The 239,731-nt window shown below is 43.1% G+C and overlaps 2 protein-coding genes and 1 long non-coding RNA gene across 7 annotated transcripts; all 3 read left to right on the top strand.

Moving 5' to 3' along the window:
• Positions 1-1,942: 1,942 nt before the first annotated feature.
• Positions 1,943-27,916, top strand: LOC139536687 (uncharacterized). The gene is made up of 2 exons (XR_011667383.1): positions 1,943-2,328; positions 27,659-27,916. It is a non-coding gene; the product is annotated as an uncharacterized lncRNA (long non-coding RNA).
• Positions 27,917-41,950: 14,034 nt separating this feature from the next.
• LOC139537711 (protein Aster-B-like) lies at positions 41,951-165,291 on the top strand. 5 transcript variants are annotated; one of them, XM_071339331.1, is made up of 21 exons: positions 41,951-42,554; positions 79,263-80,351; positions 90,143-90,217; positions 119,685-119,925; positions 134,325-134,345; positions 143,168-143,252; positions 149,627-149,730; positions 150,234-150,329; positions 153,800-153,880; positions 154,116-154,231; positions 154,348-154,507; positions 155,348-155,537; positions 155,779-155,925; positions 156,234-156,358; positions 156,752-156,894; positions 157,243-157,346; positions 158,020-158,229; positions 158,591-158,699; positions 159,769-159,876; positions 160,075-160,195; positions 160,548-165,291. In XM_071339331.1, the coding sequence occupies exons 2-21, from the start codon at positions 79,846-79,848 to the stop codon at positions 160,635-160,637; spliced, it is 2,832 nt and encodes a 943-aa protein (XP_071195432.1). In that variant the 5' UTR covers positions 41,951-42,554; positions 79,263-79,845; the 3' UTR covers positions 160,638-165,291. The 5 variants fall into 5 exon arrangements, with proteins under 5 accessions (XP_071195432.1, XP_071195433.1, XP_071195436.1 ...); XM_071339332.1 differs by having other exon boundaries at positions 158,609-158,699; XM_071339335.1 differs by lacking the exon at positions 79,263-80,351.
• A 972-nt stretch (positions 165,292-166,263) lies between these two features.
• LOC139537712 (dapper homolog 3-like) lies at positions 166,264-208,907 on the top strand. The gene is made up of 4 exons (XM_071339336.1): positions 166,264-167,127; positions 199,589-199,718; positions 202,148-202,276; positions 206,400-208,907. Exons 1-4 carry the CDS (start codon positions 166,879-166,881, stop codon positions 208,031-208,033), a joined length of 2,142 nt encoding a protein of 713 aa, XP_071195437.1. The 5' UTR covers positions 166,264-166,878; the 3' UTR covers positions 208,034-208,907.
• Positions 208,908-239,731: the final 30,824 nt, after the last annotated feature.

A 239,731-nucleotide genomic window follows, 5' to 3' on the forward strand; every position in this document is an offset into this window, starting at 1 on the left:
GTTTAGCTGTTATTTAGCCCGAAAGGATTTGAGAAATGTGATTGGTTGATGATAAGTCTATGACATTTGCCTACGTCTCGTCTTGCGCTTTCGCAGAATATGGGTCGCGTTCCTCTGCTCAAACGTGGCATGCATCAACCAATGGTTGCATGCCACGTCATCAACTGTGTCATCAACTTTAACATTTACATTTTAGTCATTTAGCAGACGCTCTTATCCAGAGCGACTTACAGTAGAGTGCATACATTTTATTACATTTTTTTACATACTGAGACAAGGATATCCCTACCGGCCAAGAGCAGACACTCTTATCCAGAGCGACTTACAGTAGAGTGCATACATTTTTACATACTGAGACAAGGATATCCCTACCGGCCAAACCCTCCCTACCGGCCAAACCCTCCCTAACCCGGACGACGCTATGCCAATTGTGCGTCGCCCCACGGATCTCCCGGTTGCGGCCGGCTGCGACAGAGCCTGGGCGCGAACCCAGCCCAGCCTGGGCGCGAACCCAGAGACTCTGGTGGCGCAGCTAGCGCTGCGATGCAGTGCCCTAGACCACTGCGCCACCCGGGAGTCCATAGATTGCTATAACATGTGATGTGGTTAGCTGATACTTAAAATAATACCTATCCAGTTGTTATAAGATCAGGAATGTGTCAGCAACGCACCCCAGATTTCAACGATTGGAGAAAATAACATCCCAAGTGCCACATCCTTATGATATATATAATGTATATATATTTCTTGTTTTTCATAAGAGTAACTTAAGAGACAGATTGCAAATGACTGAAATACAGGACAAATCAACCTGTTTTTGTAAATTAGATTAGTGCTGTTTGAATTTGATGATACAATGTGGGACATAGGAAAGGGACGAAATGTGGGACTGCCCCGCACAATCCGGGACATGTGTTCACCCTAATGATAGCTGTACTTTTATTTTCTGGTTGATGCATCTGGTTGGCCATTAGCCAATCATCGTTTCTCAACGAGTTCATAGCACGTGTATGCATTCAAATGGTATTTACAACAGGTAATTACCACCTTCCCACTTGGTTATGAACTCAGCAGAATCACCTCAGTTTTCTTGTAATTACTGTACATTAAATTTAACCTTCCCACTCGGAACTTCCGATAACTCCGACAGCATGTGAACAACCCAATAATCTTGTATTGGTGCAAAATAATATATTTTATTCAATAATATCTAAAAAGTTGTCAACTGTAGCCACATATCCCTTCGGTTTGCTTGCCTAATGACCATCACGACATAACTTATACAAACCTAGCTTTTTTGTTTCAGAAATTACAAATTTTTATTAATGGGGCCGTTTTGCCCCATGTTACCCTCGAGAACCCACTGGCCAAACACTGGTTGAATCAACGTTGTTTCCACGTAATTTCAACGAAAGCTTAGAACCAACGTGGAAAGACGTTGAATTGATGCTGTGCCCAGTGGGAAGGCATTGGCAAAAAATAAAGACAAGTAATTTTGAACCTTTTGCGTGCAAATGTAAAATTAGTTATCAAAAAGAAAGGAGGACCAAGGCACTCTTCATATAATTAATAAAATGCCTTTATTAGTATGGCATGTTCAATAGAAACAAAGTTGTTTAAAAACCGACGCGTTTCGGCCGAAACAACTTTGTTTTAAACAACTTTGTTTCTATTGAACATGCCATACTAATAAAGGCATTTTATTAATTATATGAAGAGTGCCTTGGTCCTCCTTTCTTTTTGATGACCAATTTACACCTTTTACCAAAGAGCACCTTCTATCTACCAAAATATACTATAGTGTACCTTAGTAGCGCTTCCCTTCCTCCCCTTTCTAATAGTAAAATTAGTTATATTGAAGAACATAAGGGTATCGTTATGTTCTATAGGAATACTCATGGCTCAAACTTTCTTTCTTGAGGGCAACGGGGCAGGTGCCTGTGAAGTACTAATTTGCGTCGCTTACCCCACTCCACCCCCGCGAAGTGTGCTATTCTCCGTCACATCACTCTGTCGGAGAATCAGTCAACCTATCGATGCAGGGAGGACAGCAAAAACAGAATATTTCACACGGCTGCAACCTCTAACGGCGCTTGTAGCTGCCCCATTTTAACAACCTTACGAAGTGCAACATCGCATGTATTGTGTACATTAGCCCTTCGCATTAAACTTTCAAATGGCAAACCACGGACATTTGATCCCGGAACTGAAGCTCGAAGAGGCTGAGGACGAATGTTTGACGAGGAGCATCAGTCTGGGGTACTTGCAGCAGCTACAACAACGAAGCAAACCGCCGTCACCAATTCCGTCGAATTCGAGAGGACACAGGTAGGCAGTAGGCAGTAGACTCTCGTCCTTCACTATACTCATGCTCAAACGTTAACAATTGCCATAACAATTGCGTAAGGTTTGTTGGGTTGGAGTAATACGTAAGTTGCATATATTTAGATATGTATACTGTAAATAAAAACCAGTGGCATCAATGGATGAGATCTTTTGTAAAATAAATATTTTTATAAACAGAATAAACATGGATTCAGAAGACTGAATGCAGCCTGATCCTGTGAACATGACACTGTATTCAAACCGTTTTTACAACATTTTGTTGAAAGTTATTGTGCATTTCAAACTTAAATTCCAAGCACTTTAACACAACGTATTGTCTGGCCAACTCGGTGAAGTTGTCCTCTGTGCTTTGTAGTGTTGTTGCTTAAACTCTCATCAGCATCACATTTCTCAAATATCCAGGCTGGCAGCCCTACAATTTCATTACTAATTGGAAGTCTACGTAACTTGTATCTCAACACATTGCAATGAAATAGGCTAGAATAATACATACTATAATCAAACCCAAGCAGGTAATCACAAACAATGTAACCCAATCACATTTTAGACATCAGCACAACACACACACAGTATTGATTCTAATACCCCAGGGTAGACTTAATGAAACCCAATGACATGATCAGACACCAATGCTTCACAGTACTATGTTTGAAACAATTATAGAAAATTATGTATCGTAAAAGTTAGCCTGGATGATTTTGCTGGCAAAAGTCTCATGTAGGCAGAGACCAGGGAAGTAGCCTACCCTCATTAGGCTTGTGTATTGGGTGTTAGACAGAGTGTTCTTCCTTCACACCACACACAGGCAGCCTATGAGAGAGAAGCAGAGGCACCGCTGTTCTGGAGGCTGCAGCTCTTGAAGGGCACCTTTGAAGCGGCTTGGCCAGGAGAGAGGGAGTGGAGAGTGGGGGTTGTAGTTGCTGGATCCCTTTCCCCTGCTCTCAGTATTGACTCTGATTATGCCCTGCCTGTTCCTGGATAATTCGCTCTCCAACAGTGCAGATATATATGTCCCCCTCTCTACAACAGCTCTATTTCAGCGTTGGCCTGCAAATAAACTGGAAACGTAGGAAGGTATCCTGATAATGCAGTGTACAGTAATTACATGTAAACTTTACCTCTCCCCTATTTAAGATTTTTTTGTGTGTGTTGTCATTGCAGTCACATACAGTAAAAATAACCAAACCAATCAGAACAGAGAAGCACTTAATGTTTGTCAATCAACCATTCAAACCCAAATATGTCTTCATATTCAATGTAATGCAAACTATAAGACCAACATAGCAGGTGACTCAGTATTGGACACTTATTCAACACATTTTAGAGACCTGTAAACATTTGCTGAATGTACTCAGTGACCACCAGGTTTGTTTAGCTTATCACCCCCATTAGTTCCCCTGACCTTGGCTTCAAGATGGGGAGAGTTACGAGGGTGGCTGAGGTGAGGTGCTTGGTTCAGCCCAGCACTGATGATATGTCTTTATCCTTTGCTGTTTGTCCTTGGTCTGACAGCAGAGTAGGCCTAGTGCATGAATTCACCTCACGGTCAGGTAGTTTTCATTATCGTCTCCGTTGTTTAATGTTCTCCGGCTGATTACCCTGCACATTTTGCCTTTCTAAAGCACTGAGCTAAAATGCAGGTCATGTTTTGGTGATATTCATTGTGTACTCATCAAGGATAAGTGCTGAGAGGAAGCAGCACAGTGTTGTCTTTTTAGTAAGCCTTATGAACCCTGTTATTCCCTTAAACTAAAGGAATAGTTCAGCCGTTTTACATATTTACATATTTGTTTACTTACCTTGAAAGCAGTGGCTTGCTGTCTCTTCTCATCCAGACTGCCTTCAAGGTAAGTAAATCGGGTTGGGCGGTATCCAGGGCTGCAGTCCTCACGCTAGCCACTTTACCTCTGGGGAATCTGTCGAAATCGGATGCAGTTTGATTGGCATCTTAATTGGTGGTCCAATTCACAAATGTTGCCCCATCGGCCACTTTACCTCTGGGGAATCTGTCGAAATCGGATGCAGTTTGATTGGCATCTTAATTGGTGGTCCAATTCACAAATGTTGCCCCATCGGCCTGAAATTTTGGTTGAGGAAGGGAGTGAAGAACTTTGATCACTTGTGGGGTTGATATGACCCACATTGAATGTAAGCTGTAGTACCGTGTCTAACTCCGGTAGCCACGAAGTGTAAAATTTAATCAGCACGGCTGCGTTTTCGGCATGTGAGACAAGATTATGACGCAAGCTTGCTTAAAAAAATATATATAGATGACATTTATTTTAGTGTTGGCAAATGGGAGTGATGCTCAAATTGTCTTGGTCTCGTAGTGAGGAGCCTATAAAATGTAACTAGCTTCATAAATATGTTTTGGGGAATTCTACAATTTATTGGAATAAATGACCGAACTATAAACTAGCTAGCCAACTATGGGTAACTGTAGCTGGCTAAACATTCAAAGTATGATAGCCATGCATAATTTTTGCAAAGAAGATTGTGCTTTTTCATTGTAAGCTCATTTACTTGTTTGGCTGCCAGCCAAATAGTGTTGCACTTCTGTTGTCATCTGATGAAAATGAAGCTATTTTCAGCCGAATGTGTTGCACTAATGTATTTTCTGAGAAGGAAAACTATAGTGGTACGTCCCAGATCACTCTATTGAAGCAAAAAAACGCTTGACTTTCAATATATAACGCGACCCGTCAATACACAGCTGGACTCAACTGCTACCCTTTCTCCCGTTGTGCTATTTACAAACAAACACTTGACTGGCTCAACTGTTCTGGGGAACTACAGTAAGCTTCATAATATAAAATAATGTGACAGGTGAAATGAAGAACACGATCTGCTTCATCTCCTAACGTATTGCACAAGTTGACGGCAGGTATTAACTTAAGTAGCTACAACTATAAAAATGTATATAAAAACTTCAAAGAAATAGTTTTGACGGTATTGAAAAACCATCCTGTGGCTATTTCAAAATACCCTGATGTAAGATATATATATGGTTTACCGCCCAAGTCTATAAGGAAACATGTCTAATTATGTAAAATCTCTGAACTATCACTTTAAAGTATTTACCTTTTTTATTGAGCTGCGCAAGAGTGAGTTGATGCCTTTGATAAGAGGTAATCAGTCGCGATGGATGTTGGCTCAATCAGGCATTGATTTACCAAATATAGGATCAATCAAAGCTGATCAGTGTGCACTCTGTTTTTAACAGCTATCACTGTTAATCAAGTCATTAAAACACTGTAATACAGCTGCCACATCTGTATCAAAGTCAAATCACTGCCAATTTGTCCTCATGTCAATTCAAGGCCTCCTGCCGATCAAAAGCATCCTACACGTTTCAGATCCACCAACATGTCATGGGATGTCAATGGGGCCTGGGAAAGCAGGAAATTACTGATTGTAACTGTACCAAGTGGTACTGGGAGATGGTGGCATATTACCCCCCCCTTTGGTTGGACAGGGTTTAATTAAAGGAAAAGAAAAGAGGGATGATTATATGCTCTATCAAGGCTACAGAGGAGGACTCTGAAGCTTACGTACAGTCTGCTTTCATGTGGAATAAAGCTCACCGCCCCACCCTGACTAAAAATGCCTAAAGATGATGAGTTGAGACTATTTAATATTCTTCAGAATGCTGGCTGATATTGATGCATCGCGACATGCAACGTTTACAATATGCTGGTATGACGTCTGTATGAATTGGATATAAGAATCATATCACTTCTAAGCAAAGGCTTTATCAATGGGATTCTGATGCTTGTACTTCCACTGAGGGGGAAATAATGTTTTTTATATAATTTTTATACCAAAGCAGTGTCCAATTGAGGTATTGAATTGCATCTGTCAGATTGGAAAGAGGATAACTCTTTCACCATATGCTAATAATTCACAATAATTCGCATAAGCAATAGAGGGCACCTCCATAATCTCTACATCAACAATCAGATAGCATAACTTTCCTGCTCTACATTTGAATGGTTTAATTAAGCAATAAGGCCTAAGGGAGTGTGGTGTATGGCCAATATACCACGACTAAGGGCTGTTCTTACGCAAGACGCAACGCGTACTGCCTGGATACAGCCCTTAGCCGTGGTATGTTGGCCATAAACCAAATCAAATTTTATTTGGCACATGCACATGGTTAGCAGACGTTAATGCGAGTATAGCGAAATGCTTGTGCTTCTAGTTCCGACCATGCAGTAATATAACAATTTCACAACTACCTTATATACACACAAGTGTAAAGGAATGAATAAGAATATGTACATACAAATATATGGATGAGAGATGGCCGAACGGCATAGGCCAGATGCAGTAGATGGTATAGAGTACAGTATATATATATGAGATGAGTAATGTAGGGTATGTGAACATTATATAAATTGGCATTGTTTAAAGTGGCTAGTGATACATTTATTACATCCAATTTTTTATTATTAATGTGGCTAGAGATGAGTCAGTATGTTGGCAGCAGCCACTCAATGTTAGCGATGGCTGTTTAACAGTCTGATGGCCTTGAGATAGAAGCTGTTTTTCAGTCTCGGTCCCAGCTTTGTTGCACCTGTTCTGACCTCGCCTTCTGGATGATAGCGGGGTGAACAGGCAGTGGCTCGGGTGGTTGTTTTCCTTGATGATCTTTTTGGCCATCCTGTGACATCGGGTGGTGTAGGTGCCTGGAGGGCAGGTAGTTTGCCCCCGGTGATGCGTTGTGCAGACCTCATTACCCTCTGAAGAGCCGTACGGTTGTGGGCGGAGCAGTTGCCGTACCAGGCGGTGATACAGCCCGACAGGATGCATCTAAAAGTTTGAGAATTTTTGGTGACAAGCCGAATTTCTTCAGCCTCCTGAGGTTGAAGAGGCGCTACTGCGCCTTCTTCACCACTCTGTCTGTGTGGGGGGACCATTTCAGTTTGTCCGTGATGTGTATGCCGAGGAACATAACTTTCCACCTTCTCCACTACTGTCCCGTCGATGTGGATAGAGGGCTGCTCCCTCTGCTGTTTCCAGTCCACGATCATCTCCTTTGTTTTGTTGACATTGAGGTTATTTTCCTGTAGGCCGTCTCGTCGTTGTTGGTAATCAAGCCTACCACTGTAGTGTCGTCTGCGAACATGATGATTGAGTTGGAGGCGTGCATGGCCACGCAGTCATGGGTAAACAAGGAGTACAGGAGAGGGCTGAGAACGCACCCTTGTGGGGCCCCAGTGTTGAGGATCAGCGGGGTGGAGATGTTGTTTCCTACTCTCACCACCTGGGGGCGGCCCGTCAGGAAGTCCAGAACACAGTTGCACAGGGCGGGGTCGAGACGGTACCTCAATTACCTCAACTAACCTGTGTCCCAGCACATTGACTCTGTACCGGTAACCCCCTGTATATTGCTGTATATAGCCTCACTACTCTTATTTATTTTATTATTTTACACTTCAGTTTATTTTAGTAAGTATTTTAACACTTATTTTTCTTAACTTCATTGTTGGTTAAGGGCTTGTAAGTAAGCATTTCACTGTAAGGTTGTATTCGCTGTATTTCACTGTACACCTGTTGTATTCGGCGCATGTGACAAATACAATTTGATTTGATCCACTATGAGGCAAACAAACCTCGAGGCAGAATCACAGGTGGCTCGAGAAAGAGCCTTGTTGGCCTTGGATTTAGCCAGTCGGCGTGTCTGAGAGGATCAGTTGAAGCAAGGTGAGGTGCAGAATTGCTAATGAGTGATTCCTCACAAACTAGGACAAAAAAAAAGAAATTTTTTTTCACAAAATGTAATTCATAGAATGGTTATTTGGAGAAAAGATTGTTGACATATTTGTATCTAAAATCATAACTGAGAAATAATTAAAGTTGGCAAATTTATGTAATTTTGGCCTTATCCTTCTTTAAGAGTCCATCAGTAGGTGCTCCAAAGCAAAAATGTATGTGATATGAAGCTTTACTGCTTGTTCTGTAATACGAGTAATATTTTTATTTCAATTAAAAAAAATAATCGTACACTACTCATGTTACAGAACAAGCAGGAAAGCTTCATATGACATACATTTTTGCTTTGGAGCACCTACTGATGGAAGCCTGGATAAATAAGCCCAAAAATGTCAAATATGCCAACTTTGATTAGTTATTTCTCAATTATGCTTTTAGATTCAGATCTCAAATATATGTAATTAAAACTTCCTCCAAAGGACCATTCTATAGATTACATTTGGTGGAAATCCCAAAAAATCATGGTATTTTTTTGTTCTGGTTTCGTGAAGAATCACTCTAGGCTTGAACACATAATAATGCATTGTTATTTGGGAATGGGATGCAAGATGATTCGTAGATCAGTGATTCTGTGCAGTCTGACAGCAAAAAACACACACAATGCCTGAGCATGGCTGCCCATATACCCCTGGGTGAGGAAACCCCAGTAGTTTCAGAAGTGTGACCATGTGTCAGCAGCACACAAATTAGAGTGCAGCAGTGCTCTCTTAGTCTCATGCATGGTCTCACTCCAAGATTAACATGGCAGAGTGTCAAGAGACAGAGATACCTCACCACCACCAGCCACTAGGAGAAGTTTAAAGCATATAGACAATATTATAAACAGGGCGGTTCGAGCCCTGAATGCTGATTGGCTGACAGCCATGGTATATCAGACTGTATAGCACTGGTATGACAAAACATTTGTTTTTACTGCTCTAATTCCATTGGTAACCAGTTTTTTATTAGCAAACAGGCACCTTCGGAGGATCTATTGAATATAAGAGCAACGTCAACTCACCAACATTACGACTAGGAATACGACTTTCCCGAAGCAGATCATCTGTTTGGTCCACCACCCAGGACAATTGATCGGATCCCAGGCGGCTACCCAAAACAACAGACTGAGCGGTCTTCTGGTCAGGCGCCGTAGACGGGCACATCGCGCACCGCTCCCGAGTATACTACTCGCCAATGTCCAGTCTCTTGACAACAAGGTAGATGAAATCCGAGCAAGGGTTGCCTTCCAGAGAGACATCAGAGATTGTAACGTTCTTTGTTTCACAGAAACATGGCTCACTCAGGATACGTTATCAGAGCCGGTACAACCACCTGGTATCTTCACGCATCGCGCCGACAGAAACAAACAACTCTCTGGTAAGAAGAAGGGCGGGGGTGTATGCCTTATGATTAACGAGACGCGGTGTGATCATAACACCATACAGGAACTCAAGTCCTTTTGTTCACCTGACTTCAAATTCCTTACAATCAAATGCTGACCGCATTATCTACCAAGAGAATTCTCTTAGATTATAATAACAGACATGTATATCCCCCCCAAGCAGACACATCGACAGCCCTGAAAGAACTTCATTGGACTCTATGTAAACTAGAAACCACATATCCTGAGGCTGCATTTATTGTAGCTGGGGATATTAACAAGGCTAATCTGAAAACAAGGCTCCCTAAATTTTATCAGCATATCGAATGCGTGACCCGGGCTGGCAAAACCCTGAATCAATGTTATTCTAACTTCTGTAATGCATACAAAGCCCTCCCCCGCCCTCCTTTTGAAAAATCCTACCACGAGTCCATTTTGTTGCTCCCAGCCTATAGACAGAAACTAAGACATGAAACGCCCGTGCTCAGGTCTGTTCAATGCTGGTCCGACCTACCGGATTCCACGCTTCAAGATTGCTTCGATCACGTGGACTGGGATATGTTCCACATAGCGTCGGACAACAACATTGATGAGTACACTGATTCGGTGGGCGAGTTTATTAGCAAGTGCATTGGTTATGTTGTACCCACAGCAACTATTAAAACCTTCCCCAACCAGAAACCGTGGATTGATGGCAGCATTTGCGCAAAACTGAAAGCGCGATCCATGGCTTTTAATCAGGGCAAGGCGACCGGAAACATGACCAAATACAAACAGTGTAGCTATTCCCTCCGCAAGGCAATCAAACAAGCTAAGCGTCAGTATAGAGACAAAGTAGAGTCGCAATTCAACAGCTCAGACACGAGAGGTATGTGGCAGGGTCTACAGTCAATCACGGACTACATAAAGAAAACCAGCCCCGTCGCGGACCCCAATGTCTCTCTCCCAGACAAACTAAACAACAACCCTCGCAAGGATGCCGGCCGAGACGGCAACCCTAGCCCCGTCCTCAGAGCATGCGCAGACCAGCTGGCTGGTGTGTTTACGGACATATTTAATCAAGCATCCCAGTCTGCTGTTCCCACATGCTTCAAGAGGGCCACCATTGTTCCTGTTCCCAAGAAAGCTAAGGTAACTGAGCTAAATGACTATCGCCCCGTAGCACTCACTTCCGTCATCATGAAGTGCTTTGAGAGACTAGTCAAGGACCATATCACCCCCACCCTACCTGACACCTTAGACCCACTCCAATTTGCTTACCGCCCCAATAGGTCCACAGACAACACAATCACACTGTACACTGCCCTAACCCATCTGGGCAAGAGGAATACCTATGTAAGAATGCTGTTCATCGACTACAGCTCAGCATGTAACACCATAGTACCCTCCAAACCCTCCAGATGGTTAAGGTTGTGGTTTGAGGAGAGTAAGCTGATCCCAGTTTTGCATCCGAAAGACAGCCGGGGCTCTAATGCACCAGAGGAGTGACATCGCAATCTTTATTGGATCGTTTGCAGTAACTCATTTTTTTTTAAACCTTTTTATTTAACTAGGCAAGTCAGTTTTAAGAACAAATTCTTATTTACAATGACGGCCTACCAAAAGGCCTACTGCGGGGACGAGGGCTGGGGTTAAAAAAATATAAATATAGGACAAAACACGCATCACAACGAGAGAGACTACACAACACTACATAAAGAGAGACTTAAGACAACAATATAGCAAGGCAGCAACACATGACAACACAGCATAGTAACAACACAACATAACAACAATATGGTAGCAACACAACATGGTAGCAGCACAAAACATGGTACAAACATTATTGGGCACAGACAACAGCACAAAGGGCAAGAAGGTAGAGACAACAATACATCACACAAAGCAGCCACAACTGTCAGTAAGAGTGTCCATGATTGAGTCTTTGAATGAAGAGATTGAGATAAAACTGTCCAGTTTGAGTGTTTGTTGCAGCTCGTTCCAGTCGCAAGCTACAGCGAACTGACAAGAGAAGCGACCCAGGGATGTGTGTGTTTTGGGGCCCTTTTAACAGAATGTGACTGGCAGAATGGGTGTTGTATGTGGATGAGGGCTGCAGAAGATATCTCAGATCGGGGGGGGTGAGGCCTAAGAGGGTTTTATAAATAAGCATCAACCAGTGGGTCTTGCGGCGGGTATACATAGATGACCAGTTTAGAGGAGTATAGAGTGCAGTGATGTGTTCTATAAGGAGCATTGTTGGCAAATCTGATGGCCTGAATAGTAAAGGACATCTAGCCGCTCGAGAGCACCCTTACCTGCCGATCTATAAATTACGTCTCGGTAATCTAGCATGGGTAGGATGGTCATATGAATCAGGGTTAGTTAGGCAGTTGGGGTGAAAGAGGAGCGATTACGATAGAGGAAACCAAGTCTAGATTTAACTTTAGCCTGCAGCTTTGATATCTGCTGAGAGAAAGACAGTGTACCGTCTAGCCATACTCCCAAGTACTTGTATGAGGTGACTACCTCAAGCTCTAAACCCTCAGAGGTAGTAATCACACCTGTGGGGAGAGGGGCATTCTTCTTACCAAACCACATGACCTTTGTTTTGGTGGTGTTCAGAACAAGGTTAAGGGTAGAGAAATCTTGTTGGACACTAAGAAAGCTTTGTTGTAGAGCATTTAACACAACATCCGGGGAGGGGCCAGCTGTAAGACGGTATCATCTGCGTATAAATAGATGAGAGAGCTTCCTACTGCCTAAGCTATGTTGTTGATGTAAATTGAGAAGAGCGTGGGGCCTAGGATCGAGCCTTGGGGTGCTCCCTTGGTGACAGGCAGTGGCTGAGAAAGCAGATTTTCTGACATTATACATTGCACTCTTTGAGAGGTAGTTAGTAGTGATGCACCGATATGACAATTTTGTCCGATACCGATATCTGATATTTTCCTTGCAAAAAGAAACTGATGCCGATAACCGATATTTAAAAATATTGCGGCCTTGTAAGTGTTCTAGTACAGTTGAAGTCGGAAGTTTACATACACCTTAGCCAAATACATTTAAACTCAGTTTTTCACAATTCCTGACATTTAATCCTAGTAAAAAGTCCCTTTCAAAGTTCAATTTCAATTGACAAACAACAAGTGGCAACCTAGCTAATACTTACTCAAGGTTTCCTAAATCATTGCTAAGAATAATGAAAATGACTGCAGTTTCTACAGGTCATCGTTTTCAGGCTGGTTGTATTGGTGCTAGCCAGGTACCAAGCTAAAGCTAGCTACCCCAGAAGTTGCAGTCTAACAAATCAAAAACTTTATTACCACCCAGGTGGTAAGAGTAGGCAACATAACGTCTGCCACACTAATCCTTAACACTGGGGCCCCTCAGTGGTGTGTACTTAGTCCCCTTCTGTATTCCCTGTTCACCCACGCCTGCATGGCCAAACACAACTCCAACACCGTCATTAAGTTTGCTGACGACACAACAGTGGTAGGCCTGATCACCGACAACGATGAGACTGCATATATGGAGGAGGTCAGAGAACTGGCAGTGTGGTGCCAGGACAACAACCTCTCCCTCAATGTGAGCAAGACAAAGGAGCTGATCGTGGACTACAGGAAAAGGCGGGCCGAACAGGCCCCCGTTAAAATCAACAGGGCTGTAGTGGAGCGGGTCGAGAGTTTCAAGTTCCTGGGTGTCCACATCACCAATAAACTATCATGGTCCAAACATACCAAGACAGTCGTGAAGAGGGCACAACAAAACCTTTTCCCCCTCAGGAGAATGAAAAGATTTGGCATGGGCCCTCAGATCCTCAAAAGGTTCTACAGCTGCACCATCGAGAGCATTCTGATGGGTTGCATCACCACCTGGTATGGTAACTGCTCGGCAAACGGTACCGGAACGCCAGGTCTAGACCAAAAGTCTCGTCAAGTCTCAACCGGTTCACCCCTCCCCCCCAGAGAACGGTTGATTGTCACAGGCAATGAATTTTATTATCTTGGCTTTAATGGATTTCGCCTTTTCGTTGCTCGCTGAAATGTTCTTACTCTTTCAAATGACGGCTCGACTTGTTGACTGCTTGATCCACACAGCAGACATTGTGGGCTAGGTTAGGAAGGCTGTGTTGCACGTGTAGCACAATTTTACGTGGCGTCATTACGTCTTGTACCTACGATTATAGAGGTATGCACGATAGCTTTGACATCAGTTTTTAACATTGGTGTTAAACTAGACATCGGGCCGATACCGATGTTGGCATTTTTAGCTAATATTGGCCGATTCCGATATGTTCACTGATATATTGTGCAAACCAGGCCAAAGACCCCTCACAGACACCAATACTACATAGCCGGCCCACAAGAATGGAATGGTCTACCGTATCAAAAGCTTTGGCCAAGTCAATAAAAATAGCAGCACAATATTGCTTAGAATCAAGGGCAATGGTGACATCATTGAGGACCTTTTAAGGTTGCAGTGGCACATCCATAACCTGAGCGGAAACCAGATTGCACACCCGAGAGAATACTATAGACATCAAGAAAGCCAGTCAGTTGATTATTGACAAGTCTTTCTTATTGCAATTTTATTTTAAAGCTACCAATATGTTGGTTGTACAACAGAAGGACTGCAGGGTATTTTTCTAGCCAGGCTAGAATGAAACACTCCTACATTAGACTCTGATTTGTTTATGCTCAGCTTGAATGAATGCGTGCAGACAATCACTGTGACAAACCTCATATGAAAAAATCCCCCAAGCCTTACAGACATGCATAAATTGCATTTGTTGTGCTTATGAAATGCTTAAGCATAACAAATAGGTTACCTGATTGCCAATTGTTCTAGACGGACATTGTAAAGATTTGCTTGTGAAAGTGCTCCCCTCTTGTCAAAGTACTGGTTAAAAGCATCTGTGTAGTGTCCACTGGGATATGTGACCAGTGAATGTTCGACTCAACATAGAATACAGACGTACTGAGCTGAAATCAATCCCAGATCATTATTTCCATTCAGTAGATCCCATGCCTCGTGTCCCTAGCCTGCACGCTGGTTGTGTCCCAAATGGTAGCCTATTCCTTACATGTTTTATTTGGGATATAGACACTTGCAGGCTGCCTTATCGACTCCTTAGCCATTATCTGTGACCTCTAGCTGCTAAAAATAGATATAGATCTAGTATCCTTGGGAAAAGCAGCAGTGTAGGAACCACAGTTTGAATAAGGGATTAGGTTGTTGTAATGCATGTCCAGGCCTCTTATGGGAATGTAATGTCGATATTATATCAACATTAGGAAATTAAATCCCTAATGCAACACACTCTGTATCCTATTTCACCCCTTCTGCAAAAACAGGACATGCATTATTTAATATAGCTCTTTTCTTGTCAGTACTGTATCAGTAACCATGCTGACTTAGAAGAAGAATATGAATGATGAATGAATACGTCTGGAAAAAAAGTATTCTTCTAAGTCATATTGTAAGGCTAACATTTTACAAAGTAGCCTACACCTTTTCAGGTGCTTCTTTGTTCACCCCAAATAACTCAAATAATAAATTTTGTCTGATTGTTTTAAAGTTTTGTCAGTTGAATTGTTACATCCAGTCTCATCCACCTGCGATATACAGAAGAACATATTTGATATTAATATGGTAGAGTAAAAATTAGAACACCTCTAAAGTGCCTTCAATTTGAGTGGAAGCAGTTGAATTTCTACTGCTCTTCACAATCTGTTGTGGATAGCTTCTAATTCTGGAGAGCAAGGCCATGTTAAGTAGCCAGACAGTTACTGTTAGAATATATTTCTTAGGCATTTTTTCCTCCATTTTATTCAGCCGGGGATAGCATGACATGGATAGGGAAACAGAGGGAGATGTATAGTAGCTGGGGTGGTTTATATGTACTGCAGGCGGCAGCATTACCCGGTAGACCAGCCAGACAAGCCTCTTGCACACCAGCCTGTAACTTTGTTATTGATCAGTAACTGCCTACTGAAAATGAGGGCTGGCATGACAAATTGATGTGTATAGAACAGCCTAGAAGCCTGACAGAATATGTGTGGGACTGATCATAATTTAACCTCTTTGGTGTCTTTGAGTCTCACTCACGGCCACTAGATGGAAGACTTGGGTAATACATATACACTGACTATGCTATGCTATTTCCATGTGAAACACTGCCCTGAGGTGTGTTTATTAGTGCACAATGTAGTAAAACATGTTGCAAGTGTTTCTTATTGTTCAAATTCAGGTTAGTCTCTCCCTGTTTTGGCACGTTTGGTTCCTAGTGAATGCACTGCCCTATAGATACCCAGGCTGAACTATTCTGTTCACAGAGAACCCGGTACACATGTCTTCTGTCACTTGTTATATTAATGATGATAAGGAGATTAAGTCCCATCATGCACTGCTGATGTTTCCCCTGTGGCCAAAGCAGGAATGATTGACAGGTCGTTTTCTGCCACCTGTATGAGGCTAGAAGAATAGACCGTTTGTCATTCAGAGCAGAGGAGTGTAGATTGTGTTTGTGCATGCGCAAGATACGCGCAAGGACATATGAAGCTGGTTTTGTGAGCTCGAAGTGCACTGTGTCTGGACAGACAGTGTCTTTGCACAGTTATTTGGGTAAGTGGATTAATGAACAAAATACTAAAATATTGTTTTTGAATGAACAATCCCCCTAAGTGTCACAGGACCAGTGATGTAGTGGTAAAAACAATTGATGGGTAAACTGTGATCGCTTGCCGGGGTAAAAAAAGTAACGCTCCCTATACTTTAAATGCATTTTTCTGCAAAAGGTGGGTAAACTGTTGGGCAAACAAATTAGGGTGGGTGACCTGCGTTTGCTTGTGTTTACTCTCCACTACATCACTGCACATGATGTATTTCCCTACACACACACACACACACACACACAGTCTACTACACACTCCACCTTATGTTTCCCTTCAAAAACCCTGAGCCTGCTCCATCCAAGTTAAAATTTTAATTTGATATTTTAGTCATTGATGTTCTTATCTAGAGCAAAAATTGGTGCACTGGAGCTGTCACAATGTGTACACCCTTGTTTAGAAGTTTACTCATCCAGCGCGTTGCGTAACCTCAGTCTCTAGCATATATTCTGTAGCTATATCTGATTCCATAAGTTACTCGCCATCTCTTCCAGTGGTGCCAAATGTCTCACATCAACATGGGACGACACAGTAATGGCACAATCAGGGCACACAATGGCGCGTTGTCACACTACCGGCAGAGAATGAGTAAAATCCAAGATTTGGGGGGAGGGGCTTTGTGCTATTATGTAACGGATAAACACAGACCTTCTGCACATTACCTTGGAAATAATGGATGACTCAGCGGGACAAGAGGCGTTTATCCCACTTATACCACAGTTACCAAATAAAACAATACTAAATCACACATTTACCGGTAGGGGGAGAAAAAAAATAGTTGATATTTTTATAAGCAAAATCATACTTTCATCTTTTGGTTGCTAGAGACGCTATCCAATCATTCGTTCGTTCGATTAGTTCTATATTTAAGGACACGACCCAGTTGTTCATTCTATATGTTCGTTATCCCTTGCAGTCATGACCTCTGCAGCAACCAGAATAACAGAAAAGTAGCTGCATTTGTTTAAGCTGTTTTCTTTTGACATCAAATTTTATTGGTCAGATATGTGTTTAGCAGATGTTATTGCGGGTGAAGCGAAATGCTTGTGTTTCTATCTCTGACAGTGCAGTAATATATAACAAGTAATATCGAACAATTTCACAACATATACCCAATACACACAAATCTAAGTAAAGTAATGGAATTAAGGATATATAAATATATGGACGAGCAATGTCAGAGTGGCATAGACTAAGATACGGTAGAATAGTATAGAACACAGTATATGCATATGAGATGACTAATGCAAGATATGTAAACATTATTAAAGTGACTAGTGTTCCATTTATTATAGTGGCCAGTGATTTCAAGTCTATGTATATAGGCATCACTATGTGCTAGTGATGGCTATTTAACAGTCTGATGGCCTTGAGATAGAAGTTGTTTTTTAGTCTCTCGGTCCCAGCTTTGATGCGCCTGTACTGACTTTGCCTTCTGGATGATAGCGAGGTGAACAGGCAGTGGCTCTGGTGGTTGTTGTCCTTGATGACCTTCTTGGCCTTCCTGTGACACCGGGTGCTGTAGGACACCTACAATTTTTACCTTGCATAGTGCCTTCTTGTCACATTGCAAATCAAACACTAGGCTAGAAGCTTGCGAAATAGTTTGTTGCTAGCAAACCTGCCAATATGACAACCAAATTCAAAAATATCAGTTGCTGAAAACACCTGGTCAAACTAGAAATTGAATGTGGGAGGATTTGACAGCATAGCGCCACTTGCATCATGACTACAGTAGGGATCAGAGAAATTAATGTTCATCACTCACCACGTTAGGTCATCAGATGCTCCCCAAAAAAGTCTCAGCAAAAATAATCAATTGCTAACTAGCTAGCTAAGTTTTTCTTCGTTGGACCTAAGTTTACAATGTATCCAATTTTGGTTTGTGTGTTTGTTGGTTTAGCTTTCTGTAACTTTGTAGCAAGTACAGGCTACATGTGTAGGTGGATATTGCGTCATGATTGTCAGGTGTCCGGATATCTTTTCCAACTGTCTGGTTTTAATATCCATTCTAGAATTCCCTTCTAGCCAATCAGAAACGAGTATTCAACAATGCTGTGGTATAACCACTTATGATTTGCGTCTCATATGGCACCCTATTCCCTATATACAGTTGAAGTCGGAAGTTTACATACACTTAGGTTGGACTCATTAAAACTCGTTTTTCAACCACTCCACAAATTTCTTGTTAAACTATAGTTTTGGCAAGTCGGTTAGGACATCTACTTTGTGCATGACAGTAATTTTTCCAACAATTTTTATTTCACTTATAATTCAATGTATCACAATTCCAGTGGGTCAGAAGTTTACATACACTAAGTTGACTGTGCCTTTAAACAGCTTGGAAAATTCCAGAAAATGATGTCATGGCTTTAGAAGCTTCTGATTGGCTAATTGACATAATTTGAGTCAATTAGAGGTGTACCTGTGGGTGACTCCTCCAGTCTGAATAGTCTCTCCCACACAACCCCTCGAAGGCCGAATACACCCCCACGGCCAGCAAGTCACGAAGCAGATTGCGCTCATCTCTCTTCTCACCAGTTCTGGGGTTGGGAGAGGATGACTGAGTCAAAAAAACTCCAGAGCTAAAGCAATCTGTTCCTCTAGGAACTTCTGCAGTGTCATCTACAGTTTTAGTGTTGGTGTGAGACTTTTGACAAAGATAGATGTCCATATAGTTTGTCCGATTTTAACTTTTTAGGGTTATATTTTTTTCTGACAGTCAACAATTCTAGTTGTTTGTAGTTGACAGTCTAGTTGTAGTTTGTTTTTGAGTACACAGACAATCAGTCTTTCCAGTGTTTACTGTTTGTTTAAATAGCATTTACAGTCACCAACAGGAATGTTGTTTCGGTTAATGTGATGTGACTAATTGGCATTCTCCTCCTTAATGACTCACCTTCCACCCACTGCAAAACTGCTATTTTATTCAATCAGCACACTACATGTACTGTATAATGTGTATGACTGCAAACTTTAGAGTTGGATATTTCACTGCACTTCTAAGTGGAGGAGTGATTTGAGCAGCACAGGGAGGGAGGCCTTTGATGGTTACTGAATACGTTGCCACTGTGTCCACCAAGTCAATTAGAATGAGTCCAACCACTGAGCTCCGGAGGCCAACTTGCAGTAGGGCTGGGTGCGGTGTGTGCATGTATTCTAGTTAGAGAAGAGGAAAGAGTCTGATGTCTGGGGAGATATGGTACCGTTATGAATCAGAAGGACCAGCAGTTCAGTTCAGCTATCTAACAGAGGAGCTCCTACGGGCTGTTTCATTTTGGCACCATTACAGTGACAGATACAGTATGTACTGAGAAGACGAGAGTAGCAATTTTCCGATTAGATTAACTCTTCAGATTATTGCTATAATGTGGTGGAGGCACTCCGTGAAGGTAGAGGAAAGTTTGATCTTCAAGGTTGATTCACTTATTTTTATGTTGCCTTAATGACCATACATGTACAACTTCTGAATCGAGAGCTTGACCGACTGTTGGAAACAAACACAAAAGAGAAGATTGGGATCCACTTGATGTAAAACAGGTGATGTTTTGGTCAGCTGGTGTGCAGATAAACTGCTCTGATGATGGCAGAGGGAGAGATGGCGAACATGAACCTTTGCACGTTGATCCGCAACCGCGCTCCACTCAAACCTCCTGATGAACTCAACCTGTCAACTAGCATACAGTACACACAGTTTGAGGCCACAAATATTTAGCACTTCCATAAGTGGCTAGGTGTCCATCATTTTAAGTTTGTAGAGCAACATGACGGTAGTAGGCCTGATCACCGACAACGATGAGACAGCCTGTAGGGAGGAGGTCAGAGAGCTGGCAGTGTGGTGCCAGAACAACAACCTCTACCTCAACGTCAGCAAGACAAAGGAGCTGATCGTGGGCTACAGGAAACGGAAGGCAGAGCACACCCCCATTCGCATCGACAGGGCTGTAGTGGAGCGAGTCGAGAGCTTCAAGTTTCTCAGTGTGCACATCACTAAGGATCTATCATGGTCCACACTAGGGTTGCACATTTTGGGGAATATTCAGAGGTTGAAACTTTCCGTGGGAATTAACGGGAATATATGTGAATTAACGGAAATATATGCAAAATAATATTAGTACCATTTAAATGTAGATTATTTTTGCATTGGATATATTTATCATATTATATGGATACATAAACCTTTTACCTTATCATAAGGAGACATAATTGCAAATGTATTAAATCCTTCCAATAGAAATGTTAAAAAACTATTTAGTTACGAATTGAACTCTAACTGAGTTGACATGTTTTCAACATACATCTGTATAATGATAGTCTAGAAACTAAAGCTTTGGTTGGCTTCCTCTCAGGCTTCCATGTCTTCTCCCTGGACCTCCTCAATGTCCACCTCTTGAACATCAGAATCTGAGGCCTCATCTTCACTGTCACTTTCCAACCTTGTTGAGGATGGCTCGTTGCCAAGCTCAAAAAGCTTTCCCAGATGGTCACCAATTTTTCAACACTTGTATTGGTCAGCCTGTTGCGTGCTGTCGTGTGTGTGTTCCCAAACAAGGACAGCTTGCGCTCTGAGGAGGCTGATGTTGGTGGGATTTGGAGGATGATGGAGGCCACAGGTAAAAGAGCCTCAGATCCATAAAGTCCCTTCCTACAGGTGGCTGATGAGATATGTTGGCACGACTGCCATATTGCATCTCCATCCCAAAGCCCTTGCTTGTAAGTGTACTTCGCCAGACTGCCAAGAACCTTGCCCTCATCCAGGCCAAGGTGGCGAGACACGGTAGTGATGACACAATAGGCCTTGTTGATCTCTGCACCAGACAGGGTGCTCTTGCCAGAATACTTGGGGTCCAACATGTACGCTGCGGCGTGTATGGGCTTCAGGCAGAAGTCTTCACGCTTTTTGATGTATTTCAGAACTCCAGTTTCCCCCTGCTTGGAGCAACAGGGAAGTGGGCAGGGCAGTACGGATTTCTTCTTTTACTTCTGCAAGCAGAGTCTGAACATCAGACAGGATGGCATTGTTTCCTTCAATCCGTGTAATGGCTACTGCTATAGGTTTCAGGCTGCTTACCACTCTCTCCCAAAATACATCATCCAGGAGGATCCTCTTGATGGGGCTGTCCATATCGGCAGACTGTGATATGGCCATTTCTTGGAGAGACTCCTTCCCCTCCAGCAGACTGTCAAACACGATGACAACACCACCCCAACGGGTGTTGCTGGGCAGCTTCAATGTGGTGCTCTTATTCTTCTCACTTTGCTTGTTGAGGTAGATTGCTGCTATAACTTGATGACCCTTCACATACCCAACAATTTCCTTGGCTCTCTTGTAGAGTGTATCCATTGTTTTAAGTGCCATAATGTTCTTGAGGAGCAGCTTCAATGCATGAGCAGCACAGCCAATGGGTGTGATGTGAGGGTAGGACTCCTCCACTTTAGACCAAGCAGCCTTCATGTTCACAGCATTGTCTGTCACCAGTGCAAATACCTTCTGTGGTCCAACGTAATTGATGACTGCCTTCAGCTCATCTGCAATGTAGACCGGTGTGTCTGTTGTCCCTTGTGTCTGTGCTCTTGTAGAATACTGGTTGAGGGGTGGAGATGATGTAGTTAATTATTCCTTGCCCACGAACATTCGACCACCCATCAGAGATGATTGCAATGCAGTCTGCTTTCTCTATGATTTGCTTGACCATCACCAGTAAATGAGTAGATAAAGCATGTCTGGTTGGAGGGGTGTATGCTGGGCGAAGAACATTCAGAAATCTCTTCCAATACACATTGCCTGTGAGCATCAGTTGAACCAGTTGCATACACAGCTCGAGCAAGACATTCATCAGCATTTCTCTAACTTCGTTCCTCCATTGAGTCTTTTGCATTTATGTTAGCATAGCTGAAAACTGTTGTGCAGATTAAAGAAGTAATAAAACTGGCCTTCTTTAGACTAGTTGAGTGTCTGGAGCATCAGCATTTGTGGGTTAGATTAGAGGCTCAAAATAGCCAGAAACAAAGAACTTTCTTCTGAAACTCGTCAGTCTATTCTTGGTCTGAGAAATTAAGTCTCTTCCATGCGAGAAATTGCTAAGAAACTGAAGATCTCGTACAACGCTGTGTACTACTCCCTTCACAAAACAGCGCAAACTGGCTCTAACCAGAATAGAACGAGTGGGAGGCCACGGTGCACAACTGAGCAAGAGGACAAGTACATTAGAGTGTCTAGTTTGAGAAACAGACGCCTCAAGTCCTCAACTGGCAGCTTCATTAAACAGTACCCACAAAATCCCAGTCTCAACGTCAACAGTGAAGAGGTGACTCCGGGATGCTGGCCTTCTTTGACAGCTGGGCCTGCTATCCTTTCACCCTCCTCCAAAAAATTCAAATATTTGCCATTTTCAGGAGTGGCACTGGGGCTAAAACATTATCCTACATAGTGTGGGAGGACTGCACCTAAAAAGGCTGGAGACTCCTAACTAATCGAAGAGCGTGCATGTATATGTCCTGACCAAAAGATGAGGAGTCAGTGGTATGGTTCACTTGATGTTGCAGCACAGCAAGATTCTCAGTAGACAGGGGGCATGGGATGTCAGGAACAATGACCCCATTGTCAGTGTTTCCTGATTCCAGATTATCCTCCTGATAAAGCTGGTCCTCCAGATCTGTATTAGTGACGATAAATTTAAAGGAAGATCTGTCTAGCCATTCACATATCACAAAAAATCCAGAAAATCACATTGTAGGATTTTTAATGAATGTATTTGCAAATTATGGTGGAAAATAAGTATTACCTGCTGGAGGTCATTATGCAGGGCTCTGGCAGTGCTCCTCCTTGCACAAAGGCGGAGGTAGCGGTCCTGCTGCTGGGTTGTTGCCTTCCTACGGACTCCTCCACGTCTCCTGATGTACTGGCCTGTCTCCTGGTAGCGCCTCCATGCTCTGGACACTACGCTGACAGACACAGCAAACCTTCTTGACACAGCTCGCATTGATGTGCCATCCTGGATGAGCTGCACTACCTGAGCCACTTGTGTGAGTTGTAGACTCCGTCTCATGCTACCACCGCCAGCATTCAAAAGTGACCAAAACATCAGCCAGGAAGCATAGGAACTGAGAAGTGGTCTGTGGTCACCACCTGCAGAACCACTCCTTTATTGGGGGTGTCTTGCTAATTGCCTATGATTTCCACCTTTTGTCTATTCCATTTGCACAACAGCATGTGAAATTTATTGTCAATCAGTGTTGCTTCCTAAGTGGACAGTTTGATTTCACAGAAGTGTGATTGACTTGTAGTTACATTGTGTTGTTAATTAATTTTTTTAATTTAATTTTTTTGAGCAGTGTATATTAATAATAATTTAACACCTTTATTTAACTAGGCAAGTCAGTTAAGAACACATTCTTATTTTCAATGACGGCCTAGGAACGGTGAGTTAACTGCCTTGTTCAAGGGCAGAACGACAGATTTTTACCTTGTCAGCTCGGGGATTCGTTTTTGCAACCTTCCGGTTACTAGTACAACGCTCTAACCACCTGCCTTACATTGCACTCCACGAGGAGCCTGCGTGGCAGGCTGACTATCTGTTACGCGAGGGCAGCAAGGAGCCAAGGTAAGTTGCTAGCTAGCATTAAACTTATCTTATAAAAAACAATCAATCTTAACATAATCACTAGTTAACTACACATGGTTGATGATATTACTAGTTTATCTAGCGTGTCCTGCGTTGCATATAATCGATGCGGTGCCTGTTAATTTCTCATTGACTCGCAGCCTACTTCGACAAATGGGTTTGCGAAAAAAGCGCTGTCGTTGCACCAAGTACCTAACCATAAACATCAATGCTTTTCTTTAAAATCAATACACAATAATATATTTTTAAACCTGCATATTTAGTTAATATTGCCTGCTAACATGAATTTCTTATAACTAGGCAAATTGTCACTTCTCTTGCGTTCCGGGCAAGCAGTCAGGGTATATGCAGCAGTTTGGGCCGCCTGGCTCATTGCGAACTGTGTGAAGTCCATTTATTTCTAACAAAGGCCGTAATTAATTTGCCAGAATTGTACATAATTATGACATAACATTGAAGGTTGTACAATGTAACAGCAATATTTAGACTTAGGGATGCAATCCGTTAGATAAAATACGGAATGGTTCCGTATTTCACTGAAAGAATAAACGTTTTGTTTTCGAAATGATAGTTTCCGGATTCTACCATTTTAATGACCAAAGGCTCATATTTCTGTGTTTTATGTTATAATTAAGTCTATTATTTGATAGAGCAGTCTGATTGAGCGATGGTAGGCACCAGCAGGCTCGTAAGCATTCATTCAAACAGCACTTTCGTGCATTTGCCAGCAGCTCTTCGCAATGCTTCAAGCATTGAAGCCTATCAACTCCCGAGATTAGGCTGGTGTAACCGATGTGAAATGGCTAGCTAGTTAGCGGGGTGCGCGCTAATAGCGTTTCAAACGTCACTCGCTCTGAGAGTTGGAGTAGTTGTTCCCCTTGCTCTGCATGGGTAACGCTGCTTCGAGGGTGGCTGTTGTCGATGTGTTCCTGGTTCGAGCCCAGGTAGGAGCGAGGAGAGGGATGGAAACTATACTGTTACACTGGCAATACTAAAGTGCCTATAAGAACATCCAATAGTCAAATGTATATGAAATACAAATCGTATAGAGAGAAATAGTCCTATAATTCCTATAATAACTACAACCTAAAACTACTTACCTGGGAATATTGAAGACTCATGTTAATTAAAAGGAACCACCAGCTTTCATATGTTCTCATGTTCTGAGCAAGGAACTTAAACATTAGCTTTTTTACATGGCACATATTGCACTTTTACTTTCTTCTCCAACACTTTGTTTTTGCATTATTTAAACCAAATTGAACATGTTTCATTATTTATTTGAGGCTAAATACATAAATAAAATCTATTATATTCAGCTAAAATAAGTGTTAATTCAGTATTGTTGTAATTGTCATTATTACAAATAAATAAATAAATTGTCAGATTAATTGGTATCGGCTTTTTTTGGTCCTCCAATAATCGGTATCGGCGTTGAAAAATCATAATCAGTCGACCTCTGGTACTGACATGTCACAGCACTCCAAACATCTCTCCATAAGCGTTCCACTCTAACAGAGAGAAAGAAAAGGTTTTGTGGGGGGGGCCTAATCTCTGTGGTCCTGTGGTCTTCCGCCATGAATAGTGAACACTGAGGTGGGTCCGAGGTTATAGAAATGTAAGTTGTGTGTGTCTCTGTGAGTGGTTATTGACTGACTGTATGTGACGCGGACACCTATCTGAGTGTACCTGAAACATTTCAATATAGAGGGCTATGTTTCTCACCACTTGGTTAACTTCTTTGGGGTACCCCTCCCCTTCTCAATTTCCGCCTAAAGACATACCCTAATCTAACTGCCTGTAACTCAGGCCCAGAATCAAGTATATGCATATTCTTGGTATCATTTGAAAGGAAACACTCTGAATTTTGTGGAAATGTGAATTGAATGTAGGAGAATATAACACAATAGATCTGGTAGAAGAAAATACAAGGAAATAAACATACGTTTTCTGTTTTTTTATTGTTGCTGCATCATCTTTCAAATGGCCAAGAACAGCCAAACATACAGATAGGATGCTGTGGATGAATTGAATGAAGAACATAAGATGGCAACAATAGCTGAGCAAAGTTTTAGACAGAACTTCAAAAATGAGCGAGCTACATGATATTGAGCATGAAGTCACCCAGGTGTCCCACACAAATGTACCCAAGTGGCCAAATTGGTACAGTGATACATTTTGAAGGAAAGAACTATATACAAAATACATAAATGCTATTATAACACACCCCCCCCAAAAAAATATATATAAATGATTTTTTGTTGTTGAAATAAATAATAATAAACAAATAACAAGGGTAACTATTTACACATTTTCTATTTACAATATTGTGAAGACCCTCAGTCCTCTACACAATATTGTGCTGCTGGTGCCATGGCCCATAGCAGTCTCTTTCTGCTGTAAAGCAGAGGGTTACTGAACAAGTGGTGCAGGTGATGGGGCATTTCCTGTGAGAAAGCGCACAACGACGTCTCCCTACTGTGCCCTTTTTGCCCTGAGGCACATTCATACCTGCAGAGATGAATCTGGGCAGGTGAACAGCACTGGTTGGAGCAGAAGGTGCTGCAGTGGACTTGCTGTAGCTAGCAAGCTCCTGGATGAGCAGCTCCCTGAAGGCTAGCTGTGAGATGGGGGGCTGTCCACAGCTCTTGGCCATTTCCTTCTGGAGGATGAAGGAATTCACCACAGCAATGTCAATGAAATGATAGAAAAATGTTTTGTACCATTTCATGGTCTTGTGAAGAACATTGTAGTATCCTATCAGCGCATCTGACAGGTTCACACCTCCCATGCTCTTGTTGTAGTCCTTCACAGTAGCTGGAATGGGGACATTTTTTGTGGTCCATGCCCCGGCACCATCCTTCACACGTCTGATGACATGATCTCCACTGAAGGACTTGTGGATACTGGAGCACATGACCACCTCTCTGGTAATCATCCACTTCACAAACAGCAGGCCATCTTCACGGATCCATCGCATGGTACCCCGCTCAGCCCGCTTAGGCATGTCGTTCAGCTTGGTCTTTGGAAATCCCACCCTGTTGGTCCGAGTGGTGCCACAAGCCCACATATCCAGCTTCCTCAGGTTTGCAAACAGGGTAGGGCTTGTGTAGAAGTTGTCCACAAAAAGTTTGTAGCCCTTCCCCAGCAGTTGAAAATCCAATAACTCCATAACGGAATCATAACTCAGTCCATTACCGGTAGCAAAACTGTTTATTCCCTCATAAACTAAAAAATTGCAAGTGTAGGCACACACAGAATCAGCCAAAACAAACAGCTTGTAACCCCATTTGGTTGGTTTGTTACGCATGTATTGTTTGAGGCTGATTCTGGCCTTTGAGGCTACCATTCTCTCATCGATGGACAGGTTCTGGGCGGGCTGAAAATAAGTCTTGCAGGCATCAACGATGCTGGGGTAGAGAGGTTTTATTTTACAGAGCCTATCAAACCTTGGTGTGCCTCTCTTCTTGTCATTCTCCCCATCAACTTCTGGGTCACTGATGTGAAGCGCCCGTGAGATAGTCAGAAACCTTTTAGAAGACATGACAGTCATGGGGAAAGGCAGTTGATAGAGAGCTGATGTTTTCCAGTTGTCCCTTTAGAGTTTTCAACTTCACCAGCCCCATGTAAATGACCATTGAAAAGTAGCAGAAAAGGTCTGACATGGAAATGGTCTTCCATGCCTCTTTCTTTCCTGCCTGCTTCTTAGCCCCATACTTATTGGTGTTCGCCACCAGGGAATCAACAACTGATGAGGTGAAAAACAGTTGAAAAAGTTGAAGGGGGCTGTACTTTGCAGTCATGTCTAGTTGAGGTCCTGGCTGCCTTTTGGGTCTAAAAACTGGTGGATTTGGTTCCACATCATCTTCTAACACAGAGTGCCTCTGGCCCTCTGTCTGCAGGTTTCTCTCTTCCCCACCTCCTCTTCTTTGTCACTGACTTCACAACTCTAGATGGCCGGGTAGGTGTGGAGCCAGAGACAGCGGGGGACTGGCTGGAAGAACCAGCTTCAGAGGGAGATGGACACCTACACAATGGCGGCTCATAATCAGAATCACTGCCACTGTGAAAGATAAAAAAATCAGTAACAATACTTTCACGTATGAGCCCTGTATCAACACGTAAAATAAACAGATATATATAGAGTACAGTGAACATAATCACTATGGTGAAGTGCTGTTCCATTCCATGTTTATGTAAAATACATTTAAAAAATATATCACACACACACAGTATTGCCAATGTGTACTTTACACATTTCATTACAGATTATATTATTATACATTGCAAATAAAATAAGAATAAAATAAATCTCAAATGAATAATATTTCATATTAATTTCAAACAATGACATTAGCATTAGAATTTACCAATCCAGCATGGCATCCTTGCCATGCAGAAACATGTATTCCGCCTGGGAGTCAAAACTAGCTTCACTAAAAGATTCATCTTCCTGAAGAAACTCTGTCTCACTGTCTCTATCAATTTCCTCTATAATTTGGGTTAAATCTGTATACCTAGACTTTGTTTTAGCTTTTCCTGATTTATTCGCCATAATTTAAATATATAAACATGTTGAAAATGCTATTGAATATGTACTGCTATGCTTAACTTCTTATGGCTGAAGTCCTGGTAACGGGACCGATATGACAACAGCCAGTCGAAGTGCAGGGCGCCAAATTCAAAAAACAGAAATCTCATAATTAAAATTCCTCAGACATTCATGTGTCTTATATCATTTTAAAGGTAATCTTGTTGTTAATCCCACCAAAGTGTTTCAAATAGGCTTTTCAGCGAAAGCACTACAAACGATTATGTTAGGTCACCACAAAACCACAATAAGCATAGCCATTTTTTCCAGCTAAATATAGCTTCACAAAAACCAGAATAGAGATAAAATGAATCACTAACCTTAGATTATTTTTCATCAGATGACACTCATAGGACTTCATGTTACACAATACATGCATGTTTTGTTTGATTAAATTCATATTTATATCAAAAAATCTGAGTTTACATTGAGGCGACTAGATTCACTAAATGCAAAAACATCAAGTGACTTTGCATAGCCCATCGTTTCAACAGAAATACTCATCATAAATATAGATGATAATACAAGTTATACACATTGAATTATAGATATACCTCTCCTTAATGCAACCACTATGTCAGATTTACGGAAAAAGAAATGCACGCTATAATCTGAGACGGCGCTCAAAAGTAGCATACCACAGCTGCAAAGAGGGCGTCACCATAAACACAAAAATACATGATAAATATTCCATTACCTTTGATGATCTACATCAGAAAGCCCACCAGGAATCCCAGGTCCACAATAAATGTTTGTTTTGTTCGAAAAAATCCGTTATTTATGTCCAATTGTTAGCGCGTTTTGTAAACATGTCCAAACGCTAATTCTGGTCAGCTTTATATCGGACAAAAACTTCAAAATGTGATATTACCGGTCGAAGAAACATTTCAAACTAAGTACTGAATCAATCATTAGGATGTTTTTAACATATAGCTTCAATAAAGTTTCAACCGGAGTATTCGTTCTTGTCTGCGTGAGCAATGGAACGTAGGTGACTTCCATGAAAAAAAAGCATGATCAGAAAATGGCTGCTTGATGGACACTTGACTGATTCTGCTATCATTCTCTCCCACAACATCATAGGAGTCTCATTGGAATTTCTATTGATGGTTGACATCTAGTGGAACCCCTAGGCAGTGCAACATCATTCATAACTCAAGTGGATTTCTTAAGGGACTCTGGTGAATACATACAGGCTCAGATTTCTGACTTCCTGTTTTGATTTCAACTCAGGATTTTGCCTGCCAATATGAGTTCTGTTAATCTCACAGACATAATTCAAACAGTTTTAGAAACTTTAGAGTGTTTTCTATCAAATACTAATAATAATATGCAAATATTAGGAACTATGACTGAGGAGCAGGCCGTTTGATATGGGCACCTTTCATCCAAGCTACTCAATACTGCCCCTTCAGCCATAAGAAGTTAACACTCGTGGCTCCGTCAAGTAGGATTTGCAATGGCGAATGAACCTCTTTTACGCCAGAGTGTACGACAAAGGCTGGTCTTCGAAAGTATAAACATTACATATTGCAGTTTACCTCAGCTCATTGGCTATCTTCCAAGCTAGATTTCAAGATGATCAGTGGTCATTGGGACAAAATACAGTCAATCAACGATAGACCGGTCCTACCATTGGTGCGTGATGAGGTAATTGATTGGTGTCTTCAAATCGGTTTGCTTCGGTCAATACGTCCCGGGAAAAGAACCATCATGTATGGTTGTGTTAGTAACAACCAGAGGATTGCAATAAAACCAACCATGACTGGATAAACGTTTGTTTAGTGCGTGTAATTACCACGAACGCTTCGTCCAAAGTTGAATGAGACAGAAATCACGACGCAACCGGTTTACAAATGTTTCGTGTTAGGCTATAAAAATGGATTTTATCAAACAAAACGAACATTCACTGTGTAGTTAGGACACTTGGCATTGCCACCAGAGGAAGATCTTCAATGGTAAGCAATTTATTTTATTGTTATTTCTGACTTTTGTGACGCTAATGCTTGGTTGGAAAATGCTAGTAATACTTGTATGTGTGGGGCGCCGTCCTCAGAAAATCGCATGTTTGCTTTTGCAGTAAACCTTTTTGAAATCTGACACAGCGGCTGGATTAACAAGACGTTCATCTTTTAAATGATGTAAGATACATGTATTTACAAGAATGTTTAATACAACGAATGGTGTATTTAAAATGTTAGCTCTCTGCAGTTTCACCGGATGTTGGCCTGGTGGGACGTTAGCGTCTCACCTACCCTAGAGAAGTTAACCTATTAACCTGCTTCATTATTTATGTATTACCAGTTGATGAAGAACAACTCCAATTTCATACATCATTGAACTTTTGTCTAAGAATAAATAAGAATAAAAAGTTAAAACAACTTTTTAGATTTGATGGAGACATTACAAATCTTAGTACCTTATTAATTTGTGATTTGTATCAATGTGGATGAGAGACAGGGGAGCAGGAACAGAGTATTTTTGCCGAGCAATGCAACGAAGCTGGATGATTCTGGCAATGATACCTGCACTATCTACATGCTACAAAGTCTCCCTAACTCTTCACCATTGTACACGATGGCCCATTGCTCTGAGACTTCCTTTGACCATTCTAAAGCCCGCATGGGGCATCCTTACCTTAATGGCCCTGACTTTCTGGTCTAACTCTTCATCTGACATCAGAATAGCATTCCCTGACAGACATATTGTGTTCTTTCATCCTTCTGTAAACAAAGTTAACCTTTCTAGGACACACGTTCCGCTAGCAGAACCCCCCACAACATTCCGTGGGAAATTCAAAGATATTTTAGAAATATGTAGCTTTCACACATTAACAAGTCCAATACAGCAAATGAAAGATAAACATCTTGTTAATCTACCCATCGTGTCCGATTTAAAAAATGCTTTACAGCGAAAAAACAACATATGATTATGTTAGATCACCACCAAGTTCAAAAAACACACAGCCATTTTCCCAGCCAAAGATGGGAGTCACAAAAACAAAAATAGAGATAACATTAATCACTAACCTTTGATGATCTTCACCAGATGACACTCATAGGACATCATGTTACACAATACATGTATTTATTGTTTGATAATGTGCATATTTATATCCAAAAATCTTAGTTTACATTGGCGCCATGTTCAGAAATGCCTCCAAAATATCGGTAGAAATTGCAGAGAGCAACATCTAATAACAGAAATACTCATCATACACTTTGATGAAAGATACATGTTTTACATATAATTAAAGATACACTTGTTCTTAATGCAACCACTGTGTCAGATTTCAAAACAACTTTACGGAAAAAGCACACCATGCAATAATCTGAGACGGCGCTCAGATATAAACAACACATATTTCTCCGCCATGTTGGATTCAACAGAAATACGAAATGACATCATAAATATTCCCTTACCTTTGATAATCTTCATCAGAATGCACTCCCAGGAATCCTAGTTCGACAATAAATTGTTGTTTTGTTCGATAATGTAAATTATTTATGTCCAAGTAGCTACTTTTGCTAGCGCGTTTTGCACACATATCCAAACGCTCGTGCAAGTCACGCATAACGTCGGACGAAAACTTCAAAAAGTTTTATCACAGGTCGAATAAACTTGTCAAACTAAGTAGAGAATCAATCTTCAGGATGTTGTTATCATATATATCCAATAACGTTCCAACCGGAGCATTCCTTCGTGTCTGTATAAGTTATGGAACGCAAGGCGATATCATGAGGAATGCGCATGACCAGGAACTGGCAATCTGCCAGACCACTGACTCATTCCCCTCTCATCCGGCCCCACAACACAGTATAAACTTCATTCAACGTTCTACCGACTGTTGACATCTAGTGGAAGGCGTAGGAAGTGCAAACAAATCCATATCTTCCTGGGATTTGAATAGGCGATGAGTTGAAAAACAACCAGCCTCAGAATTTCCACTTCCTGTTTGGAAGTTTGGCTGCCATATGAGTTCTGTTATACTCACAGACATTCAAACAGTTTTAGAAACTTCAGAGTGTTTTCTATCCAATAGTAATAATACTATGCATATATTAGCATCTGGGACAGAGTAGGAGGCAGTTCAATTTTGGCACGCTATTCATCCAAAGTGAAAATGCTGCCCCCTATCCCTAAAGTTAACCGTTACACTGTCATGAAATATGATTTATATATTGACTATGAAACAAATAGGACATGGCCTGCTTATCAGTTGCCATGTAAGAAAGTTAGATGAATTCAACTGAAAATGGTGAACAGGTGTTCGTAGCTAAATGTTTTTGGTTAGCTTGAGAATAATAATTGCATGATATATCATTCTACTGTGTGTGTGTGTAGAATATTATGAACCGACACTGAATCGTAGGAGCTAACTACTAGCTATGTAGAAGTTGGATGGAAGAACGCCCAGTGCTGCTTAGCTGAGATGCCATCATCACACAGTCCTTTGTAGGTGTCTGCTATGACTTCCTTTGTGTCGGAAAGAAAGGCTACAACCAACAGTATTGGTTTTTCTTTTACTTTGAAGCCTCATTTTTGCTTTCAGAACAATTATTTTTGCTTGAAAAGATTTTTTTTGCTCTGGACAAAAAGACACAAATGTACCTCCATAGCATATAACAATTTGCCTGTGAATAACCAGACCTTCATACAAACTTGCTATGCAGAATTCTTGACGCAAAACCGAAGGTGCTGCCATATCCTGCCAGCACTCCCACAAGCGAGCCACTCAGGCGGAGAATGACGCGTGGAAGAGAGCGAGGAACTAGATGGGAGTAACAACAATTTGTTGCAAGTTGGATAGCTGAACCAATAGACTATTCAAACTTTACTAAAGAATTGTCTAATAGCCGAGCTAGGTGTGAAAAAAAACACTCCTATCACAGACCAGATTTGCCCTAACGACCAAGGGGGAGTTAGAGCACTGATTCTGCTTTTGGGTCCCAATGCACTACTGTGTCTCTGACAATGACTGGCTAATATAAACGGATAATTGTGCACGACTTCAAATTAAACAAGCAGGGAGCAGGTTTCGAACCCTCAATCTTCTTGCCCGAAGACCAGCGCGCTATCGACTGTACACCAAAAGCATGCTCAAGACGCATAGTTGATAGAGCGCGTCCTCTTGGTAGCGTGCTACTCAATGTAGTAAAGTAATGACTTTTCAAATAAGTTACCTTACACATTATGTTTGCTGACAATTTGTTAGCTATGCTGTCCTTACGAACCACATTACATTTACATTTACATTTAAGTCATTTAGCAGACGCTCTTATCCAGAGCGACTTACAAATTGGTGCATTCACCTTATGATATCCAGTGGAACAACCACTTTACAATAGTGCATCTAACTCTTTTAAGGGGGGGGGGGGGGGGGGTTAGAAGGATTACTTTCTCCTCTCCTAGGTCTTCCTTAAAAAGGTGGGGTTTCAGGTGTCTCCGGAAGGTGGTGATTGACTCCGCTGACCTGGCGTCGTGAGGGAGTTTGTTCCACCATTGGGGTGCCAGAGCAGCGAACAGTTTTGACTGGGCTGAGCGGGAACTGTACTTCCTCAGAGGTAGGGAGGCAAGCAGGCCAGAGGTGGATGAACGCAGTGCCCTTGTTTGGGTGTAGGGCCTGATCAGAGCCTGAAGGTACGGAGGTGCCGTTCCCCTCACAGCTCCGTAGGCAAGCACCATGGTCTTGTAGCGGATGCGAGCTTCAACTGGAAGCCAGTGGAGAGAGCGGAGGAGCGGGGTGACGTGAGAGAACTTGGGAAAGTTGAACACCAGACGGGCTGCGGCGTTCTGGATGAGTTGTAGGGGTTTAATGGCACAGGCAGGGAGCCCAGCCAACAGCGAGTTGCAGTAATCCAGACGGGAGATGACAAGTGCCTGGATTAGGACCTGCGCCGCTTCCTGCGTGAGGCAGGGTCGTACTCTGTGAATGTTGTAGAGCATGAACCTACAGGAACGGGTCACCGCCTTGATGTTAGTTGAGAACGACAGGGTGTTGTCCAGGATCACGCCAAGGTTCTTAGCACTCTGGGAGGAGGACACAATGGAGTTGTCAACCGTGATGGCGAGATCATGGAACGGGCAGTCCTTCCCCGGGAGGAAGAGCAGCTCCGTCTTGCCGAGGTTCAGCTTGAGGTGGTGATCCGTCATCCACACTGATATGTCTGCCAGACATGCAGAGATGCGATTCACCACCTGGTTATCAGAGGGGGGAAAGGAGAAGATTAATTGTGTGTCGTCTGCATAGCAATGATAGGAGAGACCATGTGAGGATATGACAGAGCCAAGTGACTTGGTGTATAGCGAGAATAGGAGAGGGCCTAGAACAGAGCCCTGGGGGACACCAGTGGTGAGAGCACGTGGTGCGGAGACAGATTCTCGCCACGCCACCTGGTAGGAGCGACCTGTCAGGTAGGACGCAATCCAAGCGTGGACCTTGCCGGAGATGCCCAGCTCGGAGAGGGTGGAGAGGAGGATCTGATGGTTCACAGTATCAAAGGCAGCCGATAGGTCTAGAAGGATGAGAGCAGAGGAGAGAGAGTTAGCTTTAGCAGTGCGGAGCGCCTCCGTGACACAGAGAAGAGCAGTCTCAGTTGAATGACTAGTCTTGAAACCTGACTGATTTGGATCAAGAAGGAGTAGAAAGAGTAGATAGCTATCTACCTAAAGTTAGTAGTTATGCATCAAACTTGCCAGTAAATTAACTATAAGCTATCTAACTACCCAATGTTTATTGACTGGATTATTCTTAGCTTAGCTAAATGGTATAGTCAAATGGTATAGTCGTTGTGCATTCTCAATGGACATTCTGGTGCTTTCGTAAATTCGCTCTGGCTATCTACTCTTTCAGAGCACTCTCGTCTGAGTGTACCAGAGTGCAGAATAATGAATTTATGAGCTCTCAACACCCTTTGAATATGGCCAGTGTCAGTAAACATCGTCAAAAAAAGCGTAATTTAAATTGTTTCCAGCAGCACAGTTACAGTCACCAACACTCTGGTTAACACGAAAACTGCCTAACCAGCTCTGCTAGGGTGAGTAAAATGGTCAGAGTGGTCTCATTTGTGTCTGGAAGTAGCTAGCAAGCTACGTTAGCTTGGGTGCTTGACTGCCGTTGTAAGGCCAAAACGCTCAAATCAACCCTTCTCCTCAGCCCGAACATCAAGTGTGCGCTCCGAGAGTGAAGTGGTCTGAATTTACAAATTGACAATCTGACAACGCTCTGAATTTATGAGCGCAGGCAGTCCAGAATGAATTTAAGAACACACCCAAACTTGAAAAATGTCTAACTAGTCATTTGTTATGCTAACTAGCTAGCAAGAGGTTGCATAGCAACAGCGTCAACTGTGGAAATGTTATGCCCCTTAGATATTAATTTAGAATCCTCCAATCCTCTTATGCTGTAGCCTACTGCCAACCATCACGTTGTACAGCGCAATATTTTACATTCCATCCTAACAGAAACCCCGAGGGTTTCATTTTTCTCGGAATAGAAACACCATAATATTAATCAAATTAATTCAGCCAAATTTCTTAATCAATCCCATATACTATGTTATTACAAAAAAGGTTTTAAATTCTCTGGTAATGCCAATATGGAAGACTATCAAATGCTTCTCAAAGATGCCCTCTGGTGGTCAAACTAGAACTAACTCGCATTAACAAAAAAAATGGCTGACAAATAAATAACGTGCCACAGAATGCTGCAGCAGCCCGCAAGGTGTGATGCAGATGGCGCAACTTTTAAAGGAGGAACCACTGTATATAAATGTTTGGGAAGCAAATCCACCAATTCTGAAATGTCTGTAGTACATTGTGAATAGCATGATATTTTCTTGTTCATCATATGTAAGTAATATCGGTGGTTTAATCAAATATTGGGAAAATATTACATATTGGTCTGGCTCAGGTATACAGTGCCTTCGGAAAGTATTCAGACCCATTGACTTTTTCCACATTTTGTTAGGTTACAGCCTTATTCTAAAATTAATTCAATTGATTTTTTCTTCATCAATCTACACACAATACCCCATATTGACAAAGCAAAAAGGTTTTAGACATTTTTGCTAATTTCAACAAAAAAATTATGAAATGTCACATTTACATAAGTATTCAGACTGTTTACTCAGTACTTTGTTGAAGCACCTTTGTCAGCGATTACAGCCTCGAGTCATCGTGGGTAAGACGCTACAAGCTTGGCACACCTGTATTTGGGGAGTTTCTCCCATTCCTCTCTGCAGATCATCTCAAACTCTGTCTGGTTGGATGGGCAGCGTTGCTGAATTGCAATTTTTAAGGTCTCTCCAGAGATGTTGATCAGGTTCGAGTCCGGACTCTGGCTGGACCACTCAAGGATATTCAGAGGCTTGTCCCGAAGCCACTACTATGTTGTCTTGGCTGTGTGCTTAGGGTTGTTGTCCTGTTGGAAGGGGAACCTTCGCCCCAGTCTGAGGTCCTGAGCGCTCCGGAGCAGGTTTTCATAAAGGATCTCTCTGTACTTTACTCTGTTCATCTTTCCCTTAATCCTGACTAGTCTCCCAGTCCCTGCTGCTGAAAAACATAGAATCTTATTTCTTGGGGTCTGAGAGTCTTTAGATGCCTTTTGGGAAACTGTAAGCGGGCTGTCATGTCCCTTTTACTGAGGAGTGGCTTCCATCTGGCCACTTTACCATAAAGGCCTAATTGGTGGAGTGCTGCAGAGATGGTTGTCCTCCTGGAAGGTTCTCCCTTCTCCACAGAGGAGCTCTGTCAGAGTGACCATCGGGTTTTTGGTCACCTCCCTGACCAATGCCCTTCTCCCCCGATTGCTCAGTTTGGCCGGGCAGCCTGCTCTAGGAAGAGTCCTGGTGGTTCCAAACTTCTTCCAATTAAGAATGGAAGCCACTGTGTTCTTGGGGACCTGAAAATGCTGCAGAAATGTTTTGGTACCCTTGCCTAGACATGATCCTGTCTCGGGGCTCTATGGACAATTCCTTTGGCTTGGTTTTTCCTCTGACATGCACTGTCAACTGTGGGACCTTATATAGACAGGTGTGTTCCCTTCCAAATCATGTCCAATCAATTGAATTTACCACAGGTGGACTCCAATCAATTTGTAGAAACAGCTCAAGGATGATCAATGGAAACAGGATGCACTTGGGCTCAATTTCGAGTCTCATAACAAAGGGTCTGAATACTTACGTAAAATAAGGTATTTATTTACGTAAGGTATTTCATTTGCAAATCATGTCTGAACCTGTTTTCGCTTTGTCGTAATGGGGTATTGTGTGTAGATTGCTGAGGAAATTATTTCAATACATTTTAGAATAAAACTTCCATAACAAAGTGTGGAAAATGTCAAATGGTATGAATACTTTCAAAAGGCACTGTAAATTCTCCTATAGGCACAGATCCACGTACAGCTTATTTTCCCCTAACCTTGACTAAGACAAATGGCAAAATAAATGCTTCACAGATCTCAAGTAACAGACACATCTCAGCATCAACTGTTCAGAGGAGACTGTGTGAATCAGGCCTTCATGGTCGAATTGCTGCAAAGAAACCACCACTAAAAGACACCAATAATAAGACTGGTGGAAATCTGTCCGTTGGTCTGATGAGTCCACATTTTGGGATTTTTGGTTCCAACCGCCGTGTCTTTGTGAGACGCAGAGTAGGTGAATGAATGGTTGATCTCCGCATGTGTAGTTCCCACCGTGAAGCATGGAGGAAGAGGTGTGATGGTGCTTTTCTGGTCACACTGTCCTGTGATTTATTTAGAATTCAAGGCACACTTAACCAGCATGGCTACCATAGCATTCTGCAGCAATACGCCATCCCATCTGGTTTGCGCTTAGTGGGACTATCATTTGTTTTTCAACTGGACAATGACCCAACACACCTCCAGGCTGTGTAAGGGATATTTGACCAAGAAGGAGAGTGATGATCATCATCAGATGACCTGGCCTCCACAATCACCCGACCTCAACCCAAATGAGATGGTTTGGGATGAGTTGGACTGCAACGTGAAGGAATAGCAGCCAACATGTGCTCAGCATATGTGGGAACTCGTCCAAGACCGTTCAAAGTGAAGCTGGTTGAGAGAATGCCAAATGCCAAGTGTGCGCAAGCTTTTATCTTTCCATATGCGTTATTTCATAGTTTTGATGTCTTCACTATTATTCAACAATGTAGAAGATAGTAAAAATAAAGAAAAACCCTTGAATGATTAGGTTTGTCCAAACTTTTGACTGCTACTGTATTTGATGTCATTACATTCGCGCCGTTCCATTATTATGAGCCGTCCTCCGCTTAGCAGCCTCATGTGGTGTGTAAATAGCTCTATCTGTTTTCATGTGGTAGTTGTCTTCTGTCATGTTGTCTCAAAATGCTGATGTTATTCTTTTTTCATTTTTGTCCTTTACCCTCTTTTCTCCCCAATTTCGTTATATCCAACTGGTAGTTAGTCTTGTCCCATCGCTGCAACTCCCATACGGACTCGGGAGAGGCGAAGGTCGAGAGCAGTGCGTCCTCCGAAACACAACCCCTTCAAGCCGCACTGCTTCTTGACACAATTCACTCTTAACCCGGAAGCCAGCCGCACCAATGTGTCGGAGGAAGCACTTGTACACCCGGCGACCATGTCAGGAGTCTCTAGAGCGCGATGGGACAAGGACATCCCGCCCAGCCGCATCCTCCCCTAACCCGGACGACGCTGGGCCAATTGTGCGTCGCCTCATGGGTCTCCCGGTCGCGGCCGGCTGCGACACAGCCTGGTATCAAACCGGGAGGCCCCTACATTTTGATTGTTTAATGTTATCTTTAACTCAAATCCCTGTAAAAGGCCAACTGAATGAACAGATCTTAACTGAATTGCATTCTATCCTACTCTGTCGTTGAGTATTCATGGCATGTACCAGGCTGGTTATGGGAGCGTGACTGGGATGGCTACTCGGTCATAGACTGGGGGTGGTGAGCGGGGTGAGTGTACATGGTCTCCTGCTCTGTGGGAAGATGGTAATGTGATTTGAGTCAGACAGCACTGCTGGAGATTTGTTTAGCTAAAGGTTGTGAGTGAAAGTGCTGCGAAAAAATAGGCAAAACGGTTGAACAGAAATGTACTGTCATTTTGAGGTGTATGGCTTCTCGTGACTGGTGGTAAAGAAAATAGGTGTGTGGTCTCCTGTTTCTGGGAAGATGTTTTTATATGATTCAAGTCAGGAAACACTGTCTGAATTTGTATGTGTTCAAGGTTTTCCACAAGGTGTTTAAAAATAGCTTAATTGTCTTTTAGCTTTGCCTTTTTTGAGTACAGTACTGTAAAACTCTACATACATGAAATGTATCAATTTAATGTGGCCACCTTGTTAAGAAGCAGACAGGGTGGTCTCTGGTCTCCCTATTCACCATTCTGTGGTTGTCCCAAATGGCACCTTATTCCCTATATAGTTGAACCCTATGCTGTTTGGGACACATCTTCGGGTCTAGTTAACCACAAACAAGATGCTAATCATCAAGGATAACAATCCTGACTGAATCATTAATTCTGGAATTAAATTGTACATCCCAAATGGCATCCTATTCCCTTTATAGTGCACTACTTTTGACCAGGGCCCATAGTGCTCTAGTCAAAGGTAGTGCACTATATAGGGAATAGGATGCCTTTTGGGATGCAAAGTCAACCAACTCTCTTCTGGGGACTTCCTCCCTTCCATATGTAGTTTTTCCAGAGAGCGTTTCATGCCATATGACAAGTGGGATCTGTGTACACATAGATTAGACTGCTACAGCACCTTCATTCCTGGCTTGAGAGCCAGCTACCAGATTGGACCTAAGGCCTTGCTCTAAGTTAACTGCAACAGTTCAGTTAATCTTTCTAACCGCAGCATCAGAGTAGCATACTGTACACACTATCTGCAGAACAACAGCACACACACTGCATCTGGTGAGGGGAAAATGCTATTTATAGCACACTCAATAATTTTGGTCTCGATGGCCCTAACAATGCTAGACTCCCAGTCCTTACAAGAGGAAATATGGGTTCCTGTTTATCCAACTTACTGTGTTTTGATATCAAATAATTGTGAATGTATACAAATAGCGTATGAATACCATTAGCATTTGTGTATGCAGTTTTTGTTCAAGTCTTCTGTTTTCATTATATTTAGGCTATATGTCACTGTAAACAGGTTTGCATTGAGAATATTGTGATGAAAAACCTGTAACTTTTTTGTCTCATCACATACGCTGCTGCTACTGTTTATTATTTGTCACTTTATTCCTAGTTATATGTACATACTGTATCTACCTTAATTACCTCATACACTGAGAAGGGTGCAACTGCAGCCTGCAATACCTGTAAATAGCGAAGTGTCAAATTAGGCTAATATTTAGGGCTGCAAAAATATTTTTGCACTGTTCTAGATGAGATTCAGAGGCACTTCCATTGAAAGTAGGTCAGAAGAAGCTACTGACTTGATGTAAAAAAAGAAAAAAAAGAAAATGGTGTATGAGATATTTTAGACATTTGTTGTCATGAGCTGTATGAATATATTAGCATAAAGAATGTTCTCATGAGTGTTGTCAATTCGAAAATATTGTAAAGGATTGGATGCACTTAACCTTTTTTATTATTGTGTTTCATAAATAATATTGGTAAACATTTTGTAATGGTAAAGAGAAACAAACACTTGTGCTTAACGTTTCGGTTAGTTGCTTTTATTAAGAGCACGGCTAAACTAATGTTGCAATATATGGTGGATAAAGGATTGTTTTCTGTTTCACTGTCACCCGATTTGTCCTTCCCTCTTGTGGAGGATTGTTCTTCCCTCTTGTGGAGGATTTGTCCTTCCCTCTTGTGGAGGATTTGTCCTTCCCTCTTGTGGAGGATTTGTCCTTCCCTCTTGTGGAGGATTTGTCCTTCCCTCTTGTGGAGGATTTGTCCTTCCCTCTTGTGGAGGATTTGTCCTTCCCTCTTGTGGAGGATTTGTTCTTCCCTCTTGTGGAGGATTTGTCCTTCCCTCTTGTGGGGGATTTGTCCTTCCCTCTTGTGGAGGATTTGTCCTTCCCTCTTGTGGAGGATTTGTCCTTCCCTCTTGTGGAAGATTTGTCCTTCCCTCTTGTGGAAGATTTGTCCTTGTGTTTGAATGTTTTATGATGCCACAATGCTTTACAAAGACTGATAGCTCTCTTTTTTAATGCATGCACAAAACCAGACTGTCGAGACGCCAAATAATAAGGATTTGCAGAAGAGGAAGTGCTTATGCTTTATGTTGGCATAGCACTGTAAAACACCTTGATTGTTGTTGCTGTGAATGCTCCGAGGCTGAATTTCTACAAAGCTGCACACGCTGCATGTGTGTTTTTGGAGGATATGGAGTGGTGAATTATCAGGATTGAGACAGCATGGTTATGTACCAAATGGCACACTGTTCCCTATATAGTGCACTACTTTTGACCAGATCACAAAGTAGTGCACTATATAGGGATTAGGGTGCCATTTGAGATGCACACCATGCTACGCCGGGATATATTTACCCCCTAGAACACCATGTCACCCTGTCCACCCGACCAAAAACAATTGTAAAAGGGTCTGGTCTAAGTGGTGCGTGTGTTATTTTGGTGGTGGTGCTCTCTGGCTTGGGAATCAAGGCACACCGGAAAACAGGATAACAGCAAGATTCACTGGTTAGAGCAAGCGAGAGAGAGAGAAAAAAAAAAAATATATATATATGAGTGCAAGAGCATGCAAGGAGTGAGTGAAGAGAGAGGCAAATAGAGAAGAGAGAGCGCAAGAAAGGAGTAAGTGAAGAGGCAAACGGAGAAGAGGGAGATGGACAAGAGCAAGTGGAGTGAGCTGCAAGAGACCTGGAGAGAGAACGCCAAATAATAGGGATGAAACTGAGTCGGTGAAGAGACGAAAGAGAAAGAGAGGCCGATAGAGAGCGAGACGGCATGCAAAAGAAGAAAAATAAATGGAAATGTGAGTGAATGAGACCTGGGGAGGATGCATCTTAAGAATGAGAGTACTCCCCTGCCTTTTTTTCAGTGCTTCTCTGAGCTGCATTCAGAGAGTCTGGACGGTAGAGGGAATACAGGAGAGGATACACATGATACTCCTTTTCTAGTTTTACTCCAAGGAAATTGATTATTAGGCTGTTCATTTAAACAGTGTTTTACAACAAGCCAAGGAATTTGGAGAAAGCGGTATGGTGCGCAAGAAAGAGGTAAATCCAACAATTTTTTTGCTTCAAAGTTGTACGTTGAAGGTTAGATTTGATAGTAACTAATTGTAAAGTCTTGCATTTTTTAAAATTGTATATGATGTATGTATGTATGTATGTATGTATGTATGTATGTATGTATGTATGTATGTATGTATGTATGTATGTGAGGGGACAAAGCACAATGTAGACTTTTAATATTGCCAATCAACTTCTAACATTGAAATACTCCATAAGTTATGAAGAGTAACAGAGTCCAACCAGTGCTTTAGTCACTTGTCTTGAGTCAATGGAGATAGCCAGTGATGAATAGCTTGTGAAGTCACAAGTGTGATGAGTGGAACAGGGAGTGATCAGTTTGTGCAACAATCTGGACTAGATTGATATTAGTCATTCCAGGGCATAGTGTCCTTTTTCAAGAGAACCAGCTTTCAGAATTTCACCAAAAAGTATTATTGCAATGACTTGCGTCATGTCCTTTAGTCTGATCGTGTTTCAGTATTTTCCAATGAGGCACACCTTGTTATACAGAGGCAATGGGGGAGGTGGTGTAATGTGAATGCCATCACATCATTAGATCGCTACTGGTTCTGTCTCCTACTGTCTCTGATTTAAAAATGCAGCTCATAACCTGTATTAAGGTCTGCCTCCTCCAAAGATGTTGCCATCATCACCCATATCATGTCTCCTACTCATGAAGCCATGAGCCATGACATTGACCTGAAGCAGCCAAATGCAAGGGACCCAGCTTGATATCTAATTAAAGTAACTATCCAGTGAAAATCTCACTTATAAAAGTTAATATTATGTTATTAACTCAAATAATGTTGTTGAATCCAATACTCATATTTGTGGCCAAAGCTTAAATTGGAGAAAAACTTCCATAAACTCTACCACAAACTTGTATCTCAAACAGAACGTTTAAAAAATGCTTGCTATTTCTTCAGAGGAAGATGTCATCCTCCTAGAGGATGAGCTGGCCAATCAGCGGTCTACTCACATGAATATTTTCAATGACCGATATATGCCCACACCATTCTGTTGAGGTACGCCCACACCATTCCAAGAAAAACAATTTCACTCATATTGTAGTTAATTATAGGTAATATTTCATAGAAATCTGGAAACACTGGACAGTTACTTTAAAGTATCACATTGATGCAGTGCATTAAATTGTTTAGCCTCACAACCTGTGACTCTCTGAAAGGTGAGTATGGTTAATGCTCATTTAGGTAATCACTGTTGTAGTTCATAAATGCCACTCACTCAATGATACGTTATAGTTTATTCAACTGTTGGAGTAGAATGTACTGTGCCCCACTTTTCTTCCCTCCAGCTCTGTTTTATTTCCCTGCTTCTCAGTGGATGTCTGTGATCACCATACAGTACGGGCTCCCCTCTGCAGAGAGCTAAGATAGATAGGGGGATTTCTCTAAGCCCTCTTCAAATTACCCATGGGGGTAAAGAGAGTGGATTGTCTGAGAGGATATATTTGGGGACCTACCATGCAGACTGTATAGTGATTGAGAGAGTAGAGATGTCTCCTCCCCTCCATCATTTTCCATTTCCCTTCACTCACCGGATGAATGTTGGTGTTTCCTTGATTCATCATGTGTTCTCTTTTCGCCTCCTTCTCAAAATGCATTGGAGGAGAAGATTTAAGTTCCTCCCCTCAGACCTTCACCTTCAATGTATGGAGAGAGGACGTATGGAGAGAGGACGTATGGAGAGAGGACGTAAGGAATCAAGGAAATATATGATCAGCATTAGCACTAGCCATGCTGGGAAGGATGAAAGTACTGGAACGACACTTTTTAACCATATATATGGTTATAACCATAAGCCTCTAACCCTAAGTTATATGCTTAAAATAGCTTAACTATTTACTCAGCATTCAGTTGTCCATTTTGGAATGGCCACCTTGTGACTATCCCACTACCAACATCTGACGGTGCGCTTTCTTATCTTTCTAACATTCGCTCCATGGGGACCCTGAACAATTCTATGGCCTTGCTCTGAAGAATTATCTGCCATTAAAACAAGTAGGCCCTCATTTTCATATTGGACATAGGGCTTTTGTCAACACTTGACAAAATAATTACCTCATTTTGTGAGGATTAATAAGGAAATTGTTCTATTGCTGATAGGTAATGTGTGTTCAGAATGCTTCAGGTCTCCAAACTGCCAGCAATGACAAGTGAACCCAATTGTTCCTTGAAATATGTTTTTCTCATAATTTAATCTCAACACTTAGACAATGTTTTTGTTTAGTAATTATGAAAATCTGGCTCCAGCTTGAACGATCGTTTATCACGTAAGGCACAACTAATTTGCATTAGCCATGCATTCATAACTTATGGTCCTGGTCAGTTCCTAGATGGGAGACCAGATGCTGCCGGAAGTGATGTTGGAGGGCCAGTAGGAGGCACCCTTTCCTCTGGTCTAAAAAAATATCCCAATGCCCCAGGGCAGTGATTGGGGACATTGCCCTGTGTAGGGTTCCGTCTTTCGGATGGGACGTTAAACGGGTGTCCTAACGCTCTGTGGTCACTAAAGATCCCATGGCACTTATCGTAAGAGTAGGGGTGTTAACCCCTGGTGTTCTGGCTAAATTCCCAATCTGGTCTTCATACTGTACCATCATGGCCACCTAATCATCCCCAGCTTACAATTGGCTCCCCTGTAACTATTCCCCAGGTTGTTGCTGTAAATCAGAATGTGTTCTCAGTCAACTTACCTGATAAAATAAGGGTTAAATAAAAAAATGAATCAAAAAATGATTAGCATCGTCAGCCTTCATCCTTTTGCTAAACACAATTAATCACAGACTATTCTTTCTCCCAAAATAGTTTGAGTAGCATCAGTGGGGTCTGTGGGCTTGAACCTCATTTTGAAAACACCATTCTTCAGCTTGTACAGTAAGATGCAGAGTTGCATATTATATCCAACCCTCGAAAGACAGTTACCGCTTTCCCTTCCTAGATAACGCCACACGGCTTTAAAAAAATGAAAATAACAGAATAAATACCAGCTATAAAAAAAAATGGTGACATATGTGAGAGAATTATAGCTGAAATCCTCCTTGTTAAGAGTGGATGCTGAGCCAATGAATAATAATAAGTAACAATATAATTTCACTCCCACATCCCACTGCTCTCATTGGGACACTTAGGCTCTTATCATTGGCTTGTGTGGAACACAACAACATACTCCTAGTGTAAACCCACAATAGTAGCTAGAAACTTACCCATTATGTTAATTAATCGTATTATTTAAAAAAGCACCAAGCTAATCCTCCTGATTTAGAGATCTTAATATGTTATTTTGAGCTGAAGGATATTGATATGTTTCTTTAGTGAAGTGCCAGGGGGTACATAGGCTACATATGCGCTGTACATTTAAAAACATGGGCCTCAGATTGCTTAAAATATTCCCCAGATACAAACCTTGTCTGAACAGATTAAATCACCCTTATACTAGCATGCGTTTTGTGCTCTGGAGGCATTGTAGCAAATCATGCATACAGTACTCTAGCTAGCTAGTATACGCTACGTGCCCTGAGAGCATTGCTTTTGCAATGCAACTTAGGTTGTTTGGGGGAGTGTTCTGCTCTTTCCACCCAAGGAAGGTTGTCTTAACAGCAGGTCCGCAACGGTGCAGCTGAGCGTGCAGTCTGGAGAAAGTAGGTGAGCATCTACGGAATACATAATAATAAGAATAAGAATAGATTTATTAAGCTTTTATAGCGCTTTTCATTACACTCTCAAAGCACTTTAAGAGAAAACAAATTCATGCAATTTTGAAAAACAAAACAAATAGTTCAATAGATTATGGCAGGCAGGGTAGTTCCTTCATGGCTTGAGCAGTCAGCCCCAATGGGAAGGCTAGAGAGGAGGCATTCAGAGATGAAATTGAGGGGGGTCACATCCTGGGTGTTTCAGACTGGTCCGTAGTCATTCATCAGGGCTCCCTGGTCCCTGGTTTCTGAAGCAGCGCTTCTCAGTATTAGTATCTGAAGTCAGATGCCATGGCTAGAACTCTCTCACTACTGATGTGCAGCATCCACCTGGGTGAATGCCACGACAGCTGCGAAGGAGACAGAAAAGCACACTGCACATCAGTCCAAAATAGTCTGCCTTGAAGCTAACCACTGGAGAAAACTGCTCAAAACTTCAACTTCAGAAACTTTTTTAAATTACATTTTATTGAACCTTTATTTAACTAGGCAAGTCAATTAAGAACAAATTCTTAATTTTTTTTTACAATGGCCAAACCCTCCCCTAAACCCGGACGACGCTGGGCCAATTGTGTGTCGCTCTATGGGACTCATGATCACGGCCGGTTGTGATACAGCCCGGGATCGAACCAGGGTCTGTAGTGACGCCTCTAGCACTGAGATGCAGTACCTTAGACCGCTGTGCCACTCAGGAGCCAACTTCACCAAAACATATTAGGAATTTCCACATTCCTCTTCTTCAGACCTCACCCCTCCCCTAGTGTCATGTCTCAACCCTGCACTAGTCACCCAGACTTGACTAATGCTGGGTTGAAACATTGACTTGAGGAGGGGTGAGGTTTCAGGAGGAGGAATGATGAAGTTGCTAATATGTGTTCTGTAAATATGGGGTAGGTCCAGACTAGACTGGTCGGACATACGCTGTATCTACTGCAGGCTGGCTGGACTGAAACACACAGCCATGCTCAACCATTCACCTTGGGCATATTTGTGGCCTAGCTTTGGGACACAACATCGGGAGTCTGTGTATTGGTTGGACTCCCTGAGCTGTGCATTGTTCTGGTGGTTGGCGATGGAAAATATAGCCGGCTTCACAATTTTTTCTTCTTCTTCCTGTCAATAAAAGCATATGTAGAATCTCTAGGAACTCTACTTACCAGACATAGTGAAATGTGTCCCTTGCTATCAAATAAACGTTAGAATCCAGCTTTTTTCAAAACCGCATCATATTCCTGCTGTGTAAACGGTGGTAGGTTTCGTGGTAGGAAGTCTCGCGTGAAGTGTGTGTGGTCTAATATGCAGCTATGATGAGTATGGCATTTTGCATGTTCAGAACAAATTCATTTATCTTTGTCATTCATCATTAAATTATAAAAAATCTAATATTTAAGTGATATTCTATATTTCAGGAACGTGAAATAAAGTAATGCAACAGTTAACCCCTTCAACATGTGTTGCTAACAGATGTAATTGTAGTGTGCTGTAATGTCATGTTACATTATATCAGGCGAAGGTACAGCTGGGCATGAGCCTATTTCTGTACCCATTTGCTGCAGGCACAACTCTTACAAGCTCATCCATCCTCCACAATATTGTTTACTTACACTCACTGTTAAAAGGGAGTACACACACACATTTTTTGGGGGGGTGGGGAATATAGTGTTATATATAACCTTTTTTGGAAGGTTCTATAAAGACCCATGCTCCTAACATTTCCAAATGGAACCTGTATGGTGCTATAAATAACCCTTTCCTGAAGGTTCTATAAAAAAAACATTAATAAAAGGTTCTATATCTCACCAAAAAAGGGTTCTGCTCTGGTTACAACCCTTTTTGGGGCTATATAGAACACATTTTTATGTTTCTTTATAGAACTTTTATGGATAATGGTTCTATAAAATCCTTCCTCAATCTCCAATCCAAGGTTCTTTTGTAGATCCTTTTGAATAACCATACAGGGTTTTTTAATCTGGTTAGCCATACTATATTGTTAAAATTCCTTATGTGTTTTTGTGTTATGTTGAATCAGGTTTGCTAGCCCTGCAATGGCTGTGGGTCCCTGAGGAGAGAATTGAGAACCACTGATTTAGTCAACTGTTCTCAACTGACACAAGGTCATACATGAGTATTTCACAAGACACCATAACTGGCCATAGTCATATTTAACATGTAATGGCATTACACAACAGTTAAATAGGAATGTCACTCAGTTTCACAAAAAGAACTGTGAGGAAACCACGCCCCAAAATATTCTGAGATGCCGCACCTACATTTTAATTCTCCTTCAAAAATGAAAGAACCCTTTTCTGAGTGGCAAAGAACCATTGAAAGGCTCACCCTTCCCAAAGAACCCTTGAGAAACCCTCTGATCTTGTGTCAGTTTAACATTTTCCCCCACTAATGGTTAAGGTTAGGATTGGGGAAGGGGAAGCTGATCCTAGATCTGTACCTAGGGGAAATTTCACCTCGGAGCTATGTAGTTGGGGTGGCTTTGTACATACTTCCTGACAGCCTAATAGCCTGTAGTTCAAGTTGTGCCTAAATATTTTATCCTATCACACTTGGTAGGGAGAAGATGCCTCTATGCACCATTCAACACTATCCTAGATTAAATATCTTACCTAGATGGCTGATGTGCAACTCGAAGTAAGATGCTACATGATTGTAATGTTGTGTCAAGTTGTTTTGACGTTCTATGTCAGCTGAGAAGAGGTAGTAATATTGGTTGGAAATGGTGAGGGTTGTTTCATGTCCTGAGGCTGGACATTCTGTATGACAGTTCTGTTCCATATGCACACCGTCAGCCTAATCCTAAATGACGTTGTCGCAATACGCCTAATGGTTTGCTAGTTTGTGGGATTGTGATTCTTTGTATCTCGATGAAAATTAAATCAAATCCCATTGCTCTTACAGTGGACGTCGTCTGACTCCTCAGCCCGCCCTCTCTCACTGGCCTGGTGAAATGAGAAGTGACAGCCCTGGTTACGTAATGTCCAATCAGACGCTTCTATTTCAGCTAGCTAGTGTTCTATTAGCATGCCTGATCTCAGAGGTTCCATAGTGTAGGGTAAAGTTGCCACTAGACCTGCCATTGGGTATGTGTATTTCCCCACTAATGGTTAAGATTGGGGGAAGGAAATCTAGATCTGTACATGTAGGAGAAAATTCACCCAGGAGCAGGTTCCATACCAAGACTATGGGGATCATCTTTAGTCTAGAGCACTGCTCCTCAATCCTGGTCCTGGGGACCCACAGGGTGTGTGCAGGCTTTTGTTCTAGGCCAGCATTAACATACTGCACCTGATATACCTATTTAACTAATCACTGAGCCCTTGATTAGTGGAATTCGTTTTGTGAGAATAGTACTGGGCTGAAAAATACTGCTCTAGAGAAGTGAAAGGGCATCGTTTTGGTATGTGCCACCACACAAAATAAAGCATTCCACACAAATTGTCAATGTATTACCACATGGTTCTGAGTTGGTGTCACACACAGAGTGGGTTTCCCAGTGGGAGGTTCAGTGTATGTGTTTGTGTGTGTAGGGGCGTCTCAGCACCCCTAAGGGTACCGTATAGCACAGACAGGCTTATCACCATCAAGGGGAATTTATCATGGCAGCCTAGAGAGAGGGCTCATCCCCCACACACATGACATGGGTCTGACCGAGGTCAAGTCCCCAGGGATTGGTCAGGAGCAGATCGTTATGAATATGTAACAGGAGTGGAGCTAATCTCAATAAATTATAAAAAATTGAGGACATATGCAAATATAAATGTCACGAGCTGGGGGGAAAAGTATAGCCATATCAAGAAAGTGAATGTCCACTCACTGTTTGTTGTTCTCAAGTGTGATCTTTATTTGAGGAATTGAGACAGACGCTTTTGGAAAGTAACGATGTTGTCGGGTAGTTGACCGTTCCTCCTAGTTCATATAGCCAAACACCTCTTTATTCATTTTGTAACAGGGAAGATTACGATCAGCTATGCACTAAATGGTAAGGAGTTGATGAATTCGTTTGTTGTTGGATAAAATCACTTTGAATCACTTCACTATTCATTCATTTCCGTGTTGAGTACAGTACTTGATTATCAAAAAAACTAAATAAGGATTACTTTCTGACTGATTACTGCACAGAAAGCACCTATTAAAGTGCACTGTGCAGCACATTTTTTAAATTAAGTGTAATAATTTATTCATAGCGGCTGACGTCAGTAGACCGGCCTAGTAGTACGAATCGTTTGGGGATGCATTATATCATTTGGGAATACAAGACCTACTTTTCATATGTCTTTTGAATTAAGAACAGCAGCTTTGGTCTACAATTATTCATTAGATATTCATCCTACGTTTTCTCTACACACTGGTAGAAGTAGTTTTGGTAACACTTGAACCCTTTTTCATAACGGCTACATAACACTGATATAGTCATGACATAACAAACAGTAATGACAACGGACTTTGCACTCTTATGATGATTCAGTGTTTAGGTCAGATATTGGTTCAGTGTAAAGCGAACAAACTAATGGATTGTGTCATGACTGTAGATAGACTGTTGATTGTCAACGACATCCATCTTGTCGTGATTATTACAGTGTAACCGACAGGTTGTTCTTGAAATCACCACCACTTATCATCCTCTTTTGACTCTCTTTCCGTTCCAGTCAGACTCATTGTGGGTTTAATATATTACTGAAGAGTACATGTGGCTTTGAATGCGAAACTCCTATAGGCGTATTCTGAGAGGGAGAGCGATTTGACAGCCCCAAAGGGGGGGCTTAAACATGAACCGAATACATAACTATTGACACCCTATTCCCGTTAGTGGACTATGTAGGGAATAGGGTGAATGTTTGAGAAGCACTTTTGTGTCCCCAGTGGATTTCTATAGCCTGAAGTCAAGTGAGTCTTTGGTGGTACTGATGGAAATTAGAGGAGTGACGTTAAAGTGTGCTTTGTGCCGTTATGTGTCATACTGACGCTCTCGTGGGGGGTTTGAGGCTTTTAACTAGGGCACAAAACACACTTGTTTGAAAGAGGCAGTTGACATTTGGGTAAATTATGTTGAGCATTAGTCATTATGAACAAAATAATGAAATGGCTCTGAACTCAGCGGCAAAGGGAGATACAGTAGAAAGGGTCCGTCTGTAGCCAAGCTAAGATCCAAATTGAATAATGTACAGACCTAGTATTCAAATGATTTCAGTTACAGTATTTCAGGGTTGGGGTCAATTCCAGTTCAATTCAGGAAGTAAACAAATTCCAATATTTTTTTTCCTCATAGAGAAGCATTGAAGAAAATATTGTAATGTCAATTTACTTGCTGAATTGAAAAGGACCCCGATTACAGATGATCTTATCTGTCCTTAGAATAGCAATTATTAAAACATTGTTCAGAGACTACTGTACCTTTTTTTTAAAGGGACTTTGGTCCTGTATAGTCAGTGGGCACTGGGCTGGTTGTACTGCAGTGCATTGTGAGCTGTGTAGGCAAAATGCTAATTTAAGGCAAATATTACACACCATTTATCCATTTATTTAAGAGTAACACATCAGCCAAGGGCTGGAGGACTGCGGGAGGTATTTGAAGTGAAGCATTGAATGCATCCACACTGTTGAGGAAATGTGGTTGGTTACTCATCTTGACATGAGGAACAGGGTCTGACTGCGGAGGAAGGATGTTGTGGGGGCATTGTTGATATTTTAGGGCAGGGGGGTCAAACAAATTTTTCCCCGGGGGTTGCATTCGATCTTAAACGAGGTCCTGAGGGCCGCAGTGATTTAAAAAAATATTTCTTTGACATTCAAATTTGAACAAAATAGTCCTATCCATGTTTTAAAATTTTCGATGCTCCCTGACTGTCTAGCTTTCATTTTGGTGATTAGTAGTGAGCTGGACACAGTCAAGAAACTGTATGAATGTAGGTCCATTATCATTTCTACACAGTTTCCATTTGGTTTTAGTCATTTTAAAGTAAAGTACTCTAACCGTTTTGGACCCCCTCGTGGGCCAGATTCGGCCTGCAGGCCATATGTTTGACAACCCTGTTTTTGGGCAGCATGATTCTTTGATATAGGAATTTAAGCACCCACACCAGTAGAAATCCACTTTTTTGAGCTGTAAGACGATAGCCAGAGCTTACCCATGATGTTGCACAACGATTTAAGTTGATAAGTCATCGTTTTAGTCAAAGAATTATATATTTGGGCTTGAAGTGACAAATCTGAAGTGCCCATTTCGTGCAGATCTGTGTGAATGCGGTGTCTTTTCCTATGATATATACAACTTATTTTCAGCCTACGTTTCGTGTCAGGGCTGGGTTTTATTTGAATGTTACCACCCATCAGCATGGGATTGTTTATTAATCAGAAACAGATGCAAAGTTATTCCTCTTCAAGACTGAGATGATCCAAACAGATTTGTACACTTGCTCGCCTCAGCCATGGAGCAAATTAAAATAGGGGATGCAAACTTGTGTTTTTGCACATCCATTTTTATTTAGTTTTTCCCCCGAGAATAATCATAATCCATTGGATATTTTGTCAATTTTCACTTATTTTTGAACTAGTCTGTAATCTAAAAAATATATATTTAAATTTGAGTCATTTAGCTGATGCTCTTATCCAGAGCAATTAGGGTTAAGTTCCTTGTCAAGAGTACATTGATAGATTTTTCACCTAGTCAGCTCGGGGGTTCGAACCAGCAACCTTTGAGTTACTAGCCCAACGCTCTTAACCGCCAGGCTACCTTCCGCCCCCATATATCTGACCATTTATTAAATAGTATAATTCCGTGATATGATAGCATTTTGCAAACCTGCTCCCCCTGTTGCCCCAAGATTAATAGTTTTGCTTCACTACACGGTCCACTGCTTTGATTGGTGTAACATTAGCTAGAAATGTCTATCCAGATAATGAAAAGCCCCCTCAAAATAAATTCTGGGAAATTATAGCTACATGTTATTTGTGGCATGCAGGATCATGAGCAAATCCATTGTAGCCTTTCATTTGACTTCCCCTGTAAGAACCATGAGCACGGTCTGACTTGGCTTTGCTGTGCCGAAGCCTGCCAGCAGCCAAAAGTTCTCTGTGTCCATTACAATGTAGAAAAACGCATATCAGCTATATTTTAATAGTTATCCATCTTTACCGGAGCTTCATCTTATTCTTTTTAACTATTTATATGGCAGATTTGCAGACGCAATTTATGGAAGATGCCAAAACCTTGGAGATGACAATAATTGGCGAAGTCAAAGATGTGGCCAGTGGTTTCCATGTGTGGCAAAGTTTTCCCTAAATCATTTAAGGACAACCGATGACAAATATGTTTGGAGATTTGGGTGATAGAACACTTTTTTTTATCCCTTGCAGGATATTGTGGCATCAATGTACCTCAATCTGTATCTATATCAGCACACAAATTATCTGAGTGTGGTACAGTTTCCTCAATTACACAGACCATTCACATTTTGTTTTGTTTTTTGGGTCAAACTTTGAAAAGATAAAACTTGTCACTTGTCACTAGGGTCACCACATTTAAATTACCCATATGCGGGACAACAGGATGGTTTTGCCAGACAGTGTGACCCTACATGAATAAAAACATTTAGTAGCATAATTTCTCAAAGTTTGTACCGATAGATATCGAATATCATTATAGAATATGCATAAAATACGTCCACCAATTGCAACGTCTGCCTATTATCTCAATACAATTTTAATACCTTCAAACCAAGTTAATCATACCCATCTTTAAAATAGGCCATCGTCACTATCAATTGTGAATGATAATTCTTCACATTTTACCAGGGAAATGTCCAAACTGCGTCTGCATCCCAATCATTTGATCTCAAGTCAGTTTCATGGGAATATGCATTTAAAGCTTCTTAAATTACTGTTTAGTGAGCAAATTAGAGCAGATCGTGTTAAACTATATAGCCTTCCTATATTTTGTTTCAACCAAAGAACATTCTGCCTAGTGGCGCACGCTGTTGAGTTTTGGCCGCATTACATTTTTGGCGGACTATTCAGCTAACCGACCTACAATCTGATAGGAAATGTAGTGTTTTTGGTGTAACAGTAACGTTATACTATCGTTGTCATCTTCCAAGACATTGATTCAGCTTTGCTATAACTTTACTAAACTACCACCATTGTGACTACCACCATCCGGTGTGCTCTGGCAGCAATACACCCCTGCAGTCCACTACACCGACCAAGCAATTGAAGCGTAGCCTACTCTTGATGCAGAAACAAGAGACCATGTGTGGCTATTTTTATGAAATTCTCTCTGAATATTTGTCAAAGGAAAAAATTCTGGTTGATCTCAGGGAATGTAAAACAGTTAGGATATGGGAGTCTTTTAAAACAGGAATGAGTGAAGAAGCAGAACATATGTTGAATGAGCAGGAGAGCCTCACAAGTTTGAGTCTAATACAGCTATTTACTTACTTTTGTAGGTCTTCATCAGAAGCACGCTTTCTGTAAGTAGTTAGGAGGCCTAACCATCCTCTCGAAGTTTAGTTGAAATTTAGCCCGAAAGGGTTTGAGAAATATGATTGGTTGATGATAGGCCTATGACATTGGCCTACATCTTGTCTTGCGCTGTGTAGGGTATCAGATCTCAACTATGATTGGAGTGTTTAACATCACCAGTAGGCTTACGATTCGTGTACACTAGCACGCTGTATATTGCAGCGTTTCGCTTAGGCCGCCCAGAGTGGCTCGCTTGTGGGCGTCCTTGCAGCATATAGCAGCACATTTGATTGTGGGTCAAGAATTCAGCATAGCAAGTTTGTATTAAGGTCTGGTTATTAAATGGGTAAATAGTTTAATCCATTTTTCATGAATTTATTCACAAGTACATAGTAATATGCTCTAAAACGCTCGGATGACAAACAAACTTTGCTGACCTGTTTCCAATCGTCCACATGGCTGGGAGAACCTATTCAAGTAAGTAAATACATTTAAAAAATGTAAAACATTTTTGTATTACTAGTTAACTAGCAACAGTGCGGGCTAACTCAAATGAGCTGCTAATGTAGCTAACTTGCTATCTGGCCAACTTTACATACTGTATAGATAGCTAGCTAAGTGAATTAAATATCACCAGCTACCTAACTTCCTATTAGCTAGCTATCTTGATGTATTTATCACTGTAAAAAAATAAAAAATAAACTCCAAATGCATTTGTAGGTAGCTAGCTAACAGCCATGGAGGAGGGTGAAAGGATAGCAGCCCCAACTGTCAAAAGTGAGAGAGTAGGCTATTCTGGATAGGGCAGGTACTTTGTGTAGTTCCAGTCCCTAGAAGTGAGGCCGGAGATAATAGTGACATAATATTCAGTGTGGTCTTATTTTGAGTATAATGAAGTCTGTTTCTTGTGAGGTTTTCTGTCCTCAGAAACAGAGAGCTGTGAAAGCCTGTCTGCAGATGAAGAGGTCCCAATGAAGAGCAGTGGTTTTCAGTCCTGGTCCTGGGAACTCAATGGGGAGCACATTTTTTGTTTTTTCCTTAGCACTGCACAGCTGACTCAAATGTTTTATTTGACCTTTATTTAACTAGGCAAGTCAGTTAAGAACACATTCATATTTACAATGATGGCCTAGGAACAGTGGGTTAAATGATCAACTCATCAAGCTTCAAGTGATATGTATTTATTCATTTGTGACGCTATCCTTGATATGATCCTGCTATTGTCACATGCACATGTGTATGCACATGCATCTATCTATCCAATGTTATCATGATGTGTTGTAAGGGATATTATACTTTAGTAATCCACAATGACCTGGTGATGTAAAAGTCTAATAATGATATTATCTTCCATATTCCTACAGATACCTTGTAACTGGATATTCCTTCAAAACGATTCCCTACAGTTACCGTGTAGGGCACTGCAAGGTTGGGTGACCAGGGCCATCTGGGACTGCCTCCTGGGGGAATTTAGGCTTGTGAAGGCTACCTGTGTCCTGCATATCTTCATGAGGATGGAGACGAGGACCAAGTCTGCTGATCTGTAGGATGTTTCAAGGATGGGGTCCAACAACGCAGCAAGAGAGGCAATCTGTGTGTGTGAGAACTTCACCTCCTACTTCTTCGAAGAGGGTGCTGTTCCCTGGCAACACCATAGATTACACTATGCACAACCAACGGCTCTTTTAAGAGCCATCCACATTGCAATAAGAGTATTCTTTTATTTACTTAGCTATGTCAACTGCAGTTCCCAGTTTATATCCCTTTGATTTCTACTTCTCTGCTGAGGGTGCTGTTTAGGTAAGGGTGTGATGTCTGTACAGGCTATTTTAATTCACCCATATTGAAATAATGTAGAACAATTAGACACCCTACAACCCACACCTACACACTCATGTATCAATCTGATTGCTGGATTGTGTTGTGCGGTAAGCATGCTCAGGTGTATAACTGTGGCTCCTTACACTTTCAAAGAATAGGGAAGAGGGCCAACCGTGGAAAATAGTAAGACACTTAATTATTTCTATAACTACGCTATATTGTTTATCCTTGTGTGTCTGTGCATGTTTTACAGCATAAAGTACTCTGCAGCCACTTAGTGTGGACACCAGGTGAGTCCACACACACAGATTCCCATTAAACACTCTTTAACTACCTTATTTTCTCAATAACAGTCGCTCTCCTTCATCCCTCTCCCCTTCTCCCTAAATCCTTTAGGTTATATCAGCTGTGTTGGTGAATCCCTCCCGCATCTGAACTGGCTACATAGAGGGCACAGCATGATGACAGGTCACTTGGTCGGGTCAACAGGAAGTATTATTAAAGAGATGCTTTACATTGAAATACAGATAGAGATGTAGTAGTCCCAGAGTTAATGATCCAAGGTCAGTTTTGCATTTCACCTTCTGATGATTATCATGACTGACAATGTTAGCATGTTTAAGCCTTGTGTTTTTTAAATTCTATCTCTCTCTCGTCTGCAGGTATGTTTTGATGTGAGAGAGGATGCCAACCCCCAGTCCCATCATCGCTACCTCACTCGCTCTTAAAATAACCTTCGGACCGACTGGGAGCCCAAGGCTGGTTAGGACACCACTAGAAACACAATTGCTGTCTTCCCTGTTCCTCTGTTCTTACCTCTTTCCCTTTTACACCTCTCTCATCACCTCCTTTCTTCCTCTGTTTTTATCATGCACACCATATGTGCATTGAAGTAAAGATTGAACCTCTATATATAATATTACAATTATATTTATAATGCATGTATTATGTATTTATAACACTTGGATAATGAACTTCTTTCAATAAAGCATTTCACATTCTCTACTGGTTGAAATTAAGTCTCTCATTTGATGAAATACTACACCTATCCTGTGTTTATCAGATCAATGCAGGTGGGGAAAAAATGATATTGAGAAACTGGTTTTAGAGTATTTACATGATGCATAGGAGGTGTAGTGTACTGTTTAAGTTCTATTTATGTACAGTATCAGTCAATTGGACACACCTACTCATTCAAGGGTTTTTCTTTATTTTTACAATTTTCTACATTGTAGAATAACTGAAGACAACAAAACTATGAAATAACACATATATGGAATCATGTAGTAACCAAAAAAGTGTTAAACAAATCAAAACATATTTTGTATTTTAGATTGTTCAAAGTAGCCACCTGTTGCCTTGATGACAGCTTTGCACACTCTTGGCATTCTCTCAACCAGATTCATGAGGTAGTCACCTGTAATGCATTTCAATTAACAGGTGTGCCTTGTTAAAAGTTCATTTGTGGAATTTCTTTCCTACTTAATGCGTTTGAGCCAATCAGTTGTGTTGTGACAAGGTAGAGGTGGTATACAGAAGATAACCCTTTTTGGTAAAAAAAAACAAGTCCATATTATGGGAAAACAGCTCAAATAAGCAAAGAGAAATGACAATCCATTATTACTTTAAAATATGAAGGTCAGTCAATATGGAACATTTCATGCACTTTGAAAGTTTCGTCAAGTGCAGTCATAAAAATCATTAAGCGCTATGATGAAACTGGCTCTCATGAGGACCCCCACAGCAAAGCAAGACCCAGAGTTACCTCTGCTGCAGAGGATAAGTTCATTAGAGTTACTAGCCTCAGAAATTGCAGCCCATATAAATCCTTCAGAGTTCAAGTAACAGACACATCTCAACATCAACTGTTCAGAGGAGACTGTGTAAATCAGGCCTTCATGGTCGAATTGCTGCAAAGAAACCACTACTAAAGGACACCAATAAGCAGAAGCTTGGGCCAAGAAACACGAGCAATGGACATAAGACCGGTGGAAATTTGTCCTTTTGGTCTGAGTCCAAATTTGAGAGTTTTGGTTCCAACCACCATGTCTTTGTGAGACGTAGAGTAGGTGAATGGATGAACTCCGGTGTGTGGTTCCCACCGTGAAGCATGGAGGAGGTGGTGTGGGGGTGCTTTGCTGGTGACACTCTCAGTGATTTATTTAGAATTCCAGGCACACTTAAGCAGCATTGGCTACCATAGCATTCTGCAGCGATACACCATCCCATTAGTTTTTCAACAGGACAATGACCCAACACACCTCCAGGCTGTGTAAGGGCTATTTGACCAAAGAGAAGAGTGATGGATCAGATGACCTGGCCTCCACAATCACCCAACCTCAACCCAATTGAAATGGTTTGGGATGAGTTGTACCGCAGAGTGAAAGAAAAGCATCCAACAAGTGGTCAGCATATGTGGGAACTCCTTCAAGACTGTTGGAAAAGCATTACAGGTGAAGCTGGTTGAGAGAATGCCAAGCGTGTGCAAAGCGTGGCTACTTTGAAGAATGTCAAATATAAAATATATTTTTATTTGTTTAACACATGATTCCATATGTGTTATTTCATAGTTTTGATGTCTTCACTATTATTCTACAATGTAGAAAAACCATTGAATGAGTAGGTGTGCCCAAACCTTTGACTGGTACTGTATATATGTATTACAAATCAGCCTAACTAGTTAAATCATGTTTCTAGTCAATTCTAGGATTGGTTTACCAGGATTGGTAAACACTGTTGAAGTGTATAATTTTTATATATACATGCAGAAGATGAAGGAAAAAGGAAACCGCACACTGCTCCTGATAGTATCACCGATATTTAATAAGCTTACGTATCGGCCACACGGCCTTCGTCAGAGCTTTTGTGATTTTTTAAAATGTGCACCCTTATGTAGACCTGGCCCCACCCACATCCGTTCTACACATCGAAGGGGGTTGGAGGCAAAGAAAAAACATAAGTGCTACCAAATATAACAATATGCATTTCAGAAATATTACAAAAGTGTATAAATAAGGCGTATTGAACACGTCTGTAAAATCTCAATGAGGACATAGCAAGTTTTCATTAGTCATTGGGTACATCGTACGAAAAACGTCAGAATAATCTACAATAGACACATATTTCATGTTCAAATTCACAACATAACATACATAGGCATTTCATCATTAAGTCCGTTAGGAAATAATGTCTGGAGGGTGAAAATCCAAAACCATTCTCTTTTACTCAGAGTATTATTAATATCTCCTCCTCTGTCTGATATTTTAACTTTCTCTATGCCACAAAATCTAAAGGTGGAAATGTCATGCTTCAGGTCATTGAAATGTACAGCGACTGGATAATCCCTGTCATTTCTCCTGATTGAACTTTTATGTTCACTAATTCTCTGTTTGAGAGAGCGGGTGGTTTTACCGACATAAGAGCCCACATGGACATTTAATAATGTAAATAACATGGGTGGTGGAACACGTAATAATGTCATTTATTTGGAACCGTTTTCCTGTGTGTGGGTGGCAGAAATATTCCCACTTCATCATATTGTTGCACTGTGCGCATCCTCTGCATTTATAGCTACCATTTGGTAGAGGGCGTAAAAGAGCTTGGCTAATTTTCTTTTGTGGCTGGCAGTTGGCATGAAACAATTTATCGCGTAAATTGCGACCTCTCCTATACACAATAGGTGGTGGATATTTAAATTCAGCCGGCAAAGCTGGGTCCGATGATAAAATATGCCAGTGTTTCTTGACCACACCTCCCACTTTTCGCGAATTCAAAGTATATGTAGTTGTGAACATTACGGAGTGTTCTTTAGCTTTAGCGGGTCTTTTTTGTAGCAGTTCATCTCGTGTCTTTTCCAATGCCAAATTATGAGCTTCATCCACACATTGTGACGAATAGCCTCTTCTTAGAAACCTCATGCGCATCTCCGCTGCTTTTTCTAGATAATCCTCTGTGGAGTGGCATATACGGCGCAGTCTAAAAAATTGGCTTCTTGGAAGTCCTCTTTTTAACCTTTCTAGGACACACGTTCCACTAGCGGAACCCCTCGACAACATTCCGCTGAAAAGGCAGCGCGGGAAATTCCAAAATATTTTAGGGAAATATGTAACTTTAACACATTAACAAGTCCAATACAGCAAATGAAAGATAAGCATCTTGTTAATCTACCCATCGTGTCCGATTTAAAAAATGCTTTACAGCGAAAACACAACATATGATTATGTTAGATCACTGCCAAGTCCAAAAAACACACAGCCATTTTCCCAGCCAAAGATAGGAGTCACAAAAAGCAGAAATAGAGATAAAATGAATCACTAACCTTTGATGATCTTCATCAGATGATGTATGTTTTGTTCGATAATGTGCATATTTATATCCAAAAATCTCAGTTTATATTGGCGCCATGTTCAGAAATGCCTCCAAAATATCCAGAGAAATTGCAGAGAGCCACGTCAAATAACAGATATACTCATAAACTTTGATGAAAGATACATGTTTTACATATAATTAAAGATACACTTGTTCTTAATGCAACCACTGTGTCAGATTTTAAAAAAACTTTACGGAAAAAGCACACCATGCAATAATCTGAGACGGCGCTCAGATATAAACAACACATATTTCTCCGCCATGTTGGATTCAACAGAAATACAAAATTACATGATAAATATTCCCTTACCTTTGATGATCTTCATCAGAATGCACTCCCAGGAATCCTAGTTCCACAATAAATTGTTGTTTTGTTCGATAATGTCCATTATTTATGTCCAAGTAGCTACTTTTGTTAGCGCGTTTAGTATACACATCCAAACGCTCGTGCAGGTCCAGGCGAACGTCGGACGAAAACTTCAAAAAGTTATATTACAGGTCGAATAAACTTGTCAAACTAACTATAGAATCAATCTTCAGGATGTTGTTATCCTAGATATTCAATAACGTTCCAACCGGAGAATTCCTTTCTGTCTGTAGAAATAATGGAAAGCAAGTCGATATCATGTGGAATGCGCATGACCAGGACCTGGCACTCTGCCAGACCACTGACTCAAACAGCCCCCATCCGGCCTAACATCACAGTAGAAGCTTCATTCAACGTTCTACAGACTGTTGACATCTAGTGGAAGGCGTAGGAAGTGCAAACAGATCCATATCCCACGGGGATTTCAATAGGCGATGAGTTGAAAATCGACCAGCCTCAGAATTCCCACTTCCTGTTTGGGTTTTTGCCTGCCGTATGAGTTCTGTTATACTCACAGACATGATTCAAACAGTTTTAGAAACTTCAGAGTGTGTTCTATCCGATAGTAATAATAATATGCATATATTAGCATCTGGGACAGAGTAGGAGGCAGTTCACTTTGGGCACGCTATTCATCCAAAGTGAAAATGCTGACCCCTATCCCTAAAAAGTTTTAATGGCTCAGGGTGGAAGCTGTCACCCTGTAATAGAGTATATCTGTCCGTTTCTTTTCTATACAGAGTTGTAACCAGGGTTCCATTTGATTTCTCAATCCACATATCGAGATAATGAACACGTTGAGTGTCACGTTCAATAGTGAATTTGAGATTAGGGTCAATGTCATTGAGTGGTGCCATAAAATCTGACAGTTCTTCTTCAGTTCCTTCCCATATACAATTTTTTTTGTCAATATATCGATATCACTTCAGGACTTTATTCAAAAATGGATTCTCGTTTTCATTATTAACAAAACGTTCTTCAAAAAGACCCATATAGAGGTTAACATAGCTCGGAGCAAATGTAGAGCCCATCGATGTTCCATTCGTTTGAAGGTAGTATTCATCATCAAACCTGAAATAGTTATATGTCAAAACATATTCAGCCAACTCTAGAATGAAGTTTGTTGGTGGATATTCATTAGTATCTCTGCCTCCCAAATAGTGTGCTAGTGCTGCCAGCCACCCCACATGGGGAATGCTGGTATATAGACTCTCGACATCTAATGTGACCAAAATACAGTCTTCTTTTAAACCCATTATTGGTGAGATCTTGTTTATGAAGTCTATAGAGTCTTATACATATGATGGCAATGATTGCACATGAGATTTAATAAAAGAGTCTACAAAGTTCGACAATGGCTCTAGCATTGAGCCTATTCCTGCAACCACTGGTCTGCCTGGATAGTTGCCTTGTTGTGTTTTAGGTTTGTGTAATTTCGGTAAAATGTATAAGCATGGACGTATGGCACATTTGCAGCAAAGATATTCATATTCAGGTTTTGAGATAAGGTTGTTTAATAGGGCTTGCTCCAGATTCGAGCATATATCCCTTTGGAACACCTGTGTGGGATCAACACTCAGTTTTCTATAGAAACGTTCATTGCTGAGTTGTCTCTGAATTTCTTCTTTATATTTTTCATAGTCTAAAACAACCACAGCACCCCCCTTGTCTGCAGGTTTTATAACCAAAGATGAATCTTTCATTAATTCATTGAGTGCCAGTTCTTCTGTTCTAGTGAGATTCTTCTGAATATGGTTTGTTTGTCTCGTATATACTGACATGGCTTCTTGTTCGACTAACCTACAATAGGTATTAATCGAGGAGTTGTTAACCATGGGACAGAATTTGCTTTTGGGCTTAAAATGGGTACCAGTTCTTTGATGTGTTACTAGGCCCGAATCAGTGTTTTGTGAAAACACATGCTTAAGTTTAATCTTGCGAAAGAATTTAAACAGATCTACTTTCGTATCGAATGGTTTATCTGTACATGTAGGTACAAAAGAGAGGCCCTTAGATAAGACTGAGACTTTGAGCGTCAGTAAGGTCTTTTTTGGAGAGGTTAATTACCGCGTCATGCTGTAGCTCCGTGTCCACGGCCTGTGTTCCTGGTCTTCTCTTCGACCGCTTGCCTCTCCTGCATCGTTTCTTTTCTTTCGTGGAGCCCTCTGTTGCTTTCGGGCAAAAAAAACGGACTGTGTGCCATGGTAGCTGGAGTCACTGTCTGTAGGGAATTCGCTCCCGGTGGATGCCTCTGTGTCCAAGTTTCCATGTCCTCCCGCTGCTGTGTATCTGCGTCCCCCGATCAGTGGTGCGTCCCTCCGTCGGCCTCTCCGTGCTCCTGTTCTTGGGCCTTCCCATGCGTACACCTGGTTGAGCTGGTAGTCCTCTGTGTCTCGCTGGTATTTCTTGATCTTTGTTGCTTGTAGAGAGTCCAGGATTGGTAAACACTGTTGAAGTGTATAATTTTATACATGCAGACAGAGCATCATTCAAAGACTGGAATTTTATACTCCTGGTATTGGATATGACTGAAAAAGAATATCACAGACATTCATACCTGAACTGCACATTTATTTGCCAAGGTAGAGTGCATGATCAGTGAATATATTAAATGTACAGGCTACAATGTTGGGATCTCATACATGATATTATTATTATTTGACCCTGCTGGTCATTTATGAACATTTGAACATCTTGGCCATGTTCTGTTATAATCTCCACCCAGCACAGCCAGAAGAGGACTGGCCACCCCTCATAGCCTGGTTCCTCTCTAGGTTTCTTCCTAGGTTTTGGCATTTCTAGGGAGTTTTTCCTAACCACCGTGCTTCTACACCTGCATTGCTTGCTGTTTGGGGTTTTAGGCTGGGTTTCTGTACAGCACTTTGAGATATCAGCTGATGTAAGAAGGGCTATATAAATACATTTGATTGATTGATTGGTAACTACATGTATATATGACTTGCATCCTTGGTACAAAGTTATATTATATTCTACTCATTCCATAGGCTTCGTTGAAGTTGATACAACTGGCTATGATAGCTGAGGTTCATAGCTAGGTTCTGAACTAATATGTTTACCAAACGTTTTAGGGTCCATACACAGATTGGCTACATGGCTTGCTACACATCCATAGGCATACAGGTATTTTTATCCTCCACTGTGCAATAAGCAAGAAAATAGTTGGCTAGCTACATTACTTCAGCTGCATTGCATGGCAAATATCAGCAAGGCACGCTTACAAAATTGTACATTCAATTTGCAGTAAAAGCTTCAGCTAGCTAGATTCTTTACATCCACTGTTTCACAAGACGACAGCCTGGTTTGCTGGTTGTTTAAGGAGTCCCTAAAACATTAAACAACCAGAATTACAATTCCTAACTCATGTCACAACACACATAAAGCTAGACAGCTAGCTGGCTAATTTTAGCTAGTCAGCTAGCTTGCTAAATAGGGATTTTCGTAATGAACTTTATGACAAAAAATATGCATAATTGTTTGTCTTTACATGAACTAACATTCCTCTCAACTGTACTTTTTTTTGCCTGATTCGTTATGATTCGTCTCCCGCCTTGGATCGCATAGCATCAAATTCGTCATGGGAACCACTCGATATGATTGGTCGCCTCGGGTGATTTGCATAAAGTAGGGAAATTTAGAAAATTTTCGGCACGTTCGCGCTGCCCAACGGTCCCCCCTCCGCTTCTCACCGCTTTCCTTCCATTGAAAATGATTGGGAAGTGGTGTTTAAGCTACCATTAGGCTACCACATCCTTATGATATATTTTCATAAGCGCAACGTGACTGCAAGAGACAGGTTGGAATGTCTGACTGAAATACGGGACAAATTGCATTTTTTTCCTAAATTGGTGGTGTTTGAATTTGTTGGTAAAATGCGGGATTGATTGTTTGGTTGCGGGACAAAGGGCCAAAATTCCCGACTGACCGCACAATTCGGGACATGTGGTCACCCTACATGCCAGTAAAGATGCCTTCGGGATGACATCACAACTCATTGTGTCATTGCCAGGCTGACGTGTGGTGAGGTTGGAATCTGAAAATAAATTGTACATGTGTCCAAAATGGCACCCTTATTTTCTTTATAGTGCACTACTTTTAACCAGGGCCCATAGCGTGCCATTTAGGATGTAATTGTGTTTCACCCCCCAAGTCATGTAACTAACCAACCCGCTCTGTCAATCACAATAACCTCAATATGGCCATTGATGGTCTGGCTCTAGGCTATTTTATAATGGGCTTTTTTTTTATTCAAGCCTGAATGCAAATGCAAAAAAATATAGATGAAAGGGGATAGGAGGACAATAGTTAAAGAGAGCAACTAACACAGCTGTTATGATACTGTAGGCTATCTACAAAATTAGAAACATCTTTCTCCATGAGAAACTGATGATTAGATCTCATTATAGGCCTACACCGTGAAGCATAATAGGCTATGATGAACAACATCTGACCATTTAGCTTCGATGCGACAATGAGACTTTTGACATTGTGCTGGACTCTCAATGTCAAAGTATCGCGTTTGCATCGAAGCTACTGACAATTATGACATTTTAGGCTGTAGCCTTTGTTGCAAAATGTGTTTAATAATTTCTAGTGTTAGGCTGTAGCCTTTGTTGCAAAATGTGTTTTATAATTTCTAGTGTTCAGTCTATTTAGGGCTGGATTGTGTGCTTTGAGAAATAGGCATAGATAAATGATTGGAGAGGGATTATGATATGAAAAGGGAGAATTTTGATGGGGTGTATCGCAAAGATCTCTGAGATCATGATGTGAATAAGTACGAGGCCATATGAAATTGATAAGTGTTTGCGGAATTGTCACATGCGTCATTTGTTGTCACATTCTCACTTAGCGTTAACAGTTCAGGCACGAAATGCAACCGGACACAAATAAGACCTTCTTCCGAAAAGCGTAGCCTTCTCGGAACTTTGAAACTGAAAGGCCATTCTGATTGAATGAAGGACGTGTCAATCGAATACTGCCTGGTAGCCTATGTGCAGGAAATAAAGTTGACAAAAGGATAAATTACAAATTATTTCTGAGATACGTTTGATAAATAGTGATTGATAGAACAAGCAAAGTTATTTTCTTTTGTTGTCAAAACTTCCCCTCAAGGCTGTGCGTGGACACATCTTAACGAAAGGAAATACATTGTGAAAGTCCGCGGTCTATTGCTGTGACAAAGTTTACAAGGTGCAGTTTGACATCTGGCTACTTTTTCAACAATTCATGCCTGGGTCTGAAAAGGTAGGAATACGGATAGCAGGCTAATTGTTTGCTGAAACATTACATTTTGGTGTTTTGAAAAACGTTGCAATATTTACATTGTCATATCGTGGGGACTAGTGCAGCTTTTCGCTGGTTTTGTATGAAATAATTGCCACGTAGTGTCTCATTTATTTGACGTTCTTTGTCCTATTTTACTTTTAATGCATTGCTGTGATATAGCCTACAGCGATACTGAGTGGTCGTATTGTACGTTTTGATATTGTAATGACCCGGCTGGGTCATAAAGGGAAAAGAGACGGACTCTAGGTGTGCAGGTCAGAACACAGGTTTATTCATAAACTGGGCTATTGTTCCGGCCACAACCCACGCCGCTAAATGCCGAACGTACACAATGTTACCCTGTCGGGTCAAGAGTCACTCTCATAGGAACAGATCAAGGCACGAACAGAAGAGAGAGAACAATGAGACAGTAATCCCATTTATGCATTTCCAAATCCCGCGGTATTACCCATCATACCCCCCCAACCTTTCCATCTGTCCTGACATATTTAACCCCTGCTAGTAGCCATGAGAACCATAACACACCCACAAACACAGAACACAATACCGGGTCGTTACATAGCCCCCCCCTTTCTAAACCCTAGCCCCTAGGGTTACACAACAAAATCCTTAAAACGACCCGGAGGTCGCATCAGTCTCTTGGGCCTCCCCGTGACTCTCAGCGGTGGCCCCCCAGAACGCTCCTCTGCCCCAATGTCATTTCCAGCGCCCTCCGAAGAAGCAGCCCCCTCCCCAGGCTCAGGTTGTGCTAGAGTCTCCTCGTTAGACTGTTCCCGTGGGCTCACATCAGAGCCCTCACTCCCATTCCCTACCGTTTTCCTCCCTCTGTAGGGTGCCAATCGATCCCGGTGGACCACCACCTTCCTGCTCCGTGGGGGAACCTCCACCCGGTACGTCACCTCCCCCACTCTCTCTATCACCAGACACGGCCCCACCCATGCACTGTCCAGCTTTGGGCACCGCCCCTTCTTGCGCGTGGGGTTGTGAAGCCACACACATTCTCCCGCTCCAAAGTGCCTCCCCCTAGCGCGCGAGTCGTAGTGGCGCTTTTGGCGCACCCCTGCGTTTTCGAGTTGCTCTCTTGCGAAGGTGTGAGCCGCTTCTAACCGGTTCTGCAGACGACACACATAGTTCGGGCCAGGCAAAACCCCGTCGTCATTATCAGGAGGGTGGCCAAACGTCAGTTCGGCTGGGGTGCGCAACTCACGACCTAACATTAGTAGTGCTGGGGAGCACGCAGTCGATTCTTGAACAGCCGACCTACACGCCATAAGAATAAACGGTAAGTGGGTGTCCCAATCTCTCTGGTGTTTTGAGGTAACGATGGCCAGCTGCTGTGCTAATGTTCTGTTAAATCTTTCCACCAGCCCATCACTCTGCGGGTGAAGCGGAGTAGTGCGCGTCTTCTCCGCGCCTAACCGTCTACACAACTCTGAGAACACCCGTGACTCAAAGTTTCTTCCCTGGTCGCTGTGAATAGACTGTGGCACCCCAAACCGACTGATTATTCCCCCCACCAACGCATCAGCTATTGTCCCCGCCTCCTGGTCTGGGAGAGCGTAAGCCTCCGGCCACTTGGTGAAGTAGTCCATGGCGGTTAGAATCCACCTGTTACCGCTGTCTGTGGTTGGAAACGGCCCTACTATGTCTACCCCCAGTCTCTCCATGGGCTCCCCTACTGGGAATTGTTGTAGGAGGGCGTGTGACTGACCTGGAGGTCCTTTTTTAGCAGCACACTCGTCGCACTGCCTACAAAAGTCCTCAACATCCCTCCTGTGCCTTGCCCAATAGAAGCCTTTACGCATGCGCTTTAACGTTTTGGAGACCCCAAAATGCCCTGCGCCTACTCCCCCATGAAGCTGCTGTAACACGCTCCCCTGCAGCCTTTTGGGCACCACTACCTGCCACGTAATTTCTCCAGTCGCTGGCTTTTTCCACCCCCTCTGGAGCACTCCCTCAGCCACTCTAAGGACTGTGAATTTAGCCCACAGTCCTTTGGTGACTGGTGATAGAGGGGCTACTTCCCCCCACGGCGGTCGTCTTCTCTCTTCCACCCACCGCAGCACAGGACGCAGCTCTGCGTCCTCCTCCTGGCGACGCCTCCACTCCCCAACGTCCACAGCCTCAAGCTCCCGGCACTCTGTCACACTCAGCTGACTCACCGTGGCGGTGACTCCCTCCTCCCTGCACAGTTCTCTCTCTCGCTCCACCCGTTTGGCGCAGTACCCACAGCCATCCTCAGCACACGGGCGGCGGGACAAGGCGTCTGCATTGCTGTGGCGAAGGCCGGCTCTGTGCTCCACCTGGAAGTCGTAGGGTTGCAGCTCCTCCAGCCAGCGGGCAATCTGACCCTCTGGCTCCTTGAAGGAGAGAAGCCACTGCAGGGCGGAGTGATCCGTCCGGACCACAAACGGCAGGCCCCCCAGGTAGTACTTGAAATGGCGTACTGCTGCCACGACAGCCAAAAGCTCTCTCCTTGTCACGCAGTAGCGTTTTTCAGCCTTATCAAAAGTTCTGCTGTAATAAGCTACTACGTGTTCCCCATCAGGGCCACGCTGAGCCAGCACAGCCCCCAAGCCCTCATTGCTTGCGTCGGTGTCCAGGATGAACGGACGGTTCGGGTCTGGTGAGGCCAGGACAGGGGCCTCCATCAGGGCACGTTTGAGGGCCTCAAACGCCCGCTGGTGCTCTTCGGTCCACTGAAAAACAGTGTCCTCCTTGAGAAGGTGGTTCAAAGGAGCCGCTACCCCCGCAAACCCCTTCACAAACCTACGATAGTAGGATGCCAGCCCCAGGAAGCTCTTAACCTCTTTTTTCCCCCCTGGAACTGGCCACCCCCTCACAGCCTCTACTTTGTCTGGCATCGTGCTGATGCCCTCACCACCCAGCTGATGCCCCAGGAACGCCACCTCCCTTTGCATGAAATGGCACTTTCCCGGGTGTAATTTTAGCCCCGCCCCCGAGATCCTCTCCAACACTCGCCTAATTTCCCCCAGTGCCCCCTCAAACGATGTGCCGTGCACCAATATGTCGTCTAGGTACACAACACACTCGTCTCTCGGAACCCCCGCCAGCACTCTGTCCATGAGCCTCTCAAAGGTGGCAGGAGCATTACAGAGCCCGAAGCACAGCACCTTGAACTGCCAATGGCCCCTATCTGTGGAGAAGGCCGTTTTTTCACGTGCCCCTGGCGAGAGGGGCACCTGCCAGTAGCCACTGCGCAGATCAAGGGAGGAGAACCACGAGGACCCTCTCACGTGGTCTAGCGACTCATCAATCCTCGGTAGGGGATAAGAGTCTTTGGTGGTGACAGAATTTAGGCCCCTGTAGTCAACACAAAACCTAAGTTTACCCCCTTTCTTAGGCACCATGACGACCGGCGCGGACCATGGGCTATCTGATGGCTCAATGAAATCAGCCCGCAACATGTCTACAATAGCTGTGTCTGCTGCTTCCCTCCTGGCAAGGGGAATACGACGGGGCCGAATTTTAATGGGTCGGGCGTCCCCAGTGTCTATTTCGTGCTGGACTAGGTGCGTTTGTCCTACCTCATCTTCCCACCAAGCGAAGCTATCTTTAAAGTCCAACAGCAGCTGCTTTAACTGTCTCTGTTGTCCCTCATCCAGACCCTGACAGTTCTTCAGCCACACAGCCTCGACGGCGTCGATAGCTTCCTCCTTCCCCCCGTCGGGCTGATGGGGTGAAGGAGCCAGTGTATTTTGGGCTACTGGGCTGCCTGTGCTTGCACCATGATGGGGAGTGAAGGCCGTCGCCGCCGGAGACAGCTGCTGGGATGGCACAACGACCAAGGGAGCAGCCGGGATGACCGGTGGAGTCTCTGCAAGCTTGGAGGAAGACGGAGGGACAGCCCTGCCCCCTGCTGGCCCTCCCGAAGGCGACATTCCCACTGTGGGCCCCCCCGACAGCCTCAAAGTGCCCGACGCTAAGTCCAACTGAGCCCCACAGTTTTTCAAAAAGTCCATTCCCAGTATACAGGGGTCCTGCACCGCTGCTACCCACACCGGACACCCCACAGTTCTCCCCCCCACGGTCACAGATAGCTGACACTTCCCTAACATGGGGGCTAGCTCCCCCGTGACAGTCCGTAGCTGGACAAGGGTCGGCTCCACCCGCACCCCAACAGGTAGTATGTCTGGTCTCACCAGGGTTACTGTAGAGCCCGTGTCGACCAGGGCCAAACATTCCACCCCCTCTACCTTGACGATGACATTGCAGAAGTCCCCAACGGTGGTACGTCCCACCACAACTACAGGACTAGGAAACCCGGCGGCAGCTACACCCTGGGGGAGCAGGTCCCCACCCTCTTGTCTGCGCTGCTGGGTACCTTCTTTGCTTACAGTGGGTTCGGGGGCGGGGGGGTGGGCCCACGCAGCCCCCTGCGCGCGAACCCGCTGTCGTTTCCCTGGTGACGGGGGAATCTGTCACACTCTCGCTGAATGTGGCCAGGCTGGCCACAACCCCAGCAGACAATAGGAGCTGAGCTGACACTGCGACGTTGCCTGGAGCCCCTCTCCATGACAAGCGAAGCAGTCTTGACTAGCCCGCCCAACTCGTCAACCCACTCCGGTTTTGTGACCCCTGGCACCCCAGCCACCGCTGCTCTCACCTCTGGTTGACTGGCGACTTCCACTCTCACTCCCTCACCCCAGATCAGCTCCCTCTTCCTGGCTATCTCCACTGCAGCCCGCAGAGATGGTGGGTCCGCCATCTGAACATGCTTACCCAGTTCGGTGGAAGAGAGCGCTCTAATAAAACTGTCCCGTGCCAGCTCGTCTTGCACCCCAATCGGCATAGTTGCATAAGCCCGCCTGGTCAGGCTCAGAATACCACTTGCCAACGCCTTTAATGATTCCCCCTGAAGTCTCATTTTGTTACACAGTTCAATCCGCAGCATGTTGGGCTGCGCGTCGCTGCCGAAACGGCCCCCCAATGCCTCCACTAGCGCACCATAGTCGTCCCTTTCGTCCGGGGCTAGCGTTAGCAGGCATTCCGACGCCTCCTCTGCCAGGCTCAGGGCAAGCTGTAACGCTTTCGTCTCGTCAGACCACCTCCCGGCTCTAGCCAACAACTCGAATTGAGTGAAAAAAACTTCCCATTTACCTTGTCCATTGAACTTTGGTAGTTTAGCCGCTACCGTGGCTAATGGCAATAGGTCGCCGCCATCTCTGTTTACCTTAGCAGGCCCAGCCATTTCCGCACCCGGTGACGTCGATATCCCCGTCGCCGTGACGTCAGCTCTCGAGCGGTGTGAAGGAAAACCCGCCAGTTCTGCCATCTTGCTGACTGACAATTTAACTCCCGCCATGTGGCTCTCCAGCTTCCCTACGGCAGTCGCCGCCTGACCCTCCCGACCGGGTACCCCCGAGCCCACAACGGACACTTTGTCCGACTCTTCCTTAATTTTCCGCCTCGCCCCAAGCGACATGACCGTAGATGCGAGTCACGCTAAAGCCAACCCGGCCTATACTGAACAGCTAACTCGCCTAGTCACGATCCCGTAGTTCGAAAGCACTTCTGACACCAATGTAATGACCCGGCTGGGTCATAAAGGGAAAAGAGACGGACTCTAGGTGTGCAGGTCAGAACACAGGTTTATTCATAAACTGGGCTATTGTTCCGGCCACAACCCAGACCCCTACATGCCGAACGTACAGAATGTTACCATGTCGGGTCAAGAGTCACTCTCATAGGAACAGATCAAGGCACGAACAGAAGAGAGAGAACAATGAGACAGTAATCCCTATTTATGCATTTCCAAATCCCGCGGTATTACCCATCATACCCCCCCAACCTTTCCATCTGTCCTGACATATTTAACCCCTGCTAGTAGCCATGAGAACCATAACACACCCACAAACACAGAACACAATACCGGGTCGTTACAATATTAATTCATAAGGACATTGGCGTGTAGTTACGGTATGACAATGCGTGACATGGGGCACTACACAACTTTGTCAGAGCATTGACACATTCTTGTGGAATTGTCAAATTAGAAAATGTCACCTATTAACATTTTGATTGGGTCCTGCAGTTTCCTATTAGGATGTTAGGCTATGTAACTTCTTCAGAGAGTACAATTCCTGAAATAAGACCAACACTCATTTGCCAAACGAAGTTGGCCTTGGACATTTATTTGGACATTTATAACAGTTTGATTTCCACACAATACATAGGCAACCCGATTATCATACTTTTCCACTAAATTGTTCTTTTGACCAATCACATCAAAATATTTTTCAGAGCTGATCTGATTGGTCAAAAGACCAATTAGTGAAAAAAATATCAGAATTGGGCTGCCTGTGTAAACGCAGCTGTATACATGTCTGATGGTAGAATGGCAGGCTTTTGTCTGCTGACTTTGCTGATTTTGGTGCTTTGCGGTAGGTAGCCTGGAGGTTAAGAGCATTGGGCCAGTAACCGAAAGGTCGCTGGTTCGAATCCCAGAGGCAGTTCTGCCCTTGAGCAAGTCAGTTCACCCCAACAACAACTGCTCCCCGGGCACCGATGACGTTGATGTCGTTTCAGAGGAGTTGGGATAAATGCGGAAGACACATTTCGGTTGAATGCATTCAGTTGGTCAACTGACTGTCTTCCTTAGAGGGGAAACACATTGAAAAGAAGTAACTGGTCACCTACCACACTTCCCTCTGCTTTCTTTGTCCATTGAGACAGTGAAAGAGAGACAGACCTACCTGTCAGTGTATTTCTGAGAGGGATAGACCAGTCAGTGTATTTCTGAGAGGGATAGACCAGTCAGTGTATTTCTGAGAGGGATAGACCAGTCAGTGTATTTCTGAGAGGGATAGACCAGTCAGTGTATTTCTGAGAGGAACAGACCAGTCAGTGTATTTCTGAGAGGGACAGACCAGTCAGTGTATTTCTGAGAGGAACAGACCAGTCAGTGTATTTCTGAGAGGGACAGACCAGGAGAGGGATAGACCAGTCAGTGTATTTCTGAGAGGGATAGACCAGTCAGTGTATTTCTGAGAGGGATAGACCAGTCAGTGTATTTCTGAGAGGAACAGACCAGTCAGTGTATTTCTGAGAGGGACAGACCAGTCAGTGTATTTCTGAGAGGAACAGACCAGTCAGTGTATTTCTGAGAGGGACAGACCAGTCAGTGTATTTCTGAGAGGGACAGACCAGTCAGTGTATTTCTGAGAGGGACAGACCAGTCAGTGTATTTCTGAGAGGGACAGACCAGTCAGTGTATTTCTGAGAGGGACAGACCAGCTAGTGTATTTCTGAGAGGGACAGACCAGTCAGTGTATTTCTGAGAGGGACAGACCAGTCAGTGTATTTCTGAGAGGGACAGACCAGTCAGTGTATTTCTGAGAGGGACAGACCAGTCAGTGTATTTCTGAGAGGGACAGACCAGTCAGTGTATTTCTGAGAGGGACAGACCAGTCAGTGTATTTCTGAGAGGGACAGACCAGTCAGTGTATTTCTGAGAGAGTCAATTTGGTGTCTGCTCTACAGTGATGCGGCAGTGAGATGTATGGGGGTAGGCTATCTAACTGGGCCACAGATTTCATGTCACCTGTAGTCGTTGACTGTGATTGAAGCAAACGGTTTGATTTGACTGCTCCAAGGTTCCAAGGCAAATATTTGACCTTGACTTGCAGTTCCACTGTTCTTATTGCGGATGAGGGCAAAGAGGTTCCTCATTTAGCGTGCAAGACTTGAATAACTTCAGCAGGACTGTATAAACACAGCCAGGTGGTTGTTTGTTTAGCCTCTTTAGATGGTCATTGTGGGGCCCCAGTCAGTCCCAGGATGCATCCCAAATGGCACCCTATTCCCTCTATTGTGCACTACTTTTTACCAGAGCCCTATAGTGCACTGTAAAGGTATTAGGGTGCCATTTTGTATGCACACAATTTATCTGTTGTGATGGTAGTTCTCACACATAGGCCTATTTCTCTTTGTGCACTGAGCTTTATTTTAAATGTATTTTTCAGTTACTCTTTTATAGATTAAAGCATTAAAGAAGGCCATATTGCTGTTGGAGCAGAACCATTCAATGTTATTGACAAAGTAAAGATGTCTTATGCTGTAAACAAGTTTTGTGCATTTGTTTATTTTTTTTAAGCTACTGTCTTGGATTAGTTATTCAGCAAAATGGAAGCCCCTCCCCACCACTTGTTTTTGGATAGAGCAGAGGGGTAGGTAGAGCTGGGTATATATATATTTTTTGTATTTTATTTAACCTTTATTTAACTAGGCAAGTCAGTTAAGAACAAATTCTTATTTACAATGACTGCCTACTCCGGCAAAACCCGGACGACGCTGGGCCAATTGTGCGCCGCCCTATGGGACTCCCAATCGCGGCCGGATGTGATACAGCCTGAATTTGAACCAGGTACTATACTATAGTGACGCCTCTTGCACTGAGATGCAATGCCTTAGACTGCTGCGCCACTAGGGAACCCCTCTCAAATTCATAGACAGTGATAAGCTCATGAGGCATTTACAGTTATATTCTTTGAATATCAATGTGCATATAATAAGAATTTAAATGACTATTGATCAAATCCCAGACTGCACCTTTAAAAATACATCTTAAAAGAAAGTTGTGGAGGTCTAAGGTGAAGAAAGTATTAATGTACAGTAATGCAATATCTTTGCTGAGCTTGGTTGGGAGTCTTTAAAAACAAATCTCTGTTCTATCAACCTGGTTGTTGACTGACTGAAAGCTGCCACCAACGATGTGGGCAGTGGAAGGGTTTCTCACGCTGTAGGTCTGTTCATTTGTTAAATCCCTGAACAAGATCTTTTAGAAAATGTGATCCTGCAAAATCACACAATTTTAAAATCTGCGTGCGTGCGTGCGTGCGTGCGTGCGTGAAGGAGATTGTGTGAAAGGGCATACGAGGTACGTTCATTTTATAGTAATCAGATTGCAGCCAAATGTTACATTACTCAGTTTTAACCACATCCTGTGATCACAGGACTGGATGTTGTTGCACCACAGATTAATGAACTCGAAGCATTATATTCAAGCTCTTTTCAACATCATATATTACATTAGATGCAGTTAGCTATTTTATCTAATGCTGAATCTGTAAGTAGCCTGGAATCTGTATTGAACACGATTCAAACAACGTCCTCAATAAGTAGGTCTCCATTCAGTTGTGAAGAGAAGTTCTTTGACATTTACAGTACCAGTCAAAAGTTTGGACAAACCTACTCATTCCAGGGTTTTTCTTTATTTGTACTGTTTTCTACATTGTAGAATAATAGTGAAGACATCAAAACCATGGAATGTAGTATCCAAAAAAGTGTTAAACAAATCAAAATATATTTTATATTTGACATTCTTCAAAGTAGCCACCCTTTGCCTTGACAGCTTTGCACACGCTTGGCATTCTCTCAACCAGCTTCACTTGGAAAGATTTTCCAACAGTCTTGAAGGAGTTCCCACATATGCTGAGCACTTGTTGGATGCTTTTCCTTCACTCTGCGGTCCAACTCATCCCAAACCATCTCAATTGGGTTGAGGTTGGGTGATTGTGGAGGCCAGGTCATCTGATGCAGAACTACATCACTCTCCTTATTGGTAAGATAGCCCTTACACAACCTGGAGGTGTGTTGGGTCATTGTCCTGTTGAAAAGCAAATTATAGTCCCACTAAGTGCAAACCCGATGGGATGGCGTATCGCTGCAGAATGATGTGGTAACCATGCTGGTTAAGGGTGCCTTGAATTCTAAATGAATCACAGACAGTGTCACCAGCAAAGCACCATCACACCACCTTCTCCATGCTTCATGGTGGGCACCACACATGGGGAGATCATCCGTTCACCTACTCTGCATCTCACAAAGACATGGCGGTTGGAACCAAAAATCTCAAATTTGGACTCAGACCAAAGGACAGATTTCCACCGGTCTAATGTCCATTGCTCGTGTTTCTTGGCCCAAGCAAGTCTCTTCCTCTTTTTGGTGTCCTTTAGTAGTGGTTTCTTTGCAGCAATTCGACCATGAAGGCCTGATTCACGCAGTCTCCTCGGAACAGTTGATGTTGAGATGTCTGTTACTTCAATTTTGTGAAGCATTTATTTGGGCTGTAATTTCTGAGACTTATCCTCTGCAGCAGAGGTAACTCTGGGTCTTCCTTTCCTGTGGGGGTCCTGTGGGGGTTTCATCGTAGTGCTTGATGGTTTTTACGACTGCACTTGAAGAAACTTTCAAAGTGCATGAAGTGTTTTTGAAATGTTCCGGATTGACTGACCTTCATGTCTTAAAGTAATGATGGACTGTCGTTTCTCTTTGCTATTTGAGCTGTTCTTGACCATAATATGCACTTGGTTTTTTACCAAAAAGGGCTATCTTCTGTATAGCACCCCTACCTTGTCACAACACAACTGATTGGCTCAAACGCATTAAGAAGGAAAGAAATTTCACAAATTAACTTTTAACAAGGCACACCTGTTACTTGAAATGCATTCAAGGTGACTACCTCATGAATCTGGTTGAGAGAATGCCAAGAGTGTGCAAAGCTATCATCATGGCATAGGGTGGCTACTTTGAAGAATTTCAAATATAAAATATATTTTGATTTGTTTAACACTTTTTTTGGGTTACTAAACTCAGCAAAAAAAGAAACGTCCTCTCACTGTCAACTGCGTTTATTTTCAGCAAACTTAACGTGTAAATATTGCCTACCGTTTGTAAGCTGTTAGGGTCTTAACAACCGTTCCACAGGTGCATGTTCATTAATTGTTTATGGTTCATTGAACAAGCATGGGAAACAAGTTGTAAAAATCTAATTACATTTACAGATCTTAATTGTAAAGGGTTTAAACACTATCTTTGAAAGACAGGGTCATGAAAAAGGGCTGTTTCTTTTTTTTGCTGAGTTTACATGATTCCATATGTGTTATTTCAAACTTTTGACTGGTACAGTATCTAATCTGCCATGTACCAAAGGCTTTATACAGAGTGAGTTTTTAACAGTGCTTTGCGAGTTAAACAACTGGCATGATCAGAATGAAAAGTGAATACAGAAAATATGGGAAAGAAAATAATCTCTGTATTATCTGACTTCTATGAAAATCTGAAAACTGGGAATTTTGGAGCTGGAGTTTATCATCCACATATAGAATTGTCTGTTTGTCTGTCATTATCTGATGTGAATGGCATCCCCAATCTGTTTTGGCCTTAATCTGCAGAGAAATAGTAGGATGATGGATGGTGGCTCACTCAACTCAGAACTGCGTTCCAAATGGCACCCTATTCCCAACATAGTTCGCTACTTTTGACCAGGACCCATAGGGAATAGCGATGCCATTTGGGTTGCATGCAGAAATTAGCTTCCCATGAGGGCAATCAACAGTTATTTTCTCTGAATCAGCTCCCTGCTGGGAAGGAGATGAAACCAATCAGAATATCAGTCCCCTGCTCCCTCTGTGTGTGTGTGTGTGTGTGTGTGTGTGTGTGTGTGTGTGTGTGTGTGTGTGTGTGTGTGTGTGTGTGTCTCTGTTTCTCGCTCTCGCTCTCGCGCTCGCTCTCGCTGTGTGTGTCTCTCTCTCTTTCTCTCGCTGTGTGTGTCTCTCTCTCTCTCTTTCTCTCGCTGTGTGTGTCTCTCTCTCTCTCTTTCTCTCGCTGTGTGTGTCTTTCGCTGTGTGTGTCTCGCTCTCGCTGTGTGTGTGTCTCGCTCGCTCTCGCTGCGTCTCTCTCTCTCGCTGTGTGTGTGTCTCTCTCTCTCTCTCTCTCTCTCTCTCTCGCTGTGTGTGTGTCTCGCTCTCTCTCTCTCTCTCTCTCTCGCTGTGTGTGTGTCTCGCTCTCGCTGTGTGTGTGTCTCGCTCTCGCTGTGTGTGTCTCTCGCTCTCGCTGTGTGTGTCTCTCGCTCTCGCTGTGTGTGTGTCTCGCTCTCGCTGTGTGTGTGTCTCGCTCTCGCTGTGTGTTTGTCTCGCTGTGTGTGTGTCTCGCTCTCGCTGTGTGTGTCTCTCGCTCTCGCTGTGTGTGTGTCTCGCTCGGTTTCGCTGTGTGTGTGTGTCTCGCTCTCGCTGTGTGTGTGTCTCGCTCGCTATGTGTCTCTCTCTCTCTCTCTCGCTGTGTGTCTCTCTCTCTCTCGCTGTGTGTGTGTCTCTCTCTTTCTCTCGCTGTATGTGTCTCTCTCTCGCTCGCTGTGTGTGTGTCTCGCTCTCGCTGTGTGTGTGTCTCTCTCGCTCTCGCTGTGTGTGTGTCTCTCTCGCTCTCGCTGTGTGTGTCTCTCTCTCTCGCTGTGTGTGTGTCTCGCTCTCGCTGTGTGTGTCTCTCTCGCTGTGTGTGTCTCTCTCTCTCGCTCTCGCTGTGTGTGTCTCTCTCTCTCGCTCTCGCTGTGTGTGTCTCTCTCTCTCTCTCGCTGTGTGTGTGTCTCGCTCTCGCTGTGTGTGTCTCTCTCGCTGTGTGTGTGTCTCTCTCTCTCTCGCTGTGTGTCTCTCTCGCTCTCGCTGTGTGTGTCACTCTCTCGCTGTGTGTGTGTCTCGCTCGCTCTCGTTGTGTGTCTCTCTCTCTCGCTGTGTGTGTGTCTCTGTATCATTGTGTAATTGTGACTGGTGCTGTGAATATCTACATGCATGTGGCTACACCGTACTTAGCATACGGTATCCTTTCATTTTCCTCTGACTTTTAGGCCATGGCTGTGATACCAGGGACTAGAGCAAGGGGGCGCTGAATAGCACTCATCTTAATGGACTACTGACAGCGGCTGGATCAGAAATTCTCGAGACCTCGGCCCATAGAGCAAGTCATCAGGACGAGTAATGACACAAGAAGATGCCATAGTGCTTTTGCATCCAAACCGTCTACTTGGAAGAACTGGTGTAACATTATACCTCCACTTGTCAGCTCAAACTGACATACCTCATGGAACACAGTACTTAGATGGAGCCACATGCCAGATGTCTCTGATCACGAGTGCAGGCAGAGATTCTGCTCTTTCTAGTCTCATTGGAGAGGACAGACAGCAGGACTGGATAGGTGATGCCATTGCTCATGAGGACCACTGAGGAACTGCCCTGATCTGTCACACAATAACAAGGTAGAGTTACAACCTCGACCAAGTCCTGATTCTGTATACTCCCTATCACTCTGGACAAAACAGTTCAAAGGTCTCTCCACCTACACTGCTGCACTCCACGCAGCATCCTGCAAGACATCCGTTCCCTCTCCCTCTATCAGCCTCCCTGGATAGAGGGTGCCCCTCGGCTGCTTTTATGAGCCAGTTGTTGGTGGGACAGAAGATCATGTCTGAGAACCTTCGGCTCCCCTCCTTCCAGGTGCAAGCCCCCGGCGACTGGGAGACCCAGGATGGCGACCCAGGATTGGGAGCCTCCGCATCGGGAGACGAAGTTGAGGTACCCGCCGGGGATGGTGACCCTTCCGCCCTCTCCAGTTCCGCCACTCCGTCCCTCCGCCGCAAGCGCTTCAAGATGCGCCGCATGAAGAACGTGCAGAGTGAGAGCAGCGTGACCCCGGCTGTGTCTGTGGCGGCTGCCACGAGGTCAGAGGTCATGAGTAAGGGCCATGGGTCACGCTCCTTCTCAGGGGCCATGGAGTACCTTCAGCTGCCGTCCATCGAGATAACGCCAATCAGCGACGAGGACGCGGCAGCCACCTGGTCCAACTGCTCCACACCCAGCGCTTCGCCGCGACGCAAACGCTTCCTGCTACGGCGTTGGCTGAACGTGCGAGAGAGGAAGGAGCACAGCAGTGAGAGCAGGTCTGTATAGAAGCTCCATCTGAAGTTACCTCTAGAATTTAGCTTCCCCTCCCCAATCCTAACCATTAGTGGGAAAAATGCTAAATTGACCTAAGATCAGGAACTAGGGGAAACTTCAACCTACTGCCAGGCAGTCACATAACAAATGAGGGTAGTCCCCAAGTGTTATTAATGTATACAACAAGAGTGGGTTACCCATTGAGTGTTGTATATAAAGTCGGGCAAGCTTACTATTTTTAAGGCATCCTCAAGCATCAAAGTTTAGTCGGAAGTTGGAACCATGTAGAAGTGGAACCATAGAACAAAACAGTTTCTGTATGACCAGAAAAGGTATAATTACACACTAAGTGAAAGGTATGATTTAGAGTTGGAGTTGCCATTGTCCGTATCATTTTCTTAGTTTTTTGTTGTTGAGGTTTAGACACTTTATGAATACACACCCTGGTCTGTAGAGTTGCTGGGATGTATTTTGTTTTTGTCTTTGTGTATGAGATTGGTCCTGAAAAAAATCTGTTCTGTAAAAAATGTCACACCTACCTACTTTTATCAAAGGGAAATATGGTTTGTTGATTTCAACGACCTTTATCACTTTTCACTCGAACAAGCTTCTAATAGGGATTAGTGACAGGAAAAGTCAGAGTGCACCTAGTGTTTCAAGTCCTCAGTGGGCCCCTATTTGTTCATTGAAACTTCATCCCAGGTTTCTGTGATCTAGTAGACTTTGTTTGCACATGCAGCCTAATTCTCATATTTTTTGCCACTAATTGGTCTTTTGACCAATCGCATTAGATCTTTTCACATCAGCTCTTTTTCAGAGCAGATCTGATTGGTCAAAAGACCAATTCGTGAAAGAAATATCAGAATTGGCGTGCCTGTCTAAACGCAGCCATAGACACCTGCTGGTGACGTCCCAGTCTGTTCTATAAAAAGGTTATTTTTACCCCCAAGCTTACCTCGACTGAATAGGCTCCTTGGAATGTTACATAAGCCACAGTGCTGAGTATGAATTGTCCTATACATTATAAATAAAACCAGCCCCATGCTATTTATCATCAAACAACAGGAAATGCAGGAGTGTACTTAAGAATATAGATACAAATGTTTAATACATACAAATGCCCTTACTAACAGAGTTTGGTCTTCAGTGAATGTAGATGTTATGCACTGCACTGCCATAATACATAGTTTAAGCAATAAATAATTTGAATATGACTATTAATAATTAATAAATACATTTTATATTTATAAAAATGTGGGTGTATGTTCACTATTGGAAGTTGATGTTTTGGCCTCGTACATATTTTATGAGCATAATGTTTATTTCTAGAAGTTGCCTGGTGTTTGTTACTAGCTTCGTCTAGGTTGGAAGAAGTGAGAGAATGCATATTTGAGTCTTATGAGGAGTATTGACTACTACAGTATTGTCCCTGGCTGTTCAGTACTTTCAAATATGTACGATTTGTACAACTTGTAACATTGGTACTACTGTGATGATAGTTGTAAAACTGGTGAACACTAATCTCGGCACAGGTTGGAATTTTTTGGAATGACTCATGTAGTGGAGGCAGCTCTACAGGGTAGTCACTCAGATAATCAAATATAATCAAATCAGATTTTAAACCTAACCACACTGCTAGCCTTATTATGCCTAACCATGACCTTAATTTAAGACCAAAGTGATAATTTTACAATACATGTAGCTAATTTTGACTTTGCCGCTGGCCCATCTAGTGGAAATCGCTCAGCTCTGCTGTCACTCTCCGGCCTCTAGGTCATCAGGCTGCTGATTATCCCGCACACCTGTCACCATCGTCTCGTGCATCTGCGCCTCATGACACTCACCTGGACTCCATCACCTCCTTGATTATCTTCCCTATATCTGTCCCTCCCCTTGGTTCTTTCCGCAGGTGTTATTGACTCTGTTTTCACGTCGGTGTGTTGTATGTTGTACGTGTTTATTGTTTCATTTATTTATTAAAACACTCACTCCCAGAACTTGCTTCCCGACTCTCAGCGCACTTGTTACATCTACCTCCAGGACAAGATTAATCCCAATAAATGTCAACCTGCAATCTCGACAAATTTTGGGGTGTTCACAAGAGATGAGGTGAAGCCCATCTCTGACTTTATACTACAGCCATCCCAGGAGACAAAGTGAGAAGCTACAATCCAAGCTCATTACTGTAAAATAGATAGTTCTGGAGCTGACAAGCGTGCTAATCCCCTGACATGTACAGCCTTACAGATGAGAGCTAAAGGTACTGTCTGGGTCCCAAATGACACCTTATTACCTATGTTGTGCTCTACTTTTGGGGCCCATAGAGCTCTGGTCAAAAGTAGTGCACTATATCGGGAATAGGGTGCCATTTGAGACATAACCCATGTAAAAGTGCCAGGGTACAGTACTGGAAGGAGTTACGTGGCTATATTATATATTCTCAACCAACACTGCTTTGTGAAGACCTGGGCTATGGGCTGTGGTCAAAAGTAGTGCATTATATAGGGAATAGGGTGCCATTTGAAACGCAGCTCTCATTTGCTAAATATAAAACAGAACTGCTGCTTACGTAGCCCACCAGCCTTTAGTTTCCTGTGCTCTGACACACAGCCTGGATGGCAGACTGTTTCTGCACCCACGCCTCGTTGTTGTCATGGCAAATCTTGCCAAGTTGGCTATTGCAGAAACAGACTGGCTCCCAGGCTGCTCTGACGGTATATTAGTTGCTGCGGGAGGTGGCACTTTTTCTTTGTCTCACTCTTTCCTGTGGTACATGTAAGGCAGATTGTAGTCGTGCCACTGTTGGTTATGTGAAGAGGCCTATTCAACAAATGGAGACTTGTCTTTTGTCTTTGGATGCCCCTTCACGGAAAACATCTCACTGTATTTGCATAAATGTTGCTGCCTTTTCCTTGCATTGTTGCCAGTTATGACTTTCAATAGGACAAATTATAGCTTACGACCAGAGACACGACCAGAGACACAGTATATGTCTCTACAGGCCAGTTTCCCGGACACAGATTAATCCTAATTCTAGACTAGAAATAAGACATAACTATTTACGACAATGATTAGTCAAATCACATTAAGGAACGACTCCTGGCCTTACCATAACATATTTACCCTCATTGTTGACATAGTCAAATCAAATGTTATTTGTGACATTGCTTTGCAATGCAGTTTTAAGAAAATAGAGTTAAGAAAATATTTACTAATAAACTAAAGTTAAAAAATAAAATAAAATAAATAAAATAAAAAAGTTACAATTAAATAACAAAGTCTTTGCTGCTCTCTAGTGGGGGCTTCTATCATTTTTTCTGTCTGTTTCCTGTCTGGTTTACTGTCAGTTTTTTTTACTTTGGTTTTCTGAGTTTGACATTTGACATTGTGTGTTGTCTAAGTAATCAGATTGTCCTATTTGCTTTGGGAATTTGGTTAAATACCTTTGTGGGACTTTTAAATAAATAATATACACTACCGTTAAGTTTGGGGTCACTTAGAAATGTCCTTGTTTTTTAATGAAAAGCACATTTTGTTGCCCGTTAAAATAACATCAAATTGATCATAAATACAGTGTAGACATTGTTAATGTTAAACTGTTGTTCTGATTATAGAAGCAATAAAACTGGCCTTCTTTAGACTGGTTGAGTATCTGGAGAATCAGCATTTGTGGGTTCGATTACAGGCTCAAAATGAACAGAAACAAAGAACTTTCTTCTGAAAATCGTCAGTCTATTCTTGTTCTGAGAAATGAAGGCTATTCCATGCGAGAAATTACCAAGCAACTGAAGATCTCGTACAAAGCTGTGTACTACTCCCTTCACAGAGCCTGGCTCTGCCCAAATGTCAATATTGCTGCATATCTACACAATGACTTAGGTAGTATGGGCAACTTATCCTTGTACCAAATCTCTTCTGAATCCCCCTATTCCTGTCTTAGGATGTGCGACTCCTTCTAATGCCCTTGCTACATCCCTCTGTGTCCATGCCCTATAGACTTCTATCGTGTCTGGTTATGCTCCGTCCCCAGCTCTGGGATTGGGTAAGGTTATGAGTGGGAATTGGGGTATCTTCTCATTGTCATCTAACTATTCTGTGTCACTTCTATCTTCTCTCAATCCTGGCTTATAATGAGATTCTAACCTTTGTAACGCTCCCGGTCTCCTGCTCCTCATTCCCAGTCTCTCCCTCTCATTCTCCTCAAATTCCTTCTGCTCTCTCTCTATCTTGCTCACTTCCTTCCTGCCCCCCCCCCCCCTCCCCCTCCTCCTCCTCCTAATACTCTGAAACCATCAAGGTCAACTTAGGGCTCAGCATACGGCGGGGGCCCCTTCTCCGTCTGCCTTTTCTACTATCTGTCTGTCGCTCTTTCTTATAACAGATATGGGTTGTTTCCAAATATTGACTACATGTCTCACTGTCTCACTGTCTGCACTCATGGATCTTTTGAAAAATTAACATGTCTATGGTAGTAATCTCTAAGATTATTACCTAGTTGATAAAGTTTATCTCGATTACTCTCAATGATCCTGAATCACCACAGATGTCATATATCCCTGTCCTGTTTGCTTAGATATGTTCTAAATCCTTACATAAGTCTACCATTATTAAACTTATTCTTGCTAACATTATAACCTTGTTCAACAACAAAATATAATAATACTATTATATCAATTTCACAGCCTTGTTGTGTTACATTTCTTACACTGCATACAACAACAGCTGTATGGGAAAATAAAACTTTGCTAGATTACTAACCATTACTTAAGCCAAAATAGTGGGAGTTTCAAAATAACCTTGACAGTTTTTTATAAACCCACCTTTGCCCCATTTTTAACCCATAATTCTCCATGAGAGTATTGTATGAAAAATACTACTACTGGTCAAAAGCTAAAACAAAGTTTCAAATAAAATAATCAGATCAAAATCACTACTCTGAAACCCTCCACAAAGAAAAATTATTGTACCCTTGTGGCCATAGGAAGAGAGACTTAAGGAAGTCTACCCTTAGTCAAAGGTTATGCCCTCTTCTTTCTTCTCATTGGTTCAAATTTCAAATATGTCAAAGAACTATAAACTCCATCATAATTATCACTTACACAAATTACCTTAAATCAGTATTACAAATGACCTCAAATTCATTATCCAAATGGCCCTCCCATGAGGCTGATCAGACCACACAGGAGAGCCATGATAGAGGTCAAAAGTCATACCACCCTTTCAAATAAGTATTTCTTACTATATTAGACAAATTAAAGAAAAACCATCAAACATTTTCTACATGTTGTATCCCAGGTACCCAGAACAACCCCTTATCTAAATAATTTATGTGTTTAATTAAAACTCAGAAAATAAAACTTCTAAAATGCCATATGTGTGTGTACCCCTTTAAGATATTGTGGCTCTAGGAAACATTCCAAAGAGAGACAATGAAACACTCCTTTTCCCAGAAAAAAACACTTGGTCAGCATTCATTATACTACACCGATTCAGAAACCCAAACGTTGACTACAAACAAAACCTAATAATAATGATAATTCCATTGTACTCCCTCCAATCATTAGTTTTAAACTTCCTCAATGTTTATATGTACTTAATTGAACATGTGCTACCCTTGGATACAATACTGTACTTAAAATCTATGAAATTCCCCTACTTAACATACTACTTGACTAGTTTGGCCCAAGCTTGCTTTGCAACATTAAAACCCATTCAGTCTGTCTGCAAACAGTCTCTCAAAGTCCTGATAGGAATACCCTGCCATTAGACACACACAACTGTGATTAATGTGCACTGTCCCTGTAAAATAAAATGAACTCAACCTGCAATCCACTTTACTGACCTGACATTGTTCCACGTAATGGAAACAGATTATAAAGTTAGAATACATTAACTTCCTGTTCAAATTCACTGGTGTTACCTAAACAATCAAACCAAGACTCAATAACCAGAAACTATCACAAAACTGTTACAATTCAACTATTCAGACCTGAATCCCTTACAGCCAAATATAGCCCAGCGCCCACAACCAACTCTCCTCTTCTTACCAGTGGGCAAAAATATAACCTCTACTCAAACAACGTTCTGCCTTACCTCTATTGTAAGATTAAAACCAAACTTTACAACTGTCCCTTCTCTTTCGGCTTCACCCTTATGAAATGTCCAAGACTTAAAAGTAACATGTAAGTCGCCAAACTTATAACATGCATCAGTCAATCCATAAGAATATAAAACATTTCGGTGGGCACAACTCTATCGCCATTATCTGTGATTCAGTTATTTAAATACGACTCCATATTACATCGAAATCGCCTCGCTATTATTTTGAATGAATTAGTCTTTCAATTTAACCTAAACAAGCTATTAAAACGTTCAGTTTATATCTTAAACAAACACTAACAACAGTATCTTTCCAGGCAAAACATATCAATAGTTGAATTACAATCAGAAACCAAAAATGTTTGTCTATTGGTGATACGAACCTGGGTCTCCTGCGTAGTAGGTGAGAATTATACCCCTGGACCACCAAAGCTTTTGAAATGATGAAGACTCCTCGCAAATAACCCTATTTATAATTGTCTGTAGTCGTAAAATCAGGCACGTCCTACCGAGACAATTCCCAGAAAATAACCCTAATTTAAAGGTCCAGGCATTTCTCCGGCGATGATTCTTCTTACTATCTCCCTCTTCCTTTCCTCTCTTGACTTTTTTCACTACTCAGAATTTAGGAATAATTACTATTGTGACTTTTGATAAGTTATTAGGTCTCACACGCACATCATTTCCCCCTGCTGATATCCTTCTTGTAACTTTCTCTCACGCTTTCTCTACGCTTGCCTTAACTTCTTTCCCGGGCTTCAGACAGCCAGGTATCTAACCCTCGACCTGCTGTTTCCCTTGACTATCTACACATGTCTTATGTATCTACTTTATCATTCATTCAAATTTTTCTACATCTAGACGTCTCTCAAATTCGTACTACTTTCTCCATTTTGGGCATTAGATTTACCTCTCATCCCCGGTTAATTCCGGGACCTCCTTTGAGGATTTATCTCCCATTATTAGTTAAAACCTTGTTCTCTCTGCTTATTCTCATCCTTTCCACATTTATGCATTAGTGTAATCATAGACTCCAATTTCCCCACATCCAGGCAACCTTCAAAACCCATATTTCTTTCTCCATTTTAGGCCATAATCGATATTTCGTTTATCTTTTAACCCCATACATCGTTCATCGCCCGTAAGTTTTCCACATCCCTTAGAACCTTTACTTCCCATTTTAACCTGGTTTTGTTGTGTTATGACTATTAATTTGGATCTATGACTAGTTTATCTTCGTTTAATTCCAATCTATTAATTTTGGATCTTTGATTAGGTTACCTCGTTTCATTTCATTCAAATCTCTCGCCTCTCCTCCTTTTTGACTTTATTTCAGTATTGTCTTTTGAATCAGATCTATGGTCAATTCACTCTTGTTAATTGACCATTTGAGTTATTTTGTTCGCATAGGACGGTAATTCTATCTCACAAAACCTATTTTAGGTTTCGGCGTGTTACCTTCGGACGACAGGAACAGGTATTGGAATCCGGCTCGAAAGACCACATTTTTATGAGAATTTTGTTATCAATGTTCATTAACTTCAATTAATCTACTCAGTCTGCAACCCAGAGTTTGTAAGATTCTGGTTGAATGATACAAACAAGAGTCCCAGCTTACAATAGTCAAAACGTTTATTCACGAGAACGTTCTAGTTCATTGTACAAAAACATCAATTTTATACTGGCTCCTTACACGCATACCTTCACACAAACAGTAGATATCCTACACACATACATACAAGTTCAAATCTTAAGCTACGCCTTGCTCAGACAGTCTGTGTTTTTCCACTATATAGATACATTGTTTAATCTGCAACATGTTTGATAATTTTCTGCAAGCCTAACAGTTTCTCCCCTCCACGGGTGGAGACAGTATGGAGTGTCTCTCTTCAGAGTGGAATTATTTAATCATTTTCTTTAAACGTATAAATTATTTTATCAGCGGGAGCACTGGTTGGTCGGCCCAATTGAGGTAGTATGTACATGAATGTATAGTTAACCTCTCTAGGGTACGTGAGACGGTAGTGTCCCACCTCTTCAACAGCCAGTGAAACTGCATGGCGCCAAATTCAAAACAACAGAAATCCCAGAATTAAAATTCTTCAAACATACATGTATTTTACACCATTTTAAAGATACACTTGTTGTAAATCCAACCACAGTGTCCGATTTAAAAAAGGCTTTACGACGAAAGCAAACCAAACGATTATGTTAGGTGAGTGCCTATTCACAGAATAACACAGCCATTTTTCCAGCCAAAGAGAGATTCACAAAAAGCAGAAATATAGATAAAATTATTCACTAACCTTTGATGATCTTCATCAGATGACACTCATAGGACTTAATGTTACACAATACATGTATGTTTTGTTCGGTAAAGTTCATATTTATATCCAAAAATCTGAGTTTACATTGGCGCCTTACATTCAGAAGTCACAAAACATCCTTTGATTTTGCAGAGAGCCACATCAATTTACAGGAATACTCATAATAAACATTGCTAAAAGATACAACTGTTATGCATGGAATTTTAGATGCACTTCTCCTTAATGCAACTGCTGTGTCAGATTTCAAAAAAGCTTTACGAAAAAAGCAAACCATGCAATAATCTGAGTCGGCGCTCAGAGCTCAATCAAGTCACAAATATAGCCGCCATATTATGCAGTCAACAGAAGTCAGAAGTAACATTATAAACATTCACTTACCTTTGATGATCTTTATCAGAATGCACTCCCAGGAATCCCAGTTCCACAATAAATGTTTGTTTTGTTCGATAATGTCCATTTATGTCCAAATTCCTTCTTGTTGTTCTAGCGTTCAGTACACTTTCCAAACTCACGACGCGCGGGCAGGTCCAGCGGAAAGTACGGACGAAAAGTTTAAAATGTTATATTACAGTCCGTAAAAACATGACAAACGAAGTATTGAATCAATCTTTAGGATGTTTTTAACATAATTCTTCAATAATGTTCCAACCGGCGTATTCTTGTGTCTTCAGAAGTGCGATGGAACAGAGCTCGCTCTCACGTGAACGCGCATGGTTAGAGCATGGTCACCTCATGGCAGACCTGACTCATTCCTCTCTCCTTCGGCCCCACTAAACAGTAGAGGCATCTAACAAGGTTCTAACGACTGTTGACATCTAGTGGAAGCCTTGGGAAGTACAACATTACCAATATCCCACTGTATCTTCAATAGGAGCTGAGTTGAAAATCGACCAACCTCAGATTTCCCACTTCCTGGTTGGATTTTTTCTCAGGTTTTTGCTTGCCATATGAGTTCTGTTATACTCACCGACATCATTCAAACAGTTTTAGAATCTTCAGAGTGTTTTCTATCCGAATCTACTAATAATATGCATATTCTAGATTTTATGGCTTTTTAGCAGGCCGTTTACTCTGGGCATGCTTTTCATCCGAACGTGAAAATACTGCCCCCTACCCCAAAGAAGTTAAAGTGACTTTGCATATATGACAAACAGAGAGTAGCAGCAGCGTAAAAGCAGGGAGAGCAGCCTACAACACACATTACACCTAACACTGTCTCTCTGTGGTGTGTTTCCCCAGCAGGGAGAGCAGCCTACAACACACATTACACCTAACACTGTCTCTCTGTGGTGTGTTTCCCCAGCAGGGAGAGCAGCCTACAACACACATTACACCTAACACTGTCTCTTTGTGGTGTGTTTCCCCAGCAGGGAGAGCAGCCTACAAAGCAGCCATGAGGAGGACTCTGCTCACTTCTTGACCCCTCATCGCCGGGAGGAGAGGTGTGTAGCATGTTCGTATTTGTGGGGTTGTGTGTGTGACTGCACGCTTGCGTGCATATGCATGTTCAAACATGCATGCTTGTGAGCAGCTGGGTGAATGCTTAAAAGACAATGAGAGAGCAAATAAAAATGGTATCTATTGCTCATAAAGACTTTTGGAAGACGTTATGTTTTTAATTGGCCTATCAGCCAACTTAACCCAACTTGCTAGCGTGCAAAGAGATGTTGATGATGATGTGTGGTCTGAGGTCTGTGAAGTACCTGCATTGTTCTGATAATTCCACTAGAGAGCAGTGCTGCTACACAGGAGGACTGCTACACAGTAGTGCAGGTTTAGAGTCATTTAGAGAGAGGGGAGAATGTGCATGACCGAGTGTGAGAGAAAGGGAGAAGGAAAGATAAAGAGAGAGAGTGAAGGGAGAGGGGGACTGTTTTAAAGAAGGGTGTTCAATTCCCAAGTGTTAAATTGGAGGTGTTAAGTTGCTTTGAAGCAACTGTTCCTTTTTTTCTCATCAAATGTCTTCTGGGCTTGATCACAAGGAGGCTGTACACATTACAACACAGTCTCAGAGAATTTCCCCTAGTCTCTCTCTCTCTCTCTCGCTCTCGCTCTCTTTCTTTTTCTCTCTCTCTTTTTCTTTCTTTCTTTCTTTCTTTCTTCTTTCTTTCTTTTAGTTTCATTTCCTCACACTGAGCACTGGTGAGGTTGAATACACTTGACTAAAGGGCTCTACACAGTCTACACCAGGGGTGTTTGTCCAGTGACACAAATGTCTTAGGTGGCAAAGATCAGGATGGATATCGTCCTTTATCGGCTCTGTGGTACAGCGCAGTAACAAACATAGTCGTCTATGACTTAGGAAACATGTTATATGAAATATACATTAAATGAGACTAAGAATTTGAATTAATTACAACTTATTTATTTTTAATGTAAACATGTGCAACATGCATCAACATTGCCGAAGAACAAAAGTGGTTGCATAATTGTCTATGCAAAAAGTGCGCTGTGAACCAATGTATATGTGCCTTGACACAAATGGTGTGAGAGCAACTCTGAGACACTGGTGCAGGGGTTCATTGCTGAGCCTGGTGCGGTATTTGTTTTTAATAAAGTTAATTGTGGAGAGGCCTGATTCACAGCTGTATGTGGAGCCAAACATTGTCAGGATGTATAGTACCAGTCAAAAGTTTGGACACCTACTCATTCAAGGGTTTTTCTTTATTTTGTACTATTTTCTACATTGTAGAATAATAGAGAAGACATCAAAACTATGAAATAACAAATCAAAATATATTTTATATTTGAGATTCTTCAAAGTAGCCACCCTTTGCCATGATGACAGCTTTGCACACTCTTGGCATTCTCTTAACCAGCTTCATGAGTTAGTAACCTTGAATGCATTTCAATTAACAGGTGTACCTTGTTAAAAGTTCATTTGTGGAATTTCTTTCCTTCTTAATGCGTTTGAGCCAATCAGTTGTGTTGTGACAAGGGTAGGGTACACAGAAGATAGCCCTATTTGGTAAAAGACCAAGTCCATATTATGGCAAGAACAGCTCAAATAAACAAAGAGAAATGACAGTCCATCATTACTTTAAGACATGAAGGTTAGTCAATGCGGAAAATGTCAAGAACTTTGAAAGTTTCTTCAAGTTCAGTCGCAAAAACCAGCAAGGGCTATGATGAAACTGGCTCTCATGAGGACCGTCACAGGAACGGGAGACCCAGAGTTACCTCTGCTGCAGAGGATAAGTTCATTAGAGTTATCAACCTCAGAAATTGCAGCCCAAATAAATTCTTCACAGAGTTCAAGTAACAGACACATTTACATTTACATTTACATTTAAGTCATTTAGCAGACGCTCTTATCCAGAGCGACTTACAAATTGGTGCATTCACCTTATGATATCCAGTGGAACAACCACTTTACAATAGTGCATCTAACTCTTTAAGGGGGGGGGGGGGGGGGGTTAGAAGGATTACTTTATCCTATCCTAGGTATTCCTTGAAGAGGTGGGGTTTCAGGTGTCTCCGGAAGGTGGTGATTGACTCCGCTGACCTGGTGTTGCAAGCTTGCCTTGAACTGGTATACCCTCTCCCATGAAGGCGTAGCACACGCCCCCTCAGTCCCCTGATTCGGGGTGCCTCCGAGCTCGAAGGGCCTTTGCTCACCTCACACATTTTTTTTACAACCTGTACAAATGTACATCACAATAAATTAAGCTATTTAGAATTAGAAATAGATGTAGCACTTTTGGGACTATTCCATTGAACTCGGCTCTAAAAAAAACTTCAAAGGTTCCAACCCACCCACTTCAAATACACATCCACTCCTCAGGTCATTTTGGCCATTGCCAACATCACAGTGTGCCAGAGTACAGTAACAGAGCCCCCCCCAAAAAATCAACACCAAAACAGATTCATTTTCAATGAAACTTCTTGAATTATTTCTCCTGGGGATCGACGCTGGAGGCTCCGGACTGGGGTTCGACGCTGGAGGCTCCGGACTGAAGGGCGTCACTGGAGTGGAGAGACACAGGAGGCTTCGTGCCATGGATCATCACTGGAGGCTTCGTGCCATGGATCATCACTGGAGGCTTTGTGCCATGGATCATCACTGGAGGCTTCTTGCCATGGATCATCACTGGAGGCTTCTTGCCATGGATCATCACTGGAGGCTTCGTGCCATGGATCATCACTGGAGGCTTCGTGCCATGGATCATCACTGGAGGCTTCGTGCCATGGATCATCACTGGAGGCTTCGTGCCATGGATCATCACTGGAGGCTTCGTGCCATGGATCATCACTGGAGGCTTCTTGCCATGGATCATCACTGGAGGCTTCTTGCCATGGATCATCACTTGAGTGGAGAGACACACAGGAGGCCTGACTCTGGGAGCAGGCACAGGACTCACCAGGCTGAGGAGACATGCAGGAGGGTTAGGGCTTAGTACAGGCACAGGACTCACCAGGCTGGGGAGACATGCAGGAGGCCTCTTCCTTGGCCGAGGCACCGGATACACTGGGTCGTGGAGGCGCACTGGCGGTCTCGAGCGCAGAGCTAGCACAACTCGTCCTGGCTGGATACCCCCTGTAGCCCGGCAAGTGCGGGGAGCTGGAACAGGCCGCACTGGGCTGTGCTGGCGAACCGGGGACACCGTGCGTAGGGCTGGCGCAGGATAACCCGGGCCGAGGAGACACACTGGAGGCCAGATGCGCTGAGCCGGCACCATCCCTCCTGGCTCGATGCCCACTCTAGCCCGGCCGATGCGAGGAGCTGCGATGTAGAGCACCGGGCTATGAGTGCGCACTGGGGACACTGTGCACTTCACCGCATAACACAGTGCTTGCCTGGTCACACTCTCCCCACGGCAAACACGAGGAGTTGGCTCAGGTCTATGACCTGACTCCGCCAATCTCCCAGTGTGCCCCAACCCCCACCCCCCCCAAAAAAAAATTCTGGGGTTGCCTCTCGTGCACGGCTCCGAGCCAACTCCTCGTAGCGCCACCGCTCTGCCTTAGCTGCCTCCAGCTCCTCTTTAGGACGGCGATACTCTCCCGTCTGTGCCCAGGGTCCCTTGCCGTCCAGGATTTCCTCCCATGTCCAACTCTCCAACAAATGCTGCTCCTTCCTACCACGCTTTTTGGTCCGTTGGTGGTGGTGTAGTTCTGTAACGATTCTCGTGGGCTGAAGGAAGAGTGGACCAAGGTGCAGCGTTTAAAGTGTTCATAATTTAATCCAATAACCAAATTGAACAAAAACAACAAACAGGAGAATGAAAGCGAAACAGTTCTGTCTGGTGCAGACACAAAAACAGAAAACAACTACCCACAAAACACAGGTGGGAAAAGGCTACCTAAGTATGGTTCTCAATCAGAGACAACGATAGACAGCTGCCTCTGATTGACAACCACACCCGGCCAAACACATAGAAATAGACAACATAGAACAAAAACATAGAATGCCCACCCCAACTCACGCCCTGACCAACCAAAATAGAGACATACAAAGGATCTCTAAGGTCAGGGCGTGACACTCACTCATAAATAGAGAGGCATATCTGATCATATCCCAATGTAAATCAAGGTTAGAAAATACTCAATGTTTTTGTCAAATACTACATCTGTATTTGCCAGCAGCATACCACCCTGCATCCCACAGCTGGCTTTCTTCTGAAGCTAAGCAGGGTTGGTCCTGGTTGGTAGACCAGATGCTGCTGGAAGTGGTGTTGGAGGGCCAGTAGGAGATACCCTTTCCTCTGGTCCAATATATACTTTTTAAGTGATTGGGGACATTGTCCTGTGTAGGGTGCTGTCTTTCGGATGGGACGTTAAATGGGTGTCCTGACTCTCTGCCGTCACTAAAGATCCCATGGCACTTATCGTAAGAGTAGGAGTGTTAACCCCGGTGTCCGAGCTAAATTCCCCATCTGGCCCTCATATCATCATGGTCACCTAATCATCCCCAGCTTACAATTGGTTCATTCATCCCCCCTCCTCTCCCCTGTAACTATTCCCCAGGTTGTTGCTGTGAATGTGTTCTCAGTCAACTTACCTGATAAAATAAGGGTTAAATACAAATTAAATAAAAAATCTGTTTGGGATTCTTGCGGTCAATTTGCAGTGTACCAATTATTTATAACTACGTTCGGGCCCCCTCACCATCCGCTAAAGGAGAAATCGACCCACGGCTTAATGTAATTGGGGCTACTGTAGGCTATATGTACAAATGAAAAACCATCACAAAGATAAACATTATCATTTTGGGGGGCAGGTCTAAAGAAACGTTATGGAAATAAGAAAATGTTTTTCAAAACACAAATTTTAAGTTTTATTATGCTACTACTCTTTGCTTAGTAGCCTGAGCTACACTTTATGACCAAAAGTATGTGTACAGCTACGCTCCCCATACAACCTGACAGAGCTTGAGAGGATCTGCAGAGAAGAATGGGAGAAACTTCCCAAATACAAGTGTGCCAAGCTTGTAGCTTCATACCCAAGAAGACTCAAGGCTGTATTCGCTGCCAAAGCTGCTTTAAAAAAGTACTGAGTAAAGGGTCTGAATACTTATGTTTTGCTTTATCATTATGGGATATTGTGTGTAGATTGAGGGGAAAAAACGATTTAATCACTTTTAGAATAAGGCTATATGGTTACAAAGTGGGAAAAGTCAAGGGTTCTGAATACTTGTTTGGTTGTAGTGCGTAATAGTATCCGGTTTTCTCGTCATGTCCTGTCAATGGCAGCTGTCGGAAAAATGGTGCTAACGACAGAAATGTTATTTCTTGCCTTGCACTGGTATAGTGTGAGTGTTGTCTTGTCATTCTTCAGTACCGTTGTGGAGTACAACAGCTGTGCAAGTGCATATTTTACGCAGAGAGGGTGAGCTCCCATCTCGCTTTGTTCATGGTGCCGACTAGGATTGTTTTATTTGCAAGCAACTTGTTCGGCAATGACAGTGAAGTGAAGAAATTGTCCATGGTGACATTTCTCCCCTTGCCAGCATAAGGTTCCACAAGCCTCATCACCACATTCTCTGAAACTTGCTCACCTGCTGCCCAATGTGGATCTTTTCTGAAACGGTGCAGTTCCTTCCTTTCCCCTGTCTCACCATCTCCTTTGTTGGTGGCCCGGGCATACCGTTCTGGCTTTTTTATGACTTGGCCTCGGAAGTGTAGATTCAGGCTGAGGCTCAGAATCAGAAGAATAATCATCAGAGATGTCATGATTGAATTCCTCCCCGCCATCTGTGTCACATGTGCATCCATCCATTCGTCTTTGTCTTCTTGCCCTTCTAAATCACGCACGCTCTCACTGTGTACTCCAAGTAGGCCAGAGTAGACTGATGAAACTGCTTTGATTGGGTGGACTGATATAGGGTACATACCATTTTGAGATTATTAGTAGAATATACCAATACAAAGAATGGCCCACCCTGTTCTTCATTCTGGTTACTACGTAGTTATGCATTGTCCGTTTCCCCTTGCTCATCAACTCACCCATTCGTCCCCATCATACTTTACTTAATTTGTTATATGTGTGAAATTAGTTTAGGTTCAGTATCAGGGTGATTATCAACTGACCACTGCACCTTCCAATGTCGGGAGAATGAGCAGAGCAGGCCCAACCGTCGGGAGAAGGAGGGGCAACGGGGTTAAACCTTTCAAATAATGACAAAGACGGCGGGGAGCATGACTTTAAAAATGGCAGAGTAATAAAATAAATACATGAATGAGCAGTCAGAATGCCTGCTTTAACGGTTCTAGTGTTAAAGGGGTAAAGTAGAATGCGGCTTTAGCGGTTCTAGTGTTAAAGGGGTAAAGTAGCTTTCCTTGACTCCTTTCCTTCATGTGCCCTGATCTGGAGGCAGGTCACTGGATCAAATCACAGTGAAAACAATCTGTCTCTGTGCCCTTGAACAAGGCACTTAACCCAAATTGCTCCAAGGGCGCTGGAGAATGGTGACCCTGGCCATGAGCCCACTCCCTGCAGGCATCTTAGGAGGAGTTGGGATATGCAAGAAAGACATTTTCATGACACGCTAGTACAATTCTGTAACAGGATAAATATAAGACCCCCCCAAATTATTTGTTATTAATTATCTTAAGAAATGGAACAGGTGAGAGCAGATTTCCAGTAGTCGTTCCCGATTGCTTTCACCTCTTTTCAGATCAGTGCAGAATATAATTCAATAAAATAGAACTGTATTGTCCATTTGTAAGGAAGAGCAGTGTGGCCTGAGAGTCAAACCACATGGGACAAACGAATAAAAGGAATTGTCATATGAAGATAGCAAAGAGAGGGGTTTTTGTGTGCATGCATCTTTGTGTGTGTGTGCGCTTGTCTGAGCGTGCGTATCTGTTCAGGGATCTCGGTTCAGAGGTCAGAGTGGTGTTTGCGGCTCTGATCTGAGGAGATAGAGGGTGCTTCAGTGATGCAGCAGTAACAGCATCAGCGGGGATTCATATTACCACATCTGATGATTCATCACCACCATACTGCAGCATGCAGCAGACCAGGGTTATCTGAACCCCTACACACACACACACACACATACACACGCTCCACTACAGACAGACAAGAGCTAAAAGGTTTAAGGTGTAACAGTTAAAACTCCCAACTGTTAACGTTTCTCTCGCCCTCATTCCAGCCCATCACTTTGTCTTTCACTAAACTCCTCTTTCCATCTCAGACTAATTCCCTCAGCCTCTCCTCCCCTGACTTTGATGTGCTCATTTAGATTAAGGTGCTAGATAGCATATAATTATGTTGCTAATTATAGTCTTGCGGAGTTACTAATGTCTCGGTAGCCTCACTATATTGTGTTGGTGGCGTCGTGAGAGAAACTGTGTGCCGTGCTGAGTAGGGGGAAGTTTCCCCTAGACGCTGATTTTGTGTCAGTTTAGTGTTTCCCCTCACGAATGGTTTAGGTTAAGAAAGGCTGATCCTAGTTCTGTACCTAAGGGACACTTCACCCCGGAGCAGTGTCAATCTTTCTATGGGAGGCTCGCCCGGTGCAGATTGTAGAAGAGCAGATGCTAGGCTAAGGGATTAGCACCACAGCCTAGAGGCTCTGTTTCTGATGCTAACCGAGCTCGACAGGCACCCGTCTGTCACCTGACTTCCCGCGCCGCCCTCTCATTGGTTGGCCGGTATAAAGCAGCGTGGCTAAAAATACCAAATAAGGTTATAGAGGGGACTGAGAGCCAGTGTGTGGGCGCTCTGGGGCCTGGCCCTTTGAACTCTGGCTTGGTGTGTGTCCCTGCTGCGCCGCTCAAAGCATAGGAAGCTGTGTGTGCTGAAATAGCTGTGTGTGTGTTCGTATGCGTGCGTACATGCGTGTGTAAGGAGAGCCTTGGGTCCACAGTGATCTCAGCCACGTCTCCAGAGACCAAGCACAGGAAATCAGCAGGCCCGTATCCAGAGCTACAATTACAGTGAATATAGAGCAGCAATGTAGGCCGGCTAGAACACCCTGCATGGCATACCGCAGTTCTGTCAGACAGGTTCGATTCACAGGTCCGCCCTTAGGTCTCTCTCTTTCAACCCTATATGTTGTTTTGTAATAATAATACATGGGACTTACATTGAGTATACAAAACAGGAACACTTGCTCTTTACATGACATAAACTGGCCAGGTGAATCCAGGTTAAAGCTATGATCCCTTATTGAAGTCACTTGTTAAATCCACTTCAAATTTTATTAGTCACATACACATGGTTAGCAGATGTTAATGCAAGTGTAGCTAAATGCTTGTTTTTTGTTCAGTGTAGATGAAGGGGAGGAAACAGGTTAAAGAAATATTTTTAAGCTTTGAGACAATTAAGACATTCAGAGGGATATTGAAGTGCCTCTGAACAGGGTATGGTATTAGGTGCCAGGTGCATTGGTGTGAGGGTGTCAAGAACTGCAACGCTGCTGGGTTATTCACTCTCAACAGTTTCCTGTGTGTACAGTATCAAGAATGGTCCACCACGCAAAGGACATCCAGCCAACTTGACACAACTGTGGGAAGCATTGGATTCAACATGGTCCAGCATCCCTGTGGAGTCCATGCCTTGTCAAATATTAGGTCTTCCTAATGTTTGGTGTACTCAGTGTATATTGCACATTTCAATGACCCTAAGTCTCCCCCTCTCTTCACTGCTGTCTAAAAATATTAAGAATAATACTTTAGTGTTACCAGGGCTAAATGCAACACTGGTCAGTTGTAGCAGGTACATTATATTGTAGTGATACATCCTTGTCTGAGTACCAGTGTAATGTTTTTTTGGGACATTCAAGTCATCAATATGTTGCTACTGGATGTGTTGAGAAGCTATTCAAATGCAGTCAAAAGGCATTTTTCAATGTTAAATTAATCCAAATCAATTATGAATGTGTAAAAAATACAATCATTTTCAAACCCACCTCCTGTTGATTAAAGCGCAGTCAAACGTGTGGTGTGTGTTAGTAAGGGGGTACTCGGGGAAGGTTGAAGTTCAAAAAGGATACTTTTTTTAGGTAACCACTGTGATTACATGGTAGGCTATAGGTACATCACTGTTGCAGTCCTCTCTGTTACTATACTGTGGAATCGACCAGACTAGAAACACTCATACTGATATTTTATGTGTCTTACCAGATTAGGATGGATTGGTTTACATTCATGAAACCTGAATGTACGTGACACAAGTCATTGGTTTTGAGTGGTTTGAATTCCTGTGTCATCGTGGCACTACCCATGCATCTAAGGGGAGGTTTCCATGACAACAGTCCTTGGCCATGTGACACCCAGCCTTGGCCCAAATGCATTTTGGGTAAGGTGACTCTGCAAAACTTGACTGTAGCAGGAAAGAGAGGGAGAAGGAAAGAGAGAGGGAGGGAGAAAGGGAGGCAGCCCCGGTGCCCACTCCCTCCCTCCGTCTCTCTCTCTCCAACTCCCTCTTCAGTCCTTCCCCTTTTCCCTGTCGGCGTGCTGCCAAATGTGCTGGAGCAGGACGTATAGTGCAGGGAGCAAAGCAAGGCTAATTTCTGACCCAGAGCTCAACCCAAATGAGGAAGGAGTCTGACAATTAAATGGGCACTTAAGGCTCCTGTTGATTTAAACAAAAACAGCATATAAATAGTTTCTTTAACTTAGACACACATGCTGTAAGAAAATGGCCTGTAGTATTATTATAGACGATACGGGGATTGCATTGTGTGCACCATGTACAAAATACAGCGTGTTTACTTGAACAGGGTAATCATCTCCTTCTTACAGACATTGATTAAGAAAAGTTACAACATAAATTGTGTCACAGATGATAATTTTACTCCCCCTGTCTATATAATATGTTAGTTAGTTTGCGTGTGTCATTACGTTAGGAAAATGTTACCCAAGATGTCCATAAATTACAATATAGAATACTGACTTACAATATCAGTGGCTTAGCAGTGTGGTTAGGGCTAGCAGGGTGGTTAGGGTTAGCAGGGTGGTTAGGGTTAGCAGGGTGGTTAGGGCTAGCAGGGTGGTTAGGGTTAGCAGGGTGGTTAGGGTTAGCAGGGTGGTTAGGGCTAGCAGGGTGGTTAGGGTTAGCAGGGTGGTTAGGGTTAGCAGGGTGGTTAGGGCTAGCAGGGTGGTTAGGGTTAGCAGGGTGGTTAGGGTTAGCAGGGTGGTTAGGGTTAGCAGGGTGGTTAGGGTTAGCAGGGTGGTTAGGGTTAGCAGGGTGGTTATGGTTAAGCATTAGGATTAGCATTGTGGTTAAGGTTAGGCTTATGATCACATTTTATGAGTTTGTGGCTTTGCCAGCTAGTGACCACTCTGCCGTTTTCCCTCCTCGGCAAGAATCATGACAAAATATGCCAACCTGTGACAATGAATGTGACTTGACCAAAGAGAAATTTTGAAATTGGAAATACGGAAATTGACTCAGCCACAGGCACATGTGGTTCTGCTCTTTTGCACACCAGTACCAGTATCTCTTCTTGCACATGATCATCTGATGATTTATCACTCCAGTGTTAATCTGCTAAATTGTAATTATTCGATTTATTGCCTACCTCATGCCTTTTGCACACATTGTATATAGATTCTCTTTTTTCTACCATGTTATTGACTTGTTTATTGTTTACTCCATGTGTAACTCTGTGTTGTCTGTTCACACTGCTATGCTTTATCTTGGCCAGGTCGCAGTTGCAAATGAGAACTTGTTCTCAACTAGCCTACCTGGTTAAATAAAGGTGAAATAAAAAAATAAAAAAATAAAATAAAAAACATACAAGCACACACATATACAAAACAGTACAATTAGGTTTCCCTAATTTTCATTTACACACACACATTATCTTTCTCTCTCACATCCAGACCGACACACACACACACACACACGCAGTGTGCTCCATCTATCCCGCATTAAGAGATTAGAGAGCCAGCTGCTAGGACTGATGGATCCTGGAGTTTGAAGCCACACACACACACACTGTAATCCCCTCCGAGGGTCTGACTCTAACAGACATAAGAGAGTGTGTGTGTGAAATAGAGAGGGAAACGGTACTGTTTGGTTGGCGCCACAGTACTGTTCTGTTGGGGGGAGGAGCTAAGCTCATAGAGAGAAAGAGGGGGCTCGCTGGATTGGATGTGAGAGGAACGGAGCATGCCCAATAGGTCCCTCAGCCCTGCAAGCGGCTCAGCTCTTGCTTTCATCTGCAGAGCGAGAGAGAGAGTAAGTGAGTCTACTGCATATGGGAGAGTTTGCATGTGAGCAGCTGCCACCACCGTACTCACTCTGACACACACACACACACACACACATACACATCCACACTCTCATCCACAAACACACACAGATGAGGCTGAAAGTGTTTGGGACAAGCAGCAGGAAAGGACAGCTTTATCAGCACTAGTGTTAGCATTGTAGCATTTTGAGCTAGCTGGCTCCTCTTCTCCTTCCTCCGTTTCTCTGTGAGCCAGGGCAAGCTCCCCTCTTTCTCCCCCTCACATGGGCCCTGCGGACAGACCTAGGGCCCCGGGACTACCCCTCCTGTTGCCACTCAACATGGCAAGGAATGACTGGCCGTCCGAGTGGGGAGACCTCGCTATGGGCATTGGACAGCAACACTTCTGCTCACCGCTGCACTAATGAAGGGCTTCAAGCTCGCCTGGTAAGACTAATATCTGTCTTTATTGGGAGACACTGATGATAGGGGTAGGAGGAAGATGATGAGGGTTAGGAGGAGGAGTAGCCGAGTGCTTCCCTGCCCTGACCTGCTATTTCCTCAATCCTTCCCTTCCTTCGTCTTCTCTCTCTCTTTCTTTCACGCCATCTGTCCATTCCTGGCATCAAGGATGGGAGATTTTTACTGAGCCCTTTATAATATGGCAGCCTTGAAGAGAGCATCATATTCCTCTCCTCTCTCGTTGGTTTGTGTCTCCTCTCATCAGCCTCTTCTAGTTTCTTTTCCCTGCATTTTTTCTCAGTTATCCTCATCTCTTGTCCTTGTTTCTTATTTCCTCTCCCCGGTTCTCCTTGGTTTCCATTGGTTCTGCTCAGTTCTCCTCTCCTCTATTCTCCTCAATTAACCTCTATCTGTTTCCAGTGTTTGTGAATGCGTCTCCCTCCTGCCTCTGTCATATATTGTTATTGCTGGCCTCCACTGATTGTTACACTAGGGAGTGAGGGAGAGAGAGAACGCTAACCTGATGCCATCATTGAAGTCATTTGTGGTGAGGGGCATTGTATAAACCAAAGTCATCAGCGATTGGATTGTCTCTAACCAATCAGAGTATCAAAGCCAATTATGAATTTTGAAACCGCTGATTTACCCACGTGTGTTCTGGCTCTGGCCCAACCCATCGGTTTCTGTACCAATTAGACGGCCCTGAATGTGTTGGGGAGGTTCTCTGATCCAGACTCATTGCGGAGATGAACTAACGTCCGTGGGCGTGGTATAGCATTTGGCCAGAGCAGGGAGTCTGGTTAGCCAGGCAAAGAGAACACAACAGTAACACCACTGTCAGAGTGGCATTCTGAGCAATCTTTCCTCCCACAGTGTCCCTCCACAGTGTCCCTCCACAGTGTCCCGAAGCTTCTCCACTTAATTTTAGATCTCCGTGCCTCAATCCTCCTCTCCCCTTGTTGCTTCCTCAGAATCGGAGAATGTGTGTTTGTTTTGAAAACCCCAAAATCAAATAAAATTGTATTTGTCACATGCTTCGTAAACAACAGGTGTAGATTAACAGTTAAATGCTTATTTACGGAACTTCCCAACAATGCAGAGACAAATTTAATAAAAATGATAACACAAGGAATAAATACACAATGAATAACGGTACCGTGGCTATATACACAGGGTACAAGTACCGAGTCGATGTGCAGGGGTACGAGGTAATTGAGGTAGATATGTACGTAGAGGTAGGGATAAAGTGACTTGGCTACAGGATAGATGATGAGCAGTAGCAGCAGCGTATGTGATGAGTCAAAATAGTTAGTGCAAAGGGGGGTCAATACAGATAGTAAACCAAATATCTACCAGGACTATTTAGTAGTCTTATGACTTATGGTAGAAGCTGTTCAGTGTCCTGTTGGTTCCAGACTTGATGCATCAGGATCGCTTGCTGTGCGGCAACAGAGAGAACAGTTGACGTGTGGGTGTACATGTATTTGTGAATTTCCTTGCACTAGTGTGTACACTGTATGATGTGCATGTGTGCACATGGTCACATCTGAAATTATTGTCAGCATTGATAAAGATGAGCAAAAATGACTGTATAAAATAAATTATACAAATACTGAACTATATTGTATGCTCCAAACATTTTGACAATGATCTTATTTTATACTAATACAATTGCTCAGAGAAAGATTTTGTTTAACCAGTAATACTTTGATATCCTTTGTCTGTGCTTATAGACTGCCCTCTTCAATTCAAACCACAGGTTTTCAATGGGGTTCAAGTCCGGAAATGGAGATGGCCATTGCAAAAGGTTGAGTTTGTGGTCAATTAACCATTTCTTTGTGCTTGGGGTTATTGTCTTGCTGCCAGATATACTTGCAGCCAAGTTAAAGATGCACAAATATCATACCTCCCAAAAAACCTAACCCCCCCCCCCCCCATTATTGTAATGTTTAGAGGTCAGCATGTCTTGGGGGTATGATGTTTGTGTCTGAAACTCTCACTCATCATTATTCACAAATCATTCAAGATTTTCCGTAATCATTGTAGCATCCACATTCATGCAGAAGTGTTTAGAAACATATTCCATTCTTATTTTCAGTAAAAGTGACTCCAAAATTACATGTTATTTACCATTTAATTTCTATTGTGCGCAAAATAATCTGAAACAAAACCAAAAAGAGCAGCAAATGGAACCAACACATTTTTAGAGTCACAAACTTGATATAGTCATTGCATGCTATGAATATGGGACCAAATACTTTTCTAATAGTTTAGTACACATAAGTGAATTTATCCCAATACTTTTGGTCCCCTAAAATGGTGAGTACTACAAAAAGTGCAGTAATTTCTAAACGGCTCACCCGATATGGATGGAAATACCCTAAAATGAAAGCTGACAGTCTGCACTTTAACCTCAGTCATTGTATCATTTCAAATCCAAAGTGATGAAGTACAGAGCCAAAACCCCAAAACAATTTCACTGTCCCAATACTTTTGGACCTCACTGTACAGTGGATGTTGTATATTAATGGGTCTGCATAGAGCCATACCGTACATTTTGACAATGCGCACGCATGCACACACACTCCACATTCCCTAAAACGGGAAGACAAGGGAAGTTCCATGGCAGAAATCAGCTAAAGTGGGGTCAGAACCCGGTTTAAATCAGTGACGCCTCACAAAAATTCAAACCAACCAAATGCCTTGCTTGGACGGAGTTACAAAGGTGGTCACCAGATTAGTGCTGTGGGAGCAACAGTGCGTGAGGATAAAAAATGCCAACAGGCACTGGTGACAAAACATTTTAGAATTTTTCACAGCATTTCTGTTATTTCGAAATGAGCTAAAGCTGCAGCAAGAGGGCACAAACGGTCTACAATGCTGGCCATATCAATATTTTTTTATTTTGACATTTCTGAAGTGATATTTGGTTGTGATGGCTAGCATGAGGGACAAAAAGTAGCTAGCCACAATGAGGTTCGTTTTGAGAAGTCGGCTAACCTTGTAAGCTACTAGCTGTCTCGAGGTATTGTTCGCATGAGGTAGAGTACCTCATGATAAGCTGTAGACCATACTACCTACCAAGAGAGTTTTCAGCCATATTTTTTGTAGCCGTCTATTTACCATCACAAACCAATGATGGCACTAAGACCGCACTCAACGAGCTGTATAAGGATATAAGCAAGAAAATGCTCATCCAGAAGTGGCGCTCCTAGTGGCCGGGGACTTTAATGCAGGCAAACTTAAATCCGTTTTACCTCATTTCTACCAGCATGTCACATGCGCAACCAGAGGGGAAAAAAACTCTAGACCACCTTTACTCCACACACAGAGACTCATACAAAGCTCTCCCTCGCACTCCATTTCGCAAATCTGACCCTTCTATCCTTTTGATTCCTGCTTACAAGCAAAAACTAAAGCAGGAAGTACCAGTGACTCGCTCGATATGGAAGTGGTCAGATGATGTGGATGCTACGCTACAGGATTGTTTTTCTAGCACAGACTGGAATATGTTCCAGGATTCATCCAATGACTTTGAGGAGTATACCACCTCAGTCACCGGCTTCAGCATTAAGTGCATCGATGACGTCGTCCCCACAGTGACCGTACGTACATATCCCAACCAGAAGCCATGGATTACAGACAACATACACACCGAGCTAACGGCTACAGCTACCGCTTTCAAGGAGCGGGACAATAATCCAGACGCTTATAAGAAATCCTGCTATACCCTCAGACGAAGCATCAAACAGGCAAAGCGTCAATACAGGACTAAGATTGAATCCTACTACACCAGGGCTTGCAAACTATTATGGACTACAAAGGGAAACCCAGCGGTGAGCTGCCCAGTGACGCGAGCCTACTAAATGCCTTTTATGCTCGCTTCGAGGTAAGCAACACTGAAGCATGCATGAGAGCACCAGCTGTTCTTCACTAATATTTTTAACCTCTCCCTGACTGAGTCTGTAAAACCTACATGTTTCAAGCAGACCACCATAGTCCCTGTGCCCAAGAAAGCAAAGGTAACCTGCCTAAATGACTACCGCCCCATACGAGTCACGTCGGTAGCCATGAAGTGCTTTGAACGGCTGGTCATGGCTCATATCAACACCATCATCCCGGAAACCCTAGACCCATCGTAAATCTCCTCTGTCAGTGTTATCTCAGAGGCCCATCCTCAGTAGAACACACAATAGTTAACAAAATACTCTATTCTGTCGAATAAAACAACCATTACAATGCAATACAAGCATTATAACATAATCTTGCAATTTTCCACGACAGGCGCTACAGAGGGTAGTGCGTACAGCCCAGTACATCACCGGGGCCAAGCTTCCTGCCATCCAGGACCTATATGCTAGGCGATGTCAGAAGAAGGCCCAAAAAATTGTCAAAGTTTCCAGTCACCCAAGTCATAGACTGTTCTCTCTGCTAACGCAAGTCTAGGTCCAAAAGTCTCCTTGACAGCTTCTACCCCCAATCCATCAGACTGCTGAACAATTAATCAAATGGCCACCCGGACTATTTATATTGACACCCCACCACCCCCCTTTGTTTTTACATTGCTGCTACTTGCTATTTATTATCTATGCATAGTCACTTTACCCCTATCTACATGTACAATTTACCTCAACTAACCTGTAACCTGAACATTGACTCGGTACTGGTACCCCCTGTATATAGCCTCGTTATTGTTATTCTGTGTTACTTTTTATTTTATACATTACTTTATTTAGTAAATCTTTTCTTAACTGTATTTCTTGAACTACGTTGTTGGTTAAGGGCTTGTAAGTAAGCATTTCATGGTAAGGTCTACACCTGTTGTTTTCGGCGCATGTGACATACAACTCCCTCACGACGCCAGGTCAGCGGAGTCAATCACCACCTTCCGGAGACACCTGAAACCCCACCTCTTTAAGGAATACCTAGGATAGGATAAAGTAATCCTTCTAACCCCCCCCCCCCCCTTAAAAGAGTTAGATGCACTATTGTAAAGTGGTTGTTCCACTGGATATCATAAGGTGAATGCACCAATTTGTAAGTCGCTCTGGATAAGAGCGTCTGCTAAATGACTTAAATGTAAATGTAATTTGATTTGATTTTTTAAATTTAACTAGCTAGCTACTAGCTAGTTCAATTTCCCTCATGATTAAAAACCCAACGTTTTGTTCATAAAAACAGCATATTATTGACCTGAAAGGTTAGCTGTGTTAGCCCAGTCACTAGCTTATCCAGGGTCAGTGATACATAGACAGTAAATGGTTGCTCTATCTATGGAAACAACTGAAATCATTTTGCAAGGAACATTGCTCAAATTAATGAAATAAAATGATCCTCAAAATGTTACCTGTGATGCTCCTGTAGCCTAATTGTCTCCTTATTTTCATACTGTACCTAAATTACAAGGGTTGGATTTGCACTAAAACAAACAAAGTCTGCCTCATATACACTGAACAAAAATATAAATGCAACATGCAACAATTTCAAAGATTTTACTGAGTCACAGTTCATTTAAGGAAATCAGTCAATTGAAATAAATTCATTAGGCCCTAATCTATGGATTTCACATGACTGGGAATACAGATATGCATATGTTGGTCACAGATACCTTTTTTTTAAAGTAGGAGTGTGGATCAGAAAATCAGTCCCTATCTGGTGTGACAACCATTTGACACATCTTCGCGTAGAGTTGATCAGGCTGTTGATTGTGGCCTGTGGAATGTTGTCCTACACCTCTTCAATGGCTTTGCGAAGTTACTGGATATTGGTCAGAACTGGAACATGCTGTTGTACACGTCGATCCAGAGCATCCCAAACATGCTCAATGGATGACATGTCTGGTGGGAATGCAGGCCATGGAGAACTGGGTTAAGTGTGCAATTGGCATGCTGACTGCAGGAATAGCCACCAGATAATGTAATGTTAATTTCTCTACCATAAGCCGCCTCCAACGTCATTTTTGAGAATTTGGCAGTACAGATCCTTGCAACATGGGGCCGTGCATTATCATGTGGAAACATGAGATGATGGTGGCGGATGAATGGCACGACAATGGGCCTCAGGATCTCGTCACGGTATCTCTGTGCATTCAAATTGCCAACGATAAAATGCAATTGTGTTCATTGTCCATAGCTTCTTCCTGCCCATACCATAACCCCACCGCCTCCATGGGGCACTTTGTTCACAACGCTGACATCTGCCCACACAATGACATGCACGCTGTCTGCCATCTGCCCGGTACAGTTGAAACAGAGATTCATCCGTGAAGAGCACACTTCTCCAGCATGCCAGTGACCATCTAAGGTGAGCATTAGCCCACTGAAGTCGATTATGAAACCGAACTGCAGTCAGGTCAAGACCCTGGTGAGGACGACGAGCATGCATATGAGCTTCCCTTAGACGGTTTCTGACAGTTTGTGCAAACCCAGAGATTCCTCAGTTGTCCAGGTGGCTGGTCTCAGATGATCCTGCAGGTGAAGAAGCTGGATGTGGAGATCCTGGGCTGGCGTGGTTACACGTGGTCTGCGGTTTTCAGGCCGGTTGGACGTACTACCAAATTCTCTAAATGACGTAAGAGAAATTAACATTCAGTTACCTGGCAAAACCTCTGGTGGCTATTCCTGCAGTCTGCATGCCAATTGCACACTCCCTCAACTTGAGACAGCTTTGGCATTGTGTCGTGACACAACTGCACATTTTAGAGTGGCCTTTTATAGAACGCCACAGTGGGGGTGTCATTGTATCACAATTCCAGTACGTCAGAAGTTTGCATACACTAAGTTGACTGTGCCTTTAAACAGCTTAGAAAATTCCAGAAAATGATGTCATGGCTTTAGAAGCTTCTGATAGGGTAATTGACATCATTTTAGTCAATTGGAGGTGTACCTGTGGATGTATTTCAAGGCCTACCTTCGAACTCAGTGGGAAAATGGGAAAATCAAAAGAAATAAGCCAAGACCTCCGGAAAAAATGTGTAGACTTCCACAAGTCTGGTTCATCCTTGGGAGCAATTTCCAAACGCCTGAAGGTACCATGTTCATCTGTACAAACAATAGTATGCAAGTATAAACACCATGGTACCATGCAGCCGTCATACCGCTCAGGAAGGAGACGTGTTCTGTATCCTAGAGATGAACGTACTTTGGTGCGAAAAGTGCAAATCAATCTCAGAACAACAGCAAAGGACCATGTGAAGATGCTGGAGGACATTGACATAACCTGAAAGGCCGCTCAGCAAGGAAGAAGCCACTGCTCCAAAACTACCATTAAAAAAAGCCAGACTACGATTTGCAACTGCACATGGGGACAAAGATCGTACTTTTTGGAGAAATGTCCTCTGGTCTGATGAAACAATAATAGACCTGTTTGGCCATGATGACCATTGTTATGTTTGGAGAAAAAAAGGGTAGGCTTGCAAACCGAAGAACACCATCCCAACCATAAAGCATGGGGGTGGCAGCATCATGTTGTGGGGGTGTTTTGCTGCAGGAGGAACTGGTACACTTCACAAAATAGATGGCATCATGTGGAAAATTATGTGTATGTATTGAAGCAACGTCTCAAGACATTAGTCAGGAAGTTAAAGCTTGGTCGCAAATGGGTCTTCCAAATGGACAATGACCACAAGCATACTTCCAAAGTTGTGGCAAAATGGCTTAAGACAAAAAAGTCAAGGTATTGGAGTGGCCATCACAAAGCCCTGACCTCAATCCCATAGAAAATTTGTGGGCAGAACTGAAAAAGCGTGTGCGAGCAAGGATGCCTACAAACCTGACTAAGTTACACCAGCTCTGTCAGGAGGAATGGGCCAAAATTCACCCAACTTATTGTGGGAAGCTTGTGGAAGGCTACTCAAAACGTTTGACCCAAGTTCAACAATTTGAAGGCAATGCTACCAAATACTAATTGCGTGTATGTTTACTTCTGACCCAGTGGGAATGTGATGAAAGACATAAAAGCTGAAATAAATCATTCTCTCTACTATTATTCTGACATTTCACATTCTTAAAATAAAGTGGTGATCCTAACTGACCTAAGACAGGGAATTTTTACTAGGATTAAATGTCAGGAATTGTGAAAAACTGAGGTTAAATGCATTTGGCTAAGGTGTATGTAGACTTCCGACTTCAACTGTATATTCTCCTCTATTTACTCTCAAATTCGAAAATCATTCAAGACTACAAATCCCTGCAAGCTCCTGCATGTCATCTCTAGCTGACACCTTTGCTAACAGGTATTGTCAATTTAAAACTTGCACAAGACCGTTCACAGAATTGTCAATTTTAAAGAAATGTATTCATTACTAAATTTAGCTAACATTAGATAGTTAATCCAGAGATTCTTACCTTTGCCTCGATTCTGCAGTCTCGTCCAGATCATTATGGCATTTGTAGTTCTTTATCATTAGCTGCTAATTACCATTTCATTTTTGGGGTAAATAGAAACGAATATATTGTTAAGTCACTTTGTACTAGAGAGATATACACATGCACACCAGGATAAGCCTACACAAAACACAGACGTTTTTTAAGTGTAACTAAAATTCCCTATGGGAGAAATGAATAGTGGGAAAACGATTGGAACATTTCCTTGTTTGACCGCTAGGTGTTATGGGCATTATGAATCCTACTGTGGTACTCTATTGTCGCCGGCACAAGGTGCACCTGTGTTATGATCATGCTGTTTAATCAGCTTCTTGATATGCCGCACCTGTCAGGTGGATGGATTATCTTGGCAAAGGAGAAATGCTCACTAAAAGGGATGTAAACAAATTTGTGCACAACATTTTTGAGAAATACGTTTTTTGTGCGTATGGAAAATGTCTGGGATCTTTTATTTCAGCTCCTGAAACATGACCAACACTACATTTTTTTATTTATATTTTTGTTCAGTGTACATTGTCTACTGGTATAATTTTAGATTGAGAACAAATAGCTCAACATGTAAACAATGTGTGAAAATAAGCTATTCTCTGCTTCAGATACCCTTAAGGCCAGTAATGCCCTCATACTGTATGTCTATGGCTGCATTGGCAATGCATGCCATATGATAAGCTGCTAAATGGATTCACATACTGTAGCTGATATACTGAGAGAGAGTGACAATCAAATAAAACAGATTTGAGATCTTACAAAAAGGAAATGTTTGAGAATACAATCTGGAGGCGAAAGAAACGCACACCTGTTTAGGCGAGGTGCTGGATGGCGAAGTAGAACACTTGAAAAATAAAAGGAGAGCCGCACACTCTAGGAGCTCAGATGCAATAATTGAATAACCTAATATCCAACGTTTCGACAGACTTCATCAGTGTATAATGACAAACACTGCGGGTCACTAGTTTATATAGTGTCAAAGGACACACACAGGTGTCTGTAATCATGGCCGGGTGTGGTCTGATATCATTGGTTAATTCTCAGATATAAAAATAACATTCAAAAAGAATACGATCATAGATACAATTTGGCTACATAGGCCTACAAACATTTACAATGAATAGCAAAATCACAATAATCACAAGAATGGCTTCAGATCAAAGTCCACGTTGAGACCAAAGGGAGCAAGGGTCTTTAAAGATCCAGGCAGCCTCTCGTTTTAACAATAAATTGTCGAGGTCACCCCCTCTCCTAGGGAGAGTGACATGTGTGATGCCGATATAACATAGGGACGAAATCGAGTGGTTCTCTTCCAAAAAGTGGGCCCCAACTGGGTATGTCAAGTTTTTGCACCTAATGGTGCTCCAAGATTTGTACTTTTAATCCGCGCTTTGTTTTACCCACACTATTTTTACCACAAGGACAAGTTATAAGATAAATAACTGCCTTAGTGGAGCACGTGATAACACCTTTGGGGAAACAGATCCCAATCAAAGGTGTTATCACTTCTTGAAATGTAACATCCAATCAAAATCTTGCTGGTCCGCTGGCTCCCAGCATTCAAACTGTTTTTGCAATACAACATTCTCCAGACCTCCCAAGGGAGGCGTGACACGATGTGATTTTGGAGGTTTGGCAACTTGAGACTATTTGTCTACCAATCAGTTCAGAGCCGTTTGACCTTGTTGTGTTGGCTCTGCTGTGTGGTCATTGAATAGAATTGATTGGACAAGAGACCGCTGGGTCATTGAACAGATGTCAGCTGTTTGCTGTCTAAAAATGGCACTGCATGGATTTTTCTCTGTGTGTGCATGTTGTTGTCAACTGACAAGGCATGTAGGCCAACATTCCACCATATTGTTAGTCCTGTTTTTTTGTCTACAATGTAGCAACTTGATTCTTCTATTGGTCTTAAAGCCGATGTTAAGCCGAATCCTGGACTATAAAATGATTCTTCAAGGAGCTTGCTTTTAAGTCCAGGAGTAAGCTTAATCCGGCTCTGGGAAACTGTCCCTTGATGTCTATATTAAATTACTGAGGATATTGCCATCAATATTACCTATTCCATATCTAGATTGCTTTTCTATCTAGGAATGGAATAATACCTTTTCTGTCAGATCTTTTTTTTCACTGCCATAACAATCCTTGATTGAAACGTTACAATACTTCACTCTTAGCCATGTTGTCCTCTTTGTGTGTCTCTGATTTAATCAACCTCCTGCAGAGAAGCAGAGAAGACACAGATATGGTTATCTATTTGGGAAGTGCATCTTTCCATTTTAAGACGATTCGATACGCATCTAGGTACATGGGCCCTGATATGATACAGGAACGATGTGTTTTGTTTGAAACGATTCTGTGCTATTCGGTTTGATTAGAGAACGAATCGATGCGTTTCGGTTCGATGCGATTCAATGCACTAGCATTGTTGCATAAACACATTAACTTTCTATTCCAAATTACAATTGGCTGCTGATGGAGCTCATGAGCTAGGGTTCTGAGCTGGATCTACTGCGCTGACTTCTATGTGTGTGTTAACATTATCTGATGTGTGGACCTCCAACCATCTTTGTGGTACCATTTGAAAGTTTACATTTGAATTGTGCTCCCATTTTAGTTCAGTTATCAGCAAAAAACAAATAAAATAGCGTCTAAGCTACAAAATATGCACATATTTAGATAATTTACTATTTAAAAAAAAATATATATATATATAAAATAAACGGTTGAGTTTGATATAATTTAAAAGCTTACAAACAGGGTTTTTTAAATTGTTGTGTATCTAACACAACAATAAAATAAAATAAACTGTTTGTAAGCTTTTAAATTATATCAAACTCAACCGTTTATTTTTTCAAATGATGAAGACATGGATTTCTCATGGAGTGGTGGGGTATGCAAAATGGGTCAACTTTGAGCACCTCTATCTCCTTTGACATTCGGGTCCAAAAAGTCATTTTCAGCCATTTCTTCCATGGGAAAACGTATGGAAAGTTTTGTTTAAATCCTACAGGATGCTGTCAAAAAAGGGATTGAATTCATATGAATTTACCCTGTAAAATAAGAATGGAGAACCTCTGTCTATGAACTTGCTTTATTACAGTGATTCTCCCAGGGTAACGTCAAAGAAATGATGGCTTGGTGTTTTCTAAAATGGCAGATGAGCCCAACTCCCACAGAGAGAAGAATCTGTGTGTACCCCGACACTTTATCTTCTACATGTAAAGTCATCATACAGTTCACTATATCGCAGCTAAAGTAGAGAGCGTATGTCTGCCTTGAAAACCTCCCCATCTACATTATATAGGCTACACCTTCACGGCTCACGATTGGCTGCATTTTGGATCACTCAGCAGTTAGGTGCTCTCGGATATGACGATTTGGTTCTGTGCGCTGAGGTCTGATTGGCTGCTTTTGGCTCAGGCCACATAGTGCTATGTGCAATAAGCAGAATAGTCCCGTGGGGATTCATATTCAGCGTTACTCAACAGAAAACAGTCTCTACAAGGCACAGTGAATGGTTGGTAATGTGGAAGCTGAAGCTATGCACTCTGAATGAAGCATAACATAGTGTGCCATATTTTTGTTTTTAAGCTACAGTACAGAATATCTCTTTGTGCTTCTGTAGGCTTTCATAATGTTTTTCCTTGTCTTTTTTATTTTCAAATAAGTCAAAAGAACTTGCATTGTGAATGTGATGAAAAGAAAACAGAATTACCTGGAGATCTATTCCTCATTTAATGCTGAGGCCCTTTGAAATGATACTTGATCACGCATGTAATTAAATTAACTTGTTTAGAGTTGATTTAATGAGCTGACATAAGCATGCGAAGAAATGTATTTTCACCGATGACAGTGCAAATTGGAGAATATCGATTGGGAATGTGTTGGGAACTTGTTTTTCCCCATGGAACACAGGCTTAGAATCGAGCTGCTTGCTTCCTCTCTGCAGGTAGCAACATCAGCCAAAGCAGGGTCATTATCATTAGGCACCAGTCGGAAGAAAGTGGACTGAACGGGGAGGGACTACCTGGACTTGTCCAATAAGAAATGCTTGATTTCGTTTTCTGTTACAAAACATTATTACATTGTTTCTATTGCGGGCCCTAATGAACATGAGTACTATGCCCTGTCCCGAAACTTGTAAACTGCAGCCCTCCTTCCTTCCTGCAATTTTTAAGACTTGAACAGGGCATTAGAGTGGTAGGTGTAGTATGGCACTTGTCAGACGGCACCTATGGTCATAGATTAACTAAAGGTCACGGCGCCATCTTTCTGAAAACCCTGTCAGTCTCATTTCAGAGTAAAATTATCTGGCTTGTTTGTTTATCTTACTTTGCACCCCCCCCCCCCCCCCCCCCTCCTCCTCCTCTCTCCTTTCATGGCTTCTGGGCCGGGGAGGATGAGGGGATAGCGGGATGAAGGGAAGGGAAAGCTTGCGGTGTGTTCTGATGCCAGGTGCTCTTTAGAGCCAGCTGTGTGCTTGTTGGGAGTCATGTCAAAATGCCCTCCCCCCCTCTCTTTGCCTCTACTGCTATGCATCCCTCTCTCTTCTCCCTCCCTCTTGTCCCCCCTGACTCTTTCTGCTTCCCAACCTATTTTTTTCTATCCCGCTGTTTCATGGAATATTAGTCTGAACATTCAAGCATATCTGAGCATGTAGTGAAAGGAATGTTGTTGTTTTTTCAACTATCCCTGTGCAAACCAAAGCCTGGAGGCCTGATTTGATATTTTCCACAAATAAAAGTTTCTGTATCGGAACAAAATAACATGTCATAGCTGGAGTATATCGCCCTCCACACAAAACATTGTTTCCTAACAACAGAGGAATAAACTTCACTGGCAAACCGGGGTGTTAATGGTGCAAAAGTGTGAGTGAGAGACGTGAGGGTTTGATGTGTGCGCGTGAATTCTTGCAGGTGTATGCGTGCGATCTTGCATGCGTGTGAGAGACAGACTACGGGAGAGGTTGTTGTGTGTGTGTGTGTTTGTTTGGGGGGAGGGGCGGATGGGCTGACAGCGAGGGTTAGGTGACGTCAGCCAGTGCGGCTCCATTCATGAACAGCATGAAAAATTGACGAGCCGGCCTCGGGAGCGGTGCTGCACCATGCAGAAGCCATTATGCAAAGCAGCTAGCATCGGCAGCCATCTCTCCCCAGCTTCAGCATCACCCACACCATAGAGAGGGAAGGGAAAGGCATGTAACGGAAGCAGGGAGAACGGGAAGAGAGAACAAGAAGCCAGGGAAGAATAGAGAGAAAGGAAGAAGGAAAAGAAGAGGCTTTGCAGTAGCCGAATAACGTGCCTGTGAATCACTGCAGAGGGAAAGACAGCGAGAAGGAAAGAGGGAGCAAGAGAGGGAGGCCATCACGGTGTCTGTTTGAGAGAGGGCGTGCTCCGAAAGCCTGTATGCGAGTGATATCGGAGGGCTAGACGGTCGTGTCTAACCCAGACCCCACACACGAACCCCTGTCTGGGATGCAACGGGAGGCATCCCCCCCGCCCGCATCTCCTCTGCCTCTCCTGTGCTGGTCACTGAGTGCTGGTCACTGAGTAAATGGATGAATGAAGCAGGTGGAAGCCAACAGGCGGGTTGAGTCCTTCATGGCTACCAGGTTAGTTCTTATCACTGCTTCGGGGGTAATTCACATTAGCATCCTCACCTTGCACTGTCTAGTATAAATTAATAGGATGGCTAATTAGCTTAGGCTAATGCTTATCAGAGCATCCGATGATGGAGGAGACCGGTTATCTCGTCTGTAGACGTGCTGGCAATGTTGTTGTTTTTTCCCCATTCCCAGCACTTCAACTAACAAGGTAACCTGTCTCCTCCGTTATCGGACGCTCTGATTAGCATTAGCCTAGCGTGAGCTAATTAGCCACGTTAGCCCCGCTCCTGTTCATTTATACTGTACAGGGCAAGGTGAAGATGCTAATGTACATTAGCATTGTAGCATCCGTGGCTATACGGAAACATCAGGGATGTCTTGCATGAATGCCCAAACTGTTTAAGCTTAACTGTCTAGCTTTAGGGCCGATGCATGTTAAGCAGAGTACAATCAAAGTGAGTGACTCGGAGCCTTAGCATTCTGTAGCACGCTAATGCTAACAACCAATAATTTGAATAGCCAACTGATAACTATGATCGCTACAGAAAGAAAATGAGAGGAGAGAGATATTAATATTCAGGAATGCTGGCTGCAAGATGCATCCATCATTCCGTATTCATATCACCTTCATTTATGAGCATATCTAAGCGGTCGGTATTGTAGCAATTCTTTGATGCATATTGGGAAAGCACCATGATTATCTTTACACATATCCTTTCCTTTAGTTGTCATGTTTTAAGCATGACAACTCACTGTCTTTGCATGCCTCAATTGATCCATCCCACTTAGCTATACAATGACTCTGTTTTGTCACAGAATAACCTGAAACATAATCCATCGTTTCACCCTTTTCAGTGTTATTAGAAGTGTAACCTGTGCTGCTGGGCTCTTGTTTTCACGAACAGGAGGAGTATGACCTTATGAAGAGTAGCTTGACCTGTGTGAACATAGTGTCGTTTGACATCAGCAAACATAGCAACAGTTGGCCTCCACTTCTCCCTCTCCAGTGGAAGTTGGGTTCAGTGTCAAAAAAAAATCTGTGTCTTTATACAAGTCTACTAGGCTCAACCTGAGATTTAGGAAATGGGCTTCACCTGTAAGTGTCCTCATCTGAATGCTGTAAAGCCACAAAGCGGATGTGTAATGACTGCTAATGGATGCCAGGACATTGTTGTTTCTAGGCACTGATCTAAGATAGTTTTTTACTGATGATAACACCCTTGAAAAGATGCAAAGGTACACACACACACACACCCTCGTCCTCCTACCCAGCTATAATAAGCATCCCAGTATGGTGTATCAATCGGTCTTCCTGTGTGTAGTCTGAAATAGACCAGATAAGGATGGATAGAGTAATGAAATGATAGATGAGAGGGTGAGGCACTGTACACTCATCCTCCCACCATCCCTTATGTAAGGCAACAGCACACACAGAATGTATTATACAATCACTTCCAACCAGGTGTGTACTGTTTCAATAATATCACTCTCACCTGCTGGAGCTAGGTGAGACACACCTGTGTGTAATTGTCTAAGCCTGTAATGTTGCCCATAGCAGACCAAAGTTCCACCAATAAGCTGTAATCTAATGAATGCAAATTAGATGTCTCAAGTGAATTAGGGAGTATTACTGAAGCGTTGTGTGTGCAATGACTCAGCAATTTAACAAGCATAGTAAAATGGCACTAGTAAATAGTAAAATGGCACTATAATTTCTCATATTGTAGCTGTCTAGGATGTATCCTATGACCTCCCTCTCTCTTTGTTGGAATCTGTTTGCTTTTCCAGCCTGAAACACAAACTCTGCTTAAATAATAGTCTTCACCCAATTCCCTTGGGTGATATAGAAAGTGAGCTGTGGAGAAATAGATGGGAGGAGTGAGAGAGAGATGTGAGAGATGAAAAGAGTGTGTGAAAGCTGATGGCAGGACACTCCACAGGGTACACTGCGTGGGAGCTTACTGTTGGGATAGAGAGAGAGAGGGGGAGGGTGAGAGGGGCAGAGCTGCTGTTCTCTCACCAACCATGAAGAGGGTTTAGTGAAGTTAGTGTTCTCTCCACTGAGCTACACCAACATGGCCAAAAGAGCCTCAGTTAACTGATATCAAATGAAGTACATCTGTTGAATCTGCCAGCACTTAGACCTGAAGATCTGGGTCTTTGTTCACAAAATATCTTAGAGTGCTGATCTAGAATCAGATTTCTTCTCTTATTCATTGATTTTAAAAAGGCAAACTGATCCTCAATTAGCAGTCCTACTCTGAGACGCTTTATGAATACGTGCCCTGCAGAGTAGACTCTAGTCTGGATAGGAAATCAGTTAGTCAATAAATTGTCCTCTCTCGCCAAGGGCAGAGACAGTGCCTCATTGATGTGCTCTGTATCAAAGACTAATCTGGCCCTCTGGAGGAAGTGAACACATTATTGTCATAGGGGAGGTTGCTGCTATCTTAAATTGTCTGATGGTCAAACAATGTAACTTGCAATGGAGTGGATGTTTTTATAGGGTCTTTGTAAGTCATGCATCATGTCAAGATTTATATTTGTCAATTGAGTACACCAGACATACTGTACTCAACAGGAGGAACACGGTCTGGATCCAGAAACATTTTTTTTTCTGCTGTTGAGAGTTGTAATAGTAGAATGCACAAGGTGCAATTTTGAAATGTTGTTTGTGCATGGGCAGTTTGCCTCTTATGTCATTCACTGGCAGACCTTAGAGATATTTATAACCTGTCAGAAATGTCCAGTTGATCAACTACTAGCCCACATTGATTTTCAGGGCATAAAATTTACTTTTTGGTCTACCAGCCAAATATTTTTTGCTGCTTAAATTACACCAACAAACCACAAATTAACAGATAAGCATGCTTTGTAATGTTTCTGAAACAATACATTAATTACTAGTAAGAAGTAACTAATGTTTGTGACCTGTCTTTTATCCAAAATATCACGACTCCAGTCATGTTTGTGCCTGTGAGATTGACTAGTAGCAGCGTTGTCTTCTCTTCTCTAGCAGTTGAAACTCAAACATAGAGAAACAACCTAGCTTCTGAACAAAACAATGTAAATAGCCAAGAAACACAAGGACAAATTCTCACTTCAGTAGATTTTTGTTTCAAGTAAATTAGACAAACTTTTATTCCTGTGCGTAGTGCATCTAAAAATTAATATTTCACTCAGCTCTTCACATGCGCACAGCCCCCAGCCAGGCTGTGTTGCAGCGCAAGGTGGAATAGGTTATATACGAAACTTAGAAAATTGCTACCGCAGCATTTATTTGACTATACATGTGATCATACTTGACTTTTTCTTCGCAAATGCGAGTGAAATGCTCAAACTGTGGAGCCCTGACCACCTGCCAACGTTGCTGGTGAAATAGACATCTTACCCGCCAATGTCAAAATCCACCTGAGGATGGCGGGTGTTCATTTTAGGCCCTGTTGATTTTGTTGAGTCACTCAGGTATCATATGAACACACATAAGACATGGGAAAATGTGTAGAATTTCTGGAAATTAGCTTTAAAACTGCAACATTTTCTTCTTAACCCCATGGCAAAAGGTGTAGAATTGCAGGAAATTACCTTTTTAAAAGGCTAAAATCTCTGACATCAACAGGGGTGTGGGGTTGCAAGGTCGGGATTTGTTACTATGCTGATAAATGATCATATCCATCCCAACCTTTTACACCCCTGTGTGACTGAACCGTCTCAAATAGTAGTTGAGTACCCCTGGAGTACACATTTGGATCTCAAGGATTCAGCCCATAAGTGCTCTGAGTATCGCAGAGTTTAAACAATTATTTTAATCATTCCCTCTCTCTCCATCTCTCACTGACAGCACTGCCAGCAATTCGAACCGGAGCACGCCTGCTTGCTCGCCCATCCTGCGCCATCGCTCTCGCTCGCCCACACCCCAGCAGAGCTTGGAGCACAGTGGTGAGAACATGGTGGAGAAGGGCCACTTGGACCCCGCCTCTGACAAGGACAAGTCCCCCTCCACCCCAGAGCAGGTGGTGCAGCGCACCTACAGCCAGTCGGTACACTCCGCCACACGCAGCAGTGGAGGCAAGAACTCCAAGGTGAGCCCATGCACCTGGACCAGACATACATTGGATATAACACACACATGGGACAAAACACAATTGTGTATAGGTGGTGAACATTTATGCAGTAACGCACATACACACACGCATGCATATCGTACACAGTACAGACACACACAAAAAATACTCCACATTACATACCTATCATGCTCTTAAATCTCCATTGCAGGAGGGTTTCCCCCATCAGTCCTGTAATCTTTGAGAAATAACCATGCTCCTACCAATAGGCAGGTGTGGACACGCCCCAAATACATAGCCTCTCTTGCCCGCCCACTGCATATCCTCTATCTTTTAATCACATCTTCACAGGACAATAAAGTTGTTTGCCTTTTGGGCCTTCTGGTCCACTGGGGCTAAAAAGTAATCCATGCTCTCACAACAGAAGAAACAGCAGAGATCTCGGTACAAATGGTTAACTCGATTACTTCATCCCAGTTGAAATGAATATACTGTAGAATGAACTTCAGTGTGGGCTGTCTGAATGAAATCGACAAGGTTCTTGTGCGAAGAATGTTTGTCTGCCACTCGGTAGTGGATTTTGAAAACCTGCTTCTAAGCGGCTAAGTATCATCGTAAGGTTCTTCTCAACCTTTTTCATATCCCATTCCATGGTGATGTTTGCCTCATTTCCACTCTCAGGGATTGACTTGTCCGTCGGTTGTCATGCCATGTTACTCTTCTGTTTTACTTTCGAGACATTGTTACGTTTCTGCACCAGCTGCACCATGTTAAAACCACTCACAATCCAAGTCTTTAACTTGAAATTCTTATGGATTTCTTTTTTCTGCCTTAGGTGTTTGCTGTTTATTTGTTTTTGTTTTGTGATTTTCTTTGTTCTTCTTCTCATGCATGCTAGTCTCACAAGCGACTTTCCAAAGTAAGCATCAATCTTTTTCTGGTCTTTCTCCTCTCTCCTTCCCGCTAGCTTGTGCTCATGCCTGGTGATCTTCCCACTATCCCTGCAATACGCTACTTGTTTCTCCTCTATGCCTCCCTACATTATGCTAAGTTAACGTGTGCCTCTATCCTGTTTTTACCTATGCTACTTTACTCTAGCTGATGAGACTGCCCAAACCACCTCTACGCTAAACTATGTTAGCCTAACCTAGCTTACCCCTTGCTAACCAACTGTATTAGCCTACCCCTTGCACTGACCTGATCTTGTTTCCCTCATGCCATGATAGCTAGAAGCGCTAACTCACTTCTTTGCCCTGTGTTTACCTATCCCACCCTGTAACACCTCTACTATTTTCTAACCAACCTTTTTATTTATTAGACTTGGTGATCCTAAACTCCATTTCTCCTTACTCTATGCTGCTCTATATCAATACCGGTTAACAGCTTTTTTCTGGAGAATCTCATTTCTATACTGCTTGAGCACATGTTAAAATGGTTAACCATCATAACCGGAAACCCTCAGTCTATTCAACATTACCCTAAATTACCATTACTTAACTTTCCATCTCTCTATCACACCACATTATCCAATCCTATCTTAAAGGTACGCTCATCAATATGTCATCATACAGCGCTGGGGACAACTTCCTGTTTACAGACAGCTGAATTAAAATCTGCCAAGACTGACACTATTAGTTTTTTACAATTTATGCACTCCTTTGAGGCATGCCCACTTTGTGAAGAGTTTAGTTGTTGTTGACGTCTGTAAGCGGGAAGTGGCCCCGCTTCGTATGATATTATATTGCAGAGTGTACCTTTTACCCACCCATCCCACATTTACCTTTCATCTGCATACACAAGGCTAACTTATTACTGACTAAAACCTAATGAGTTTACTAAGAGTAGGCTATACTAAGAGTAGGCTATACTAAGATTTTATACTAAGAGTACGTCTATACTACGAGTACGGCTATACTAAGATTCTATACTAATAGTATGTATATACTAAAGAGTAGGCTATACTAAGATTCTATACCAAGAGTACGGCTATACTAAGATTCTATACCAAGAGTACGGCTATACCAAGAGTACGGCTATACTAAGATTCTATACCAAGAGTACGGCTATACTAAGATTCTATACCAAGAGTACGGCTATACCATGGGTACGGTTATACCAAGTGTACGGCTATACCAAGAGTACGGCTATACCAAGTGTACGGCTATACCAAGAGTACGGCTATACCAAGAGTACGGCTATACCAAGAGTACGGTTATACTAAGATTCTATACCAAGAGTACGGCTATACCATGGGTACGGCTATACCAAGTGTACGGCTATACCAAGAGTACGGCTATACCAAGAGTACGGCTATACCAAGAGTACGGCTATACCAAGAGTACGGCTATACCAAGAGTACGGCTATACCAAGAGTACGGCTATACCATGGGTACGGTTATACCAAGTGTACGGCTATACCAAGAGTACGGCTATACCAAGAGTACGGCTATACCAAGAGTACGGTTATACCAAGAGTACGGCTATACCAAGAGTACGGCTATACCAAGAGTACGGCTATACCAAGTGTACGGCTATACCAAGAGTACGGCTATACCAAGAGTACGGTTATACTAAGATTCTATACCAAGAGTACGGCTATACCAAGAGTACGGCTATACCAAGAGTACGGCTATACCAAGAGTACGGCTATACCAAGAGTACGGCTATACCAAGAGTACGGCTATACCAAGAGTACGGTTATACTAAGATTCTATACCAAGAGTACGGCTATACCAAGAGTACGGCTATACCAAGAGTACGGCTATACCAAGAGTACGGTTATACCAAGAGTACGGCTATACCAAGAGTACGGTTATACCAAGAGTACGGTTATACCAAGAGTACGGCTATACCAAGAGTACGGCTATACCAAGAGTACGGCTATACCAAGAGTACGGCTATACCAAGAGTACGGCTATACCAAGAGTACGGCTATACCAAGAGTACGGCTATACCAAGAGTACGGCTATACCAAGTGTACGGCTATACCAAGAGTACGGCTATACCAAGAGTACGGCTATACCAAGAGTACGGCTATACCAAGAGTACGGCTATACCAAGAGTACGGCTATACCAAGAGTACGGCTATACCAAGAGTACGGCTATACCAAGAGTACGGCTATACCAAGAGTACGGCTATACCAAGAGTACGGCTATACCAAGAGTACGGTTATACCAAGAGTACGGCTATACCAAGAGTACGGCTATACCAAGTGTACGGCTATACCAAGTGTACGGCTATACCAAGAGTACGGCTATACCAAGAGTACGGTTATACTAAGATTCTATACCAAGTGTACGGCTATACCAAGAGTACGGCTATACCAAGTGTACGGCTATACCAAGTGTACGGCTATACCAAGAGTACGGCTATACCAAGAGTACGGCTATACCAAGAGTACGGCTATACCAAGAGTACGGCTATACCATGGGTACGGTTATACCAAGTGTACGGCTATACCAAGTGTACGGCTATACCAAGAGTACGGCTATACCAAGTGTACGGCTATACCAAGAGTACGGCTATACCAAGAGTACGGCTATACCAAGAGTACGGTTATACTAAGATTCTATACCAAGAGTACGGCTATACCATGGGTACGGCTATACCAAGTGTACGGCTATACCAAGAGTACGGTTATACCAAGAGTACGGTTATACCAAGTGTACGGCTATACCAAGAGTACGGCTATACCAAGAGTACGGCTATACCAAGAGTACGGCTATACCAAGAGTACGGTTATACCAAGTGTACGGCTATACCAAGAGTACGGCTATACCAAGTGTACGGCTATACCAAGTGTACGGCTATACCAAGAGTACGGCTATACCAAGTGTACGGTTATACCAAGTGTACGGCTATACCAAGTGTACGGCTATACCAAGTGTACGGCTATACCAAGAGTACGGCTATACCAAGTGTACGGTTATACCAAGAGTACGGCTATACCAAGTGTACGGCTATACCAAGTGTACGGCTATACCAAGAGTACGGCTATACCAAGTGTACGGTTATACCAAGAGTACGGCTATACCAAGAGTACGGCTATACCAAGTGTACGGCTATACCAAGAGTACGGCTATACCAAGTGTACGGTTATACCAAGTGTACGGCTATACCAAGTGTACGGCTATACCAAGAGTACGGCTATACCAAGTGTACGGTTATACCAAGTGTACGGCTATACCAAGAGTACGGCTATACCAAGAGTACGGCTATACCAAGAGTACGGCTATACCAAGTGTACGGCTATACCAAGAGTACGGCTATACCAAGTGTACGGCTATACCAAGAGTACGGCTATACCAAGAGTACGGCTATACCATGGGTACGGTTATACCAAGTGTACGGCTATACCATGGGTACGGTTATACCAAGTGTACGGCTATACCAAGAGTACGGCTATACCAAGAGTACGGCTATACCAAGAGTACGGCTATACCAAGAGTACGGCTATACCAAGAGTACGGCTATACCAAGAGTACGGCTATACCAAGAGTACGGTTATACCAAGAGTACGGCTATACCAAGAGTACGGCTATACCAAGAGTACGGCTATACCAAGTGTACGGTTATACCAAGTGTACGGCTATACCAAGAGTACGGCTATACCAAGTGTACGGCTATACCAAGTGTACGGCTATACCAAGTGTACGGCTATACCAAGAGTACGGCTATACCAAGAGTACGGCTATACCAAGAGTACGGCTATACCAAGAGTACGGCTATACCATGGGTACGGTTATACCAAGTGTACGGCTATACCAAGAGTACGGCTATACCAAGAGTACGGCTATACCAAGAGTACGGCTATACCAAGAGTACGGCTATACCAAGAGTACGGCTATACTAAGATTCTATACCAAGAGTACGGCTATACCAAGAGTACGGCTATACTAAGATTTTATACCAAGAGTACGGCTATACTAAGATTTTATACCAAGAGTACGGCTATACCAAGAGTACGGCTATACTAAGATTCTATACTAATAGTATGTGGTTGCAAAAGGCATCAGTGTCTTAACAGCGTCATTTGCCAAGGCAGGAAACTCTGAGTGCAGCCCAATCCAGAAACCTGGCAGTGGCTTCAGATTTAAATTATATTTTCACAAAACCGCTTGTTGCAATTTCGATGAGGCTCTCTTGTTCAGTTATCGGTAAGTGGACTGGAGGCAAGGCATGAAAGTGATAACAAATCCAGTTGTTTGTGTCATCCGTTTCGGAAAGTACCTGCGTAATTGCGCACCCAACTCACTCAGGTGCTTCGCTATATCACATTTGACATTGTCCGTAAGCTTGAGTTCATTTGCACACAAAAAAAACATACAATGATGGAAAGACCTGTGTGTTGTCGTTAATGCAGACAGAGAAGAGCTCCAACTTCTTAATCATAGCCTCAATTATTTTGTCCCGCACATTTAATATAGTTGCGGCGAGTCCCTGTAATCCTAGATTCAGATCATTCAGGCGAGAAAAAACATCACCCAGATAGGCCAGTCGTGTGAGAAACTCATCATCATGTAAGCGGTCAGACTAGTGGAAATTATGGTCAGTAAAGAAAACTTTAAGCTCGTCTCTCAATTCAATTAATGTTAATTATTTGTCTAGGCTACCTGTATTTGACATTGTGTTATTTCGCTGAACACTAGATTGTTTAATCAGAGCCGGTCCTGACCTCCCTAAGCAAAATTCTGCTAAGGGGCCCTCCTACCTGACCCGTGAGAACATGTAAACCATTTACTATTGCCACACAGTCACACCTGACACCCCAGTGCTCCCACTACAATCCTCCCTCCTTTAAAACAGTTTGCTCCATCTGTCAGTCTAAGAATAAGTAGACCTATACAGAACAGAATGAGGTATAAACAAACAATGTTTATTGAATAGAATATTTTCTATAGAATCTTAAGATAAGTGAATATTAACAAGAAATTGTAGAAAATAATAAAATATAACACTGAGCTTTGGCTCTGCTGCCTGGTAATTAGTCCAGTCCTCAAAATATTATACAATTAACTTTGTCAATACAATGTAAACAAAAGCCTATAGGCTATGGCTGCAGCTATATGTCTTAAAATAGTAAAATAAAACCTATACGTCTGTGTGATTAACTTTGGTTCCCTCTACAGCCTTGGCATTTTCAGCATGGGCACCAGTCTATCTGGACTGTCTGGAAGAAATTGAGAAAGTATGTCATATAGTTAGTTAAGCAGTCATTTACACAAATGCACTTCTGCAATACAATCTTAAATGTTAGTAAGTGTATAAACATTTGTATGTTTGAATTAAAATCTTACCATCAAAATATTACTCTTCTGCACTTTGAGGCAAAATCATCATCAATGATGTCATCATAGGACATGTGTTTCTCCACGTCATGATTTATGCTCATGATGGCCAGACCACTCAAACGTTCCTGTGACATGGAAGACCTCAGGTAGCTTTTGATGAGCTTTCATTTTGAAAAGCTATTTTCTGCCAATGCTACTGTTACTGGTAGGGTGACTGCATTTCTTAGGGCTATCCAAAGGTTAGGATAGATTTCCTCTAGGTTTTTCTCACAAAGAAAGAAAAGCAGCTCAAAGGCGGTCATCTTATCTGAAGGCAGATCAGGTACATTCTGAATGTCGTGTGCCAGATCCATTCCACTGACGTCACAGTCATCTCTGAAGGTTAAGAGTGTTTTCAATTTCCATGCAGTGAGCTTTTAAAGAGTCACTGGACATCTGAGAGGCAGTGCTGAAGTTCAGCAGCACTCCATATTTGGTTTTCACCTGGTTGAGTGTTTCAAATCTCTCATCCATGGATGTCACAGCAGAGTCGACCACAACGTTGAAGTAGTTGACTTCAAGGTTTTTCAGTGCATCTGTCCCTGGTTCATCAGGAGCCTCATAGCTGAAATGCCTCTTGCTGTTTCTCAGTCTCTTTTCTTTCAGAAAAGCCTCCACATTAATTTCTTCACAAATGCTTTTGGCTTTTATCTGGGCCTCAGAGAATCCATTTTCCTGGTATGTAGTGAGGGAGGCCTTTGCATTTGAGTTTAAATTCACTGCGATATCCAACTGCATTGAGGGGGATTGGAGGAGCTTGTTCACCTTGTTTGTCATTGTCAGTATCTCACACCATACGACACAGCAATCAAGAAGCGGTAGGACCAAACTTCCTCTGCAAGTGCTTGTGCCTCCACTTTGGCCACAGGATCGTTGATCGTCTGTCTGGCTTCCAGTAATGTCTCCTGAACCTCAGAAGCCTGATACCTGATTGCATGAACACTTTGGAGCCTACTCTCCCATCTTGTGTCACTCCATGACTTCACGGTTATGTTCACGTGTTTCTTCAAAACACTCCATCTTTGTGTGCCAGCTGAAAAGGTGAAGAGCTTTTGCACATGCCCAAAAACCCAACTGCATCTTTTGAAGATTTGGCATCATCTGCAATGACAAGGTTTAGAGTATGTGCTCCACATGGGACGAACACGGCAGTCTGACTTGTACTCCTTGGTGCTTGCCTTTCATGTTGGCCCCATTGTCATAAGCTTGCCCTCTGCAATCTTCAAATGGAATCTTCAGCTCGTTCAGCTTATCTAAGATGGCGATGGACAGATTCAAGCCTGTTGTAACCTCAACATTCACAAGCCAAGGAAGTGCTCCTTGATCTCTGGCTTTCCCTTTAAAGCAACGCTTCTCAGAATAATGGACATTTGCTCCTGGTGACTAATGTCAGGTGTACAGTCCAAGATAATGGAGAAGTACTTTGAGTCTCTTACTTGAGTCACTATTGCTTCCAGAATCTTGTCTCTCACAATCTGTATGAGCTCATTCTGTGTGCGCTTCCCAAGGTAATGAGCATGTGTCTCCATCTTTCATTTTGCTGAGATGATTTTCCATAACGTGGTCAAATGTTGCCAGTAATTCAACCTCGTTTAGGAAGTTTACATTATCTGGTTGGAACAGTTAGTTTGAACCCCTGATTGCTATGTTTCTTTCAGCCAGAGACTGGGTGATACTTATTAAACGTGTAAGGACATCCCGCCATCTCTTTCTTTCAGACTCCAAAATGGTCATTTGTATCTGGTCAAGAGTCTGTCCCCGACTTAGGCGCAGATCAAGTTCTCTCCACTTAATCATATTGTTTGTGTGTTCAGGACTACCCTCATGGTGTTTCAGAATGGCGTTGATATTTGACCAGTCATTCACGCCTTCCTTTATTATTTTGTAGTCTTTTGTAGAAAAGAGCTAACAGCAAAAACAATTCAGTGTTGTTTTTGATTGAGTTTGAATGCCAGCTCCTGGTAATCTTCTGTAATAAGCCTGAATGGAAACCTCTTCTAGACTTGTCTTTAGGGTAAGAAAAATCCAGTCCTGGTTAGAACGGACCTCTGCGCACTAACTCAGTCCTCATATAGTCTGTTAAAACTGGGGGCAATCTGGGTCATTTGGTGGAGCAGCAACTGTTCTATTAGGGTCTGAACTGCTTGTATCTGATGCTGGCTGTACACCTCTGGTTGTGCTAGTACTGGCTGAGGCTGCCTGTACTATACCTGGGTCTGTGTTAGTACTGGCTGAGGCTGCCTGTACTTTACATGGGTCTGTGTTAGTACTTGCTGAAGATGGCTGTATTGTATCTGTGTTAGTATTTTGCTGAAGCCAGCTGTACTGGGTCTGTGTTAGTACTTGCTGAAGCTGCCAGTACTGGGTCTGTGAAAATATTTGCTGAAGCTGGCTGTACTGGGTCTGTGTTAGTACTTGCTGAAGCTGCCAGTACTAGGTCTGTGTTAGTATTTGCTGAAGCCGGCTCTACTGGGTCTGTGTTAGTATTTGCTGAAGCCGGCTCTACTGGGTCTGTGTTAGTACTTGCTGAAGCCGGCTCTACTGGGTCTGTGTTAGTATTTGCTGAAGCCGGCTGTACTGGGTCTGTGTTAGTACTTGCTGAAGCCGGCTCTACTGGGTCTGTGTTAGTATTTGCTGAAGCCGGCTCTACTGGGTCTGTGTTAGTACTTGCTGAAGCCGGCTGTACTGGGTCTGTGTTAGTACTTGCTGAAGCCGGCTGTACTGGGTCTGTGTTAGTACTTGCTCAAGCCGGCTTTACTGGGTCTGTGTTGGTACTGGCTGAGGCTGGATGTGCTGGGTCTGTGTTAGTACTGTCTGAGGCTGGATGTGGATCAACTGAGTCTGTGCTTGTACTGGCCGATGATCCAGCATCTCCTCTACTGAGAAACTTAAGCAGAGCACCTGTAAATTATAGATAACAATACTATTATTAATTTTATCAGCTGCATCAAGCCCATTCAAACTGTCTCACCCAGATTTCCTTTTATACATTTTCAAATATAAAATATTATTTATACTATGGCTTGGCTGAATAATTGATGGTTATTATTTACTGAGAGATGTGCATCCATATTTCCCAGTATGCACAGCTAATCAACTTTTTAAATTCAATATATAAATCAATAGTCAATGTCAATCCATTGCTTTCCATCTTGCATAAGTCCAGAGTTGTAACTAAACCTTGACTGAGAGACTAGATAATCATTGTCTTGTTTTAAAACCCTATGAGGGGTGCCATCACACCCATATATTTTCTGGACTGGTCCCCACAGAGGTTGCTACTGGAAAGTGAGAGGTTCATTTCGTGCACGCGCATATGAACAAATGTTCACGTGCAACGCGTTTATCTTTTCCGAGCTGCAGTTTGTAAACATCGTTGCCCGTTTGCGTTTATCCAACGTAATAAATAGTTGTATTTCACTCTCACTTTTGTCAGGCACAAAGTCACATAACACAACCCTGGAAGTGGCTGGCAAGCAAGCAAGACACAGACAGACCAAGAGATGCACTGCCCAGCTAGGTTTGCTAGACAGACAGACTAGAGAGAGATGCACTGCAAGCTTGCACATCAACTTAATGTTAGTTATTTGCTGACATCAAACTTGGAGAGGAGAGAACACAAGTTTACCTGATTTCTGTTCCCGCAATTCACTCTCATGGTGGTTTTTTTCCCTCTCATTTCGTGACCAGAAGGATAGTTCAGCTTCATCCTCTTATTCAAGTTGTAAACATTGACACCCGCTTTGACACGAGGGGGAGGCCGGGCCCATGCGTAATTTGCGGGGCCATACGCAAGTTGCCTAGTGAGCGTATAGGGCCGCCAGGCTCTGGGTTTAATTAGATTTTTGGCAGTGAAATGAGGCTACTCAGGCGAGGGGGGGAAAAAACTAGCCCAGTTGGAAAATAGAAATGGACTGTTTGAAAATTTGAAGATAAAAAAAAATATAAACATTATTTGGCGTACCTCCGACGGCATTGCGTACCCCAGTTTGGGAATACCTGCCTTACACTATTCTATGGACTTTGTTATCCTAACCTTCTTTAACTTCTTGACTTTGCCTAACCCCTTCTAAGGGTTGTGTTCATGTTTTTTTACAACGGAAATTTGTGTTTCTTATTGAACAAGGCCAGGTAGTCCCTGCCGGTTTCGGTGTGTTTTCTTCTGTTTGATGCCTAACCAACATGACCCAGCCATCCTACCCTACTCTAACACTTTCCTGACAGCATCATCCATTCAAACATGATCCTCTATGTGCTTCTCTGTCTGAAATGTTCTGTGTTACTGGAGAAGTTAACACTAGATGCTGATCTTGGGTCAGTTTAGCATTTTCCCCACTAATGGTTCAGGTTAGGATTGGGGGAGGGGAAGCAGATCCTAGATCTGTACCTAGAGAGAAATTCACTTTAGCGCTACTGTTCATGCTGTTCTTTAACTTTGATGGAGTACCAAACTGTACAAGTCTCTTCTGTGGTGTTTTGTAGCATTGCTGTGGTACCAGGACAAATCCCGAACATTAATATTTGAAGGCATGTAGGCACACACACACACACATGTAGATATTGTACACACGGATGCCCACGCACACAGCTTCCCCTCCCACCGACCACCACTAGTTACTATTACTTCCTGAACAAGCTAACTATGGAAGAGGAAAAGCTTGACACTTTATTCAGACAGTGAGGAAATTAGGTGGAGAGACAGTCAAGTGGGAGAAACAGTGGGAAGGGTGGATGCAGGGATTGAACCCTGATCTCTGGTGGGGAATTGTATATGTGACATGTACTGGGGAGTGTTACCACTACATGTCTCTGCACGTGGAAGGGGAAAAGTAATAGTCTCAGTCACCATTGGTCAATATCCTCTTAGTTGGAGCTAGAGGCCTTCACGAGTCCAAAAAGTTGTACCCATTCTGAAATGGACCTGGGGCTTTTCCAATAAATCTTAACATAATCACTAGTTAACTACACATGTTTAATGATATTACTAGTTTAACTAGCTTGTCCTGCATTGCAAATAATCAATGCGGTGCCTGTTAATTTATCATCGAATCACAGCCTACTTCGCCAAACGAGTGATGATTTAACTAGCGCGTTCGTGAAAAAAGCACTGTCGTTGCACCAATGTACCTAACCATAAACATCAATGCCTTTCTTAAAATCAATACACATGTATATTTTTTTAAACCTGCATATTTAGTTAAAAGAAATTCATCTTAGCAGGCAATATTAACTAGGGAAATTGTGTCACTTCTCTTGCGTTCTGTGCAAGCAGAGTCGGTATATGCAGCAGTTTGGGCCGCCTGGCTCGTTGCAAACGGTGTGAAGACCATTTCTTCATAACAAAAACCAGAATTTGCCAGAATTTTACTTAATTATGGCATAACATTGAAGGTTGTGCAATGTAACAGCAATATTTAGACTTATGGATGCCACCTGTTCGATAAAATACGTAACGGTTCCGTATTTCACTGACAGAATAAGAGTTTTGTTTTCGAAATGATAGTTTCCGGATTTGACCATATTAATGACCTACGGCTCGTATTTCTGTGTGTTAATTATAATATAATTAAGTCTATTATTTGATCGAGCAGTCTGACTGAGTGGTGGTAGGCAGCAGCAGGCTTTAAGCATTAATTCATACAGCACTTCCCTGCGTTTGCCAGCAGCTCTTCGCAACGCTTGAAGCACAGCGCTGTTTATGACTTCAAGCCTATCAACTCCCGAGATTAGGCTGGCAATACTATAGTGCCTATAAGAACATCCAATAGTCAAAGGTATATGAAATACAAATGGTATAGAGAGAAATATTCCTAATAATTCCTATAATAACTACAATCTAAAACTTCTTAACTGGGAATATTGAAGACTCATGTTAAAAAGAACCACCAGCTTTCATATGTTCTCATGTTCTGAGTAAGGAACTTAAACGTTAGCTTTTTTACATGGCACATATTGTACTTTTACTTTCTTCTCCAATGCTCCAAATTGACATGTTTCATTATTTATTTGAGACTAAATAGATTTTTATTTATCCATTATATTAAGTTAAAATAAGTGTTCATTCAGTATTGTTGTAATTGTCATTATTACAAATATATATAACGGCCAATTAATCGGTATCGGCTTTTTGTGGTTCTCCAATAATCGGTATCAGCGTTGAAAAATCATATTCGGGCGACCTCTAGAACAGACCCGAGGACAACGAGACCCATTTCCATATAGACAAGTCCATTTTTAAGCTACTTTATTAACCGGAGCCGATAAAGCGTGAGGGAGAGGAGGTATAGGGAGTTGATGCTCTAACAGGGGCTGTGCTGTGTGTGTAGGCTACTGTAAGTGTGAGTGACACGGTGCAGGGCGGAAGGAGGGAGGGAGGGAGAGACGGCCACCAACCATGCCAACTCTTGCTATAGTTAACTAATAGCCGCCATATATGGGTTGTTTATCATCCAATATGATTACGTAGTACCAGTCTTGACTGCATCAAACTGGGAGAAGCTAGTTATGCTAGCTAGTTAGGCTAATTGAAGTTGCTCATCCTACAATTACAAACAACTCCATTCAGAATAGAAAGTAGCAGCCTACCTGTTGGCTCTTGGTCGTTGTAGCCTATCCTTCTACTTTAACTTTTTTAATTCCATCTTCCATTGATTTAGATATCTCCCAACTTTTGCCACACAATGCCTGTAGCCTATTGCTGCTTTGATGACTTGATTGGCCAACAACAAGCTACATGCACCACTCTCGTGAAAAGCAAGAGCAGCAGCATAAATCATAATGTCTCTCTCTCTCTCTACTGCAGCAGTCGCATTCAGATCTGTACGGGTCCTTCCGGACAAGTCAGTTTAAATGACCAACCCCAAGACCCGTGAAAATCATATGAGATTCGACGTAGACCCGTGACATTATTTACAATTCTGGATCTATATGGATCTATATGAGTGTTTTTAGAACTGTGGAATGTAAAGAACACCTCCTACAGTCCATGCCAATGGCCTCCCATCAAGAAACCACACCTCACAGTTCTACTCAGGCCCTTGATTAATGTTGATTTCATCCCGATGAGCAAAGATAAGCCCGAAATGCAATGATACATAATCCAAAGGATGTTGATGGTCGGTTGTTTCATGTGTAATATGGATGGTTAATTTGTAATGTCATTATTATTGCACAATTGAAGGCAGCTAGTTGTAAACTGCTGTTATGAGAGGCCTTCATACAGATGTAGGATGCACTATATTCCCTATATAGTGCAATACTTTTGAGCAGCCCTAATGGGTCCTGGCCAAAAGTAGTACACTATAGGGAATAGTGTTCCATTTGGGATGCAGATTTAGTCTTCAAGTCTACTATAATATAATATATGGACAAGATACCTTCCTGTCAATAACTTAACTTTTGAGGGTAATCTTTTTTCCCCCAGTTATATGTAGCCCATTGTTGCCCTCTTCTGGCGTATATATGTATTGACTTTTATATCAACTTACTTACTTTTCTAATGTTTTTGTAAGCAGTAAGACTGACAGTGAGTGGGATACTTCTGTACAGGGTTGGAGTAACTGATTACATGTAATCTGATTTACAAAAAACCCACCTGTTACCAGCTAACATATTGTAATCAGATTACAGATACTTTTGAAAAACTAGATTACTTTTTGGATTAATCAAACATTCAGAAAGGATGTTTATGAGAAAAAAAATACATTTATATGACACCTTTCTGTTTTCTCAGTGACATTCAACTCAGCATGGAAAAAGGCGCAAGTTTGAGTTTGTTTCTGTGCCAGTCTGACCAACAGTCAGAGACCACTATGATGACACACCAAATGCTTTTAATTAATACTTTTTGTCTTCTAATTACTTTTAACGGGAAAGTAATCCAAAAGTAACAAAGTAATCGGATTACGTTACTGAGTTTGTATTATCCAAGAGTGACTTTACTGACCTACCCAACCCTGCTTGTGTTTAAGGTGTGAAAGCTTTTTTCTGTGTATTTTTGTTGCCCTAGCACTAACCCATATCTCATCTTTCTCTCTTTTTTTGTCTCCTTCTCCACCTTGATGTTCGACTCTTGTTTGTGAGCACAGAAAAGCCAGAGCTGGTACAATGTAAGTCTCTACCTCTTCTCCTACCTCTCCTTGGTGAGCTATATGTAACTGTGGGTGATGTTTTGCACGTTCCGATGGCACAGTGGGTTGGAGCAAGGTGCTTGCAGTTATAGGTTTGATTCTCACATGGGCCACATACAGTATAAGGGAGGGTGTGTGTGTTTGTTTGTTTGTTTGAAGTTGCTTGGGAGAAAAGCAACTGTTAAAAATACCATTATAACCATATTATATATTTCAGTGATATGGGTAGGACCGGTGTTCATGTTATCAGACTGTGTTGCACTTTGTCATTTGACTGTTGGCTGTTGCAAGGTTTAGGTCTACCAGAGAGTTTATACATGTTGGGGTATCACGCTATACCTAAGCAGCATTTGAAGACCGATATTGGCTGAGCATGAGAACAGTTCAAGTTTTTAACAATGTTGATTTGCAACCGAACAACAACCCTAAACCGACATGAAGCAGAAGGTGTGAAGTACATTTTCCCATTTTAAAATCAGATTTCTGAGGAGGGCCATCTCATGGTGAATGATTTTAGGAAGTGCTGTATGGACACCTTTGCTTCCTTTCCATATATCATTTTAAAAGAGAGCACATGGGGAAACCAATAGAGCCAACAGTTGCTATGCAGATTTGAAAAGTCCTGCCTGTGAAGCACTTCCCCTACAAATGGTCTGTCAACACATTCCTGGTAATGAAGGGTTTCATATGAAATTATGAATTAACTTTTTTCCAAAGAAATTAATGAAAATCAGAGGCTAATTTAAATTGGCGCCAAAATGAATCATGAAATTGTCTTCAGTTGTGATTCACATTGCTCCATGGTGAATAGTGAATACACATTTAACAATGCAGTTGCCTGGTGTGATTTTTTCCCAATGGAAATGGAGAGATATTAGAGACAAATGGCATTCAGTATGAGGAAGTTGTTCAGTCACGTCGTGTGTGGGTGGGTGTGCATTTGCACACCTTCGTGTGTGCATATATGCTTGTGTGTGTGCTGTCTGTATTTTTACAAGTATGTGTGTGTGTGTACGTTTGTGTATTGACTTTTGTGTTTGTATGCACTTGTGTGTGCGCGTATGTGGGGCTTTTGTTGTATTTGGTTGCCTCTTGACTATAACCAGGGCCTGTGTTCCCTGACTGTAACCAGGGCCTGTGTTCCCTGACTGTAACCAGGGCCTGTGTTCCCTGACTGTAACTAAGCAGTAGCTGACAAAAGGCCGATCTCTGATTTAGCCAAGCGGACAAAAGGCCGATCTCTGATTTAGCCAAGCGGACAAAAGGCCGATCTCTGATTTAGCCAAGCGGACAAAAGGCCGATCTCTGATTTAGCCAAGCGGACAAAAGGCCGATCTCTGATTTAGCCAAGCGGACAAAAGGCCGATCTCTGATTTAGCCAAGCGGACAAAAGGCCGATCTCTGATTTAGCCAAGCGGACAAAAGGCCGATCTCTGATTTAGCCAAGCGGACAAAAGGCCGATCTCTGATTTAGCCAAGCGGACAAAAGGCCGATCTCTGATTTAGCCAAGCGGACAAAAGGCCGATCTCTGATTTAGCCAAGCGGACTGTTGATCTGTGGACCAGGGCTGTGTCCCAAATGGCACCCTATCCCCTTTTTGCTGTTTCTAGTTTATGTCAAAAGGCTGCAGTATATTATATGAACATGACTGTGTATTATTTTAATTCTCATGTACTCACTCTAATGGTATAGGCCGTGTTCATTAGGCGCCATTTAATCTGACTATGGATTAGTCCAATAGGAAATGGTTGTTTCTGTTTTCAGTTGCGTTACATTGTGCCAGATTTAGTTATTGGTGGTGCAGATAGTGAGTCGTGAGAAGTGGGATGTGCTTCCTGTTTCTGAATATCAACAGGAAGTGTGAATTAGGGACATTGTTTTTAGGTGTCCATGGAACACATATGGGAGCCTACATCTGTACCTAACATTTGGTGCTGTCAGTCATGTTTAGATTTAGGCTACCCTTTGGTGGTAAAGTAAGACTAGGTTTACACTCCACCTAGCGTTATCCTTAGCAAAACATCACTGATGCTTGAGTGAAGTTACAGATTCTGGCATACACCGAAATCCCAGCGCAGAGCCCTCCTTGTGGTGTGCAGTGAAGTCACAAAGCAGAACTTCCTAGAGCCGCTATGGAGTGCCCCTATAGTGGAGTCTAAGTCCAGCCGAACCAAACTCCAGGGATTGAGGACAGTATGACGGGATGCCTAACTAGATACAGATGAGGTGTTTCTGAACCTAACAGTTTGGCCTGTAAAACAAAACCACCATATGACTGAGCAGCTGAGAAGCTGTTTTAGGTCTAGTTTCTATATTAGGATCCCTGTTAGCTGTTCCAGAAGATGTTCAGCTGCTCTTCCTGGGTCCACAACGTCTTGTGTTTACTGTTTACAGGCTATGTGGATAGTCTTCATTATGACCATGAGCTCATTAAAAAAACAGACCTATCCAGACAGCCAGAGAAAGGAAAGGAAAGATACAGGGTAAAATAAAAAGGGTTAAACTAGGAAGGTGCCGTTTCACTGCATGATAGTCCTAATAGTTCCAGTTAATAGATAGGCTACAGTAGACTATGGCTGCCCGTCTATCATAGGGTTGTTCACACACCTTAGAACCTGTTGTTCCAGGGGCAATGGATCTTGACTTCAACCAATCTATCATTGGCAGTCTTAAGACCAGGAAGAGGTTAGAAGATATGAGTCACACTGGTATAAAGGCTGTAATCCAACACCCAAGAGTCATGTCCAGTAGTGAGAAAACATTTTAAAATAGAATGAAATGTGGAGGTACTACTTAAACTTGTCCAATAAGACACACTCATTTTTGTTTTCTGTTGCAAATGTTTTGCTACAGTGTGTCTTAATGAACTCATCCCTGGTTCCTTTGGGTAATGTCAGCGAGAGACTGCGAAGTCTCAGACAGATGTTTGTGTAGGGGGAGACGAGGATGGAGGGGGAGAGCCAGGATGTGATGCAGGAGTTGGGTTGGGAGGGCAGTGTAGCTGTGTGAATCACCTTTCTGGTATGAGAGTAAGGGCCTCCCACGCCCATAACCCAAATCAGCCCTGTGAGAGGGTCTTTGGAGTTCATTCACCCCATGATCTGAGATAGAGGGAGAGAAACAGCGAGATCTGGCTTGGGCCTTGTCCTTGGCCATGCTACAATGTTTACACCATATGACACACGCACACAATGGGTTTTTCTGTTCGCTGCTCTCTCTCTCGGCATACAAAACCTCTGAATTAATGTTTGCCTCCCATACTTTTCCTGGAAGAGAAATTTATTTATTTATTTGCATTTTTGCAGGATGAAAGCTCTTGACGCACCATCGTGTTTTCAAATGTAAAAAAAAAAAAATATTATACTTAGTAACAGTAATAATATGGCAACTACTGTCTAATAATGAAATAATAATAATACTTTTTTTTAAATAACATAAATTAACAGCATAAAAATGTTTTGTCCAGCTACTCATTTGTATTTATTAGTGATCCCCATTAGTTCCTGCCAAAGCAGATACTCTTCCTGGGGGCCAAACACACCAAAGCACCCACATGACATATAAAACAACAGATAAAACAGTGAACTATGTGTTCTGAATGAGCTAAAGATAAAACAGTACATCTATATAACATCCCTACACCACCACATATCCACAACACAACATGTTTAATACCACCATACAACAATACCACAATGTGTCTGTACCTTTTTGTGTGTCTCTTCAGTCCCCGCTGTTCCATAAGGTGTATTTTTACCTACTTTTTAAATCTGATTCTACTGCTTGCATCAGTTACCTGATGTGGAATAGAGTTCCATGTAGTCATGGTTCCATGTAGTACTGTGCGCCTCCCATAGTCTGTTCTGGACTTGGGGACTGTGAAGTGACATGTCTTAACATATTTCTTAACTAAATATGCAGGTTTAAAAAATATATACTTGGGCATTGATGTTTATGGTTAGGTACACGTTGGAGCAACGACAGTCCTTTTTCGCGAATGCGCATCGCATCGATTAAATGCAATGCAGGACACGCTAGATAAACTAGTAATATCATCAACCATGTGTAGTTAACTAGTGATTAAGATTGATTGATTGTTTTTTATAAGATAAGTTTAATGCTAGCTAGCAACTTACCTTCTTACTGCATTCGCGTAACAGGCAGGCTCCTCGTGGAGTGCAATGTAAAGCAGGTGGTTAGAGCGTTGGACTAGTTAACCGTAAGGTTGCAAGATTGAATCCCCGAGCTGACAAAGTAAAAATCTGTCGTTCTGCCCCTGAACAAAGCAGTTAACCCACCGTTCCTAGGCCGTCATTGAAAATAAGAATGTGTTCTTAACTGACTTGCCTAGTTAAATAAAGGTGTAAAAAAAAAAAACGGTGTCCAAAAATACAGATTTCCGATTGTTATGAAAACTTGACATCCGCCCTAATTAATCGCCCGTTCCGATTAATCGGTCGACCTCTAACATACATATTTACTAATATCTTCACATGGTGATGTTTCTATTAGTTCTTAACATTTGAAAAAGGACTTTCTTAAATTCACTGGGATTTTAATGCCCTGTTTTCTATAGGTTAATGATTCCAGTCAGTTGGGTCTTTGTATCTGAAACATCTTACTCCAACCTCATGATGTACCCTTGGCATTTCTAATTGCTGCTGTTGTTGAAAGGACTAGTGTGAGTCTTGTAAAGGACTAGTGTGAGTCTTGTAAAGGACTAGTGTGAGTCTTGTAAAGTTAGGTGTTCCTTAATATATACAGTTGATACATTTCAAAATAAATTGGTACCAATGCAGTTGTCTTCTGTTTGGGAGGGACAGCCCATTGAGTTATTCAGACAGTGTGCAATGATGTCTTATAACGGCATCCAAGAATCAATCTGCAAAGATTGTTATGAATGACAAAGTTAGGTCTTGGTTGTGTTTTAATAGATGACGTCACCATAGTCTAGGATAGGAAGCAGCAGTTGGGTTACTAAGCTACTAAATTCACAGCGGGTATTATAAGAAAAGCCTTTGTGGTTCAAGTCAGGACTTCAGGATGGACACACACAACACACACGTGGATACATGACATGTGCATACAGTGTAGCCTTAGGGTCTTCACAGAGAACCATAGAGGTCAACTCTGTTCATTGTGGAGGCAAAGAAAGGGCTTTTTCAGGCTGAGAGGGAGAGAGAGAGCAGACAGGGTTTTTGGAGGTGCTTTATAGCCTTAAAAACATACAAGCAGGTACAGCAGGCACCCTTCTGCGCACTCAAGTGCACACTAGGCCCTCCCATTTCCCCACCCTCTCTATCTGCCACTCTCTCCTTCCTTTTTCTCTCAATGCTCCTCCAACACCACTTTCCTCAAGAATAGGGGAGGGAGGGAGAGATTTCAACAGTAAGACTAGAGTCCTGGTAGGAGCACACGGCTCTGTTGTGGTTTGCCTGGTCAGTAGTGTGCAGTGGTCCTTTTTGGTCAGTCACAGGGGTTCCACTCTGTCCTGGGACGCACTGTTGACCACTTATTGATGAGCAATCGTCTCTTCACTGGACAAGCTAAAGCATCCCGGACCGGTCAGGCGGATTGTTCTGTTTTCTGCTCTCCCTGAGGACAAAGACTGTGTGTGTGTCCATTTTAGAGAGAGAGAGAGAGAGAGAGCATTTGGACTTTGAGACTGCTTGAGCTGGGCTTATATGGTTTCTGTTAGTGCAGAAAGAGAGGCTTTATTTCTCCATATAGATATATATTGCTTTGAGAAATCATTTGAGGAGACCATGCCATTCTGCAGCACCTTTGGAGGTATCACTATCTGAAATGACTTTGGGGATGACTGCAGTGCCTTAACTCTAGGCTTCTCGATCCTTGATGTATATGTGGGATTGTTTTATAAGAGGATTGTTTTAAACCAACTTTTTCTGTCGATTACAGACTGCAAAGCATATTTTCTGGAGTCTTTAACTGACTGGAGGCTTTTTCTGTGTCCCAGGTCTTAACCTTGTCTTAACCCTGTTTAAACCTGGTTCTGACTTGGTCTTAAGCCGTACCAACCAGTGCACTTGGCCCAACTGGCCTATTAAGACTTACAAGGGGATCAACTATTTTTCAAAAACAGGAGGGAGGGAAGGGACATTTCCACTCCAGAAGGGGGCTCCTGCTGAGTGTAAATCAATATTTCCTCCCGCCCTGCACCCAGTTTCTCAGTTTACTTTGGGGACACATGCCTAACTGTACTCTATGGATTTATGACAGTAATCATTGACTCAGGGTGCCATCTGGAGTTCTCTCTATATCCGAGCCTGGACTTTTAGCTGGATGAAGGAATGTCCCCCCATGGGGTTACATTAGTAACATCTCAGTCAAAAAGTGGTGTGTGTGATAGTAGGTTACACCTTTTAGTTCTGTAGTTCTATATTTTGGGGTCCTGTAGCTAAACAGTTTAGAGAGTTAGGAAACGTTCACATTCCTTCATTCTTTAGTAATGTAAAATATGTTCTTATTAATTCTGTATTAAGTTCTAGTGAGCTCTTAAGCTCTGCTAGCTACCTGTAGTGGTGAGATATTATTCCAGGTATCTGTCTCCCCAGCCTCTTTGTGAGGGTTCAGAGAAGTTCTGTTCTACCCAGGGGAGGGAGGGAGAGAGACGGGTCGAGAGAGAGAGGGAGGGAGGAGCTGATGACAAATGACCAGTCCCCTGAGGGCTGAGGTTACTGTAGGTCAACTGCGCTGTGTGTAAGAGGAGCCAGGGCTAAACAACGCTTGGCTCTTAGACAGCGAGGAATTCCATTCCTTCATCGACAAAGGGGGAATACCAGACCAACACCAGACCACTCGCCGGGCTGAAAGACCCTGCTCACACCTTCCACCTAAAGAAAGAAAGAAAGAAAAAAAGCGAGAGGGAGGGGACGGGTGGGAGCCAAAAGAAAACGGACACCCAGGCCATGGATATTGCAGTCAGCATGGACACTGAGACAGACCAGGTGTCTCTGTCTGAAGATGCCCAGGCCCACTGGGAGACCTGGGACTGGGAGTCAGAGAGGGTCCCAGCTGTAAGTCACCCTATCTGGAGCTGGGGTGGAGACAGGTGTGGGGGGATGAGTGGGTGAGGGTTTGTGGCCTGCTGGAGGTCATTTTGCAAGGCTCTGGCAGTGCTCCTCCTGCTCAAAGGCGGAGGTAGCGGTCCTGCTGCTGGGTTGTTGCCCTCCTACGGCCTCCTCCACGTCTCCTGATGTACTGGCCTGTCTCCTGGTAGCGCCTCCATGCTCTGGACACTACGCTGACAGACACAGCAAACCTTCTTGCCACAGCTCGCATTGATGTGCCATCCTGGATGAGCTGCACTACCTGAGCCACTTGTGTGGGTTGTAGACTCCGTCTCATGCTACCACTAGAGTGAGAGCACCGCCAGCATTCAAAAGTGACCAAAACATCAGCCAGGAAGCATAGGAACTGAGAAGTGGTCTGTGGTCACCACCTGCAGAATCACTCCTTTATTGAGGGTGTCTTGCTAATTGCCTTTAATTTCCACCTTTTGTCTATTCCATTTGCACAACAGCATGTGAAATTTATTGTCAATCAGTGTTGCTTCCTAAGTGGACAGTTTGATTTCACAGAAGTGCGATTGACTTGGAGTTACATTGTGTTGTTTAAGTGTTCCCTTTATTTTTTTGAGCAGTGTATAATTAGTAAAGTACAGATACCCCCCAAAAATGACTTAAGTAAAAATACTTTAAAGTACTACTTAAGTACTTTACTCCACTGCCTATAGAGATGTCCTAGAGAGCTCATATATCTGTAAAGGCCTCTTCTGTGACAGCATGGCCAGCGGCATTGAGACCAGTGCCAGTCTCCATTTTAAAGTAGTGGTACCCTCTATCCAACTCTATGGGTAGACCTTATGACCAACACATTAACACTGCAACTCTAGCTTTAGTTCTAGGCCATAGGCTCTTCCGTTGCTGTGCACTGGGCTGGTTAGAATGACCCAAGGCAATGTTAGTGTCCAGTCTACCACCATCACCACCACACTGAGAGCTAATTGGCTGCATTCCCTCCTTTTTCAGGATAAAGAATGCAGTGTTTGTGTGGAGAGACAGGCGGACTGGCTGTGGTCTGCAACTGCCGATAAGAGAACTCTCTCTTTCTCTGGCCCTCTAGAAGGAAATGTGTTTATCTGAATGTGAGGGAGAGAAAGACAGGAGGAACTCCAGCTGAAGTATTATTAGCATCAGCGTTGATCGTTTAGCATATTTTAAAGTGTTCCAGTTTGTGATAGGAGCTTCTATGTTATTTCAGACTCTGACAATCTGTAGAGAAAGAAAAGAGAGAGACAGAGTTTGATTCAATTTCTACAGTAGCCATGGTCAGATAACATCACTGAATGGGGGTGGCGGCTAGCATGGTGGTTAAGAGCTTTGGGTCAGTAACTGAAAGGTCGCTGGTTCGAATCCCCAAGCCGACTAGGTGAAAAATCTGTCGGTGCCCTTGAGCAAGGCACTTATCCCTAATTTCTGCTGTAAGTCACTCTGGATAAGAGCGTCTACTAAATGACTAAAATGTAAATGTAACTGTGGAATAAACGATATAGTCATGTCTACTACCATTTTCATAAAGAAACTGGGCAGAGTCATGTTATACAGATAAGTAAATTAGTTCCCTATCTGTTTATTGCTGTCAGTGGGGGCATTACACTTGTTTGCGTATATAAAATATTTAAAATGTGTATTTATGTTAATGAGTAGACTACTTTTGTGTAAATGAGTTCTCTCGCTCTCTCAAAGTGTTTTATGTTTTCATTCTCTCCCCGCTACAGGTATTGAGTCCTACGTATAAGCAACGCAATGAGGACTTCAGAAAACTCTTCAAGCAGCTACCCGACTCAGAACGCCTCATCGTGGGTGAGTAAGATGGAAGGATCAATGAAAACGATATTAATATTTATTCTTGAACACCTTGGTGGTGTTCAGCAGGGCACACCGTACAGTAGCAAAAACATATTACAACGGAATAAGAAAGTCTGTTTTCCTAAATTCAGAGAGTGACTCCCTGTTTCAATTGTTTTCTCCCCGCTTAACATGACCTAGCTTTTTCTTTGTGTCCTCAACAGTACAGATCTTTTAAATTATTTAAAATCTTCATCTCCCTTGACTTCTTTTGATGTCTGCAAAGTATGACAAACTGATTTAGGAGTGATTTAATGTGCAATGTCACCCCATCACAAGTATATTCAAAGATGTGAAACATTTAGAACGTTGCAGATGGAAATGTAACCAGTAGAGCTAACTCAAGCTCTCAAACAATAACAACCATACATAAACAAAAGACAATAAACACAAATTTCAACAAACATTAATGACATCACACCTGCTCAGACCCACATGTTCCCACCGCAACCCTACACATCACGTATGTCTCACAACCACAACCACACTCCCCCTCAACCTTCATCCCCTGGAACTTTCCAGTGCTTGTAGTTCTATTTTTCTCAGTAGCCCACACCTTTTCAATATTTAAATAATAATACATTTGATTCGTCCACTGTCGTAGTGATGGAGGATCATTTTTAGTTTTTAAGTAGACATTTTTTTTTTATTGCAAAAGTATGGTCCATCCCGTTTGGGTATCTCACCGCACCCTCATATGCGACCCGTTTCAGGAAACTAGGCGTATGTCGCGGGTCACTACTTCACAGGAAAGCCGTTTCAACGTAAACTTTTTTACGTCACCAACGCTCTCGATATCATGAAAACAGCCTAATCAGCTCTGCTAGGGTGAGTAAAATGGTCAGAGTTTGGGTGGGGCTAAAGCTTAAGAGGGTGTGAACGATGCTGAATGGGTGTAGACAAAGAAGAGCTCTCCAGTAGGTACAAAAACAATCAAAGGCTATTTTCTAAAAAGTGAGGTTACAAGTTTATTAACTTTCAAAGCAGAATTACTTTCCCTCATGCAGTGTGTGATATACCATTTTGTATCGTATCTCTGTGTCTCTGGATAAAAGCAATGTTAAAAATAAAAAATAAATACTATTTCAAATTTTGCTACATAAGACCGAGTCAAGGCAGTTGGTCACATATGCCGTGTCTTGAAAAATGCAGAGAGACTGATTTAAAAGTAAACTTACATTGTAAAACTTCTGACAGCCAACTTTCTAACTCAGCCCATAACATTTGGACTTTATAGCACTCCCAGAAGGCATAAATTATTGAGTCTTTATTAGTTTTATACTTAAGACATGACTGCCTTTGTGCTATAGAACTTGTGAATTTTGTCTCTTGTATAATAAATTCTATACATTCGTTTATATTGGATTAAACGTACAGTCGTGGCCAAAAGTTTTGAGAATGACACAAATTTTTATTTCCACAAAGTTTGCTGCTTCAGTGTCTTTAGATATTTTTGTCAGATGTTACTATGGAATACTAAAGTATAATTACAAGCATTTCATAAGTGTCAAAGGCTTTTATTGAAGTGTCAAAGGCAATTACATGAAGTTGATGCAAAGAGTCAATATTTGCAGTGTTGACCCTTCTTTTTCAAGACCTCTGCAATCTGCCCTGGCGTGCTGTCAATTAACTTCTGGGCCACATCCTGACTGATGGCAGCCCATTCTTGCATAATCAATGCTTGGAGTTTGTCAGAATTTGTGGGGTTTTGTTTGTCCACCCGCCTCTTGAGGATTGACAACAACTTCTCAATGGGATTAAGGTCTGGGGAGATTCCTGGCCATGGACCCAAAATATCGATGTTTTGTTCCCCAAGCCACTTAGTTATCACTTTTGCCTTGTGGCAAGGTGCTCCATCATGCTGGAAATGACATTGTTTGTCACCACACTGTTTCTGGATGGTTGGAAGAAGTTGCTCTCGGAGGATGTGTTGGTACCATTTCTTTATTCATGGCTGTGTTCTTAGGCAAAATTGTGAGTGAGCCCACTCCCTTGGCTGAGAAGCAACCCCACACATGAATGGTCTCAGGATGCTTTACTGTTGGCATGACACAGGACTGATGGTAGCGCTCACCTTGTCTTCTCCGGACAAGCTTTTTCCAGATGCCCCAAACAATCGGAAAGGGGATTCATCAGAGAAAATGGCTTTACAGAATATCAGTCTGTCCCTGATGTTTTTCCTGGACAGAAGTGGCTTATTTGCTGCCCTTCTTGACACCAGGCCATCCTCCAAAAGTCTTCGCCTCGCTGTGCGTGCAGATGGACTCACACCTGCCTGCTGCCATTCCTGAGCAAGCTCTGTACTGGTGGTGTCCCGACCCCGCAGCTGAATCAACTTTAGGAGACGGTCCTGGCGCTTGCTGGACTTTCTTGGGCACCCTGAAGCCTTCTTCACAACAATTGAACCGCTCTCCTTGAAGTTCTTGATGATCCGATAAATGGTTGATTTAGGTGCAATCTTACTGGCAGCAATATCCTTGCCTGTGAAGCCCTTTTTGTGCAAAGCAATGATGACGGCACGTGTGTCCTTGCAGTTAACCATGTTTGACAGAGGAAGAACAATGATTCCAAGCACCACCCTCCTTTTGAAGCTTCCAGTCTGTTATTCGAACTCAATCAGCATGACCGAGTGATCTCCAGCCTTGTCCTCGTCAACACTCACACCTGTGTTAACGAGAGAATCACTGACATGATGTCAGCTGGTCTTTTTGTGGCAGGGCTGAAATGCAGTGGAAATGTTTTTGGGGGATTCAGTTCATTTGCATGGCAAAGAGGGACTTTGATCAGATGAATTGCAATTAATTGCACTCTTCATAACATTCTGGAGTATATGCAAATTGCCATCATACAAACTGAGGCAGCAGACTTTGTGAAAATTAATATTTGTGTCATTCTCAACTTTTGGCCACGACTGTACATTAACTGTAATTTTGTTCATTATGTTCCAATACTCCCTCCATCTTGTGCAAATATCAGTTATTTAAAAATGTTGTTGTATATCCTACCTATTATTTGAGCGAGTATCTTTTCCTCAACATTGCTCTGATGACCAAAAGCTTTCAGATCGAAATTTCGGAAAATACAACTTTTATGTTGCATATATTTGAAAATGTCTACATTGGTCAGTCCAAAATAGATTTTTAAATTCTGTTTATGAAAATAATTGTATTTTAGAATCCGTTTCATTTTCTTCCATGTTGTTGTAGTGGTCTTAACTATGAAGTTGTCAATATTCTTAGCTCCATCCTTTGAAAACAAACAAGTGAAAAGATTCTGGGGATGAGCATGCACATCTTCAATATTGACAAATCGGGGTATGGTTGTAGAGAATCGAAGGACCATGAAAATAATAAGTAACCTTAGGTGCTTGCTTAAGGCCGGTAGCAACCACTATAGAATGTCCGGTCAGAACAAGGATGAGGTGGATTTCCAGGTTAGGGGGAGTTTAATGGAAGAAGATGTTCACACATAACACACACATCTGACCACTCATGTTTCAGATAACTGAGAATCATGTCCCTTGAGAACTGACATTTTACATTTACATTTAAGTCATTTAGCAGACGCTCTTATCCAGAGCGACTTACAAATTGGTGCATTCACCTTATGACATCCAGTGGAACAGCCACTTTACAATAGTGCATCTAAATCTTTTAAGGGGGGGGGGGGGGTCAGAAGGATTACTTTATCCTATCCTAGGTATTCCTTAAAGAGGTGGGGTTTCAGGTGTCTCCGGAAGGTGGTGATTGACTCCGCTGTCCTGGCGTCGTGAGGGAGTTTGTTCCACCATTGGGGGGCCATTAACTATGGTTCTGAAAGGAAAGCGGAGAAAGAAAACTTAGGCTGTAGCACTGCTATAATGTGAATGACATGGCTGTATCCGCTAGCACAGGTAAGTTTATAACAGCAAGGCTCATCCTGACATGACCCTCCAGCATGACAATGCCACCACTCACATAACGAGCAGTATTGCTGATTTCTTGCAAGACAGGAATGTCAGTGTTCTGCCATGGCCAGCGAAGAGCCCGGATCTCAATCCCATTGAGCACGTCTGGGACCTGTTGGATCAGAGGGTGAGGGCTAGGGCCATTCCCCCCAGAAATATCCGGGAACTTGAAGGTGCCTTGGTGGAAGAGTGGGGTAACATCTCACAGCAAGAACTGGCCAATCTGGTGCAGTCCATGAGGAGGAGATGCACTGCAGTCCTTAATGCAGCTGGTGGCCACACCATATACTGACTGTTACTTTTAATTTTGACCCCCCCCCCTCCCTTTGTTCAGGGACACATTATTCAATTTCTGTTAGTCACATGTCTGTGGAACATGTTCCGTTTGTCTCAGTTGTTGAATCTTATGTTCATACAAATATTTACACATGTTAAGTAAACGCAGTTGACAATGAGAGGAAGTTTCTTTTTTTTCTGAGTTTAGATGCAGCCTTGTCCCAGATCTGTTTGTGCTCATACATTCTATCCTTAATGAGGGCAGACTGTTTGGCATGATAATGAGTGACAAGGAGTTGGCATGCCAGCATAAATAGACTGGATAGATGTACAATGACGGGTAGGCCGTCATTATACAGTGGGACAAAAAAGTATTTAGTCAGCCACCAATTGTGCAAGTTCTCCCACTTAAAAATATGAGAGAGGCCTGTAATTTTCATCATAGGTACACTTCAACTATGACAGACAAAATGAGGGGAAAAAATCCACAAAATCACATTGTAGGATTTTTAATGAATTTATTTGCAAATTATGGTGGAAAATAAGTATTTGCTCACCTACAAACAAGCAAGATTTCTGGCTCTCACAGACCTGTAACTTCTTCTTTAAGAGGCTCCTCTGTCCTCCACTCGTTACCTGTATTAATGGCACCTGTTTGAACTTGTTATCAGTATAAAAGACACCTGTCCACAACCTCAAACAGTCACACTCCAAACTCCACTATGGCCAAGACCAAAGAGCTGTCAAAGGACACCAGAATCAAAATTGTAGACCTGCACCAGGCTGGGAAGACTGAATCTGCAATAGGTAAGCAGCTTGGTTTGAAGAAATCAACTGTGGGAGCAATTATTAGGAAATGGAAGACATACAAGACCACTGATAATCTCCCTCAATCTGGGGCTCCACGCAAGATCTCACCCCGTGGGGTCAAAATGATCACAAGAACGGTGAGCAAAAATCCCAGAACCACACGGGGGGGGCCTAGTGAATGACCTGCAGAGTGCTGGGACCAAAGTAACAAAGCCTACCATCAGTAACACACTACGCCGCCAGGGACTCAAATCCTGCAGTGCCAGACGTGTCCCCCTGCTTAAGCCAGTACATGTCCAGGCCCGTCTGAGGTTTGCTAGAGAGCATTTGGATGATCCAGAAGAAGATTGGGAGAATGTCATATGGTCAGATGAAACCAAAATATAACTTTTTGGTAAAAACTCACCTCGTCGTGTTTGGAGGACAAAGAATGCTGAGTTGCATCCAAAGAACACCTACTGTGAAGCATGGGAGTGGAAACATCATGCTTTGGGGCTGTTTTTCTGCAACGGGACCAGGACGACTGATCCGTGTAAAGGAAAGAATGAATGGGGCCATGTATCGTGAGATTTTGAGTGAAAACCTCCTTCCATCAGCAAGGGCATTGAAGATGAAACGTGGCTGGGTCTTTCAGCATGACAATGATCCCAAAAACACCGCCCGGGCAACGAAGGAGTGGCTTCGTAAGAAGCATTTCAAGGTCCTGGAGTGGCCTAGCCAGTCTCCAGATCTCAACCCCATAGAAAATCTTTGGAGGGAGTTGAAAGTCCGTGTTGCCCAGCAACAGCCCCAAAACATCACTGCTCTAGAGGAGATCTGCATGGAGGAATGGGCCAAAATACCAGCAACAGTGTGTGAAAACCTTGTGAAGACTTACAGAAAACGTTTGACCTCTGTCATTGCCAACAAAGGGTATATAACAAAGTATTGAGAAACTTTTGTTATTGACCAAATACTTATTTTCCACCTTAATTTGCAAATTAATTAATAAAAAATCCTACAATGTGATTTTCTGGATTTTTTTTTCTCATTTTGTCTGTCATAGTTGAAGTGTACCTATGATGAAAATGACATGCCTCATCTTTTTAAGTGGGAGAACTTGCACAATTGGTGGCTGACTAAATACTTTTTTTGCCCCACTGTAAGTAAGAATTTGTTCTTAACTGACTTGCCTAGTTAAATAAAATTTAAAATAACATTTTGATCTGCAGATGTTTTATATTTATTGGTAGAGCCATGACTTCTTATAAACCCCATGACCTTTAATAACCTGATGACCTTTGACCCTGTGTGGCAGACTACTCCTGTGCCCTGCAAAGAGATATCCTGCTGCAGGGGCGCCTCTACGTCTCAGAAAACTGGATTTGTTTCTATAGCAACATCTTCCGCTGGGAAACGCTGGTACGGACTTTAGTTTCCTTTACCATTCTCTACGCTGGGTTACTCTGTCCCTTAATGCACAATGTGCCAAATTGCCCTCGTACCTATGTATAGGCCATCTATTTTCTCTTAATAGAAGGTATTTGACTTCAAATTAAACTGAATTGCTTGGTTTGTTCCATATACTGCAGTATTAAAGCTACAGTCTAGGATTTGTGAATCTGTAAAATCATGTGTCTTATCAGAACCCAAAATATAAGGATTTATTATTTCATGTTAACAAGCAACAAGAATGTAATCATACAATATATATCTTCAAAATATGGTTAATGACTAACAATTTGAGTAGTGTTATGTTTCCCTCCGCTGTTTACCAAAACAAGTCTGGTTGAGGACCCCATTCTGTTGTTTTTCCAATCAGACTGTAGCTTTAATGATAACATCTTTCATTTGCAGTAGTAATTCTAGACTTTTCAGGAGTGATGTTATCTGTAGTCTAACAGTTTCGCGCTTTTCCTCTCTAGCTGACAGTCCGACTGAAGGATATTTGCAGCATGACAAAGGAGAAGACGGCCCGCCTCATTCCCAACGCCATCCAGCTGTGCACTGACAATGACAAGGTCAGCACTGGACACACACATACATATATACACAGGCATGGACGATTGCCACTCCTATTTGTCATATTTTTTTATTTGAGTCGAGAAAAATGTGTCCTCAGACCTGGAGGGAAGCCAAAGTCATTCCGCTACACAAGAATGGTAAAGCACCCTTTACTGGTTCTAACAGTTTACCAATTAGCTTGCTGCCGACTCTTAGCAAATGTTTTTTTTTTAATTATGTGAAAGTGTTTGACCAGATACAATGCTATTGCTCTCTAAAGAAATTAACAAAAGACTTTCAGCATGCTTATAGAGAAGGGCACTCAACGTGTACTGCACTGACACAAATGACTGATGATTGTTTGAAAGAAATTGATAAGAAGAAGAATGTGGGAGCTGTACTGTTAGATTTCAGTGCAGCCTTTGATATTATTGACCATAACCTTTTGTAAAAAAAAAAAAAAAATTGTGTTGTGGTTTTTACATTTTTTCAACCTGCCGTATCGTGGATTCACCGCTATCTATCTAAAAGAACACGTAGGGATTTCTTTCATGGAAGCATCTCTAATGTTAAACATGTAAAGTGTGGTGTACCGTAGGGCAGCTCTCTTTGCCCTCTACTCGTCTCTATTTTCACTAATGACCTGCCACTGGCATTAAACAAAGCCTGTGTATCCATGTATGCTGATGAGTCAACCATTTACGCTTCAGAAACCACAGCTAGTGAAATCACAGCATCCATAAACAAAGAGTTGCAGTGAATTTTAGAATGGGTGGCCAGTAATAAACTAGTCCTGAACATCTCTAAAACTAAGAGGATTGTATTTGGTACAAATTATTCCCTAAATTCTAGACCTCAGCTGAATCTGATAATGAATAATGTGGCTATTGAGCAAGTTGAGGAGACTAAATTACTTGGTGTTACTTTAGAATGTAAACTGTCATGGTCAAAACATATTGATTCAATGGTTGTAAAGATGGGAAGAGGTCTGACCATAATTAAGAGATGCTCTGCTTTTTTGACACCACACTCCATAAAGCAAGTACTGCAATCTCGAGTTTTATGTTATCTTTATTATTGTCCAGTCATATGGTCAGGTGCTGCAAAGAAGAAGGACCTAGAAAAAGTGCAGCTGGCGCAGAACAGAGCGGCACGTCTTGCTCTTCACTGTAATCAGAGGGCTAATATCAATACAACGCATGCCAGTCTCTCTTGACTGAAAGTAAGGCGCGACTGACTGCATCACTTATTTTTATTAGAACCTCCATGTTGAAAATTCCAAATTGTTTTCCATAGTCAACTTGCACACAGCTCTAGCACACACTCTTACCCCACCAAACATGCCATCAGGGGTCATTCCACAGCCCCCAAATCCAGAACACATTCAAGAAAATGAACAGTATTATACACTGAGTGTACAAAACATTAGGAACACCTTCCTTATATTGAGTTGCAGCCCTTTTTGCCCTCAGAACAGGCTCAATTTGTTAGGGCATGGACTATACAAGCTGTCGAAAGCGTTCCACAGGGATACTGGCCCATGTTGAGTCCAATGCGTCCCACGGTTGGCTGCATGTCCTTTGGGTGATGGACCATTCTTGGGACACATGAAAAACTCAGCAGCGTTGCAGTTCTTGACACACTCAAACCGGTTCGCGCCTGGCACCTACTACTATACCCTGTTCAAAGGCACTTAAATCTTTTGTCTTGCCCATTCACCTTCTGAATGGCACACATACGCAATCGATGTCTCAAGGCTTAAAAATCACCTGGTCAGTCTGTGTCATGGAAGGTTGTTCCTAATGTTTTGTACACTCAGTGTATAGCACCATGATTGCATCGAATTCCCTTCCATCTCACATTGCTCAAGTGAACACCAAACCTGGTTTCAAAAAACAGATAAAGCAACACCTCTCGGCACAACGCCTCTCCCCCATGTGACCTAGATATTTTGTATGTACTGATACACTATATATACAAAAGTATGTGGGACACCTCTTCAAATTAGTGGATTTGGCTATTTCAGCCATACCTGTTACTGACAGGTGTATAAAATCGAGCTCACAGTCCAAAGACAAACATTGGCAGTAGAAAGGCCTTACTAAAGAGCTCAGTGACTTTAAACGTGGCACCGTCATAGGATGCAACATTTCCAACAAGTCAGTTTGTCAAATTTCTGCCCTGCTAGAGCTGCCCCGGTCAACTGTAAGTGCTGTTATTGTGAAATGGAAACGTCTAGGAGCAACAACGGTTCACCCACGAAGTGGTAGGCCGCACAAGCGTACAGAATGGGACCGCAGAGTGCTGTAGCGCGTAGCTCGTAAAAATTCTGCCGTCGGTTGCAACACTTACTACCGAGTTCCAAACTGCCTCTGGAAGCAACGTTAGCACAAGAACAGTTCGTCGGGAGCTTCATAAAATCGGTTTTCATGGCCGAACAGCCGCACATAAGCCTAAGATCACCATGCGCAATGCCAAGCGTCGGCTGGAGTGGTGTAAAGCTCACTGCCGTTAGACTCTGGAGCAGTGGAAACGCGTTCTCTGGAGGGATGTTTTTCATGGTTCGGGTTAGGCCCCTTAGTTCCAGTGAAGGGAAATCTTAACGCTACAGCATACAATGACATTCTAAACAATTCTGTGCTTCCAACTTTGTGGCAACAGTTTGGGAAAGGCCCTTTCCTGTTTCCGCATGTCAATGCCACTGTGCACAAAGCGAGATCAATACAGAAATGGTTTGTCGAGATCGGTGTGGAAGAACTTCACTGGCCTGCACACAGCCCTTACCTCAACCCCATCGAACACCTTTGAGAGAAATGATATTGCCGACTGCGAGCCAGGCCTAACATCAGTGCCCGAACACTGTCAATGTAAATAGTCCGGGTGGTCATTTCATTAATTGTTTAGCAGTCTTATGGTTTGTGGTAGAAGCTGTCAAGAAGCCTTTTGGACCCAGACTTTGTGCTCCGGTACCGCTTTCCATGCGGTAGCAGAGAGAACAGTTTGAGTTGGGTGACTGGAGTCTTTGACAATTTTTGGGGCCTTCCTCTGACACCGCCTAGTATAGAGGTCCTGGTTGGCAGGAAGTTTGGCCCCAGTGATGTACTGGGCCATACGCACTACCCTCTGTTGCGCCTTACGGTCAGATGCCGAGCAGTTGCCATACACATACTTGGTGATGCAAACGGTCGGGATGCTCTCGATGCATGTAGTTCTGTCCTTGAGCTGTTTTTGACTCATAATGTTGTGTATTATGTCATGTTTTGTGTGGACCCCAGGAAGAGTAGCTGCTGCTTTCGCAACAGTTAATGGGGATCCTAATAAAATACCAAATAAAAGACCAAATGCACACACAAACATATGCATGCACATACTTTATAATCACACAGGCGCAAATAAATGTATGTGTACATACACAACTATTTAACTTTTTTTATGACAGACAGATGGCTTTCCTATCAGGTTGGTGATTTCTTCTTGCTTCCCACAGCACTTTTTCACCTCGTTCGGCGCAAGGGATCGGACATACATGATGATGTTCAGACTATGGCAGAATGCTCTGCTAGAAAAGGTACGACTGTTACATTTATGACTGTTCACTTTTAATTCAAATAAAATACTGTGGAGAGTGTATTGTTGCAAATTTAGTCAAAGCTCACCTTTCCCCCCTTCTATCACTTCTCCCTCTTTCATCTATCTCCTTTCTCTGTCTCTCTCTCTCCTCCCTCTTTCATCTATCTCCTCTCTCCCTCTACTTTCTCCCTCCCGCTCTCCTTGCTTGCTCGCTCTCTCTTTCTATCTATCAGCCTTTGTGTCCCAAAGAGTTGTGGCACTTTGTCCATCAGTGTTATGGCAATGAGCTGGGTCTGACCAGCGACGATGAGGACTACGTGCCGCCAGACGATGACTTCAACACCATGGGGTGAGTTTTGACCCCATAGTCACACACACCATCCCCGGTGACCATGGGTAAAGCGCTGGCACCGTTCCCCGTGCTGATAACGTTGACCTACAGCTGTTGCGCTTCCCGTGTTTTAGGTATTGCGAGGAGCTGCCCGTGGAGGAGAACGACACCAATGACGCCACCACGCTCGCCAAGATGCCAGACGTCAAGGGCGACACCAGCCCCCTGTTGTCCCGCAGAGTCTTCCCCGACAACGTCCTGCCCTGCCCGGGCATCATCGACCCTCTCCTTCCCGTGAGTACCACTAGATATTAGACCAATTCTTGCTTTGCATCACCTACAGACAAAACATTATAGAGTGTTCTAGAGTCAGCAACTTAGTCAGCTAGCCCACCTCAGACTCTGCTACCCAAGCATGACGAGCCCCAACACTATACATTGGGTTAGGGCTGGATAGGGCCTGTTTTTACATCAATATCTAGGATACGGGCAGGGCTCAGTTATCACTAAATTGATCTCAAACTTTTTAAAGCTGAGCCATTTGCTTGTGCTCTGCTGTGCAGTACAGTCAGACCTGACTAAGATCAACTTCAAACTCGTCAAATATAAGACCATAACATTGTCTAAGTCGAGAGGAGAGATTATTTCACAGAAAAGAATAACGTTCCTTGAATTTTGTCTGAGATTAGAGTAATGAAATGTAACTAGCTAACAGCTAACTGCTCTCGTTCACATCTCCTGAGCACCCCAAGGTGGAGCCGTTGCTATGGATACTCACACATAGACTAGCAGAAGAGCGGGAGCAGCCCTGGGAGTGAGGGACAGAGACCAGCAGCTAATGGATACTAACAAAGGAAGGGCCTGAGTAGGGTAGGGCCTGAATGTTGCATGCATGGGTAGGGCTCAAGCTTAAAATTCATGCCCATGCAGGGCCCTCCCAAGATCACACCAGTGGCATTTCAACCATTTACATTTACATTTAAGTCATTTAGCAGACGCTCTTATCCAGAGCGACTTACATATTATCCCTTGCTGAGCTTTCAGTTTTACAAGTATGTAGGCAGTAGGTAGGGTAATGATCTGTGATTATGGTTTGACTTGACCCTTCGCTCATGACCCCCTCTTCCTCTGTAGTTTGATTTGGCCGCCGTGGACGATTTCCCCCTGTGTCTCCCTGATGGCGAACTCCTGACCCTCCAGTTGCCGGGGTTGGACAACCGGAGCAGTGGTCACAGCAGTCCCGCCCCCTCGCCCTCGCTGGACTTCAACGACAATGAGGACCTCCCTACTGAGCTCAGCGACTCCTCTGAGACGCACGACGAAGGTTTGGGTCTCTTAAACATGCACAAGCGCACTCACTTGCACTTGCACACATGCGTGCATACACGACGACTCATTCACTCACTCACACACACTCTGTCACTGTCCTATTCCTGTATATTAAAACACATCCTTTCACACACACACACACACACACACACACACACACACACACACACACACACACACACACACACACACACACACACACACACACTTGCTCTCCTTCCTCTGTGTGTGTGCAGCAGGGGAGGTGCAGGCCTTTCATGAAGACCTGAATGGGAAGCAGTACATGAACGAGGTGTACGAGTTCAGCGTTGACAAGATGTACGACATCCTCTTCACCGAGTCCACCTTTATGAGGGACTTCCTAGAGCAGAGACGCTTTTCAGGTGAGACCACAGTACCCGGACCAGTTTTACCTTTTAGATCTTAATGATTAAGATTACACACAAGGACAGGGGGTGACCTGATCCTTGATCAGTTTTTCTCTCCTTCCTCCCTTGAGGTAAATCCTTATCTGACATGGCTGGATTGGTAAAGTGGACACCTTGCTTTTGCTTATCTAATAACTCACAGATCAGAATTGAAGGAAGGCAGGAAGGATGCATTTTGAAAGAATTCAATGTGTGTCAGACTAAAACCTGGGCAACTGTTAAAGGAGTAAGGGCTGACCTTTCTGTCTTCACTCTTCGTCTAGACATAGTCTATCACCCTTGGAAGAAAGAGAAAGACGAGGCAGGCAACCAGACCAGAGAGATCATGTACACCGTCTCCCTCACCAACCCCTTGGCCCCCAAGACCGCCACCGTCACTGAGACTCAGGTGAGTGGAGCCTCCCAGTAGCAATGCAGGTCATAGAGGTTTTAAATGTTCTACATAGTTTGTTTTCATGCTTTGTTTGCGTTTGACATAACGTAACTACAGTCACTGTTATGATCACCTGTGTGTAATGCATTATGAATGCTATTACGGTTATGAATGTATTTACAGGCTGCTTTTGGGAGCCACGGGTTGTTATGAATGCTTATAAAGAATACTATGAATGCTTATAGCAATAGTTTTATTATTGATTATTTATAGAAGGTACTAAAACGTATAGAAAACCACCACATTCATTTTCAGATGACAAATGGCTGAAAGTAATTTGCAGCCTTCCAATTGCCAGAAAAGGCCTTTTTTTTGTCAACACAACTATTCCATATTTGTGTGATTTAGACGCTGTACAAGGCCAGCCAGGAGAGCGAGTGCTACATCATAGATGCCGAGGTGATAGCACATGATGTCCCCTACCATGACTACTTCTACACTCTAAACCGCTACGTGCTCACCAGGGTGGCCAGGAAGAAGTGTCGGCTAAGGTGAGAGATTTCTCTCTATTCTTCCTATGATTGGAGATGGGGTGCTCCACTCTGTTAAAATTTGCTGTTAAAATTCCAACCAGGGTTGTGTTCAGTGGGGCACACTGTAGCAAAACGCTTTACAACGGAAGACAATAAGAAGTGTTCTGATTGGACATGTTTAGGTAGTACTTCTCCATTTCACTCTGTTTAAAAATGTTTTCTCCCTACTGAACACAACCTTGATAATGCAGTACTTGACTCCTTGGGTGAAATGTATTCAAAATGTATTAAAAGAATAAGTCAAATTTAAGGTTGACCAAGCAGGTGTAATGATGGCTGAATTATGTGTGTGCGTGTGTCCTGCAGGGTATCCACAGAGTTGCGCTACAAGAAACAGCCGTGGGGGCTGGTCAAGGGCTTCATCGAGAGGAACTTCTGGAGCGGCCTGGACGAGTACTTCAGACACTTAGGTCAGTTGGACTATAGTTTAATCTAGAATATGAATGATATGGAGCCTGGGGTCATTCTTGGAGCCTATTATTTGTTAGCCTGATCCACCATCCTGCCAGCTGTGCTCTCGTTTCACTTCACGTCATCAAGAATCCGTTGAGCAAAACAGAATGTAAGCTCGCGAGATCAAGATGTTGGTGAGAGGCTAGGGATTTGTCTTTCTTAAAACATTTAAATCAACTGTTTTCTCACTTGAGAAACTAGAATGAGTACTCTTTAGATACTGCTTAATCACCAGGATAAATTATTGAAGTAAATATTTAACTCAAAGAATGAAGTCATTTACTTTGCTTAAACCTCTAGTTTGCATGCTGGTCTGTTTCTACTTAAGTGGGTCCTTTTGTAGTTGCCTTGCCAACAACTCACAACAAAGAAGTAAATAGCAGAAAATACTGGCACCCTGGCTATTGAATCTCTCCATGATTTAGGACCCAGCTTCTGAATACCATACAGTATCATACTGGTTGCATCCCTAATGGCACTCCTTTCCCTATATAGTGCACTACTTTTGACCAGAGATTCTCTTTCCCTGATCAAAAGTAGTACACTGTCTAGAGAATAGGGTGCCATTTGAGAGAAACTGTTATACAGCTTGTGAAATAAGCATAAACCCTTTCCTTTAACTCTTTCCAGAGCTGGAGCTGAGTAAAGTGGAGGTGGTCCTGGTTGAGCCCCACAGACAGTCCCCCAGGGCCAGGGCTCTACGGGCAGGGGCGTTGAGGCGGCGGAAACGGCCCTTGGTCCACCTGCGGCCCCCCCACATGGACGAGGCCCTTAGCCCCGTCACCACCCCCGAGGACGAGGAGGAGGTCACCCACCACCATCGCATCAAACAAGTGGCAGGTCAGACTGACTGCTGATGACTGTTTGACTCAGAGTATGGTGTACATTTTAGGACACCCTTAAGCCTCATGAGCAGCTGTGCTCAATTGCTAATGAGTTTTCAATCAGACCTGGGTTCAAATAATATTCAAATTCTTAAGATGCTTGTGATTTGCGTTTTCCTGGCACAATGGAACAACAATTGCCACAATGTTTGTGTAACACTGCGCTGTAGCTTTTCATAGCGATAGTCATCACAAAAACCTGTACTGTATCAGGGTTGTGAAAAACAAAAACTTTTATTACCTGCAACTGTAATGTTTGATTAGGGCAGGAATAAAGCATTAGGTATTGCGTGGCTTTTTGTATTGATCCAAAATAGTCGCCTGTCTTCCTGCAGGTTCCACTCAGACCAGACACATCCCGGACCATGTCCCAGGGGGCCTAGCGCTCTACAGCGTCTCCAAGCTACTCCTCATCATCAGCTTTGTGTGAGTATCCTTCCACCGCCACCCTCGGGGGCTGTCACCACGGCAATACCACGGCTGGTTGTTTGAGATTCTCTTTCATGTGTTTACTGAGAGATACAACCATAGAAATAGAATTACTAGAAGGGCCAAAGCCCCTCAGATGTCCATTCTGGTAACTCTAATTCTATGGGTGGAGAACTATCCATTGAAGGTCCCATAGATATCTCTGGTCTCTACTTTTCTCAGTTGATGTTGAATGTTTTGGGTGTCATTTATGTGTCAAAGTTGCCTGTGGTAGCTCATCTGATTTAAATCTGTCCACTTCAACACTTCTTGTTCTTGGTGTACTAAAGTGGAGAATGTCAAAAGGTTAACATTAATGGAGACACCTTTTGAAGACCGTCGTATTTGCTAGCAAAGGGTGGTGCTCTTGCTAATTAACTGTTACTGCTTCTACACTCTTCAGCTAACTACAGTAACACTTGTTAAAAAAATAATAATAATAATTTTAAAAAATCCAAATACTGACGAGGTGTCTCAAGTTGTGATAACATTTTAACATTGTGACGCTCCATGCGTTTCCACATTCTAGGCGTACTGAAACCAAACATTGATAATCAAATATATTTTCCGTTTCCCCCTCCTACTACTCTAAAGCAGAAAACACTGTCTTCTTGTCTGGTGGTGTGTGTAATTGTCCTCTCTCTCTCTCTCTCTCTCTTTCCCTGTCTCCATTCATGCATCCTATAGGATCTGTATAAGGTATTCAACATTTCTCATAACACCATGTTGATTTCATATGTGTTTGTGTTTGATGGACTTGGTTCACCCCATACATACACTAGACAAGAGTGTTAACATATCCTTCCTTTGCAGTAGTTGAAGGCATGCACATTCCAGGGGAATCCTGCTATCCTTAGTCTAACATAGATTTATGTCATCTCTACCTCTCTCTTTACTCTAAATATCTCTCTCTACTCTACCTCTTTCTCTCTTCTCTACATCTCTCTCTCACTGTTTACTCTCTCGCTCTCTGTCTTCACGCTCTCTCTCTCTGTCTACTCTCTCTGTTTACTCTCTCTCTCTACAGTCTAGTATTGCTGGTGTTTCTGAACATGATGCTGTTCTATAAGCTGTGGATGCTGGAGTACACCACACAGAGTCTCACCTCATGGCATGGCATACGACCACAAGAAAGGTACTTCACACAAATACACTACAACCCAATTCGATACCAGCCCTGTGGAATGACTTGGGAATTGTATGTTAGTCAGTTTTAGAGTTTAGAACATTTATTAAAGTGTCACTCCACAATATGACAGTAATTTACAAGACATATTACAGATTAAAAACAGTGTTTGTGTGTGTTTCTCTCTCTCTCTCCCCCTTCTCTCAGTAAACTGCCCCAGACCCAGCTGGAGTGGGCCCAGCTCCTGGAGTCGCAGCAGCGTTACCATGACGACGAGCTCCAGAAGTGGAAGGAGATCATCAAGTCGTCTGTGATGTTGCTGGATGAGGTGAGACAGCCAATCAGTAGAATACTGATGACCTTCGCATAACTGACCAGTTGTTCATTCACAAACTTTACCATTTGAGAATGTGTGTGTGTCATAGATGGTTGTTCAAACACACATGCAGTACTGTATTCATTGTGACGGCATGCAATGTGTATTCAATGTGATGTGAATTTAGGAATCAACTTGATTTACGAATGCTAAAAATCTTTGACATTGCATATACTTCCTATTGACTTCAATGCATGATTTAAAAAAAAAAATAATAATAATAATGATAAAAAATGCATGATTTTCGCAAAAAGGTTTGAAGTCGAGCTTGTGAAGTTGAAATGTTTCCTTTATCCCTCTACAGATGAAGGACTCGTTACTAAACCTGCAGAAGGGAATGGGTTTAAAGGACTTTAACTCGGAATCGGAGGAAAAGGGGAGTCGATATCACTGAGAAACAATCCCAAGGCCACCAGCCGGGACATTATGTGCAATATCTAACCAACCATTCATGGGAACTCTTGGGCAAAGAACAGAAGGATGTTCTATTGCAAGGTGGACAGGACCACTCTCCCACTGCCCAACTTCTGGCATGAAGTGACCGAATCACCATCAGGGCCGGAGTGGGATGGCAGCCATCGTTGCATCATGTGAAAAGACAGCAGTGATGGTCCTTGTTATCCCGGGATCCTTGGGACGTCCCTACCCCATTGAAGTTTAAGTTTGAAATTGTTTAAGGTAAGGGTTAAGGTTCGGTAAAGTTTATTGCGACGGTTAGCGTTAGGGGTTAATGTTAGGGATTAGGGTGGGAACGTCCCAAGGATCCCGGATAGCACTAACTGTGCCGTGACCCACCTTGGCCTGAACTCTGAACTTTTTATCACCTTGTTTTCCGAGAATGTCGTACTGTAAAGTTTTTTGTTTTTGGGGGCCACGTACGGACATAGAAGGGATGGCGTGGAGGGCTGGTGAAAGCATGCAGTTTCTTGTCTCCGTCTGAAGAAAAAAAATGCTTTCCTGGTGGAGATGTGTATTGAAACCTCTGCGTACTCTGTCTCAGACTGGGTAAGGGGTTAGTCCATAGCCTTTTTAGGAACTCTTGGACAAAGTTGTGGAGCTGCAGTATCCTTTTTTTTTAACAGACCTTTGGACTCTGGGAACAGGTTACGACCGTACCAGAAACATAATCAGCATGCAGTGTTTCAATACAATCCATAATTTCTAGGATAGAACCACAAAGAATCAAAGTATATTATAAATGAAAATATAATTACGTATTTATTTTTTTGTCGAATTCAATTGCAGTCAGGGCACACTTTTACCAGGCTTCCGTGGTGTATCAGGGCAGGTTTCCCTGAGAGCTTGTGCCATGGCTTTGTGTTTATGTGTTTATGTGTTTGTCGTTTTCTAAGGCATGTTCTCTACTGCGTGTAGAGTAGCCCTACCCCTTTTGATGTGATTTGTGGACAGGGGAGCTAGCTATAGCTGTTAGCAGCAGTGAGAATGTATTGGTTAACTGGTTGTTACCATATATGGATGAGAAAGCAGTCTGCTTTTGCAGAGGTACACAGTATGTTTTGATGATGCAACCCTCTTCCATAAACAGGGCATTCTTTGCCCTAGCCAACGCTAAACGTTATCTCAACGTTGTGCTTAGGTTTTATCCAAACATGTCTCCAACCTTATCCTTCAGGATGATTTGTTTTAGGTTATGGATACACCTATTCAATGTTGCCAAGATTTATGTGTTAACTTTTATGCTAACATGTATGTTTTTTCAATTTGGGCAGTATTCTTGTCATCTTTTATTTGGCCACTTTGTGTTGTATCAATTCATCTGTGGCTGTCCTGTCCTTGGCTTGAATAGAATGTACTCAGAGTGTACTGTATAGGCCTTGGTATGTTCCCTAAGTGATTTTACACATGCAATGGAGCTTGAATGTGTCTCTACCTGCGCTACATAGATCATTCATGTTTTCCCCCCAGTATTTGTTACCAGCCTAAATAATGTCAGACAGACAGAGAGCATAAGGATCAGTGTTATGATAATGTGGATGTTATACTCTGTCACTCTATGAACTTTAAAGTGTTCAGCTTTTAACCAGAGAAGGAGTAGACAGTATTTTAGGGAGGGTATTTTTTTCGTAGAGATGTTTACAAAGGGATACTGCAGCCGAACTGAAGAACGGCGATTACAACGATGTATTTGATGATTAAAACTGTGAAATTCCTCATTGAAAAATATGCTTGAAGCTGGAAAAAAAGAAGTGTATATTGTACAATTCAGATATTTATTGATTTATTTATGTACAGTGTATATGAAAAATGTAAAACAAACGTTTGGGGAAATTATCAGTATTCACCCTCTGCAGACCTGTATTCAAATACCATTCGAAATCATAAAAAATATTTCAGCTTTGCTTGTTTGAGCTTGCCTGGCTTTATGGACCAATAGAAAAGTCCTAAAACTGCAAACCCCAACCATTTGGTATTCTAGGCAGGCTAATGCAAACACTCAAAGTATTTGAAAAATTTCAAAATGTATTTGAACTCGGGTCTGACCTTCTGTAGTCCTTTGTGTCGTCCCAAAAATGTCTGCCATGGGCTATATTCTGGCATATTGGATGTGTCAAGTTGACGCGATCAACCATTCCCACTTTGTTTGTGTCTAACGATTTTGTCTAATGATTTCTACTGCTGCCGAAACTGTCTGTTTAGTATCTCCCCCATCTGTCTATGGAAGCATATAGCTATCAAAATAAATTTTATTTTCAAATTGAATTTTGACAGCTATATGCGTCCATATTTGCCTGCCACCCATGTATTCATCATTGACTCTCTAGGATTCTTATGATGACTTTGGAAACAAACAAAGCCTTGTTCAAAAGTTGATTCAGCCACTAACTGGTGTGTTTGAGGGATTGGGATGCAGGCATACAGTTCACGGTGTGCAGAAATAACATTTGAGCCAAAAGAATGTCAGAATTGAACAATGTTATGCATTGGGATACAATGCTTTAGACATGGGTTGTATTCAGTAGGAAGCAAACGAGCCAAAACAGGGAGAGACCTACCTGAATTTGTCAAATAAGAAACTCATTTTTGTTTTCAGTTGCAAAACATTTTGCTGTGGTGTGCACTAATGAATACGACCCTGGACTCATTAGCATTGCACAGAGAGGGGATGGGTACAACTCACGTACATTCCAAAAAGAGGAGGGTTTCATCTGAAAGAAGAAAAAAAACAATATGGATTGATACAGTCGGTAGCATTTCATACAAATTTTTGATTGCAAGTAATTTACGTTATTGCAGAATGATTATACCCGACTCCCTTGCGCTATGACATGGTTTAATGTTCCTAAAATGGCCATTTGACCTAGTTCATGTCAAATTGCCCAATTTGAACAATGACAACGTGACAATTCAGGGCAGATTTATTCTTGAGAGAAAGGGCCCATGATGAGATTACAATGACCTGTACTGTACTTTACATTGTTTGCCTGTATCTCACCATGGCAATCATTTCTGTTGACATTGTGGCCCTTAGAAGAGGAGTAGAAAGCGGTCAACCAATGTGGGACGATGTGCAATTAAAAGAGTATTTGGGAGGAATAGCAAGGTATTCTGAGGTAATAGTAATCTCTTCCAAATGACTTGGTAACCCTTAAAGAAAACACTATTAATCTTATGCAATACATGTATTTCATGAATTGACTAACATTTTGACAGCAAGCTGCCTTCGTTAGGGTTTCTGAAAAACTTAGAGACCCTTGTGGACCCCTCGATAGTGAATGCATGCTTGCTTCCTGTCCTATTTGATTTCATTCACAATCTGATGTGTTCTATGCATGGGTGCTTTATATTGCAGGAATGCCTCAAATGGCCCAGAAAAATGTACTCTGTTCAAACTACATGAATCTAATATATTGGTAGTTGAAAGCTTGAAGAGTGTTTTTCAATAGAATGGTCAGCAAGCATGTTTGAGTGTCTGAGAAAACAAACAAAATATATTGCACCCAAAGAGTAGTGTTCTTCAAAAACCTGAAACTGAAAGCTTTACTCATTTGAATGCTCACAAAGGCACAGACCTGTTCATGGTTGCCTAATTGTAGAACATTCTAAATCAATTCTTAACAATTTGCAGAATATAGAGAATGTGCTATACTGAGTATGAGACATAAATAGCTAATTGAAAGGATGTATTTTAGAGCTTGTGTTTGTGGTTGTTTCCTGACGACTCAAACTGAATTATTCCACTGCTCTGTGTTCGCTACATACTTCAGTCTGAGACTTCCATCGTTGAAGTCGTTTGTGGTTACGTCAAAATGAGGGGTGTTGTACCAAACAGTAATCAGCGATCGCATCATGTCTAACCAATCAGATTATTTTCAAAACGCTGCTTTACCCTTGTGTGTTCTGGCTCTGGCCCAACCTGTCCGTTTCTGGGACCAATCAGAACATTTAGAATGTGTTTGCATTCTAGAAATCGTCAGGGAGATACTCAGATCCAGACTCATTGCGGGGATGAAACTATCGTCCGTGGGAGTGGCGTAACGTTTGGCCGGAGCAAGGTGTTTGTGTAGCCAGGCAAAGAAGCCTGACCTCCAATTCTTTCAAACCCTTCACTTCATTACACACACACACCTCAGACAGGTGCAATTTCTTCAGAACTTTTTCCATCTCAAACACTGTGGTATTATATCCTCTGTATCAATACCAGATGTTTTTTTTAATACTTTCTGATCTCCGATATATGACTGAAATATTCTGCTGAGGGGAGGACGGCTCATAATAATTGCTGGAACGGAGCAAATGGAATGGTATCAAACACATGGAAACCATGTATGATACCATTCCATTGATTTCGCTCCAGCCATTACCGTGAGCCTGTCCTCTCTAAGGTGCCACCAACCTGTGTTAGAAATACAATATATTGTCTGTATTTGTTGTGTATAGTTTGTGTACACAGACTAGTGAAACCCTTCTGCGCTGGCCGTGGTTTTGGGAAAAACTTTGAAAGAAAAAAAGATTCTATCGGTTTGTGGAGGAGAGATGGAGGGAATGAAATAAAGTAATAAAAAAATATGTATTTTCTGTCTGACTCATCCCAGCAGCTGTCTGTTTCTGTCCATACCAATGAACTGTGATATTTTTTCAATGGGGGATTCTTCAGTACCCGCTTGAGCAATGTTCACATTGCTTCCAATTGTGTCAGTGCTACATTTGGTCATTCATTCAATTCATTTATTGTCACTAGTTTCATTCATGTCATTTAATCTAATAATGATGCTGCCATGTTACTAAGACATTTGTAAATGAGACATGCATTTTATAGCCCTATTAAATAAGTGAGAGGAGGCATTTCGAATGTCAGCTGTTAATCATTGTTCCTTTGTGTCCTTGCTCGTTATATCTGAAGTTGTTTAAGGTTATCTGAGGATGCGTAGCAAATGGCACCCTATTCCCTATACAGTACACTACTTTTGTCCAGAGCCCTACATAGACATACACTTCGAGACATACTGTACATTCCCTACATAGGGAACAGGGTGCCATTTGCGAAGCAACTAGCTATCTCCCAGCAATGATTAGGTGAGAGGTGTGGACTCTTCAGACTGCATGTTCCATATAGGCAAATGTTCCAGACACCTAAAGACGTGGGATGAGGAAAACAGTTGATATGTACACCCAAGCTGTTATGTAGCACTAATGTGATTTAAGTCAAATTTCACCATCACTCTGCAATGATCTGAAAACCGAGTATATCACTGTCCACAGGTCCAAAGGAAACGGGAGACTATGTAGGACTATTGAGATGCTACACTGTACTCTAGGCTGGGTATTGCATAGACCTATAGTTCATACCAAAAAGAGGGTGGGCATGCGTGCGTGTGAGAGGAGAAAAAAGAAAAAAGATGCATGTGGCCACCAGATGGCGCCTTCCCCCTGTTAGGCTGTAATGTACACAATCTACAGGCAGGCAGTAGGTCTCCAGTAGCCTACTTATCAGTGAACTTTGCAACCAACCTTTGTTATTTGTTTCAAGTATAAATAGCGTATAGAACCGTTGGTCTCCCTTGCTACTAGTCGTACGATATCACTGATTTCGTTTTCACTGACAACAATGGGTTTATAGGCGAGGTAGCCAGAGAAGGTGCTTGGATTTTCATGAAAGGCTGGTAGAACTTGATCAACGCTTCACGATCCTTTGGTGTCAACTTTTAGGCATTAATGAAAGATTAATTCACTGAACTGGCTGGGTGAATGTGACCTTGCGCGTTTAGGAATACAAAGGAGAGCTCGTTGTCCAATCACATCTTGAAGAGCAGAATACCTTATGAATATGAACTATTATGGGTTCTGGGTAACCAATGGACCCTCTGGAAAAACCCGGGCATGCTAATTTACAATTGACAGCTACGGAATTGGAATCCAGCAACATCATTGAGCGAACAGTAGGTATGGGTTCGGTTCTGCATACAATGGTTCGCAGCTGTATGCATAGTTTACTGTCGCTACTTCGCTTTAAAACATGTATATCAAAACCAAAGAGTAAAGTCACTTTGAAATTAAATATGCAGACAATTTAGCCTCACTTGGATACTAGTAGGAAGGAACGGCCAACGGCTGAGAAACGATCAAAGCAGAGCCGAAGTGTATGCACTCAGCCACTCTCAGAGCGAGGGAGAACGATGTACCGAGCGTTTTCTTTCCCAATGACAGCGGAGCGCAGTCGGAATAAGGAGCGCCTTGAGGCGAGTTTGGCCGGCCTGTGTGAGTTGGAGCTGCTGAAACAGAGGCAGGAATGCCTGGTGCTCAGTGCCCTCTCCCTCGGGGACTCTGTCCCAGGACTCCCGGCATGGGGCGATGTCCAGCCGGCCCGGCCCGTTCCGGAGACAACCAACTGTGCGTCAGACGACTTTAGTTATAGGCGCCATACGGTAAGACGACTTTCGTATTATTGTACTTAAAATGCACAAGTTACATATTTGATCGTAAGTAACGGTCATTTAGCCTATAGTTGTACATTTCTATAATTTGGTATTACTGCGCGTTCATGGAAAGCTGTAGACGGGGATTTGTTACGCGTTTAATGCTCTTGGAATGACGGCCATGAAATTATAAATCTATCCTATATAGCTAACCTATATAGAGTGGATCTGTGCCGAATAACGGTACCATCCGAAATGTGGACCAGACAGCCCCATACTGTGTGACCGGAGCGCGCGTGACCATTTAAGGCAAACTTCGGTGCTTGGGTTTTTCATTCCATTGTCCCTTGACGCTGTTTCGAAAAAATAAAAGTATATCAGCATATCATATATTGTCTATATCGAGTTAGTGATAAATAATCCGTTGTTCTGAAAAGGTCGGACCGTGCCCACCACCATGTCGATCCTGGAGTTTTGTGTAGGCCTATAGTTGCTGTATTGTGGTAGTTTCCACCATTATTTGGGGCATCTGTCAATTATTTTTCCACTCAGTAGGCTAATAATAATATGATGAATAACATCTCCATATCTTTTATTGTGTTTTACTATTCCTATTTATTTATTTGATTATTTATCTTGGAATATTACATGCTATCCCTTGGCTGCATTTTTGAAGAGAATACCTGGGGTGCGATGTGGTTGGAGTGCTATATCCTTAATTGAAGTAGCCTTAATTAGGTTTGAGTAGCATAATATGCGTAAAACCCCCAAAATTATATTTATAGCTAAATGGAGACCCTCTCATTTAAAATATTTGAACAGACATTTGTTCAATGGCCAAGCGCTGCGCTTGATGCTAGTGTTGCTATCTCCTCATCATGGTATTAGGTGATCTTCATAACACAGAGATTACAACAGCATTGGCAACCTAAGTAAGGTCCTAGGTAACAACATTTTTTTGTAATTTTGCATCAAGTATTATTTTCACTATGGATGAAATTGGTGATGTGGGGATAACCTGGACATGCATGGCCTTGCACATTTGCTACGAAAATATTGATCCATATATTTTATGGTAAATACATTTACTTCCGCCGGCAATTAACTATCTAGTTTAACAATTAATTAACCTCTCTGGGATAGGGGGCAGTATTTTCACGTCCGGATGAAAAGCGTGCCCAAAGTAAACTGCCTGCTACTCAGGCCAAGAAGCTAGGATATGCATATAGTTAGATTTGGATAGAAAACACTCTGAAGTTTCTAAAACTGTTAGAATAATGTCTGTGAGTATAACAGAACTGATTTGGCAGGCGAAACCCCGAGCACAATCCATCCAGGGGGGGGGGGGATTTGAGGTCACTGTGTTTTCCAATAGGTTTCTATGGGAGACCTGATTTATTGGGGCCCAGATTGCAGTTCCTATGGCTTCCACTAGATGTCAACAGTCTTTAGAAATTGTTAGATGTTTTTCTTTTTAAAAATGAAGAAGTAGGGCTGTTCTTTGTAGGTGTCACTCTGAAGGGCTTTAGTCTTTTGTTGCGCGTGAACTGGAGCACACTTCACGTTGTTTTTATCCGGTATTAGAAACAGTTTATTCCGTCTTAAATTTGATCTTTTATTTACATTTTAGGATACCTGAGGTTGGATTAGGATTTTTTTTTTTAAATGTTTGGACCAAGTTTACAGGTAATTTATTAGATACTTTGTAGTCATGTTGGGCGAGTTGGAACCGGTGTATTTCTGAATCAAACGCGCCAAATAAATTGACATTTTGGGGATATAAAGAAGGAATTTATCGAACAAAACAGCCATTCATTGTGTCACTGAGACATTTGAGATTGCAAAAAGAAGATCTTCAAAGGTAAGGCATTTATTATATGGCTATTTCTGACTTTTGTGTCGCACCTGCCTAGTTGAAAAATTATTTTAATGTGTTTGTATGCGGGGCGCTGTCCTCAGATAATCGCATGGTTTGCTTTCGCCTTAAGGCCTTTTTGAAATCTGACACAGCGGCTGGATTAACAAGAATTGAAGCTTTAGTTTGATGTATTACATTTATATTTTTGTGAAGGTTGAATATTGATATTTCTGTAGTTTGGATTTGGCGCGCTACAATTTCACTGGATGTTGTCAAATCAATCCCGCTAACGGGATTCGAGCGGGATTCGCGCTTAAGGGATCCATAATTAATCCGGCTACATCTTTGCCTCCAGCATCAAGCGAGAAACTGTATGTAAATGCATCCTAAACTAAACGGTAGTCTAGCCTGGCTGCTCTCCATTTATTAGGCTACCTAGACTGAAAAACAATGCGCATGACATGCACACGACCCCTATAAAGAGCTCACTTTAAATCGGTGATAGATATAAGTGAGTGGCCTTTCTCTCGCTCTCTCTCTGTCGCTTCAGGCCAATGTGTGAACAATGGCCTCGGGTTAAATGGATATTGATAGGCCTACAGTTGGGCCATTGCTCTTGTGTTGTGACACATTGATAACCTTGTGGACAATTTGGTTAGGCGTTAATGGTTAAAATATTGTTTTGGATTGTCTTCGTGGGTTTTGAACATTATGTGTCAATACCCTCAATGTTAATTATGTGGACTAGCCAATATGACTATCTAATGATTTTATATGACTATTTTTACATAAAATAAAGATAGGGCCATGCAGTTTACTGATTGATATTCAATTGAAGGTAATTGTTGGTCCTTGTCCCATCATGCTCTAGCGACTCCAGTCTAGAAACTCCTATGGCAGGCCGGGCACATGCACGTTGACACAGTCACGGGTTGTGCCTAGAAGGCCAGCATCCCAAAGTCGCCTCTTCACTGATGACGTTGAGACTGGTGTTTTGCGGGTACTGTTTAATGAAGCTGCCAGTCAGGACTTGTGAGGCGTCTGTTTCTCAAACTAGACACTCTAATGTACATGTCCTCTTGCTCAGTTGTGCACCAGGGCCTCCCACTCCTCTTTCTATTCTGGTTAGAGACAGTTTGTGCTGTTCTGTGAAGGGAGTAGTACACAGCGTTGTACGAGATCTTCAGTTTCTTGGCAGTTTCTTGGCAGTTTCTCGGTTGGAATAGCCTTCATTTCTCAGAAGAAGAATAGACTGACGAGTTTCAAAAGAAAGTTCTTTGTTTCTGGCCATTTTGAGCCTGTAATCGAACCAACAAATGCTGATACTCAACTAATCTAATGAAGGACAGTTTTATTGCTTCTTTAATCAGCACATGTTTTCAGCTGTGCTAACATAAAAACATAACAAAAGTGTTTTCTAATGATCAATTAGCCTTTTTAAAAGGATACACTTGGATTAGCTAACACAACATGCCATTGGAACACAGGAGTGAATGTTGCTGATAATGGGCCTCTGTACGCTTACGTAGATATTCCATTAAAAATCATCCGTTTCCAGCTACAATAGTCATTTACAAGATTAACAATGTCTACACTGTATTTCTGATCAATCTGATGTTATTTTAATGGACAAAAAATGGGATTTTCTTTCAAAAACAAGGACATTTCTGAGTGACCCCAAACTTTTGAATGGTAGTATACAGTGGGGAGAACAAGTATTTGATACACTGCCGATTTTGCAGGTTTTCCTACTTACAAAGCATGTAGAGGTCTGTCATTTTTTATCATAGGTACACTTCAACTGTGAGAGACGGAATCTAAAATCCAGAAAATCACATTTGTATGATTTTTAAGTAATTCATTTGCATTTTATTGCATGACATAAGTATTTGATACATCAGAAAAGCAGAACTTAATATTTGGTACAGAAACCTTTGTTTGCAATTACAGAGATCATACGATTTTGGCCCACTCCTCCATACAGACCTTCTCCAGATCCTTCAGGTTTCGGGGCTGTCGCTGGGCAATACGGACTTTCAGCTCCCTCCAAAGATTTTCTATTGGGTTCAGGTCTGGAGACTGGCTAGGCCACTCCAGGACCTTGAGATGCTTCTTACGGAGCCACACCTTAGTTGCCCTGGCTGTGTGTTTCGGGTCGTTGTCATGCTGGAAGACCCAGCCACGACCCATCTTCAATGCTATTACTGAGGGAAGGAGGTTGTTGGCCAAGATCTCGCGATACATGGCCCCATCCATCCTCCCCTCAATACAGTGCAGTCGTCCTGTCCCCTTTGCAGAAAAGCATCCCCAAAGAATTATGTTTCCACCTCCATGCTTCACGGTTGGGATGGTGTTCTTGGGGTTGTACTCATCCTTCTTCTTCCTCCAAACACGGCGAGTGGAGTTTAGACCAAAAAGCTGTATTGTTGTCTCATCAGACCACATGACCTTCTCCCATTCCTCCTCTGGATCATCCAGATGGTCATTGGCCAACTTCAGACGGGCCTGGACATGCGCTGGCTTGAGCAGGGGGACCTTGCGTGCGCTGCAGGATTTTAATCCATGACGGCGTAGTGTGTTACTAATGGTTTTCTTTGAGACTGTGGTCCCAGCTCTCTTCAGGTCATTGACCAGGTCCTGCCGTGTAGTTCTGGGCTGATCCCTCACCTTCCTCATGATCATTGATGCCCCACGAGGTGAAATCTTGCATGGAGCCCCAGACCGAGGGTGATTGACCGTCATCTTGAACTTCTTCCATTTTCTAATAATTGCGCCAACAGTTGTTGCCTTCTCACCAAGCTGCTTACCTATTGTCCTGTAGCCCATCCCAGCCTTGTGCAGGTCTACAATTTTATCCCTGATGTCCTTACACAGCTCTCTGGTCTTGGCCATTGTGGAGAGGTTGGAGTCTGTTTGATTGAGTGTGTGGACAGGTGTCTTTTATACAGGTAATGAGTTCAAACAGGTGCAGTTAATACAGGTAATGAGTGGAGAACAGGAGGGCTTCTTAAAGAAAAACTAACTACATCAGGAGACGTGGAGGAGGCCGTAGGAGGGCAACAACCCAGCAGCAGGACCGCTACCTCCGCCTTTGTGCAAGGAGGAGCACTGCCAGAGCCCTGCAAAATGACCTCCAGCAGGCCACAAATGTGCATGTGTCAGCATATGGTCTCACAAGGGGTCTGAGGATCTCATCTCGGTACCTAATGGCAGTCAGGCTACCTCTGGCGAGCACATGGAGGGCTGTGCGGCCCCACAAAGAAATGCCACCCCACACCATGACTGACCCACCGCCAAACCGGTCATGCTGGAGAATGTTGCAGGCAGCAGAACGTTCTCCACGGCGTCTCCAGAGTCTGTCACGTCTGTCACGTGCTCAGTGTGAACCTGCTTTCATCTGTGAAGTGCACAGGGCGCCAGTGGCGAATTTGCCAATCTTGGTGTTCTCTGGCAAATGCCAAACGTCCTGCACGGTGTTGGGCTGTAAGCACAACCCCCACCTGTGGACGTCGGGCCCTCATACCACCCTCATGGAGTCTGTTTCTGACCGTTTGAGCAGACACATGCACATTTGTGGCCTGCTGGAGGTCATTTTGCAGGGCTCTGGCAGTGCTCCTCCTGCTCCTCCTTGCACAAAGGCGGAGGTAGCGGTCCTGCTGCTGGGTTGTTGCCCTCCTACGGCCTCCTCCACGTCTCCTGATGTACTGGCCTGTCTCCTGGTAGCGCCTCCATGCTCTGGACACTACGCTGACAGACACAGCAAACCTTCTTGCCACAGCTCGCATTGATGTGCCATCCTGGATGAGCTGCACTACCTGAGCCACTTGTGTGGGTTGTAGACTCCGTCTCATGCTACCACTAGAGTGAAAGCACCGCCAGCATTCAAAAGTGACCAAAACATCAGCCAGGAAGCATAGGAACTGAGAAGTGGTCTGTGGTCACCACCTGCAGAACCACTCCTTTATTGGGGGTGTCTTGCCAATTGCCTATAATTTCCACCTGTTGTCTATTCCATTTGCACAACAGCATGTGAAATTTATTGTCAATCAGTGTTGCTTCCTAAGTGGACAGTTTGATTTCACAGAAGTGTGATTGACTTGGAGTTACATTGTGTTGTTTAAGTGTTCCCTTTATTTTTTGGAGCAGTGTATATATTCTCAAAGAAACTACCGGTAGTTCGAAAAGATGGCCTCATATTTCTGTCATGCTTCTTTGTTTACAACTCCAAACACCTCGCGCCCCAGGTATTCAGCCAATCAGCGGCCGCCACTGACTGACAGGTATTTTCTGGAGCACAAATATATGCACCAAGCAAAAGATTGACTATCATTCTGTATTCAAATGCTTTCCTACCTAGATATGTTACGAATTCATCATTGGGCGCAGTTCTCCAATGAAAGAGGGATTCATTAAGCAAAGTATAGGCCAATCCATAGGAAATAATGATTTTGCCATTTGATCTCCTCCTCACACAAAGTGTGCATCCTAAATGATACCCTATTCCCTATATAGTGCACTACTTATGACCAGCACTTATGGGGCTCTGGTGGAAATTAGTGCACTATATAGGGCAAAGGGTACTATTTGGGACGTACAAAGCTGAGCCTTTGCCGATAGCCTGCTCTAAGACCAGACCTCACATCTGCCTGATTGTTAACTAAACAGTGCTTGATTCTCCCTCTGTGGTGGGATAAAGATAAGGCCAGGTGTAAGGTGTAAAGGTGTAAAGATAAGCTCAGGGCCAGGTATAAGGGGTTGTTTTGTGTGTGTGTGTGTGTGTGTGTGTGTGTGTGTGTGTGTGTGTGTGTGTGTGTGTGTGTGTGTGTGTGTGTGTGTGTGTGTGTGTAGCCTCCAGTGTGTGTGTGTTTTCACGCCTAGCTGTGTTGGGTTAACATTGTGGAGTGTCAGGCGAATGTGTGCACAGAGTCAAAGTGGGGGGTAAGTGAGAGACAGAATGTAGGTTGTTGTCACGTCTCTCTTGTTGTGGGGTTTCTGGACAAGCTCTGGGGTGACATTTTACTTAGGTACAGATCTAGGATCAGATTTGTATTTGTATTTATTATGGATCCCCATTAGCTGCTGCCAAAACAGCAGCTACTCTTCCTGGGGTCGTGCAAAATTAAGGCAGTTTATACAATTTTAAAACATTACAATACATTCACAGATTTCACAACACACTGTGTGCCCTCAGGCCCCTACTCCACCACTACCACATATCTACAGTACTATATCCATGTGTATGTATTCCCATCCCCCATACCTAAACTTAACCATTAGTGGGGAAAATGCTAAACTCACCCAACATATGCCTCTTGGGGTAACTTCACCCTAGTCCCTCTACACACAGTCCCTGGGATGAGGAGAGGGTAGAAGTGGATAGAAGCCCCTAACCACTGATGTAGGGTCAGATATTTTTCCTTCCCACTAATGGTGTCACGCCCTGATCTGTTTCACCTATCCTTGTGCTTGTCTCCAACCACCTCCAGGTGTTGCCCATCTTCCCCATTATCCCCTGGGTACCTATACCTATGTTTTCTGTCTGTGCCAGTTCCTTTTGTTCAAACCTACCAGCGGTTTCCCTTTCTCCTGTCTTTGCTATAGTCCCTGTTTTCTAGTTTCCTGGTTTTGACCTTTCCTGCCTGCCTGCCGTCCTGTACCTTTGCCTCTACTCTGGATTACCGACCTCTGCCTGACCTGACCCTGAGCCCGCCTGCTGTTCCGGTGCCTTACACCCTCTCTGGATCATTGACCCCTGCCTGCTTGACCTGTAGTTTTCCCACCCCTGTTTAAAGAATAAACATTTGTTTCTTCAACACTGTCTGCACCTGGGTCATACCTTAAAATGTGATAAATCGTTTATATAAGGAGGTAAGGTTATCTGATCCTAGATCTGTGGCTAAGGACAACCTCGATTTTGTACCCCACATCATCTCCGACCCCCTGAAAATAACCCCCATGTTGGCTTCTTTCCACCACCACAAAGCGCCACGGAAGCCGACTACCAACCTCCGTACCCAGCTTCGGTGCTCCCTGCTGGGCTTCGCTGAGCAGAGGGTTGGCCTGTCTTCCCTTCTGGGAGTTTGAGGATCCAGCAGGGGCATAATTAGCCATGCTCAGTGCTGAGGGACGCTGTTAGCGGTTGTTAGTGGTTAGCTGCAGCGCAGGCTGTTAATAATTGATGGGAACAAAAGGCTTAATTGCACAGGAATCCTGCCTGAGGAGAGACATGAGTGAGAAGCTAGGGATGAGGAGTGTGCGTGTGGACTCGTGGGTGTATTATAGCTGGGTAGAAAGGGAGTTGTAATGTAGTGCTGGTGTCTATCTGTTAGGGTGAGAGTTTTGGTGTTGTGAGAGGGATGGGAGAGGGCTGGGTAATTCATCCAGAGAGATGGAGATGCCCGTGGAGATTGATTGAGTGTTGCTCTAAGGCAACTCTTTTCTGAGTCAAGATCACGTTCTGAGTCAAAATTCAAGCCAAGATCTACCGCTCAGATTTTTTTTAACACGTAAGCCTATGCAACATTAACCAATTAAAAACAGTTCTGTAGCAATGAGGTTTGTGCAGTAAGCTATAGGCCCAATACGTTATCACTGCATATTGGCTATGTTTGAATTGTCCTGCCAATGTTGTTCTTCTCAGACCATTTTGAAATGACAGTGCCTTTTCGAAAGTATTCAGACACCTTGACTTTTTCCACATTTTGTTACGTTACAGCCTTATTCTAAAATGTATTAAATAGTTTTTCCCCCTCATAAATTTACACACAATACCCTATAATGACAAAGCAAAAACAGGTTTTTAAAAATGTTTGCTAATTTATTTTAAAAATTGCTAAAATAATACATTTACATAACTATTCAGACCCCTTACTCAGTACTTTGTTGAAGCACCATTGCCAGCGATTTACAGCATCGATTCTTCTTGGGTACAAGCTTGGCACACCTGTATTTGGGGAGTTTCTCCCATTCTTCTCTGCAGATCCTCTCAAGCTCTGGCAGGTTGGATGGGGAGAGTTGCTGCACAGCTATTTTCAGGTCTCCAGAGATGTTCGATTGGATTCAAGTCCGGGCTCTGGATGGGCTACTCAAGGACATTCAGAGACTTGTCCCGAAGCCACTACTGCATTGCCTTGGTTGTGTGCTTTGGGTCGTTGTCCTGTTGGAAGGTGAACCTTCACCCCAATCTGAGGTCGTGAGCACTCTGGAGCAGGTTTTCATCAAGGATCTCTCTGTACTTTTCTCCGTTCATCTTTGCCTCTATCCTGACTAGTCTCCCAGTCCCTGCCGCTGAAAAACATCCCCACCTCATGATGCTACCACCACCATGCTTCATTGTGGAGATGGTGCCAGGTTTTCTCCAGACGTGACGCTTGGCATTCAGAATCGTTAGGTGCCTTTGGCAAACTCCAAGCGGGCTGTCATGTGCCTTTTACTGAGGAGTGGCTTCCGTCTGGCCGCTCTACCATAAAGGCCTGATTTGGTGGAGTGCTGCAGAGATGGTTGTCCTTCTGGAAGGTTCTCCCATCTCCACAGAGGAACTCTGGAGCTCTGTCAGAGTGACCATCGGGTTCTTGGTCGCCCCCCTGACCAAGATCCTTCTCCCCCGATTGCTCAGTTTGACCGGGCGGCTATCTCTAGGAAGAGTCATGGTGGTTCCAAACTTCTTCCATTTAAGAATGATGGAGGCCACTGTGTTCTTTGGGACCTTCAATGCTGCAGAAATGTTTTGGTACCCTTCCCCAGATCTATGCCTCGACACAATCCTATCTCGGAGCTCTACGGACAATTCCTTCATCCTCATGGCATGGTTTTTGCTCTGACATGCACTGTCAACTGTGGGAAAATAATTTCCAAATCATGTCCAATCAATTTAATTTTCCACAGATGGACTCAAATGAAGTTGTAGAAACATCTCAAGGATGATCAATGGAAACAGGATGCACCTGAGGTCAATTTCGAGTCTCATTGCAAAGGGGCTGAATACTTATTTATAACTTCTTGTCAATAGGAATTTCTGTTTTTTATTTGTAATACATTTGCAAACATTTCTAAAAACCTGTTTTCGCTTTGTCATTATGGGGTATTGTGTGTAGAATGCTGAAGATTTTATTTATTTAATCAATTTTAGGGCTCCCGAGTGGCACAGCGGTCTAAGCCACTGCATCTCAGTGCAAGAGGCGTCACTATAGTACTTGGTTCGAATCCAGGCTGTATCACATCCGTCCGTAATCGGGAGTCCCATAGGGCGGCGAACAATTGGCTGTAATGTAACAAAATGTGGAAAAAGTCAAGGGGTCTGAATACTTTCCGAAGGAACTGTTTGAATTACCCTGCCATTTTGAAATTATATTTTTAAAATGTAGGTATATGATCACACTGGTAATAGATCATTTGTTGTATTACTTGTGAGGCACAGCTGAGTGAGCATAATAATTTTAAAACATTTCTGGACTGATGTCTTGCTTCTGTGGGGAGGGAGGGAGCAGTGGTGAGGCTGCCTCTCACCCGACTCACCGTCCCTCTGCCCTCCTTCCCTCCGCTGAGAAAAGGGGACACAGTCTTCCAGCTTATTGCAAAACTCAAGTCGCATTGCATTATTTATGCCTCATGCACCAATTCATGTTGTTACTCTATGACCAGAGAAAGTGAAATATTCCTCAATATTAAAAAAGACACAAGGTTCATGAATTTATTACTGCTGAAGTGAAAGCCATCCTCTCTTGGGGAATGCTGCTTTTTAGTTAGTTTCGCAACAGTATCAAAAAGAAATTTTGGATTGTTCTTATTTTCCTCGATTAAGTTGGAAAAGTAGGATGAGCGAGCAGCAGTGAGGGCTCTTCGGTACTGCACGGTACTGTCTTTCCAAGCTAGTCGGAAGACTTCCAGTTTGGTGTGGCGCCATTTCCGTTCCAATTTCCTGGAAGCTTGCTTCAAAGCTCGGGTATTTTCTGTATACCAGGGAGCTAGTTTCTTATGACAAATGTTTTTCGTTTTTAGGGGTGCAACTGCATCTAGGGTATTGTGCAAGGTTAAATTGAGTTCCTCAGTTAGGTGGTTAACTGATTTTTGTCCTCTGACGTCCTTGGGTAGGCAGAAGGAGTCTGGAAGGGCATCAAGGAATTTTTGTGTTGTCTGAGAATTTATAGCACGACTTTTGATGCTCCTTGGTTGGGGTCTGAGCAGATTATTTGTTGCGATTGCAAACGTAATAAAATGGTGGTCCGATAGTCCAGGATTATGTGGAAAAACATTAAGATCTACAACATTTATTCCATGGGACAAAACTAGGTCCAGAGTATGACTGTGGCAGTGAGTAGGTCCAGAGACATGTTGGACAAAACCCACTGAGTCGATAATGGCTCCGAAAGACTTTTGGAGTGGGTCTGTGGACTTCTCCATGTGAATATTAAAATCACCAAAAAATTAGAATATGATCTGCTATGACTACAAGGTCTGATAGGAATTCAGGAAACTCAGAGAGGAACGCTGTATATGGCCCAGGAGGCCTGTAAACAGTAGCTATAAAAAGTGATTGAGTAGGCTGCATAGATTTCATGACTAGAAGCTCAAAAGACGAAAACGCCATTTTTTTTTTTGTAAATTGAAATTTGCTATCGTAAATGTTAGCAACACCTCCGCCTTTGCGGGATGCACGGGGGATATGGTCACTAGTGTAACCAGGAGGTGAGGCCTCATTTAACACAGTAAATTCATCAGGCTTAAGCCATGTTTCAGTCAGGCCAATCACATCAAGATTATGATCAGTGATTAGTTCATTGACTATGACTGCCTTTGAAGTGAGGGATCTAACATTAAGTAACCCTATTTTGAGATGTGAGGTATCACGATCTCTTTCAATGATGGCAGGAATGGAGGAGGTCTTTATCCTAATAAGATTGCTAAGGCGAACACCGCCATGTTTAGTTTTGCCCAACCTAGGTCGAGGCACAGACACAGTCTCAATGGGTATGGCTGAGCTGACTACACTGACTGTGCTATTGGCAGACTCCACTAAGCTGGCAGGTTGGCTAACAGCCTGCTGCCTGGCCTGCACCCTATTTCATTGTGGGGCTAGAGGAGTTAGAGCCCTGTCTATGTTGGTAGATAAGATGAGAGCACCCCTCCAGCTAGGATGGAGTCCGTCACTCCTCAGCAGGTCAGGCTTGGTCCTGTTTGTGGGTGAGTCCCAGAAAGAGGGCCAATTATCTACAAATTCTATCTTTTGGGAGGGGCAGAAAACAGTTTTCAACCAGCGATTGAGTGCTGAGACTCTGCTGTAGAGCTCGTCACTCCCCCTAACTGGGAGGGGGCCAGAGACAATTACTCGATGCCGACACATCTTTCTAGCTGATTTACACGCTGAAGCTATGTTGCACTTGGTGACCTCTGACTGTTTCATCCTAACATCGTTGGTGCCGACGTGGATAACAATATCTCTATACTCTCTACACTCGCCAGATTTAGCTTTAGCCAGCACCATCTTTAGATTAGCCTTAACGTCGGTAGCCCTGCCCCCTGGTAAACAGTGTATGATCGCTGGGTGATTCGCTTTAAGTCTAATACTGCGGGTAATGGAGTCGCCAATGACTAGGGTTTTCAATTTGTCAGAGCTAATGGTGGGAGCCTTCGGCGTCTCAGACCCCGTAACGGGAGGAGTAGAGACAAGAGAAGACTCAGACTCAGACTCCGACTCGCTACATAATGGGGAGAACCGGTTGAAAGTTTCTGTCGGCTGAATGAGCGACACCGGTTGAGCATTCCAACAGCATTTCCCTCCAGAAGCCATGAGAAAGTTGTCCGGCTGCGGGGACTGTGTGGGGGGATTTATACTAACGTTACTATCTGTACTTACTGGTGGCACAGACGCTGTTTCTTCCTTTCCTACACTGAAATTACCCTTGCCTAACGATTGCGTCTGAAGCTGGGCTTGTAGCACAGCTATTCTCGCCGTAAGGCGATCGTTCTCCTGTATATTATGAGTACAGCGACTGCAATTAGAAGACATCATGTTAATGTTACTACTTAGCTTCGGCTGTTGAAGGTGTTGACGAACCATGTCCAGATAAAGCGTCCGGAGTGAAAAAGTTGAATGAGGGAAAAAAGTTGCGATGGAAAAAAACTAAAAATATAAACGGTAATTAAAAACAAAAACAAAACAAAAAAACGTAAAGTTGTCAGCTAGCAAAGTAAAGTTGGCAGCAAAACGCACAGCAACAAAACGCACAGCAACACGTCTGCAGATTCAACAGGAAGTGACGCATGCTAATAATAACAACGCAAGCTTATCTAAACACTGCTATACTCATTCATTGCACCTGCAGTGCTGGTTATAGCGTGAGTGAAAGTAGGTAGAACACACATTTTATGGCTACTAAAGGAGCAACGCCGCTATTGGGTACGCAGTCAGAATGCCTGAGTGTGATCAACCTTTCTTCACGTCCCATCACCACTTCTTTCGTCCCCACTGCATCATGTAATGACTTTGACACCACAATAGAGTTTTAGAAATGATTTAGTACATTGAGACTTAGGGAGTCTAAATGTGAATGTGTCAAGTATGGGTGAGACGAGTGTTCAGACACAATAGAGAATGACATTTCCCACAGAACGAATACCCCTTTTCGAGCCAAATCCACCTTTTGTCTGCCCAGATACAGAAATCCCTCCCTAGAAACATACTGCAGATTGGTGGAAAAAGATGTCTCTGATTCTGAATAAATAACAAGAATACAGAGTCTACAATAATCTCCCTAAAGAACAGAGACAAGCATTGGATGATTAAAAATGTATTCCACTTTGATAGGGCGTAATGCTGATAAGAGCGGAGCTGTGGTGTTGTTAAAACGTGATGACTATGTGAATGAGATCCGGGGACAATTGAACACTACCACTTTCTATCAGAAATTGTCACGTGACCCCACACCACTGTTCAAAGATAACATTCACTGCAAGCTGAAGTCTCTTGTGGAAAGGTGAGACATTATGCAAAAAGAATATGAGAATATGAAAGTAGACTATACAATCAGGAGCATTATTCATGCCTTACCAAAAATCCACAAACGATTGGATAAGCCACCAGGGAGACCTATTGTGGCCTCCATTGGCTCATTGACTGAAAATATTTCGGCTTTTGTGTCAGCTCGACTGGTTGATTACCACGGCTCTCAGGGGATCGCTGTGTCTTGCTTTCAATCGCACTCTCTCTCACTCTCTGTCGCTCTCACTATTTCTCTGTCTCTCTCTCTGTATAACTCACGCTCTCTGTGTATAACTCACTCAATCTCTCTGTCTCTCTGTCAATTCAAGAGGCTTTATTGGCATGGGAAACATATGTTTACATTGCCAAAATAAGTGAAATAAAGAATAAAAAAATGAACGGTAAACATTACACTCACAAAAGTTCCAAAATAATAAAGACATTTAAAATGTCCTATTATGTCTATATACAGTGTTGTAATGATGTGCAAATAGTTCAAATACAAAAGGGGGAAAAAAAATATATATATATAGGTTGTATTTACAATTGTGTTTGTTCTTCACTGGTTGCCCTTTTCTTGTGGCAACAGGTCAAAAATCTTGCAGCTGTGATCACTCAATAGATATGGGAGTTTATCAAAATTGGATTTGTTTTTTCAAATTCTTTGTGGGTCTGTGTAATCTTAGAGAAATATGTGTCTAATATGGTCATACATTTGGCAGGAGGTTAGGAATTGCAGCTCAGTTTCCACCTCATTTTGTGGGCAGTGTGCACATGGCCTGTCTGCTCTTGAAAGCCAGGTCTGCCTATGGCGGCCTTTCTCAATAGCAAGCTATGCTCACTGAGTCGGTACATAGTCAAAGATTTTCTTAATTTTGGGTCAGTCATAGTGGCCAGCTATTCTGCCACTGTGTATTCTCTGTTTAGGGCCAAATAGCATTCTAGTTTGCTCATTTTTTTTGTTAATTCTTTCCAATGTGTCAAGTAATTATCTTTTTGTTTTCTCATGATTTGTTTGGGTCTAATTGTGTTGCTGTCCTGGGGCTCTGTGGGGTCTGTTTGTCTTTGTGAACAGAGCCCCAGGACCAGCTTACTTAGGGGACTCTTCTCCAGGTTCATCTCTCTGTAGGTGATGGCTTTGTTATGAAAGGTTTGGGCATCAATTCCTTTTAGGTGGTTATAGAATTTAACGGCTCTTTTCTGGATTTTGATCATTAGCGGGTATCGGCTTGCATTATTTGGTGTTTTACATTGTACACAGAGGATATTTTTGCAGAATTCTGCATGCAGAGTCTCAATTTGGTGTTTGCCCCATGTTGTGAATTATTGGTTAGTGAGCAGACCCCAGACCTCACAACCATAACGTGCAATGGGTTCTATAACTGATTCAAGTATTTTTAGCCAGATCCAAATTGGTATGTCAAATTTTATGTTCCTTTTGATGGCATAGAATGCCCATCTTGCCTTGTCTCTCAGATCATTGACAGCTTTGTGGAAGTTACCTGTGGCGCTGATGTTTAGGCCAAGGTATGTATAATTTTTTGTGTGCTCTAGGACAACAGTGTCTAGATGGAATTTGTATTCGTGGTCCTGGCAACTGGACTTTTTTTGGAACACCATCATTTTTGTCTTACTGAGATTTACTGTCAGGGCCCAGGTCTGACAGAATCTTTGCAGAAGGTCTAGGTGCTGCTGTAGGTGCTCCTTGGTTGGTGACAGAAGCACCAGATTATCAGCAAACAGTAGACATTTGACTTCAGATTCTAGTAGGGTGAGGCCGGGTGCTGCAGACTTCTAGTGCCATCACCAATTCGTTGATACGTATATACACTACCATTCAAAAGTTTGGGGTCACTCAGAAACATCAAATTGATCAGAAATACAGTGTAGACATTGTTAATGTTGTACATGACTATTGTAGCTGGAAACGGATGATTTTTAATGGAATATCTACATAGGCGTACAGAGGCCCATTATCAGCAACCATCACTCCTGTGTTCCAATGGCACATTGTGTTAGCTAATCCAAGTGTATCCTTTTAAAAGGGCTAATTGATCATTAGAAAACACTTTTGCAATTATGTTAACACAGCTGAAAATTTGTGCTGATTAAAGAAGCAATAAAACTGGCCTTCTTTAGATTAGTTGAGTATCAGCATTTGTTGGTTCGATTACAGGCTCAAAATGTCCAGAAACAAAGAACTTTCTTTTGAAACTCGTCAGTCTATTCTTGTTCTTAGAAATGAAGGCTATTCCATGAGAGAAATTGCCAAGAAACTGAAGATCTCGTACAGATCTGTGCACTACTCCCTTCACAGAACAGCGCAAACTGGCTCTAACCAGAATAGAAAGAGGAGTGGGAGGCCCTGGTACACAACTGAGCAAGAGGACATGTACATTAGAGTGTCTAGTTTGAGAAACAGACGCCTCACAAGTCCTGACTGGCAGCTTCATTAAATAGTACCCGCAAAACACCAATCTCATCGTCAACAGTGAAGAGGCGACTTTGGGATGCTGGCCTGCTAGGCAGAGTTGCAAAGAAAAAGCCATATCTCAGACTGGTCAATAAAAATAAAATATTAAGATGGGCAAAAGAACACAGACACTGGAAAGAGGAACTCTGCCTAGAAGGCCAACGTCCCGGAGTCGCATCAATTTGATGTTATTTTAATGGACAAAAAATTAGCTTTTCTTTCAAAAACAAGGACATTTCTAAGTGACCCCAAACTTTTGAACGGTAGTGTATGTTAATGAGGGTGGGGCTTAAGCTGCATCCCTGTCTCACCCCCTTGCGCTGCCACACATTTCTTTCCACAGGGCATCAAGCAAAGTTGGTGATGACGAATGTTCTGAATAGACAACAGTAATATCGAAAACTGGAACAAAAAGCAAATTGTCTAAAATTGGAGTGGAGTGGCCTCAGACTCTTCACGGAGCAGCCTGTTAATTACAGAAAAAACTGCGAAAGCTTTGTATTGAAGTGGGATTGCACATTTTGCAACTCATGCTTACATCTTCGGTCATCGTGGGAAAGACGCATCGTTAAAAACATTTGTAAACAACTGACTGCAGTTCAGAGCCAACCTGGATACTGAGGAGATCCTGAGGGAAATCGACGAGAATCAACAGCTTCATGCTATAGAGGAACAACATACTCCATCCTGGAAAGATCCGGCTACTGTACCTCACAGAATAACTCTAACCCGACAAAAAAAAAGACAGATTCATCTACAGACACGGATGATTTACTTAGTAGAGGCTAGTGCTCTTGCTGGAATCCATGCAACACAAATTGTGTTTGTAGGTAGCAGGGCTGAGGGGAAGTTTGGAGTTTAGCCAGAGTGAAATTCTCACACTCCAAGGAGCGAACAAGGCACTCACAGCCAAGGTAAAATCCCTCGATTCCAACATGGATTGTCTACTCAGGGAAAACAGGGTGATAAGTGGGTCGCTACTAGACATACAAACCCGGAGCATGTGTGAAAATATAATCTTTTCTGGGATTCCTGAGGACTCATCCAATAATCCAGAGGGGGCGATCAGCGAGTTCATGCAATCCGCTTTGAAACTTCCTCTAGAGACTGTAAACAAGGTTGTTTTCCACTAGGGTTGCACATTTTGGTGAATATTCATAGGTAGAATCTTTCCGTGGGAAGAAATGGGAATAAACGGGAATAACGGAAATATATGCAAATTAATATTAATACCATTTAAATGTAGATGTTTTTTGCATTGGATATATTTACCATACCACATGGAGACAGAAACATGAACATTTTACCTTATCATAAGTAGAAATAATTGCAAATTATTAAATTCTTCCAATAGAAATAAAAAAAACTTTATTTATGAATTGAACTTTAATTAAATAAATTGACTCTTCACAAGGGATGATTTCACTGAACAACAAAAGAAAGGGAATATTGAATGCTCCCCAATGATCCATCGCATCTCCCAAAAACGTTTTCAACATACATCTGTAAAATGATAGTCTAGAAACTAAAGCTTTGGTTGTTTTCCTCTCAGGCATCCATGTCTTCTCCCTGGACCTCTTCAATGTCCACCTCTTGAACATCAGAATCTGAGGCCTCATCTTCACTGTCGCTTTCCAACCTTGTTGAGGATGGCTCGTTGTCAGGCTCAAAAAGCCTCAAATTTACCCAGATGGCCACCAATTTTTCAAACCTTGTAATGGTCAGCCTCTTGCTTGCTTTGGTGTGTGTGTTCCCAAACAAGGACCAGTTGCGCTCTGAGGCGGCTGATGTTGGTGGGTTTTGGAGGATGATGGAGGCAACGGGAAAGAGCCTCAGATCCGCAAGGTCCCTTCCACCAGGTGGCTGATGAGATATGTTGGCACGACTGCCATATTGCATCTCCATCCCAAAGCCCTTGCTTGGAAGTGTACTTCGCCAGACTGCCAAGAACCTTGCCCTCATCCAGGCCAAGGTAGTGAGAGACGGTAGTGATGACACCATAGGCCTTGTTGATCTCTGCACCAGACAGGCTGCTCTTGTCAGCATACTTGAGGTCCAACATGTACGCTGTGGCGTGTCTGGGCTTCAGGCAGAAGTCTTCACGCTTTTTGATGTTTTTCAGAACTGCAGTTTCCTCTGCTTGGAGCAACAGTGAAGTGGGCAAATGTATGCATGCACAGGCAGACTGTGATATCGGCAGACTGTGATATGGCCATTTCTTGGAGAGACTTCTTCCCCTCCAGGAGACTGGCAAACATGATGACAACACCACCTCAACAGGTGTTGCTGGGCAGCTTCAATGTGGTGCTCTTATTCTTCTCACTTTGCATGTTGAGGTAAATTGCTGCTATAACTTGATGACCCTTCACATACCTAACCATTTCCTTGGCTCTCTTGTAGAGTGTATCCATTGTTTTCAGTGCCATGATGTCCTTGAGGAGCAGATTCAATGTATGAACAGCACAGACAATGGGTGTGATGTGAGGGTAGGACTCCTCCACTTTAGCCCAAGTAGCCTTCATATTCGTAGCATTGTCTGTCACCAGTGCAAATACCTTCTGTGGTCCAACGTAATTGATGACTGCCTTCAGCTCATCTGCAATGTAGACCGGTGTGTCTGTTGTCCCTTGTGTCTGTGCTCTTGTAGAATACTGGTTGAGAGGTGGAGGTGATGTAGTTAATTATTCCTTGCCCACGAACATTCAACCACCCATCAGAGGATTGCAATACAGTCTGCTTTCTCTATGATTTACTTGACCTTCTCTTGAACTCTGCATCCAGCAAATTAGTAGATAAAGCATGTCTGGTTGGAGGGGTGTATGCTGGGCGAAGAACATTCAGAAATCTCTTCCAATACACATTGCCTGTGAGCATCAGAGGTGAACCAGTTGCATACACAGCTCGAGCAAGACATTCATCAGCATTTCTCTGACTACGTTACTCCATTGAGTCAAAATAACTTCTGATTCCAGGAGGACCATCGATAAGTTGTCATTCATAATTTTCACCTCGAATAGAAGTAGAGGGACTTTTGTCAGAGGTTGCTTGTTGTGAGCGCTGAGGGAACTTTATGCACTTGGCCAGATGATTCTGATTATCTTTGTTGCGTTCTTTATGAAAGATTTGGCACAGTATTTGCAAATGTACACACCTTTTCCTTCTACATTAGCTGCAGTGAAATGTCTCTCCACGCATTTTCCTGTAAAGGTTAGAAAACAATGAGTAAAAAATGTTTTTAAATATAATTCCAGGTACATATGAATAGTTAAGCAGTTAGATTAAACAACTCCTTTGTAAGATAAATGTTTTAAAATTAAACATGTATGGAAACAGATGAAATAACACTCCACAGATAGCAGGCTCAAGCAAGCTAAAACTCACATGGTAGCAAAAACTAACTAGCAGAAATTGTTAACAAGTTAGAAATGATTTAAACACACTTTGCTGTAGGCTACTATTTACTAGTTAACAAAAAATCATGTATGTCATAGAAAATATATTCACCCCACCCAGTATTGTAATCAAAACTTACCAGAACGCATGTAGTCCTTGGCTCAGACAGTGTAGTAGTGTGGGCTCAATAGCATCTCATTAGTGTGCAAGATCTTGAGAATCAGCTGTACATGTGATGGAAGAGTGCAATGTGCATGCAGAGGGTTGCAATTCCATTGAATTGGGGATAGTTTAACCAAAATATTCCACAGACCTAGAAATACCTTATGTGATTCCCACAAAAAACTGTTATAAGTTAACTTTTGTGATGAATTTAAGAAAAATTACCAAAATTCCCGGGCTTAACTTCCCATGAAAAAATTTACCGGAAAGTTTCAGACCCTTTGCAACCCTACTTTCCACCAAATGCACAGACTTGGAGCGACAAGACCAAAGGTCCCCGACCTATCATCGCAAAATTTGAACATTACCAACAAAAGGAGATGATCAAAAGCAGGGGAAGGGAGCATAAAGGGACCAAATTCGGTCTCAATGACCAATTTCCCCGGGAGATAAACAAACATCGCAAGAGGCTGTATCCTGTACAGAGGAAACAGAGGGAGAGGGGTAAGTGTGCTTTTTCATTGTGGACAAACTCTTTATAGATGGACAGCTCTTCTGAGAGAGCTCCATAACACCATGGCTGTACTAAATTCTACGGGGACGTCAGCTCACGAAAAAAAAAGTATGAGAACTGTAAAAATGTCTGAACACTATGAAGTTGAAATGAACACACACACTCAATTACATGCTCGCTTACACATACGGACTTATACAGTGGCTTGCGAAAGTATTCACCCCCCTTGGCATTTTTCCTATGTTGTTGCCTTACAACCTGGAATTAAAATAGATTTTGGGGGTTTGTATCATTTGATTTACACAACATGCCTACCACTTTGAATATCCAAATATTTTCTATTGTGAAACAAACAAGAAATAAGACAAAAAAAACTGAACCTGAGCGTGCATAACTATTTAACCCCCCCCCCCCCCCCAAAGTCAATACTTTCTAGAGCCACCTTTTGCAGCAATTACAGCTGCAAGTCTCTTGGGGTATGTCTCTATAAGCTTGGGACATCTAGCCACTGGGATTTTTGCCCATTCTTCAAGGCAAAACTGCTCCAGCTCCTTCAAGTTGGATGGGTTCCGCTGGTGTTCAGCAATCTTTAAGTCATACCACAGATTCTCAATTGGATTGAGGTCTGGGCTTTGACTAGGCCATTCCAAGACATTTAAATATTTCCCCTTAAACCACTCGAGTGTTGCTTTAGCAGTATGCTCAGGGTCATTGTCCTGCTGGAAGGTGAACCTCCGTCCCAGTCTCAAATCTCTTGACGACTGAAACAGGTTTCCCTCAAGAATTTCCCTGTATTTAGCGCCATCCATCATTCCTTCAATTCTGACCAGTTTCCCAGTCCCTGCTGATGGAAAAACATCCCCACAGCATGATGCTGCCACCACCATGCTTCACTGTGGGGATGGTGTTCTCGGGGTGATGAGAAGTGTTTGGTTTGCGCCAGACACAGTGTTTTCCTTGATGGCCAAAAAGCTCAATTTTAGTCTCATCTGACCAGAGTTCCTTCTTCCATATGTTTGGGGAGTCTCCCACATGCCTTTTGGCAAACACCAAACACGTTTGCTTATTTTATTCTTTAAGCAATGGCTTTTTTTCTGGCCACTCTTCTGTAAAGCCCAGCTCTGTGGAGTGTACGGCTTAAAGTGGTCCTATGGACAGATACTCCAATCTCCGCTGTGGAGCTTTGCAACCCTGAAGGAGCTATCTTTGGTCTCTTTGTTGCCTCTCTGATTAATGCCCTCCTTGCCTGGACCGTGAGTTTTGGTGGGCAGCCCTCTCTTGGCAGGTTTGTTGTGGTGCCATATTCTTCCCATTTTTTAATAATGGATTTAACGGTGCTCTGTGGGATGTTGAAAGTTTCTGATATTTTTTTATAACCCAACCCTGATCTGTACTTCTCCACAACTTTGTCCCTGACCTGTTTGGAGAGGTCCTTGGTCTTCATGGTGCCGCTTGCTGTTGGTGCCCCTTGCTTAGTGGTGTTGCAGACTCTTGGGCCTTTCAGAACAGGTGTATATATACTGAGAGCATGTGACAGATCATGTGACACTTAGATTGCACACAGGTGGACTTTATTTAACTAATTATGTGACTTCTGAAGGTAATTGGTTGCACCAGATTTTATTTTGGGGCTTCATAGCAAAGGGATGAATACATATGCATGCATCACTTTTCCATTTTTTTTTTTAGATACTTTTTTGAAGCAAGTAATGTTTTCCATTTCGCTTCACCAATTTGGACTATTTTGTGTATGTCCAATTCATGAAATTCAAATAAAAATCAATTTAAATTACAGGTTGTAATGCAACAAAATAGGAAAAACGCCAAGGGGGATGAATACTTTTGCAATGCACTGTACATACACACACTTGATCTCTCTCCTCTCACTCAATCTTTCTCTCTCCTCTTCTCTCCCTCTCTCCCCTCTCTCTTTTTGAGGCTATTAAATCCTTTCAGTCTGGAAAAACTCCAGGGCTTAATGGCATACCGGTAGAGGTATATCAAGATTTTTTTGATATTCTCAAAGCTCCATTGTTAGCTTGTTTGACCTACTCCTATAGAAATGGTAGTCTGTTAGGCACTCAGCAGGAAGGTCTGATTTCACTATTATTAAAACAAGACCCAGATGGCAAATATAAAGATCCAGTCCATCTTAAAAACTGGAGGCCTCTTACACTTCAATGTTGTGATGCAAAAATACTAGCGAAATGCATAGATCTCAGAATTAAAAAGGTTTTACCAGGTATTGTTCATCCTGAGCAGACAGGTTTTTCTACATGGACGATACATTGGAGATAATATACGAAAACTACTAGAAATAATAGAACATCATGAAACATCTAAGAAGCCAGGGCTGGTATTTATAACGGATTTTGAAAAGAATTTTGATAAAGTAAGACTGGATTTTATTTAGAAATGCCTGGATTTTTGAAAATTTCGGTGATTCTCTTATAAAATGGGTAAAAGTAATGTATAGCAACCCCAGGTGTAAAATAGTAAATGGTGGCTACTTCTCGAAGAGTTTTGAATTGTCAAGAGGAGTAAAACAAGGGTGTCCGCTGTCACCATATCTATTCATTATGGCCATTGAAATGCTAGCTATTAAAATCAGATCAAATAACAACATTAGAGGATTAGAAATCCAAGGCTTAAAAACAAAGGTGTCCATGTATGCCGCTGACTCAAGTTTTATATTAAGTCCGCAAGCTAGATCCCTGCAATGTCTCATTGAAGATCTAGATAACTTATCCTAATTAGGTTTTAGTCCAGAGATAATTAGGTTTTAGTCCAGAAGGATGGAGACGGTGAAGTAGAAATACTTGGTATTCATGTAACAAAATGTATAAATGAGCTCTCCACAATGAATTTCAATAGAAAACTTGTAAAAATAGACGAGATCCTGCAACCATGGAGAGGTAAATACCTGTATTTATGGAAACATTGCCCTGATTAACTCCTCAGTCATTTCTCAATTTACTCACTTACTTATGGCGCTGCCTACTCCTGACGATTTGTTTTTCTAATCATGTGAGCAAAAAATATTTTGCTTTATCTGGGACGCTAAACCAGACAAGATAAAGCGTGCCTATCTGTATCATGAATATGATTTGGGTGGTTTGAGATGATTAAATATAAAAGCACTAAACCTCTCTAAAAGCTCAACTTATTCAAAAGTTTTACTTGAACCCTAAATGGTTTTCAAGTAGATTACTAAGAAAAGCTCATCCATTGTTTAAATATGGCCTTTTGCCTTTGTGCAGATTGCTATGTCTCATTTTCGATTAATTGAAAATTATACTTTTTTCCAAGTATCTCTCTTTTTCAAACAAGCATTGCAGAGCTGGCTACAATTTCAATTTCATCCCCCTGAAAAGATAGAATAAATATTACAATAAATATAATGGCTGAACTCAAATGTGCTCGTTAATAAAATACCTGTATTTATGGGAAATAATGGGATTTTGTTTTTAAATGATATTGTAAATTGGAATGGTAGAGTTATGTCTGTCATGGAGTAATCAGAATTGTATGGGTCTGCTCAATCCAAGATTACAACCAATTGATTACAGCTGAGGGAAGCTGAATTGTATGGGAAGCTGAGAGTTGGGATGTGGAATTGGAGATAAGTGGGAGTAGAGTTGCTGGGCGGGGGATAGAATGACAGTCAAAGATAAAAGTACAAAAAAAATAAGGTCAAAATAACACATAACAAAAAGTAAGTTTGAATGACAATGAGGGGCAGTGTTGTTACAGCTAATGCCTGTTTGCCTGAGGCTGATGCCGTGCAGGTGTTTGTACACATGCATATACACACACTCTCATTCGAATGCACGCATGTGCATATACATGGACACACACATGTAAATAGTGCCATACATGCACTCAAACATATTCAGTTGGCCTTGCTGTTATTATTTTTGTTGTCCTTGATATCTTTTGTTTTTTGCATGGCTGTTTTCTGTTTTCCTTTGTCTTTTTTTCTCTTTTGTTCATTTTGTTGGTTGTTGGTGCATTTGGGAGGGGTCTTGGGGGTGGGGAAAGGAGTTATTGTATTTTTCTCGGTGGGGGGGGGGGCAGCTCTTGGGGAACTGTGGGGGGGATCTTGGAGGGCTGGTGGCCTAGCGGTTGGGAGCTTGGGCTGATGGATCACTGGTTCGGGTCCCCGTTATTGACCTTGTGGGAGATCTGTCGACTTGCCCTAGAGCAGGGCATTGGCCCTGGTTGCTTCTGTGTATCGCTCTGGATGGGAGTCTGTTAGATGACTCGTGATGTAGTTGTTGAGTGGCTTCACTGCAAGTATATTGTATGTTTTTAAATATTTAAAAAATAAATGTGTGTGTTTTTTGTCCATTTTAACCGCACTCACTTGTTGTTTGTGTGCATGGATTTTATAATGTTTTTCCCCCAACACCACTTTCCATCAATTTGTATAGCAGACCCTCATACCAAATTGAGTCAAAAGCTTTTTTGAAATCAACTAAGCATGAGAAGACTTTTCCTTTGTTTTGGTTTATTTGTTTGTTAATTAGGGTGTGCAGGGTGAATATGTGGTCTGTCGTACGGTAATTTGGTCAAAAGCCAATTTGACATTTGCTCAGTACATTGTTTTCGCTGAGGAAATGTACGAGTCTACTGATAATGATAATGCAGAGGATTTTCTCAAGGTTGCTGTTGACGCATATCCCCGGGTAGTTAATGGGGTCAAATTTATCTCCACTTTTGTGGATTGGGCTGATCAGTCCTTGGTTCCAAATATTGGGGAAGTTGCCAGAGCTGAGGATGATGTTAACAAGTTTAAGTATAGCCAATTGGAATTTGTGGTCTGTATATTTTATCATTTAATTTAGGATACCATCAACCCCACAGGCCTTTTTGGGTTGGAGGGTTTGTATTTTGTCCTGTAGTTCATTCAATGTAATTGGATAATCTCTCCCCATTTCTCATTCTCTCTTCCCATTTTTTCTCTCCCTCTCTCTCACTCCTGGAGAAGGCACCTCACTTTGTTGCCATGGTGAAAGTAGGGGGGTTACATAATTGGGTTTGCTAACAAGTTTAAGGTTGCGTTTCAAATGGCACCCTATTCCCTTTATAGTACACTACTTTTGATGGGCCCTGGTCAAAAGTAGTGCACTATATAGGGAATTCGCTGCCATTTGGGACTTGATTTTATTTTGGGAGCGTCAGCAAACACAAACACACCACAGTGAGTTGACCTGTCAGAGAGAGGGCCCCGCACAAAGGCCTCCCGCTTACTCACACACACTACACAACTCCACTGCACCACAGTACACTACACAGTGTGGGGGCTACTGTTTGGACTGGGGGGTTTTGTGCCCTCCAATGGGGGGTGTGGTATGTGTGTGTGAGTGTGTGAGCACTGGTGTGTGCACACTACTGCACAACTCACAATACAATAAAGTCTATACAGTTAAGCACAATGTGACATTCAGCTGCACCACTCTGGAAACTCTGTGTGCCTCCCAAATGGTACCCTATTCCCAAAATAGTACACTCCTTCTGACCAGGGCACATAGGGCTCTTGTCAAAAGTGGTCCACTAAATAGGGAATAGGGTGCCATTTGGAACACAGTCTCTAAATGGCAGGCTTGACTTCACGGAGTAATTTCAGATAGTGGTGCATTCACATGGAATACATGAGGTAATGCACCAAACTGATGATGTTCAGTATACCATTGATAATCCATTCAAATCAAATCTTATTCGTCACATGCTTCGTAATCGTAAACAACAGATGTGGACTAGCAGTGAAGGCCCTCCCCAACAATGCAGAGAGAAAGAAAATCAAGAAATAATAGAAAAGTAAAACACGTAATAATAAATACACAATGAGTAATGATAACTTGGCTATATACAAGCTGTTCAGCAGCCTTGCAGTCAAATGCGAAGCAGTTGCCATACCAAGCGGTGATGCAGCCAGTGAAGATGCTCTCAATGGTGCAGCTGTATAACTTTTTGAGGGTCTGAGGGCCCATGCCAAATCTTTTCAGCGCCCTGAGGGGGAAGAGGAATTGTCGTGCCTTCTTCACGACTGTGTTGGTGTATTTGGACCATGATAGTTTAGTTTATTAGGGATGTGGACACCGAGGAACTTGAAGCTCTCCACTATAGACCCGTTAATGTGAATGGGGGCGTGCTCGGCCCTCCGTTTCCTGTGGTCTACATCAGCTCCTTTGTCTTGCTCACATTGAGAGAGAGGTTGTTGTCCTGGCACCTCACTGCCAGGTCTCTGACCTCCCTATAGGCTGTCTCATAGTTGTTGGTGATTAGTCCTTAGTCCTACCACTGTTGTGTCATCAGCAAACTTAATTATGGTGTTGGAGTCATGCGCGGCCACGCAGTCGTGGGTGAACAGGGAGTACAGGAGGGGACTAAACACGCACCCCATTGGGGCCCCTGTGTTGAGGGTCAGCGTAGTGGATGTGTTGTGTCCCTGGTGTCAGAGTTATTTTCCAAGCCCAGCTGTGTAAACACCTTTTAATTATCATAATTCAAATGTTATCTTCGCTATACTGAATTTCAGATGGAACAGTATGTAATTTGCACATAATTACATTTTACTTTTGGAGGCAGTGTGTAGTGCGAAATCTCATTGTAGTATAATGTGTAATCATATTGAAGGGGTATCAATGACTCTCAATTGATATATATATATAGTGGTATGGTATTAGAATAGGGAAGCATATAGCTGTCAAAATCCAATTTAAAATACACATTGAATAAATCCATATCATATTTGCTATATGCTTACCTAATAGAATGTACCTTTATCAACTGAACCACGGTGAGAACATTGTTGGTGTTGGCTTCCAATGACATCGTATCTTATGTCCTTTCACTCAATGTCAGTAATGTATTATGGGGTCAACTAGTTTTCTATTCGTAGTCAGGAAATGACTCTATGGCAGTGGTCGCCAACCATGGCCCTGAAGAGTGCAGGCTTTTTGTTCTAATCCAGCACTATGATGATACCCTACTAAGCTAATGTACTTCTCATCAACACCATGGTTAGCTGAATCAGGTATGGTTGTGCTAGCCTGGGTGACAGTCTGTTTCTGCTCTCTTGCCAACAACCTATGGAATTGTCATGCCCACTTGAAACAGACTGGTAACCAGGCATTTACACCCTCACTCATTGGCTCAGCTAGAGCAACCTAGCTGCTTTCTTTGTCTAGCACATTCAATGAGAGAGAGAGATTCCTCTTGTCCAGATGGGATAGGGCAATGTGATGGGAATTGCGTCATCCGTGGATCTGTTGGGGCAGTATGAAAATTGTAGTGGGTCTAGAAAGGTGTAGGTTATATGATCCTTAACTAGCCTCTCAAAGAACTTCATGATGACAGAAGTGAGTGTTACAGGGCCATAGTCATTTAGTTCAGTTACGTTTGCTTTCTTGGGTACAGGAATAATGGTGGACATCTTGAAGCAAGTGGGGGCAACAGACTGGGATAGGGAGAGATTGAATATGTTCATAAACTCCAGCCAGTTGGTCTGCACATGCTCTGAGGACCCGGCTGCCATCTGTGCCTGCAGCCTTGCGAGGGTTAACACGCCTAAAGGCATAGCTGGACTATTTGTACTCGTCCATGTTCCCAGTCACCTTGCTGTGGTTAAATGCAGTGGTTTTGCGCTTTCAGTTTTGCTCGAATGCTGTCATCTATCCACGTTTTTGGTTTGGGTAAGTTCTAATCATCACAGTAGGAACAACATCCTCTATGCACTTCCTGATGAACTGAGTCAGTGTATACGTCAATGTTATTCTCAGAGGCAACCCGGAACATATCCCAGTCCACATGATCAAAACTTGAAGCATAGATTCTGATTGGTCAGACCAACATTGAACAGTCCTTACCACAGGAACTTCCTGTTTAAGTTTCTGCCTATAGGAAGGGAGGAGCAGAATGGGGAAAGGGACAGGGAAAAGGGGATACCTAGTCAGTTGTACAACTGAATGCATTCAACAGAAATGTGTCTTCCACATTTAACCCAACCCCTCTGAATCAGAGAGGTGCGGGGGCTGCCTTCATTGATGTCCACGTCATCGGACCCCGGGGTGCAGGTGTTGTTGGGGGTTAACTTCTTTGCTCAAGGGCAGAATGGCAGATTTCGAACCAACGCTCTTAACCGCTAAGCTACCTGAGCCTTGATCTGATATGCCGAAGGGAGTGCGTGGGAGGGTTTTGTAGCCGTGCTGGAAGGGGGAATAGCAATGGTCAAGAGTTCTCGATGAGTGAGTAGCGCAGCCGATGTGTTAACTTTGGTAGCGCTTTCCTCAGAATTGCTTTATTAAAGTCCTCAGCTACAATAAATGCAGCCTTAGGATATGCGGTTTCCAGTTTGCACAAAGTCCGCTGTAGTTCTTTGAGAGCCGTCTCGGTGTCGGCTTTAGGGCGAATAATCACTGCAGTGTCATGGGAAGTAACTTCAGAGCAGCTCGTAAATGAGTCAGGAGTTTAAGTCATATTTAATGACTTTTTAAAGATGGCTTGAATCATTTAGAGAGAAAATAATCACTTAGGGAGATGAAATGTAGGGGAGGGAGGGACTTGGAGTAATGCTTTACTGCAGTTAACGGTGTAACTCAAGGCAATTTCTGTTTAATATGTTTTAGTGGTTCACATGATTTGGAGTTATACTGTGTGCTTATATATACTGTACGGCATACAAAAAACATGGGATACATTTAAGATTAACTGCGTTACATCCAAACTTTACTTCAACAACATTGGAAATTAGTGAAGGGTTTGTGCTCTCTTGTATCCGCTTGTTTTCTTTGTAAACTCAACTCATGTCTTTACTAACAGTGATGCCAACATGACACGTGGCCTTGAACCTTACCAGACTAGCATAATCAAATGAATGAAGAAGTCATCCTCTTATTGTGCCATTATGTAACAAGCTTTAGACATGCACAGGGTGAGCATGGCTTGGGCTTATTCTATAGCTTGTGTGTGTCTACGTGTGTGCAAATGAACTGGGCTAATGTCATGCATGCGCTGGATGAAAGGACCTGTGTGTGGGTTTAGGAGCCACTCAAGTGAGACAACACCGGCTCAATGGGCACGTTTCCTCTGCACACACACACGCGCACACACACACACACACACCTCACAGCCACTGTGTGTATAATCCCTGAGATCAAATCGCTGTTAACCCTATAGAGGTCAAACTACAAAGGCTCTGGCCCTATATCTTCTTTATTATGTGATTACCACTCCAAGTACACCAGTCAACTCCACTTCCATTCCAGTCCATTCAGGAGGCATGGAGAAATCACCGTAGGGAAGGGTCACCAAACTTTAGTCCCCCAATCCTAGCAGGCTTTTGTTCCAGACCAGCACTACCTGTCGTACTACTACCCTGATAACCCTCAAATTAGTGAATGTATTCATCCCCCTCTCTAACATCTTTACCCTCCCTCTTCTCTCCCCCTCCACCTCAGCAGTTAAAGTTCCTGAGAGCACAAAGCCTGACTCAGTCTTACTAGAGAGAGAGATGGGGGGGTAGAGGGGGGGGGGGGGTGAGAGACTGACAGCCCAGGGTGGTATGTTTACATCCCCTGCCCCCCCCCCCCCCCCTCTTCCCTGAGGGTGTTGGACTGACCCTGCCCCTGGCCTGAGTGATGGGCCTGCTCCCTGTCCGACGGGTCGCTCAACTATGGACCCCTGGAAGGGGGAAGGGAGAGGCCACTAGGGCTATAGAAAGAGAGTTTCTGTTTTTCGAGCTAGCGTTTTGTCAGGGTGATTGACACTCACAGACTGAACGGAAAAAGACTCATTCGTGATGACAAGATGCATGGTGTGCAGGGACTAGTGGTGATTGTGTACGCTGTTCCTCCCTCATTTTCTCCCTCTTTCATGCTGTCTTGATCTCTCTCTCCCTCTCTTTCTTTCAATTAATTTTTTTTTTTAAACATGTTGATATGGAAAGTAAGAGTGCTTACATTCAGTGGTGGTAAAAGTACCCAATTTTCATAAAAGTAAAGATACTTTAATAGAAAATGACTCAAGTAAAAGTGAAAGTCACGCATGTAAAATACTACTTGAGTAAAAGTCTAAAAGTATTTGGTTTAAAATTTACTTAAGTATCAAAAGTATAAGCCATTTCAAATTCCTTATATTAAGCAAACCAGGCGGCACCATTTTCCTGTTTTTGATTTATTTATGGATAGCCAGGGGCACTTTCCAACACTCAGACATTATTTACAAACGAAGCCTGTGTGTTTAGTTACTCCACCAGATCAGAGGCAGTAGGGATGACCAGGGATGTTCTCTTAATAAGTGTGTGAATTGGACCATTTTCCTGTCCTGCTAAGCTTTCAAAATGTAACTAGTACTTTTGGTTGTCAAGGAAAATGTATGGAGTAAAAAATACAATATTTTCTTAAAGAATGTTTATTTATTTAATCTTTATTTAACTAGGCATGTCAGTTAAGAACAAATTCTTATTTACAATGACGGCCTACCCCGGCCAAACCCTAAACCAGACAACACTGGGACAATTGTGCGCCACTCGGGAGTTCCAATCACGGCCGTTTGTGATACAGCCTGGAATTGAACCTCGGTCTGTAGTGACGCCTCTAGCACTGAGATGCAGTGCCTTACACCGCTGCACCACTCGGGAGCCCACTCGGGAATGTAGGGAAGTAAAATTAGTCAAAAATATAAATAGTAAAGTACAGATACCCCAAAAAACTACTTAAGTAGTACGTTAAAGTATTTTACTGAAGTACTTTACACCACTGCTTACATTGTCAAAGCAAACATAAAACAAGGATGGTTGAGTAAGACAGAAATCTTATCCTTTTCTCTCCCTGTTATCTCTCTCTTTCTCCTCTCTCTCTCTGTCTCTCTCTCTCTCTCCCCAACTCTTACCATCTTCCCCCCTTTCTCCTTCCCACTCTTTCCAGTAAGTTCACCATGTATTCATGGACAGGTCAGCATGTCTGTGTTTTTAACCCACAGCTTCCCTGCCTTAATATGGTATTTTTTACTGGGTGAGAAGTCCTGATTTACACAGGGAGGCCATTGAGTAAGGCTATGGGTTGTTAGGGAGTTAGTTTGTTCTTAGCTACACTGTGGAACCCCCCCTCCCTCCTTCCATCAGATGTTTAACTTCAGTTTCACAGCAGGCTCCCCCAGCGAGTCTAACGTGTGTGTGTGTGTGTGTGTGTGTGTGTGTGTGTGTGTGTCTGCATTTTTTTGGGTGGGGGAGTCAAAATATGTTTGCGTTTTTCAATCAGTTTGTGGGTTTTCAGTGTGTGTGAGTTTTCATTCGAATTGTACAATTTGTGTGTGTGCAGGTGTGCTTTGTCAGTGTCAGCTTGTGTGCCCACACACACAGAGGTCTGAGCGTTATTCCCAGAGCCCTCCTCTCTCCTCTGAATTACTGTAAATATGGAACCTTCTCTACCACATGACCAGCAGGCTTTACTGCCTTCTCAGCTAGTCGAACCACGCCCGATGTTATAAGCCAGCAGAGTGTGTGTGTGTAACTCTGTACACCTCTATAGCACAGGAGGCTGCTGAGGGGAGAATGTCTCATAATAATGGCTGCAATGGAGTAAATGGAATGGTATCAAACACATGGACACCATGTGTATAATTTGTTCGATACCATTCTGTTTATTCCATTCCAGACATTACTATAAGCTCATCCTCCCCAATTACGGTGCCACCGTTGTCTCTTATTTTCCATCTCTCACTCTGTCACCCTTTTATCTCCCCCTTTCTCTCTCTCGCTCTTTGTCTTTCTCTTTCTTTTTTTCTTTCTTTTTCTCTCTCCTTCTGTCTGTAATATTCGGTTCTTCATGTCCGCTGAGGGCTGTTGTTTTGACAGCTTTAACCTCCTCCAAAGCCGATGCTGTTCCTATCCTTCACTAGCCATTTGAGATCTGGCTGTGTGTGTGTGTGTGTGTGTGTGTGTGTGTGTGTGTGTGTGTGTGTGTGTGTGTGTGTGTGTGTGTGTGTGTGTGTGTGTGTGTGTGTGTGTGTGTGTGTGTGTGTGTGTGTGTGTGTGTAGAACATCCAAATACGGTCTTTAACCCTGATTCTATGTCTCTCATTGTGTTCCAGAGCAGTCTACAGTGTACTCCATGTGGTCTGATGGCATCTCTGGAGCAGCAGGTCGGGGAGCTGAGGATGGATACAGAGGATAATGCGGTGGAGGCCTCTACTGAGCTGATGGACAGTCGGCCCAGATCAGGTAACACAACACTGCACAAATTGGACCCTTAAGTAGGGAGGGTTGCAAAATTCCCAGGTTTTCCAGATATTCCGATTGGAAGATTCCTGGAATCAGCTGGCAATAAGTAGTAAATATGGGAATCCTCCATCTGGGATTTCTGGAGAAGTTACCAGAATTTTGCAACCTTACCATAAAGCCATTGGTTCAATCTATCATATTTCTGCTAAACACAGCGTAGCTATAGTCTGTAGTATGACTGTTTGGTGTTGGAGAAAGCAGTGTTGTACTACCTGAATCTCGGACTCAAGTCACAATTTTCATGACTCGTGACTCGACTCTGACTCGACCAGTTGTGATTTTGCTGTCATAAAGCCTTTCTCCCTTGCATAAGTCAACATGCAAGATGGCCACTGTGCTAGCAGGTAACCTTATCAGCTAGCGTACTAAATGACAAAATATAGTTTCAAATATTTTTAGACCTCATCATCCTAGGGAACCGTGACTCAACTCTGGACTCAAGTCAAGGGCTTGAGCCTGCTCTAGTTCCAGGCCTTTATGCTGTAGTTCCATCAGAGAGAGTCGTCACCGAGGCCCATTTAGTTTCTCTCCTTGGCTCAGAGGCTGACATCATTATATGAGGTGGTTTGGTAGCCTGGCAGGAACAATTGCAGGCAGACGCGTCGGCGCCATTTTAGAATGGTTAACTTACCCCACAGTAGGCCCATTACTGCTCCGTACAGATGTAGGATCTTAATTTGATCACTCTTTTGTTGCAGAGAATTTTCCTGGACAGAAAGAAATGCAAACTTGTAGTGTATTTGAGTTTCAAAAATGCTTCAAAAGTTTGTCATTCCTGCCATGAAATTTCCGACTTAATTTTCCCTAACGAAAAATGTATCAACCCCTACAAAAATGTCTATGAATTATAATCCACATAATCATTCATATTTCCTGTTGCTGCAGTATTATTTTCCTTCTGTAGCAAACTGGCTCAAATAAAGATCCTACATCTGTATAGCTATCTCACCCCTATCTCACCTCACTCTTACTGTATTGTACTGTATATTTCACGCTAGTCTTTTTGGAGAGAGAGCCAAAGTCATATGTGATATAGAGGGATTTGTCGAGGGCTGCGTAGGTCATGTGCTTTATGAATCAGTGCAGGAAATGTTTCCAAAGCCCACGTTAAATTGATAAATCCATTCCATTTTCAGAGGAGCATTTTTGCTAGGAGTTGAAAACTACTTGGCTTGGAGAGTTGTGACCCGTCCAATGAAAATGTACTTTCGGCTCCCCGAAGATGGCAGGAGTTTTAAATCCATGGCTAATGTTGTGCCATTTACCTCAAAATATACACAGACGGCTGGCTATTTGGAGATTGAGGGTGGCATGTTGAAAAAACGCTTATAGAGACCTTCACAGGTTAAGAAAATGAAACCTTGAGAGGCATCAAATGCCTTCAGGAATGGCTAAATGACTAACATGTCATTCGCTTTCAACGTGAAAAACAACACAGTATATCTCCCTTAGAAAAAGACAAAATGAACTGGAAAAACACTAGACTCTACAACATTCCAAGCTAGGCTAGTAATGCTGTGCCACCAGTCCTCTCTTCATAACTGAATGTTCCTCAGCTACAGTCAAATGAAAGAGATGCTGTGTAAGTCTTTTAAGAGTGGATACTCTTCTGTAGTTATTTTCGGGACCCAAATGTACTTACTTGCTTACTATACTTTTATTATTTCACAGTAACATACCCTTAAAAAAATGCACAGACCTAAAATGACTCTTGGTGGCATGCAGAGAAAGACCATAACAAATGAAAAAGGAAAAGCTCACTACTACACTAAAGCGATTACAGTGAAATCTAGAGTGAGAGCCAATATAATATAATGGGACCCACCCGTCTACGGCTGACAGAGTCACACAGGTTAACATGGCAGTCTCTTTCTATTCAAATCACTTAGTGTTCCGGTTCATAAGACAAGTAAGCAAGACACTGTATGCTTACCCAATGACTGTAGAAACAACCATCCACAGGAAACACAGACTGTTGCACTTGCATACCAGTACTCCCAATGGTCATTTGGCTGAGACTTGAGTGGTATTGGTCCTGTGTGGCTCAGTTGGTAAGAGCATCAAATCAAATCAAATTGTATTTGTCAAATGCGCAAAAAACAACAGGTGTAGGTAGACCTTACCGTGAAATGCTTACTTACAAGCCCTCAACCAACTCAAATCAAATCAAAGTTTATTTGTCACGTGCGCCGAATACAACAGCAACAACCTTACCGTGAAATGCTTACTTACAGGCTCTAACAAACAGTGGATAAAATCGATTCTTGCTAGGGCCACCAATATGAAAATGTATGCACTCACTGTTGTAAGTCTCTTAGGATAAAAGCGTCTGCTAAATGGTTAATGGTATACAGTACATGTGTTTGCAGGTTTCTATGAGCTGAGTGAGGTCCTTTCTCCTCTGGGTATCTCTGATTCCTCTGGGTTTGGAGAGCTCTCCTCCAGCGCTACCCGAGCCATCCGCATGGACTATGCCAACGACCGGCCCAAATCAGCCGGTGAGTGACCACACACAGTCATACATTCTCACACGTTCGCGCGCACACACACACACACACACACACACACACACACACACACACACACACACACACACACACACACACACACACACACACACACACACACACACACACACACACACACATGTCATACAAATGCAGTACAGTCAGTGTAGCCTACACACACACTTATGTGAACCATTGACGTCATTATTACCTTCTTGTATCCAATTTCTGTGTGTGTGTGCATGTCATTTCTGTGTGTGTGTGCATGTCATTTCTGTGTGTGTGTGCATGTCATTTCTGTGTGTGTGTGCATGTCATTTCTGTGTGTGTGTGCATGTCATTTCTGTGTGTGTGTGCATGTCATTTCTGTGTGTGTGTGCATGTCATTTCTGTGTGTGTGTGCATGTCATTTTGTCATTTTACTTCAATATGTCCGACTTGATTTTCCCTTACGAAAATTGTATCAACCACTACAAATATGTCCATTAATTATAATCCACATAATAATTCAAATTTCCTGTTGCTGCAGGATTATTTTACTGCTCAAACTGGCTCAAATTAAGATCCTACAAGATCCTACGGTTGCTCAGGAAATGCATTTATCCAATATAGAGCAATACCCATTTATACTTATGGGTATCTGTTTTTTACCAGGTCAGACTACGTGCCTACTAAATGTATTGTATATTAGTCCACATAGACAGTGCAAGATGCCAATAGTGATGCACTAAGTCCCCCACAGAGCAGCCGTTAACAGAAGCTCATTAGAGCCAGACACCATCAAATCAAATCACATTTTATTTGTCACATGCACCAAATACAAGTGTAGACTTTAATGTGAAATGCTTACTTACAAGCCCTTAATCAACAGTGCAGTTCAAGAAGAAGAAAATATTTACCAAGTAGACTAAAATAAAAAGTAATAATAAAAAGTAACAAAATCAGAATAACGAGGATATATACAGGGGGCACCGGTACGGAGTCAGTGTGCGGGGGGTACCGGCTAGTTGAGGGGGGTACCGGCTAGTTGAGGTAATCTGTACATGTAGGTGGGGGCGAAGTGGCTATGCATAGGTAACAAGCAAACAGCGAGTAGCAGCAGTGTACAAAAGGGAGAGGGGGGTTCAATGTAAATTGTCCGGTGGCGATTTTATGAATTGTTCAGCAGTCTTATGGCTTGGGGGTAGAAGCTGTTGAGGAGCCTTTTGGTCCTAGACTTGGCGCTCCGGTACCGCTTGTCGTGCGGTAGCAGAGAAAACAGTCTATAACTTGGGTGACTGGAGACTCAGCCATCGCTCCCAAATAGCCCCAACCATAATGACTAATAACAAGCACAAACTAATTTCTTTCCAATTGCATTAAGGTGAAGGAAATATACTCATGGATTATCTTTTGAGTTCCTTGCCGTAAAGGGCTTCCAGCTATTAGATTAGGAAGATGTGCTCTTTAAAATAAACATGTTTCATTTGTATATTGTGCTTTTATTTTCTGGACACTACACTACAAAAAAGTGGTATTTTGTTGAGATAGATCCATGTCCCAGGCCATCTGTTTTGTAGATCCAGCTATGCCACTATCTAAAATGAATGAAAAAAGATAAGCACCATGTCATTTCCAGATTTGCTGTGCATATTCCATTCATTTGGGGTCAATCCACAACCAATGTATACCTTTATTTAGCCAGGTACTGGATCTTCTATGATAATAACCTGGTTGGTCAAGAAACCAGGCATGGGATGTGGACATATCTTGGCATTAGACCCCTTATGAGATGTCTGCCTCCCACATGGCACCCTATTTCCTACATAGTGCACTAAATAGGGAATAGGGTGCCATTGTGGACACATGCAGTGTGTTGTACAAGGCAGTGGTTCCCAAACTGTGGGGCATGCACCCTAGGAGAGGGGCGTGACGGGTCGGCAGCTGGGGCACGGGGGTCCCCTCCCCCCCCAAAAAAAGGAACCCAGTCCGGCTTTCAACTTACTCTTGAAAGTGGGAATAGTAGAATGCATAAGGTGAAATTTCGACATTGGGTACTACATCATCAGTTTTCCTCTTGTCGTAGCAGTAATTGCAGACCTTAGAGCAGGGATCATCAACTAGATTCAGCCGAGGGTCCATTTAATCTTGAGCGGATGGTTGGGGGGCCAGAATATAATTACAAATAATTAGCAAATTGACCGGAAAAGTTGGAAACAGATAATATTTGACTAAAATATAATCATTTCAAACCTTGCTTACATTTGTATATGATCACATCTCTCTAGTATGCATACTTGGGAACAGTTCCTCAATGCTGGAAGGGGGGCCTGAGTGAAAAAGTTTGGCAACCCCTGGTGTGTGCCCAGTGACATAGATAAATTAGGGTACTGGGTGTGCTGGTGGAGGGGTGAAAGGAGAGACTGGTTGTTCATGTTTTGATGTGTAACTGCATCAGTGGACTGTCCTGGGGTGATTATGCATGGGCCTAGATTATAGTCATGGGATTAAGACAAGGCTGCTCTGTACAGACTCAGTCGGAGAGAGAAAAAGACCCACTGTACCATGTTAGAGACACACACAAGCACACGTGCACATACACACACTTACAGACACTCTCTCTCTCTCTCTCTCTCTCTCTCTCTCTCTCTCTCTCTCTCTCTCTCTCTCTCTCTCTCTCTCTCTCTCTCTCTCTCTCTCTCTCTCTCTCTCTCTCTCTCTCTCTCTCTCTCTCTCTCTCTCTCTCTCTCTCGCTCGCTCTCTCTCACAAACACACAGGCAGAGAGACTCTAAGACACACACATACTGTACATAGACACTGTTAGAGTGCATCTTACCCAGTCTGGCCATGGCTGTGCTAAGCTGACGTTCCAAAAAGGAATGCGTCCCTATGGGATGCAGCAGACTAGTTTAGGGAAAACAGAAGTTGTGTCCCAAATGGCACCCTATTCCCTTTATAGTGCACTGCTTTTGACCAGAACCCTATGGGCCCTTGTCAAAAGTAGTGCACTCAAAAGGGAATAGGGTGGGACACAAGCCAGACTTCAGTTTGATGTACAGTAGAGTAGAGCCCTGGTGGTCAACCTCTTGTTACCTCAGCTGCTCATTCTATCTGAAGGATTCAACAGAACACTGTCTACGCCCCAAATGGCACCCTGTTCCTTATATAGTGCAGGACCCTGGTCAAAAGTAGTGCACTATGTAGGGAATAGGGTGCCTTTTGGAACAGAGCCTGTGTTGTGTCTGTAACCGCCTGGTCACAATAAACAGCGTCTGCTGTTTCTGCAGCTGTGTATTGTACGTACAGCTAGAACTACATCCGTGGTGCCTGGTGTATGTTTGCTCATTCACCTGAGTGGGTTTGTATACCTATTTCCCATAACGTGCTCCTTTTCAAGGATAGTTTGTCAGCAATGCCTCACAATACTGTAAGTGCTACTGCAGGCTAGTGACTAGAGATGGCATTTCTTCAGAAGCGCCATAGCCCATTTGAGCAGTGGTCTAATTTCATCTGGGATAAAGGTAAAGTCTCAGTTTCGGATAGAAACATTTGTTTACCTGCAGGATTACAAGAACATTTTTGAGGGTTAGGTGGGTCAGGGGTCAGGACACAAAATGAGGGAACCACTCTCTTAGGCAAAGACCAAATTAACAAAAACTATTGGTTTGAGATGAGTGGTAGCGTGGTTCCCCCATTTTGTGTCCTGACACACTCCAACATCCATTAGGCTGTAATAAATAGTGTGTTGGTCCCTCAAGTATACGGCATATTGCACTTGCACTTTAAATGTGTAGCTATAGCACTTTCAATTAATTATTTTGTGTAGTTTCTGTGTTTTCATGTTTTATGTACGTCTTTTTGTATGTCTTTTTATGCAAATGACCAAATAAATTTTCCCCTGGTGGGATAATAAAGTTGATCTGAATGACAAAATCTCACTGTAGACGCATCATTAGCCTATGTCTGTGGGTTCACATGTCTGTGGGTTCACATGTCTGTGGGTTCACATGTCTGTGGGTTCACATGTCTGTGGGTTCACATGTCTGTGGGTTCACATGTCTGTGGGTTCTCATGTCTGTGGGGTTGTCCTCTGCTTTGTCTGATTATAACCGTGTTTTTGGTTCTGTTTTCCAGGGGAATTCTTCGTGGCCAATCGGGAAGGACAGACAGAATCCGGGTCCCGCCCCACAGTCCCCCGCTCCTTCTCGGCCCCCTATCCCTCCCTGGAAGGCATCGCCGAGGGGGCCGGCGAGGGGGAAGACGAGGTCTGGGCCTGGGACCACAGCTCGGGGCCAGGAGGAGGGCTGGATGTGGAGGGGGAGCCCACGGAGGAGGACTACCGTCAGGCCCAGCGTGTTGAGACATATATCCTGAGCCTGATCCAGCGGCGCGCCCTGCCCCCTCGGCCCGGCAAGCCCCGCACCGCCATCACCGTGGCCCGCCAGAGCAGCCTCTGCCGCAAGGAGCCCCAGCCTCCACCAGCCGCTGCCTCCAACCCTGAGCACCACCCCCACCACCACCAAGCCGCTGGTCCCCCTCCCTCCGAGGGTCCCCCTGCTTCCTGGGCTTGTCACATTCTGGACCAGGAGCCGTACGCATGCATTGCCTTGCTCCCTGATGACTCCCCTCTCCACCATCACCACCCTCACTCTCACTACCCCCAACCAAGGCCCAGACAACCCTTGGCCAACACCCGCTCTGCCTCCCTGGACTCCCCCTGCAGCATACCTCCATCCCAGGACCCCAGCAGCCACGAGCCCGACTCACCCCATCCCTTCCACCACGGCTACCCGGCCCCTCCCCCGCCCCGTTCGCCTCCCTCGCCTGACGAGCAGCTGGTCAACGCCCAGTACATCCCCGCCCAACCCCTCCGGGCCCCCACCGCCAGGGCCTCCGCACACTCCCACTCCCACAGGGGGGCCCCTGGAGGACCCAAACCCAGTCGGGGCACCTATTCTCCAGAGAGGGGTTCCCAACAGCAGCCTGCCCCACAGCAGCTGCAGCAAGCCAAGTCTAAAGCCGCCCCCAAGAAGTGTCGCTTTAGCGAGGAAAGGGAGAGGGACAAGGAGAGGGAGAGAGACAGGGAGAGAGAGCGGGAGCGGCCAGTAGGCTCCAAGAAGCCTGGAAGACGAGCCTGCAGGTCCCAGTCTGAGAACAGCCTCAATGGGCAACGGGGCGTCCCTGAACGCAAGTACAACACGGTGGAGAGAGACGGGGGAGGATCAGGGTCAGGGAGCGGCCGCGGAAGCCAGTCCAAGGGGAAGAGGCCCCAGCCGGGCAGCACAGGCTACCGCCGCTGGCGCTCCACCCTTGAGCTCAGCCAGGATGAAGCTGAGCAGCCCCCACAGCCGCCCCCAGCTGACCAGGGCTCCAGGCGCACCCGCAAACCCCGGCCGCCTCCCCCACCTTATGCCTACATCAACCCACACCCGCATCATCACCCCCATCTGGAGTACCTGGACCGAGAGCTCGCAGCCCTGTGTCGGCCCGAGGAGCGCTACCCCCACCCGGGGCAGGGCGAGTCCGAGTCGAGCCTGAGTGAAGACTCGCCGGCCTCCAGCTCACTGTCAAGTGACTCAGACGAGAGTGGGGGTCTGGTGTGGCCCCAGCAGCTCCCCCCTCAGCTCTCCTCCCCTCCGACGGCCACCGCTCCAGCTGGGGCCCCCCTGCAGCCCAAAGCCTTCGTCAAGATCAAGGCCTCCCACGCGCTCAAGAAGAAGATTCTGCGCTTCCGCACGGGCTCCCTCAAAGTCATGACCACCGTTTAGAGTGCCGCACAGGACCCGTGCTTAGCAGTTGGGGGTTAAGACAATTTAGTGTCTCTCTCTATATGCACCTGGTTTCCTTTGAGGAGAAGCGCTGTCTGTTTTGAAGAGCAGCAAGTACAGAAGACAGCAAATTTAACTCACTGCACTGCCTAACTGTACATACATACATAGACTCTTTGGCTTTCAATGCATCCTTCACAGGTATCAGATCTGCCATAAACCCTCCTGAACAAGCAAACAGAGCTGAGCCTGAGCTCTAAACTATGATCCCAGATCTGTGAAGCTTTCGGCTATTGCCTGAGCCCAGCCAGACGGGGTCTGAGACGAGATAATATGCTATGGGGCTTGAGTTGGGGCTAGTGGTCACTTGGGTGGCTAAAGTAAACATAAGACTGGGACCCAGAGCCAAAGAACCCCCCCCCCCCCAAAAAAAGGCCTTATCCCCCTATCATCCCCCTTTCCCTCCCCCTGACAGAGAGTACTGTGAGCATGATATGTCCCGTCATGTGAGCTGTGACTCAGCATCAACGTGTCTGTAGTCTAGGTTGCGTTCCAGGCACGCTACATTGCAGACATTGTATCAATCAATGGATACATGCCATGTTATTAACTGCATAACGCAGTTGGGTATCATACTGCTAAATCATATAATGTGGTTAGCTGATACGTTAAACACCTATCTAGCTGTGAAATCTGGCGTTGTCATATCTGGCAGGAGTATGCAATGTAGCCTGGAACGCTGCCCTCCTCTGCACATGACCACCTGTGTGGTGTGATTTACCCACTCCTGTATTTATGAATGTAGTCTGTAAATAAAATGAGCTGGGACCATGGAACCTTAAGGGGACCACAGAGGTCTTGTCTCTCGACCACCGGCTGTCAATGTGTGTTTCATTGGACGGAGAGAGAGTGAAAGTGAGTGACTGTGGGTGTGTTTGCCTCTCTAGCTCTTTAAAGCTCTCAAGCTGTGATGCATAATTAGTGTTGTTAGTGTTCCATCCTGATTCGTACCCAGGTTTACCACGCAAAAGACCATGCATGGGCTGTGTCTGAAAACATTACTGGCTGTCAAATCCTTGCTGTTCCTGTTTACTCAATTCCTCACCTTCCTCTCAAAGCTCTTCGGAGGAGGAGGAGGCCCAAGGGCAGGATCTTGGGTACTCTGTTCCAATGCACTTTGAGAGGGAGGAGAGGACTGGTGGAAACAAGGACGGAGGATGCAAGGATTTGTCAGCTAGAAATGTTTTCAGACACGTCCATGGATGGGCTCTTTCTAAAATATGCTTTCTTCAATTCCTTGCTTACTCTTTCCTCGCCTCCTTCTCAAATTGTATTAGAGGAAAAGATCTGAGGTGAGGAAACTTGGACCTTCTCTTCCAATGCATTTTGAGAGGGAGTTGAGGAGAGCGGATGCTAGGGGAGAAAAAGAAACCCAAGCTGGACGTCCATTTCAGAGCAAGGATAAAGCTATGACGTGATGAAAGACAACCTTGCAATAAAGGTACCGATAACATGATTCATTTTAAGAGAGATACATGATACACATTTTCCTTCTGACAATTCAGACCACATGTGGCATATCTGACACTGTAGCCAGTCCAGTTGCTCTATCTCATGGAGATAAAATGTAAACTACAGTGGGGGAGTCCCAAATGGCTCCCTATTCACTACATAGTGTTCTACTTTTTACCAGAGCCCTATGGGCCCTTGTCAAAAGTAGTGCACTATATAGGGAATAGGGTGCCATTTGGGACATAACCAGTATCTGCTGTGCTGGGTGGTACCAGTGGAGCCAACCGCACTAATAACCTTTCACTGAGGTAGGTGGTGGAACACACACAGGCAGGGAAACACACACACCCTTTTAGCAGTGAAAAGCCTGGTGCTGCAGGTGATGTAGGTGTTAATTGAAAGAAAAGAGGGAGTTTGGATGGGGGTAAAGGAGGGTAGTTGGGGGGGTAAAGGAGGGAAAGCGGGGTAGATGGACATGGAAAAGCAGAGGGAGAGCAGTGGTGAAAGCAGGGGAGGGGCTGATTTCTGCGTAGAGATGGTATCTTGTTTTTGTTGTTGTTGTCATGCAGGTCTAGTCTGGCGTGTCACCAAATGTCTGCAGGTTGCAAGCCAGAAGACAGGAATTCACATAAACACTTAATCAGTTTCTTCCCCTGGAGAACAAGATCATTAGCCCCAGATGTAGCGGAGCAACTTCCTACAAACACACATACACACACACACACATACACACACATGTACACACACACACATGCAAACACACACACACACATGCTTGAGCAAACAAACAGGCACTGGCACACACACAGACACATATTCAGGCACTGGCATACACATTCACAGGCACTGCCATAGGCAAACACATGCATATACACATGCATACACACTCGCAGACACATACACATAAACCGAGTGGGAAAGAAGGGCAGGAAAGCTTCATCATGTAAGATGTTGAGAACTCCTATGACACAACTTTGACAGACACCCATTCTTACACACACAGTTACACACTTCAAAAAGGCCCTTGCCCTACGACCTTTCCTTCCATTGCCACATTCTGATAAACACACACAAATGCACATGTCTTAGTGCAGCTATGGAACACAGCACTATTGAGTAAATGAATAGGGCGTGTGTGAGGCTGGGGGAAGAGAAGAGGACATGGATTTCTGGGATATGGGTTGGGCATTATGACACTGTTCCAGCTGTGTCAGTCATCCGTCCTGCTGCAACAGGAATAGAAAAGAGAGTGCAGGAGAGGAGAGGAAGGCTCCAGAAAAGAAGATGGGCGGTTGAGAGAAACTAGCTGAAACTAGTGAGCCCCTTACCCTAATCAGTCCTGCTGGAAATAGAGAGGGAGGAGAGAAAGAGGGAGAAAGAGGGCAAAAGAAAGAACTCTCTGTAGCCTCCCTCTCTCTTCACTCGTTCACTGTCTCGCTCTCAGGCATTTCCCCGCCCACCACCCCCTCTCTTTCTCACCCTCCCTCCCTATACCTCTCTCCCTCCCTCCATCTGGATTTGGTTAGAGAAGCATGCTGCCTTCAGGGCTAGGAACCTGGGGTATTTCCTGAGAAGCAGTGCTACAAGTGAGGTGGCCAGTCAGCCAGCACTGGGCCAGAAGAGGAAACCAAAACACAGAAAGAGAAACAGAGAAAAGGAGGGAGGGAGAAAGGGAAAAAAGGAGAGTCAAACTCAACTGAATGGAGGCCTGGCCGGCGCCACATCTGGGTTTGATTTGAGTGAGAGGGAGGGAGTGAGAGTTAGAGAGAGAGAGGAAAGAACGGGGGATGGTGTTGAGTGAAGGAAGAGAGAGAGAGAGAGAGAGAGAGAGAGAGGAAAGAACGGGGGATGGTGTTGAATGAAGGAGGAGAGAGAGAGAGAGAGAGAGAGAGAGAGAGAGAGGAAAGAACGGGGGATGGTGTAGAGTGAAGGAGGAGAGAGAGAGAGGAAAGGGGCTTTATTTTTGGCACTTGGTTGGATTCAGAGTGATTGACCTATTTTCTCTTTTTCTCTAGTTTTTATTGCTGTCTTTATCTCCTTGCGCCCCGACTTTGATGACTTTGTCCTGTTCTCAAGAGAAAAAGCAGCAGCAGTCTGAGCAGCCGTTCACTCCTTTTCTCATTTTCACTCTGTCTGTGTCTCTCCTTTCTCTGCTCTCTCCTCACCCCTACTCCTCTCCCCTACTCCTCACCCTTCCAAATTCACACACATACTCACAAGGAAATTAGAAATGCCAGACGGGCTCATTTTTATAACTTGATCACTATAAATCAGAATACTTAGAGAGTGCTCTTCTCTACCATGGATGTCCTGATAAATCCTACCCCCGCAAACCTATGTGAATTTCCCTCTACATCTAAATGTGATGGCCTGATAAATCCTACCCCCGCAAACCTATGTGAATTTCCCTCTACATCTAAATGTGATGAGTCTGCGGCATGTTTCAGAGATAAGATAACCTACATTAGGCTGGGTATCAGTCAAGCAAGACCTGATGAGAAGTTTGTTGATATGTATCCTAGCCTACCATGCAAATGCAGTATGGTTTTATTTTCCCTGGTTGGCACAGACATGCTCAGGAAAGTGATATCTGAACTAAACATTAGGAATGTGACCAAAATATATTTTTAGGAGGAACATTGCTAAGGGTTTCTCTCTAAGACTGATACAGAGAGACTCATCAATGCTTTTATTACAAGCAGGCTTGACTAATGTAATGCTCTCCTTCCTGTCTGGTCTACCAAAGAAAGCCATTGGTCAACTGCAAAGCATACAGAATGCTGCAGCACAGGTACTGACCAAGACCAGATGGAGAGCACACATTACAACGGTTTTAAGGTCTCTGCACTGGCTGCCTGTGAGTTTTAAAGTTATTTAAGATTCTTCTATAGGTTTTTTAAAACAATCCACAATTGTGCTTTTAAGTTATGTACCCAGTAGGTCCCTCAGGTACTGACCTTTTAACTATCCGTGGAGAGTCAGCCTTTAGTTATTTAACCTTTATTTAACTAGGCAAGTAATTTAAGAACAAATTCTTATTTTCAATGACAGCCTAGGAACAGTGGGTAAACAGCCTTGTTCAGGGGCAGAACAACAGATTTGTACCTTGTCAGCTCAGGGATTCGATCTTGCAACCTTTCTGTTACTAGTCCAGCGCTCTAACCACTAGGCTACCTGCCGCCCCTATTATGCCCCCAGCCTCTTTAATAGCCTGCCAGAGAACCTGAGTGGTTCTGTGGTAATATTTAAAAGAGATCTTAAAACACATCTTATTAGCTTTGCTTTTCCTCAGCGTGCTTTTAGTTGTTCAGTTTGTGTCATTCTTTTGTTTTTTATCTTATGCTTGTTGTGTAGTAAATATTTCAGCTTTTATTTTCTTAGTTTTTTCTTGTAATGCACATTGAATTGCATTCCATGTCTGAAATGTGCTGTATAAATAATATTTGATTTGATATACACACGCACACACAAACACACACACCCTCAAACCCCCAATAACCATGTCTGCCCTTCCCATATACATAACCCAACATAAAGAGGGACTCACACACAGGAGCTATGTGTCGGGCCGCAGTTCTGCATACCACGGTCTGGGAGCCCAGCCAGCAATGTTACAGAGAGAGGAGAGGGGGGGTTGGTATGAAGGAGGAGACTGGGTGAAAGTGGCTTATTTGATGGGGAGGGGGCAAGATCTTTTGTGGACAGACACCCCAACCTATGGGATAACTCATACCCCCCTCCCATGACAGACAGCTCTCCCCATGGTCCAGCCCTATAGCTGGCCCCCAAACCCTCTTCCCTCTAGTCCAAGCAGTCAGACAGACAGACCGACTGATGAAGGACAGAGCCCAAAGCAGCAGGCACATAGAACAGAAACACTGGTGGCCCACATCGGACACAAAACAGCCGCTGTGACGCCACGCCAGCGGTGCAGCACAGGGTTGTGTGTGTGTGTGTGTGTGTGTGTGTGTGTGTGTGTGTGTGTGTGTGTGTGTGTGTGTGTGTGTGTGTGTGTGTGTGTGTGTGTGTGTGTGTGTGTGTGTGTGTGTGTGTGTGTGTGTGTGTGTGTGTGTGTGTGTGTGTGTGTATATATGAACACAGTCCCACAATCAATGTCCATCAAAAAAATGTTCCTCCTGTGTATTGTCCTGGTACCGACGAACCAGCCTTTTGTACTTCTAGAATCACAATGCTTGTCAGTGGCCGAGAACTTGAGAGCACAAACCTCCACATGGGAGAGCCGACAGATGTGACGAGAACAATGGATAAAAAAAATAGGACACTTTTCCCTTTTTATCAGAATGTTCTAACTAAAACAAGAAAGCTGCATCTAGCTTTTACATCTAGCTAAGATTTTTTTGTTAGGTTCAGTTTGATAATGTGCAGTTTGATATTGTGGCGCCGACAGAGATGGTCACCTCGCTTCGCGTTCTTAGGAAACTATGCAATATTTATTTTTTTCTGTATTATTTCTTACACTGTAACCCGAGGAAATTTTAAGTCTTATTACATACAGCCGGGAATAACTATTGGATATAAGAGCAACGTCAACTTACAAACATTACTACCAGGAATGCGACTTTCCCGAAGCGGATCATCTGTTTGGACCAACACCCAGGGCAATGGATCGGATCCCAGTATGCGACCCAAAACAACGGCGCCGCAGAAGGGGCAGACGGAGCGGTCTTCTGGTCAGGCTCTGTAGACGGGCACATCGCTCACCGCTCCCGAGTATACTACTCGCCAATGTCCAGTCTCTTGACAACAAGGTAGACGAAATTCGAGCAAGGGTTGCCTTCTAGAGAGACATCAGAGATTGTAACATTCTCTGTTTCATGGAAACATGGCTCACTCGGGATACGTTATCAGAGTCGGTACAGCCACCCAGTTTCTTCACGCATCGCGCCGACAGAAATAAACATCTCTCTGTAAGAAGAAGGGAGGGGGTGTATGCGTTATTATTAACAAGGTGTGATCATAACAACATACAGGAAATCAAGTCCTTTTGTTCACATGACCTACAATTCCTTACAATCAAATGCCGACTGCATTACCGAGATAATTATCTTTGATTTTAATCACAGCCGTGTATATCCCCCCAAGCAGACACCTCGACGGCCCTGAAAGAACTTCATTGGACTCTGGAAACCACACATCCTGAGGCTGCATTTATTGTAGCTGGGGATTTTAACAAGGCTAATCTGAAAACAAGGCTCCCTGAGTTATATCAGCATATCGAATGCGTGTCCCGGGCTGGCAAAATTCTGGATCATTGCTAATCTAACTTCCGCAACGCATACAAAGCCCTCCCTTGCCCCCCTTTCGGCAAATCTGACCACGACTCCATTTTGTTGCTCCCAGCATATAGTCAGAAACTGAAACAGGAAACGCTTGTGCTCAGTTCTGTTCAATGCTGGTCCGACCAATCTGATTCCACGCTTCAAGATTGCTTCGATCACGTGGACTGGGATATGTTCCGGATAGCCTCAGACAACAACATTGATGTATACGCTGATTCGGTGGGTGAGTTTATTAGCAAGTGCATCGGTGATGTTGTACCCACGGTGACTATTAAAACCTTCCCTTGATGGGAGCGTTCATGCAAAACTGAAAGCGCAAACCACTGCTTTTAGTCATGGCAAGGCGACTGGAATCATGACTGAATACAAACAGTGTAGCTATTCCCTCCGCAAGGCAATCAAACAAGCTAAGCGTCAGTATAGAGACAAAGTAGAGTCGTAATTCAACGGCTCAGACACGAGACGTATGTGGCAGGATCTACAGTCAATCACGGATTACAAAAAGAAAACCAGCCCTGTTGTAGACACCGATGCTTGGTCCCAGACAAACTAAACAACTTCTTTGCTCGCTTTGAGGACAATGCAGTGCCACTGACACGGCCCGCTACCAAAACCTGTGGGCTCTCCTTTACCGCAGCCAACGTGAGTAAAACATTTAAACGTGTTAACCCTTGCAAGGCTGCCGGACCAGATGGCATCCCTAGCCGTGTCCTCAGAGCATGCGCAGACCAGCTGGCTGGTGTGTTTACGGACATATTCAATCAATCCCTATCCCAGTCTGCTGTTCCCACATGCTTCAAGAGGGCCACCATTGTTCCTGTTCCCAAGAAAGCTAAGGTAACTGAGCTAAACGGCAATCGCCCCGTAGCACTCACTTCCTTCATCATGAAGTGCTTTGAGAGACTAGCCAAGGATCATATCACCTCCACCCTACTTGACACCCTAGACCCACTCCAATTTGTTTACAGCCCCAATAGGTCCACAGATGATGCAATCACAATCACACTGCACACTGTCCTAACCCATCTGGACAAGAGGAATACCTATGTAAGAATGCTGTTCATCAATTACAGCTCAGCATTTAACACCATAGTACCCTCCAAACTCGTCATTAAGCTCGAGACCCTGGGTCTCGACTCCACCCTGTGCAACTGGGTCCTGGACTTTCTGACGGGCCGCCCCCAGGTGGTGAGGGTAGGAAACAACATCTCCACCCCGCTGATCCTCAACACTGGGGCCCCACAATGGTGCGTTCTCAGCCCTCTCCTGTACTCCCTGTTCACCCATTACTGCGTGGCCATGCACACCTCCAACTCAATCATCAAGTTTGCAGATGACACTACAGTGGTAGGCTTGATTACCAACAATGACAAGACGGTCTACAGGGAGGAGGTGAGGGCCCTCGGAGTGTGGTGTCAGGAAAATAACCTCACACTCAACATCAACAAAACAAAGGAAATTATTGTGGACTTCAGGAAACAGCAGAGGGAGCACCCCCCCCCCCCCCCCCTCCCTATCCACATCGACGGGACAGTAGTGGAGAATTGGAAAGTTTTAAGTTCCTTGGCGTACACATCACGGACAAACTGAAATGGTCCACCCACACAGACAGTGTGGTGAAGAAGGTGCAGCAGCGCCTCTTCAACCTCAGGAGGCTGAAGAAATTTGGCTTGTCACCAAAAACACTCACAAACCTTTACAGATGCACAATCAAGAGCATCCTGTCGGGCTGTGTACGGCAACTGCTCCGTCCACAACCGTAAGGCTCTCCAGAGGGTAGTGAGGTCTGCACAACGCATCACCGGGGGCAAACTACCTGCCCTCCAGGACACCTACACCACCCGATGTCACAGGAAGGCCAAAAAGATCATCAAGGACATCAACCACCCGAGCCACTGCCTGTTCACCCCCCTATCATCCAGAAGGCAAGGTCAGTACAGGTGCATCAAAGCTGGGAACGAGAGACTGAAAAACAGCTTCTATCTCCAGGCCATCAGACTGTTAAACAGCCATCACTAACATTAAATGGCTGCTGCCAACATACTGACTCAAATCTCTAGCCACTTTAAAAATAAAAAATTGGATGTAATAAATGTATCACTAGTCACTTTAAACAATGCCACTTTATATAATGTTTACATAACCTACATTACTCATCTCATATGTATATACTGTACTCTATACCATCTACTGCATCTTGCCTATGCCGTTCGGCCATCACTCATCCATGTATTTATATGTACATATTCTTATTCATTCCTTTACACTTGTATGTATAAGGAAGATGTTGTGAAATTGTTTGATTACTTGGTAGATATTACTGCACGGTCGGAACTAGAAGCACAAGCATTTCGCTACACTCGCATTAACATCTGCTAACCATGTGTATGTGACCAATACATTTAGATTTGATTTGACCTGCTCATTAGTTCACTAGCTAGCTAACGTTAGCTTACTAAGTAAGCCACAGTCACACACGTAATATAAATGGAATTGGGTGGTAAGTGCAGCACAATGAACACAACAATAAATGCTTTATCAAGATAGCTATCTAGCAAGATGATGAAGAAATTATTTATATACAGTACCAGTAAAAAGTTTGGACACACCAACTCATTCAAGGGTTTTTCTTTATTTTTACTATTTTCTACTTTGTAGAATAATAGTGAAGACATCAAAACTATGAAATAACACACATCATGTAGTCACCAAAAAAGTGTTAAAAAATCTAAACATATTTTAGATTCTTCAAAGTAGCCACCTTGATGACAGCTTTTCACACTCTTGGCATTCTCTCAACCAGCTTCATGAGGAATGCTTTTCTGTCACGCCCTGACCATAGAGAGCCCTTGTTTCTCTATGGTGTAGTAGATCAGGGCATGACTAGGGGCTATTCTAGTTTAATATTTCTATGTTGTGTTCTAGTTTATATTTTCTATGTTGGTGTTTTGTATGATTCCCAATTAGAGGCAGCTGGTAATCGTTGTCTCTAATCGGGGATCATATTTAAGTAGCTATTTTTTCCACCTGTGTTTGTGGGATATTGTTTTGTGTTTGTGCATGTGCACCACGAAGTCACGTTTAGTTGTTCGTTTAATGATTTATTGTTTTTTCTTTAAGTTTCACTTTGCAATAAATATGTGGAACTCAACATCCGCTGCGCGTTGGTCCCGTTCTTACGACAACCGTGACATTTTCCAATAGTCTTGAAGGAGTTCCCACATATGCTGAGCACTTGTTGGCTGCCTTTCCTTCACTCTGCGGTCCAACTCATCCCAAACCATCTTTATTGGGTTGAGGTCGGGTGATTGTGAGGCTAGGTCATCTGATGCAGCACTCCATCACTCTCCTTCTTGGTCAAATAGACCTTACACAGCCTGGAGGTGTGTTTTGTGTCATTGTCCTGTTGAAAAACAAATGATAGTCCCACTAAGCACAAACCAGATGGGATGGTGTATCGCTGCAGAATGCTGTGGTAGCCATGCTGATTAAGTGTGCCTTTAGTTCTAAATAAATCACTGACAGTGTCACTAGCAAAGCACCCCCACACCATCACACCTCCTCCTCCATGCTTCATGGTGGGAACCACACATGCGGAGATCATCAGTTCATTCACCTACTCTGCATCTCACAAAGACATGGCTGTTGTAACCAAAACTCTCACATTTGGACTCATCAGATCAAAGCACAGATTTCCACCGGTCTAATGTTCATTGATCGTGTTTCTTGGCCCAAGCAAGTCTCTTATTATTGGTGTCCTTTGGTAGAGGTTTCTTTGCAGTAATTGAACCATGAAGGCCTGATTCACGCGGTCTCATCTGAACAGTTGTGTCTGTTATATGAACTCTGAAGTTTTTATTTGGGCTGCAATTTCTGAGGCTGGTAACTCTAATGAACTTATCCTCTGCAGCAGAGGTAACTCTGGGTCTTGCTTTCCTGTGGTGGTCCTCATGAGAGCCAGTTTCACTATAGCGCTTGATGGTTTTTGCGACTGCACTTGAAGAAACTTCAAGAAACTTCAACATTCTAGAAATGTTCCATATTGACTGACCTTCATGTCTTAAAGTAATGATGGACTGTCATTTCTCTTTGCTTATTTGAGCTCTTCTTGCCATAATATAGACTTGATCTTTCACCAAATAGGGCTATCTTCTGTATACCACCCCTACCTTGTCACAAAACAAATGATTGGCTCAAACGCATTAAGAAGGAAAGAAATTTGACAAATTAACTTTTAACAAGGCATACCTGTTAATTGAAATGCATTCCAGCTGAATACCTCATGAAGCTGGTTGAGAGAATACCAAGAGTGTGCAAAGCTTTCATCAAGGAAAAGGGTGGCTACTTTGAAGAATATCAAATATAAGATATATTTTGATTTGTTTATACTTTTTGGGTTACATGATAACATATATGTTATTTCATAGTTCTGTTTTTTCATAGTCTTCACTATTATTCTACAATGTAGGAAATAGTAAAAAATAAAGAAAAACCCTTGAGTGTGTCCAAACTTTTGTCTGGTACTGTAATTCAATCTCCATTATCCCATACTACCAGTGCCAGTTCGCTTGCTAGTGTCATGACGTTGCCCTCTTTGGGGATAGCGAGTACCATCCCCCTCTCTCTGCACCATCCCCGTCTCTCTCTCACCACCTCTCTCTCTTCCCCCTACCAACAGGCTCTGTTAGGCAGGTCATAAATTCCTTGAGGAGTTCTCTCCTCATTGCCAGAGTATAAGAGAGAGTGAGTTTTCATAGAGAGAACAAAGGAACTTCTTCCACATCACAGAACTTGAGAACTGAACAATATTCATGTTCTGGAGAATGTATAAACGGTCGGTGAAGTAGCCAGCTACGAACTGGTCCATTTTGTACAATTTTGTGAAACTCATGAGAGACAATACAGCCACATTACCATAACTATGTTTATACAAGAGTCTCCGTTGTGAGGCTTGCATCTAATTGTTGTATAAACTGAATGAGTAAAGATGAAACTATTTGTGAAATTATTTTAAACTGTTTAATGAAGGAAATTCCAATTCCCTTTGGAGTTTAACTAAATCATTGGCCCACCCCATGAGCACAGACATTGATCTGGCGTCATGGGACAGCACCTTTCTCCTGTTACGAATATAACTCCCACTGGGAGGAATTCCCTTCAGACCAGTACCTCATCACAGAGGGAGTTAAGGTTTGAGTAGATTGCTGAATCTTTTAACCATACCACGTGGTTAAACTTTGAGTCTATCGATCCGACAGAATAAGAGCTACTCTTCGTTACTAATTACTAGTCTGCAGCTAGATATTATGTACCCGTGAATGCGAAGGTCGACAACCGCCGAAACATCTATCCTATAACAACATTGCTGAATGTTACTCTGAACTATCCATTCTAACCACGGCAGAGAGAGAGAGGGCGGACAAACTCTCCAACAGAAACAAACTTTCCAACAAAGTTCACGACAACACACTGAGCGTAAATATATATATATATATATTGATTGCAATTATTCCCGAATGAGTGAGCATTCATGTGCAAAGGATTAGCATTTCAATTGTTAGAATTATCAAGTGTGTAGTGATTCATTTGCGTGATTCCCGCCTTTCTCAGTCTACACCCACTTCCCTTTTTTCTACCAAGCCGCAATGCCGGTTTAGCCCACTAGGGCACATCCCCTATCATTTCCTTGTAACCATATCTACATTTACATTTACATTTAAGTCATTTAGCAGACGCTCTTATCCAGAGCGACTTACAAATTGGTGCATTCACCTTATGAAATCCAGTGGAACAACCACTTTACAATAGTGCATCTAACTCTTTTAAGGGGGAGGGGTGGGGTTAGGAGGATTACTTTATCCTATCCTAGGTATTCCTTAAAGAGGTGGGGTTTCAGGTGTCTCCGGAAGGTGGTGATTGACTCCGCTGACCTGGCGTCGTGAGGGAGTTTGTTCCACCATTGGGGTGCCAGCGCAGCGAACAGTTTTGACTGGGCTGAGCGGGAACTGTACTTCCTCAGAGGTAGGGAGGCGAGCAGGCCAGAGGTGGATGAACGCAGTGCCCTTGTTTGGGTGTAGGGCCTGATCAGAGCCTGAAGGTACGGAGGTGCCGTTCCCCTCACAGCTCCGTAGGCAAGCACCATGGTCTTGTAGCGGATGCGAGCTTCAACTGGAAGCCAGTGGAGAGAGCGGAGGAGCGGGGTGACGTGAGAGAACTTGGGAAGGTTGAACACCAGACGGGCTGCGGCGTTCTGGATGAGTTGTAGGGGTTTAATGGCACAGGCAGGGAGCCCAGCCAACAGCGAGTTGCAATAATCCAGACGGGAGATGACAAGTGCCTGGATTAGGACCTGCGCCGCTTCCTGTGTGAGGCAGGGTCGTACTCTGCGAATGTTGTAGAGCATGAACCTACAGGAACGGGTCACCGCCTTGATGTGAGTTGAGAACGACAGGGTGTTGTCCAGGATCACGCCAAGGTTCTTAGCGCTCTGGGAGGAGGACACAATGTGTGCATTTCTGTGATTATTTAGTTAGTTAATAAGTAAATGATTGAGACAATTGATGTATGGATGATTAATAGTGAAGACTGGGTTCGTGCAGATAACCAACAATTTACGACGTTTGGAATGAGACTAACGTGAGGTAAAGAATAATTCATTAATTAGAAGACTAATTGATCAGATATTAAAATATCTAAAAGTTATATTAGGAAAACTATAACTTTGTAATCTGAATTTTTACCTTGGTGCCCCGACTTCCTAGTTAATTACATTTACCTGATTAGTTAATCACGTAATAATAAGAAGATAATTGATTTGATAAACTAACAGTCTTCAGTTTAATGATGCCAAAGACACGACACTAGCTAACGTTAGCTAAACGGTTAGCATCACCATTTAGCACAACATAGCTAGCTAGCTACTCCACCGACTCAACTGCTAACAGGCAGCTGCTTCATAAAAAAATGAATCCATTGTGATTTAATTATAATGCTGCTAGCTATCTAGTTGTGGCAATCTGGTTATTATCAACAAGGGCTTACTACAAATTCTAGCTAGCTAAACATACACTGTCTGGGACATCGATCTCTTCACTTGGTTTTCAATGGAGCCTCACTCCTTCTTTCTTTCTCTATATCTCTCGCTCTCTATTTCTCTCTTTCTTTGTCTCTCGTTCTCTCCCTCTTCCTCTCTCTCGCCCGTTCTCTCCCAGAGGTTGCCTAATTTTTTAATCTCCGTTGCCATGGAGTGCTTTTATATTTAGCCCGCTTCTGGTAGAGGGACCTGTGGTTTCCTTGTCTGCTAGGATTTAAAGTTCAGAGGCAATGTGCTTTGCAAGTGTTGCTCTCTCTGCAGCATGGACAGCAGCTCTCGCCCACTGTTTAGATTCCTGTGACAGCGCAGTTGATCTGTGTTGTTTACAGATGAAACAGTATCAGCACAATGTCACACTGAGCCTACTGTGAAAGCAGCATTGTGAAATGTTGTGAAAGACGCCACAAAAATGCACTTCAGCATGAGGTCACGTGAGATCTGGATCTCTGTCAGTAGTAGGCCTATTGTACAGGAGGTTGGTGACACCTTAATTGGGGAGGACGGGCTCGTGGTCTTGGCTCGAGTGGAATGGTATCAAACACATGATGCCATTCCATTTGCTCCGTTCCAGCCTCCCTCCCCTCAGCAGCCTCCACTGGGCCCTACTGGATGCTCTGACAACAACTGCCAACTGAGGGTTTTTCTCTCGAAACTGACAGATTTGTCCGAATTTTTCTATTTATGTTTTATTTAACCTTCATTTATCTAGGCAAGTCAATTAGGAACAAGTTCTTATTTACAATGACTGCCTACCACATCAGGACCCAAGAGACACCACAACACTACATAAAGAGTGACCTAAGACAACAACATAGCATGGTAGCAACACAACATAACAACAACACAGCAGCAGCACAGAGGGCAAAAAGGTAGACACAACCATTCATCAAGTGGAGCAGCCACAACTGTCCTAATATGGATGTCGTACATGTAGTTGTTCCTTCAAGTTCCAAGCTCCATTTTGAGTACCCCTCAGAGTTAATATATGAGATGAGAGTTGGTTGATACTTTTTTACATGTAAAGGACCACTGTAAACATAAGATTAAAGGGTTGTATTGCTACTCTTCAACTATTAAAATGGCAGTAATGCAATTGTGCTCCTTTTGTGCCTCGCAACAGAGTTTTGTTTCAGAAATAGACATCTGGGAGGTCTAGACTCAATAATTTGAGACATGCTTGAACATTTGTAACCCACTGTAGCCTACAAATCCTGCTTTATAAATAATGCACGCGGATGCAGTTGTCTCGTGCATCTTCAGTGTCATTTCAGTAGCAAAATTCCAAGATCCTTTGTTCTAAAATGCCCTTATGCTCAAGTAGTGGTTGTGTAACTGTAGCTTGTTGGAAATTGCATTGGAGTTATTGGGCGAGGGTTGGAGAGCAGAGTGGAGTTGGCCTGCTGTTGTGCTGCCCACGTGAGGTCTGGTAGTGTAACTGCATCGTTACAGCCTTGAAACACGAACACAGAAATATCTAATTTACTTATGTATTCACACTCCTGAGTCAATACTTTGTAGAAACACCTTTGGCAGCGATTACAGCTGTGAGTCTTTCTGGGTAAGTCTCCACAGCTGGGTTGTGCAAGGTCCATTATTATTTTCTAAATTCTTCAAGTTCTGTCCAATTGGTTGTTGATCATTGCAAGACAACCCTTTCCAGGTCCTTTCAAGTAGATTTAAGTCAAAACTGTACCTCGGCCACTCAGGAACATTCACCGTTTTCTTGGTAAGCAACTCCCGAGTGGAAGCAACTTGGTAAGCAACTGTAGGGCTTCTGAGTGGCGCAGCGGTCTAAGGCACTACATCTTAGTGGTAGAGGTGTCACTGCAGAAGCTGGTTTGATTCTGGGCTGTATCACAACTGGCTGTGATTGGGAGTCCCATAGGGCATTGCACAATTGGCCCAGTGTTGTCCGGGGCTGGGGTAGGCTGTCATTGTAAATGACAATTTGTACTTGACTGGCTTGCCTAGTTGAAAAAAAACAAAAAACTCCAGTGTAGATTTGGCCTTGTGTTTTAGGTTATTGTCCTGATGAAGGAAGTGGTTAATTTGTAAAACGGGAGGTGCCGGGAACAAAAAGTGAGCGCAAGAGGGGGGTGACCTGGGAAGTTTTGAGGTACCGGAATGCATGAGAAAAGAATTATCACCTTTATGATAAAGCATGCATATCATCACATTTGTGTAGTGACAGAGCAGTAGAGTAGAAGCATTTAAAGAACTTGCACACATGGGGAACATTTTTAGTGGCCAAGGGCCTGGGAAAAATGTTGCCTTTTATAAACGCATTTCATGCAGTTCTACATCATTTTACATGACTGGAGACTTTGGCAAAAATATTTTTTAATAGAGCACAAATTATCAAAATGACAGGCTACTTTGACACTGAAAAACTGAGAATCTGAGATCAATGAGAACTACCTTGTCTTGAATCCACCATCCGCCTAGGCATAGGTGTGTGGAGAAAATTTGTAGGCTACAATATGAGGTAATTATAGTCCTAAAAATGCTTTCCAGTTTCACTGACTCACCCAATGATGCACAGCTCATTCACTGGTGATGGCTGATGCGCTAGTGCCGAAAGCCTATCTCTCTCTCTCTCTCTCTCTCTCTTTTGTTAAACAATATTTGGAAGTTGATCAAATATTTTGGTAGCCTACAGCATAGAGTCTTCGCTTTTCAGCAGAAGCCATTTACTTTCCAACCTGTGTTTTCCCTCGATTGTATTTGAAATATTGCGAAAGGTCTGTTTTGTCTGCATGATGTTTTTTCACTGACAGATTTGTGGGCTAATCCTTGTTATTGGGCTACAATCCACAGCTAGGCTATTTTTTAAATAAGCTATTGATCGTCTGTGTCTAAATTATAGGCCTTCTCATGGTGTACAGTAGTAGGCTATTCTGAATGATTTCATTAACAGACAGCAGTAATTCAATAATTTTGGCAAATGTATTTTAATTTATCAGGGGTGCTGCAGTGCTTCATTAAGGGAAAAAATGATTAAGTGCATGAGTTGCAAGCTCATGTCTATCAGAGCAGTGAGGGAGAGGGATCATATAAATGGAATCTCATTCTAGTTATGTGAGAGATACTGGTGCGTTTCTCACACAGCCACCGGCAAGCGTTGGTCTCAAACAGGTTACAATGTTGCGCAAACCATAAACCCGGGCCGGCCCAACACAAATCAACTCTTAGAATATCAGGCCCAGGCTGAAAATGTACTTTTTCACATAATGTTTTTTTGGGGGGATGGAGGGGAATTAATGAAGAGGCAACTCGAATGAACTTTGATCGCTTTTTAAAATAATTTTTACATTGAAAAAAGTGAATTATTTTTCATGCCACGAGAGGTACAGGATCCAGCCAAATGGGTTCCGGAACAAAACAGTCCAAAACAGAGAGGTGCCAGTCCTGTTCTGGCAGGCTCAAATTAAGCACAGACTGAAAGGTGAAAGGTGCTTCACTGGCTCAAAGGTGCTTCAACAAAGTACTGCGTAAAGGGTCTGAAGACTTATGTAAATGTCATATGCGTTTTTTTTTATTTTTTATAAATTTACAACAAGAAAAAGTTTTGCTTTGTCATTATGAGGTATTGTGTGTAGATTGACGAAAACAACTAAAATGTTAATCAATTTTAGAACAAGGCTGTAACGTAACAAAATGTGGAAAAAGTCAAGGTGTCTGAATACTTTCCTAATGCACTGTAATTGGATGGATTCACAGAAATGCTGGGTTTTCTTGAGTTTCAGTGCTCTTGTTTCACATAGGGAAAGACTATGCCAGACCAGTATTCACATAGGGAAAGACTATGCCAGACCAGTATTCGATAAGGAGGTGTTTACTAATATCTTTGATGAAATATTACACATAAATGCAGAGTTTTACTCAATATGGGCCATTTGGGTTTGCTCCAACTTATACTATTTGATGGTGCCTGGCCTGCAAAATATTCAATAATCCTTAAAGGAATTTCAACCCAGGGAGAAAATTTACGAACACGTGTGTTGCCACAATTAGAAGATGCATGCATTCGTGATGAATAAAACTTATCTGGTGAATATTCATGATGAGCTATGTTCATGTATTCATTTATTTTCCTTTTTGTGCGAGAGAATAGTGAAACATCCTCATTTGAATGTCCCAATCAATGGCATGTGCTCACAAAAACATACTTGTAGTATGGTAATAAAAAAGCTATCAAAACAGTATAGTAGTCCTACACATTACTATGTAGCGTCATTCAATTATTTCTCAGACTCTTTTCAAAATGACTCCAAACAAGGGATTTCTACCTTTTAATTCTACTGTGCAGCTGCTTGCGTCTCAATAAAATCCAAACATGTGTCTCTACAAGATTATCAACAGGGAGATGCAGGAGTAACTATGCAGCGGTAACTACACAAGCAGCTTGTAGAACTGATGTACAACCAATTTGACAAAAGTGTTACACAACTGTTGTGGAGACACCACACAATGTTTGTTTAAAAAAATGTGTGCACACAAACTCTCAGTTTGATCACAAAAATAAAGAGTGTATCACAACCATTGTGTCAAATGTGCTGTACATCAGTTGTATAGTACCAGTCAAAAGCTTGGACACACCTCTCATTCAAGGGTATTTCTTTATTTTGACTATTTTCTACATTGTAGAATAATAGTGAAGACATCAAAACTATGAAATAACACATATGGAATCATGTAGTAACCAAAAAAGTGTTAAACACATGAAAATATATTTTATATTTGAGATTCTTCAAAGCAGCCGCCCTTTGCCTTGACAACAGCTTGCACAATCTTGGCATTATCTCAACCAGATTCATGAGGTAGTCACCTGGAATGCATTTCAATTAACAGGTGTGCCTTATTAAAAGTTAATTTGTGGAATTTCTTTCCTTCTTAATGCTCAAACAGCCAATCAGTTGTGTTGTGACAACGTAGGGGTGGTATACAGTAGATAACTAAATTTGGTGAAAGACCAAGTCCATATTATGGCAAGAACAGCTCAAATAAGCAAAGAGAAATTACAGTCCAGCATTACTTTAAGACATGAAGGTCAGTCAAAATTTCAAGAACTTTGAAAGTTTCTTCAAGTGCAGTCGCAAAACCCATCAAGCGCTATGATGAAACTGGCTCTCGTGAGGAACACCACAGGAAAGGAAGACCCAGAGTTACCTCTGACGCAGAGGACAAGTTCATTAGAGTTACCAGCTTCAGAAATTGAAGCCCAAATAAATGCTTCAGAGTTCAAGTAACAGACACATCTCAACATCAACTGTTCAGAGGAGACTGTGTGAATCAGGCCTTCATGGTCGAATTGATCATGATCTCCTGATGTGTGGTTCCTACCGTGAAGCATGGAGTAGGAGGTGTGATGGTGTGGGTGTGCTTTGCTGGTTACACTGTCAGTGATTTACTTAGAATTCAAGGCACACTTAACCAGCATGGCTACCACAGCATTCTGCAGTGATACACCATCCCATCTGGTTTGTGCTTAGTGGCACTATCATTTGTTTTTCAAGGGCTATTTGACCAAGAAGGAGAGTGATGGAGTGCTGCGTCAGATGACCTGGCCTCCACAATCACCTGACCTCAACCCAGTTGAGATGGTTTGTGATGAGTTGGACCGCAGAGTGATGGAAAAGCATCCAACAAGTGCTCAGCATAATGTGGGAACTCCTTCGAGCATTCCAGGTGAAGCTGGTTGAGAGAATGCTAAGAGTGTGAAAGCTGTCAGTGTTAAACACTTTTTTGGTTACTACATGATTCCATATGTGTGATTTCATAGTTTTGATGTCTTCACTATTATTCTACAATGTAGAAAATAGTAAAAAGAAAAGAAAAACCCTTGAATGAGTAGGTGTGTCCAAACTATTGACTGATACTGTCCAACTTGAGTGTGTAATGGGCTTATTTGTTTCAGGTAGCGAATAATGTTGTGACCTCCATGACGGCGATAGAGGACACCATAGTCGTTTATCGAACGGTATTACTTGGCGCGGGCGAAACCACTGCACTGTAGCACACTGCACTGTAGCATCTCTCAGTCCTAGGTTGCATCTCAAATTGCACCCTATTCCCTATATGGTGCATTCCTTTTGACCACGGGCCATAGGACTCTGGTCAATAGTGCACGATATAGGGAATAGGATGCCATTAGGGAGGCAGCCCTAGCCAGTTGCTTATTTCCAACAAATCAATCTAAAAGCTTTAACAAGAGCAAGGTATTGTGTTTCATTTGAAAACAGCATCACATTTTGTAAAAGCAGAATATTTCAGGTCATCCTGAAGCAACAGATTTGTCTCTTGAACACAGTCTGAAAACTACAGGTAAGTAATATCTTTTTGTATTTGTGTTCTATGTACACATTTTTACTAGTTTCCCAAGAGGGGAGGCCCTAATGTTTAAATTAATATCATATGCCATTTTAAATCTTTATTTTAACAGTAAACAATAATAAAAACCCATTAAATGAGAAAAAACCTTTCCATCTATCTTGAAATATGCCATCTTATGCCACATAAGATATCGGAGAGGTAAATTTTCACAGGCTGTATGTCCGGATGATGTCAGAGAGAGTTCCGATGGTGATGTCAGAAAGAGTTCCGTAGTTTCGCCACTGTGCTCCACTCCTATTGGCTCATCTCCTCAGGCTTGGGCGGGGCAGTCTCACGGAGGGGCGAATGGGGAGGAGTCAAAAGGGCGACGTTGAGGGATTGAGCCGTAATAGAACTCTTTCGTCTTCTGCGAGAGAGAGAGAGAGAGAGAGAGATATGGTGAGTGGGTGGGTGGGTGGGCCTTCGTCCCTCTTAGTTTTATCTCTGGTTCTTACCCCTGTAGCACCACCATATCCTCCTGGTTGTCCCCACTGATGCAGCTTTCTGTCTGGGGGAGGCTCTGCTCATTGAAGAGGTCATTCTCCTCCGTTCCCTGGGAGCAGCGCCGCTCCCCCATCTCGCTCGCCTCGTCAGTCTGCACCACGATGGAAGGCAGCCGCCCTCTGCGGTGAATAGGGTCCTCCGCAAACGACTCTGACTCTGTGGCCATGGGAGTCAGGGTGCAGGGGAAGATCTGGGGGAGAGAGGGGTGGCAGGGAGTCAGAGGCAGGGAGAGAGAGAGAGACAGTTATTGAGTTTGTGGGTCACTTTGTCGAGAGAAAGAGAGAGAGAGAGAGAGAGAGAGTTTACCCCACCTCTTTAAGGAATACCTAGGATAGGATAAAGTAATCCTTCTAACCCCCCCCCCCCGCCCCCCCTTAAAAGAGTTAGATGCACTATTGTAAAGTGGTTGTTCCACTGGATATCATAAGGTGAATGCACCAATTTGTAAGTCGCTCTGGATAAGAGCGTCTGCTAAATGACTTAAATGTAAATGTAAATGTACCTGGTAGACTCTGCTCTCTCTCCTCTGCACTGGATCTGCTGAATCCACTGGAGCAGTCATCACATTCACACTGCACAGACACAAGAAGAGTGTGTTAAAACACAGCAAGATACCACCACATAGCACACAGATATCATTTAACACTATTAACACAGCCACACACACAAGAACATACAGAGTCATGTTCCCTGCGGTTGTCGACAACATGCCTTTGATTGAATCCCGGCCATGGTTTAACATATCATTTCGGGTAATGCAAGTTCTTGTGCTGTTAGGGGAATAACCTATGTGTAAATGTAATCTGCTGCTGTATTTTTTGTGTTATCTGTGATCGTTTTGTTTGTCTTGTTTAGTTTCTTAGTCATTGTACCTAAACTCAAATCAAATCAAATCAAATCAAATTTTATTAGTCACATACACATGGTTAGCAGATGTTAATGCGAGTGTAGCGAAATGCTTGTGCTTCTAGTTCCGACAATGCAGTAATAACCAACAGTAATCTAACCTAACAATTCCACACTACTACCTTACACACACACACAAGTGTAAAGGGATAAAGAATATGTACATAAAGATATATGGATGAGTGGTGGTACAGAACGGCATGGCAGATGCAGTAGATGGTATAGAGTACGGTATATACATATGAGATGAGTACTGTAGGGTATGTAAACATAAAGTGGCATAGTTTAAAGTGGCTAGTGGTACATGTATTGCATAAAGATGGCAAGATGCAGTAGATGATATAGAGTACAGTATATATACATATGAGATGGGTAATGTAGGGTATGTAAACATTGTATTAAGTGGCATTGCTTAAAGTGGCTAGTGGTACATTTTTACATAATTTCCATCAATTCCCATTTTTAAAGTGGCTGGAGTTGAGTCAGTATGTTGGCAGCGGCCGCTAAATGTTAGTGGTGGCTGTTTAACAGTCTGATGGCCTTGAGATAGAAGCTGTTTTTCAGTCTCTCGGTCCCTGCTTTGATGCACCTGTACTGACCTCGCCTTCTGGATGATAGCGGGGTGAACAGGCAGTGGCTTGGGTGGTTGTTGTCCTTGATGATCTTTATGGCCTTCCTGTGACATCGGGTGGTGTAGGTGTCCTGGAGGGCAGGTAGTTTGCCCCTGGTGATGCGTTCTGCAGACCTCACTACCCTCTGGAGAGCCTTACGGTTGTGGGCGGAGCAGTTGCCGTACCAGGCGGTGATACAGCCCGACAGGATGCTCTCGATTGTGCATCTGTAGAAGTTTGTGAGTGCTTTTGGTGACAAGCCGAATTTCTTCAGCCTCCTGAGGTTGAAGAGGCGCTGCTGCGCCTTCTTCACAACGCTGTCTGTGTGGGTGGACCAGTTCAGTTTGTCCGTGATGTGTACACCGAGGAACTTAAAACTTTCCACCTTCTCCACTACTGACCCGTCGATGTGGATAGGGGGGTGCTCCCTCTGCTGTTTCCTGAAGTCCACAATCATCTCCTTTGTTTTATTGACGTTGAGTATGAGGTTATTTTCCTGACACCACACTCCGAGGGCCCTCACCTCCTCCCTGTAGGCCGTCTCGTCGTTGTTGGTGATCAAGCCTACCACTGTAGTGTCATCCGCAAACTTGATGATTGAGTTGGAGGCGTGCATGGCCACGCAGTCGTGGGTGAACAGGGAGTACAGGAGAGGGCTCAGAACGCACCCTTGTGGGGCCCCAGTGTTGAGGATCAGCGGGGTGGAGATGTTGTTACCTACCCTCACCACCTGGGGGCGGCCCGTCAGGAAGTCCAGGACCCAGTTGCACAGGGCGGGGTCGAGACCCAGGGTCTCGAGCTTGATGACGAGTTTGGAGGGTACTATGGTGTTAAATGCTGAGCTGTAATCGATGAACAGCATTCTCACATGGGTATTCCTCTTGTCCAGATGGGTTAGGGCAGTGTGCAGTGTGGTTGCGATTGCGTCGTCTGTGGACCTATTGGGTCGGTAAGCAAATTGGAGTGGGTCTAGGGTGTCCGGTAGGGTGGAGGTGATATGGTCCTTGACTAGTCTCTCAAAGCACTTCATGATGACGGAAGTGAGTGCTACGGGGCGGTAGTCGTTTAGCTCAGTTACCTTAGCTTTCTTGGGAACAGGAACAATGGTGGCCCTCTTGAAGCATGTGGGAACAGCAGACTGGGATAAGGATTGATTGAATATGTCCGTAAACACACCAGCCAGCTGGTCTGCGCATGCTCTGAGGACGCGGCTGGGAATGCCGTCTGGGCCTGCAGCCTTGCGAGGGTTAACACGTTTAAATGTTTTACTCACCTCGGCTGCAGTGAAGGAGAGCCCGCAGGTTTTGGTAGGGGGCCGTGTCAGTGGCACTGTATTGTCCTCAAAGCGGGCAAAAAAGTTGTTTAGCCTGTCTGGGAGCAAGACATCCTGGTCCTCGACGGGGCTGGTTTTCTTTTTGTAATCCGTGATTGACTGTAGACCCTGCCACATACCTCTTGTGTCTGAGCTGTTGAATTTCGACTCGATTTTGTCTCTGTACTGAGACTTGGCCTGTTTGATTGCCTTGCGGAGAGAATAGCTACACTGTTTGTATTCGGTCATGCTTCCGGTCACCTTGCCCTGGTTAAAAGCAGTGGTTCGCGCTTTCAGTTTCACGCGAATGCTGCCGTCAATCCACGGTTTCTGGTTTGGGAATGTTTTTATCGTTGCTGTGGGTACGACATCGTCAATGCACTTCCTAATGAACTCGCTCACCGAATCAGCATATTCGTCAATATTGTTGTTGGACGCGATGCGGAACATATTCCAATCTGCGTGATCGAAGCAGTCTTGAAGCGTGGATTCAGATTGGTCGGACCAGCGTTGAACAGACCTGAGCGCGGGAGCTTGTTGTTTGAGTTTTTGTTTGTAGGCTGGAATCAACAAAATGGAGTCGTGGTCAGCTTTTCCGAAAGGGGGGCGGGGGAGGGCCTTATAAGCGTCGCGGAAATTAGTATAACAATGGTCTAGTGTTTTTCCAGCCCTGGTAGCACAATCGATATGCTGATAGAATTTAGGGAGTTTTGTTTTTAGATTAGATAAACTGTATGTGTAAACGTGTATACGCAGGGCCCAGCTGTAAAAGAGACCTTGGTCTCAGTCTGTGTTCCTTGTTGAAATAAAGGTATAATAAATAAATATAATTTTAATTTAATGGGTGGTCAGTCCTTGCATCCATATAGCTATGTCTATGAATTTCAGTGGTTACATTTCTCCAGCACCATCGCTTAGTGGCGGACGGACATTTTGTTGTTTTTCAAATCGTAGACTTTAGCTTTAATTAGACAACAAGTGTTTTTATGTACAGTATCCACAATATCTAAGATGGTTTTGGCTGAGACTCAAGACAAAGGAATCTTCTTTCTTTTCTATATCATAAAGTAGTTTAACCAAAGCAAAGCCTCAGCGACTGATGTAATATAGCAGAAATGCATCAAAGCTCACTGCTCAGGTGACATTATGTCCCCAAACAACACTTGCTGTTCTACAGGGCAATTGGGGGCTGCCCTCTTCTATATGTAGAGTGGAGGCTGGTGGGAGGAGCTATAGGAGGATGGACTCATTGTAATGTCTGGAATAGAATTAATGGAACGGAGTCAAATGTGGTTTTCAAATCACAGGCTGTAGCTTTAATGGCGAGGGGGGGAAAGTCTCTCCTCCTCCTCGTTAGCTAAACCCCCACAGTAAGACCTTAACGAGGTAACAGGCTTGCACGCCCACATGACTCATCACCCCTCCTGGGGAAAGATGAAGTGAAGGGGGGAGGGGAGGAGAGAGGGATGATGAGGCAGAAAACAAGGACACAAAGTCACAACACAGATGTGGTTCCATTGCCAGGGGTGGGACCCCAAACCTGGACACCAGAAATACTGAATGGAGTTAGGATCAATTCTATTTTGGATTAATTTGAAAAGTGACTTGAATGATCCTCATTGAAGATTAATTGCCCTTCCGATATCGTGAATTTAATTTCAATTCATATCCTGAAGGAACTGAATTGAAATTGACCCCAATGCTTACTGACCAGTAAACATTCAAGCACACAAAATGAGGAACAACCTTTCTGCGCTCAACATCATCAATGTAACAGGAACCAACAGACACTAACCAACATAACCACATTTGCATTATGTTATCTATTTACATCAACAATTTGTGGTTCCCTGAACAGTTTCGTTTTAGCTCTAGATATTGTCACACTCCCTAATTTTTGGGGATACATATTATAGAATGATAGTCAGTACTGAGCTGCCAATGCCAAGCTTGCTTGTTACTGCTCTAGCATTGGTCCACGCTCCGGGGTGAAGTTTCTCCTAGATACAGATCTAGGATCAGCTTCCCCTCCCCGAATCATAACCTTAACAATTATTGGAGGAAAAGCAGCCCAAGATCAGTGTCTAGGGGAAACGTCACCCCCCCGGGTCTTACCTGTGGGGAGAGGGTAACCGGGTTACCATTTCCAACGGAGAGTCCTGAAAATGGTTGTACTGAGTTCAGAAGATAGTCCAAACCTTCAAATCAATCAGGAACATCACCCGAAAACTGAACCCAAGCCTGATGCTCTTTTGGATTTTGTTTCTGTCTTCTGTTATTTTACTTCTCTCTCTCTCTTTGGACCTCTATCCCTCTCTCTTCTCTGTCTCCCATTCACTGACACATGCATACCGTAAGTACCTACACCCTCATGCACTCACACGATCCCAAGCCAGCTTTACTGACTGACCGGCTTAACGTCACTTTAAATTAAAAACGAGCAGGTGACATCATGGTGACTATCGTTGCATGGGCTTGGCCACTAAGGAGCCACGGGAAAAATGTCCACCGCAGACAGAGAGTCCAGGGAACTATTCATTAGTGCAGAAGTTCAGGTAGTCCTGTTTCAGCTTGTTTGATTCCTTTTGTGTCCTTGTAAATACGACCCAGCTAATAAAGCAGCCCATATTTTACATCACACAAAATAACTGTGTCTAAAATGTCTCTCTATTCCCTTTATAGTGCACTACTTATGCAAATCATACTATTATGATTACTTTAATTAATAGGTATAGATCTATTTTAGTGATGGAGGGTAAACACAAATGAGTATATCCCCAGATCAGAGTAGAGCTAGAGCATAAGCTGCAGTAAGACAGCACATGGACACAGACATGTTCTGATAATACTGCTAGCCAGAGCATGCTATACCTCTGAAATGTACTTGAATTGACATGTTAAAGCCACGGTTACTGACATTTTGTTGGTTGCCATTTCTTGTTGTAGGGGGAAGTGGCCTCTAGACGCTGATCTTGGTTCAGTTTTGCATTTTCCCAACTATGAAAAATGCATGATGATGTGGCAAGTGACACTTTGCTTCTTGAAAGTCCAATATCTTGAAAACTTGACTGCTGACATGCTAAACATTTCGGGACTGTATCAACAGTGGACAAAAAAACTGCTTTAATCTGTAAAGGTTAGGGTTGGGGAGGGGAAGCTGATCCTAGATCTGTACCTAGGGGAAACTTCACCCCGGAGTCGATTTCAGATTTCCAGAGAATAAATGGATGTAAAGCGTTTTGTCCAGCGTCTTTATGCTTCTGTTATTGATAGTGCATGTGATTGTGTTGCTAGTCTGTAGGTTAGAGTTGCTCTGCCCAATACAGTTCAATTCATGGGTCATTCTTGCTTTTGACCACCTGGCGGCACTAGTACATGTAAACGATTATAGGTGAGCCAGGGTTGCAAGTTTGAATAACACGACTGACAGGGTCACTTCTGACAGGATTTCAGGTGACACTTACTACCGTTGTACCCTTGAGCAAGGCATCTAACACCAAAGCAACCCCAGGGGCACTGCACTGCACTGCGGCTTACCGTGTGCAGCTCCCAGCCTGTCACGTGTGTACAGTATGTTTCTGTTTGCTGCTGTCAGCAAAATGTCACATTTCTGTTGTAATGGACATAAATATCTATTCTATTCTAAATAACTATTCTATTTTCTTACATTCTGTTCTATTCTGTGTGCAGTGATACTCTATTGTGACTGAACAGCACTTCTCTCTCCTGCTGTACCGGCAGGTAGCCTAGTGGTTAGAGCGTTGGACTAGTAACTGAAAGGTTGCTAGATTGAATCCCTGAGCTGAGAAGGTAAAAAATCTGTTGTTCTGCCCCTGAACAAGACTGTTCCTAGGCGGTCATTGAAAATAAGAATTTGTTCTTCACTGACTTGCCTAGTAAAATAAAGACCCAGACAGTGTCTCATAGTGTGTGCTTGATAATGGATGCCTCTGAAATAGCAAGCTATTCCCTTTATATGGTGCCCTGGTTAAAAGTAGTGTCCTGTTAAGGGTGCCATTTGGGGGATACCCAATGACTCATGGGCTCTACTGTATTGTGGCTAACATGTTAAGATGTGTCCCTCAAACAGAGTATTAACTCCTCTTTTCACAAGGGGATTCTGTCTCTGTCTTTGCATGAGCGCCCAAACTGTGCCTGGGTAGAAGTCGTCTCCAGGCACAGATCTAGGGTCAGATTACTCTCCCCCAAATCCTAACCACAAATATTTAGGGTAAAATGCAAAAACTGATCATAAATCAGCATCTAGAGGCAACTTCCCTTTACTCTGTGTGGTCTATGTGGGCGCCAACCAGGGTTGGGGTCAATTCCATTTTAATGAAACTATTCAAGGAGGTAAAGTGATATTTTGTCAACTGAAAAAAGGGAACATTGGGATTGGAATTTCAGTTTACTTTCTGAATTCAACTAATTGAAACGGAAATGAACCCCAACCCTGGTGCCCACACTACTCTCCGAGCATCCATTGGTTCTGGACAGAGCTGACCCTTGAAGCAGATCTAGGATGCTAACGTTAGATCACCATTGGGTCTGACCAGAGTGAAGCTTATTTTTTATTTTTATTTTTTTTTACATTTATTTAACTAGGCAAGCCAGTTAAGATCTTAAGAACAAATCCTTATGTACAATGACGGCCTACCAAAAGGTAAAAGGCCTCCTGCAGGGAGGGGGGCCTGGGATTAAAAATGAAAAATAAATCAAATATAAATATAGGACAAAACACACATCATGACAAGCTAGCTGCCCAGTGTTCTGTGCTGTTCCCTGGCGTGTCCCAGAGCACCACTTCCTTAGGAAAACATTCCACTGACACCGTCTGCACCACACTGCTATGCTGTTGTTGCTGTGGGCTCCTATACAGTACACAAACCCTCTCACATGGGCACCACACACTTATTAATTAAGTCTAAGATATGCTATGCACACATAATACAAACACACACTGTGCACATACGGATATGCTACACTGAACAAAAATATAAACACAACATGTTAAGTGTTGGTCCCATGTTCATCCCAGAAAATGTTGATATGCACAAAAAGCTTATTTCTCTCATATTTTGTTTACATCCATGTTAGTGAGTATTTCTCCTTTGCCAAGATAATCCATCCACCTGACAGGTGTGGCATCTCAAGAAGCTGATTAAACAGCATGGTCATTACACAGGTGCACCTTGTGCTGGGGACAATAAAAGGCCACTCTAAAATGTGCAGTTTTGTCACCTAACACAATGTCACAGATGTCTCAAGTTTGTTTTGAGGGACATTCTTGCTGACTATAAGAATGTCCACCAGAGCTGTTGCCAGAGAATGTGATGTTCATTTCTCTACCATAAGCCACCTCCAACGTCGGTTTAGAGAATTTGGCAGTACGTCCAACCGGCCTCACAACTGCAGACCATGTGTAACCATGCCAGCCCAGGACCTCCACATCCGGCTTCTTCAACTGCGGGATCGTCTGAGACCAGCCACCTGGACAGCTGATGAAACTGAGGAGTATTTCTGTTTATAATATAGCCCTTATGTGGGAAAAAAAACATTCTGATTGGCTGGGCCTGGCTCCCCAGGGAGTGGGCCTGGCTCCCAAGTGGGTGGGCCTATGACTGTGCCCCTGCCCAGTCATGTGAAATCCATAGGTTAGTGCCTAATGAATTTATTTCAATTGACTGATTTCCTTATATGAACTGTAACTCAGGAAAATTGTTGAAATTGTTGCATGTTGTGTTTAAATTTTTGTTCAGTATAGATGTGCACCAACAAAAGACAGAAATGCATGTACAGTGCACACAGGAACGCACACAGGCACATGCACGCTCTATATGCACACACACCTACACAGCAAATTGACCAGTGTTACCTAGTGTTGATTTTCCAGTGTAACATTTCTAGTGTTGATTCAGGAGTTAAATTAACACTCAGTGGTGTTGTCCAGGGTCACGCCAAGATTCTTTGCACTCTGGGAAGAGGACACTGTGAAGTTGTCAACCGTGATGGAGAGGTCTTGGAGTGGGCAGGCCTTCCCCAGGAGGAAGAGCAGCTCCGTCTTGTCAAGGGTGAGCTTAAGGTGAGATCCAAGCTGAGATATCTGTCAGGTACGCAGAGAGGCGTGTCACCACCTGGGTGTCAGAAGGGGGGAAGGAGAAAAGTATGAGAGTGAGTGTCATCAAGAGTGTCATCCGCGGCCTCCCGGGTGGCGCAGTGGTCTAGAGCACTGCATCGCAGTGCTATGCTGCGCCACCAGAGTCTGGGTTCGCGCCCAGGCTCTGTCGCAGCCGGCCGCGACCGGGAGGTCCGTGGGGCGACGCACAATTGGCTTAGCGTCGTCCGGGTTAGGGAGGGTTTGGCCGGTAGGGATATCCTTGTCTCATCGCGCTCCAGCGACTCCTGTGGCGGGCCGGGCGCAGTGCGCGCTAACCGAGGGGGCGGGTGCACGGTGTTTCCTCCGACACATTGGTGCGGCTGGCTTCCGGGTTGGAGGCGCGCTGTGTTAAGAAGCAGTGCGGCTAGGTTGGGTTGTGCTTCGGAGGACGCATGACTTTCGACCTTCGTCTCTCCCGAGCCCGTACGGGAGTTGTAGCGATGAGACAAGATAGTAATTACTAGCGATTGGATACCACGAAAAATTGGGGAGAAAAGGGGATAAAAAAAAAGAAAATAAAAAAAAAGAAAAAAAAAAGAAAAAAAAAAGAAAAAAAAAAGTGTCATCCGCATAGCAATGATAGGAGAGACCATGTGAGGATATGACGGAGCCTATCGACTTGGTGTATAGAGAGAAGAGGAGAGGGCCTAGAACCAAGCCCTGGGGGACACCAGTAGTACGAGTACGTGGTGCAGACACAGATCCTCTCCACATCACCTGTTAGGAGCGATCTTCCAGGAAGGATGCAATCCAGGAGTGTGCAGAGCCTGAGACACCCAGCCCTGAGAGGCACAATATGCAAGTGTGTACCCACACGCTCACAAACACAATTCAAAACACACTTATCAATATGGAGTTTAAATGAACACCGTATTGAATTATAAACTGGGTGGTTCGAGTCCTGAATACTGATTGGCTGAAAGCCGCGGTATATCAGACCATATACCACAGGTATGACAAAACATGTATTTTTACTGCTCTAATTAAGTTGGTAACCAGTTTATAATAGCAGTAAGTATACGTCAGCATAAAGCATGCTTTCTGCAGGATGTGCTATGAAAACAATGAAACATTGGAATAAAATAGAGAGACAAGAAAAGAAAAAGAGAAGCTGATTTGAAGGGAGGGAGGCAGGAGCAGTGGTGTATTTATAAACAGAGAAGTAGAGGAAGGGGGCAGTTCACTGGAGAAATCAAAACAGAAAAGTTGGGAGGAGAGAGAGAGAACGAGAGAGGGAGGAAAGCTTAACAGACAAACAATGAGCGACAGACACCGGGGGAGAAGAGGACAGACAGACAGAGAGAATAAACGGGTGGACAGACTGAGTGAGTTATGGATTTTCAGAGCCAGTGAGCTGGAAAAGAGAAGTGGACAACCACTGTGCCCCTGAAAAGAGTGAGTGAAGAAGGTAGGGAGGAGGGCTGTGAAGACAGAAGGAGAGAGAGAGGTGAGATGGAGGGTCTGAAATATCTCATGGACCGTGAACAGTTTTGTAACTGTAGTGAGATTTGAGGAGACCATAAAGCATGTACCTGAGGTACAGAGTAGTGTATGTTTTGTAACTGTAGTGAGATTTGAGGAGACCATAAAGCATGTACCTGAGGTACAGAGTAGTGTATGTTTTGTAACTGTAGTGAGATTTGAGGAGACCATAAAGCATGTACCTGAGGTACAGAGTAGTGTATGTTTTGTAACTTTCGTGAAATTTGAGGAGACCATAAAGCATGTACCTGAGGTACAGAGTAGTGTATGTTTTGGTTTGACCACATACAGTTCTAGAAAATTTAGATATAATTCTGTGAAAGAGTTTTAGAAGGACGGAAGAATTGACGTATGAGGAGGACGAGAGACAGAGATTACAAAGCAAAAAGTCACTTGGAGGAAAATATTGAGACAATCTTTTTTTACACATTAACACAATCCTCCATCTA

This window comes from Salvelinus alpinus, chromosome 13, assembly GCF_045679555.1.
Source record: "Salvelinus alpinus chromosome 13, SLU_Salpinus.1, whole genome shotgun sequence".
NCBI lineage: Eukaryota > Metazoa > Chordata > Actinopteri > Salmoniformes > Salmonidae > Salvelinus > Salvelinus alpinus.

Bases quoted from the DNA above. Each gene is read 5' to 3' on its own strand.
- LOC139537711 (XM_071339331.1), top strand. From the start codon at position 79,846: ATGAGCCAGTTGTTGGTGGGACAGAAGATCATGTCTGAGAACCTTCGG. The intron at 155,926-156,233 runs GTGAGACCACAG...CTCTTCGTCTAG, and splicing joins AGAGCAGAGACGCTTTTCAG to ACATAGTCTATCACCCTTGG. The intron at 158,230-158,590 runs GTCAGACTGACT...GATCCAAAATAG, and splicing joins TCGCATCAAACAAGTGGCAG to TCGCCTGTCTTCCTGCAGGT.
- LOC139537712 (XM_071339336.1), top strand. From the start codon at position 166,879: ATGTACCGAGCGTTTTCTTTCCCAATGACAGCGGAGCGCAGTCGGAAT. The intron at 167,128-199,588 runs GTAAGACGACTT...ATTGTGTTCCAG, and splicing joins TTAGTTATAGGCGCCATACG to AGCAGTCTACAGTGTACTCC. The intron at 199,719-202,147 runs GTAACACAACAC...ATGTGTTTGCAG, and splicing joins GGACAGTCGGCCCAGATCAG to GTTTCTATGAGCTGAGTGAG.